The 243,793-nt window shown below is 40.9% G+C and overlaps 3 protein-coding genes, 2 long non-coding RNA genes and 1 pseudogene across 9 annotated transcripts; 2 read left to right on the top strand and 4 right to left on the bottom strand.

Moving 5' to 3' along the window:
• Positions 1–23,388: 23,388 nt before the first annotated feature.
• Positions 23,389–25,914, bottom strand: LOC129707362 (uncharacterized; annotated as a pseudogene).
• A 92,183-nt stretch (positions 25,915–118,097) lies between these two features.
• On the bottom strand, positions 118,098–137,447 carry LOC129707371 (uncharacterized). Its single transcript, XR_008725172.1, has 3 exons — positions 137,317–137,447; positions 124,453–124,617; positions 118,098–118,293 (listed from the first exon to the last, which is right to left on the bottom strand). It is a non-coding gene; the product is annotated as an uncharacterized LOC129707371 (long non-coding RNA).
• On the top strand, positions 137,440–179,575 carry rpn2 (ribophorin II). The gene is given in 19 exon segments (XM_055652344.1): positions 137,440–137,575; positions 141,761–141,948; positions 143,202–143,297; positions 143,971–144,099; positions 144,101–144,147; positions 147,374–147,449; positions 149,969–150,103; positions 152,418–152,594; positions 153,796–153,914; positions 154,805–154,910; positions 157,025–157,116; positions 157,230–157,344; positions 158,102–158,296; positions 160,902–160,988; positions 162,509–162,604; positions 165,484–165,559; positions 167,861–167,990; positions 174,987–175,064; positions 179,244–179,575. Coding segments are annotated over 18 exon segments (1,932 nt in total). The 5' UTR covers positions 137,440–137,559; the 3' UTR covers positions 175,039–175,064; positions 179,244–179,575.
• Positions 179,576–187,513: 7,938 nt separating this feature from the next.
• LOC129707367 (glucagon family neuropeptides-like) lies at positions 187,514–199,264 on the bottom strand. Of its 4 annotated transcripts, none has more exons than XM_055652353.1 (8): positions 198,994–199,264; positions 195,139–195,280; positions 194,927–195,028; positions 193,698–193,817; positions 192,564–192,668; positions 192,337–192,453; positions 190,725–190,807; positions 187,514–188,493 (listed from the first exon to the last, which is right to left on the bottom strand). In XM_055652353.1, the coding sequence occupies exons 3-8, from the start codon at positions 195,001–195,003 to the stop codon at positions 188,486–188,488; spliced, it is 510 nt and encodes a 169-aa protein (XP_055508328.1). In that variant the 5' UTR covers positions 195,004–195,028; positions 195,139–195,280; positions 198,994–199,264; the 3' UTR covers positions 187,514–188,485. The 4 variants fall into 4 exon arrangements, with proteins under 4 accessions (XP_055508328.1, XP_055508327.1, XP_055508326.1 ...); XM_055652352.1 differs by having other exon boundaries at positions 190,725–190,810; positions 194,927–195,024; positions 198,994–199,257; XM_055652351.1 differs by having other exon boundaries at positions 190,725–190,810; positions 198,994–199,251.
• Positions 199,265–202,512: 3,248 nt separating this feature from the next.
• Positions 202,513–233,047, top strand: manbal (mannosidase beta like). 2 transcript variants are annotated; one of them, XM_055652356.1, is made up of 3 exons: positions 202,513–202,652; positions 215,691–215,911; positions 231,608–233,047. In XM_055652356.1, the coding sequence occupies exons 2-3, from the start codon at positions 215,765–215,767 to the stop codon at positions 231,713–231,715; spliced, it is 255 nt and encodes an 84-aa protein (XP_055508331.1). In that variant the 5' UTR covers positions 202,513–202,652; positions 215,691–215,764; the 3' UTR covers positions 231,716–233,047. The 2 variants fall into 2 exon arrangements, with proteins under 2 accessions (XP_055508331.1, XP_055508332.1); XM_055652357.1 differs by having other exon boundaries at positions 202,622–202,646.
• On the bottom strand, positions 232,224–233,665 carry LOC129707372 (uncharacterized). The gene is made up of 2 exons (XR_008725173.1): positions 232,614–233,665; positions 232,224–232,492 (listed from the first exon to the last, which is right to left on the bottom strand). It is a non-coding gene; the product is annotated as an uncharacterized LOC129707372 (long non-coding RNA).
• Positions 233,666–243,793: the final 10,128 nt, after the last annotated feature.

Here is a 243,793-nt window from a genome sequence, read left to right on the forward strand (position 1 = left end):
AGGACGTTAAGAGGAGAGATGGTTCCATTTGCTTTTTATTAATTTTACTTCCATGTTCCATGATAATTCAGGAGAATTGGCCAAATCATAATGAAACAGCCACTCACACAATATTAATCTATATTAAAACCTGATCACACCAACCAGATGATATTGAAGGATTGCTGCAGATGTATTGAGGCACTTCAAATTGTCATAGAGTCATACAGTACAGGAACAAGCCCTTCGGCTCAAGTAGCCCATACTTTTATATAGTTAAATCAGTTTTCACCTCAACCTTTGGCATTCTCGAGAAAACCATCGAAGTCTGTCCAATCTCTCTCTGTAACTCGTACTACCTAATCCAGGCATAATTCTAGTAAACCTTCTCCAAAACCTCCACATCCTTCCTGTAATGGGGTGACCAGAACTGCATATAATAATGTGGCCTGACTAATATTTTATAAAGCTCCATCATGAGTACCTTACATTTATATTCAATGCCCCGAAAATGAAGACAAGTATACTATACACTTTCTTTACCACTCTATCTACTTGTGTTGTTACACTTTCAGGGAGTTATGGACTTGGGCCCCCTTGCTACGTTAATGCTGTTAAGGGTCTTGCCAGATGCAGTTGGGGCATCTTAGTCCAAGATCCTAGAAGGCATCTCAGGTCAGGTCGGGGGGAGTTCCCCCCACCACGGGTACCATGTAATCCCGTGCTACCTGCTTCATGGTCGGATAGTCGGTGACTGAACCGTCTCCCCCACCTGGTTTGCTAGGTGAGGAGGGGGCTGTGGACCCCCAGCAGGAGCAAAAACAAGACCTGTCAAAGAGCGGATGAACTTCTAGCGAGTCAACGGCCATCCACACCAGTAGAAGTTGGAATCACTGTCATATATAGCATTGTAAGGAATGATGATAAAGCACACACACCAAAATCCTATACGGCGGAAGTCCGCAGAACTGGAGGACAGAGATGTGTGGTGCGTCCGTCACCATTCCCATTGGAAACCAGCACCACTGCATCGCTAATGTTTTCAACGATGATGAATGAATTGAATGATAGCTTTAAGGTGAGAGGGGCAATGTTTAAAGGAGAGATATATACAAAATGCTGGAGGAACAGTGGGTCAGGCAGCATCTCTGCAGAAAAGCACAGTGGTACCTTCACCAGAAGGATTGCAGCAGATCAGGAATGCAGCTGATCAATGCCTAATCAAGGCCAATTAGGGATGGGAAGTTAGTGCTGGCCTGACTTGCAACGTCAAAATCTCGAAAATGAATAAATAGAAATGTTCGGTAAACAAAAATGCTGTAGAAACTCAACGGGTGAGGCAGCATCTGTAGAGCGAAGGAAATGGGCAACATTTTAGGGTCGACCCGAAACGGTGCCTATTTCCTTCGCTCCATAGGTGCTGCCTCACCCGCTGAGTTTCTCCAGCATTTTTGGCTACCTTCGATTTTCCAGCATCTGCAGTTCCTTCTTAAAAAATAGAAATGTTCACCTTTTTCTAACTGCACTGTCACCACTTTGGCCATTTAATTTCTTCTATCTCCTACCCGATCACAGACCATCTCTTCTTTACTCTGCTCTCTCCTCCCTGCTTTCTCTGCTTCCTAACATTTCCTCTCTCAGGATTCTCAGTTCTGATAAAAAAGTAAAAAATCCTGAAACATTAACTCTTTTCCCTTTCCATGGATTCTACCTAACATGCTGAGAATTTCCAGACTTTTCTGTTTTTATTTCAAAAAGGGAATAGATTTGCAATTTGTATTTTGTTAAAGCAATATTCCAATCTTATTCACAAGCAATAAATTACTGCTTCAGACATGAAAACAAATTTAGACATGAAAACAAACTTCTTTCACCCCTGTTTCAGAAGTTGGTCATGCTAAAATCTGGTTACAGTTTGATCAAAGTAATTCCCTTGGAAGTATCTCTGACAGATTTACCCTGGCCAGAAACAGAACCAGCTGACAGATCCCTTTAAAACTAGCAGTTGTTGAACAGGTGCTGTGTACGCCTTTCTGTGGAAAGAGCAGTTGCCACGAACTAACACTGGGCTTGTTGTAGTTTATGATTAGGTCAGTTATTATTCTTGCCAGTATTCTGCATGACTGGCCCTTAATCCCCAAGATATACACACATTAGCTTTTTTGATTTCTCTGTTTAGTACATACATTAGTATTCTGTTCAATTTTAAAGTACAAAATGTTGCTTACATTTCTAGTATGTAAAATTATCCATCGAAATTAATAAAATGTACTGCAGGTGACTATGCAGAATGAATATGCATGCTGTTTCGACGTCATGTTGGCTGCTTTGTGGATCTGGCAAACCGTGAAGTTTGAGAAGTTTAGCAAGCTGAGCACAATATTCTGTTGAATTCTTTATAGAGCTACAAATTCATCATCTACAAAACCAAATTACAGCCGTTATGTACATGACAAAAAAGAGCAATAAGAATTATCAATAACGTTGGATATCTTGAACATACCAATTTATTATTCTTAAAGTCACATACACTGAAGTTCACTGATCTGGTTAAATTTAAGACTGCGCAAATCATGTACAAAGCAAGAAATAATTTACTTCCAAGAAATATACAAAAACTGTTTATGGAAAGACAGGGTGGGTATAATTTGAGAGGGGAACATAATTTAAAAAAACTCAATGTCAGAACAACTCTTAAAAGTATCTGCATAGCAATCTGTGGTGTGAATTTGTGGAATGGTCTGGAACAGGAGATAAAACTTAGCACAAGCATAATTCAGTTTAAAAAGATGTACAAAAACACTTGTTTAAAAGGATATTGGGATGAGGATAGGTGATTGTGAGTGGGATTTTTGTTATACTGATTGTATTGGGAAGGGTGATTATAGGGTGATGGGTTGTATATATGACTAAGACACTGTATAGTATATGAGGGTTTTTTCTTTTCTTTTTCTTTTTTTCTTTTTTGTATCTTTGTAAATATTTGATTAGTGTATAAATGTAAATAATTTGGTGTACATATAGCTGCTGGCGTACATATGGTGTACATATAGCTGCTAAATTTGTATAAGATAATTACAAGCAGTTGAATAAGGGGTGGGAATGAATAAGCTTTGGCTTCTTCCTGCTCCTTTTCGGACACATACGATTTCATTTATTTACAGATATTGTTTATGACACTTTATAAATATTCTTGTTTTGTTTTTTGTATGCTGTTTCACACTTGCTTTTTATTCTTTTATTCTGTTCAAAATAAATAATTTAAAAAAAATCTTAAGGTAGTTTGTGACTCAAAATTAATCCTTGTATAAAATAATGAATTTATTTAACCTATTGCAAGGTTATGTCAGTACAGTCCTGGGCTGCCAATTCAGAGGTCGAGACTAACTATTCAATGAGTGTGAATTCAAATCACACAATGGTAACATTTAAGAAAACAAATTCAGTTTACAGTCTGAAGATGGGTCTCGACCCAAAACATCACCCATTCCTTCGCTCCAGAGATGCTGCCTGTCCCGCCGAGTTACTCCAGCATTTTGTGTCTGCCTTCAGTTTACAAAATCTGGAAATGAAAAAAAATTAGTATCTGTAAAAGGAGATGTGATAACATATAAATAATGAACCAGGAGAGTCCAAATGCTGCAATCCTGCTTTACATTGGACGATCTGAACTTCAGCTTCAACTCCATTTTCCAGCCCAGTCCCATTTGCCTTGATTCTCCATGTTGTCTAAAATTTTGCTTATCTTAGTCTTAAGTAAATGTAATGACTCGGCATCTACAGCTTTCTTGAGTAGAGAATTCCAAGAATTGACAACACTCCAAAATAAGAGATTTTTCCACATCCCAGTCTCAAATGGTCCCCAAACCTCTCGAACCCGACAAAGATACTCACTAGTTTCGTATAGTCTCGAGATACAGCACAGAAACATGCCCTTCGGCCCACTGAGTCCGCACCGACCAGCGATTCCCCCACATTTACGCTTTCCTACAAACACTGGGGACAATTAACAATGACACCAAGCCAATTAACCTACAAACCTGTACGTCTTTGGAGTGTGGGAGGAAACCGAACATCTCGGAGAAAACAAACCTGTACAAACTCCATACAGGTAACACCCATAGTCAATATCAAACCCAGGTCTCTAGCGCTACCGTGTCGCCCTGAATGTTCTAATGTGTCACCAAGAAAATATCCTTCAGGTATTTAAACTATCAAGCCACATCAGAATCTAATGCAGGGACCGCTGAATCAACAGATTTTGAGGGGTCAGAGTCATGGAATCATGTAGTGACTGAGAGAACACGTTTCCTCTTGTTGAACCCAAGATCACTATTTAAAAATACAGCATCACCTCTAACATCTACAAGACCACTTTTGCACTTTTTAGATCTTTGCTTCCACCTCCCTTGGAGGAAGATGTTTTTTGAATATTATTAAGACAGAAGTAGATAGATATTTGATATGCTAGTGGATAGATTAAAACATGTTGAGGTTATGAACAGATCAACCATGATCATATTAAATGGTGGATTAAACATGCAATACTCCAGATTGTCACCTACTTGTTTGTACACTCAAATTGAAAGAACCAAACACGATGAGGCAGTTAAAAGAGCTCGTCTGATATTTAGCTTTATACAGGAACCATCTATGGGATGCAAAATAAATGTTGTATGCGTTTTAGACTTAGAGAATAATGGTAGTCCAGTTTCAGTGGATTGATTTTATTTGAAAGTATCATAAGTAAGAAGCAATCAATATATATTCACATGCCATGGAGCAACTGGAACATTTTTAGGCTGTGCTTCAACATTAAACACTCTAAACACGTTTCCATCCCAATCTGAAGTTATTTATAACTCAAAATTAACTGTAATTCCAGGAAAGAATTGATGTAAATTGGAAATGTGGATTTCTATGCCTCTGCAAAATTCAATCCAATGTGATACTTAATGATTAAGCTCTACAAACAAGGCTAGTTTAAAATATATATATATACATGTATATAGGGAAGGAAACATCCATGGGGATTTAACATGGGTACATTTGAGGATTGTCTGGATTATGGGAAAATAATCTTCCCGAACTGGAATATGAATAACAATGAGTATAATGGAGGAATGTCTAACTAATACCACTTCAAATCCCAGCACCATGACAAAGGGTTGCTATTTCAGAGAGTGGCAATTAAATACAATTTGTCTCTGTCTATTTTCTTCACTATAACTAGGAAATGACAAGCAAAAAATAACAAGCAAGAATTTCATTGTCCTCTCTGAGACACATGACAATAAACTCTCTTCACTTGACTTGGTTATTCTCTGAAATATGGGGATGTTGTCAGGATCCGAGGGCCTGAGATATAGGGAGGCGTTAAGCATGCTAGGACTTTATTCCTTGAAGCACAGGAGGATGAGAGGTGATCTTACAGAGGTGCATAAGATCATGCGGGGAATAGCACAAAGTATTTTACCCAGAGAAAAGGAATCAAGAACCAGAGGACAAAGGCTTAAGGTGAGAGGGGAAATAACTAATAGGAACCCGAGGGGTTCACACAAAGTGTGGTGGGTTTATGGAAGGAGCTGCCAGAGGAGGAATTGGGGAAGATGGAGATGTGGATCTTAGCAAGAGGGAGGCTGAAAGTAAGGGGAAAGAATGCAATTAACAGCATTGATGTGCAGAGGGATCTTAAATCCAATACAATACAATACAAAACGGTTTTATTCGTCACATTGCACATAAAGTGCAAGTGAAATGAATTTGCCAGCAGCGGAGTCCAAGTCCATAGCTTCCTGATAGTGGCACACATGTAAATACAATGATAAAAAAAGGCAGATGGTATGCCTACTCAAGGCATTGAATCTAAGAGTCAGGATGGCATGGTGCAACTTTATAAACGTTTAGTTAGGCTGCCTTTGAAGTGTAATGGACAGCTTCATTACGAGATGTGGAGAAGAGGTTTATCAGAATGCTGTCACGAACAGAAGCTTTCAGCTATGAGGACAGGTTGGACAAACTTGGGTTGTTTTCTCTGGTGTGTCAGCGGCTGAGGGGAAACCTAATAGAAGTTTGTATAAATTATGAGAGCAAAGATAGGGTAGATAGTCAGAACCTTTTTCACAGGGTGAAAATGTCAAAGACCAGTGAGCACATTTTTATGGTCGGAGGGGAAAAGTTTCAAGGAGATGTCAGGGTAAGTTTTAATACACAAAGAGTGGTTGGTGCTTGGAATGTCCTGCCAGAGGTGCTGGTAGAAACAGATACAAGGGTGGAATTTAAGAGGCTTTTGGATATGGATATGCAAGGAATAAGGGAATATGGATCACATTCAGGCAGATTAATTTGGCATCAATTTTGGCACAAACTATGTGGGCCGAAGAGCCTGTTCATGTGCTGTGCTGTTCCATGCTCTATCACAGTTGGATATCTTCAACTATTCTTTGTCGATATTACTTTGTGAGGCACTTTTAGGCCAAAGGTCCAATGTTTCCAAATCCCATAACAAAGCAGCACATTCCTTTTTTTGAATTACACATCTGGATGATATTTCTCATACAATGCCATACATGTTAAGATCCAAAAGAAAAACTAAGAATGTTAAAGGGTAATGAGCATAGGTTTGCTTTTCTCTCACACTCTGACCGACACAAATGCAAAAATACAAATAGATGTGGTAAAAAAGTATTTAGAAGTATGAGCACAATTTTGCAGCAAAAGACTACATTAAATTGGAATGCCTGTCACTGTATCAGCATCAAAGACTTTTTGCAATATATGACTGCATGTTATTTGGGCTGGTAATTGTATAAATTTACACCATTGGCAGAAACCGCAAAGTTAGAAAAATACTTTATATCCATCGACATTCAATTTTAAAAGGTGACAGAACAGTTATGTGGATTTTCTTGTGTAAAATGGAAAAGCATTTGATCTCTTGAGACATTGTCCTAATATAGTGTTGGAATGCAATATGATTTTATTACAACTACTTCCTCTGGAATACCAGATGTCTAACATTTCCAGGTGGGGAAAAAAACCTAAAATTATCCAAAGCAGTTCATTCAAAGTTTAAGGATTTCAAAAATCTTTGATATACTAGCACATGAACAAATATTTCAAGTTGGTTGTGACATGTATCATAGAAAGACCACTTCCTCTCATAAATTAGCAGTTTTATCTATAACTAAATGTGTGCAAACAAATTTTCTGACATTAAGTTTATATAAGTAATATAAACAACTCAATCAAAGTTCCACACTGCAATTTCCGACATGCTAAATATGGCTTGATTTCCATGTACATTTGATAAGAATCTTTGCTGTTTATACGATGGTCTCTTGAAAGGCCACGTTCTTCATTCTCCTCAAAGGCACCACCAAACACTGGTGTAGTTAGGAATCCTAGAAACTGGTTCCTGTCAAATCTCATTCAGTTCCTGGTCTGTGAAATCAAATTTGGGGAATAATTTTCAGGATCATCTTTTAACTTCAGTCATTTCAGTTTCAGTTTGGTTTATTGTCACGTGTACCGAGGTGCAGTGATAAGCTTTCCTTGTGTGCTATCCAGTCAGCAGAAAGACAATACATGATTTGGGCTTGATGACATGTTTTATGACTGTCAGCAGATTAATTTCCTTCCTGGGATAAATATTCTATCGTATCGTATTACAATCGAGCCATTAATAGTGTATATTATGTGATAATGGAATAACGTTTAGTGCAAGGTAAAGACTTCTATCACCCTCATCGGTTTGGCTGCCAATTTGGAACGGTCTTTAAGTGTTTTAATTCTCTCAACTTTGCACCTAATGACATGTTTGCAATCCTGATGGCAAATACAATATTAATTAATCAAAGCATTTGGCTCCAAACTCTACAAGAACAGTAGTACCTGTACTGGCAACAGATTATTTGAAAGTATTTTTTATGGTGCCCGGAGGAGCAAGATTACTGCACTTGCTCTGCAGCAATCTGATTGGTTGCTGACAGCATGCCTAGTGCTTCTTATTAGAGCATAGAGCATAGAAAATAGTACAATCCAGCACAGGAACAGGCCCTTCGGCCCATAATGTCTATGCTGAACATTATGCTGAGTCCAAATCTTGTCTCCTGCAACTAATTCCCTACATATCCATGTGCCTATCCAGAAGACTCTTAAATGCCTTTACCATATCTACCTCCAACACCCACCCCAGTTGCATGTTCTAGGCACTCACCACCCTCTGCGTTAAAAAATAAATGCCCTCCACATCTCCTTTACACTTTGCCCCTCTCACCATAAAGTTATATCATCCAGTATCTAATATTCCATCCTGGGGAAAAGGTTCAGACTGCCTACCCTTTCTAAGCCTCTTATAATTTTAATATACTTCTATCAGATGGCCCCTCAACCTGCAGCATTCCAGAAAGAACTTGACATTGAAGGAAGCAGAGGGTGATGGTGGAAGATTGTTTTTTGGACTGGGGGCCTGTGACTAGTGGTGTGCCCCAGGCTTCGGTGTCGGGCCCATTGCTGTTTGTCATTTATACTCATGATTTGGATGAGAGTGTACATGGCAGGATAATCAGGTTTGCAGATGACACTAAAGTGAGTGATAGTGTAGATATTGTAGATGGTTGTCAAAAATTGCAGCAGGATCTTAATTGGTTGGACAGGTGGGCTGAGGAATGATTGATGGAATTTAATACAGAGAAGTAAATGAGAGGTGTTGCATTTTGGGGAGTTTAACATGGGCAGGATCAATACAGTGAATGGTAGGGGTTCTGGGGAGTGTTGTAGAGTAGAGGGATCTAGAAGTGCAGGTACATAGTTCCCTGAAGCTAGTGTTACAGGTAGATAGGTAGTCATAGATAGATAGCACATTGGCCTTCATTACTCAGAGTATTGAGTATAGAATTTTGGAAGTTAAATTGCAGTTATACAAGACGTTGGTGATTACACATTGGAGTATTGTGTTCAATTTTGGTCACCTTGTAATAAGAAAGATGTTGTCAAGCTGCAAAAGGTGTGAGAAAATGTACAAGAATGTTGCTAGGACTCAAGGACCAGCTATAGGGAAAGATTGAGCAGGCTAGGACTTTATTAATTGGAGTGCAGGAGGACGAGGGAGTACCACTTTTGCGCAAATTTAAAAACACCGCAGCCTGGAAGTTGTCAAGATGAGAGTTTTAGTAATAGTATAGATAGATTATTACAGCTAATTTGGCTGATTATCTAAATTCGTAGGTTCAAGTAAATGTTCTTTATAATAGAAAAATATATCTTTGCTGATGCCAATTAGACAGGGCATTATGACCTCCCTAGGCAGCTGGGGGGAACTCCATTCAGGTATTTGGTTAATGTCTAGACATTATGTTATAAGGTTTATACATCTGTTAAATATTTCTGAGGAAATACATTGAATATTAGTTTTGACGGTTTATTACTTAAACCATCATCACAACATGACAATAATCTCATGACTTAATGATCTAAAGAAATATGCAAAGCACTTTGACCGTAAATGACAATTTGGCTACACATCAAAGTTATCCAAGTTACTGGTTCCAGAGTATTTGTTTCCCATATTTGCTGAAAAGTGGCAAAGATTTTTCAAGTGCCTACAGACAAAGTGAATGCACTTTGCTGCTGAATTCATCAAGGTGAAGATAATATTATTTGATAATGTGGTTGAAGAGAGCAGAGAAATACATGTGTGCTGATATATTTTTGGAATGGTAATGCTTCTCAAGGTCATAGATGATTAACAATGCAATAAAAGAATTTTGAATGATCTTGTATTGCCTGCTTTTATAAAACAAATGCAAATAGTGGACTCCACTCAAAGGATTAAAGCAAGAAGTAATGGTTCACCTAACAGATAGTGATTGTTTGAGTAAGATGAGCTATTTTGGGAAAGGTTTATTTTAAATGAGCCAGTTAACATCTGCATTGAAATAAATTGGGAAATGAACAGCAAATGTGTAAAGTCATTGTTCACTTTTATCATCAGCAGTGATTTATGATAATCTATTTTTGATTCTGATCGACTTGTTGCATATTTCCTACATTTATCTTTAATTTTGGCATCTTTAATTGAAAACAGCAATGTAGTGGTTAAATTAATGCTAGTGCTAGTATCACGAGCAGTGGTCATTTATTACCTCTAATCTGGAGTATGGGAGTCTGAAAACATGTTTATCGAACCCCTCCATGTCAAATTGGGATTCAAATTCAGTTTATTAGAAAATCTGGAATTCAAAATGATAATGGTAAACATGAAACTATTGGACATTCATTAATGTCTTCAGAGAATATCACAGCTGCCATTATCTGGTCTGAATGTTATGTAGCACTGGACGCACAATAGATCATAAAACATTGAACTGTACAACGCAGGAACAGGCCCTTCGGCCTGTGTATGTGCTAGCAATTATGACAAACTAAACTAATCCCATCTGCCTACTAATGATATTGAGATGCATCTCAATTTAGCAGGAATGACTTTTAAATGTGCTTGAATATCACTGATCAAACTACTAATTTGTAACAAATGTTGAAGTATTGCAGGAATATCTTAATTCCACCAACATCTTAAGGATAATTAGGGAAGGCAGTAAATGTTGGCCATGGCCAGATATATTCGCATCCCCTGAGATAATGTAATAAATGCTTTACTAAAAACTGTGGTACGTTAGAAAATCTTACCCGTGCCTAGTAGCTTTAATACTTATTCTTCTATACAAACTATCCAAATCCTTTATATTTGAAGGATCTTTACATTTGTATATAAATGTCATTTGGCTACTCTTTCGTTACAGGAGTGTTTTTGCATGTCTACTTGCATTTGCCATCCATCAATTGGACAAATTGGGCCAGATGTCTGAATACTGCCGGCCATCGCCACTGTAGACACTCCATCCCAAAGTGGTCTTGTGGCTAACCCCTTAGATTGAAGTGGGGGGAGGAGAGTTTAAAATACTAGAATTTGATGGTTCAATACTAACACTATTTCTCTATATTTAAATGTGCAGAAGTTAGACTATGGACAAGGTTCCTTCAATTCACGTACGAAAGTCACTCTCTTTTGGCGGCCCAGTGGTGCAGCAGTAGAGTTTAGCCTTACAGCGGCAGAGACGTGGGTTCAATCCTGACTATGGGTCCTGTCTGTACGAAGTTTGTACATTTTCCCTGTGACTGCATGGGTTTTCTCCTGGCGCTCCAGTTTCCAAAGACATTCCAGAAATCCCACATTCTAAAGACATGCAGGTTTGTAAGTTATTTGGTTTCTGAAAAATTCTCGCTAGTCTGTCGAATAGAACTAGTGTACAAGGGAATCGCTAGTTGGCATGAGCTCAGTGGGCTGAAGGACCCGTTTCAATGCTGTATCAACCTAAAATGTATTCTTAACGTAATGAAATAAGTGAAAACAGTATTGGTGGAGGTTTTACACCCTGCTTCTAAAATATTTTTTGAAGCATAAATCTAAGTATGTAAGCATTATTTGCGACTTTGGTAGCACCAAATATTATCCCTTAGCAATATCTCAGAGTTGTTGTTTTTGTGCAAGAAGAAGTAATTCCCCTCATAGGTTTAAAACCATAAGCACCAAAGCCAAACTAGAGAAAGAGATAATACCTAGTTGTTTATTTTCCTGTATCTGTGGATATGAGAGACATTTCCATCAGGCAGTGCTGAGATGAGTTTTTAGAAGACATAGTTGGAAGAGGAAGTAGTCGAAGGCTCTTGCTGTATTCTGCCAACTCTAGCAGTACTTGCTTGTGGCGAATAGTGAAGGGAAACTGCCAATGTTTGCCCTTGAAAATGAGGGAAAGAGATCAAAGCTGAAACACAGCGATCACAGGAGATTACACCATCATATTCTATATTATTTTTGTTGTTGCCATTTTTAATTTGCAATGGTGTAACACAGAAATATCTGCACCTCATCCTGGAAAATAACAACATATGAACCTAAAGCATTGAAGAACAGGCCATCCAAACCGTCAAGCCTGCTCTGCCATTTATCGATCACATGCGATCTTCTACCTCAGTCTTGTGTCCATCCCCATAAGCCTTGATTTCCAAATCATAAAACCTGAAATCTTTCAATCTCAGCTCTGAATAAATTCAAGCATAGAGTTATAGAGTCATACAGCACGGAAACAGGCCCTTCGGCCAAATTCGTCCATGCTAAGCTGGTTCCATTTGCCCACTTTAGGCCCACGTCCCACTAAATCCTTCCTATCCATGTAGCTGTCCATGCTTTTTAAGTGTTGTTATAGTATCTGCCTCAACTACCTCCTCTGACAACTCATCCCATATACCCAATACACTCTGAGTGAAAATATTGCACCTCAGGTTCATATTAAATCTTGTCCTTCTCTCATTTAACATAAACATTAATATGTTTTTCATTACTCCATCCTGGATAAAAGATTCTGTGCACTCACCCTATCAATTTCCCTCTTGATTTTATAAGATCACTCCTCATCCTCCTACGCTCCAAGGAATAAAATCCTAGCCTGCCCAACACCTCCCTACAGCTCAGCGTCTCAAGTCCTGTCAACATTCTTGTAAATCTTCTCTGCAATCCTTTAGCTTAATGGCATCCTTCCTGTAGCAGGGTGACCAAAACTGAACACAATCCTCTGACTGTAGCCTCACCAACGTCTTGCATAACTGTAACATAACCACCCAAATTCTATGCTCAATAATAAGGAAATTCTATACTCAATGCAAAGGAATGTTGATGGAGGATGAGATGAGAAATAGATGTGAGTCTAAAGGGGGCTCAGAGGAAGGGGGAAAAGAGGAGGATGTTTGGGAGAAAGATGAGGATTTCAGCGAAATGGTCAATGTGTCCACGCTTGGTCTCGCCGATATATAGGATGATACTTTGTGAACATTGATGCAGTGGATGAGGTTAGGACAAGTGCATGTGAACCTCTGTTTCATTTCTGATGGAGTTGCTGGATGGAGACGAAGGAGGCGGTATAGGAACAGGTGTTGCCAGATACAAGGATGGTTGAATTGAACAATAGTCCTTCCACAGTGTCATTCACTACTCTGAGTTAATTCATTTTAAATGGCCTGTCCCACTTGGGCGACTTAATCCACGACCATGGTCGACACGAGGTCGTAGGAGGTCTTCATAACTCTCCTTCATGCTCGAGAGTGATCTCCGCGTACTTGAGGCCTCAGCTAGGTCGTGGCGTTTTTCAATATGCTAAAAAATACCCGCGAGTAAAAAAAGGTTGCCATGGAAAAAATCGATACTTTTTTTACTCGTAGGTTTAGTCATAGTAGGTCGTAGTAGGTCGGCATGTTAGTCGTAGGTAATCGAGGGTAGTCGAAGGTAGTCATTGATAGTCATCATCATAGTCGAAGGGAGGTCGAAGGGAGTTCGAAGGAGGTCGTCTTCACTCTCCACTATTTGGTGTCCAATTTTCCCGAAGTTAGTCGTAGCTAGTCGTAGCTAGTCTTCAACATGGTCGAAGAAGGTTGAAAGAGGTCTTCTACATAGTCGAAGGAGGTCTTCAACATGTCATTTTTTTAACTCTTCTAGACTCGCCAATTAGGTCGTCCAAGTGGGACAGCCTCTTAAGATCCATTATCCAACTGATACAGTGTTTCATTTTGAAACATTACCAATATTGAATGCATCTTTCCAGACCCAGTATTATTTAATCATAAATCTGATCGTAGAAAGCAAGGCCACTGAACTCACTTTGTTGCTATTCAGCAGCAGCTATTTCCTCTAAAAACATTCTCCTGCCTTTTTTCCAACTGGGGAATGGGTAGCTTATGTAGAATACTTTCAGACCAATGGTAAATACCTGTGGTGTTAAATTCAACCTCAAAGTTGCCCTTGGAGCCAGCTTACAAGAGAGAGATTTTCAGAAACAGATCCTGCTCAAAAGTCCCAGCATACCTGAGTTGCAAAGAAAGCAGCAGCACCCAAAGTCAAAAATCATTAGGAAAATATATATTTTATTCTTAGTTTATTTTATAGATACAGCGTGGAACCAGGCCCTTTGGCCCACCACGTCCACACCGACCAACACCAATCACCCCATACACTAGTTCTAGCCAACACTCTAGGGACAATTTACAGAAGCCAATTAACCTACAAACCTGCACATCTTTGGGAGGAAACCGGAGCGCCCAGCCAAAGCCAATGTGGTCACATGGAGAACATGCAAACACCATAAATACAGCAGCCATAGTCAGGATCAAACCCAGGTATCTGGCGATGTACAGCAGCAACTCTACTGCAGCGCCACTGTGCCGCCTATAAAAATTCTGGCTGTCAACCATGGTTTCTCCCCAGTGGAATATGTGTCTGTAAAATAGCAAGATCACAAACTCATTGGCTCCTACTCAATATGTAAATCCTGCATGTGGCTGCACACCAGTGTGGTTTACTCTTGCACTTAGTGTAATGTAATGCCCCTGTCCCACTTAGGTGATTTTTTAGGCAACTACAGGCAACTAGGCTGACTTGGTGAATTCCATTGGCGACTACCTATGTCACCCTATGTCAACCTGCGACAGGTACCGGCGACTGAATTGTCTTATCTTGACGTAGCTTGTCACAGGTGGGCGTAGGTTGTCGTAGGTGTGGTCATGGGTGGATGTACTAATGGATCGCTGGTTGTCCATTGCTTGCCGTAACTGGACGTCAACTAGGTGGTAGGTTGTTGTAGACATTGTCGTAAGGGGGTCCAGTGGCCGGTTATTTGGCGACCAGCTACAACTATGACAGTCGCCAAAAAAATCACCTAAGTGGGACTGGCCCATAACATACATTAGGACATTATAAAATAGTTTAGGTAACATTTAGGTCTCCAGTCTGAAGAAGGATTTCAACCCGAAATGTCGCCTATTTCCTTCACTCCATAGATGCTGCCTCACCCGCTGAGTTTCTTCAGCATTTTGTCTACCTTCGATTTTCCAGCATCTGCAGTTCCTTCTTAAACATAAAATAGTTTATCTTGGTTTCTCCCCAGTTCTCACATACAGCTAATCTGCACATTTAAAATGAATTTCAAGGTTGGGAAGGGATTTCTGAAAGGTAAATTCTTAAATTTCACACTATTTTAATGCCAAGTAAGGAAAATTATTTCAAAGCACCTTTCCCAAAATCCGATGCAGGATTTCAGAGCTTAAAGACAAGGCTGGGCAATTGAACATGGCCAGAGTCGCAGTTCCCTAACATTTGTTGAAATGCTGTTTCCAACTGTGTTATTGTTTTGTGACTGAGTAATCCCATGGGTCAAATGGTATCTCTTATATTCATTTTTACATTTTGAGCATGGTCATCAAAGACAGCAATTAATCCTCAAATCTAATTGTCCTGGAGGATGTAGTAATGAGCAACCTTGAGCAACCAATGAAATCCTCATGTTGACAGTTCTCCCATAAATGTTGTTGAGCAGGGAGTTCCATGATTTAGAAACAGCGATGATAAGAGATGTATTTCAAATTCAAAAGCACCTGCAAGTGATGTTGTTGCTCAGAATTTGCTGTCCTTTAGTTTAGTTTAGTTTAGTTCAGTTTAGAAAAACAGCAAGGAAACAGGCCCTTCAGCAAACCGAGTCCGCGCCGACCAGCAATCTCCACACACTAACACTATCCTACACACTAGGGACAATTTACAATTTTTACCAAAGCCAATTAACCGACAAACCTGTACGTGTTTGGAGTGTGGAAGGAAACACACGCGGGCACAGGTCGAACGTACAACCTCTGTACAGACAGCACCTGTAGTCAGGATTGAACCTGGGTCTCTGGGGCGCTAAGGCAGCAGTTTTGGGTGCTAGTTTTGCATTCAACCAGGCAAGTAGAGGGTATTCTATCACATTGCTGATTTTTATGCAGGCAGATGGGACTAGTGTAAATGGAGCATGTTAGTCGGAGTGAGCAAGTTTGGCTGAATGGCCTGTTTCTTCTTCTTCTTTCATGTGGCGTGCACAGCCTAAAGTTGTTGGACAACTTGTTTTATTTGATCTTCCGTTTGTGCCCGTCAAGTTGATTGCATTAGTCGAAACAGGGCAGACCACGTGAAGGTTGCAATCTTCCACCCCAAAGGCCTGTTTCCATGCTGTACAACTCTATGACTCTGATCAAGGTCATTCAACCATAGAAATGGATAATTTCGGAGTGAAGTCTTGAAAATCAGGAACGTACTCATTTGTGCAATAACTGCCGGCTGGCCATCCAAAAACTTTGCAAGGTTATTTACATCACTTAATGTAATGGCCGCAGCTTCTAAAAGAACGGAGTACTCATGGTACTAGAAAATCTGGTGATGTTTCCTATTACAACTCCCTATTACAAGTGAAGATCATTCTTAATGAGTGAATGTTCTGTTCCCAATGGAGGAATATGCACCAACTACAAAACGAGAAGTTGAAAACAAATATATAGAAGGGACATTGAGAAAATATCATTTACTGAAAAATTGGAGATAGCCTGCTATGGTTTGGTCCTCCTGGTGTTCCATACTTCAGGTTATAGTGTTCTTACCTTTAAAATAAGAAGTTTTAATTTCAAGTTCCACGACAGAGGGTTGACCAAAGACCACTTATGAATCTTCCCTGTCTGTTGGGAGACACTGTAGGAATGTTTAACACACTCAGTCCATTAGTTAACTTACATCAGAGAAGCATTATTAAAAGACACGATGAGCTTGTACACTTCAGCAATGGGAATCAATGCAGGAAACAAATGGCAATCACACATTTTAGCTTCAGTTTCAAGAAAAGCTCATGTTTTGAATTAGCTCTGCCATAGTTTAAAGCAGGACAGGCAAGCTTTACTTATCAGCCCCGAATGAGCAAGTTGAATGCCAAAGGTAGCACTGGGGATAAAAATATAATGTTGAATGCAGAACTAATTAAGATCATTTTAGAAGCTTTAATAAGATTTGTGCTGGCCAGCAGGGCAGCTTTCTTTGATGCAAAATGCAGACTGGGGCCTCATAAAATTGGAAAAGATAAGGATTCCAGAAATGCAAGAATTTACTACAGCCATGGTTTACAAAATAAGTCAGTAGAAACATTATGATTTCATTACCATTATGCTTCCATTGGCAAGCAAATGACACAATTTAACTTTTATCAGAGAAACAGGATGTTGCCAATTAAATTCATGAGCTGTAATTTATTTTGAGTAACTGCAACATTTATCCATTTCAACCCATTCAAGACAATTGTAACATTATTGCCACAAAAAGACAAATGTGTTATATTTACAGATTTTTAATTAAGTTGGTAACCATTGGAATATTTCATTTTATTTTATTTTATTTGTTTGGAAATTGACAGCCCTAAGCTGACAATTTTCTATATGCTGCATTGTGGTAAGTATATGAAGATGATGGTGTTCTGCAGGATAGACTTCTTCCCTAGATTGTTTCTGCTTTCAATTTTGTTGCGTTTCCCTATCCCCCAGCTCTTTCTCCGGCCTCCTGCACCCCTGTAAAACTCATTGACCTCATTAACCACCATTAGCGTCCACTCTCCCCTCAAATTCACATAGACTATCTCTGACACTTCCCTTTCTTGATCTTTCTGCCTCCATCACAGGGGACGGACAATTGATTGACGTCTACAATAAACCTGCTGACTCCCACAGTGATCTGGACGATACTTCCTCCCACCCTGCCTCTTGCAAAGATGCTAACCCTAAGATACGGCTTCCATTCTAAGACTTTGGAGATGTCCTCTTTCTTTAGTAAACATGGTTTCCACCCTACTGTCAGAGATGGATCCCTCACCCATGTCTCCGTGTGTCTCGTAGTTCTGTTCTCCATAAGACCATAAGACATAACATCAGGATTAGGCCATTGAGTCAACTCCGCCATTCGATCATGGCTGATTTATTTTTCCCTCTCAACTATATTCTCCTGTCTTGTCCCTGTAACCTTTGACGCCCTAATCTCCACTTTAAAAATATACAATGAGTTACTCTGGCACTTTGTGCCGATCTTGTCAACCAGCATCTGTAGTTCCTTGTTTCTACTAATAAGATCATTGTCGAAATTTCCCACTTTCAAAGAATTATAATTGGATGGATGATTTCAAACAATTTTGGGTTATACTTGATTAAATTAGTTTTAAATCTTAACTAGCAGAATGCTTCTTAAAGAAATTCACTGATGTTATTTCAAGTATTATGGAAGTTAGCATGTTGTGGAGAAGCAGTTTTTATCATCAAGTAACACCAGGTTAAAATGAGTAGTCTGTGTGTATGCGTGAGTGTGTGTGTTTGTGCAAGTGTGTTTGTGCGAGTGTGTGCTTGCGTGCGTGTGTGTGCACTCGCCGATGATTACCCAATTTCATTTCAGAGTAATACAGCCAGCAAGTTACATTCATGCTGTTTACTCACAGCATACTAAAGCTGCAGCAGCCAGAATTAAATAAACTGGTCATTATTTCTCATGTCAACTGAGCCCTACATTGTTATTTGTTAAGGGGCTGTCTCCCACTGCGGCAACCTAATTGGCTAGTTTAGGAGTGTTTAGGAGAGTTTGAAAAAGTGTCATGTTGAAGACCTCCTTCGACCTCCTTCGACTACGTTGAAGACTATCTATGACTACCTTTGATTACCTTCGACTACCCTCGATTACCAACGAATAACATGCCGACCTACTACGACCTACTTCTACTAAACCTACGAGTAAAAAAATTTATAGTTTTTTTCCATGGCGGACCATTTTTTACTCCCGGGCATTTTTCAGCATGTTGAAAAATACGCCGTGCCCTAGCTGAGGCCTCAAGTACGCGGGGACTACTCTCGAGCATGAAGGAGAGTTACAAAGACCTCCTAGGACCTCGTGTCGACCATGCTGCGAATACGATTCGAGGGCAAACTCTTCTTAACTCGCCAATTAGGTCACCGCAGTGGGACAGCCCCTTTAGTGTTTTTCAAAAGCAAATCTTCTTTCAATGGGAAGTTGGACCAAGGCTGCCAGGGATGGTGCTTACTTCATTTGGAATAGGGTGGTGCCACAAAATAAACCACGGTTGCCCATGAGAGCAAGTGTTCACTGAGATTTCCCAAAGCTGAACTGGAGGTCTTGGTGGTGGAAAAGGAAAGAAAGCAGAACATTTTAAGCTGCTGAATTGTGACTGTTGTCTTTTCTTAATGTTAATAGATATTGAATAGTACCCTTATGATATTAAAGAGGAAAGTTGGCCTGTATTTACAAGGGAGCAACTGACTCTCAAGGCACACATTGGGAGATTAATGGAATAGATAGCTACAAAGCTGAATGCCAGGATTGTAATCCCAGGAGCTTGGATACAGTACTACAATTTACAGATTTTGAAAGGCAGACAATGATAGAAGTGAATCACAGAGCCAGTAGCAGGGTAGTTACTAAATTAGTGGTGAAATAAAATGGAAGGGAAACTGTTGGTGATCTTCCTGGACTGTTCTGAGAAATGAATGGGCATGACATCAGTAATATGGACAATAATTACTTCTCTTATATCTATTTATTTTGGGTAACTAGAGTAACTCAGTGGGAGAGGCAGCATCTCTGGAGAGAAGCAATGGGTGACGTTTAAGGTTGAGACCCTTCTTCAGACTAGTTTAGTCAGACCAATGTTGTAGGGGATGTAAGAGGAACCTTTTGCTAAAAAAAAGTGGTGGAAACATAACTGTCAACCTATTGAATTTTTAAACTTCTATTCAATATTTATGATTGAAGAAATGACATCCCATCATAACTTGATTGGAGATATAGATTACACACGGATTTCAATGGAACACTTTCAAGAGATGAGTATTTTTCCACAGCTATAGTAACCACAGATAGCATATAATCTTACCTATTTTGACTGTTTGATATGTTAGTTCTAAAATTTAATGAGATGATTAAAAAGTGCAGGTTAAGATAACTAGGGATTAATATTACCACTATGCATGTTCTTTCATTTTAATAGTTATTGACTTTTCCTTGAGGATACCTGGAAGAATAATGTGAGGGATTTGAGATATCAATTAATGTGCTGTGAAATAATTAATGTTGGCAAGTTAAAGCCTCAAAATTATTATCAAATGTATTAGCTTTTACACATTTCCATCTCTGAAATATTAGCAGAGATATCTATGCCCTTGATAGAATAGGAAAATAAAGAGTTAGAATTACTCTCAATATCTGCACGTTTTAGTGCTTTTCGAATTATTTTGACCCAAACCTTCATGTAAGCTTAGCACATTTATCTAAATCTGACCTGTAGCACACACATATGACAGAGACTGCCAGGAATTGGCATCAAACAACACACAGAATACATTTTGATATAGCAAATTGTGTTTGCCTATTGAAACACTCATGCAGGCAACTGACATTGAGAGTTGGGGTCTGCTACAGCATTAGTTAGAGGGGGCCTGACCTTTTCTGGAATCTTTCTTCTGAATCCAAGGTGTCCCTTACTTTACAGTAAATTCACTTTTTTTAAAGTTTTCTTGATGTTCGTTCACAATCTATTGCAACCTCTCAACTGTCTGCTGCTGAAGACCTTTAGATTTCCAACTCATATTTCTGATTCTCCCCAATATCCTTTTACCTACCCAACCCCTCACCCTATCACCCGATTGGAAAAACATACCAACGTACCAGCCCCAAATCCCTCCCTGCACCTGAACCCCAGAACTCCATCCTCTGATCCCCATGCTCCCTTTTACCTATGTCTAATATATTAATTTTTATCCCCTGATAATTCTGATTTTCCCTTCTACTGATGCCTATTGCTCCTCACCACAGTGCTTTAGAAACAACCTATTTCTTTCTAACAGCGACACCAAACACTCCATTCCAGTCATTTTCTCCTTGCCCACCCCACCCCGTGACCCACTGGGTACCAGATATGTTTCTGCTAGCTTTACAATATCAAAGCTCATGGAAGAAAAGCCTTTGAGCATTATTCTAAGATCTGTACACTTTTAACCTATTATATAAACCAGTAAGTCCTAGGTGTGCTTAGTAATAAGTCTAGAATGTAATTTGAATTGCTCTCCACCACTGCCTATTAACTTTCTAGTAGTATGACTATTTCCTTGTTCTATGCTTATACTGAAGTTAGTCCCTGCTTCACTCCGGACACCATGACAATGTTACTGGTAGTAAATCTTTTGCCATTAATCTTTTATCTTGGGGAAGCACCAAAGTGAATCTAAAGTATAGATGTGTATGACTATGACACAGTTTATTTGTAGTTTAGTTTAGAGATACAGCACGGAAACAGGCCCTTCGGCCCACCGAGTCCACACCGACCAGCGATTCCCGCACATTAACACTACTCTACACACCCTAGGGACAATTTACACTTACACCAAGCTAATTAACCACAAACCTGTGCGTCTTTGGAGTGTGGGAGGAAACTGAAGATTTTGGAGAAAACCCACGTGGTCACGGAGAGAACGTACAAACTCCATACAGACAGCACCCATAGTTGGGATCGAATCTGAGTCTCTGACACTGCATTGCTGCTACCAAGCCACCCAGTTTATTTGGACAGCGAGCACTCAATAACTTATTTTTTCATTCTTCACAATTCCCTTCTTATTTTTGGGATGCTTCTTGAGTAGAATGAAGATAAATATGTAATTATCTTGACAGCTGTACTAATGGGATCTGAAGTCTGTTTGCCAGAAATATTTTAAGACATACACAAAACTCCAAATCAGTATGAAGAACATGTAAAATAAAGCCAAGCATCTGCCATCTTTTGCAACATGTTTCTTCATACAGAGAGAAATATTATTTGGAAGGATGCAGAAATTTGGCATTTACTGTTAATCTGTCAGGATGCTGCGCTTAGGTTCTAGTAAGATCACAATCATGTGCATACAATTGAGGCTATAAACCTTGTATCACGGAAGTCAATTGTGCTAGTCCATCACTGGGAATTCCTACATGAAATGTTTGGATTCTCATTTTTCTACTTCTAAAGATATTCTTGGCAAACATTTTTTCATTGGAAGACAACAGTCGAGTCAATTATGTGTTTTTTTATCATTCCTTTCAAGAAACTTGGCTAAAATGTTCTGTAACTTGAACATGTCCCAAATGCTTATGAGTAGATTTTTAGTTTCAAGGTTTTAAGACATGTGATTGAAGAGCAGACAGCGAGTGAATGGTTCATTAAATGCTCAATAATGTGAATCTCTTATGAAGGTGTGTAGGTGTATAAGTCTTAGGTGTATAAAAGTCTTAATGTAGAAAGAAAGAACACCCCGGATGATCTCTGAAGAACATCCGGGGTCGAGACACTTTTTATTTTGTCCTTTTTTATGAAAGTTTTAGGTGTATAAATTCGTGAAATAGGGTGAATGCATCATCCTTGTCCCAGGATAGGAAAATCAAGATCTAGAGGGCATAGGTTTAAGGAGTGAGGGGAGAGATTGAATAGGAACCTATGAGGCAACAATTTCTCACCAAGGGTGGTGGATAGCGGAAACAAGCTGCCAGAGAAAGTTGTTGAGGCAGATACAATAACAACATATCAAGAGATTTGGACAGGTACATAGATAGGAAAGAGGAATACAGTGTATGTGTCAAATGACAGCAAATGAGGGACTAACTTAGATGAGGCATTTTGGTAGGCATGTGTAATTTGGGCAAAGAGCCCGTTTTTATGCTGCATGATTGTATGATTATATGACTCTAAATGGCACTAATAAACATATTATATTCTTTGGGTTTTAACTCTACTGCAATTGAATGAAAAATCCATAGAAGGAACCTTGCTCCAACTATTTGGTCAAACTTTCTAATTAGTCGTAACTAGTCAAGTAATTTTTTGATCCCTAGTAGTATTAATGACCCCCTCTTTAATGTCACTATGAAATTTATTTGCCTGAAAAAGATGATACATTCCAGATCGCCATAATAGATTCCTTCATCAATCGTCTCAAATCAGTCCCTTTGCTTACCAACTCGTCTGACACTGAATAAAACTTTTTCCATATTTAATTTGTGAAATCTATTTATGAATTTCAACATCTTAATCAAATCACCTAAACCTTTTGTACACTAATTTCTTCGTTCTTTCCATATCGCAAACTCTGATTTTGCTTTCAAATCGTAAAAATCCCATAACTCCTTGTACCATTCTGTAGTAATTAGATTTGGATGAATTACATCATTCAGAATGTTTCCGACACAAATGCAATCTTTTTGATAAACATGATTGTCAGAACTTAATTTCATGCCCTGGGTCACAAATTACATTTGAAATCTGGAATCAACTCACATTCCCATTCATATTGAATGCATAAAAACCAGCAACTTGGTATTTATTTCAGCCTAGAAGTTATTGTTGTGCCAACTTCAGTTATAATCTCAGGCATCTCTGCATGATGAGAATTTAGTCCTAAGATAAGTGTGAAAGATACATCTTCCTGATGCGCTGGGATGCATCCTCAGTGATGTGACCTGGGGTCATCGGGTGTTTTGGGTCTCACAACGTCAGACACCCTCACCCAGGTGACCCAGCCGGGGTTGATCAGGCCCCGACTTGTGTCCCAGCAGCATCCGCCCACGGATCAGCCCTCTTAATCCAGCGCCACCTAGTGGCTTTCTCTGTGGCTTCGCTTGCGGATTGAATGGCCCTCTTCCTTGCCAGCCCCGTAATGCCCAACCGATTGAGGACTTTGCAGAGTGAGCGTCCTGCAAAGCCTCTACAGCCCACCTCTATGGGCTCATAGTATGTCTTCCAGCCTCTGTCCTGGCACATCGCCACCAGCTCCTGGTACTTTGCGCGTTTCCTCTCGTTAGCCTCTTCAAGACGCTCATCCCAGGGCACTGTCAGCTCCAAAATGCTCAGCTGTTTTGTCACTTCGATGAACATGTCAAGTGAAGTCAAGTCAAGTCACATGTCAGGCTGGAGTGATGTTGCTGTAATGTGCTGAAGAAATTTCAGCTGTTTGCCCAGACCGATGTGCAGCTGCCAGTCAGTGGCTGTGTAGAGGCCGCCCGTCCTTGTTTATGGTTGTGGTCCAGGCTTCTCTCCAGCTTTGACCAAAGTGATTGATTTCTTTGTGGCGTGGTGGTGTTTGCTGTTACCGATGGCAATGGCTGTGCTCTCAGCAACCACCTTGAGCACCTGGTCATGGCGCCCCGATAGCGACATTCCCCAAGGGACTTTGGGCAGCTGCTGAGGAGACGTTCTAATGATCCTCTTCCAGAGCAAAGTGGGCAGGAAGGTGTCTTGCACTTGCCCCAGACGTGGAGGTTTGCTGGGCTTGGTAGGGCATCGTAGACAGCTTGGACAAGGAACCGGAACCGGCGTTGGAAGATTGCCTGCATGATGTTTGACCAGGTAATCCTGCGCTGCGGTATGCTCTCCCACCTTGTCCACGCTCCCTGCTGCCTGAACCCCACCGTCCTGCTCACCCGCTCTTCTTCCACACCTGCTCAGACTTCTTCCTGGATTAGATGGTGTCTCTCCTTGCCCCGAGCCTTGCCAACCGGTGTCTTAGGGAAGTGTCCCAAACCCACTCTGCCAGTTGCCATGACTCCCACCAATGCCTTTTGCCTTAGGCGTGACTCTGCCACCTCCACTGCCTTCTTCGCCCTCCTATTCCTCCCTGTTCTCACCTCAATGCCAGCCAATGACACCTTCTGGTCCCTGGAGTCCCTGTACTGCAGAGCTTCTCTTGTTCGCGCCACCATAAACTCTTCTGTGAGGCCACTGAATGGGAGCTGCAAGATGTTACTGATCCCATACAGTGCTGCACAGTTGAGGGTGCGGAGAAAGCCGCTGATCTTCCTTTCGAGGGACTCAACTGTGGTCAATGGAACAGCGTAAACCAGCAGAGGCCACAAGACTCGGGGCAGGATGAAATGCTGATAGATCCAGGCCTTGAATCTGCCAGGCAGACCTGACTTGTCGACTTTGGTGAGCCAGGCTTCAAGGTCTTCGATGGACTTTTGAATGGCGGCAGTGCCTTTCAGTGTTGCATCAATAAGCTTCCCCAAACGCTTGAGAGGTTGCTCAGTGATGGAGGGAATGACAGTTCCAGATAGTATGAAGTGGAATCTGTCATCACCTTCCCCTTCTTCAGCACCATGGACCTTGACTTTGTTGGCTTGAAACTCATCCTTGCCCAGATGATATGTTTCTCAAGCCCTTGTAGGATCCACCTACATCCTGGGACCGATGTTGTGGTGATGGTAAGGTCGTCCATAAAAGCTCTTATTGGGGGCTTTCGTACACCGGGCTTGGTCAGGGGGCCTCTGCATTCCACTTCGGCTGACTTGGTCGCCATGTTCATGGCAAGAGCAAAAGGAATAACAGAAATGGTGCCGCTCATTATTATTCCTTTTCCAAACCGATGCCAGTCCGATGTTTCTGACCCAGAAGTTACCCTCAGCCTGAAATTATGGTAAAAATCCAGGATCAGGACCTTGATCTTGCTGGGAACATGGTGTTGGTGTAGTGAAAGCTCAACCAGTTTGCGTAGTATGGACCCGCAGGGTTTGGCCAGGCCCCACATCAGAACAACTAGGTCACCTCTGTTTTAATCTCTAATAAGCTGCGTGACTACTCCAGTGTGCTCCAAGCAGCCGGGAACTCCCTGAATCCCCCCCTTCTGCACTGAGGGGTCGATGTAGCTGTTTTTGAAGAACAGTTTCATTTGAAAATTCGGATGTATTGAATCATTTGCACTCACAACGTTACAATAGACTCTTGCACCTGCGGCTGCACAGGCTTGGCATGATTACACGTTTAGTCCTTTTCACTTTCTTTTAAATGTAGCCCTTTTAAATATTCCTATTTCTCAAATATTTATCTGCTTTCCTTTTAAAACTAGTTTTGAATTCCTGTCTGCCGCTGTTTCTGATCAAGCATTTTGTCACATCCCAGCATTTGTTCCTTTAACCAACTCTCTGCCTTTGCAACTCATTCCAGTAAAAGTAAAAATAGGCTTGGTTTTTCATTTTATTGTAGAATTAATTTTAACCACTTTTATTGTATTTCCTTTCATAATTGTCTACATGAATGAAAGGGACGCCTGGTTTATATCATCTCCCCGTATAAATCATGAGTGTGAGGTTATAGCACTTTAATGTAGTAAAGTTGAAAAAGAAAATATACAAAGGAAGAAACTAGCTTTGTTGATTCCTTTGTCTACGGAACAAAATGTAAAAAAGTGAATACAAAGGGCATGTACAATAGAGCAATAATTTTGGTACTAAAGTACACTTTGGTCTTGTACCTTATCATTCTTATCCAGTTAGCATGGTTGAAAATAATAGGTTTATGTTGGTTAAATCCTTGCCATTATTCGTTTCATTAAATTTATAAAATATTTTATAGTAACAGAATTAACAACAGTGCCTTCTGTAGAAAATGTTTGTTTGGTTTAAAACCAATATTTCCATTTTTATGGAAACATCGGAGAAAGATAGAATAATGATCACATAGGAGGACACCATTCTATCCTTCATGTCTGTGAAAATCGATAAAGAGCTAACTGACCTACTCTTAAAAACTCCCAGGACTTAATCTGTAGGCCTGTGGATCATAAGCTTGGGTAGAGTGGATGTGGAAAGGATGTTTCCATTAGTATGAGAGTCTAGGACTAGAAGTCATTGTCTCAGAATTAAAGGACTTTCTCTTAGGAAGGAGATGGAGAGAAATGTATTTAGTCAGAGGGTGGTGAATCTGTGGAATTCTTTGCCACAGAAGGCTGTGGAGGCCAAGTCAGTGGATATTTTTACGGCAGAGATAGATTCTTGATTAGTACCAGGTTAGTATCTTGATTAGTCAGAGGTTATGGGGAGAAAGCAGGAGAATGGGGATAGGAGGGAGAGATAGATCAGCCATGATTGAATGGTGGAGTAGACTTGATGGGGCGAATAGCCTAGTTCTATTCCTATCACTTATGACCTTATAAATCTTCAAGTACATGACCAAGAACTGCTCAAATATGATGAGGCAGTCTGCCTTTTCGTCATTTTTTGAGCAGTAATTCCAGACTCCAGAAAGTATTTTGTTATCTTTGGATAACAAAACCTATGCCCTCTGGTTTTTGATCCTCAGGTGAAAATATTTCCACCTGGGTTGAGAAGCATACCAGTAAAAAAGTGTGATTACAAGTCGACAGGGCTAAAGATAAGACTGTTATGGAAGTTTATGTTATGATCACCTCTGTTTAGAACCCAAGGCTAAAGGAAAAGGGTCCTTCCTGTTTACTCTATTAACCTGTTATAAACCTGTTATCTTTTGAGGAAATACATTTTTCCTCGATCAGTTGCAAATAAGCCCTCTCTTATTCTGAAACCATGCCTGTTTATTCTACACTTAACTATAAAGGGAAAAGGTCCTTCCAAACGTACCATGTCAAGCAACCTAATAATCATCCGTGTTTCAATGGGATTGTATCTGTCCACACTGGTTGATATTTCTTTAACGAATTCCAATACATTTTTCAATAAGCCATTCTGTTTACTTGTGTACATCAAGCATACTTAATTGTCGGGAAGAAACTGTAGCTGCTGCTTTAAATCGAAGATAGACACAAAATGCTGAAGTAACTCAGCGAGACAGGCAGCATCTCTGGAGAGAAGGAATTGGTGACGTTTCAGGTCGAGGCCCTTCTTCAGAGATGCTGCCAGTCCCACTGAGTTACTCCAGCATTATACTTAATTGTCATATGTATCAGCAACAGAATAGTGAAATTCTTACTTGCTGCTGCTTCAAAGAACCCATTTATATATTAACACACAAATAAATGTACAATAATCGTACAATAAATTGACAATCATTAGTACTGAATAACAATATTGGAAAACAAATGAATTAATAAGTTTATTGGCCAAGTATGTTCACATACAAGAAATTTGCCTTGGTGCTCCGCTCGCAAGTAACAACACGACATACAGTAACAATTAAGAATGACACATAAAACATTAAACATTAATAATAAAACATGACAGCTTAAACATGTGAATGAGGCCACAGACTTGGTTATTGAGTAGAGCTACTACTCGTGGAAAAAAAGCTGTTTTTATGTCTGGCTGCGGTGGCTTTGACACAACGCAAGTGGAATCAAAATTAAAAAGTCCAGAGTAGATCATACTTGCTGAGGTAGTGCTGTGGTTAGAGTTATGCTGTGTGTGTTCAAGAGTCGAATAGTTGTTGCAAAAAAGCTGTTCTTGAAACTGGAAGTCTTGCGAACGCTGAAAGCAAGATTGTTTTCTGGCAGCGTTCAATCAGATTATCAATTTCCCTCCTGTACTATGACTCATTGTTATCCATTTTTCATCCAACAATGGTGGTATTGTCTGCAAATTTAAAGATGGATTTGGAGCTGTGTCTCGTTACACACCAGGGCATAAAGTGAACAGAACGGGTCAGGCAGCATCTCGGGAGAACATGGATAGGTGACATTTCGGATTGGGACCCTTCTTCAGTGATTGTGGTGGTGTGAAGGGAGGGAGAAAGCAGGAAGAGGGAAGAGTCGGGACAAAGTCAGATGTAGGTCATATGTGCTGAGGTGGGATATGGTTAGTGTTACACAGCGGTCAAGAGTCTAATGGTTGTTGGGAATAGGCTGCTTTAGAAACAGGTGGTCACGTCTTTCCTGTACCATCTTCCCAATTGTTGTAATGAGATGAAAACATGGCAAGGGGGTGTGAGTCTTGGGGATATAAGCTGCTTTTCTAAGTCTGTACCTCCTCTAGGTCCCTACGATGGTTGGGAGATCAGTTCCCATAATGGACCACGCATTTCCCAACAATTTTTGCGGCCTCCTTTGTTCCTGGGTGTTCGAGTTACCGAACCTGGCCATGATGCAACCAGTCAGTACATTCCCCACCGTACACCTGCGGAAGAGTACAGGAGTATCGGAAAACACATTGAATCTCTTCAATCTTCAAAGGAAGTCAAAGTGGTCCCAGACCATGCCTACCGATGTCACTGCCGACCCTTTCTTGCACTGCGGCTGCCCCCGGGCCTGAGCCATTGACTCCGCCGATGCTCGCCTTTCCCCCGCCCGCCAGCAGGCCAGAGCCATCGATTCCCCTGGGTTCCAGACCCAGTTTTAGACTGGGGACTTACACATTGCTGGATCCAACTTGTCAAATGGACTGACTCCCCTGCTGATTTTTCTGGATTCTACTTCTCCCACTTATCAACAGGGATCAATAATGGCACCTCTGGGTCTTGCTGACCTCCCCCTCCATTTCAACCATGCTACTTTCCCTACCCCCACTCTTGCACCACCCAACAATCCCCACTCCCCTCTCATTCCCCATCAACCCCCACAGTACCTCCCCCGAACCTTCCCCCACGACCCGCTTACCTCCGCCCGCACCCATGTGTGTTTTCACCATTCTCCTTGACCTCCCTCTTTTAGATCCAGAACGTTCAGTCCTCAACAGAGGCCTTACCTTTGTGCCCCTACGCCCACACTTCAGCAGGTTCTGCGCCTGCCATGACCTAGAGCTCTTCTTCCATCACTGCCGCCGCCTCTGGACATTTTTCTATGGGAAGGACTCCTCGTCTCCCAGTGCAATCCCTTCTACTATATCCAACGTTCCCTCTTCTAATGGAACCCCCTGCTAGTTTCTAACCTCCCCAACTTTTTTATTTCCAATCGCCGGAGATATCATCTGGATATCCCTACTCTCCTTGCCCACTTCAATCTCACCCCCTCTGAATGTAACAGCCATCCGCGTGCGTTGTAACAATTCCAACATTGTTAGTAAACTCGCTGACAAGGAATGCTGAGCTCTACCATGCTGAGGCCAGGCACCAGTTCTCAAATACCGCCTCATACTTGTCCCTTGACCCATGACTCCACTGACGAATACCAGGCCATCATCTCCCGGACTGTTTTTGATCTCGTCGTCTCTGGCGATCTGTCCTCCACATTCTACAACCATTGTTTCCACAGCCCCACACTGCCTGCTTCTATCTCCTCAACAAAATCCACAAACAGTTCTGTCCTAGCAGACCCATTGTCTCTTCTTGCTCCTGCCCCACTGAACTCATCTCACCATACATTGATTCTATCATATCACTCCTTGTCCAGACCCTCTCCACTTACATCCAAGACACATCACACACTGTTCAACTCTTCAATAACTTTCAATTTCTAGGCTCCCATTGCCTCATGTTTACCATGGATGTCCAGTCCATTTACACCTCCATCCCACACCAGGAAGGTCTCAAGCCCCTTTGGTTCTTCCTTGAACAGCGATCCAATCAGTTCCTCCTATTAACGCTCTCGTCCACGTCACCGTCAGCAACTTTTCTTTTGACTGCTCACTTTCTCCAAGCTAAAGGTGTAGCCATGGGCACTCGCATGGGCTCCAGCAATGCCTGCCTTTGTGTTAGTTATGTCAAACAGTCCTTGTTCCAGGTATACACTGGCACCAACCCGCAACTCTGCTACATCAATGACTGCATTGGGGCTGCCGCCTGCACCCATGACAAACTCGTTAATTTCATTAACTCCGCAACCAACACATCATCCTCTGACATTTCTGTCACCTCCAATGTGATCCCATCACCAGTCGCTTCCTACCCTTTTCAGCCCTCTGCAGAGACCACTCCCTCTGCAACTATTTGGTTCCCTCATCACTTCCCACCCAAACCAATATGTTCGACCCAGGAAAGATCTTCAGAGTTACGCACGCCCATGAGCTTGAAGCCGTTGACTCTTACTGCCGCTGTCCCTGCCAAGTAAACTAGTTCTTGGATTCCTGACTTTCCCCTCCTGAAGTAAACAATTGGCTCCTTGATCTTGCGAATGCTGAAAGCAAGATTGTTTTCTGGCAGCATTCAATCAGATTATCAATTTCCCTCCTGAATTATGACTCATTGTTATCCATTATTCATCCAACAATGATGCTATTGTCTGGAAATTTAACGATGGATTTGAAGCCGTGTCTCATTACACACTAGGGCACAAAGTGCCGAGGTAACAGAAGGGGTCAGGCAGCATCTCGGGAGACCATGGATAGGTGACATTTTGGATCAGGACCCTTCTTTAGACTGATTGTGGTGGGTGGGAGGTGGAGAAGGCTAGAAGAGAGGAGAGTTGGGACAAAACTTGCTGAGTGATAGGAGGATGTGGATGAGGGTGGAGCTAGATAGGCAGATCATTGGTCAAAGGCCAGAGATGAAAAGACAAAAGGTGTGAGATACGGATAGAAGAAGTGAAAATTGTGAAGGGAGAGCAAGGAATATACGTGGAAGGGAAGGGGAGGGGAGAAACGGTGTATGTTCAGGTACGATATAGGGATGGGGGGGGGGGGGGGGGGGGGGGGGGGGAAGAGTGAGGGGGGGGGGGGGGGGTTTGGGGTTTGAGGGTAGTTATCTAAAATCGGAGAATTCAATGCTTATGCCATCATGTTGAAAACTACCCAAGCGGAATATGAGGTGCTGTTCCTCCAGTTTGTGTGTGGCCTCACTCTGCCAATGGAGGAGGCCCAGACAGAAAGGTCGGTATGGGAATGGAAAGGGGAGTTAAAATGGTTAGTAGCTGGGAGATCCAGTGGGCCTTGGCGGTGTTCAAACGTTGACTGGGGCTGAAACAGCTCATTACTGTGCTGTACAAGTCTATGGTTTTAATTATTTAAAGAGTAAATGTTGGCTCATACAATATGGGAATCTCCTTGGAACCGAAGACAGCACAGTGCATGTTGGGCTCTACCTTGATGCACACAATGAAATGGCCATGTCTCTGGAATGGGGCACGACCCTATAACTTTGTGAATCTATAGCAAGGTGTACCACTGAGCCAAGGCTAACTCCCTGTTGATCATCGAGCTATTTGAAGACACGTTTTCTCCGGAAACTGTAAATTGTAAAATATGTTAGCTCAGCACCACAGAATCATTGGGTTCAATCAATGGATTTCACGAACAATATCGAGACAAATATCTTAGACTAACAGTGTGATTAAAACCAGAATTGCTTTCCAGCTTTCCTTCCCTTGGTGCCACAGGGGTTTTAATCATCTGGTCTTGATGAATTTTATTTTCAAACCTGTTGGGAAGAATAGCTCATTGATTAATGTTGATATACCGGTTTACATTATAACTATATCCAGAATTTTTTAAACCACACTACGATGACAGCTTGAAGTGAATACCGTCCTTCTTTCAGAGGAAATAGTTTCACATTAGTGCAAATTAACCTCGATTGTTGTCCCTGCATGTGATATATTATATGTGTAGGAAGGAACTGCAGATACTGGTTTAAAACGAAGATAGACACAAAAAGCTGGAGTATCTCAGTGGGTCAGACAGCATCTCTGGAGAAAAGGAATAGATGACATTTCAGGTTGAGACCCCTCTTCATATTATAGTTGCTAATCTCCTTCCCTTTTTTTGCAGTGTCTTTACAACAGCATTGTGACCAAGGTTATGGTAATAACATGCATTATAGACCTCTGCATAAGATTGATTTGAAACGGTAACATGTCTGACTACAATGTTTGTTGGGACTCATCAAACACTTTAAGGCTAAATCAAACTAAAAATAAACTTTGGATAAATTTCATTTCCTTTAACCATTAAAATACTGATGGGCCAAAAGGTATCAGAGATCAGCTGCATTATTTCAGTCTTGGATAGACTTGCTTATCCTACTTGTCGATTTGTACTGCAGGGATGTCCAAGATCTTTACATCTGCAGAGCATTGCCTAACTATTCACTGTAGCATGATCTTGTTTAGTTTTTGCATCCATTTTAACATTGCTATGTATTCCCCTTTTTTTTAATATGTCTATTTTACTGTGCAGTAATACATGTGTTTAATCACTAGAGTGGAAGTTAAATCATTCATCCCTGACTGGTCGTCCTAAACTGACTCTATAATAGTGTTAATGTGTTGAATTCTGCTGACAGCACAAAATACAGAATTAACTTTGCAACCAATTTAGACTCGCTAACCTGGCAATTGTTTCTTACATTGGAGACTCAGTTTAGTTTAGTTTACAGATACAGGCTCGTCGGCCCACCAATTCCACACCAAACAGCAATCCCTGCACATTAACACTATCTTAAACACACTAGGAACAATTTACATTTATACCAAGCCAATTAACCTACAAACCTGTACGTCTTAGGAGTGTGGGAGGAAACCGAATATCTTGGAGAAACCCCATGCGGTCATGGGCAGAACATACAAACTCCGTACAGACAGCACTCGTAGTCGGGATCGAACCTAGGTCTCTGGCACTGCAAGCGCTGCACCACCATGCCGCCCCAGTGTCTCGCCAATGCATCCATTTAATTTGCTGTTTCATGTTGATTTTTGTTTGCATTTAGCAAGTTATCTGCTAAGGAAGTAAAAGTGCTTAAAATGTCATCTAATCCTTCATGCACACGCAAGACAAAGCAGGCAAACAAATGCAAAACAATTCACTTGGTTGACTTTCAAAAATTGGATTGCTGGAGTTCACAAGTCCCATCGAGCCCTGAGAAGGAAAGTTTACCATAGATAAAGAGATGAATTGTGCTCAAGTTTAAAAGTAACATCAATCTTTCTTGTACTTTGTTTAATGGTGGACAATCCATTTTAATTCTTTAATTTATAAGTAACAGATTTTGCTAAAAAAAAATGGAAGAAGAGTGTTGCTACATTATAGTTGGGGATTGGAAAGGTAGCTTTCCAGTGGGTTGGCCAGAGGTTACAGTGGATCTTGTGACCCCTTTGGCCTTACCCATCAAAGTGAATACATGTGAGTTAATGCAGAAGAAACTGAATGCATTGAATCGTTAAGACTGGAAGAAAGAAAATCCATTATTAAACACTTTTCCAGCCAATTGAACCTTCCAGCAGTGAAATCCCTCTCCTTACCATACATCAAGGTTCTGGATATCCCTGAAAAATGTACAGGCATCTGTGGAAAACATTTGTGGCCCTTAATCTTGTAATTTCTTCACAAATTAATGAATTCAAGAATTAATGGTGTATTTGAGAGGCAGAATACTTTATCTGTTTGTATAATGAGACTTTAAACTCTCGCTGCCAGTCTGACTTTGAAATTGCTATAAAACAGGTGCACCACGTTACTCTCCTGTTCAATCAAGATCATAGTATAATGCAGGCACAGATTCATAGAGTCTGGGCTTTAAAAAACCATTACAAATAGATATTCCAGGCAAGCACAGGCTAATGAGGATGGGCAGAATTTACTCCGATATTCACTCCAAGTTTCTTCAGAAATTTCACAGAGAGGTTAAAGGTTGCATGTGCACAGGCCAATCAACATAATTCTACCTCTTGAGACAACATATTGCTTTACAACATGCGATCATTTTATCCAATCATGTAGTTCATCCATCAAAATAAGGGAGACATGGTAACATTACCATCAATGTGAAGGAGTAGCAGATTCACAGATTTACAGGTCTCCATTGTTCATAGATTTGGTCAGGAGGAGGTTATTCACCCAGTTAGGACAGGTGTTTTCCCCAGGTACTAATGGTAGATAAAATTTGAATTGTAAAATGAATACCAAAAATGACAATAATGTACAAACAGGATTTTACGGAAGAAGGCTTAATGTGTTTTGATATGTTAAATAGTTTTAACATGGGGGCGATCTTTACTGACCAACTAGTAAATAAATTAGGAGCGGGAGTATGCCACTCAGCCCCTCCAAAATTCTCCATTGTTCAGTTCAGTTCAGTTCAGTTTAGTTTATTGTCATGTCTACCGAGGTGCAGTGAAAAACCTTTGTCGCATGCGTTCCAGTCTGCAGAAAGAGAATGTTCATTATGATCATTGTTGATCTCATTGTAACCTCAATTCCACTTGCCCATTTGTCCTTGGTTACTTTTCACCCCATTGCTTAAATAATATCTACATGCCTCTGCTTTAAAAATATTCAAGATTCTTTGAAGAAGAGGGGCCTAGAGATTCACAGTTATCTGACACAAAAAGGTTTCTCTCATCTGTGGAGTAATTGGGCAACCCTTTAATTTTAAATAGGGAGCCCAAGATCTGGTTTTTACTACAGGGTACATGATTTAGCTAAACCTTTTGCGCTATAATATTCCCAATCAGTGGTGGGAAAGTTAAAATCCCCCACAATGGCTACCTTATGACACTTGTAGCTGCCTGTAATCTCCTGGCATAATTCCTGTTGACTGTTTGGGGGCCAGTAGTACCTCCCCAACACAGAGTTCATCCCTTTCTTCTTCCACATCTCCATCCATATAGCCTCACTAGATGAACCATCTGTAATGTCACCTCTAAGCTCTACCATGCCACCCTCCTTAACCAATACACCTCAGTCCTGTATAAGATCCCACCCATCTGCCAATCTAATGTAAATACACCCCGTGTAGCACTAGTTACATGAACTAAATCAGTTCAGTAATACATTTGGACAGAATCACCTACACTTGAGACTAAAGCCAAGTGCAGCAGTTTTGAAAAATAGCCAAAATATACCCGTTTGATAAAATTACCTCCATTTTATCTGCCGAGAGAATTCACCTCTAACATTGTGTCGGAGATCTTCATGCATGCACAAGACAACTCCAAAATAGCATTGGACAAATTGTACCTGGTTATCAACTCTCTTGAAACAGCAAAACATGATGCCATGTTTTTTGTTGCTGGTGGCTCCAATCGCGCTATCTCAGGACACATATCCCTAAATAACATCAGCATGTTTCCCGCCTCTCTCACATCTCTTAATCAAAACTCCTCGTCTTCTACACAGCGCCCGCAGTCTTTTCCCGATTTCCCCTCTCCTCCCCCATCTGTAAATTTTTTCCCTTTGCCCACTCACCAATCTTCTCACTGCTTTCCTACATTCCTCTGCTGCATTATCTCCCCTTAATTGTTCTCCGCAACTCTTCCCCGCCTTGCGAAACTTTCTGAAAATTCTCACCCTGATGTTGTTACCTGCTTCCTACTCCAAATGACACCCTAACATTCTGATTCCAGCCTTCATCTTTTCTTAACAAACATTGCGCTTTCCCAACCCCAATATTGCTCCAATCATCGTCTCTATCTTTTTTCATCTTTTCCGTCATAATCAATTGCAAAGGTTCAGAATATCGTGGTCTCCACTGGACCAAAAGTGCGGATTCCATTGCAAATAGCACTTCAGTTGTCCTCGTTAGAATGCTGATTTTTAAAGTCCTTGCACAAAGCAGGGTATAGGCATCCCTTAAGGGGCTGCACTTACTCAAATATGAAATAATTTCCAGCCCATTGTGTTATGATCACTTTGAGTAAAATAGGATTTTCTCCAGAGATGGGTGTTGTCAGATGATCTAACAATTTTTGACTTGCCAGGTACACTGATGGAAAGAAATGTTATTCTCCATTTGCTGTTATTTTAAATTTAGATTTCTGTTCATACAATTTACACTGATAGTTTTCCAATGTGTTTTGGAAGTGGAATCTACGACTAAATTCATTCCATCTGTTTATCTCGGAAAACTAATCCGAAAAGCAATACATAAAGAGCTAATGTGACATGTCCACCAAGAACTTGGTCAAGTGATGCATTTACAAACAAATTAGAAATGATTTATTCCATAAAATAAACATTTCACATTTCACTGGTTGATGCCTTAACGTTTATGCACCATCCCTAAAACATAACAAATTAATTTAATGCTAAATATGGTTAAACGTCTGTAGAGAAATGATCAGATCAAGGATATTCTTCTTTGCTGGGATAATATGGGTCCCATTACTGGACTAGGTAAAGAAGAAACATCACCAAAAAATCAGCAATCTGCTCCAACTAGCCTGAACACATTGTGTAAGATTGGGTTGGTGGGGGTCGGTCTCCGGTGGGGAAGAGCCGACTATGGACTGGCTCTGGACTCTGGTCCCGACCACGGGGGGAATGGAGGAGGACTGGCCAATTTTTGTGCCTTCCACCACAGTGGTGAATGCTGTGGTGGATGTTTGTGTTAAATTTTTATTGTGTATTATGTGTTCTTTCTCATTGTATCGCTGCTGACATTCATTTCACTTGCACTTTATGTGCAATGTGACAAATAAACCCATATTATATTGTAAGAAGGAACTGCAGATACTGGTTTAAACCGAAGATAGGCACAAACAGCTGGAGTAGATGGAGTAGATGCACCCAAAAGATTCTGTCAGAGCTGAACAGAGTGGTCAACAGATTGTTTTCATTTCTCATGAATCAGTTATTGATCCAGAACCATAGTTCAAGTACTATGAGAAATGACAAATGCTGTGGAAATAAAAAGGCAATCCATTCCTCCAGAACAAATTAACCTACAATTTATTTCCCAACAAATATTCAAGTATTTGGGGAAGTGGAGGGACGGGGAAGCATGGGGGACTGAGGAGATTCATTCCTGTTGTCCATATCTGGTTTCGTGTTTGTGATTCATCGATGACATATTCAATATGACAGGACAAATGTTGATCAGCTCTGGATGGTTTCAGAATGAATGTGCATTCTGCAATGTGCTTCAGAATTTGGGGGGAGGAGCAGTTGCGCAGCGGTAGAGTTGCTGCTTTACAGAATAACATCATGTGCTGTCAATATGGAGTTTGTACATTCTCCCCGTGAACGCGTGGGTTTTTCCCCGGGAATTCCGGTTTCCTCCCACACTCCAAAGTAGAGATTTGCAGGCAAATTGGCTTGGTAAAATAGTAAATTGTCCCCAGTGTGTGTAGGATAGTATTAATGTGCTGGGACCGCTAGTCAGCAAGGACTTGGTGGGCCGAAAGGCCTATTTCCGCATTGAATCTCTAAAGAAAAATTGTCACGGGGAACATAGACTCGATGGTAGGTAGGGTTCGCTGCCAGAACAGTAATTGAAAGGTGATGGGAGAGCTGGGTTTTTTGAACATTACAACAGGTAGAGAAACAGATCAGATTGGAGAAGAGATTCCAACATCCAAAGGGCAGCAAGAGAGGAATATATCATGCATTGTGTTCCTGTGGAAGGTGTTTATGGGAGATGACAAGGATGTTGAATATAATGTGATGGGAGATTTAAAGATCACTGAGAGCCAAGGCTTCCTTTGCCAAACAGAATTGCAGAGCAAAACTGGGGGGAACTGACCGATCTAAATGATGCCCACAAATAATTACAATGTTTCACATCAATGGATTAAAACAATAAGCATTTTGTGTGAATATTGCGTGAAAATTAACGTCATTGACAAAATAAATCTGTCTGCCCACGGAACGAGACTCAAACAGAGCACTTAAAGTGCTTGCGGGTACAGTCAATTTCTACCCAGTTATTATTATTGTTACGATGTTTAAGATTATAGCCTCCACTGGGATGGTGATTTGGCATCCTCTTCCACTTATTCACTGAGAAAATATGCAGGATTAATTTATAGTTTGTAACTAGCCATGGGAGAATGCTGTTCCGAAGTAGTAAAAACTGTGTTTAACTGGCAATGCAACAAAGAAAATCTCCAGACTAGGGAATAAAGGCCAACCAGAGAGTATCAACCTTCAGGAACAAAAGACATAGACTTGGCATTTGCCAACACCTCCTGCAGGTTTTCACTTCTCGTTTTACAGGTTTTTGTAGTAAAATCTGAACTTCCATGTGATATAGCATTGTAACACAATGCTTTGGTGGAAATTGGTGGGTCAGAAATGATTAAAGTGAAATGCTCCATTGTGAAGACTAGAATTGAGTGGAATTTGTAACAAATGAATTGGAACAAACTCATTTTAATGGTACCAATTAAATATCGAAAGTGCCGGTGCACAGAGCACAAAAATTATTTCTGTTGCGAACGGATCGTTTTAAAGTCGCTACTAAAATCATAGCTATAACATATGAATTGATCAAACCAGTTCCCCAATTCCACAACTACATGTTGCTGGAACGGTCTGGCAAATTTCACTAATGCCATGTAGATCTAGGTGACATGAAATGATTCAATGTAAGGCTTATGATGGAAATGGAAAAGGCAGCAAAATTCACTTACAACTTACAGGAGTCCATTAAAGAGTGCAACTGTAAATATCAATAACTTTCTGAATCCTTGAGTATTGTAAACTATTTTTTGTTATATTATTTGACCTTTCACCATTTTTGCTGACCTCACCATTTTTTTTTCAATTTCCATTCTCCATGAGACAACTTGGCAAAATATCCCTCACCTGCTTCCTTTCCTGGTCAGAGAATCATTAAGTAATCACAGTCACGGTGTGGAAGCAGGCCCTTCAGCCCAACTCACCCATGCCTACCAAGATGCCCCATCTACACGTCCCATTTGCCCAAGTTGGGACAATATCACTATAATCCGTCCCTATTCATGTATTAGTCAAATGTCTTTTAAATGTTGTTTTTATACCGCCTCAACTACTCTGGCAGTTCCATACCTGCAAACTTTAGAGCTCACACACAGTGACACAGAGGTTCACGTGCACCTTCTCTAACCTCATCTCCTGTATTTAGTGCTCCTAACGTGGCCTTTATTAAATAGGTGTGACCACGCGTAGACTATGCAACCATTTTAGTCGAACACTTGCACTCGGTCTCGAAAGTCCTGATGGATATCTCGGTTGCTAACTATTTTCACTTCCTTCGCATTCACATACCAACTTTTCTGTTCTGGGCTTTCTACATTGCCAGAGCGAAACAACACAAAGGCTGGAAGAACAGCGTCTCATATTCCACTAGGGTGGTTTACATTGAGCATTGACCTTGTATTTTAGGTAACATCCCGCCCTTTTCACCCCTCTCTTTCCTGTGCCGCTCCCCCACCCAGCATGATGAACACCCATTTCTCCCACTCTGCTGCCCCCCGCCCCCCTTTTCACCGTCCCCTTCTATCTGTCTCCCACCCACCCTCTGGCTTCACATTTCATTCCTCTTTCACTTCTTCTCTCCTTATCTGGCACCCTTTTGTCTCCTAATGCACTTTATGTCGGAATTTGTCTCTTTTGTCACTTATTTGTCTCATATTCATCTCTAACGTTTGTCCACCCATTGGTCATTCAAACCCTCCTCACATGTATTCATACATTGTCCCACCCCTATCCCTTTTCCAGCTTTCTCCCCCTCCCCTCACTCAGTCAAAAGAAGGTTCCCGACCCAAAATGTCCCCTTCCATGTCTTGTGGAGATGCTGCCTGACCCGTCGTGTTACTCCAGCACCTTGTGTCTCCCCTGTCTTTAATGCAGTACTATGAGGAAGATTACAAACACTCATGGGCTATCATTTGGGAGAAGCAGTGGATTTAATGTATTCAGTACTGTACCGCAGATTGTCTACAAGAAAGGTTCACTCCCCACTCTGTATAAGATTACTCTCGCTAGGGTCAGGAAAGATAATTATGAGGTTATAGACTGGTACATTTTCACCAGGGGATCTGGGGTTTATGGTTTGTTACATGTTTTAAAGCAGCCTTTGTCTCTTGATTATTGTACTCATGCACCAATAAAAATGTGCAGGTGGAAGATATTAGCCAAATTACCTGCTCTCTTGCAAATTTCTGTTGCATTATCTTATAAAAGTAGATCGATTTGGCAACAACATGTTTTGACTAATGGACGCCACCTGGAAACTTTTTTATTGGTATAATATTGAAGTATTGACTACATGAAAAAAAGGACACTCTTTCGAGAAGTATTTGTGCATTATAGTGATTAAGTTGCTTTAGAGAGACTAATCTTCTTGAAATAGTTGTCATGTTGTAACTTACGGTACAAGTTGCAGCTTGAATTTCTTCATAAACCCAATGAGTAATGAAAGTTCTACTTGAACTATGTTTGAGGACAAGGAATCTTTTCATGTCCAAAATATCACCATCCAAAGTAATGAAAAGCTAATAATACTCATGCACAAACAATGGGCAGTTGGAAAATGCTTTTGACTTTTGACTTCCCTAAAATTAAGTGCCGATGAATGTGAATTCCCTGAATTATTATAAACATTTGTATGAAATTGTTTGTTAGGTTATATTAAAATAATGAAGCAGTATACGTCAGACTAAGTTCAGATATATTGTACATTAAAAGTTGTAATTGCAATTTAAAATGTGCAAAGAAAATTGGTTATAGAGATATTAAGATTTCTATGACAAAGGAGGTGAATCGACTCATTAAGGGGTATGATAGCTCTCAGAGCAATCTCATCTGTCCTATTCTTGCACATATTTTTCTGTAGCTTGTTCCTTTTCACATGCTCGTTAACCTCCCCTAATTCTCCTGCCACCCACCTAACTTTGTGGCATTTTAGTTGGCTAATGAATCCACTCACATAATTTTATGATGTGGGAAGAAACAGGAACAGTCAGGAAAAATCCACATGGTCACAGGAAGAACATGCAAACACCACACTGACCGTGCCCTGGCTCAGGATTGAACCAAGGTTGCTAGAATGATGTAACAGCAGCACTAACTGTTTACCACAGCGCCACTCAACTCTGATTTGAATTAAGAGCATAGAACAGCAGAGTACAGGAACAGTCCCTTCGGCCGACAATATCTATGCTGAACATATTTAGTTATTTTAGATTTTTGAGATACAGCATGGAAGCCTTTGAGCACACCTGGTCAACACCAAACATCGATCAACTTTTCACATTAGTTCTATGTTATTCCACTTTCTCATCCAGACCCTACAAACTCAGACAAATCACAACATTTCCAAAACAGGTCGTGTTGCAATGTACATTCAATTTTAGCACTTAGTGGGTTGTTTTTGTTTAAAAAAAAAACACTCTCCCCACAGATCTGTGACTATTAAACAAACAGCAACCTGAATGAAGAAAAGTATGCAGGATGAACCAAAAATTAGTTAAGCCTCTCATTCCCAGAAAACTCCTATCAAGTCTCTTAAGTGTGTTTCAAATACAAACCCCACTCCTCCCACCCGTTCATTGTACCCAATATGGAATATGTGATACATTCCCATGGACTGAATACCACAATTAATGAGAATGCCAACCTCTGCACTGTAGAAGATGATTTTAAGCCAATCCATCTCCTCATTATAATCGCTGTACTCCACTGCAATGCATCTCGATAGAATGGTGGCAACATCATTTACAACTTGTTCATGCTTTGCCTCCTCTTCATGTTGTTCTTCTACCGTACAAAGTTAACTGCCTACTAATTAAGGGGATTTTTTACTCATTAGATGTTTGAATACTCTAACATTTTATTTTTGAAGTGTTTCATTAGATGATGGGTTTAATTAGTGTATGGAATCATGAGGGGAATTGAGTCTTTTACCCAATGTAGAGGAATCAAGAACCAGAGGACATACGTTTAGGGTGATTAAGATTTAATAGGAACCTGAGGGACAACCTTTTTACTCAAAGGATGGTGGGGATATGGAACGAGTTGCCAGAGGAGGTGGTTGAGGCAGGTACAATAGGAGCATCTAAAATACATTTGGACAGGTACGTGGATAGGAAATGTGTAAAGGGATATGAGACAAATGAAGGTAAATAGGTCTAGCTTAGAGGGGGCATCATGGTCAGTGTGGTCATGTTGGGCTGATGGGCCTGTTTCCATGTTGTATGATTCTATGTCTTAAAAATTCTATGATTTGATAAGACTGAAGTAAAGTGTTAAATGCAACAGGTGGTCTAGAAAGGTAACAGTAATTCCAGTCATTGCTAGTGTTGCAAACACAGTGTTAGGGATGGCATCCATGGACAGCTCCCACAAAATACACAGAAACTGATTTGTTTGATTATATTTCAAATATGCATCTAATCCATATCCATTGCAATATACAGCAACCAAGGCATGCACACTATTGATTGATTAAATATATATTTAAAAACAGTGAAGGTGAAACATTTAAAGATGTTTTGAATATATAAATGGGCTGAAACAGATATGAATATTATTAGAATTGTAATGTTGTTTCAAAATCCAAACATTTCAGGTTACTATTTGTTTTGTGTTCCTGTTTTACCCTTAAGGGTGAGTGTGGTGTATAAATGCTACTGTGTACAAAGAATGGAAGTTTATTTCTTATTAAGAACACACTATAAAAACTGTTTACATACCACACATGCTTTTAATATTGTCAAACCTGATCAAAATCAAAGCAAAATCCACGTATTTTATCACTACATTTTATCATCTGAAAAACCAGATGGGTCTCGACCTGAAAAGTCACCCATTCCTCTACCCATAGATGCTGCCTGTTCCACTAAGTCACTCCAGCTTTTTGTGTCTATGTGTTATGTATTGCTTACATGTGAAGTTCTCACCTGAGGAAACTTCGTTATTCTCTCGACCTTCCCAAAATGTTGGTTTCACAATTGCCTATTTAAGTTCAGCCAAAAGAATCAAACAAGGGTTTGAATGTGCGATGTCCATGCACCAACACGTTAGTTTATCATAAATGCTGCAGGGGGCATTTTTATTACTCTCTATCGTTGCCCTGTGCAAAGCAAATCTTCAAAGGTGTTGTTTAAAGAGACCAAGATTAGTATGAAAAGGTGCAATAACAAAAGTATATATCATTTTATTCCCTACCCCCAACATTTAACAGTCTGCCCATATTAATTAAGGTTAGTAGCTATCTTGATTTAAAATGAAGGAGAAACAAGGCAGTCGATGAAATTTACAAATAAGGCTGAATTTTAAATTGAAACATTGAAGGACTAGAAGTGAGATGAGGATTGATGTGTGAGTTTGACTTGATGAAGATGGTTCAATAGTACTTCAATAGTACTTTAATGTCCGATGTAGCAAGATACAGTGAAATTCCTCTGGCATATGGTTCAGTAAATCCTATTATACATTGACACAATCATACTTATGTTTATGTGTAATAGGATTTACGGAACTATCTTTAAAAAAGGAATGGGAAAAAGCATGGTTGTTACTTATGGTGGACATTTGCAGACGTCATAAGAATTCTGGAGTAATTGAAGTTGAAGGTGACAAAGGATAGTGAAGTTCTCATAACTTGAGGTTGGAGTGGAACAACAAGTGCGAAGTGAGAGATCCTAGTGAAAAAGAGCAGATGAAGTCAGAACACATCTTGGATATTAATGTTGAAAACTGGTTGAAACAGCCAGAATGTCAGATAAATAGATGGAATAAATAGCAAGTTATTCAACATCTTTTTCTCAGTGGAACTGCTGTAGAAATTTGGAGAAGCTGGACACGACTAATTACAGATTCAATGTAGCTTTCCTTCTTCATAAAAATGAGTGCTGGAAATATAATGACTAATTTAGATACAATTAGAGAATGTGCCATTAAAGAACTTACTAAGTGATATTTCTAATGGGATTTTACATGCAAAAAAATCTTAAGTGTGGCCTTACTTAGAAAAAATTGTGTTCAAAGTCCTTCTGCGATTATTAGGAAAGTTGTATCCTTTGAAAATTCCAATGACTGCAGCACAAAGGAAAACATTTATTAATGATGAAATAATGAAAAATCTCAGAATCATTAGGGAAATTGAATAATAAAGTGAATTTCAGTGTCAGTGTGGGAGTGGGAGCATTTAAAAGCTAACGAGTGGATTGGTGCAGTCAGTTAATTTGAGTGTCGGAGAAGGAGCAAGAGAATTTATAACGCATGGATAGGTTGGATGATCAAAGTTAGCTAATTGAGTAACTAATAAAAATAAGGTAAGGTGCAGCAAAGAGGACTTTGGCAATGGCCATGTTGGAAGAGAGGTTGTGTGGAGGGGAAATGCTATGGGAGGGTGTGAGGCTATGGCTCAAGAGGCTTAAGCGCTGTGTGGTGGGTAAATGTGAGACTTTAGCTCAAGAGTCTTCGGCGAGAGGTCTGAGGCTGGGCAGAGGGGGGCAGGAGCTCAATGTAGATAGAGTCTGCTGTTATGTGGGATTGCTGAGATTTTTCCTTCTCACTTTCGTGCAGTAGTGATGACAGGTAGAATGGTGCACTGGTCCTCCTGCAGGAAGTGGGAAGTCAGGGAAACAGCTGGTGTCCCTGCTGACTACACCCGTGGGGATTGTGTCCAGCTGCAGCTCCTTACAGGCCGTATTAGGGAACTGGAAATGCAGCTGGATGACCTCGGGATCAACCGGGAGAATTAACACTCCTTAGGTAAGATATAGCAAGGTGGTCGCGCCTAAGATCCAAGAGAATAAATGGGTGACCACTAGGACGGGGAGTAGACAGAGGGTGCAGCTGACCCCTGTGGCCATCCCCCTGCAAAACAGGTACACCCTTTTGAATATTGTTGGGTGGAAGGCTCATCAGGAGTAAGCAGCAGTAGCACACAGGGCTGTGCCACCGAGTCTGGCTCTGAGCCATCGTGTTAGCAGAGCCATCGTGTTAGCAGACTTGCTATCCGGGGAGGGCAGGCCCACTACAATTTGCCAACCGCCACAACAGGTCCAACGGAGGATGCGATCTCACAGGCTCCCCACTCTGCAGTGGACCACTTGGACAACAAAAACGAACGCCAGCCTGTTGTTCATAGACAACAGCTCACTGTTCTACACCATCAAATACAAAATCATCAGAGGAATGGATCGGCTAGATTCACAGAGTCTCTTGCCCAGAGTAGGTGAATCGTGGACCAGAGTGCATATGTTTAAAATGAAGGGGAATCGTTTCACGCAAAGGGTGGTGGGTGTATGGAACAAGCTGCCAGAGGATGGTAGTTGAGGCTGGGGCTATCCCAACAGTTGGACAGATACATGGGTAGGACAGGTTTGAAAGGCAAGCAGTCCGTATCGGCAGGTGGGACTAGTGTAGCTGGGACCAGTATTGTCCGATGTGTGCAAATTGGGCTGAGGGGTCTGTTTCCACACTGTATCACTCTATGACTCTATCATCCCCTGCAAGCTGGTTACCAAGCTCATGGAACTAGGTCTGTGCGCATCCCTCTGCAACTGGATCATCAACAGACCACAATCTGTATGAATTGGCAGCAACACTTCCACCTGAATAACCATCAGCACGGGGCCACCTGAAGGCTGCATGCTCAGCCCCATGTTCTACACATTTTATACTCACGACTGCATAGCCCCAAACAGTTTAAACTCCATCTTCAACTTCACTGATGACACCACCATTATTGGACAAATTACTGATGAGAATGTACAAGGCATGATTAATAAGTTTACAGATTTTACTAAAGTGAGCAGTATTGTAAATAGCGAAGATGGCTATCAAAACATAGCAGGATCATGATCGATTGGCCAAGTGGGTTGTGGAATGGTTGATGGAGTTTACTGCAGTCAGTGCAAGGTGTTGCAATTTGGGAAGTCAAACCAGGGCACTACCTTCATAATGAATGGCAGGGCTCTGGTGAGTGTTGTAGATCAGAGGGGTTTAGGAGGAAAGAGTGCATGGATGATTTACGAGGATATTGTGAGGACTTGAGGGCCTGAGTTGCAGAGAGAGGTTGGGCAGGCTAGGTCTTTAGTGCTTGGATTGCAGGAGGATGAAAGGTGATCTTATGCAGGTGTATACAATCATGAGTGGAATGGATAGTATACATGCACAGAGTCTTTAACCCAAAGGGTAAAGGGGGAATCAAGAACCAGAGGACATAGGTTTAAGGTGAGAAGAAAAAAAAAGTTAGGAAACTGAGGGGCAACATTTTCACACGGAGAGTGGTGTGTGTATGGAACAAGCTGCCAGAGGGGGTAGTTAAGGCAGGTATTATAATTATAACAACATTTAAAAGGTATTTGGACAGGTATGATTTTATGACTATGAATCTAAATCAATATGGTTAAGAAACCAGTAAAATCTAGAATTGACATAACTGAATGATTAGATTAAACTAGACTAAGTGGGACCCACTGGATCCCTGTCACACAGGAGGCTTGGTCCCCCAACGCAATATTCCACCACTCACCCACAGACCCCAACTGCACAGGTGCAGCTCATTTCCCCTCATCCCTAGCACTCTCTCCCCCTCCTCTTCACCCTCCCTCTTTTTTCCCCTCTCCTCTCCTCCTCCAATGCCTCCCTCATCTCTCTTTCTCCTTTCCCCTTACCCTCAGTCACTCCCTCCGTCCATAACTACTCTCCCCTCCCTACCCCCCTGCTATCCCTCTATCCCCCCACCTCCTCAGTCCTCACCTCCCCCTATCCCCCCACTATCCCTCCTCACCCTCCACCACTGCCCTCCTCTCCTATTTCTAACTCCCCACCTCCCCCACTCCCCCCTCCTCTCCCTCTGTTCTCCCTCCTCCCCCCACTCTCCCTCCTCATTTCCTCCCTCTTCTTTTCCCTCTCCCCCATCCCTCCCTCACCTCTCCGTTCCCCTACCCTCAGTCACTCCCTCCCTCCCTCCATAATTCCTCTCCCATCCTTACTCCCTCCTCACCTCCCCAGGATCTCGAAGTTGCTGCTCCTTGCGTGCCCCGGAGGATCATCAGCAATTGCCGCCCTTAGAGCAGGCTCGGGTCTATTGGGGGGGGGGGTTTGGGTGGAAAGAGGGCTCGGAGAAAAGACGGAGAAATAGTCATGGGAAAAGGGGAGTATCACGGGGGAGGGGGCAGGATCCAACGAGGGGGACCAGAGGGGAAGGGTCTGGAGCTGCAGGGCGTTGCAATGGCAGTGCATTTGGGACTCACAGTGGGCACTGGACACTCTTCTCCACTAGGATCAGACTTTCCTTTTGGCGACATCTCCGACTCCGGGACGGGCCGCTTCCGGTCCCCCTGAAAATTGTTTCTGGTTGGATAACCCCACGTCCCTCAGCTCCAGTAAAGACGTGATGGCGCAGGAAGGGGCGGACCGTCCCGGGGAGTGACAGTGACAGGAGAAGAGACCAATCCGCACGGCAGGAGAGGGGATTGATCTGCGTATGCGTGTTTTTTACGATTTTTAAACCTCGCTAACTTTGACAATATACAACCAATCGGAACAAATCTTGTTGCACGTACAGTACAGGAGAACAGTGAGTGAGCTGACGAAAAATCGTAGCGCTATTTCGTACCGGTTTTACGCAAATAGAATAACTTACAAACTGGAAGACCACAAGATCAGAGTTTTATTTATGTAATACATAGATAGATAGATGATACCTGAGACAATACGCAGGAAAAGTCGGATCATGACTAATAGCTAAGATGAAATTTTAAATGTGATAAATGGAGTCAGTATCAAGGAATTGTCAAGCATTAGAAAAGGACTAGACTCTCATTGTGGGGCTAGTTTAATGAATAATATTTTACAAATGCTCCTGTAAAAACCCAGGATCTCTTCTTCATGACAAATCTTCTACATTTGGATGGACATCTCTCTTGGGTCCATGCATGAAACCATTTTTTTCAGAAAGGCAAATACATTTCAGTTGTTAAAATAACACATACAAAGGAAGCAATGAATCTCTGGAAAGATAGTCTAGGGCAAGAAAGAAAGTATACACATCTTAATCAGATGTGACAAGCACATCTAATATTAACTTATTTGGCTTTGTTATCAGTAAAGAGAAAATTATTGAAAATTCTAAAGATTTTTCTGGTCATGTCTCAAGAATTACTTTATACAGTAATTAACTCCTGAAGATAATGCACATATCCATGAACTCATAACAGATGTTTCTATTTTTTTTGTTTTACTTAAGTTCCAGAAAGCAATATTTAATTTTGTTCACTTTGATATTTTAATTGGACTTAGTTTGGTCATAGAGTTGTAGAGTCAAAGAGTCATACAGCATGGAAACAGGCCCTTCGGCCCAACTTGCCCATACCGGCAAACATGCCCCAGCTACACTAGTCCCACCTACCTACATTTGGGCCATATCCATCCAAACCTGTCCTATCATAATCATAATCGTAATCATACTTTATTAGCCAAGTATGTTTTGCAACATACGAGGAATTTAATTTGCCATACAGTGTACTTGTCTATGTACATATCCATATCCTATCCGTGGCTTTATTTTATTTGGTTTTATAATGCATTTGTGGTTGTTTTAATTTAATAAATAACAAATAATTTTGACTTTACATTAATAGCTCAAGAAAACCAATTAATTTTTAAAGTATTTATCACACAGGTTAAAAGAGACCAGGTTACTTAACTGGGTATCAAAATGATGAATGTTTAATATATTTACAAATAAACTTTAGTTTGTCTATAATTTTTATCTATATTTTTTTTATCAGATATGCACCCATTCAAACTAAATGATTTAATAAATGCGGAAAACATTGGGCAGAAAACTGTACACATGGTGCCACATTCTCCATATAGGATATTATCTTAAGGATCAAAAGAAACTGTTATTTTGTGAACAATGTGTATTGCAACTTTGTGTCATCTAATGTGTTATTTCTGAAATACTAATCGAAAGACATTTCTATCTGCATGCTTGTACAAAAAGCTGGAAAATCTCAACATGTAATACTCTCTGAGGTCCGAGGACAGAGAGTTAACCTTGTGATTAAATAAAGACCTTGCAAGGAAACTGACAATCGATTTACCAGATTTTGAATTCACGGTCACCTGTTTTACATTACTGAATAACATATCTGTCCCAGTGTATGCTTAGAATTATCTGCAAGTAACTTGGAAGTTATCAGTCACTCAGTCATTTCTTTGCTTTAAGTGGTTATCAACCATGGCTTACTCATATGTTTGTAAGCATTGCCATTGCTATGAGCAATTCCTCGCAGATTGCATCAACTTTTATCTAGATTTGTATTTCCTTGTCAAATAAAATTCCAACTATGCAGCTGCACAATTAAAAACATGTGAAAAGTATTTGCTCTAAATCTATTGAGATTTTGTTTTGGTGAATAATGAAAGGAAAATCATAGGTTTTTGTTAACCAAAGAGAGCCGAGTTGTTGCAGCTGATAAAATAGTACACTCATCATGATGCGAATGAATATAACAAATTCTGTCATATTACTTCACAAATTTCAATGTCTTCCCGATGAACATTCTTCCTTCAACCAACACCATCAAGGAACCAATCATCATATGATACTAAAGTGAGTGGTATTGTAGATTAGGAGGATGGGTGTCAAAAATTGCAGCAAAATCTTGATCGGTTTGGCAGGTACGCAAAAGAACGGTTCATGGAGTTTAAAACAGAGAAGGACGAGGTATTGCATTTTGGGAGGTCTAACCAGGGCAGAGCCTGCACAGTGAATTGCAGGACTCTGAGGAGTGTAGTAGAGCAGAGGGATCTAGGTGTGCAGCGAGGTGTGTAGTTCCTTGAAAGTGGTATCACAGGTAGAAAAGGTTTTTGCCACCTTGGCCTTCATCAGTCATGTTACATTTGTACAATACTTTGGTGAGGTCACATTTGGAGTATTGTGTTCAGTTTTGATAATTCTGTTGTAAGAAAGATGCTGTTAAGCTGGAAAGGGTGCAGGAAAGATTTATGAGGATGTTGCCAAGATTCAACGGTGTGAGCTATAGTGAGGTGTGAGGTTGAGCAGGCTCGGACTTTATTTCTTGGAGCACAGAAAGATAAGGGGTGAACTTCTAGAGGTGTATAGATCACGAGAGGAAGAGATAAGGTAAATGCAGAGTCTTTTACCCAGAGTTGGGGAATCAAAGACCAGAGGACATGGGTTTAAGGTAAGGGGGAAAAGATTTAATAAGAACCTGAGGGGGAGGGAGGGGGGGGGGGGCTTTCTGGAGCACTAGTATGGGTGTTGTGGGCTGAAGGGACTGGTTTCCAAAAGGCTAGTATGGACATTGTGGACCGAATGGATTCTTGGGCTGGCGGCTCAGTCACTCAAGCCTGTTGTGCTGGCAGCTCACTCACGGCTGGTGGGGCTGGCATTTGACTCATGGCTATTCCTTGAAATTACCTTGCAAGGCCTCCAAATTCAAGTGCAGTTTCTTACCACTTCAAGCAGGGTGCAAGGCCTCCAAATTCAAGTGCAGTTTCTTACCATTTCAAGCAGGGTGCAAGGCCACCAAATTCATGTGCAGTTTCATACCATTTCAAGCAGGGTGCAAGGCCACTAAAGACAGTGATTCGTGACCTCTCCCTCCTCCATCTTGCAGAGACTGAGCCACGCCCACACTTCTGGGTTTTATAGTCCCTCCCCCCCCACCAGAAGGGGCGTGGCCTACGTGGCGTGATTGATAGGAGAGAGAATCTCAACATTAATAACTGTTTTATTTTTCATCGATGGGAAAAATCCTCGGCACCTGATGAGCTGAAGGGGACTCCGAGTAAGATGGCCAAAAATCACAGCCGTACGTGGTAGCATTTTTTTCTAAAATAAATATAAAGCGCAAACAGGAAGTGGTCGAGATTAGACTTTTAATTTATAGAAGGCAAGGCAGCTTTAATTAGGCAAGGCAGCTTTAATTAGGCAACACAGCTTTAGCATTTCCAAACTATATTTTCAAACCACATTAAGGGCACTGACAGGTCAGTAAAACCACTCACAGTTTAGTAGATATGTGTTCAGTGTTATTCACAGGTCAGACTGAGAGACGTGACCCTCTCGCTCCCCCATCTTGCAGAGATTGACTGAGGCACTCAACACTTCCGGGTTGTGTAGACCCTCCGGAAGGGACATGGTCTTCAGGAGAGAGAATCTCAACATTTTTAAAACACTAATAACTCTTTTATTTTACATCGATGGGATAAATCCTCTTGTCCTGCACAGCGGAGGGGCACTCAGAGTAAGATGGCCAAAAGTCACAGCCATAAGATGCAGCATTTTTTTCTAAAATCAATATACAGTACAGATCACCAGGAAGTGGTCAAGATCAGACTTTTAGTAATTGTTATGCGCTCCCTCTGCTGGTGTTAATTATGTACTAACCTGTTTCTCTGATTTCCATTAGTACCTCCAGCTGCCTGGCTGCTCCTGTACCTGATTGGAGGCTCCTGGCCCAAGCTGCATCACGTGAGCCTGATGACGGAGCCTCAGCTTAAAAAGACCATGTGCACTGGCAGTCCCGCTCTCTGTCTCTCTCGTCCCCCTCAGACTGGTGGCAGCAGTCTGGTGTTGGTTTAGTTTGTTTGATTGCATAGTGTTCTTTATGTAACTCTTCATTCTGTATTAACTTATTTTGCTTGGGAAGGATGGGACTGGCATTATTGTTTTCGTGGTTTTGTTTCAGGTTTATTTTCACACTGAGGCAGGTTTAGAGTCTCTGGTCCGATGGCCCATTGAGTGGTCGGCCAGAGCACCCTTTATCTTTTGTTTGCTTGCCCATCCGACCCCTCTTTGTTTGTTTGATCCAGGTTTAGTTCTTTTTGTTAGTGAAAAATAAATTATTTTTCCATTTGAACCTGGTTTTGTATTATGTTATTGGCCTTTGAGGTACTTGATTTTGGCGACCGTAACAGTAATATAGATACTCAACAATTCCAGTGTACTATCCTTCATCTCAGCTCACTATCCTTCACCTCGTCAGAACGTTAATACCGCCATTTTATGTCTGCACATTGAAGATACTGAGACTAACATGAGTTTTCAGATTCACTAATATAAGATCACTAAATTATATTTAGTTCCGGCAGGCAGCTTTAGTTATTTATCCATTCCATCAACTGTGCAATGCAAATATCGTTGAGGGGTTCATAGTATCTAATTAAGAAGCATGCAAAATAGTGTGACACCAGAAATATGGAGAACTCTAAAAGATGTGTTGCATGCAATGACAAACGCATGCTGTGCAGTGAGGTCATTCCTATCTACATATCCTAACTGCAGAGGTATTGAAGATAGGCTCATATGGCTCAACATCACCAGAAGCAGATGTTAGAAATGTAATGCTATTTGTTTTTTTAATGAAAGCATTACAATTGTCTGATCTTCTACTCCTTGGCCCAGAAAATAATCTAGAACATAGAACAGTGCAGCAAAGGAATGGGCCACAATGGTTGTGCCAAACATGATGCCAAGTTAAACTGATCTAATCTGCCGGTACATGATGTGAGTGCTGGGGTGTGGGGGGGGGGGGGGGGGGGGGGGAGGCCAAGGGGCAGAGGGGGGGGGGGGGGGGGGGGGGGGGGGAGAAGGGGGGATCAGGGGTATCACAACAGGAACCTGTCAGCCGTGCCTGCGCAGTTGAGGGCTATGAGTGAGTGGTGGAATATTGGAATTGGTGGTGGAATATTGCGTTGGGGGACCAGCCCGCCCATGTGAGAATGGGACCCAACGGGTCCCACTTAGTCTAGTCACCATTAAACTTCACCTTCTAGTTATACCCTCTAATTTTGGACATTTCCACCCTGGGTAAAAGGTTTTGACTGTGTAGCCTGTCAATGCCGCTCATAATTTTATATACTTCTGTCAAGTCTCCTCTCAACTTTCGATGTTCAGAGAAAACAATCCAAGTCTATACAACCTGTCTCTACAGCTGAAACCCACTAATCCAGGCAACATTCTGGTAAACCTTCTCTGCACCCTCTCCAAAGCCTCCACATCGTTCCAATAAAGGGGTGACACGAACTGCACACAGCAATCGGAATGCAGCCTAACCAAAGTCCTCTTGAGCGGCATCATGACTTTGTGACTCAAGTATTCAATGCCCCTAGCAATGAACACAAGCATACCATTCTTTACCACTCGATCGAGTCATGCTGCTACGTTCAGTCAGCTATGAATTTGGACTTCAGGATATCTCTGCACATCAATGCTGTTAAGGGTCTTTCCAATAATTATATACACTCCCCTTACATTCAACCTCCCAAAGTGCAACACCTCACACCTGCTCAGGTTAAACTCCATCTGCCATTTCTCTGCCCATTTCTTCTCCAATTTTGGTGTCGTCAGCAAATCTTTACATCAACTCATCGACATTTACCTCTAGGTCATTTAAATATATCACAATCAGCTGAGGTCCCAGCACAGATTACTGCAGAGCTCCACTGGTCACAGGCCTCCAGCTATAATATCTACCTTCCACCATAACTCTCTGTCTTCTATGAATTAGCTAATTCTGAATCTGTACGACCAAGTCATCGTGAACCCTGTACATCTTAATCTTCTAGATCAGCCTACCATGAGGGTCCTTATCAAAAGCTTTACTAAAATCCATGTTATCATCCCCCGCCCTACCTACATTAATCTCCTTTGTCACATCCTCAAAAAACTCAATCAAGTTAATAAAGACAACAAAGCCCTGCTGGCTAACCCTAATTAGCCCATTTTCTTCCAATGGGAGCAAATCCTATCTTGAAGAAATCTCTCCAATTGTTTCCCTACCAATGACGTGAGGCTCACCAGTCAAAAATTCTTTGGATTCTCTCTTCTTCCTTTCTTAAACAAAGGTGCCAAACAGGCCCATCTCCAGTCTTCCAAGACCTCGACTATGGGAAGAAACAAAGATTCTTGTCAAAGCCCCCACAATCTCTTCTCTTGGCTCCCCCAATAACCTGGAATATATCCCATCAGGCGCTGGGGATTTATCCACCTTATTGCTCTTCAAGAGCCTCAGCACCACCTCCTTCTTAATCTCAAACTGCCCTAGCATATTTGTAACTTCACACTGATCTCGCTGTCCACCAAGTCCTTCTCCTCATTGAATTCAGATCACCTACATCCTCCAACTCATAGAAACATAGAAAATGGGTGCAGGAGGAAGCCATTCAGCCCTTCGAGCCAGCACCGCCATTCATTGTGATCATGGTGAACTCGAAGCATAGATTCCTTCCTTTATCCCTGGGAGGTCCTACCTTCTCCCTGCTCCTCTACTTATTTTTAATGTACGTGGAATGTAATGGGATTTTCCTTAAACTGAGCTACCAATTACATTTCATGACCCCTTTTGGCTCTTCTAATTGCCCATTTGAGTTATTTCCTACTCGCTCTATATTCCTGAAAAGCCCCGCTTATATTCTTCATAATGCCATCTTCCTAAACCTGATATGCACTTCCTTTTTCTTCTTGACCAAGTTTATGGCCTCCTTGGTCATCCACCATTCCCTTACCTTGTTAACCTTATCCATCCTCCTTAATGGAACATGCTGGTCCTGCACTTTGATCAACTGGCCTCTAAAGACTGCCACAGGTCAACTGTGGACGTACGCAGTACCAATTTACCCAACAACAACACCAAAAGGTTGTGACAATGTGTGCCCAGAAGAGGGGAGAGAAACAGTTATATTTCATAGCTTCAAAAATGACCTAAATAAGTTTGATAGTGTAATCAGGAAGGAACATATTGTCATGTTTCCATCCAGCCAATATTTTTATGATAGGTACCAGCAATAAGTTACTTTGATAGTGAAAGCTTTTATAAAGGCAGCATTGTGTTCACACGGAAATAAACTTTTTGTGCCTGTAAGCCTATATTTTGAAGCCAAATATTAATAAGGTTTATATTTTACATCTTCAGTTACAACTCAATGGCTTTTTGTAAACCTCCGTGCGGGTACAAACATGTCATACCAGCGCTCACACGCGATTGAGATACAATAATAATAAATCATCAGAAGTTACTTTACAAATAAACTTATTTATATTGGGACCTAGACTTAAAGTTACCTCAGGCTGATTGAATCTGTCTTTCCAATGCCAGCCTTAGAGTTTCTATGTGAAAGTAATGCCCAGATTTAAATAGCTGGAATTGAAAATGGAACAGATGTTGTATTGTTCTGTAGTTGGCTTATTCACCACCATGCGCCTGATCTTAATGTTAAATCCAATCATACGTTTAGCAACTAGTAGAGGGAAAATCAGAATTTGGTTCCAGTACAATCATCTTTTCTCTAGGTATTCATTCTCAAAAATAAACTTTATTGCAATCTGTGTTTTAGCAAAAATAAAAGTTTGCTAATCGACCTCTCTGTATATTTTCCACTCTAAAGAGCCAGGGTTTGAAATATAACCTGTTTTTTTTTGTTTGCTTTATTTTAGGCTAGTCACATAAGTAAAAATTATATTAATGTATTACCAAGACTTTTAGTTCCTATGATAAATACAATTTCAGTCAATGGGGATTAAACTATGATAATTATTTTCTTAATGTGTTATTCAGTGGAATTAATTTTGAATGCATGTTGGAAAAGTGAACAGAACAACAAATGTATAAAGCTACGATCATTCCAGATCTTTCAAAAACGCTTGCTACCTGCTTTCCGATATACAACAAACCTTTAATCTCTTAACACCATAGCAGCATCCTACAGTTCAAATTATAAGAATGTAGATGTTTTGTTTGTTCAGTGTAAATTAAAATTCTTATTTCATTTCTCAGTCTCAATCTGATGTATTCTTATAACTTGTTTAATTTGAAGAATTAATAATTTAGACGTCTCCTCAGATTGAGTGGAATAAAGAGATGTGCAGCACATTTGTTTATTCACGTGCCCTCTGTGCCTGAAGTCTCCTTCAATCAGTAGTTTAGAAGACCAACATTTTCTTCACAAATTAAATTAGAAATATTTCAGGGGTATGTAGTCTGTGCTTCTTCACGAGCAGCCTTCTCTCATCAGAGAAAGTACTGAACTTGCCTCTAGCATAGATTTCACAGCGAATGATCTCTACCTACAATTATAGCTACTGCACTTCATCATTGAAGTCCAGCTCAGTGGGGGAACCAGGTCTTGCTCATTTGTCCCAATAGCTGCTTCATCATTGAAGCTCAGCTCAGTGGGAGAATTAGTTCTCACTCATTTTTTTATAGTTGTCCCAGTTGAAATCTGACAAACTTTTAAATTACCTTTTCATTTCTTTAATATATTGGGGGTGGAAAATGAAACCAAACTCAGAAAGGAAAAATAAAACCAAACCGTTTCAGAATATCTCCCATGTTTCTGTCATTTTTATATTCCCCCCCCCATATTCATTACTGTTAACAACCGAATATGTCCAATTTATCTTACAAAGAGCTCTCTTGATGACCCAGTAAGGTTTGCTTGTTACCCTGACTTTTTTGGCAAGTTGAATTATATTCATTATTATTACAATATATTCCTGAATCAAATCTTTGCCATTTATCTCATTTCCTGTTTGAGTTTTAATTCCATTAACAGAAAAAGGCTAATTCGTTTTCACTGTGTCACTGTCTGGAGCCTTTAAGCGGAGAAATGGCAGACGGAATTTAATCCGAGCAAGTGTAAGGCGTTGAACTTTGAGAGGTCGAATGTAAGGGGAAAACATACACTTAACAACATTAATGAACATAGGGATCTTGTCCATAGCTCCCTGAAAGAAGCATACACCTTCTTCACCATTTTATCCACTGGTGTTGCTACTTTCAGGGAGCTATGGACAAGATCCCTATGTTCATTTGTTAAGGTTTAGGATTAGGCTTAGGTTTAAATTCGTTATTGTCACATGTACCAAGGTATAGTGAAAAGCTGTGTTTTGCATGCTTTCTAATCAGATCAAATAACTCTACACATAAATACAACCAAGTCAAGCTTAAGTACAATAGATTGAGCAAGGGGAAGATACAGAGTGCAGAATATAGTTCTTAGCATTCAGCGCATCGGTTACAAAGACAAATTCCAATGTCTGCAATGGGGTAGAGGGGAATGAAAAGGACAATGTTTAAAGGAGATGTGCAGGACAACTTTTTTTTTTTACACACAGGGTGATGGATGCCTGGGTTGCACTGCCAGGGATGGTGTTTGAGAAAGGTACGTTAATGGTGTTTACGAGGTTTTCAGGTAGGCATGTGGATATGCAGGCAATGGAGGGATCTAGGCAGATGAAATCAATTGATCATAGAGTCATAGAACCATAGAGTGATACAGTGTTGAAACAGGCCCTTCGGCCCAACTTGCCCACCCCGGCCAACATGTCTCAGCTACGGTAGTTCCACCTGCCTGTGCTTGGTCCAAACTTGTCCTATCTATGTACCTGTCTAGCTCATGTTTCATCATACGGCACAGACATTATGGACTGAAAAGAACGTTCCTGTGTTGCACAGTTCTGTGGTCTAGGTGTTGACTGGTGTTACCACATTATAACATCTATGTGCTCCAAAAATGTTACAAAACCTTACAACCACCTTTCAACTGTAATTTGGCCAGGTAGACATTCTCAAATCACCCACGCGTATTGATATTCTATTTCATGCAAACGATCGTGTAATTACACATACAATCTTTTCTCCATTTCATTGCCAACATTGGGAGTCATGCAATCCACTGTTTAATTTTCTTCTGACTCACAATCAAATGATAGCTTACAGTGCAGAAAGGTAGACAGCTAAATTTCAAGGCTACTTATCAATGCTGCCTATTCACTTTGTTTCAGAAAGAATGAAGTCATTGTCATTAACTTAATAAGAAAAGCTTAAAATTGTTGTGCTGTAAATTTAGAATTAATCAAGAGAGTCATGAATGGCAAGTCAAATTTAGTAGTGATTTCTAAGACAGGAAATCCATGGTATGAATAATGCATGCCATTTTAATCCTTTAGTTTCTAAATATAATCTATCTTTAGGAAGCAATTTATCTGGCACAAATGACAGGGTAATCTGCAAACAACTGGCCAGCTGTTGTTACAGGCCTAAAACTTATTTTTCACTTAACTTATTTTACGCACAATACTGTTAGAACATAGAACATAGAAAGGTACAGCAAAGGAACGGGCCCCTCAACCCACAATATTTGTGCCCTACGTAATGTCTAGCTGAACTGTACATGATCCATATCCCAATATTCCCTGCATTTTCATTTGCCTAACTTAAAGAATCTTAAGCGCCACTATCATATCTGCCTCCTCCACCACCCTGGAAATGCGCTCTGCACCCCCACCACCCTCTGTAAAAAACCTTGACCTGCACATCCCCATTAAACTTTCCCCCTCTCACCTTATAGCTTACCCTACCTTGTGTTCGACATTTCCACCCTGGAAAAAAGGTTCTGGCTCCCTACCATATCTAGGCTTCTCACAATTTTATATCCTTCTATCAAGCCTCCCCTCAACCTCCAACATTCTAGAGGAAACAATCCAAGTCTAGCCAAGTCTAACCCTGTAGTTTTATCTCTCTAATCCAGGCAGCATTCCGGTGAACCTCCTCTGTACTCTCTCCAAAGTTTCCATATCTTTCCTATGATGGTGTGACCAGAACAGCACCTAATAATCAAATACATCCTATTGGAAAACTGCGTGCGTTTCTGGTTGCTTTGTTGCATGCGCTTTGGAAAGGGTGCAGAGGAGGTTTATCAGAATGATGCCTGGATTAGAGGATAATAGTTACATGGAGCAATTGAACAGACTTGAATTGTTTTCTCTGAAATGCCAGAGGTTGTGGGGAAACCTAATAGAAGTAAATATGAGGCATAGGTTGAATGGATGGTTCAAATCCTTTTCTCAGGGTGGAAGCGTCAAAGACTAGTGGGCATAACTTTAAGATGAAGAGGCAGAGTTTAAAGGAGATGTGTGGGGTATGTTTGTTTACATAGAGAAAGCGATGGGTGTCTGGAACGATGGTGGAGGCAGAAACAATTTGGCATTTAAGAGATTTTGGATGTAGGGAATGAAGGAATATGGATCACCTGCAGGCAGAGGAGATTCATTTAACTTGACATATGTTCAGCACAGATATTGAGCTGAAGGGCCTGTTCCTGTGCTGTACTGTTCTATGTTGCTGGGGTGGTGATGAATGTAGATACGATAGTGGTATTTCTAAAGCTTTTTTGATGGGCATATGGATATGCAGGGACTGGAGGAATATGGATCACGTGTAAATGACAGGAGTAAATGACAGGAGAAACACACCATCTCATAAGCAGCACCCATCATGTACCTACTTCCCCATCTGTGGTAGAGTCCGCGGATCTCAGAGGGACCTCATAACCTACTTCGTAACCCACCAAACGAGAGTGGAAGTGAAAACCAGGCATTTCGAAAGTGCAAGGCTGTGCTGAATGAAACAAACCACGTACAAGCCAAAATTTAAAATTAGGTTAGATTAGGTTGCACAAATCCCATCCATTGTATAGTTTGCAGGTGCAAGTAATTGAGCAAAGTGTGAATGAAAGAACTGCTTATCGAAATAAATTGTCAGGATTGTTATCGATTGCAAACTGTGAAAGTGATTGGCCTAGCCAAGAATTGATTACAACGAGGGATATTTAAGAAAATCCGTGCCATGCCTGTTAGATTAATGTAGTATTGCAGAGAAACACAGCTGGGCTGACCAGTTTCATGCTGCAGCTTTTATGCAAGTTAGATTTGGCTCAATTGTAACTCCCTTCCCTCTAAATCAGGAAGTTGTGGGTTCAAACATCACTCCAGAGATTTGAACATTTCATCTAAATTGATATTTGAAAGCAGTTTTGAGGGAGTATTACACTACAGGGTTTGTCAGCTTTAGGATAAGGCTCCAAACCAGGGCTCAGTTGTTCTCATAGATAGGACTATAATCCCCCTCCACGGAAGAATTATCTAAGTTTCTCTCAACTAACATCATTAGGGTGGAATTAGTCATTCATCTCACTTTAATTTGAAACCAAAACTGCATTGCCTTAAATTGCCCCATAGACCATTAAAAATGTTTCAATTGTTGTAAAGTGCATTGCGTCCATGATAGGTGTTATATGAATATACAGTTTCCTATTTTTTGTTCAGGTACCAGCAACATATGTAAATTAGTCTGTGTTCTTACAACTGTCAAAATATTCTCTTTAACAGATAGGTATTGTAAGCTCATTTTTGGCTAGTCCTGGCATTTCTAACCATTTAGTAAGCAACTTCTCTCTGGATTGTTTTGTGCATTTCAATATATTTGATATTTCCTTATGATGGCACTTTACATAATTTTAATAATTTATTCCTAAACCCATTATTTCTACTTTTCGATCCTCTTTTTGGTATACAATTATGTAGCCAAAAAAGCATGCAGGTTGTACCTTTTTAACTTCAAAAGGTTCTTTCATTATTTGCTAATAAATAATGGTCTGTGGTGCCTTGCTTAGCCTTTGCTCTCATATCCTCACCTCGATGTCAAAGTAGCCTCAGTAGACAGCTCACAATGATCCCCCAGACAGCTTCAGGAACTCTGTGTATGGAATAGTTCTAAGCTAGTTGAGTATAAGCCAGGATCTTTGTTGTGTAGACAAAACTAAATCTAACTTGTAATGGAAAACGGAGTATGAAAATTGAATTGCCTCCTCCAACAGTTTAGCGCAACCTAAAATTCTCTGTTTTGTTGACAATATATCCCCAAAGGAAGAGGGAACATTTGAGATAAAGCTTCTACAATAAAATGTTTTTATTATATCTGAAAGGATGTGATTATTCTACTTCAAAGCAAGAACATAATCTTAGAATTAACGACAAAAGGGTTATTTGTTTATCGTGAGTTTTTTTCTGTTACTAAATTTGCTAGGAATGTTGAGCTGCTGCTTAACATAAATGAAACACAAAGAAATTATACAGCAGATTTCTTGATATGTGACTCGAATTCCTGGGAAAATGAGAATTTTGTCTGAGGCTCTGTCAAGTTACGATAATTTTGCTTAATGAATGAAGTCTCTTTGGTGCCAAATACATGTTGTTTTTATTCACATCAGATTGTCCCCTGTTCCCACTTAAGTGGTGGAAGAGGAGTGTGAGACCATATGGAAAGGAAAGATAACAAATGCAATGCAGTGTTCACATTAACATTTGGCAAACTCTTAACTTCAACATTAACAAAATAAGAATCCTTTCCCTTTAACCCCATCCTATGATTCCTCAGTTACTGAGATCCCACCTCAATGCACTTCACCCCACAGCATCAGCAACATTTTTTTTGAATAGAGACGGATTTTATTTTTAATTTATGGCAGATATGTATTTACACACCCAATATATGCATGTCTAATTTTAACCACTTTGAGATTAAGCATTCATAAAGCTCTCTGGAAACGCGAAAGGAATTGTTGATCTAACTAAACAGTATAAATAAACTAAAGAACTACTGCCTTACCACAACTAGGTGCTGGAGCATAAATGTGACATTGAACTTGGCAGGGCTGCAGCACAGTACACCTAGTGTGTCCTATCACCTGTATCCTGTAAATATTCACTTTACAGCCATGACTCATTGGTGTGACTGTAATAATAGTCCACAAATTGCTTTTTCCAATCAGGAAAAGAACATGAAACTCAGAACCACAAGATTCAACTAGTTATTTAGCAACAAGAACATGAGAGATGAACAAACTTACATTTATGTTGCACTTTTCGCATAGTACTTTTCAGCCAGCTATGTTTTTCTTAAGTGTAATCACTTAATGTTGGGAAATGTTTTTGCCTTACATATTTTGACTTAATCCAATGGAGTTTGTCAGTAAAGTTTTTTAATGCTATGTGAAATTATACTCTAATCAGTTTATTTGTGGTTTGAACTACAATGCGTTACGTTTTGTGCTGTTTTACTGATTATCTTTCGGTACACTAATGTATTTGCCATTGACATGCAGGTAAATGAGGATGAAAGGTTATCAGAATCCAAAAATTGGCCACATATTTAATTACGCACATGGAAAATTAGTTATTTCTACTATATAATTATAATTTGTTCGTCTATTCTAAACTCACTAACTCAATATAATCATATGCAAGCAGCCTGCCAACAACAACATAGAAATGGCAATGATGTAAATTGCTAACAGTAACTGCTATACATTACAACTTGGGGTGTTTCGTTCCTTACAAAATTCTAGTCATGTGTGAAAGGGCTCTTTCAGAAATTCAATGTTTGATGTCTTTTGTGCAGGAATTGATTCCATGATACGCGGACTATAAATTCTGATTATAATAAATGAAAGTTCCAAGATGTTTGGCAATGGAATGAGGGATAAAGGTTAAGTATTTGATGCAGCTAGGTACATTAATCAGAGCAAGATGCTTGACTGGGATATAATATATGAATGTATTGAAATTACAGTATAGATCATTGACTCATTGCAACCATGCTATGAAGTTTCCAGCTGGGAGTATCTACACTCTAACGACTCTCCCAATTTGTCCCCAGTTTCTTTCATTTACTTTCTTTTTAAATAGTTATCCAGGTTCATGGTAAATGATGTCATTAATTCTGCTTTCATTTTAGATTCCAATAATCTTGTACCACAGCTGCTTGGATTATTAATTATACAGTTCTCCATCTGTCTGCATTCTCCTATTTGTGGCCTATACATAATTTAGAAGCAATATAATGGCAATGCAAGTCAATGTCAATCAAAAAATAATGATATCAATTATTTCAAAATGGGACAGGATTCGGACATGTTTGTGGGATATGGACCAAGATGTGAGCAGGTAGGACTAGTGTAGATGGGACATGTTGGTCAGTGTGGGCAAGTTGGGCCGAAGGGCCTGTTTCCACACTCTATGACTGTGAAATAAGATTTTACCATGCAGTGAAAGAGGTTTTTAACTGAATTGATTGAAAGTTAAAGCATGAAACAGACCCTTTGGGGTAATGACCATCAATCACTCGTTCACATAAGTTCTATGTTATCCCACTTTCACATCCACTCCCTACACAATAGGGTGAATTTACATATCCAATTAACCTGCAAATCTGCTCGTCTTGGGGATGTGGGAGGAAACTGGATCAGCTGGAGGAAATCCGTGCCGTCACAGGGAGACCAAGCAAACTCTACACAGGCAGCATCCGAGGTCAGGATCGAACCCAGGTGTCTGGAGCTGTGAGGGAGGTAGCAGTTCCACCTGCTACGGCACTGTGTCGCCCATAATGAACCATTACATTTTTATTCATTAATTTGACATGGAAAATAATGGCAACAGCAGTATATAATTGGTTTTCCTAATTTCCCCTGAGGTGATGGTGAGCTGTGGCCTTGAACAGCTGCAGTACATGTCATCAGCGAGAGAGTTCCGAGAATTCAGCCCTGTGACAATGAAATAATGGGAAAATAGTTTAAACTCAGGATGGCGTCTGAGTTGGAGAAGGTGAAGTTACCATGCATATGTTTCTTCATCCTTAGTCAGTAATGACCCCAGGTTGGTTGCTGATGAAGAAGCTTCTGCAGCTAAGTAGTGAATTTTGTGGATAGCACATATTGCAAACATGATAGAATTTTTAAGTTAGGGCATATCTTAAGTCAATTGCTTTGTCCCTGGAGGGTCCCGAGCTCCTTGTATGTTTGGAGCAATAGACAAGTGGTTTAGAATGCTACAATACTTTGCATCTTTGAGCTTTGTGAAAAAGCTTTGATGAGCTAGGAGGCGAGTCAATAGAGTATAGAACATATGAAAGTGCAACACAGAAACAGGCCGCTGCAGCCCGGAATATCTGTGCTGAACGTGATGCCAAGATAAACCAATCTCATCTGCCTGAACATGATCCATAACCCCTCCATTCCCAACATATTTATGTATCTATCTAAAAACCTCTTAAATGCCCCTAAACTAGCTGCCCCCACCACCTCCCTAGACTGCGCGTTCCAAACACCCACCCCCTATTTAACAAAACTTGCCCCACACATCTCCTTTGAACTTTGCCCCCTTCACCTTAAAGCTCTGCCCTCTAATCTTTGACCTTTCCACAATAGGAAAAAGTTTATGACCCTATCAATTGCTCTCATAATTTGACATGCTTCTGAATCTGAATCTGAATCTGAAGCTTCTCACCTGAGGGGCCTGACCCTGTAACTTCCGAAATTCCATGGAAAACAATACAAATTCTTGAAAACCGACTCTCTCACCTGCTTTTGTAGCTGTACTTTTCAGGTATCGTGTCCATCCATTTTCTGGTTAAGGGGGAAATGTTGAAGAAAGTCCATAGTTCTTCTTTGTATGAGAAATCAGAATTCTTTCCAGCATTTTTGTGTTGCAGAGGTTACTTGGCAATTCGAACCCAAGCTTTAATGGTGCCATCTGCAGGCAAGGACAATTTAATTGCTGGAGCAGTTGGGCATGTTATTAGAAGCTCAACCATTAATGAACATCACTATCGTTTGAAGCACCCAAAGATATACATGAGATATCGACCTAAGAACCTCCCACAGCTGAAACCTGAGGCTCACATGATTGGATTCCCACACTTGCTTTCATGCTTATTACGGAGTTCCTTCCATTGGCTCCATTTATACCTCACTCTGCCTTGGCAAGACCAGCAACATAATCCAGGACGAGTTGTACCCTGGTCACTCCCGCTTTTCCCCTTGCCCATCGGACAAAAGTATAGAAGTATGAAAATGTACACCTCCAGATTCAGGGACAGTTTCTTCCCAGGTGTAATCAGTTGTGGCAACTGAATTGTGTTACCACAACTACTATCCTGAACGTGTCCTAAACTACTATCTACCTCTCTGGTGATCCTTGGACTATCTTTGACTGGACTTTACTGGCTTTACCTTGTATTGAACGTTATCCCTTTATCATGTATCTATACACTGTACTTGACAAGCTGCAAAAACATTTCACTGTACTTGACAAGAAACTAAACTGACCCATCCAGTGGAACTTTATCCCACAAGATTTCCATAGATTTCACTTTTATTGGTCGCCTGCTGTGGTCATAAACAGAATATTTACAAATAGAGTTCAAGATTTAGAAATTGGCAGACAGGAATATGGTACACAGGGCTAAAGTGACCCTACTGCTTGTCTCCAGCATTAGTAGTGGTTTGTGTAAACTATGTGCAGTACCTATTAAATTATTGTCCAATGTTCAATGTAACAGAACAAATAATATAGATAAAATATTATTGTCTGCCATCACCATTCTGCACTGCCCTCAACAACTTCCGACAGCTCCAAGTTGAGAAATCCATAACATGCTATGACCAATACCCTGTTCATAGATGCCGTCAACAGAGATTCAGTAATCTGACCTGAACTTCAACTTTTTACACATCTTTCTCATTGTAAAAAGCTTTGAAAATATTAAGCCTAGTCAAGTAACATGTAAATTAATTTGCAATGGTGTGTTAGATGTCATTACTGTTGAACAATCTCCATGGTCCAAAATTAAATGTTCAATGCTAATCTTTCAAAATCACATTGAACAACTCTGTTTTCACATTGTTTGAGTGCTATTTCAGTTAAACGTTAAACCCATGTGTGTATCCCAAATTATTCTGATTTCTGTAAAAGGTTTAAAAAGTTAAATAACATGATTAAACAAAAATGTTTGATGCTCTGTGTAAAAGCTTGCACACAATTAGTTGGCAGGTTTGCTTGATGCTAGCACTGTGTGTCATTCATCCTCTGCAAGGAAAGGTGAATCCTGGAATGCCAGGATTTGCTAGAATTTGGGGGGCTGGTTTCTTCAAGGTTAGCCTCGTGCATTGTCCCATTACTGTTAATGGAAAAATCCAGCCCAGTGTAACGTGGTCTAGATCTGGGTGGCACGGTGGCACAGCGGTAGAGTTGTTGCCTTACAATGCTTGCAGCTCCAGAGACCCGGGTTCGATCCTGACTACGGGTGATGTCTGTATGCAGTTTGTATGTTCTCCCCGTGACCGCGTGGATTTTCTCTAAGATCTTTTCGGTAGGAGAGTGTTAATGTGCGGGATCGCTAGCCGGGCCTACTTTCACGCTGTTGCCACGCTGTATCTCTAAACTGAACCCGAACATAGTGGGTCAGAAATGTGATATACAAATAATTAATTACTATACTGGAACTTTACATTATGCACATACTTAAACAATTTCTACATTACTTACTGAAGGAAGCTATTTGTCTCATCAAATATAACTCCCAACAGATCAATCCACAAAGTTCCATTCCCCACTCTTTATTTGCCTGGCACCCACCACTGTTTGTACAAAGAAACGTGCAACTTTTTACAAATACTTTCCGTCCCCCTCCCCTGTCTCTCCCCAAACACCAACCCCCCCCCCCCCCCCCCCCCCCCACCCGCCTCCATCCCCAAACCTTGGCAGACAATGCATTTGTTTCTCTCCCCCCCCCCCCCCCCCCCCCCTCCCCCCCCCCCCCCCCCCCCCCTCGCCTTTCATCCATTGGAAAAAATGTTCAACAAACTACATACAGTTGCATCTATGTCTTTCTTTTGGGCTGATACTTGCTTCTATCCACCTATCAGGGAACCCCATTGCCTGAGATCTTCTGTTGCCAGCCGTGATTTGTCCAGTCCCCCCTTCTCTCCCAGTTCTTTTTTCCTGCTCCTCCTGCAATCAGTCTGACAAAGGGCCCTGAAGAAACCCAACCCAAAACATCACCGATCCATTGTTTCCAGAGATGCTGCTTGACCCGCTGAGTTACCCCAGCATTTATGTCTATCTTTGATATAAACCTGCATCTGCAGTTCTTCGTTATTATTTATATCCATGTGCTTTTAGGAGGTTGCTGGGTCTTCTGGCAAAGGGGAAGGGATGGTGTTAACATTGTTCCATTTGATCATAATGTCAAAAAAGGCATTCTTTGTGGGATGGTACAAGCAACTAAATCACCAAAAAGTTTTAAACTAGCCTGCGAAGGAACTGCAGATGCTGGTTTAAACCAAAGATAGACGCAAACAGCTGGAGTAACTCAACGGGTCAGACAGCATCTCTGGAGAAAAGGAATAGGTGACGTTTCGGGTCGAGTCTGAAGAAAGGTCTCGACCCAAAACGTCACCTATTACTTTTCTCCAGAGATGCTGTCTGACCCGTTGAGTTATTCCAGCTTTTTGTATCTATCTTTGGAAACTAGCCTCTTGTTCTGTCTTTGGCTGAACTTCGCAACAGAGGAGCCGTGTGTTTTGTCCTCTATCACAGATGCCTCCTCTTTCCCATTAAGCTGGTATCGAGAATTCAGCTGTGTAAGATGGAGCAAAGAGAGAGTGCTACCCTCACATTCTGATGGTGACAGTGTGATCACTTACTTTCACCTATACGCTTCTAATAAAGAAACAGAAAGCTGACCAAACACATGTTGATCTAACCTATTGAGGGCAAAAGCGTTGCGTTGTGCTGGAAAACAGAAGTAAATTCTTCACATCAAGTAGAATTAGTTCAGATTACTCTCAGACCAAAAGATGTCAAAATATTTCTGTAAGAATTCATTATGTTAGCAGTGAGCACATTCCACATTTGACAGAAAATCCAAGATGCACAGCAGGTGTGAAAATCCGCATTACCAGAAGGCAAGGCTCATACGGAGTGTTCGACAGTACTCGCCTCACTCATTCTCCACCGCATCCCATTAAACACACAAGGAAAACAGGCACATTATGACGGTTGAAATACCGAGACTGATTCCAGATCTTAGCACCGGGCAGTAGAGAGAGAGAACGGGCTGACAGATCGTCATATGGCAACCAACCAAGCGGAGACATGGTGGCGCAGCAGATGTCAGGGGTTGCGCAGCGGTAGAGTTGCTGCCTTACAGTGCCAGGGACCCGGGTTCGACAATGGCTACAGTGCTGTCCACAATGAGTTTGTATGTTCTCACCGTGACTGTGTGAGTTTTCTCCGGGTGCTCCGGTTATCTCCCACACTCCAAAGACATAGGTTTGTAGGTTAATTGGCTTTAGTAAAAAATTATAAATTGGTCCTCGTGTGTAGGATCCAGTGTGTAAGATAGTGCTAGTGTGTGGGATTGCTGGTCAACATGGACTCAGTGTTTATCTTCATCACAAGGCAAATTAAGGTAAAATTAGCTTGTCATTAACCAAGCCAACTATCTCCACCTCCCTAGATTTTCCCTCTTTGTAGCCAGATATTATTTCCCTTTGTGATATATTTGAATGTTGGACCTTTTTATCCAGCACTGTATAAACATAGACCCACAGTATGCAAATAAAATATTTGCTACTGCAAACAGGGATTTTAGAATAAGCAAGCTGATCAATAGAGTAAACAATAGGGTCCGTTTTTAAATATATTTTAAATTGAGCTTGAGGTTAATCACCCCACAATGCCTAGAAGTTCATTTGATTATAAATCAGCAACAGATTTCATTTTAAAATGCAGTGAAAACTTTATCAAAAACAAGATATTCTGTCCTGTTTGATGGAAATAATATTCCAAATAAATAGCAATAAACTGTTGATGTGATTTATGGTCATTTTCAAGGGGTTTGGTAGCTGTGGCAGGGCTTGCATGCCATCACTACATACAACTTGAAACCAGGGAACAGATCAACAACAAAGCAACAACAAAGCATCGCACCCAGTCAAACTCAATGCGTTCTACGCATGCTTGGATAGGAAGTTCACAGATGACCCTTCCCGTGCCCCCATTGCACCCAATGATATTACAATCTCAGTCACAGAGGCCGACGTCAGAAGATCCTTCTGAATGGTGAACTCTTTGAAAGGGTCTAGACCTGATGGTATACCTAGTCGCGTTCTTAAAACCTGGGCAGACCAACTGGTTGGAGATTTTGTGGACATCTTCAACCTCTCATTACTGAAGTTCCCACCTGCCTTAAAAGTGCATCAATAATGCCGGTACCCAAGAAGAGTAAGGTGACGTGCCTCAGTGACTACTGACCAGTCCATGGTGACGAAGTTCTTTGAGAGGTTGGTTATAGCGCATATGAATTCCTACCACAAGAAGAACCTGGAACCACTACAGTTTACATATCGCCACGACAGGTCAACAGAGGTTGCAATCTCACTGGCTCCCACTCTGCACTGGACCACATGCACAATAAAAACACTTTGTCCGACTGGTGTTCATAGACTACAGCTCAGCGTTCAACACCATAAACCCCTCCAAACTGGTCTCTGCACATCATTCTGCAACTGGATCCTCAACTTCCTCACCAACAGAGCACAATCCATACAAATCTTGTGATGGTTATTGTTGAGTGAATCAAACATACTCACTGATCTGGTACAACAGTACTTATTAAGTAATGAATACAACACAATACAGCATGTTACTTCTACTGTGCAGCAGCACTGACTGACAGCACTTGTCGGGTTGCGATAATTTGAATAGTGTGGTAGTAGGCGGAGCTTATAATAATAAAGTATTACATTGGTTAGTAAGTAAAGTAACCAATCTGTACTTATCCAAGTGTAAGAATAAAAAATGAACACATCTAAAATAAAGTGATATACATGAATAAGCACATTACTAGGTGCTGACTGATCAATAAAGTAACCAAAACGCTAATAGCGCATACAGGGAAGTACAGATGGTTCAAAGAAAATCCCTGTATCTAATAGGCGGCTTACAAACCCGTCCCGCGCACGTACGGTGAAGATCCGCATCTCCTCCCTTCACCGGCTAGATTTCCGGTGTCCCACGCAACGGGAGCACTGGTGACCCAGGGACAAACACGGTGAGGTAGGCAAGCGGGCCACCGAACGTGGTGGTGAGAGTGCTGGAGATACAACCAATGATTGGTCTGCAGCTGCAGGGCGTGAGGTAAGAGAAAGTCCATCAGTAGATGGGTAGATCGGACGCGCGGCATCAGGATACGAGACAACAGAATGTGGTTCCTTCACAGGAAGGAGATGTTGACGGCACTCACCGGGTATGAGCGTGGCTCTTTTGCAGGACTGTGGATGAAACCCAAACGGCCAAAGCTCTTGGTGGTTTGAAGGCAAACGACTTGCCCACTGGAGAGAGGTTTAAGTGGTTTGCTGGACATCGAAAAATCGCTTTTGGGTATCGCGTTTCAGCTGGTGTTGTTTCTGTACAGCACGTGGTGAACGAACCAGTGGCTGCAGCAATTGTTGGAGCACAGGCAGTGCAGCACGGGTCTGTCGGGACATCAGGCGTTGGGCAGGAGATACCAGTATTGGTTCACAGACGATGTTTCTTAAGTTGAACAGGTCCAGGTAGACATCGGGTTTGGCAAGGTGTGAACACTCCATTAATTGCTTTGCGCTCCGGACAGCCCGTCTGCAAGTCCATTTGACTGTGGGAATTCTGGACTGTTAGTGACATGTCGAAAATCCAATAGTTGAGCAAAGTTTTTGAAACACTGGCTAGTGAACGGACTGACGTTATCTGACAAAAGGCGTGCAGGGGCACCGTGCATGCCGAAATGGCGCGACGGCTTTTGGATGACTGCATCGGATGTTATGCTTTGGAGCAGGTCGATTACGAACCAGCCTGAATACAAATTAGCCAGATACAAGTCACCACGAGAATCAGATACTGTTTGTCACGCTACTCGAATATGTCAGTAGTAAGCGTGGACCAAGGCAGAGTAGGAACAGGGTGTGAGAGCAGGGGCTGATTCTGTTGGTGTGTAATGAGACATCTCATTGCACTGGCCTTGATGGGTATATCATGCTGGGTGGAGTATTGCGTTCGGAAACCAGCCCACCCCTCAATCTCTACCCCCCTCCTTCTTCCTCTCTACTCCCCTCCCCCTCCCACTTCACCCCCACCCCCTCTCTAGCCGTGCCTGCGCAGTTGGGGGTTATGCGTGAGTGGATATGGTGGGTGATTGGGTAAAAGCAACATTAATATAATATCAAGGGGGGATGGTTAGTGTGTGTGTGTGTGACGCCGAAGGCCCCCCCGCAACTGCGCGTTGAGGGGACGGGACCCAATGGACCCAACTCCCATTCAGATTCGGACCTCAAACTTTAAGGACCCCAAATAGTGAACTACAAAAGGCAGTTTTCATTTTGCTTTCATTTTGCTCTTCAGAGTTATGCCCTGATAGAAATGTTATCTGCATTGCAAAAGCAAAATAAAAAATATAATTGAACATGATTGAATATATTCCTGTCTCATACTTCTTTCTTATGGTGATATTCAGTGTTGAAGACGTTAAACAGAACTTAGTTAAAGTGGCCAGCAACTGATTACTGGAAAATGTTGAACAACTTGTTTTTGCTGCCACCGAAGGTTAATTACAGGATACTAGGGTGTGTGCTGGAATATTAATTTGCAGACTTCTGGAAGGTTATGTATGTGTTTCCTTAATGTAATGGAACAAATATGTGGACGCACACATTCATAATCTCATGTCATGCATAAATCTAAATGATTATTGGAGGAAGAGGAGCTTATACTCCTACTTGTACCTGCCCCGAGAACATGTTTGTTATTCCAGGGTTATTTCAGGCAAAGGCAAATATTGAGGAAATGTGCTCTTCCTACCTCTCTGAAGTGTGATTGTTTAAACTACACGACTCTCTTCTAAGCCAAGCACTCCCAAAATTAAAGAAATTCAGTGCATCTCTTTGATAATCCGTGTTTTAGCAAGATATACCCATCAAGGCCAGTGCAATGGGATGTCTCATTACAGTTACATTGTCCAAGGTTAAAAATCTCATGTCCTTAACTAAGAGAGAATACTTATCACTGAGGGAGTGCATCAAAGATTCAGTCGACTGCTTATGGGATGGCAGGTTTGATTAATGAAAAGAGATTGAGTAGTTGTCATCTATATTCTTTGAAGTTTAGCAGAGCAAGAAGAAATCTCATGAAAACGTACAAAATTCTTAACAGGCTTAGTAGGTGAATGCAGGAAGGATGTTTCCCCTGACTGAGAACTTAGAATGAGAATTAGGAAGAATTGGCATGTTCCTAACAACTCTCACCAAGTTCTACAGATGCACTTGGGAACAGCTCCATTCAAGACCACAATAAATTGTAGAGAGTTGAGGACATAGCCCAGACCATCACGTAAACCAACCTCCCTTCCATTGACTCCATTACACCTCATGCTGCATCAGCAAGGCCACCAGCATAATCAAGGACCGATCTCGCCACGATCACTCTCCTTTCATCCCTCTGCCATCAGGCAAGGAGTACAGAAGTGTGAAAATGCACCTGCAGATTAAGGAACAGTTTCTTCCCAGCGGTTATCAGCCAACTGAACCACCCTATCACCAACTAAAGAGCGGAACAATCAAACTATCTTTACGCAGACTTTACTGGACTTTATCTTGCACAAAACATTATATCTTTTATTCTGTATTTGTGCACTGCAGACGGCTTGATTGTAATGATGTTTAATCTTTTCACTGACTGGATAGCACACAGTAAAACATTTTTCACTGTTACTTTGATACGTGTGACAATAATAATGAACTAAACTAAACTAAACGTGATTGGGATGGGAGGTTTGGAGAGTGGGCAAATAAGTGGCAAATGGAATACAGCGTAGCAAGTGTATGGTCATGTGTTTGGTAGAAGGAATATGCATATAGACTTTCTAAATGGGGAGAGGATTCTGAAATTAGAGGTGCAAAGTCAGTTGGAAGCGCTAATGCAGGATTCCAAAAAGATTAATTTGCAGGTTGAGTTGATACTAAGGAAGGAATATGCAATATTACCATTTATTTCAAGAGGACTAAAATATAAAAGCAGGGATGTAATGCTGAGGCTTTATAATGCACTGGTCAAACCACATTTGGAATATTATGACCACTGGATTTTAGAAGGATGAGGGAAGATCTCATTGAAACTTACTGGATAATGTAAGCCCTAGTTAGTGGATGAAGAGAGGATGTTTATTCTAGTGGGAGAGTCTTGGACCAGATGGCACAGTCTCAGAATAATAGGACATACCTTTAGAATGGGGATGAGGTGGAATTTCTTTAGCCAAAGGAGAGTGAATCTGTGAAATTCATTGCCACAGATGACTGTGGAGGCCAAGTCTTTGGGTATTTTTAAAGTGGAGATTGACAGATTCTTGGTTGGTAAGTGTTTCAAAGGTTTTGGGGAGAACGGAATTGAAAAGGAAAGATAGAGCAGCCATGATCGAATGGCAGAGCAAACTCAAAGGCCTAATTCTGCTCCTATGTCTTATCATATTATGATCATGTAATTCTAGGACCAAGAGGGCACATATATAAATGAGGAATAGGCCATTTTAGGTCAAAGCAAATGAGAATTCTCTATCTCTGCCAGTCATGGAGTCTCAGTGTCGCATCCACTGGAAGCAGGTGAATAGATTTCTGGATTTATTGCAATCTAGGCTTATGGGGATCGGGCTGGGAAAATGGCACTGATGTAGAAGACCACCCATGATATTGATGAATGGCAGACTAGGTTTGATGGGCCAGATGTCTTACTGCTGCTCCATTTGTATTTTAAATTACCATTCTGCTTCAACTATAACACAACATATAGATGTCTGCATGCATGTGCATGCATGTGACCATTCTGTATTTTTCAGCCTCGGTTTAGTTTATTGTCACGTGTACCGAGGTACAGTGAAAATCTATTGTTGCGTGCTATCCAGTCAGCAGAAATACAGCATTTTCAGCATTTCATTCAGCCTTTCCACGTACACAGTCATAATAAGAACAGGTAAATTAAATAGGCTCCAATGAAGCTTAGATAGCATTACAACATCCCTTCTCACACCTCTAATGGCTGCCATAGAGGACTTTGGATTTGCATCCTTAGACATTTGTTCGTTATATTTTCCCCTCTCTAACTACTATGTACATAATATCCAAAGCAGAATTCCTTAATGTCTAAGCAGCACATCCATTCTTAGATAACAAGCACTGCTAAAAGTTGTGTCGGAAGGAACAGCAGATGCTGGTTTAAACCGAAGATAGACACAAAATGCTGGAGGAACTCAGCAGGACAGGCTGGGTTCCTCTGGATAGAAGGAATGGGTGACGTTTTGGGTCAAGACCCTTGTTCAGACTGATAGTCAGAAGAGAGGGAGATACAGAGATAAAGAAGTGTAAAGTGTGAAAACAAGACAAAGAGGGTGTGGATCAAGAAGAATGTAGAATAGATCGTTGTTAACTAGGAGAAGGTAATAAAGCAAACAGAGATAAAATGTAATTGAGGACAGTCAGACTGGTCGGAGAACTGGGAAAGGGAGGGGATGGAAAAAGAGGGTTACTTGAAGTTAGAGGTCAATACGCTGGGGTGTCAGCTGACCAAGTGAAATATGAGGTGTTGTTCCTCCAATTTTCACTGGGTCTCACTGACAATGGACGAGGCCCAAAACAGAAAGGTCAGTTTGGGAATGGGAGGGAGAGTTAAAGTGTTTAGCAACCGGGAGATCAGGCAGATTTAGGCGGACTGAGCGGAGGTGTTTAACGAGATGGTCGCCGAGCCTGCTCTTGGTCCAATAAATGTTATTGGAATGTGGCTTATTAAATGTGTATATAAGAAAGAATAAGTTATTGGCTCATGAATCAATAAAAATCTTGACTGATCTGATTTCAGGTCGAAACTTTATTTACAGAAATGGGCCCTTTGGCCCATGAAGTCCAGGCTTACCTCAAGCATTCACTAACACCAATCCTAACCCATTTTGTTTAGCCTGCATTCACATGAACTGCCTCTAGATTCTACCTGCACATTAGAGACAGTTACAATGACCAATTGACCGACAACCCTGAACATCTTTGGGATGTGAAAAGAGATTGGAGTACAAGAAGAATGTGCAAACTCCACAAAGGCAGCACCTGAGGTCAGGTCAGATCACCAAACTGTCACTGGTGTTGGACAAACCTTTGATAATGATGGATAGAAATCCTGCATAATCCTGAAGCCTAGATTGAATTTTGGCTTTTTGAGCAACAAATGTGGCCTGGTAAGAAAATGCCATATAAAATAATCCCAACATTTTTAGGACTACGACTTGTTCCAATTTTGCCAAATATATGGCATAAACCACTGGCACAGAGCAACGGAAAATCCTCCCCTTCACTTTATTGTCTGAATGATGGTAATTTTCAGTCAGTAATCACCATACACATCCATTAAAGGAAGTAGCGAAGGACTGGTTGATTCTTATAATTTAAAGATTTTGCATTGTATTGTTACCTTATTTTAAACTCCACAAACATCTTTATTAAAATGAATGTTTTTTTTAATTGAATATTACACAAGAACATATATTAAAATCAGATTAAACTGCTGTTCATCCCTGAGAAATATCTACTTGTAAATTTCCCATTAACTCACTATAATTATACTGCAGAGACTACTATTAAAGCAATAAATCTGCTCATGCCTGAAATTTTGACCTTGGAATGCGAAGTGAATACAATTCTAAGTGAAATAATTTTAATTTGTTAGTCATTTCAAAACAACTTTCTCCCTCTATGGGGTCTAATCAGTGGGAATCACGCTGAACACATGATGGAGAACTATTGACCCTAAAGATGGCAAATGATGGTGAAAATGTTTGTCATTAATGAGTTTTAAAATCTGTGAGTACATCACAACTCATTCAACATTGGCACTGAATGTCATGCAAACTTCTTGGTCAGATTCTGTTGGGAGAGTTTAATTTATTTTAGTTTAGTTTAACTTACGGATACAGGGTGGAAACAAGCCGTTCGGTCCCAAGTCCACACTGACCATCAATCACCTGCACATTGGTTCTATGTCCTTCACACTAGGGGCAATTTATGGAAGCCAACTAACCTACAAATCTGCACATCTTCGGAATGTGGGAGGAAACTGGAACACCCAGAGGAAACCCACGCAGTAACAGGTAAAGCGTACAAACTCCACACTGACAGCGGTCAGGATGAAACCTGAGGTCTCTGCTGCTGTGAGGCAGCAGCTCCCCAACTGCACTCCTGTGCCACTGTATGCTTCAAAATTAATCTTTTTGCTGTATTTTCCCTCATTTGTAACTTTTTAATAAGATTTGACAGAATGAATCTGAACGTTATTTAATTAATATTATTAAAGTGACGTCAAAACAATGTGATTGCTTGGCCTTTCCAAATCAGAAGTCCCAGGAATAATCAATTACCTGGAGATCTTGGTTCTTGGTTAGTATCATTCTCACTTCAACAGGCTCCATTCATTTGCATTAACTGTTTCAAACAATTTACACAATATCATAGCGTTAAGAGTAGACATATTGCATTCTGAAATCCACTCTCCAAAGTAACAAAGGAATGGAAAATAAAGGTGCCAAGAAGCCAGAGGAAAAACTTTCCAAGTTAGTGATGTCAATAAGTAGCCTTACCCTCCAGCTGTGCAACTGGGAACACTGCCCATTATTTTCCATTGTTTCAATGCAAATTAAGCAAGCAATCTAAATGTCATGGCCAGAGGCAAGAATGTGCATTAACAGCTCAGACGAAGAAAATTAGACTTTAAATCTTTTTTAAAAATACACCAATGCAAAGCCAGCATGTACAGATGTTTCTGTGTGCATGCTCACACATGATGTATATCCATACATATTATAATCTGGTCATAGATTTAAAAAAGATCTGAAATAGGTAGACAGAATAGTGAAACACAGTTCTGCTGAGCATGGGCAACACAGTGGTCAGATCACGTGTGGAGTATTATGGATGGGTCTCATTGCCATCATAGATGAGAGTAAGCACAAGCAAGACATTTCATGCACTAATACGTAGGCTAGAGTGTAGGAAATGTCCAATTCGCAGTGACTCAACCAGAAATAATCGAAAGCTGATATTTAAACATTCCAGTTTAGTTTAGTGAAATAGCACAGAAACAGGCCCTTCGATTCACCAAATCCACGCCGACCATCGATCCCCATACACTAATACTATCCTACACATACTAGGGACAATTTACATTTATAGAAAGCCAATTAACCTACAAACCTGTGCATCTTTGGAGTGTGGGAGGAAACTGAAGATCTCGGAGAAAACCCACGCAGTCATGGGGAAAACGTACAAACCCCATAGAGTTAGCACTGGTAGTTGGGATTGAACCCGGGTCTCTGGCGCTGCAAGCACTGTAAGGCAGCAACTCTATCGCTGTGCCGCCGTGCTTTTAAAATTTAATTCAATCTCTGCAAACTGTTACATGAAATGTAACTATATTTGCTGTTTGTATATTTTGCTTGCCTATTCTACCAAATTAACATCATATATTTATGTCATTATGTTTTCCTCAATGAGAAATAAATCTTGTTCCATTCTGAGACAGCAAAGTAGAGGTAAACCATCGACTTCCTGTACCATTATCCAAATACCTGGAGGAAGCTAACCAACAGAGATGCAAGTTTAATAAATTATTTAGAAAACTCCCAGAATTGACCCACAGCCAGCAGGAAATAGCAACTGTCATCACTGGTGCAATTAACCTTCCCTTTTATAACTCTCAGGGACGTATCCATTTCTTCTTTGAAAGTCTGGGGCAAACCCATTATTATACAACATCTGGCAATACATTCAAAGTGTCAATTACTCCCCATCACTTTCCAGTATCCAGCATAATTCTATTTTGCATGCGTCCTCTGTGTACATTCTCCTCATTATCTAACTCAATTGATACATCCATTAAAACAGAACATATTCTGTTCAAAATTGAGAAGATTTTCATCATATCACCATGCATCCATTGTGAAAATTATACCCTGGCCTCTGAAACTCACCAAATAACTACTGTAAGTAGATTTGGGGCACTCGTTTCAAATCTGGACCGACCCATCATGCTGGAACTACACCAAGGCTTTGAATTTCTGCTTTGATTCTTTATTGTGATTGCTTCACATGCCAACTACTTACTCGCTTACCCCACTGTCTCCAATAAAACTGGGAACCTTAAAATAAAAGCAGGAATCACTCAGTGGGTCAGACAGCATTTTTAGAAATGGAAACAGAATTATCGTTTCAAGTGAAAGAGCCATGATGGCAAATATAGAAGTGAGGAAACAAGTTAGAGAGGAATGGCAGGGGATGAGGGACTTGGGACGGCTACGGAAAAGATAATGTATCTGATAATCTGTGGCTAGGGAAGACCAGGTGTTTAGGGAGATGTCAAAGGACAGTTAGAGAGAGAAAGGGACAAATGGATGTGTTATAAAAGAATGCGTGTTTCACATTTGATGAGTGAAAACCTAATGGTACATAATTTACAGCACAGAATCCCTCATCCAAAGATAATAAAGCATTTTAACAGTGCTGGGTTTTAAAAGAATACAGAATGAACTATATTGGAAGTAGCAGACACACTTGTACAAATAAACACACTTACCCTCTCCCAACCAGTCAATGGCAAATTATCCAAATGAAAATGTCCTATTTTTGCAGGAAGAAGGGTTTCGGCCCGAAACGTTGCCTATTTCTTTCGATGCTGCTCCACCCGCTGAGTTTCTCCAGCATTTTTTTGTACCTTATGTTTTTTATTAATATACTGTCACAATAACAATGGAAACTGGTTAAGTATGAACATTTGATGGCAAAGAACCTGATGCCCACACTGACATAAAGAGCATCCCCGTGCCAAAACTTGACATTTGAACTCTAATAATAATAATAATACATTTTATTTATGGGCGCCTTTCAAGAGTCTCAAGGACACCTTACAAAATTTAGCAAATAGAGTAAAAACATGTAAGCGGAATGAAATAAATAGTAAAGACATCACCAGTACACAAATTAAAGACAGAATTCAATCCAAAGACAAAAATCAAAAACACAGTATGAAGAGAGAGCAGCGGCAGCTAAACCGCGCCAGCGTACACTCTCCCGTCCGGCAGCCATCTTGGACACAGAATAAAATAATCATTTACACACAAAAAAACATCCCCCCACAATGGTTACCACTGTGGGGGAAGTCACAATGTCCAGTCCTCATCCCCAGTTCTCCCATAGTCAGACTTATTGAGGCCTCCACAGTTGCCTCTACGGAGGCCCGATGTTCCTGGCCGTTCTCGCCGGGTGGTGTTGCTCCGGCGTCGGGAGAATCCTCACAGCGGCTGGGACGGCTGGAACAGCCGATTCCCTACCGTAGTCCGTGGCATTCGGAAGCTGACAGGGCCGCGTCGGTTGGCTCTGTATTATTATACTGGAGTCATTGACAAGGGCAATTAAAACTGCATGTCTGAATCATACTGCATCTAACCCAATGCCGGTGATGTATCTGCTGTCACAATTGACCTTTTGGTAGACAAAAATGCTGGAGAAACTCAGCGGGTGAGGCAGCATCTATGGAGCAAAGGAAATAGGCAACGTTTCGGGTCGGTCGTGACCCGAAACGTTGCCTATTTCCTTCGCTCCATAGATGCTGCCTCATCCGCTGAGTTTCTCCAGCATTTTTATCTACCTTCAATTTTCCAGCATCTGCAGTTCCTTCTTAAACATTGACCTTTTGGTGGTCATTTGGGAAAATCTGCCCCTCATTTGTAATTGCAAAGACTGAAGTTAAACATGTGCCGTGGGAAACAGTTACAGGGAATAAATATCAAAGAAATTATTTTGTTGCTGGTGTGGTTTTACATTTGTAACATTAAATTACTCAATGGGTTCTGACCATATCCTTATGTTGGATTTGTTTAGACACAAGAGTGAATTTCTGGGGTAAATTTTGAAGCTAAAAATGGGGTGTTATAAATACAAACAATTTGCATGTCAAAATTCAACAGAAAGAGCTCCAAATAATTTCAAGTATTATGACAGGGTGGTAGGAGGAGATAATGATAGTTTTGGGTTTGGTAGCAATGACACTGAGGAACTGGGAAGGAAGTAACTGGTAAAATTCAGTGTGAGATCAAGGCTGCACGTGAAAGATTGCATTAGACACTCTAATTCCATTTGGATTATCTGTTCTCTTGTTCAACTACAGCTGTGCCAGTTAATTTGATTTGTAACAGAATATTCTTTTGATGTCCATTCGCTGCAATGTGCATGAGGGCATCACCCTGAATGAACCTAAGTGAACTAAATTAAATGGCTTTTATCTGTGGCAAATGGTAATTTATTTGCTGATAAATTGCAAGCCTGAAATGTGTTTGTTTTATCAGATTGCATCTACAATATGCCAGCTGTCTGTTATGGAAGAGCATTGGAATGAGCTGGTCAATTGTGGGCAAGGCCTTGAATTTCTATGCCAGTAGGTTTGATGATGATCTAATTAAATATTTATTTTTTGTCATTAAGAGTCTCACTATGTCAGAGGTTATGGGGAGAAGGCAGGAGAATGTGGTTAGGAGGGAGAGGTAGATCAGCCATGATTGAATGGCAGAGTAGACTTGATGGGCCGAATGGTCTAATTCTGCTCCTCTCACAAGATCTTATGATCTATATATAACTCTGTCGTTTTCTGAGTTTGGATCAACTTTCAAACTGAATTAGTTTTACTGGCCCAAATTCACCTTATCTAAACTGAAGGGTTAAGTATACATTACAAAGCCTCAGTGCCAGTAGAATATTCCAGATTGCGCTCAAAATAAGTCGAAGGCCAAGTATGTGCAGTTCCGTTATCCCAAACACACCTGCCAACCAACCGCATAGAGGATTAATAGCCATAGAAATACCTGCAAGCAAATGAAGAATATCCTGCTGTTCTCGTTGATAGTAAAGTGGCCTTGGTATCATTTATTAGTTCAGCTTATATTCTCTATTCTTCAATCTAAAAATATATCCTGGATCTCTGTAGCCTAATGCACAGAGGACACAGAAACAAGGTTTTAACATTTGGAATATCCCATCACTAGAAATCAGAGTGAGGTAAAGTTAAATGTTGAAGTGCGTTTCGGAATGGGATTTAAACACTCTTTGCTTCAACCTTGCAATAGGATTGCCACAATTCTTGCATTGCTTGGATGGCAACTTAATTAAGATTAACTTTATCATTCCTGGCAACTCCAATCAACATTTTCCTTTCATCCTTTTCCGGTGATTTTAAAAATACTGAAACAGTATTTTGAATTTAAATCCCATATTTGATTCTCTGTCTAACTCAGGTATACTCAAAAATACCAACTAATTTTATCACTAACTACCCCAAGTCCACAAGAGTGGAATTGCTGGGAAAAATGCCAGCATGAGAGCTTACTACATTGCTCAATGTACACACATAAGGCCACACGGAATGAAGTGTTGGAGATATCTACCTCCCGAGTCATAGAGTCATAGAGTGATACGGTGTGGACACAGGCCCTTTGGCCCAACTTGCCCACACCGACCCAGACGTCCCAGCTGCACTAGTCCCACTTGCCTTTGTTTGGTCCATATCCCTCCAAACCTGTCCTATCCATATACCTGTCTAACCACTTCTTAAACATTGGAATAGTCCCAGCCTTAACTACCTTCTCTGGCAGCTTGTTCCATACACCCACCACCCTATGTGTGAAAAAGTTATCCTTCAGATTCCTATTAAATTTTTCCCCTTCACCTTAAACTTTTGTTCTCTGGTCAAGAGACTTTGTGCATCTGCCCGATCTATTCCTCTTATGATTTTATACACTATTGAAAAATAGAGTTGAAAAATAATGACTACAGAAAATTACAAGAAGGAATGTTACAAGATTGAATATTATATTTAGCATTGCTGACAACACATTAGTATTCGTCACTGTTACAGTTTTGGAATTTGGTACTGTTTTCTTTCAGTCCACTAATTCATCTTGCCAGTTTATTTAAAATATTGGGTATTACATCTTCATCTGATCTCATTTGTCTCATGCTGCACATCAAAAATAATCCATGATGTTGTGATACATAATATTTGGTCTACTTTGGGATCATAAAATATAAAGATAGAAACAATGTCTTAAAGGAAGTTAATTTCTTTGAGTAACTGTCTCTACTTTGTTTATTATTATTGCTTCCATAGCCAACATTTTTTAATGTAATTTTCTTTTCCTGCCCAGTGTAACTGTCGACCGGATCTCTCAATATCTTATCAGTTTATTCAAACCCACTGCAGAATTTATTGAAGTAATTTTATAGTTTTTCAGTTATGGAAGGAGTCAGCAAACCAGTGTGGAGCTTGGCATATTACCATATGAACATCGCCATTCTCTTGGTTGGAAGCAATTTGGCACCTAAAACCTTTGCTTCCTACTTAAAGCGAATTGGTCATTTTCTTTGTAACCTGTACTCAACTCAATTGAAGGGTGTGGCAACAGCTAAAACAGAACATAATTAACTTCCTCTACTCTGTGCTGAGGAATATCCATGATGGCAGTTATGAGAAATACTTTGTAATTTGAGTGAGACAAAAATGCTGGAGAAACTCAGCGGGTGAGGCAGCATCTATGGAGCGAAGGAATAGGTGACGTTTCGGGTTGAGACCATTCTTCAGATTGTAAATTGAGTTTATACAACAGCTGCATGCAAAATGACTGGAATTTTACAATGACAATCCATATCCTTGTAGATCAGCAGAAGAAAAAGGTAGCCACTGATGAAAATAAGGTGCCCAACTGATCCCACATTCTAGTACTTAATCCATAGGCCTGCACGTCACTACTCTCCATGCCTCCAAGTATTTTTTTTAATGCGGTGACTGCCTCTGCCTCTACCATTCTTTCAAGCGGTGAATTATAGGTAATGACCACCCACTAGATGCAAGTATATTCCAACACATCACTAACGTCACTTCTTGTCATATTAATATTAAATTGAATAACTCCATCCTCTGTGTCTCCAGATTACGACAGGGCTTCGCAGCTGAGGTAACCAATTGTCACTGGTTTAGTTTAGTTTGGTTTAGTTTCGAATTACAGCGTGGAAACAGGCCCTTTGGCCCACCGACTACAAGCCAACCAGCAATCCCCACACACTAACACTATCCTGCACACACTGGGGATGATCTATATTTACACCAAGCCAATTATTCTACAAACCTGTATGCCTTTGGAGTGTAAGAGGGAACTGAAGATCTCGGAGAAAACCTACGCAGGTCACGGGGAGAACGTACAAACTCCGTACAGACACGCACCTGTAGTCAGGATCGAACCCGGCTCTCTGGCACAGTAAGGCAGTAGCTCTGTTGCTATGCCACCATGCCACCCTAATGGAGACACAAGAGACTGCAGATGTTGTAATCTGAAGTAAACAACAAACAATTGGAAAATTCTGCAAGGTAGAATCTCTAGAGGCAAGGGGATTTTGAGTCCTGATGCAGGGGTTTGACCCAAAAGGTCAACTATGTCTTTGCCTCCACAGATGTCCCCTGGCCCACTGAGAACCTCCAGCAGTTTGCTTCTTGCTCTCATTGATTTAAAATTGATCAATATCCATCACCTTCTGCATTGGGGAGAATACAATGCCAAGCATTTTTATTGACTCAGTCTTGCTCCTCTGTGCCATCAGAGCAGCAAGGTTTCAATTTGATTTCCTTCCTTAACACTGGGTGAGCATTGTGATATGTTGCTGCAGGTCAGGGTGCTTGTCACTCTTGTTAAATGACCTCATCCGCTCGCTTTATGAGGAGGTCATTGCAAAGTCAAGCTGGCAGGTGGTACTTCCACTCTGCTGCACTGCTGGCAACACGACAATGCAGTGGAATTTTCTTCCTGCTCCCATGCTACTTGAGAAGAATTTCTTAGTTCAATAAAGTGGCTGTTTGTTACCCTGCTATGGTTCACGGAATAAAACTGGAATAAATGCACTTTTATCAGGTAGATGTCAATGGCTTTGCTTTTGAAATTAAAAAGCAATCAACAACTCCATCCCTTGTAATTCTGTTGTTATTCAGTTCAGATTGAAGAATGCCAATGTTGAGTAATAAAGCAGTACAGGCCATCTGCAAGTAACAAATGTGTTCTGTTTTTACAGTTACACTTAAATCAATTATTTGCATTAGTCGGAAAATACAAAAAAATATTCAATATGGTTATCATGCCTCCACAATATTTAAAGGAATTGGCATCAAAAGAATATGATAAGAAAGAGCAATCATTAAAGGAAACATATTTATGTACAGTAGATGTTTGAATTTAATAATATTATGGGAACTGATTTGATGTAAATAGCTCTGGTTTTCATAACCTGGTAACAGCCCATATATAATTACAAGGTAGTATCAGTTTATAAAGATTCTGAGATTTATAAAGATTTATTTGTATATCCTTACTTTAAATGATTTTTTAATGTTATGGTCTAATGCTCTGGTTTGGAACGTAAATCAAAGATTGCCTCAAGAAAACAAATGTGCAAGAAAGTATTTTTCTACTTTTCTAAATGCTTAATCTATCTGTCAGCTTACTGCTGAGCATAGCATCCACTACCTACTTTATAGCTTTGAAAATCAGTTCTCATAAATATTATGTTGAAGGATAATGATAAGGAAAGGGAGTCGCGGAAGAGTTCTTTGATCCTAAAATTCTTTAAATAAACCATGTACTGAAATTTGGATAGGAGATCGCTGAATGGAGAATGCTCCTTTTGTCGTCGAGATTCCCTATTTTACCACCATCCTTGCCTTGCCTTTGCCTTCCATGTTGGATGAGAATTCATGGATTTATGGCAAAGCAATAGTGCAAGACAGCAACTGATTCCCATAATTGCTGAAAAAATATCACTGAGCATTAACGATTGCAGAGTTTGCATGAAAAAAATACTTGCTAAAAAATATTTTTAAAGCTTGCCTGGTTTCTGGTTTGCTGTTTTACTGCCACCAATGTAGCAATGAATTTTCTAGACTTTCCCTTCTAGTACTAGCACAGAACACTTTTATTTAATACGGCTCTCATGTTAATGGTCTGGTATTGTGAATGTCAACATCATTATTTCTGTCTTACGAAACATTTACATTCTATCCCTCCTAACAGCATAGAATCTAGCTTTGGTTCCAAGTGCCCCAAAATCATTCTGGTGCCACATCTGAGTGATATTTTGATGTGAGATCCTCAAAGGATTTTGTAAAGAAGTTCTGGTATCCTAACAATTATGTCACAAAGTGCATGTCCTTGAAGTTGCTGGCTTCTCTTCATCGGTCTTTTCAAGATTATACCTCAGCAAAGAAAGGTGAGTTATGGTATAAGTTCACGTTCACAAGTTATAAGAGCAGAATGAGACCATTTGGCCGGTCATATCTACTCTGCCTTTCAATCATTGCTGAACTTTTCTCTCAACCCAACTTTAGACTTTAGTGATACAGTATGGAAACAGGCCCTTTGGCTCACCGAGTCTGTACCAACCTGCAATTGCCCCCCATATACTAGCACTATCTTACCTACACACTAGGGACAAATTACAATTTTTACCAAAGCTGGTTAACCTACAAACCTGTATGTCTTTGGAGTGTGGGAGTAAACTGGAGCACGGGGAGAAAATCCACGCTATCACAGGGAGAATGAACAAATTCCATACAGGCAGTACCCATAGTCAGGATCGAACCTGGGTCTATGAGCTGTAAGGCAGCAACTCTACCTCTGCGCCATTGTGCCAACCAACTCTACTGCCTTATCCCCGTAACCCTAGACACACTTACAGGTCAAAATTCTGCCATTCTTTGCCTTAAAAATATAATTGACTTGGCCTCCACAGTCACCTGTGACAATGAATTCCACAGATTCACCACCCTCTGAATAAAGTAATTCCTCCTCATCTTCTTTCTAAAGGTAGGTAGACAAAAATGCTGGAGAAACTCAGCGGGTGAGGCAGCATCTATGGAGAGAAGGTAATAGGCAACGTTTCGGTTGAGACCCTTCCTTAGACTGAGTCTGAAGAAGTGTCTCAACCCGAAACGTTGCCTATTTCCTTTGCTCCACAGATGCTGCCACACCGGCTGAGTTTCTCCAGCACTTTTGTCCACCTTCGATTTACCAGCATCTGCAGTTCCTTCTTAAACATTCTTTCTAAAGTTAAGTCATTTTATTCTGAAGCTGTGCCCTCTAGTCGGAGACTCTCCCGTCCGAGACTCTCCCACTACTCCCACTAGTGGAAACATCCTCTCCACAACCACTCTATCCAGGCCCTTCACTATTCAGTAAGTTTCAATGAGGTTCACGCTCATCCTTTCTAAACTCCATTGAGTACAGGCCCAGAGCCAAAAGTTCCTCATACATTAACCCAATCATCCCTGGGATCATTCTCGTAAACCTCCTCTGGACCCTTTCCAATGCTAGCACATCCTTCCTCAAAAATGGGACCAAAACCACTCGCAATACACTAAATGTGGTCTGACAAGTGCCTTGTAAAGCCTCAGCATTACATCTCTATCATCTTCAAAACATTTTGGACATTCCAATAATGAGAAAGGACCAAAATAAATGTGAAACAAAAACAGCAAAAGTAAAACACAAACCATTTAATCAAAATTAAAAAATATACAAGATTTAAACAAGCAGAGGCATAAAAATCAAGGAGGGGTGGTTAAAAATAAAAGCAAATGTTACTGATAGGCAGCAGGAAGTAGGATGATGGTGCAGACCAAAAGATTAATTGGATAGATAGCAAAAAAATTGTCTTTTGGATGGCAATAATAGAACCATAGTAGCAAATGCATTATGGAATAAACGGCCATGGATCTCGACCTGAAACGTCACCAACCCCTTCTCTCCAGAGATGCTGCATGTCCCACTGAGTTACTCCAGCATTTTATGTCTACCTTTGATTTAAACTAGCATCTGCAGTTCTTTCCTACACATGTTGTTTATCATCTGAACTTGAGCTCATTGTGAAGCTAGATAAGTGGACCATCAAAAGGAATGGTCTTCTGAGCTTTATCAGGAGGTTAAAGAAAAAGATCCTATAGCGGAGCTCTGTTATAGGATCTTTGGTTAAAGCTGTCATCAGAATGAGATGTAGGCAGAGAATTAAAGTGATAGGTAATCTTATAAATGTGCCCCAATTTACTTTTTACTTTCATACATCCATCACTTGTTATGTACAAGAGTGCTTGAAAATTAACATGTTAATTTAATAAGGGAGTTGAAACAACAAGGGGATTGGTTTTGATGGCACAAATTAAAACTCTTGACATGGGCCTTTCTTTCAAAAAGGACACTTCTTGTTGTTGCCTTTTGTCCTCATTTTAACAGATTATTTATTCTATTCATATTTCAAGACTGCCTGCTAATTTAATAGTGTTTATGCTTTTTTGAAGAAACGCTATAAATAGATTAATTGCAAAATAATGTGTTAATCAAACTTTATACTCAAATAAGTAACAGTTTTTATGCAATAATAGTATCAACTGAAATCCTTCTGTTGCTCATTCTGTGAGAGTAAATACCTTGGCTCAGTGGCAAATTTGTGGCAGCTATTCCTAAAGACAAATATTTTCTCTATGATGGGGCTAAAGATATATCTCTGGAGAAAAGATATCACTGCTACAATCATTTTCCTCTCCTGATGGAGGGCCTGTGGTTTCAACTATTTTACTGCTGTGATTTTACTGGCAGCATTTGGCTGCATTTGGATGAAATTACAAAAGGAGATCCAATCCAGCAGTAAGGCCAAATTAAATAAAGTTTTATCACAGCCCACTTAATTAACATGTTTTTAAACAAAAAAAATGTACATCTGCACTGAAAACACTGCTACAACTGTTTACACAATCAACGGCATGTTGAGTAAAGAAAATCAAATAGATTTGATAGGGCAATGTGGAAAAGTCATTTGCCCCAGTTGGCAAAATCAAGCTCATGAAGGCATCATTTTAAAATGACATTTTAGATCATTCAGCAGCAGGCGTGGGAAGCCGTCATCTCATACAATGGGGAGCGTAGGGTGTTTAAGATTTGTGAAGTGTTATCTCAATATTTCCTCATACAAACAAATTATGAGCCCTGGAAATATGATTGTCTGACAAAGCCATTTGAAAAAGTAGCATAAAATAATCTATTAAAATTGGACATATAGAAACAAATGATGGTGAAAGGTGAAAAACAATATCCCAGTTTTCATTCTAAAAAACTAACATTTGTTGTGTTATGGATATAAATAAGTGAATCATTTATCAGTATACTTTAAATATAATTTATTGTACAATTTTCTTTTCCACATGAAAATTCCTTTCTGGAAACGTTTAAATATTTGACCAATGCAAATGTATGCCTGTTTGTTTTTAAGCAAGTTTCCTGAAATGAAATGTTGCATTTTAATAATTTCACTTCGAGTTCAACAGTTCAACTGTTCTCAGTAATAGGGTGTCACATGCAAAGCCAACATTTATTGAATTTGGGAGTTTTCCTTGGAAGGATGGTAATCTGCTTTCTGTTTGAACAGTGGCAGATTTCATGGTGGAGGTATTCCGACAATGTTGTAAGGAATTTCAGAATGGTGACCTGATCAGAGGAAAGGAAATGCAATGTACGTCCAAGTTAGAAAGATGTGTGACTTGGAAACAAATGTGTTCCCTTACTCCTGCTATGCTTGCTCATCATCAAGGTAGAGATATGACCAGTAATGTTGAAGAAACCTTAGTGAATTGATAGAGTATATCCTGCATATGGTACCCAAAATTAATGGAAAGAATGGATATTTAAACTGTGGAGAAGTTATCATGCAAAGACCTATGGTCCAGATAGCATTGAATTTCTAGGGCATTGTTGGTGCTCAAAGGAATCGTAGATAGTGTTATAGAGGCTTACAGAACGGAATCAGCCCCCTCCGCCCAGCTTGCCCATGCAGACCAAGTTACCCCATCCGCACTATTCCAACCGTGTTCGTCCCATATTATTCTAAACTTTTCCTATCCATTTACCTGACCAAATCTATCTATCTAGCTATACATCTACATATCTTCTATCTATCTATCTATCTATACATATTATTAATAATAATAATAATAATAAAATATAAATGGAGGAGGACTGGCCAAATTTTGTGGGGATGTTTGTGTTAAATTTTTATTGTGTAATGTGTGTTCTTTATCATTGTATCGCTGCTGACAAATTCATTTCACTTGCACTTTATGTGACGAATAAAACTGATTGTATTGTATTGTATATATAAGGAGGAGGAGCCTGAGGGCGGGGGAATGGAGGAGACAGCTCGAGGGTTAAGGAAGGGGAGGAGACAGCAAGGACTAGCAAAACTGGGAGAATTCAACGTTCATGCCATCCGGACGCAAGCAACCCAGGCGGAATATGAGGTGCTGTTCCTCCAATTTCCGGTGTTGCTCACTCTGGCAATGGGGGAGACCCAGGACAGAGAGGTCGGATTGGGAATGGGAGGGGGAGTTGAAGTGCTGAGCCACCGGGAGTTCAGGTAGGTTATTGCAGACTGAGCGGAGGTGTTCGGCGAAACGATCGCCCAACCTCCGCTTAGTCTCCCCGATGTAAATCAATTGACATCTAGAGTAGCGGATGCAGTAGATGAGGTTGGAGGAGATACAGGTGAACCTTTGTCGCACCTGGAACGACTGCTTGGGTCCTTGAATGGAGTCGAGGGGGGAGGTGAAGGGACAGGTGTTGCATTTCTTGCGGTTGCAAGGTTAATAGGTTAGTTGGCAGCTGTAAATTGGCACCAGTGTGTGATTGAATGGTAGAAGCTGGGGGAGAGTTGTGGGGAAAATTAAAAGAGTTTGAGTAAAGATGAGTGCTTGATAGTCAAAATAGTCTCACTAAGCTTATAGTCCTGTTTGCAGTCTGTATATCTCTGATTATTTGACTATGAATACAAGAAATAGAAAATGGATTAAGTCATTCATCCCCTAATGCCATACATTGTTCATGGCTATCTTTAACCTCAGCATTACATTCTTGCAGGAATTTGATATCCCTTGGTTTTCTTAATATCTAAACATCTACCAAATCTGCTTTAGATATACTTAGTGACTGAATCTTCGGAGAGAATTTAAAAAATTCAGGACTGCATGGATGAATAAGTTTCATACTGTCCTGAATAGCTGCCTGTTTATTTTGGATCTGTATTCCCTGGTTTTAGGCCCTCCAGCTGGAAGAAACATCAACACTACATCTACCTCATCAAATCTCTGAAGAATTTTGTATGTTTCGATGAGATCATTTCTCTTTTATACTCCAGAGATCATCGGCCAATCTCTTTACTCTCTCTCTCCGCATATGACAAACCTGTTTCTCTGTTAATGCTTCACTCTCTGACAATTTAACAAGTACTCCACCTTCCTACATCTACAAAGTGGAGGACCCTACATTTTCACATATTGGATTCTATCTGCCATGTCCGTGCCCATTCACTTAGCCTGCTCATTTATCTCTCTATTGTCTCCATGTCCTCTCCACAGACAAACTCACCATTGTTTGATTTTGATTTAGTGCCCTTGATCCCCTCATCCAAATCATGGAACAGCACAGTGGCGCAGCGGTAGAGTTGCAGCCTTACAGCCCCAGAGACCCAGGTTCGATCCTGACTACGGGTGCTGCCTGTACAGAGTTTGTACATTCTCCCCGTAACCTGTATGATTTTCTCAGAGATCTTTGGTTTTCTCACACATCCCAAAGACATAAAGGTTTATAGGTTAATTGGCTTGATATAAATGTAAATTGTCCCTAGTGTGTAGAATAGTGTAAATGTGCGGGGATCGTTGGTCGTGGTGGACTTGGTGGGCCGAAGATCCTTTTCCTCGTTGTATCTCTAGACTAAACTAAACTAAACTAAAGATGGTAAATGGCTAGGGCCCTAGCACCAATCCCATTAGTCACAGCTTTCCAACCAAAAAATTGACATTTCTTCCTCTTGTTTTCAGTTCATTAACGAATCCTCACTTCATGCCAATATATGACTCCAAAAATGCATGATCTAATTTTGTTTAATAATCCTTTTCCCAGCACTCTATCGAATGCTTATCAAACAAAATTATATTTACTTTCCTTGCTGACAATAAATGGCATGTATTAAAACTCACAAAGATAAATGTACTTTTACTGCAATGCATTATTGTGTTCGTTCTGCATGGAGTGAGCATAGTACATGTCCTTATATTGTTACAGTTATATTAGTACAATATTAAGTTACCGAAAAATATTGACAAATCAGACCAAATAAAAGTTCAAAAAGCAATTGAGCATTATTAACTAGTTTCATGAATGTATTGTAAAATACTGCCACACTGTGATAGAGATTACATTTCTGTGGAACAAAAAAAATTGACTAAAAAAAAAACATGTCCCAGCTACACTAGTCCCATCTGCCTGTATTTGGCCCATATCCCTCCAAACTTGTCCTGTCCGTGTACCTGTCTAACTTTCTTAAACATTAGGATAGTCCTGCCTCAACCACCTCCTCTGGCAGCTTGTTCCATACACCCACTACCTTTGTGTGAAAAAGTTACCCCTCAGATTCCTATTAAATCTTTTCCCCTTCACCTTAAAACTATATCCCCTGGGAAGCATTATTGTTAACATTTGTTCAAAATACAAATTTTAACTGGAAAGAAAGTTACCATTGATTTATTTTTTGTAATTGAGCAGAATGCACATGGAAATAAATGATGAATCCTTCTATCAATGTATCTACTGAACCTGGTCGTATTCTCCATTATTCACTTTGTCAAGTCCACCTAATGCACCTGGGCACTGACCCAAGGAAATTGAAGAATGGTCTCGACCCAAAACATCACCCACTTCTTCTATCCAGAGATGCTGCCTGTCCTGCTGAGTTACTCCAGCATTTTGTGTCTATCGTCAGTTTAAACCAGTATCTGCAGTTCCTTTCTACAACCTAGCAAGGAAATTACTTTTGTGTCTATTGCAAAAGGTACTGTAAGGCATCATTGTGCTCTTACAAGACTCATAAACTATCGTGAATAGCACAATGCTGGTTGCTTCAGCATTTTTTTGTAATTACACATGGGCTTGAAAGTTGAATAGAATAGTCACACTTTGCTTTGCAATTTACTGTAGAACGTTTTCTAAATTTTCTAAAGTTAGAACTAGTTATTTATTTATTGCATCGTGTCTTTCATCCTCCTTTCAAAGCAGCATATGAAAACTGAAACATGATTTTTAAAAAGTAAAGAATTAACAAACACACAGGAATGCAAAGCAGATCACAGGAGTCCACATCAACATAGATGCTCCATAAATTAGACTTGTGCTTTCCCTCAACCATAAAGTATGTAAATAAAATGTTTATACCCATAGAATTAACATAATTTAGATTTTTCTCGAATATAGAAGGGAAGAAAAAAAGAACAGAACAGGAATTAAAGGTTAAAGAAGATATCCCTGGTGTGAGGGTCCAGGATGCTTCAAGCGGCTGGATGGCATTATCAAAGGGGCGGAGGAGCTGCCGGAAGTCATCAAGCATGCTGGCACTACCAATATTAGCTAGGAAAAGGAAGGAGGTTCTGCAGTAGGAGTATAGGGAGTTGGTTAATGTAAAAAGTAGGACCTCCAGGATAGTGATCACTGGATTGCTTCCAGTACCACTTCCTAATGAGGGTATAAACAGGAAGATAGGGGAGGCAAATGTGTTGCTGAGGAATTGTTGCAGGGGGGCAGGGACTCAGATTTCTAGATCATTGGGATCTCTTCTGGGGCAGGGGTGACTTGTCCAAGAGACACGGGTTGCATCTTAACTGGAGGGGTACCAATAACCTGGCAGGTTGCGAAGGAAGTAAGATAAGGATTCGGAGAATGGCATCAGGCCGTTGCTACCAATTTTTAAAGATTAATGCTACACTTTTCAAATATATTGTTTTACCTCAAATAATAGTTAATATTGGGGTAACAGTTAGTGCCTGCTTTTGTGACATGAAGCTTTTATAATTTTATACAACTACTTTCCACTGATGACTAAATAAATCTAATAATAATTCTATAATAGGTCAATTTGCATATCTGTTTTAAGGATTACATTCACAATTCCACGTACTTTACATGAAGACTATCTTGATGCAGCACTTTTACTATGTTTAATGTGTTTAGAGGCCTATTATGCTGTTGCAAATAAGAATTTAATTGCTCCCATTTGCACTATATTGTTTTTTTAATTTATTGAACTTTTTTGTTTGTTTATAATATTATCTATTGAGTACTGTGTTTACAAACCCGTATGCTGCTGCTGCGAGTAACATTTTCATTGTTCCATTCTGGTACATATGACAATAAAAGACTCTCTTAACTCTCAAATTTGTTATTGCATTAAGCACGCAGAATGGTAACGTCCACTGTTTTGTTTCCATTGAATGTTATACATCACCAGGCCATGCATTTTGTGCACACAGCAAAGGATGAGTTTCCACTCTGGCATAGCTAAAGTTGCAAGTGGGTGTTTTCACTTGATGTAAAGATTAAACCTTGTTGGTGATTTCTGCTTAACCCAAGTTGTCAAACACATACATTTGAAGTTGCTGCTCATGCTGAACAGAGAACTTCAAAGGGAAGGGGCTTCTTTATGATGGTGCAGCTAATTTTGAATTGACATCTGAACAATTACAAAGGAGAGAGCTGGAGCACTCTAAAATTGGCCAATCACCAAATTGGAAACAGATGACTGGCACGCTATTCAAACCGGCATGAGGTTTTTTTTGGAATGTAGTGCAATAAAATTTGAAGACCAGATTAGAAAAGGTTCACTTTTGTTATCACTATAATTAAAAGCTTCCACAGTATATGATCATGCCCAAGACTGTTGGGTCAAGCTAACAAAATGCCATCTGCTGAACATTTAGATCTTGTGATATTAACATACACAGTGGCTAACAGTTTGTTAACCTTATCAAAATGACCAACAAATTAATAAAAGATTAACATGGATATTGATTTATTTGGCTAATATTGACTTAACTTAGACATTGACAAGCAATTGACTCGCATTGGCTGATCTGATCATTGATTAGCAGTTGAACAGCATTGCTTCAGATCAACATTGACTATATTTATAGTCATTGATTCATATAGCATTGAAACACATGATGTAGCCCAACTTGTCTATGCTGACCACGACATCCCATCTAAGCCAATCCCATTTGCCCACATTTGCCCCAACTCCTACAAAATCTTTCCTCTCCATGTACCTGTCCAAATGTATTTTAAATGTTGTTATTATGCTTCCCTCAATTACTTTTTCTGGCAGCTCATTCCATTTGCTCACCAACTTTTGAAAAAGTTCTCCTTCAAGTCTTTAATTTGTCCTTAAGTCTTTAAAAAGGCTCTGTGCTGTCACCGTCTCTTCACTTCATGATTTTATTCACATCTATAAGATCAACCCTCAACCTCTTACGTTCTCTTGCCTGCCCAATCCATCCCTATAGCTCAGGCTCTTGAATCCTGGTAACGTAAATCTTCTCTGCACGCTTTTAGCTTAATGGTATCTATCCTACGGTAGGCGGCGCGACTCTCGTCAGCAGCGGCCTCTGCAGCCCGTCCGTGTTTTTATTATTTTTTGTCTATGTTTCTATGTAGTTTTTGTTATTTTTTTGTTGGGGTGTGTGTGTGGGGGGGTTGTGGTGGGGTGGGAGGGAGGGGGGTAACTTTTAAATCTCTCCCTGCATGGGTGACCCGACCTTTTCTTTGTCGGGTCTCCGTTGTCGTTGGGGCTGCAACGAGGAGCGGCCTCCAACAGGAGAAGACCGGGGACTCTGGTGCCGACGACTCACCTCACCGTCGCGGAGCTGGCCGAGTCCAGAGCGGGTGGAGCGGTGGTGGAGCGCTGCTGCTGCTGCGGCCCGACCTCCAGAGATTCGGAGGCTGCAACTGCGGGTCTGGCGGACGGCGGCACCGGGAGCCCGCGGGTCCCTGGAGGGAGACCGCTTTTCAGGGCTCTCGCAACGGCGACTTCTCCCGCCCGAGTTGCGGGGTCGAAGAGCTCCTGGAGCGGGGCCTGACATCACCGCCCCGCGCGGCTTGGAATGGCCGCGGGACTCTGCGGGCGCACGCCGGGGGCTCTAACACCAAGACCCGGTGTGCGACCTCGCACCATCCGGCGTGGCTTAATGGCCGCGGGACAATCGCCATCGCCAGCCGGGGGCTTTGACTTTGACTTTGACTCTGACATCGGGGGGGGGGGGGGGGGGGGGCAGGGGGGGAGAGATAAGTTTTTTTGGCCTTCCATCACAGCGATGTGATGGATGTTTATGTAAATTATGTTGTGTCTTGGGTCTATTTGTTTGTAATGTATGGCTGCAGAAACGGCATTCCGTTTGGACCTCAAGGGGTCCAAATGACAATTAAATTGAATCTTGAATCTTGAATCTCCTATAGCAGGGTGATCAAAACTGAACACAATATTCTAAGTGCAGCCTCGCCAATGACTTATATACCTGTAAGATAATGTCCCAACTTCTATATTCAATTCCCTGATTGATCAAGACCAAGATGCAAAAGCCTTCTTCGCCACTTTATATACCTGTGATGCCACTTTCAGGGAACTATGCACCTGTCCTGCTCGATCTCTCTGCTCTACAACATTACCCAGGTCCTACCTTATTTGACTTGCCAAAATTCACCAACTCACACTTATCTGAATTAAATACCACTTGCCATTCCTCAGCCCATTTGTCTAGCTGATCAAGATCCTGCTCTTCTCATCCTTCTTGTGGTCAATTTTTATGTTACTGCAACCACCCATTGTAAATCGTTACTGTAAACTTTTTTTTGAGATTTATATTTTGGATGATACATATTCACTCTCCATAAAATTGATAATGATGATTTACAAATGGTGGTGGATGTATGGAACAAGCTGCCAGAGGAGGTAGTTGAGGCAGGGACTATCCCAACATTTAAGAAGCTGTGACAAAGGTACATGGATTGGACAAGTTTGGAGGGATATGGACCAAATGCTGACAGGTGGGACTAGTGTAGCTGGGACATGCTGGCTTATGTGGGCAAGTTGAACCGAAGGGCCAGTTTCCACACTGTATCACTCTATGACTCTAAACGTTGTGGTGAAGTTGGTAGAGCTACTACCTGTGGTATAGCAACCCAGGTGCGATCTTGAGCTCCAGAGAGCAGAGTTTGTATGTTTCCCCTGTGATGAAATGAATTTCTTCCAGGTGTTCTGATGTTCTTCCACGCCCCAAAGTAATTGTGTTGTGTCGGTCGTTTGGTCACTGTAAACTGTTTCTGTACTGTATGACTCAATAACTCTAATTCTATGACTGGCAAGATCAATTCCTTGGACATTCATTGCAAGTCCACTCCCATTTCAGGATAAGTATGTTGTCTCAAATTGTTTTCACCAAATATAATGACCAATTATATCATATTATTTGACCGATGCCAATGCAATAATTCTTGCTTTAAATTTGCGATTGCTGTATGTTAATGTCAAGCATAAAATCATCCCGGGGCGGGCGGAGGTTTGCATTCCTAGAATGCCTCATGTAATGTTATTTACATGCATACAAAGGTTCATGGAATGAATGGAGACAACAAATGTGAAATTGTAACTGCTTGCCCACAGCATGACCACAAAAAAAGGCAATGAATGCTTAGATATAGGTCAAAATAAGCATTAGGTTAGTTTAAAGTCGTCTCCATGAAGGTAGATCACACCCTAATTCTGGATGTTAATAAGTGCTTGGTAAATATGAAGAAAATAATCATTCATGTGTAAAGTAAATATGAAACAATGTGTTCTGTAATTATATCCATTCCTACCAGATGGTGCATATGTGGGAAACAGTAAAGACTGTTCAATCTATGTAAATTTATGAAGCTGAACGGTAAATGTTAGTGATTTAGACAAGCAAGCCTTACGAATCTTTGCAACTTTGTCCACTTAGTTACAAAAAGAGGTGCTTGAAACATATCTGTAGGATTTTAAATATGCATCATTCATTAATGCAGGTTGTCATTTTAGCAATTACTATTTCATCTGTACGTGATTTATATTGTGAACATCCAAAGTGTGAGCTGCAAACTGTTTCAGGGAGTTGTAAAAGAAGAATTGACATTTAAGCTTGAGAATTTTTTTACCTCGTTTTCTTTTCGAATGTTATCATCACAAAATTGGGATTTCAGATATTTTTAAAACTTGCTTACAAGGGAATGTTTGTTGCATGCTGCTTGAAAGTAAATAATCATTAGAAATGAGAATATAAGATGCAGAGATAACCTTTTTATAGACAAAGTATTTTTGGCAAGTCGAATGGTGGAAGATCAAACAATACATCTGTCAGACATTCTTTCTGTTTCTTTTAGCCCATAGAGAACATCTGGGGTATCATTTCCATTTTCCTGATCTTCTGCAGACTCTCAAGATAACATCAGCACTTCAAAATCCACTCCATGTACCAATTATTTATGACACTCTTGGCAGAGTCACAGTCAGGAGGTAATGTGATCACTGCATCCAGAAATATTTTGGATCTATTTTCATTTAATTTTGAAATAAAATGCTTGGCAAAACTGTCATGGGAGAAGCACCATTTGATTCAGGTGATTATTGAAGTTCTTGGCAAAGGTAGTATGTTTTTCATCCATTTTTCAAACCTAACATTCAAGCTAATGGTGGAGAATGGTTCCATATGCATACTACCGTCAAGCAACTTACCCAAGTGGCTATTCTTCTTGCGTCTTACACTTGACAATCAAAATCCAGACAATTTATTTTTTCCTTAGGAGATGGAAGGATTGGTTTGTAGCTGAGCCAACTACTGCCCTTCCTTAGATAGACACAAAATGCTGGAGTAACTCATCGGGTCAGGCAGCATCTCTGGAGAAAATTGATAGGCGACAATAGGTTGGGGTTTCTTCAGAGTTTGAAGAAGAATCCCGACTCGAAATGTCACCCATCCATTTTCTCTAGAGATGCTGCCTGACCCACTTAGTTACTCCATAATTTTATATCTATCTTTGGTATAAACCAGCCTCTGCAGTTCCTTTTTATTACATACTGTCCTTCCATGATCAACGTGCATGTACGTTTCAAACGGGAAGCGAGTATCGAAGGTGAGCTGGAACAACGGCTGCTTTCTCTCCCTTCCTGTGGGACAATCAGTTCCAATGCAAATGTGTTTTTGATCCCCCATTTGAGACCAGTTAATTCAAAACAGACCAGGGATCAATGGTCTCTGTACCTTGGTACATAATTTAATACAATTAATTTAAAATCATTGTGAGTGTAATCCTAAAAACATTTGTAAACCACCATCACTGGTGAGATATTCTTTGTGTTTACTAGTCACACAACTCTTTCGTAGTGATTGCTTTGAAACAATTAATTCATAATTCCTGGAGTGTCACTGAAAGACATGAAAATGCTTTATAAAGGCTAAAGTACTTTCAATGTATTTGGAAATACCCCTTTTTGTTTGCTTTATATTTATACATTTGGTTGAAGAAACATTCCCTCTGTGTGATGGATTCTTAAACATCAGTTTAAATACTATCATCTTGTATCAGTGCATTGTTATTATTTGTTAGACAAAAGGAATCATCATGGAGCATGACTATTTGTGGATTCTAATTGAAAGTTAGGCACATCTAGAAACAACTATAATGAAAGAGAATGTTATTATTGCCAAAAGATCTGTGATTGCATGAACTAGGCATGACCACATCTGCTACATGTAATCTAGGACATTGCCTTCGCAGTTTCTAGTGAAATATTGCAATGCACGTTACCAATATATCCTGGGGCAATCAGCAAGTCCTAAGAATGTATGTTTTAAGAAGACTGATTTTAATTGCAGCCTCTTTTTGCTAATTGACCTGAGCCACTGTTGCAGACCCTTGGTTCCGTCTCATAATCACTGTGCTAGCAGTTCTTGGTGATAAGAACATATGCTTAAGAACATAGGCCAGTATAGTATTACATTTCCTCCTGAAAATTTTCCAAGAAATGCACTTTTATCTGTGGGCTAAACCCTGGTTTACTACTTGTTTACATTTGCCAGCACCACTCACCTCTGTCCAGCTCTCATTCATTTTTCTGTTCTCTTGAGCATCTCATATGCTGTTTGCTTCTTTTTGGTACTGATTGTAATCTCCTCACTTAAAATCTCAAAGTCTCAGTGTATTATCTCAAGCTCAACTGTCCTATGTTGTTATGTAGCAATGATCATGTTTAATTCAGCATCACCTGGAAGCCTAATTACTACGTAGGGTGGCACAATGTTGAATTGGTATTGTTGCTATTTTACAGCGTCAGAAACCTGGGTAAAATCTTGACTATGGGTGCTGTCTGTACAGAGTTTGTATGTTCTCCCTGTGACTGTGTAAATTCTCTGTCTCAGAGAGCGGTGGAGGCATGCTCTCTGGATGCTTTCAAGAGAGAGCTAGATAGGGCTCTTAAAGGAGTCAGGGGGATATGGGGAGAAGGCAGGAACAGGGTACTGATTGGGGATGATCAGCCATTGAATGGATCAAAGGGCCGAATACCCTACTCCTGCACCTATTGTCTACTGTCTGTTGTGAATGTTTTCCCTAGGTGCTCCGGTTTTCTCCCACATTCCAAAGACGTGCAGGTTTGTGGGTTAATTGACGTCTGTAAATTGTGTGTAGGATAGAACTAGTTACAGGTGATCGTTGGTCAGCGTGGACTCAGTGGGCCTATAGGCTTGTTTCCAGTCTGTGCTCTAAACTAAAACTAAATAAAATTTACCTGTAAAACATTGTGCATCGTATTAATTAATCATTATCAGTTTTTGATAAAAGTATAATTATCAGGAAACTTTTTTAAATCGCTTACCTCGACGGAGATGTGATTTTATTCCGTATCGTATCTCCGTCCACACTGCGGCCTAACATCGTGGAGTTGGCAGCCTTTGCTGGAGACCGACTTCTCGTAACATGTTTATGTTAACTTTTATGTAGTTGTGTGTCTTGGTGCTTTTTTTTTAGTATGGCTGTATAGTAAATCGAATGTCACTGTACCTTAACTGGTACATGTGACAATAAACTGACCTTGAAACCTTGACCTTGAAATCTTTTTATGCTACTTACTCTACAGTGAATTTATTTTCTGGTTATTACTTGGGTCAGGTGGTAATATGTTAAAGAAAAATGGTTTTGATGATTTAAGAATTATCATTAGACATGGGTGAGGTGTTGGAAGACTGCAGGGTGGCAATTGTGCCTCTCTTAAAGGAGGTCTGCAAGGAAAAGCCTGAGAACTATACCAGTGTGCCTAACATCTGTGATAGACAAGTTACTGGAGAGTATTCTAAGCGATAAGATATATATGCATTTGAAAGTAACCAAAAAGCATAATGAGGGTAATGCTGTAGACATTGTCTATATGGACCACAAAGGCATTTGATAAGGTGCGATGTGGTAGACTGCACTGGAAGGTTAGATCATGTCAGATCCAGGGAGAGCTAGCTAACTGGAAAGAGAATTGGTTTCATGAAAGGAAGCAGAGGGTGATTGTTTTTTGGTCTGGATGCTGTGACTAGTGGTGTGCCTCAGGGATCGATGCTGAGCCCATTGCGGTTCATATTAACAATTTGGATAGGAATAAAAATACATGATTAGTAACTTTGCAGATGATACTAAAGTGGATGATGTCATAGATAGCAAAGATTGTTATCAAAATTGAGGACAGGATCATGATCAGTTGGGCAGGTAGGCTGAGGAATGGTTAATGGAGTTTCATGCAGATACAGTAAGTGCGAGATGTTGCATTTTGGGATGTCAAACCAGGGCAGGATCTTCCCAGTGAATGGCAGAGCTCCAGGGGTGTTGTAGAGCAGCAGAATCTAGGCGTGCAGGCACATAGTTCCTTGAAAGTGGCACCACTGACAGATAGGGTGGTCAAGAAGCCTTTCTGTACCTTGGCCTTCATCAGTCAGGGTATTGAGAATAGTAGTTGGGATGTTATGTTCCAGTGGTACAAGACATTGGTGAGATCGCTTTTGAAATATTGTGTTCAGATACATTAAATAATTGTTCATGATTGATTCAGGCAGAGGATTCTGAAAAATAACAACTTTCTACATATTTTTGTTAGTTCTAAAAATCTGTTTTCACTTCAGATCTTTAGAACACAAAACTTGGTCAAGGCCATTTCTATTCACATAAATATTTTGATAGTTAATACAAAGGAATGACCTACGATAAAATATTTGCCACTATTGTTTATGCTATCTTTTCCATTTTGACATTTATATTGCTAAACCACTGGTGTATTCTTAAATGTGACTACGAAAGGATCAAACCATTTCCTTTATCACAATAAACTAACAACTTAACTGCAATCACTCAGAAATGTTTTGTGAAGACTATTAAACACATCAATCAATTTGTTGACTTTGTGCTACACTTGCGTACATGCACATGATGGAATTCTAGCATTTTTTGCTTCAAGATTGGCGAATTGAAAAGATATTAATCAATGTCACAGATTCATATTTATGTCAAACAGTTTATAAAAATGTTAAGACTCATAACAACACTAAGACATGAAATAATATTGTTTTGTTCTTGTCTAGACCGAGTACTGATGATAGCAGTGTAGAATGTCCTGGAAAAATTGTTATGTTCGATCGTACAGTGCAGGGTCATTCTTCTTGAAAGTCCCAATCTGGATTTAAACAGAATGTGAATCTCTGTCCAAACCAGGTCGCTGGTTACGATCGACCCTTATTACCATCATCTTGTAGTTGTTTTGGAAGATTGTGTGGGTACAACGTTTAAATTACTGGATTAATAAATAATGTGCAGGCTTACAAGCTAGTGACCTGCAGCTATATATAACTTAAATTCAGTTCATAATCTGATATTTACATAGAAACATAGAAATAGGTGCAGGAGTAGGCCATTCGGCCCTTCGAGCCTGCACCACCCTTCAATATGATCATGGCTGATCATCCAACTCAGTATCCTGTTCCTGCCTTCTCTCCATACCCCCTGATCCCTTTAGCCACAAGGGCCATATCTAACTCCCTCTTAAATATAGCCAATGAACTGGCCTCAACTACCTTCTGCGGCAGAGAATTCCAGAGATTCACCACTCTCTGTGTGAAAAAAGCTTTCCTCATCTCGGTCCTAAAAGATTTCCCCTTTATCCTTAAACTGTGACCCCTTATTCTGGACTTCCCCAACATCGGGAACAATCTTCCTGCATTTAGCCTGTCCAACCCCTTAAGAATTTTGTACGTTTCTATAGAACCAAATTTAGAACCAAAATTAGTCATTAATATTAATGACCAAAATCTACTGGGTTGCTATGAAAACTGAGCTGCAGATGTTGTCTACATGGATTTCAGAAAGGCATTTGTCAAGGCTCTGAATGGTAGGCTGCTCTGCAAGGTTAGATTGCATGGGCTCCAAGGAGAGTTAGCTGACTGGATAGAAAATTGACTTTATGGAATGAAGCAGAGGGTGATAGTCGAAGTTTGTTCTTAAGACTAGAGGCCTGTGACTAATGATGTGTTTCATGGATCTGTGCTGGGCCCATTGCTGTTTGTGATTTATATCAATTATTTGAATGAGAACGTACAAGACATGATAAGTGACTTTGAAGATGACACTAAAGTGGGTGGTATTGGAGATAGTGAAGATGGTTATCAAAGGTTATAGCAGGATCTTAATCATTTGGGCAAATGGGCAGAGGGATGGGGAATGGAGTTTCATGCAAATAAACCAGGGCACGACCTTCACAGTAAATGGCAAGGCTCTGGAGAGTCTTGTAGAGCAGAGGGATCTAGGAGTGCGGGTACATCATTCCTTGAAAGTGGCGTCACAGGTAGATAAGGTTGTCAAGAAAGCTTTCAGCACATTAGCCTTCATCAGCCAGGTTTTGAGTACAGAAGTTAGGATGTTATGTTACAGCTGTACAAGGTGCTAGTGAGGCCACAGTCAGAGTATTATGTTCAGTTTTGGTCACCCTGCTGTAAGAAACATGTTTAGTATTGTTCAGTTACGTTTATTGTCACGTGTACCGAGGTACAATGAAAGGTTTTTTGTTGAATGTCCTCTGGTCAGAAGAAATACTATACATGATTACAATCGAGCAGTGTATAGATACAGGATAAAAGTGTATAGATACAGATTAAAAGGAATAGATCCAGTAAAGTCCAACTAAAGATAGTCTGAGGGTCTCCAATAATATAGATAGTTGCTCAGGGTGGTTCAGTTGCCTGATAACAGCTGGGAAGAAACTGTCCCTGAATCTGGAGGGGAGGGGATTGTAGGAGAAGGGGGGATATAGGGGGGGGGTATAGGGGGTTGTAGGGGAGGTGTAGGGGAGGGGAGTGTAGGGGGGGGGATGTAGGGGGGGGAGGATATAGGGGAGGGGGGTGTAGGGGAGGGGAGGTGTAGGGAAGGGGGGGGGATGTAGGGGACGTAGGTGGCAAGGGGGTTGTAGGGGAGGGGGCTGTAGGGGGGGGGGGGGAGGGGGAGGTAGGGGAGGGGGGTGTAGGGGGCGTGTGTAGGGGATGGGGATGCGGGAGGGGGAAGGTGTGGGCTCACCGGTTCCCGACCCCGGCTCCGACTGCACTCCTGGCTCCAGGACCCGGCTCCGGACTCACTCAGCTGCTCCCGTCTCCAGTGCCTGTCACGCTCACAGCCCCCGCCCATGAACACAGTCCACCCCCACCCGCGGAACACAACCCACACTCCACTGCTTCAGCTTGATTCTTGGCAACTTGTGGACGGGCCGCTTGTGGCGGGCAGCTTCTGGTATCCGGAGCTTTATTCTCCAGCAGGTGCCGGAAGGGGCGTTACCTTCATGGTGACTGGCAGGCGAGTAGACCAATCTGCTGATCTCACAATTTTTTAAACCTTCATAACTTTTGTAATCTTCCACCGATCGGAACAAAACTTGGTGCCTTGGAGCAGAGGAGAACGGTGCGTAAGGTGACTGAAAATCCTAGCGATATAGGGTACCGTTTTTGCGCAAATTTAATAAAAACGCAGACCAGAAGTGGTCAAGATGAGAATTTTCGTGGATGGATGGATGGATGGATGGATGGATGGATGGATGGATGACCTTGGTTTGCAGGGACAAGCTGGGCCAAACCTGTGCGGTATGATTCTATGACTCTAAAACATTTTTGATTAGCAATCGTTCTTCAGAGGAAGAGACCTGCTAACCTAATCTTGCTTGGCCTAAATGTGGTATTTACACGAGTCTAATTATCCACATCAACAGATGAAGCAAAGCCGGCTGAAAGTTTCACCTGCACTGATTTAACTCTCCACCCCTTACACATTTGTGCAAAGGACAACCAATGTGCCACCATTATGTGGAAATCTTCCAATAGACTTTCTTTGAAGTGAAAAAGAAAATGGTTTGTAGGAAAACTGGCAGAGAACAAGATTGTAAAAGTTACTTTGCATGCCAAAATATACTACTAAAATATAATTGGATTTCAGCAGAAATGTCTGTAAAGGGCTTGCTTTCAAGTTCAAAACTGCCCTTATGTAAAGTGTTTCAATTTCAATTTAATATTGAGACAATTCCCTGTTACTTTGCATGTTAAATGTCCCCTGGGCATATAGAACACCAATGTAAAGGAATTAGTTTCTATATTTTGCAGACAGTGTGTTTATTCATCACGTTGGACCATGAGAAAAATAATTGCATTGACTCCACCATCTGGGTGCAATTCGGCCACAAAATACGAAGGCATTCTCATCAACTGGATCGGTATCAAGTTATATCAGTTGCAAATGTTAAATGTTCACAGAATTTGTCTGATAGAAATTAGGCAAATCCATAAAGATTTTCTAAAATGATTACATAAAATGGGGGGAGAGGAGGAAGGAGGAGGGGGGGGGGGGGAGAGCTGATTATTCCAGGGAATATTGAGGACCTGTGATAATTCAGGAATCTGGATCAGAAAATCTGGGCTTCAATGCAGAAGCACGCTTCCTTTTACATACTACTGTTTTCTCACTGGGAGTATAAAAGAAAATAAAGATTTGCACACATAATGACCTTTACAACCTCAGGATATCCCAAAGCACAATGCAGCCAATAAAGTACTTTTGACGTGTAGTTACTGACGTAAGAACAGGAAGGCAGATTATTATCTGAATGGTGTCAAGTTAGGAAAAGGGGAAGTACAACGAGATCTGGGTGTCCTTGTTCATCTGTCACTGAATGAATGAATGCAGGTACAGAAGGCAGTGAAGAAAGCTAATGGCATGTTGTCTGTCATAACAAGAGAGGTTGAGTAGAGGATCAAATAGGTCCTTCTGCTGTTGTACAGGGCCCTAGTGAGACCACACCTGGAGTATTGTGTGCAGTTCTGGTCTCCAAATTTGAGGAAGGGCATTCTTGCCATTGAGGGAGTGCAGTGTAGGTTCACGAGGTTAATTCTTGAGATGGCGGGACTGTCATTTGTTGAACGAATGGAGCGACTGGGCTTGTATATGCTGGAATTTAGAAGGATGAGAGGGAATCTTATTGAAACATATCAGATTATTAAAGTATTGGACACGCTAGAGGCAGAAAACATGTTCCCGATGTAGGGGGAGTCCAGAACCAGGGGGTCACAGTTTAAGAATAAGGGGTAGGTCATTTAGAACGGAGATGAGGAAAAACTTTTTCACCCAGAGAGTTGTGAACCTCAGGAATTCTCAGCCTCAAAAGGCAGTGGAGGCCAATTCTCTGGATGCTTTCAAGAGAGAATTAGATAGGGCTAGCAAAGTCAAGGGATATGGGGAGAAGGCAGGAATGGGGTACTTATTGTGGATGACCAGCTAAGATTACAGTGAATGGCAGTGCTGGCTCAAAGGGTTGAATGGCCTACTCTTGCACCTATCGTCTATAGCCTATTGTCTATTGTAATGTTAAAAAAATACTACAGCCAATTTGAATGCAGCAAGCTTCCAAAAACAGCACTGTGATAATGACCAGATAATAAATAAATTATGTTGTGAGAGATAAAAATTGGCCAGGCCATTAGGGAAACATAGAGTCTGTCCTCACCTTCTCCATCATGGTCTGGTTTGGCTCGGCCACCAAGCACAACATCCGGAGGCTGCAGCGAATTGTCCGATCAGCTGAGAAGGTTGTTGGCTGTAACCTTCCCCCCATTGACGAACTGTGCACTGCAAGGGCCAGGAAGCGAGCAGGTAAGATTATCTCTGACCCCTCTCACCTCTGACCCCTCTGGAAGGCGACTCCGGACTGTCAAAACCGCCACAGCCAGACATAAAAACAGCTTTTTTTCCCACAAGTAGTAGCTCAACTCAATATCCAAAATTCTGCAGCCTCCGTTTGCTCTGGTATTTTATTTCATTCACATGTTTAAACTATAATGTTGTATTATTAATGTTTAATGTTTTATATATCATTCTTAATTGTTACTGTATGTCACTTTATTACTTGCGAGCAGAGCACCAAGGCAAATTCCTTGTATGTGTACAGATTTGGCCAATAAATGTATTCATTCATTCACTGCTCCTTTTTGAGCGTTGGCTCTCTTTTACCTCAGAGAGCAAACAGGACTTCATTTCATAAAGTGATATAACTGGGTATGGTTCTCCCTCAGTACTGTACTAAAAACCCAAATTAAATACTCATTTTTTTTGGAAAAATCCTTAAACATGCAACATCTGACTCAGGATGAAGGTGTTCACAATTAAATCACATCTGATGTAATGATCTTGAATATGTGGAATGGCTACCTGTCATTTATCTGGTCCTTTAAAATAGAGCAGCATATTTTATAATATGAATGGGACTGCTAAATTGTCTTTCCCACAGATGTTTGCAAAATTGGTCACAGAATACAGAGGCTAGTGGTGAAGGGTATTTTCCTGACTGCAGGACTGACCAGTAATATTCGGCAAGGTTCAGTGCTGGGATCTCTGTTGTTTGTAACACATAGATTTGAATGAAAACGTAGATGGTTTGATTGGTAAGTTTGCAGATGACACTAAAATTAGCAAAGTTGTGAATAGTGCGGAAGGTTGTCAAAAGAAACAGCAGAAGAAAAATATAGACACAAAGTGCTGGAGTAACTCAACGGGTCAGGCAGCATCTATGAAGAAAAAGGATTGGTGATGCTTCAGATTGAACAAGGTTCCTGACCCAAAACGTCACCTATCCTTTTTCTCCAGAGATGCTGTCTGACACACTGAGTTACTCCAGCACTTTGTGTCTATCTTTGGCATAAACCAGTATCTGCAGTTCTTTGTTTCTACACCAGAATATGTAAATCAGTTGGAAAGCAGGTTGGAGAAATGACAAAGGTAATTTAATTAATTCAAGTGTGAGGAGATGCCTTTTGGGAGATCGAATGCAGGTGTCGAGGGCAACGCAGGTCAAATTCTCAGTAAATAGCAGGACCCTTTGGATGTACGGAGATATATTGGGGTGCAATTCCATATATTCTTCTAAACCTTTCCTATCCATGTACCTGTCCAAATATTTCTCAAACGTTGTGATAATATCTGCCTCGTCTACCTCCTTTGGCAGTTCATTCCAGATATCCACCACCATTTGTGTGGAAAAAGGTCGCGGAGGACTGGAGCATAACAAATGTTGTTCCTTTCTTTACAAAGGAGAGTAGGGAGAATTCAGGAGAATTATAGACCAGTGAGACTCAAGTCAGTGGTGGGGATGTTATTAGAGAGGATTCCTCTGGATAGAATTTATGCTCATTTGGAAGAGAATAGGTTAATTAGTGCCAGTCACATTTATGCAGCAGGCCATGCTTTACTCATTTGATCAAGTTTTTTGAGGTAATCGACGAGGGTAAGGCAGTGGATGGTGTCTACATGGATTTTACTAAGGCATTTGATAAAGTTTCCTGTGGTAGGCTGATCCAGGTGATTACGATGCACACGATCAGTGATGTAGTCATGTGGATTCGGAACTAGCTTAATAATAGAAGACAGAGTTGTAGTAGAAGGACAATATTCAAGATAGAGTTCTGTTGTTTGTGATATTTCTATTTATCATCCCACAAATTATGTACAGTAAGGGGTCGAATGTAAGGGGAAAATATACAATTAATGGATTGACCCTTAACAGCTTTAATGTACAGAAAGATCTTGGATTAAAGTCCATAACTCCCAGAAAGTGGCAACACAAGTGGATACTGTAGTAAAGATGGCACATGGTATGCTTTCCTTCATTGGTCAGGGCATTAGGTATAAGAGTCAGGAACTCATGATGCAGCTATATGTCTTTGGTTAGGCTGCATTTGGAGTATTGCATGCAGTTCTGATCACCCCATTATAGGAAGGATGTGGAGGCTTTTGAAAGGTTGCAGAGGAGGTTTACCAGAATGATGCCTGGATTAGAGGGCATTAGCCCTCTGATATGTTTGAAATTAGTCATATGTTTGATTGTGATCATTTTGAGTGTGCCATCTTGCATCAAATCGTTTTTTAGATAATTCAGGAAATAAATGATGCAAACATATTTCTGACTCATGGGGGCGCTGTCCTGTGCATGGCTGCCCAGCCAGCAGCTGTCTGTCTTTTCATCTTTTTTTTTTAAATTTTAAGTTAGTTAAAGTGTTTTGTTTGGAGGTCTAGACTTTTTTAATGTGGGGGGTGGCGGGTGGGAGGGGGAAGGGGAAACTACCTTTCAGGGTCCCTACCTGGTCGGAGAGGCAGCTTTTCTCCGGGCTGCAGCTTCGACCCGTCCTCACGGCCTACCAGCGGGCCTGGAGCGGCATTTCCTGTCGGGGACCGCCCAGAACCTCGGCTTCGACGGCGGCACAGCGCTGGAGCGCTATTGCGGAGCGGGCGATGCCTTGCCCGGGTCGCCGCGCTGGAGCTCTGGTGAGCTGAAGATCGCTGAGGAAAACATCGCGGAGCTGCGGGACTGTGGAGCGACCAGCTGCGGGCGACGGCACTGAACTTTACACCGGGAGCCTGGGATCTCTAGATGAGATCGCCAGTTGTGGAGCTCCAACTGGCGCAGCCTTGTTGACTTCGGAATCCGTGGCCTCCAGTACGGAAGCAGCCGTTCCAGGGTTCCCAGGCCGCTGAGAGGACTCTCCCGATGCCGGAGCAACATCACCCGGCGAGAACGGCCTGGAACATCGGGCCTCCGTAGAGGCAACTGTGGAGGCCTCAATAGGCCCGACTATGGGTGAACTGGAGTTGGGGACTGGACTTTGTGCCTTCCCTCATAATGGGAACCATTGTGGGGGGGGGATGTTCTTTATGTTTAAAACTTTTATTAATGTTATGTCTGTATTCCTTCTTCATGTGCTGCAAAATGGCAAGAAGTATTTCACTTCACTACACCTAGGTGTACGTGAATGTGACCAATAAAATACCTTTGATACCTTTTGATAGCCACAGAGAGAGACTTGACAGACTTGTTGTCTGTGGAATGCCAGAGGTTGCGTGTAGACCTAATAGAATAGCTGTGTAGAAAATTATAACAGGTATAGATCGAGTGTACAGTCAGAACATATTTCCCCGGTAGGAAGTATCATATACTAAAGACATAGTTTTAATGTATGAGAAGCAAAGTTTAATAGGGACTATACGACCTGTGGACCTGTTGGGTCCCCATTGTGACGCGAGTCAAGTACACACAAAAGTATTAGATCAAAATGGCAATCTCAAAATGGCGCCGGGCCCGTCAACCCTGCCCCAACTGCGCAGGCGCAGTTGACGGGCCCAGAAAGTGGGAGCACACTGCGCAGGCACGACTGCCAGCCGTTGGGGCCCCATTGTGACATCAGTCAAGTACACACGGATGTATTAGACTTGTCCTGTTCACAGTATAAAGTTAATTAAAGTTTATTAGGTGATTTACTTGGTAAAAAGAACAAAACTTGATACTGCACATCGCAGGCGAATGTTGAGTAAGGCGCCCCCCAAAATTATTGCACAATCATGTATGGTTTTTGCTGCATTTCAGGAACATACATACATATAAGATGAGAGTTCTGGTGGTGAATGCCTGGAACTCGCTGCTGGGGTTGGTGGTGAAGGCAGATGCAATAGCGACTTTTGTATATGGATTACGTGCAGACAGGTAAGGGTTGGTCAAGGCATCATGTTCTGCACAGTAACTATGGGCCAAAGGGCCTGTTCCTGTGTTGTACTATTCTATATGTACATTGTAATATATTTTGTGATCCAATTGATATTGGCCTCATTGAGGTATAAATCTCTTTTGCTACAATGTATGAATCCGAGATTAAATTATGATGACGTGCCAATTCTCAGCTCACAGTCAGTAATCTATTTTAAATAGTACATATTGCAACTTGATCTTCAATATAACAAATGATGATGTTGAAATAAATAATTCTAATTAGAGTATTAGAAAACATCAAACTAACTGAAAAATGCAGCAAGAATGACAATTCAGCCCATTATAAATCTTAGTATCTCAACTTGTGAGTGGTCTGGATATTTTCTGGCATTTCTTAGCACAAGTGCAGCCAAGTTTCAGATTCCCATGTGAATCAGGAGTCATGAACTTATTTGTCTGAGCTTCTTTGGCAACATTCTGGCTGCATTCCACCTCTGGACTCTGGAGTCTAGAGGGAGCTTGCTGAAATTCCCCAGCATTTATGCTGAACTCAGGTCTGCATCAGGTCAATCTCTAACAGGGTCCTTGAGCCCCTTCATTTCAGTGGAAATTGTACGATTGCAAGGAAGCAAGGTAACACAGAACTCACAGTCCTGCCCTGTAATAAGGCTGTGCTACATATTCAGAGGTACCATGTTCCAAGAGTGATATTGAATCCCTGTCGCTCCTGCTGATTGTTAAAAGTGATTTGATATGCGGACCCCAATAATTCCCATTTCCCAAAAATAGCTTGGACCTGTTGGGTCCCCATTGTGACACGGGGCAAGTACACACAAAAGTATTAGATCAAAATGGCGATCTCAAAATGGCGCTGGGCCCGTCAACCCTCTTCCTGTGGAACTTGCAATGAGCAACATGACTGACGCGTTTACCTTTGGTGATAATATATCACACAGAAAGCACCAAGAGAGGTGATCAGATTCTCAAACAAATATACATTTAAAAAGACACCTTCAGCGCCAATTACCTCAATTTTAATTTCTGAATGTCGCTTTATTCAAATATGGCAAAAAAACCTCTACCAAGGCTATTGGGTGCACATCATATTGAAGGTGTTAATAATTAACTTCTGTTTCCCTAAATTAAACAGTTCATCTGTTTCGATCCCACCCACTGAGATACGATTCAAAGTCTTTGTGGAATTTAGCAACAATACAAATTGTACTACTTGCTTCATCAAAACTCAAAGTGTTTAATCTAAAGATTAGGCAGCAAAGAATTAATTAAAATCAACAATGCCTTGGCCACATGAAGAATATATACGTGAAAGTTAGCAGTAAACCACTCTTTGTCTTCTCAGATTATCAAAATCGTTTTGTTCATCTGCTACATTGGTACGTGGTAAAATTGCTTCTCTGTAGATATATTTATTTAATACATTTTAAGTGATAAAAGCATACCAACTTAAATGTAACACTGAGTTGACCAAAGATTCAATGATAAATGCTGACACAAATCTTTTGCCATGGTAAATACTGCACAGCAAGTTAAATAATGGCCTCCTAAATGGCACTGATATAGTGTTACAAGGTTTCCTGGCTATTAACTACAGATTATTTCTTCAGAAACCCACAGGGAATTTGTCAAATTGTTAATCCTCTTGTGTGTCCATCAGTCACACGTCACATAAATTACATACATTGACAGTTGGCGTCTGTATAGAGCTCTGTTGGCAGAAATGTTGAGCAAAACAGTCATTTCTGACCTAAAACTGAAATATTTATATTTATTATGAAGGATACTACCAAAGGGAAACTTTATGGTTATGAAATAATTCTGAAAACTCAGCTGTTGATTATAAACCACTTGAACTTTGCAGATGCAGCTTGTATTATCTGCCTTCCTCCAATCCTTTACGGTATTAGATCCCTATGGTGGGAATCTAATATTACTCGTGGGAATCTAATTATCACCCTTTACATTAATGTTATTGTTCTCATCACTTCAAAAGAAAATGGCAATTTGTAAATAAATGCACAAGAAACAGATACTCAATAAATTTACAAAGGAAATTGAGAAAAGCAATCTTCAAACATGGTACAACCACGAGGCAGCTGTGAGACAGAGAACATTATTCAGTGATGTTGACAAGATTATTTGTAGATAAATATGCAAGGTGTGAGATTGTTAAATCTTAGACATTTTTAATATAAAACGCTCTAGATAATTAATCATTATCCCACAGAGAATTCAATAATTGATCTGGTTAGAGCCTTACAGCGTTTGCAGCGCCAGAGACCTGGGTTAGATCCCGACTATCTGTGGCGTCTGTACGGAGTTCATATAGTCTCCCCATGACCGCGTGGGCGTGCGTTTTCTCTGAGTTCTTCGGTTTCCTCCCACACTCGAAAGGCTACAGGTTTGTAGGTTAATTGACTTGGATTAAGTGTAGATTGTCCGTAGTGCGTGTAGGATAGTGTTAATGTGCAGGAATCCCTGGTTGGTGCGGACTCGGTGGGCCGAAGGGCCTGATTCCATGCTGTATCGCTAAACTAGAGAATAAAAATATGTATGTCTTACAGCAGGATAAGGACACATCTTTTTATAAAATAACCCTGGACTGACCTTCAGGGTCTTCAACACATTTAAATAAAGGCCAGAATCAGAGGAATGCTGGTACCTCGGAGGTTTAGGTTGAAGGAGATTAGAGAGGTAGGTTAGAGTAATACCATGGAAGTAAGCCAAAAACAATAAAAATGAGGATAAAAAATGTAAATGGGGCCCTATGTAAATTAGCAAGTGCAGGGACAATGAGGAAATGTACTTGAAATGAGTTAGGATATACGCATCAGATTTTTTGTTGAGTTCTATGAAGGTTAGAATGAAGGCATTGGTATTGGTATTGATTTATTACTGTCATTTGAATGGTACAATGAAAACTTCTTGTTTGCGTGGTGCCCAATCAAATCAAATCGTACAATCAAGCCATACACAAGTACAGCAGGCAATGCAAAGAGGAAAATACCAGAGTGTGGAACATGGTTGCACAACATTATAATATTATAGTTACAGAGAAAAAATCCAGCTTCCACACTGAAGGTGGGAAGATCGGGACTACCCCCTAACTTACAGGAGGATCGTTTGACAGTTTGACCGATGTATTTAAGATATTCCTGGGTCTCGTAGTATGTGCTTTTAAACTTTTGTATCTTCTGCCCAATGTGGAAGGGGAGAAGAGAGCATGATTTGGGTGAAAAAGATCCTTGAAGATATTCTAAATGTAATAAAAATAATCCGCAGGCTCTGGTTTATACCAAAGATAGACACAAAATGCTGGAATAACTCAGCAGGTCAGGCAGCGTCTTTGGAGAAAAATGGATAAGCGACGTTTTAGGTCAGGACACTTCAAACTATTTGTAGCAGGGAGAGCATGAAAAAAAACTGAAAGCAAAAAAAAGGAACCTTGTATTTCGTTTGGATAGCTTACAAGCTAATGGTATGAACATTAAATTCTCCAATTTTAGGTACTTCTATAAACACCAGAGATGCTGCCTGACCGGAACAGCTGCATCCAAGACCGCATGAAACTGTAGAGAATTGTGGACGTAGGCCTGACCATCACACAAACCAACCTCCCTTCCATTGACTCTATCTACCCTTCACGCTGCCTCGGAAAGGCCACCAACATAATCAAGGATGAGTCTCACAACAGACACCCAGACACTCCCTCTTATTCCCTCTCCAATCAGGCAAGAGTTACAGGTTTGAAAATGCACACCTCAAGATTCAGGGACAGTTTCTTCCCAGCTGTTATCAGGCAACTGAACCATCCTATCACCAACTAGAGAGTGGTCCTGACCTACCATCTATCTCATTGGAGACCCTCGGACTAGCTTTAATCGGACTTTACTGGACCTTAAGAAGATATATTTAATAAGGTTATATATAGGTTATCTGTGGTGAATATGGTTATATATAGATGCTGCCCTGAGCTAATTGGAACTTGAGCATGGACATGAAGTTGAAACGTTCGATTTTTCAGCATGGTATGTTTATTGGAAATTAGATAAGGGTAAGAATGACTCGTGTCTCGAGTATTGAATAAGTACACCAACTAGAAACAAGCCTGCACATATTTCATATCTTCAATGTCACAAAATGCTTCACAGTCAATTAAATAATTTTGAAACTTATTTTTTGATGTAACGTGGCTGATTTTGGAGATGGTTGTCTTTTATATATCAAAATTAATATTTTTAAGTTTGTTGCTGCATGGAAAATAAGTTTTGACATTCCATTTAATACACCTGCTCATCCGTTGCTTAATCATCTAATCCTCAATTCTAAAATTACAATAATTCTATTAGGTTTCGAGAAACTACTTAGCTGAATAACAAAAAGTTAACCAATGGATGTTTTGATGAGCAGCTAATGAGTTATAGTAAGGAACTAGACTAAGTGGGACCCGTTGGGTCCCAGCATCACACAGGAGGGCTGGTCCCCCAACGCAATGTTCCACATCTCCACCAATTCCAATATAGGTGGCCAGTGGGGGGGGGGGGGGGGGGCTTTCTGGAGTGCTAGTGTGGGTGTTGTGGGCTGAAGAGATTGGTTTCCAGGGTGCTAGTATGGACATTGTGGGCCGAATGGATTCTTGGGCTGGCGGCTCAGTCACTGAAGCCTGTTGTGCTGGCAGCTCGCTCACTCACAGCTGGTGGGCTGGAAGTTGACTAACGGCTATTCCTTGAAATTCCATTTCAAGCAGGGTGCAAGGCCCACAAATTCAAGTGCAGTTTCATACCATTTCAAGCAGGGTGCAAGGTTACTGAAGACAGCAAGTCGTGACCTCTTCCTCCTCCATCTTGCAGAGACTGAGCCATGCCTACACTTCTGGGTTTTATAGTCCCTCCCCCCTCCCACTAGAAGGGGCGTGTCCTTCATGGCATGATTGACAGGAGAGAGAATCTCAACATTTTTTAAACACTAATAACTCTTTTATTTTTAATCGATGGGAAAAATCCTCATCACCTGATGAGTGGAGGGGGCCTCTGAGTAAGATGGCTAAAAATCACAGCCGTACGTGGTAGCGTTTTTTCTAAAATCAATATAAAGCGCAAACAGGAAGTGGTCAAGATTAGACTTTTAATTATAAATTAGGGCAACTTTAATTAGGTACGGCAACTTTAATTAGGTATGGCAACTTTAATTAGGTATGGCAACTTTAATTTGGCAACACAGCTTTAGCATTTCCAAACCAAAGGCAACACAGCTTTAGCATTTCCAAACCAAAGGCAACACAGCTTTAGCATTTCCAAACTATATTTCCAAACCATATTAAGGGCACTGGCAGGTCAGTAAAAACACTCACAGTTTAGTAGACATGTGTTCAGTGTTATTCACAGCTCAGACTGAGAGATGTGACCCTCTCGCTCCCCCATCTTACAGAGACTGACTGAGGCACTCAACACTTCCGGGTTTTATAGTCCCTCCGGAAGGGGCGTAGCCTTCAGGAGAGAGAATCTCAACATTTTATAAACACTAATAACTCTTTTATTTTTCATCGATGGGAAAAATCATCTTTGTCCTGCGCAGCGGAGGGGTCTCTGGGTAAGATGGCCAAAAATCACAGCCGTAAGTGGCAGCGTTTTTTTTCTAAAATCAATATACAGAACAACAGGAGGTGGTCAAGATCAGACTTTTAGTAATATAGATTATCAAACTGAGCTATTTTAAATGCATTCAAAAATAGCCTTGAATGCTCAGTTTAAAATCCATGTTGTTAGTTCTGTTATATCAAGTCATGTTATATCACTAGTAAATAACATATTACTGTACATGCACAATGTTTACAGTTTAGTTTATTGTCATGTGTACTGCAGCTCCAGTCAGTAAATTATTTTTTTACAAATCACTAAGATGTTCATTCAGCTGAATAGACCAAGTAGACTGGAGCAGATTTCCTTGTGCAGATTTTTATCACTAGTTATTTTCTCAGTGACATTGTGGAGCTGTTTTATGCTTCATCATGTCTGAACATATTGCCTCAGGAAGTATAAGGAGTCTTTATCCCCAATGCTTGGCTGCTTTTCATTTGACATACTGACAATTTTAGCTTTGCAGGAAGATGACAAACATTCATTTATTTAACAATTTCACAGATAATGATGCCCCATACATGAAAGATGGTTTGTACATGTATCATCTTGTAAATTATTTGTTGCCTGCAATAATAGTTCTTTAACATGCAGAATTTATGCCTGAAAGAATCCTTCAACTTACACCCTTATTGGCAACGCAATGGAAATTTGATAGGACTTCTTAATTATTTTTTAAACGTGGTTGGATAGAGGGTTAGCATCAGTTGAGAATCTGAGTGAGCAAAATTATTTAAGTTTGTAGCAGTTTATTGAATAAGTAGCACCAACCCACTGTTGAGGGGAAACAGAAAATCTATTGCAACTTAAAACTGAGTTACAAAATTAAATGACACAGTAAATTGTGGCCACATGCCATTAAAGTTTGTTCGCATTTATGTCGTTAGTTGAGAATTCCTAATAAACGTATAGTTTGATGCAAGGTTACATGACCAATTTAAAGTCTCTGTCTGTAACCAATGGTCAAATCTTGTATCTTATTATAGCTTCATAACATGTTTAGATTATGACGCTTGAAAAGAGTATGCATCAAATTTAAGTTTATATTCTTGACAAAAGAGTTGGATTCATTTTGTGTTGTAAATTCAATTCCAATGAATACTAACTCAATTTGAAAACCTGTGCAACTGCGCTGAAAACACCCAAAATAAAATTTACAAAACTTAATTAAATTAATTTTCCACTTCGAATGTATGCTCAGAAATCTGATGCTTCACTGAATTTGGATTTTTTTAATGTTGAAAAAATTATAGTATTTGTGAGATGGTATCAAACATTTTATTCAAATACAGAACATAGAGATATCATTTTAGAAATCTTAATAGTGACTAAAGTTACCCTGAAATAGGGACTGTATCGTTTAAATCTGATGCTAAAAAATTGCCAATCAACTTGAGGGATATTTACTGTATTTAAATAGACAATAGGTGCAGTAGTAGGCCATTCGGCCCTTTGATGTGATCATGGCTGATCATTCAATGTGATCATGGCTGATCATCCCCAATCAGTACCCCGTTCCTGCCTTCTCCCCATATCCCCTGACTCCGCTATCTTTAAGAGCCCTATCTAGCTCTCTCTTGAACACAAATAAAACACAAAATGCACTTTCTGCTTTAAAGGATACAACCCCAAAGTAAATTTCCATTGGAGTTTAAAGATTCTTAGGTAAAGTCTTGTTAGAAAAGCAAAATCAAAATTCTGCAGACTCCTTTAAATCTTTTCCACATCAGGTAGAGCGAAACAATATCAATATTTCCGGTCAATGATATTTCTAAAAAAGGGTCAACACTGTTACTCCCCACCCCCCACCTCCCCACCCCCAGATCTGTCTTACCTGTTCCAATGTTCTAGTTTATTAAACTTGATCTATATCCCTCTGCTCTACAACACTTCCCAGAGCCCTGCCCTTCACGGTGAAGCTCCTACCCTGGTTTGACCTCCCAAAATGCAACCTCTTCATACTTATCTGCATTAAACGATAGTAACCATTCCTTAGATAACGATCCTGCTGCAATTTTTGATAACCATCTTCGCTATTAATGATACCAAACATTGTTTCGCATGTTTTAGTTAATTTTGTTTTATTAAGTTGTGTATGTGTGTGGGTGGGGTGGGAGAAACATGTTTTGGTCTCTTCCTTCGGGGGATGCGACTTTTTTTCTGTCGTATTTCCCGTCCCCGTCTCCGTCTGCGCCGAGGCCTAATGGCGGAGCTGCCGGCCTCGGAGCTGTGGCGGTGGCAGCAGTGGTAGCGGAGACCCGACTTGGCCCCGGAGCTGTGGTGGCGGCAGCAGCAGCAGTGGTAGCGGAGACCCGACTTGGCCCCGGAGCTGTGACGGCGGCAACGGAGACCTGACTCGGCCCCGGAGCTGTGGCGGCGGCAGCAGCGGCAGCGGTAGCGGAGACCCGACTCGGCCCCGGAGCTGTGGCGGCGGCGGCGGCAGCGGCAATGGAGACCCGACTCGGCCTCGGAGCTGTGGCGGCGGCAGCGACCACCCGCGGAGTTTGAACCGGCCCGTTTGCGGAGCACGGTTGAGCCGCGGGATTTACCATCACCCAGTGGGGTCACAACATCTGGAGCCTGGATCGCCTCGGCGCAGATGGAGGACAAAGAGGGAAGAGACAGAGACTTTAAGATTTTTCCTTACATTTTGCCACCTCCTCACTGTGGTGGATGTTAAATTTGTGTTGATTGTGTGTTTTTGTCATTATTTATTATATGTATGACTGCAGGGAAACAAAATTTCGTTGAGACCGAAAGGTCTGAATGACAATAAACAAATCTAATCTAATCTAATCTAGTGCCATTTGCCAATTTATTAATCACGCCTTCTACATTCTCATCCAAATCCTTGATATGTCACAAAAACCAATAGGCCCAACACCGATCCCTGAGGCACACAACTCGTCACAGGCCTCCAGTCTGATAAATGACCACAGAGCCAATTCTCTATCCAGTCGGCTTGCTCTTCCTGGATTCTATGCGATCTAAACCTCCAGAGCAGCATACCATGAGGAACCTTATCAAATGGCTTGCTGAAGTCCATATAGACAACATCTGTGACCTTGCCTTCATCAACATTTTTGGTTAATTTAATTTAATTTTTTTTAAGTTTGGATCTCCACTTTTCTCTAATAATTGACTTTGAACATACTTTAATGCGGAAACAGGCTCTTCGACCAACTGAGCCCGCGCCGACCACTATCACCCTGTACATGACCACTATTCTACACACCAGGAACAATTTACAATTTTACCGAAGCCAATTAACCTACAAACCTGTACATCTTTGGAGTGTGGGAGGAAACTGGAGCACCCGGAGAAAACCCACACGGGTTGTGTTTAAATGTGTCAAAGTGTTTTATTGTCATATGTCCTGAAACAGAATAATGAAACTCTTGCTCCTTTATAGCAGGCAGACCTTCACCACCAGGTCAGGCTGCCGACGCCACTTCCGGCCCACACCGCCTCCCCAGCCGCTTCCAGGCTGGGCTGCCGATGCTACCCCATGCCTGCACTACCACCCTTGGCCACCTCCAGACCTGGCTGCCGACGCCAGCCCGCACAGGTTGCTTCCCGGCCGGACTTACTGCTGCCATGGTCGGCCACGACCACGAACATTGACTCCACCTATTCTCGCCTATTCTCGCCTATTCGCGCCTCTCCCCTCCGAACGCCAGCAGGCCGGGTCAATCAGCACACCTGGATTCCAAACCCAGTTCCTGAACAAGACTCTGAAGAAGGCTTTTGGCCTGAAACATCGTTTATCCATGTTCTCTAGAGATGCTGCCTGTTCTGCTGAGTTACTCCCGCACTTTATGTCCCTTTGCGTATTAATCAGCATCTGCAGTTCTTTGCTTCTACTACTTATACAATCACATCCAATTGATAGTTAAACCCTTAGTTATATCGCACAATCGGCAATAATGAACACTATCCTCCACGAGGGTTTAGTGTACTCTGTAAACAAAGAAGGTTAGTATATAAAATCTCAAATAATTATGGTGTAATGACAAAAAAATCCCCCCTAGTCTATATAGTTTGGAGCTTATTTGGATGTTGTATTGTTTAATAGATGGTTGTTGGGAAGAAGCTACTCCTGAATCTGGCCGTGTCAGACCTATATCTTCTTCCCAATGGCATGAGTGAAATGAGGGCATGACTAAGGTGGTGTGATTCTCTGATTATGCTGGCTGCCTTTTTGAGGCAGCGTCTCCTGTAGATCCTTTTGTTGGTGAGGAAGTCAGTGCCCATGATGGACTGGGCAGCTTTCACCACTTTTTGCAATCTTCTTCATTTCTGGATGTTCAAGTTGCCAAACCAGGCCGTGATGCCCAGTCAATACTCTCTCCGCTATATTGCTGGTAAAGGTCAACATGCCAAATTTCCTCCATCTTCTAAGGAAGTAGAGGCATTGATGAGCATTCTTTATGTCTGCATCAATGTGCTGGATATCTTTGTAGTCAATCTATACTTAGATTTTTTAATTATGTACTTGTCAATGATATTTGCATATTATAAGTAAAGCATTGTTTATTTTCATTTCAGCGTTCAATGGGCTCTTTTTTTTACTGAGATATGGAAGGCAGAGTTCAAAGATCACTTGAGACGGAGATAACACATGAGCCAAGAAACAGAAGCAGCAGTAGGCCGTGTGGTTCATCAAACCTACTTCAGCGTTCAATAGGATCATGTATGAATATGCTTTTAGTTTCCTTTCCCATAAGAATTCTGCATCTCCTGTCCAATCAATGTGCAAAATTTATCAAATTCAGCAATGAGTATATTCAACTGAGCAATCATAATCTGAAATAAAGGGTACAAAGTTCACGACCAAACAAAGTCAGGTCAAAGATGAAAGTAGAAGATGGAGGTCGAAAGTTCAGAGGGGATAGCTGGAAGATACATCATATTGCAGGAGAGAATGTTGACTACATGGCATTGTAAAGGGACCAGCAAATTGAGGGGCTACATTTTGGAACATGAGAGGCAAATTAGGTCTGAGATTATTAAGAGTAACAACATTTTGAATACTGAGAGTGAGAGCTATGTTAAAGCTTTTTACAAGATACATTTAATTGTCATTTGGACCCCTTGAGGTCCAAACGAAATGCCGTTTCTTCTTATGCATAATTGAATAAACATAGCCATGTGGAAGGCCAAATAAACTTACACTACTTCCTCTGTCAGAGTCAAAGTCAAGCCCCCGGCTGGAATAGATTGGCCTCATGGCGCACACCGGGTTCTTGATGTAAGCCCCCGGCGTCCTGTTCAATGGCCATACACTATTAGTTCCGACTCTCCGGTAGGGGAACAAGATCATGAGGGGAATAGATAGGGACGGCGAAATCGGCACCAGCAGTCCGGTCTCTTCCTTTTAGGCCGCTCCTCCAGAGTACGATGAATCATGCAGGGAGATTTAAAAAGTTTCCTCCCAGAGGACAACAAAAAATTACATTAGACAGAAAATGATACAGACTGCAGAGGCCGAAGGACGAAAAATTTAATAGGAATCTGAGGAACATTTCTTTCACATGAAACTAGCAACAAGGTAGTTGAGCCTGGTACGATAACAACATTTTAAAAACATTAAGGCAGGTACATGGATAATAAAGGTTTAAAGGAATGTGGCCAAATGTGGGCAGGCAGGTGGGACTACGGTAGATGGGACATCTCGGTCGGTAGAGGTAAGTTGGGATGAAGGGCTTGTTTCGGCGCTATGACTCTATGATGGGCTTCGGTGAATTGAGGAGTATTGTTTAAAATATAACAATAGTACAAAGAAAAAAGGGGGCACAGAAGTGCAACAGTAGAGTCACCACCTTACAGCACCAGAGTCCCAGGTTTGATCCTGACTACGGGTGCTGTCTGAACAGAGTTTGCATGCTCTCCCTGTGACCGCATGGGTTTTTCCTGGTGCTCCAGTTTTGTCTTAGATTCCATTCCAAAGGAATGCAGGTTTGTAGGTTAATTGTCCCTAGTGTGTAAGATAGAACTAGTGTACAGGCGATCATTTATTGGCGCAGACTCAATGGGCCGAAGGGCAGTGTATCGCTATCTGAACCATAATAAGTATCTATACCCGGACCAAAAAAGAATATCGCCGTTTTGTTCCCAGAACTATTAAACCCCATTGGGCACAACAAAAACCTTTGGTTTTCTCTTTCTTTCTCGTGGAATAAAATTGCTCACATCTGTCCAAGAGCTCCCTCTAATGTTCTTTGTAGGGAATCTGTAGCTCCAAGCTGAGCCATCTGCTCCACCGTTAATTCTGATTGATTGAAAGATGCAGCATGTTAAAAGGCCCTTTGGCCCACCAAATCCATGCTGACCATCGATCACCTGTTCACGCTAATTCTATGTTATCTCACTTTCGCATCCACACCTACTGGGGGCCATTTACAAAGGCCAATTAACCTACCATCCCGACTGGGTGCAAACCCAGGCAGTCACAGGGAGAATGTGCAAACTCCACACAGATAGCACCCAAAGTCAGGATCAAACCCGGGTGAGGGTTTGAGGCAGCAACTCCACCAATTGTGCCAATGTGCCGATGGCTTTTGATTTTTTATATGCTTAACGGAGTTGGAAATATCATACAACTTCAATGTGCTGAGTTTCCTGTTTTTATTAATCACCATGGATCAACAGTAAAAACAAGCAGAGCTACACAGATCATTTAATTAGTCTGGTTACAAAGTTAAAGGTTATAAAAGAAACTGAGATAAACACAGAAACATCACACATGCGAACCGATGACTGACTTGCACGATATTGAGGACAAAGAGATCAATACACCTCAGGACTCTGTGAGGACTCTGTGATCTCTTGTTATTAGCTTACAAACTAATGTGTACAGAAGTGAATGAAAAATGTTGGGAGGATGGTGAGATTATTGATGAGGAGGAGGGATGAAGGGTTGAACAAATATCTGTCTGGATGTGAAATGTGTGTCTATCATGTATGCATGTGAATTGAAAAAAGCTTGTAAAAACAAGTGTTTGTGTAAATATATACATTGCAGAGATCTGCGAAGAGAGCCTGGAAAATGATGCAAGGGTCCTTATCACAGTTTATCCCGATCAGCCTCGTAACAGTGGACTCTCTGATTTATGGACTATTCCAGGATCACTTTCAGAGACGTACATGAGGTGTTGCTGGAAGGTCTGGTGGGAAGGAACTGCACATGCTGGTTTATACCGAAGATAGACACAAAATGCTGGAGTAACTGAGCAGGGCAGGCAGCATCTCTGGAGAGAAGGAATGGGTTAAAAATTTTCTTTGGTCTGCCCGAAATTTGTTGATCTCCAAGCAGAACGAGATGTCTATCAGGGAATATTGCCGACTGGCCTATTCCAGACTGCAGGAGGGACGTGTTGTGCTGAGCGACGCACTGAAGCTTGGTGCAGCCAATGTTAAGGCTCTGTGGGGGAGGACCACAGTCTAGGGTCCTTCTGCTGCTGCACATTGGGCGGCAGGAGACATCCCTTCTCTTGTTTGAGGCGCATCACCCAAGTTTTATCTGCATTAAACTCCATGAATCATTCCTCTGCCCACTTGCCCAACTAATCAAGATTAACTGGTCCCAATTTATTCTGAAGATAGACACAAAAAGCTGGAGTAACTCAGCAGGACAGGCAGCATCTCTGGAGAGAAGGAATGGGTGGCATTTCGGATCAAGACCCTTCTTTAGTCTGAAGAAGAGACTTGTCCCAAAACGTCATCACCAATTCCTACTCTCCAGAGATGCTGCCTGTCCTGCTGAGTTACTCCAGCTTTTTGCGTCTATCTTCGGTTTAAACCAGCATTTGCAGTTCCTTCTTACACAATTTATTCTCCCTAACTCCTACATAATAATGTTTTAATCTGCTTTACTCCAATTTAGTACCTTCTCCCAATGTCCAGACTTATATCTATTCAAAACAATATTAAATTTGGTGGGCGAACCCTCCGGTAGGTCCTTTCTGAGTGCAGCCGTGACATTCTTGTTACTTAGTAGGGCAACCCATCCACTTCCTTTACTCTCCCTTTCAGTCACATCTGAAACATCAAAAATCTGGAACGTTCAGCTACCAGTCATATCCCTCTCGCAAACCAAGTCTCTGTAATGGCCACAACATCAAAGTCTCGAGCACTGATTCAGGCCCTAAGTTCATCTCTGTTACCCACAAACTCCTTCTGCTGAAATAAACCCACATCAACTCATCAGCTTCACCATAGGACTTATCCTCTCCCTGCCCATCATTCTTTTGAGAATTACTGGTCCCAGCCAGTCTTTCCATTTGCTGATCCTCTACTGTGGATTGCAGAATTAAGAATAAAGAATAGAGCAGACATTATAAGAACCTAGAACCTGCTGAGATGTAACATTCAAACAAATAGATAAAGTGGAAAGAAGATAAATCATTAAAATACAATTTAAAAAAAGTAAAACTGGAACGAGAAAGTGAATTCTGCAGGAAAAGATCAAAATTAAAAGGTTTTAAAAATAGTAAATGTGATTGGAACTATGACTTTAAGATTAGACGGGAATAATATTAAATGCTTGGAACAGATATAATTTCGAAATCACTGTATTTAAATAGAACACTAAATATAATGTAAAATCAATAGACTGACTGGAGAGTTAGAAATGTTTATTATTAAATCTATTGTTAAATGTATAACTAAAGTGTTGGGATAGAATCTATTGCCAAGGGCTGCTTACAGACAATAAATGTAGAGTGAGACACCCTCACTCAAACTTACTTAGTCCAGATGTTGAGTCTGTACTTTGTTGGCCCACAGTGTCCTGGACCATTGCCACAAGGTTTTAATACGCCATTAATGATCGACTGATGTAGGTCTGCCCATAGTTTTTTTGATAGCCTTTCACAATTGGTAAAACCCGCTCTCAGTTTTGTTGGTTATGTACTGAAATTCAGAAGCATTTACACATTATAAAAAATGAAATAAGGACTCTAAAAATATTTAATATGAAATTTAAAATTATATGTTAACATTGGAAAAATAATTAAAATATTTCTAAAATCAAAATCATGGTGTTAGCTAAAACCATTTAATAGCATTTTACATAATTAATGATGTTGCAACAAGACACAAAACAAATAGAAAAAATAAATTTTACATTCTCCTTAGCATTTTTTTACAAAGCCCGACAATTGAGATCAATGGGTTTGCAGATCCAGGCTTGAACATCGGGCCATCCATAGCGGCGACTACGGAGGGTCAGGGCCCCGACCACGGGTGAACAAGGGAGGAGGAGGTTGACTGTCTTAATTGTATTGCCCTTCCATCACAGTGAAGAATGCTGTGCTGGATGTCTGTGTTGAATTATGTTGTGTATTGTGTTCTTTTTTAATTGTAACTCTGCATGGTAAATTAAGCCCCTGTCCCACTTATGTGTCCTTGGCACGCTAATTACACGACCTCATGGTCGCGTTGAGGCGCGACGGTCCCGCGCGACTTCATTCGCCCGCAAAGCCGTCTGGAGCGCGTGACGTCATTTAAAGATGGACACAAAATGCTGGAGTAACTCAGCGGGACCAGCAGCATCTCTGGGGAGAAGCAATGGGTGACGTTTCGAGTCAAGATTCTTCTTCAATCTGAAAGAAGGGTCTTGACCCGAAACTTCACACATTGCTTCTCTCCAGAGATGTTGCCGGTCCCGCTGAGTTACTCCAGCATTTTGTGTCCATCTTCAAATTTCTTGGCCCCGTTCTGGGAGTAGAAGTGGGGGCGGATCCGGACCGCAACGGCCGTGAGCCCCAGGCCGATCTCGGCAATCATTTGCCTGCTTCTGCTGCTGTTGAAGGTGAGACGTTGTGTCGCGCCAGGGTCTTGGGCCTGTCCCACTTTGGCCGTCAGTTACGCGACAGGCCGTTGGCGCGCGAAGATTTCATTCGCTATAAAAATTTCGGAGTCCGCGCGATGTCGCGCACAACTACATACTCCTCCGTGCTTCTCAGTGGGACTGGCCCCACGCGGCCATACGATGCCTGTGCGCATCAACGTGACTACGAGGTCGCGTAAGTGGGACAGGGCATTTACATTTCACTGCACCTTATGGTGCGTGCATGTGACAAATAAATTTGAACTTGAACTTGATCTGAGAGTTGATACCACAGTGCAATCCTTGGGAATCTCAGCAAGATTATATTCTACTGCTGGAATTTATAGGCAGTTTTGAAATGGAGCACATGGAAATGCATGTATGTTGGAGACATCCATATTTGATTATTGATACCTGCAAGATCTGGACTTACTTGCATCTGCTGGGAAAATCTGAGCCATTATATTTTTTTCCCCATTCAAATGTAAGTTACAAATTACAGACACTCATGAGTGCACAGACGAATTAGCCCTTACCAAGGCAGTCGTTATGTCATTACTTTTCAATAGGCTTAAAAATGTCAATACCAGGTGTTTCAGATTTCTCCAAGAGTCAAGAGAGGCATTTCTTGCCTCTGCTTAGAGTATCTGGTGAGCCATTGGAAAATTTCCTGCTGGAATCCCTTCAAACATTTTCCACTGGCTTAACTATTTGTGAATCTTCTGAAAACTTTTATTTGTGGCGGAATTATATTCTTTCAGGGGTTTTGTTTCCTCAGCAGCCATTGTTTGTAGAATACTAAACATATATTTTTATATATAAACATAATATTTATATAATATTTATATAATATTATATTATAAAACATAATAATTATATAAACGTATATTTATACATTTCAAGTTGTGGGGTAAGTGTTGTTGAGTTGAGGACAACCTTGATGACAAATGCTTGTTTGGTTAGCTTAGTTACGAAAAGATTTTGATTGCATTGCTGTATATACATGATCATTAATCAATGATTTACTTAGTGTTTTACAAATCAACTCATAAAAGGAAACAGGGTAGCACAGTAGGTTTAACCATCATTCTTTCATTGGGATATTGGCCTGAATTCAGCCCAGAGCGATGATATTAATGTCTTTCCCATCTGTCCCCTATGAGAAAATTTAGAGCAGCTGGATGGATATTGAGGATTTTAGTTTGATTAGCTTTGGGATTGGGAAAAATTGGTGTGCAATTTTCCTTTAGATAATTAACTGGATGAAATAAATTTGGAATAGGATTTGTGGAATAAAAACTAAAAAGTACTGGAAACACACAGCAAATCACTTAGAAATGTAAAAATGGCAGATTCTAAAAACCTGCAACAAAAGCATAAAGTACAAATATTCAGCGGATCAGGTTGCATCTGTGAAGATAAAAACAGGTTTATTATTTCAGGTTAATAACCTTTCATCTGAACTGAGGGAACTTAGAAATCACAAGTTTCAAAGTTGCAGAGAAGGGAGGGGTGAAGGATGGGCAGAAAAAATTAGTAAATCTCTGATAGATGGGGGACCAACATTGAATAATCTAAGTCAAAACGTCATACAGCATAGATGGAGGCCACTACCAAGCTGAGGCCATGTGACAACTCTCAGACACCTCCTCCTAGTACTTATCCTTGGACCATGATCCAACAGATGAGCACCAGACCTTAATCACAAACACCATTTTGGACCTGTCCACTTGCCGATTTTTTAGGCAACTGCTGGCGACTGTCATAGTCGTAGCAGGTCGCCGGAAAACCGGCGACAACCTACGTCATCCTGGAGACAACCTATGACAGCATCTACTTCAGGAGAAGTCAAGCAACTCTCATTGGCATCAAACCCACTGTCACCGAAAATGTTTCAAAGTTGAAAATTTAGCTGCGACTAGAAAGACGCTACGCGTAACTGAGGAGACTACTCCCAGCGAACATGTGGCGACAAACTAGTCGCCTGTAGTTGCATAAAAAAAATCTCCTGTGGGACAGGCCCATTACTGATTTCATCACTTCTGGCTGTCTGCCTTCCACAGCCTCCAATCTTATCGTTTCACAGCCCCGCACAGCCCGTTTTTACCTTCTCCCCAAAAGCCACAAACACAACTGCCCTGGCAGACCCATTGTTTCTGCATGCTCCTGTCCCACGGAAATGATTTCCACATACCTCAACTCCGTCCTATCCCCCCTGGTCCAATCTCTTCCGACCTATGTCCAAGATACCTCACATGACCTTCGTCTCTTTAATGTCTTCCGCTGTCCGAGCCCCCACCCCCTCATCTTTACTATGGATGTTCAGTCACTCTACACCTCCACCCCCCACAGGAAAGCCTTAAAGCCCTCCGTTTCTTTCTCGACCGCAGAAACATCCAATTTTCCTCTGATAACCACTCCACCTAGCCAAGCTGGTCCTCACCCTCGACAGCTTCTCCTTTGATTCCTCCCACTTTCTCCGTCCAAGGCGTAGCTATGGGTACCCGCATTGCCTCTTTGTAGGGTACATGGAACAATTCCTGTTCCAGGCATACACTGGCCCTATCCCCAGTTACACTGTTACATTGATGACTGCATTGGTGCTACCTCCAGCACCCATGCACAACTCATGAACTTCATCAACTTCACCACTAATTTTCATCCTACACTCAAATTTCCTTGGACCATCTCCAACACCTCCCTCCCCTTTCTTGATCTCACAGTATCTATCACAAGAAATAGACTATTGGCTGACGTCTATTACAAACCCACTGACTACCACAACTATCTCAACTACACTTCTTCCCACCCTGCTTCCTGCAGACTCTATCCCCTACTCCCAATTCCTCGGTCTACGCCACATCCGCGCCCAAGATGAGGTGTTTTATATGTCCTCATTCTTTAGGGAACAGGGGTTCCCCTCTCCCATCATAGATGAGGCCCCCACTCGTGTCCCCTCAGTACCCCGCAGCTCCGCCCTCCCCATAGTCGCAACAGAGACAGTCCCCCTAGTCCTTACCTTCTACCCCATCAACCGTCGCATACAACACATTATCCTCCGAAATTTCCGCCACCTCCAACGGGATCCCACCACTAGCCACATTTTCCCATCTCCACCCCTTTCCGCCTTCCGCAGAGACCATTCCCTCCACAACTCCCTGGTTAAATTTATTTTAAATGTTGTTAATGTACCTGCCTCAACCACTTTCTCTGGCAGCTGTTTCCATATATCTAATACCATCTATTTGAACAAGTTGCCCTTTAAGAAGGTTTCTCAACTCACCATAAATCTATGACCATTCATTCTTGATTCCAAATTTCTCTGGGAAATTCGCTGGTATTCACCCTCTCGATGCCCTTTGTGATTTTATACACCTTTTTAAGTCGCCCTTCAGCCACCTGTGCTCCATGGAATAAAGTCCAAGCCTCCCCAACCTCTCCATATAACTCAGTCCCTCAAGTCTTTATCAACAGCCTTGTAAATATTTCTTGCATCTTCTCCATATTAACGACAGCAGGGTGACCGAAACCGAACACAATACTCCAAGTGTAGCCTCACTAACACCTTCCACAACTGCAATATAACATCCCAACTGCTATACTCAATGCCCTGACTGATGAAGGCCGGTGTGCCGAAAGCCTTCTTTATCACCTTGTCCATCTGTGACACCACTTTCAGGAAACTATGTACTTGTACTCCTTGGTCACTCTGGTCTGCAAAGGTTCATAGCAATATGGACCAAACATGGGCAAATTGGACTGACTTAAAACCTTCTTCAGATGGAGCATCTTGGTCGGCATGGATAGGTTGGGCTGAAGGTTCTGTTTCCATGCTGTGTGAGTCTGACTCCTTGACTACCCAGACCCATACCTTCACTGTGAAAGTCCTCTGGTTTTACTTCCCAAAATGCAACACTTTGCACTTACTCTGATTTAAACTCTATTTGCTATTCTAGCAGATCATGATCCCGCTGTAATTCTTAAAACCTTCTTCACTGTCTATGGTACCACCTATTTTGGTGTTAACTGCAAACTTATACCCAGGCCTTGTACACTCTCATCCAATTTCCCCCTCCCCAGGTACCTGGATGTATAATTGCACTAGTGTATCTGATATTGTATTATTGTTTATTGGTACAATATTGTATATTTATTTGTTGTTTTGTTGTTGCATTAATGTGCCCTTAAGATGCAGTAGGTAAGGAATTAATTGTTCTTATACTGGTGCATGGACAATTAAACTCTTGAAACACTGCCACAAAATTTTTGTGAAAATTAACTCAACTACTAACCCTGCTGGATAATGGTGGTAAAACAGTCCAAGAAACAGCAGATTTACAGTTACTAATTGCTCCATGCATAAAATATTGACATTTAAACAGAGGGGAGGTACAGTGCTTTGATTTACATTTCTAAGCAATACTTGTAATTAGAAACTGAAGGTTTCCTAGATAAACACAATCTGCCATGAGCCGATCCAAAACTAATGCTTGAATATTCCAGAATAAACATCTTGTGTATTGAAATCCTGGAACCTGATGAGCTTGAATACTTACCATTTTTTTTTTTTTTTATCAACTGCAATAGGGATGGGCTTTAATCATGCAGTGATCATTTCCCAGACCTTTTTTATTTGATTTTTCCTGTGCAATCTATTTTTCTGTCAGAGATTCCCAAAGAATTTAGCAGAATGAGTTTGGATGGATCAAGAGTCAAGAGTAATCTGTCGTAAATTAATTGTCTCAGTAAGTTGCCAACATAGGTACGGTAATATTCTTACTCATGGTGGTAGCATATAAAGTTTTAACGAGTGCCAAAAATTCAAGAGTTTGTTGTAATTTCATATGTACTGACAGTGTGTCATTATTATTTGCTATAACAAGTTGGCAAACACATGACATACAGACAATATATAATAAGAAAAAAATGCAATAGATTAGTAATCACAATACTAATGCAAATAAACTCGCAGTCCTTAGTGTAACCAATGGTTCAATGGTTTCTGCATTATCATGTGTACCAAGGTTCAGTGAAATACTTTTTTTGCATACAGATCAGCAACACTATCACCATACATAAGCACAATCCCCCGGTTAATACAGAATGTACAAAACAGCCCCAGAGAGGTTGTATGAAGGACTTCAGTTTTGGATAAATTTTAGAAACCAGCTGAAGCTGGCCTCAGAGACCCGTTGCAATCCATCGCCCTATTCTAGTCCCGGATGATGATCTTCTCAAACTTCACTGTTCCCTTGAAATCCTTGTTCACCATGGGCGTTGTCGGAATACTCATAGCCATCATAGACCGCAGAAGTTAAGAAGGCTCCACCCCGTCAATTAGGGATGGGTCTTTTGCCTAGAATCAGTGGCTCTATCCATCCTCCTCTCTGATTCACAGTAATTAGGGGTTCGCAGTGGCTGTGCTCCTCTCTCTGGTGGGTTCCCAGTTCTTGGCCTGTCAGTCAGGCCTGCTGTTTGGAGCCATAGCATGCCGAGAGACCTTCTCGCCCTGGCAGCATGCCGTGAGAACTTCTTGCCATGCACAGCACACCGGGAAACCAAACACAGTCCATAGAAGTTCATGAACGAGGTGAGTATTGAATAGTGTTCAAGAGCCTGATTGTTATAGGTATAGAGTCGTACAGTGTGCACCATTTTATATTCCCAAACAAAGGCCCGTTGATCCATCGCCCAATTTGCCTGCACATCTTCTCTCTCCTTGCCTGTTCAGCCCTTGTTCCATGTTCCCATCTACAGTTAGCCTATATCTTTCCTCTAGAAACCTATCATGATCCATTGTTCGCATCTCCTTCTAAATCCCAGTTTTCTTCAGTCAATGTTTGGTGCCATAGCATGCCGAGAGATGTGCCTTATGCCTACTTCTGCTCTGGCAAAACAGTCATTCCATACACCTGAAACACATTGTTATAGGTTGTCTACAAAAAACTTGACCCATCAGGTTCAACATGTTCCATCTAAGTTAGCCTATATCCCTCTAAACCTATCATATCCATGTATCTTTCTGATAGTATGGCTTGTTTGTCTAAAAACTTGAAGTTCCTATTTCCGTCGGCTGAATGGTTGTGGGAAAGAAGCTATTCATAAACCTGGTGGTCACAGTTTTCAGACGCCTGTATCTTCTCCCTGATGGTGGGAGTGAAATGAGACAAGTCTTTCAATATGTTGGCTGCTTTTCCGAGGCTACATAGAGTATAAATTGAGTCAACGGTGGGAAGTTTGGTCCGTGTTAGATCTTCAACTCTGCAATTTCTTGGTGTCTTGGGCAAAGCTGTTCCCAAATTATTTGTGAAACATTATTAAACATGTGTAAAAGTTTGCAAGAGTCATTGGAGACATGCCGAATTTCTTCAGTCTTCTCAGGAAGTCAAAGTGTTGGTATGCATTCTTGGCTGGCACATTAATGTTAGTTGGTCTACAACAAATCATTGGTAGTGTGAAAGCCAAGGAACTTGAAGCTCTCAACCATTTCCACTTTGGCACTTTGATACTGATTCAGGCATGTACTCCACCACGTTTTCTGAAGTCAATAACAAACTCTAATATAGACACAGAAAGTTGGAGTAACACAGCGGGTCAGACAGCATCTCTGGAGAAAATAAATAGGTGACATTTCGGGTGAAGACCCATCTTCAGATTGGGAGTCAACGGAAAGGGAAATAAGAGATATAGACGATGATGTGGAGATATAGAACAAATGAATTAAAGATATGCAAAAAAGTAACGATGATGAAGGAAACCATTGTTAGCTGTGTGCTACGTGAAGACGAATATAGACAATGAGGCTCAACAAGCCAACTTTGAAGCTGGCACGACTTGGGTGGGGGAGGGATGGAGTGAGAGGGGATGCAAGGGTTACTTGAAGTTAGAGAAATCAAAAGTCATACCACTGGGTTGTAAGCTGCCCAAGCGAAATATGAGATGCTGTTCATCCAATTTGCGTTTGGCCTCACTCTGACAATGGAGGAGGCCAAGGACAGAAATGTCATTGTGGGAATTGGAAGAGGAATTAAAGTGTTTGGCAACCAGGAGATTAGGTAAGTCCAGGTGGACTGAGCGAAGGAGTTCAGCGAAACAAGCGCCTAGTCTACATTTGGTCTCTCGGATGTATAAGAGTCCACACCTTGAATAACGGATACAGTAGATGAGTTTGGAGAATGTGCAAGTGAACCTCTGTCTAACCTGAAAGGACTGTCGGGGTCCCTGGACAGAGTTGAGAGAGGAGAAACACAGACAGGTATTGCATCTCCTGTGGTTGCAGAAGGTACCTGGGGAGCGGGTGGTTTGAGTGGGAAGGGATGAGTTCCTTGTAAATAGCTCTTTTGTCATGCTGACATTGAGTGAGAGGTTAGCGCCCTGACACCATGTAACTAGGTTTTCTATCTCCCTCCTGTACTCCGTCTCAATATGGTTTGTGATCTGGCCCACCACAGTGGTGTTGTATGTAAACTTGTTGATGGAGTTGGAACTGAATTTGGCCATACAGTTGAGAGTGTATAGGAAGCATATAGAGGTCACATCCTTGCAGCATACTGGTGTTGAGAATTATTGTGAAGGAGGTGTTGTCACCTATTCTCATTGATTGTGGTCTGTGGGTCAGAAAGTTGAGGATGCACAGGTAGATCGAGGAGTTTCCAAACTCCAGGAGTTTGGAGATGAGTTTGGATGGGATCATGGTGTTTGAAGCGGAGCAATAATTGATAAATCGGGTGTCCAACATAGGAGTTCTTGTTGTCTTGTTCCAGAGATGTATTGAGGGCCAGGGAGATTGCATCTGCTGTGGACTTCTTGCGACAGTAATCAAACTGCAGTGGATCAAGACTAGTTGAGAGGTTGAAGTTAATGTGCCCATCACCAGTGTCTTCATGATAATGGATGCCAGAGCCACTGGATGGTAGTCAGTCAGGCATGCTACTGTACTTTTCTTTGGCACTGGGATGATAGTAATCTTTTTGAAGCAGGTGGAGAAGGCCTCAGAATGGAGTAGTGAGATCTAGTTAAAGATGTCTGTGACTACCCGAGTCAGCTGATCGACACAGATCCTGAGGCCCCCACCAGCAACTCCATCTAAACTAGTTATTTCCGCGGATTCATTTCAGGAAGGCTAATCTTACGTCTGCCATAGTAACCAATGGTACAGCGCACCCGAGACTCGCAGGGTGGGTGGTGTTCCTACACCAACCTTCTCTTCAAAGTGGGCGTAGTTGAGGCAGGTACAATAACACCAATTAAAAGACATTTGGATAGGCATGTGGATAGGAAAGATTTAAAGGGATATGGGCCATGCACGGGCAGATGAGACTAGTGTAGGTAGGGCATCTTGGTCGGCATGGGCAGGGTGGTAAAGCAGCATTGCCCTTATATCCTCAACCTTATTTTCTAGCGACTGTACATTGGCCAGCGGAATGCAAAGGAGTTGGGTTTGTAGTTCCCTACGCTTCATTCTTCAGGCTGCCCCAGTCACTTTCCCAGGTGATTCCAGTTACTGTACTCGCTGTATGCACAGGCTTCCATGGGATTTGGGATTCCCCTGCTATTTGGGATTCCCTTACTGTCAGAAAGGGTAGACAGTCAGAATATTTTTCCCAGGATGGAAAAATCAAATACTACAGGACATCGTTTTAAGGTGAGAAGGGGAAAGTTTAAAGGAAATGTGTGGGGCAAGTTTTTTTACACAGAGGGCAGTGAATGCCGGGGATGGGTGGTGTTTGAAGCAGATACGTTAGGCATATGAATATTCAGGAAATGGAGGGATATGGGTTATGTGCATGTGGATAAATTATGGTCTTGGCATCATGTTCAGCACAGACATTGTGGGCCAAAGGGTTTGATCTTATGCTGTACTGTTTTTTGTCCTAAAAACTGCATATATATATATATATATGCATTTAAATATTTATATTTTATTTATATTATATATATAAATAATATAAATAAAATATAAATATTTAAATGTTGCTCGAATGGTAGCGGAAGCATGCTAAGAGCGACCTAGCATTATAGAAATGTGTACGAATGAACTGCAGACTCTGGTCAAAACCAAAGATAGACACAAAATACTGGAGTAACTCAACGGGACAGGTAGCATGTCTGGAGAGAGGAAATGGGTGACGTTTAGGGTCAAGACCCTTCTTCAGACATAAGAAATCCTCCTCAAAGCTGAGATCATAAAGCTCAAACTCAATGTTACCCAGCTTCAAATAAGAATTTCATTGTGCCGTTTTCAGTAGATATGACAATTAAACACTCTGGCCACTTGATACAAGATGGAGCACAAGGGTGGGCTGTTAACCTCTGCCGCAGGATATTTTAATTTAAGGTGAAAGCTTTCTGTGCTTATGCCTAAGATTAGGGAGGTTTATAAACAAGAATCTACACCATTTTTATAAAATGTCTTTTCATTACCAGATTCTTTGTAAACACACAAACTAATTTCCTGAATCTGTACTGCATAGAAATCAGATCCCAATACTATGCAGTGAGGCATAGCAGCCTTAAAAAGAATGGGATACTTGCCAAACGTTTTTGGGCCACTTGTAGGTACAGGGATCACTATTTTGAAAATAGTTTGTTGCAAATTGTAAAAACACATCGAAATTACTAATTGTGAATTTGCTCCTCCAGAAGAGTGGAACATAAAAGTGACGAACTAAGGAATCCTTGAACAGAAATTTGGTCAGACCACAACTGAAGTGCTGCATTGTTTTTGGCAACCAAATCTCAGGACGGGATAATTTGCCTCGAGGAAGCGTAGTACAGATTCGCCAGATATCAGGAACTAATAATGGATACATTTATACTCAAGAGCCTGATTATTGCTGGTAAGAAGCTTCTCTTGAATGTGGTGCCAAGGATTTCAGACTCCTGTACCTTCTTCCCAAAGATTGTAGTGAAATGAGAGGATGGCTAGCGTGGTGTGGGTCTTTGATATATTGGTTGCATTTTTAAGGCAGCGCCTCGTATAAATCCCTTTGATGGTGGGGAGGTCAGTACCTGTGATGAACTGGGCAGTATCTACCACCCTCTAGAGTCCTCTTCATTCCTAAAAATTCCAGTTGCCTAACTAGGTTGGGAGGCAACCAGTACTGGTGCTCTCCACCGTACACCAGTAGAAGTTCAAAAGAGTATTCATTGGCACACTGAATCTCCTCAAACTTCGAAAGTAAAGGTGTGATTACATCAATGTGCTGGGCCCAGGACAGATCTTCAGAGATATGCATATCCAGGAACTTGAAAATGTCCACTCTCAACAGTTACCCTGTCGATGAAGATAGGTTCATGGGCATCAGCTTGAAAAGTCAACAATCAGTTTCTTGGTCTTGCTAACGTTGAGAGTGAAAATTGTTGTTTGGGTACCATTCAATCATATTTTCAGTCTCCCTTCTAAACTCTGATTCATTATTTGACTAACAACAGTGAAGGGCCTGTCCCACTTAGACGATTTTTCAGTGGACTGCCGGCGACTATCAAGTTCGCAGCACTCGCCTGAAAAACCAGGATTTGGAACGGCAACTGTCACAGAGTGCAACACACACACACAAACACATCGCAAAGATGTGGGGCCAGGGAAAGCAGGGGAGCGCTGTCTGAAATTCACACAGTACAAAGCCAAGGTGATACAGACACAGGAAAGTTAAGATGGCTAGCACAGTGTACAGTAAGTCCTTTAAAAGAGGGGGGAGGGGGAAAGGGGGGGGGGGGGGGGGCGGGAGGGGATGAAGGAGTGGAGACACCTTTAAGAAGCCAGACAACTTATAATATGCCAGAGATACACAGCTGTGAAGTTTGGCAGGCATTTAACATTACCGGTCCGATATTCTTGGTACTGAAAATTCGTGCTTACGGTTTTTTTCCCCAATGAGCCAATGAAAATGCCCGGTCAGCAAAGGCGATTAACTAAAACTACCTATGACTACCTCAACTACCCATAACTACATGGCGACCCCACTACAACTGCACCTATGACTACAGGATTATTGATTTTCTCCATAGCGTGGTCGCAGAAAAATTTTCAACATGTTGAAAAATTTTCGGCGACCGTACTGAGGCCGCGACTAATTCCCAGAATGCAGGAACTCCTCGCGAGCATGAAGGGGACTCACCAAAGACAACCAGCGAACATGTGGCGACCATGAGGCGAGCGCAGTCTCCTGCACTCGCCTAAAAAGTTGCCTGTGGGACAAGCCCTTGAATCGCTTTGGAGTTGTGTCCTACCTCCCTGCGTGCTACACAAACGAGCATATAGTGCGAGTAGAGCAAGGAGCTCAGCACAGCCTTGCAGTGCTCCTATTTTCATGGTTATCAAGGAGGAAGTGGTGTTACAAAGTCATACTGATTGTGATCTTCCGATGAGGAACTCAAGGGTCTAATTACTTACAGATGACGTTGCCTTATCTGCTAAGATTTCCAACATTTTCTATTTATATTTCGGATTTCTAACCGCTGCATTTTTAGGGGTTTGTATTAAAAACGAAATCTTGCCCCAACAATATCAATACCAAAGCAAGGCCGTTGAACAATCTGAATGTACTCGAAGCATTTTCACCACATTATTGGTAAGAAAAAAAACGACCTTGGACTGTGATTGACATGTTGAAACAGCCATTGACCGTAAAACACATCGACACGTCCCGCCCAATGTTTAAATTCGCCTCAAGGTGCTGGTTTAAATCTGCATGATCGTACATAGTTCATTACCCTATTGAAATCGACTTTATACCTGGAACTATTACATTTAATATTATTAATTAAAGTTATCTCACCGCCATGCCGTTTGAGGCGAAGGGGCGGGGCTACACTCACGACCATCAAGTTTTAATCAAGAGATTAAGACACCACAAGTGCCACGTCTTTGCAAATCCAAGACATTTCAATGCACCAAAACATGCAGCTTTTGGCGACGCCCGCCACAGTTTCGGGGTGTTTTCCCCTTAGAGACGGTTAGCCCGGAAGCGGAAGCGGCCTTGGTTTGACCACTCTCCCTCCCTCCCTCTTTCTCGGCGACAATGGCAGTGGCTGCAGGTAATGCTGGTGGGAGCGGGCGTCGGGCACAGCCGGCAGCAACGCCGGGGAGACCGAGAACCCGGGCGGTCACCCGTGGCTCTCCCTCGCCCCTTCCATCACTCACCTTCCTGCCGCTTTATATGTCTGGGGCGGGAGGGGCAAGGCCGCTTCCTTTTATCATCGTTAATTTTTTGCATATCTTTCATTCATTTGTTCCACATCACCGTCTATATCTCTTGATTCCCTTTCTTGGTTCTTGGTCCTCCAAAATATTCCAAATTGAATTTAAACTGGAGGTGGCGATGTCAGTCTAAGAGAAGGGTCTCGACCCTAAACTTTCACCTATCTTCTCCAGAGATGCTGCCGGACCCGTTGAGTTACTCCAGCACTTTGTGTCTATCTAGGAGGAAGAGGAAGTCTGGGGTGTAAGATAGACACAAAATATTGGAGTAACTCAGCGGGACAGGTAGCTTCTCTGGAGAGAAGGAATGGGTGACGTTTCGGGTAGAGACCAAGGGTCCATTCATATGTACGTGGCGATGCTTCACTGGTCCTCTGAAAAATTCATATGGCCCTGCATGTCTGTATGATCGTGTAGAATATAGGAATCATAACTTGTGCAACAAGCCAATATATGGCAGTGTCTGACCCTTATCGTCTAAATAAACTAAAGACCTCTTGACTATCACAAGAATGTTCTGAACTATAAAGGTTGTTATTTTATCTATTGATTAAGTGGAATGTGCTACTGAAGCTGATGGGGGACTGTGGGGAAAAATATGAGGATTTGATATTTAAAAACTGCAAAATTGCATAACTAACAACATGAATTTCAATGTTCTTGCAAAAAATATATATGTATTCTGGTCAACTCCATCCTCATAAGCGAGGCGAGATCTCATTGAAACCTACTGGATAAGGCCTAGGTAGTGTGGACGGGGAAAGGATGTTTCTAGTAATGGGAGAGTAGAACCAAGGGGCAGAGCCTCAAAATAAAAGGACGTGCCTTTAGAATGGAGATGAGGGGGCATTTCTTTAGCCAGAGGGTTGTCAATCTGGATTTTTTTGCCAGAGATGATGGTGGAGTTTTCATTGGATATTTTTGAAGCAGAGATTGATAGGTTTTTGATTAGTAAGAGTGTCAGTAGTCACGCATTGCCTAATGTGGCATCTCACTAAGTTCAGCAAATAGACAATTGGTGCAGTAGTAGGCCATTTGACCCTTCGAGCTAGCACCACCATTCAATGTGATCATAGCTGATCATCCCCAATCAGTACTCCATTCCTGCCTTCTCCCCATATCCCCTGACTCCACTATCTTTAAGAGCCCTATCTAGCTCTCTCTTTAAAGTATCCAGAGAACCGGCCTCTACCGCCCTCTGAGGCAGAGAATTCCACAGACTCACAACTCACTGTGAGGAAAAAGTGTTTCCTTGTCTCCGTTCTAAATGGCTTACCACTTATTCTTAAACTGGCCCCTAGTTCTGGACTTCCCCAACATGGGGGACACGTTTCCTGCCTCTAGCGTGTCCAAACACTTAATAATCTTCTATGTTTCAATAAGATTCCCTCTCATCCTAAACTCCAGAGTATACAAGCCCAGCTGCTCCATTCTCTCAGCATATGACAGTCCTGCCATCCCGGGAAATAACTCATTTGCAATGACCTTGCAAAGGATAGTTTGATAATCAAGTGCATTCGTTCATTACAAAGAGCTGATAAAAAATATCAAGTGACTTTGAGCATATTTCTCCAATACTGCTGATAACTAAAATATTTGAAGCACTCTGTACTAAAAGCAACACATTAGTTACCATTTTTGGTAATGGGTGATAAATTCATTAATTTATGGATTTGAATATTTTTTTAATGTAATTCTCCACAACATCAGTATAAACATTGCATTTTAAATGGTCTGCATTGATGGGTGATTTGCATTTCAATTATTCAGCATTCACAAAGATAAAAGGCAAAACGTCTATTTTCTATGTGCAATCTAACCCTGTTCTGGTCGTTAATTGTTCTGTTCACTTTCACCTATTATATATCATTGTAATTTATTTATTTATTTAGGGGACAGTGCATGTTAATAAACATTTACATGTAATACGCAAGATTGTAGCCAGTAGCTAATTTCCATCTTTAGTCCCTCTGGTAAACAAGGTAAACACATCACAACACAATCAATTAATAAGAGAAGAGACAAAACAAAAATCAAAAACAAAACAAACAATAAAGTAAAAAAGTAACAATAAAAGAGTACCATAGGATAATTTTAAGGTAGATTATGATTGCAGTTTTGATTTTGCAGTAACCATGTTTTTAGATGTTTGGTAAATGAGGTAAGGGTTGGCAGATCCCGTATGACGCATGGTATCGCGTTCCAGGTCTGCGACGCTCGATATGAAAATACTGACTGCCCAAAGACACTTTTCCTAAACGGGACTATACAATCACCCCTGGAGGCTGCTCTTGTCGACCTATTTGTGTTTTTCTTTATGAAGTCCTTTAACGGAGGTGGGGCTAGTCCACGGAAGATTTTGTAAACCAAAATCGAGTCCGAATATTTTATTACGTTTTCCCAGCTCAGCAGATCAAATTTCTTCAGGATGCTACAGTGATGGTACATTCTGGGCTTTTTGTCTAGAGTTTTTAGGGCTTGTTTATAAGCAATTTCAACAGGCTTTAGTGTGGACTTACATGCTAGTGACCAAGTTGTTATACAGTAGGTCATGTATGGCACAATCATTGCATTAAAATATAATTTGGCGGAATCAATAGTTAAATTATTTCTAATATATCTAAAATTGGACAAATTAAATTTATTGTCTTCTACTGTCTACTGTAAATTAATAATGTCTTCAATGTCATTGAGAATAATGCATATTTATCTTCAATTTGCATCTCTCAGAATAAAAAGCAATATAGCAGAAGATTAGACCTTCCTTGTCTTCGCAGATCATGGTGCCAATCTAACTAATCCCAGATCCTCACATGGTCCATATCCCTTTATTCCCTAGAAAGATGCAAAGATGAAGTAACTCAGCGGGTCAGGCAAGATCTCAAGAAAAAGGATGGGTGACATTTTGGGTCAGATCCCTTTTTCAGACTCGACCAGCATCTGCAGTTGCTTCCTACTCCCTTCATTCCCTGTTCTGTCTAAATGCCTCTTGAACATTACTATTGTATCTGCTTCTGCCTCCTCCCCAGACAGTGCATTCCAGCTACGTACCACTCAGAATTTAAACAATTGTGCGTATTTAAATTCTCCCCCTCTAGTCTTAAAGCAATGCCATCTTAATATGTCAAACCCTGGGGATGAAAAAAATCTCACCATTTGCTCTTTGCCTTTTCATAATTTTACATACTTTTTCAGGTCACCTTTGCTCTAGAGAAAGCAATCCGAATTTAACCCTAACAGTAATCTGATTGTGGTAACCAGAACTGTGCATCAATGCTCTTTGGGGCCCTCTTTGACCATCTACATGTTCATTCAAATATATATATTATAAGCAGAGATCCCAGTACTGTTCCTTGCCGAACATTACCCAGAGAGTTGTGAATCTATGGAATTCTCTGCCACAGAAGGCAGTGGAGGAAGCCAATTCACTGGATGTTTTCATCAGAGAGTTAGATATAGCTCTTAGGGCTAACAGAATCAAGGAATATGGGGAGAAAGCAGTAACGGAGTATTGATTTAGGATGATCAGCCATGATCATATTGAATGGCGGTGCTGGCTCAAAAGGCCATATGGCCTACGCCTGCACCTGTTTTCTATGTTTCTATGGTCACGGATCTCCAGTCAGAAAGCGCTCTTCCCCACTACCCTGTTTTCCAACTGTAACTGACCCAATGACTCTCAAAACAAAGCTTGATTTGTCAACTTGTGGGGTGATCTATTAAATATCACCACATTATTGAATTGTGCTGGGTTTTTTAATGGAGCAAATCTTCTTCTTGCGTATGGCGTGCACAGCCTAAAGTTGTAGGTCACCTTGTTCTATTTGATCTTATTTGATTGTGTATGCCAGATTGATTGCATTCGTTTAAACAGTGCGGACCACGTGAAGGTTGCAATCTCCCACCCCAATGGAGCAAATAAATATCCATAAAATTGTTGAGCACGTTCCAGAAGAGATGTAGAAAACATATTTTGTAAACTGTGAGCATGATCCAACTTACATTTTTTTCTTCCTTTTCAGGTTCAAGGATTCTGTTCACATTTGCTCTTCTGACCTTTACTGAGGCCATCACTCTTAAGCACTATTTGTCAAATACTGATTCTGAAAGATTAGCACAAACCTTGGAACAGCCTCTATTAAATTTGGAGAATGCCTATTACACCATAGTCGGCTTGCAAAAGCTAGGAAAACATGTAGCAGATGAAAAGGTAAGCAGTTGCACAAAATGTACGAACTAGTAAATTTCATGAATACATATGATTTTATCCCAGAACTGATTGGTTTCTCGTACACACTGCCTGAAGGAATGTTGAAGGCAGACTCTCCACAATGTTCAACTATGTAGATGAGCAATTGGTTTTCCCAAAGCATAGAAAATTGGGCTAGCTCTTGCTTGCAAACATGCTTGCTTGCAAACTTGCTTGCAAACAACTTATTAGTTATTTATGTTATGACATCGGTTGGAAGCTGCATACCAAATCTTGTTGCACTGATGTGCAATGACAATAAAATATATGATTATTATTATTATTATTATGGACATGCTGGGGATTGACCAAAGGGTCTATCTGCTATGCAAGGCTGATTCTTGTGAGGTAATACACAAAAGTTTGCACAGATTCAGTATTTATAGTGCAGAAACATTTGGCCTAATAGGTCTGTGGTTAAGTTTATATTCCATTCCTCATGACCCCTTTGTCTAATGGGATCTGTTGCTTTTCCTTGAATATATATATATATATATGCTGTCCATCTCTATTGTTTCCTGTTGCATGGAACTTTACTTTCTAAGTATAAATATTTTCTCTACATATATCCCCTCTCGATCTAGTCTTGTCTGCAAGTGAAAGCATCTTCTCTACCTCTGCAGTATAATACCATTTGTTAATCCCAGACCTTATGAGAAAAGGAATAGGTGATGTTTTGAAATCCCCTGACCATGACCCCACAGGCGAACACTAGGCCACTAGCTCCCAGAACCATTACTGATCGCATTACCTCTGGTGATCTCGCCTCCACAGCCTCCAAAGTTGTAGTTCCCCAGTCCCACACTGTTCACATCTTTCCTTCCTAAAATCCACAAACAAGATTGCCTTGGTAGAACCATTGTTTTTTCCTGCACGTACCTCACAGAACTCATCTCAAATACCTTAGTTTTAGAGATGCAGGATGGAAGCAGGCCCTTCAGCCCACCGGGTCCATGCTGGCAGGCAATCACCCATTCATACCAGTTCTGTTATCCCACTTTAGTGTTTTGCTCTCTAATTAAACTAGTCTGATATCCTAACACTGAGTGTTAGAGGTGAGAGTTTCCAGTTAATAGGAATTTGGGGACTCTCATAATTCAGCTGGATTGACAATTTTTAAATTAACAATTAAAGGTATGCTTTATTAACAAATACAAAAGCAGGAATGTTATGTCCAATTGTGAGTTTATTTTCCTACATCTCTTTCCATTCAGGCAGCCTGTAACTTTTTGAAATCGCAAGTGGACATCACAAGTGTTGATTCCCTTTTTTATGCAGCTGAAGCAAGTCAAGCTCTACATGATTGTGAGGTAATGCAATAATTTGGTTATCTATGTTCTTATATAAACCGCATTGGAAATATTTCCAATCATTTGATTAGTTTCCTTAAGACATGTTTGCTTTTCATGTAAGGCTGCAGAGGTTTATTCCATGATGTCTTTTGCTGTATTGAAACAAGGATAATTCTAAGATTGGAAGGCAGTTTATAGTACTAGGAAAATGATGTTATTAAATTGTAGTTATACCATTTCACTATTCAGTGACATGAGTTGTTAGCAAATGGTAACAATGATTTTGGTTTGATAATCTGTTCATTCGAAGTAAAGGCATGTAATTGGGTTTCATGCTAGTATGTTAAATATAAAGATTAGGTATTTATGTTACAAGTTTATGTTGAGGGTCCTTTATTTATTTGAGTTGTGAAAGGAGGGATTGCAATTCTGTCCATCTTGTAGTGGTGAGAAGATATCCATGAATTAATAATTTAGTTCCTATCTGGGACAGATAGTCAACATCAATTTTATGTTTAAGGGTGACAAATAACCTAAGATTGGATTCATTCCATGAGTATTTTCTTTTTTCTGAAAGATGGTGAAGGTGTGGTTCTAAATTGTTTGAAAAGTGTGAGATGCCTTGAATGCCAGACACAAGCAAATGGACTAATAAGCAGATGCTAAATTATCTTCCTCAATTCCTTTACAGATTTCAGTCAACAATGCAACTAGAGATTATTTGTTATCAACTGTGAGTGATGATGCTTCAATTACCCAAATTTATCATGCGGTTGGAGCTTTGAGCAATCTTGGCCTTCCTCTGGCATCTCAGGAAGTTACTCAAAGCCCTTACAACTCACATTTCTAAAGATGATGCCTCCTTGGGGTATGGAAGCTTTTTTATTGTTGTTGTTGAATACCAATAATTTATAATTTGATATTACATAACGTCTTGTTATGAAGAATAAACATGCCCAGCTATCTTGTAAATAAACTACTTCAGCATTTGCATTTTCAAAAAAAAGACTTTCATTTTAGCAAATGACATGGCACGGAAGGTAGCTTTTTGGCTCATTGTGTTTGTGCAGGCTCTTTGAAGGGACACTAATTATTTCCGCCCTTGCTCATCCACTTTTTGGAACTTACTGTTCATTCTACTTCCATGTTTGGATGATCAGTACATGATAAATGGCTGTATTTCCGTGTATATTTGAATGCCTGGGCATGCATATCTCTGAGGATCTGTCCTTGACCCAGCACATTGATGCAGTCAATATGAGAGTCCATCAATGCCTCTATTTCTTAAAAGATTGAGGAGATTTGGTATATCGACAAATACTCTCAAACTTCTACATGTGTACAGTAGAGTGCTTTTTGACTGGTTGCATCAGGGTCTGGTTCAGCAACTTGTATATAGGAGACACTGTCTCAAAAAGGCAGCCAATATTATCAAGGACCTACAGCGCCCTGGCCATGCTCTCATTTCATTGGGATAGCTCTCATCTGCTATCGGGAAGAAGCTACAGGCAATCGCCAACTTGCGTAGTAGGTGTATAGGTAAATGACCTGTGTTATTGCAACGGGAGGATGGCAAGGGCTGCCCGTCAGTTTTGTAGATATAAAGGCATCGCCTTGGCTCGCTGCTCTTCCACTCTCGGCCACAATCGGTGCGACACTGGGGAGGCAAGAGAAAAAGAGGGAGACCAACTCCCGGCTGAGTTGCCGGCATCTTCCACAAGGTGGAAGGTGTCGGCATCTCTGGGAGAGATGGAGGGGGAGCAGCAGAGAGGACAAAGCGACGGGGCAGGTAGCTCCTGTCAGTGGCGGTGGCGTGAAGAAAGCACTGTAGGCTAGGTGCTACAATGCAAGCCGCAGCAGCCACGTCAACTGGACAGCAGTGGGTGAAAAACTGATTGCTGGTGCAAACCAGCAGCATCAGCGCTTAGTTTTAAGGTGAAATGACAAGTGCTGGAGTAACTCAGCGGACTGATTCAGTCTGAAGGGTCGCGATCCAAAACATCATCTATCCATGTTCAAGCTGTGTTCTCCTGACATGCTACCTCACCTGATGAGTTACTCCGGCACTTTGTCATTTTATAGTTCTTTGTTTCCACCTAGTTTTAAGATGATTATGACGCGTAAGGCTGTTACAGAAGGTAACCCTTGCGTAAATCGTGGAGTGTCTGTATAGGAGCCTGAAAACTAATGTCAGGGTTCAGGAACAGCTTCTTCCCAACGTCAATGGGTTATTCAACACTGCAAAGTCCAACTAAACTACAAACTGCTTTGGTTGCACTAGGGTCTTCAGGTTTTGTTTTTTGCACTATATTGGGTTTTTATTTAACTTTTTTTAGTTTGTTTATTGTATTATCTATTGTGCTGTGTTTACAAACCTGTTGTGCTGCTGCAAGTAAGAGTTTCATTGTTCCATTTTGGTACATATGACAAAACACTCTTGAGTCTCCAAATTTCAACCCAGGCTTTTGTGAAATAAACCCTCGTCCTCCAATTGCAAATCTTCCTCCTCTCATCGCTGCAGATATCTCAAAGACCTATGAGCACCAAGATTCTTTATTGTTCAGAAAGGTTGTAGTGCATGGTGGCCAATGAAAGGTTTATTTTTTTGGAGGAAGGTCATTGCACCAAAATGCTGCTGCATTTGAGGTCAAATCAGTTGTGTTGACTATTACAAGCCTTGCCTGTTATGCTCAAACCTTTCCCTCCACTGGTGCTACCCTTGTGCATGTAACGGTACAAATTCTAGAGTTGATTTCAAACTAATACTATAAGCAATTAAATGCTACTCTTATCGAATCTCAGATCCATGCCTTATGGTAGACACAAAATGCTGGAGTAACTCAGCGGGTCAGGCAGCATCTCTGGAGAGAAGGAATGGATGACTTTTCGGGTCGAGACCCCTCTCTCCAGAGATGCTATCTGAACCGCTGAGTTACTCCAACATTTTGTGTCTATCTTTGGCATAGGAAGGTCATTGGTTTAAAGGTCCATATGGTATTTCCCTGCTTTTTTGTTACCGTTGGTTTTTTTTAAGAAATGTAATTGCTTAGCTCACCTTGATATGATGTAACAAAAATAATTTCTAGACCAATAAGCTTTAAAAATACTTTTTATCAACTTCTTTCAATGTTGATTTGGATGAGGAATGCCTGTTACTCTGGCCTATCCTATATGGACACTAACTTGTCATACTGAAAATTTGATGCATACATACAAACACAATTCAAAATCATTCTCTTAATCTTATGTTTCAAACATTCAGGTTTGGAGCGTCAAGAATGTTTAACTGTCATATGCAACTGGAATGGAACCATGAAATTCTTGCAGCTTTGCAGCACATTAACACAGTGTACTATGTCAAATCATAGGTCAAAATAGCTGGCTTCATCATACAAGCTGGAACCAGACTAGATTGGGTACTTCCCAGTTGCAAACATTATGTAAAAATGCAGTTTAGACACTTCCATTAGGCAGGATTCATCAATCCAAAAATGACCAGTATCAAGGTTTTTATAATGGCTTTTACAGATAGGTTAAATTAAGTACAAACCATGCATTCTAAATCATTCAATGCCCACACATTATTTAGTACATAGAAGTTTGAGCTGAAAATACTGTTGTAAATCTGCAGATATAATTGAGGCATAGACACAATAGCTATGGTTTGATCTGCTTCCATACTATCAAACACAGAAACCTGCCTTGTAGATGTAAGAAAAATTCAGATTTCTCCAAAGGTAACAGAATGAATCATAAAGTATATTGTCCAAACAAATTATACAAAATACAAGATTTATTTTGTAACCTCAAGCTCAAAAGTTTAATAAAACGTCTGTAATTCCAGAACTTCCTAGCCTTTTGACATACATCAATAGATTTCATTTTGCTTTTACTAGTGTATTGAGATTACGGAATCATTACATGGAATGTCTTCTGATCCTTCTGAGCTTTCTAATGTACACTAATAGTGTGAGGTGTAGGCTTGCGCTTGTACATTCCTTGCGGTTAAAAGTGAATGAAGACCATGTAAAATGCAGTTTTAATCTGTATGTATCCTTGTATTAGAAGGCTCATTATTTTTATGTTCTTTACAGAATTATAAATGCGTTGTTGGCAGCTTCTTACCTTTCTCAGCAGGCTGATCTGAGAAGCATTATGGAGGAGATTGAGGTAAATACTGTTTGAGGATACAACCTATTGAAACTAAATGAAAAAATATGAGGGTTTTTAACTGGCAATCTCTGGACTAGATTTTGATGCTATATTGAAGGGATAATTAATTTAATTGGGCAATTTGAACTTTGTCAATCTTTTTTTTAACAGAAAATACTTTGCCAGAATGATTAGTAGTGAAAATAATGATGAACATCATAATTTATAATGCATAATTTGCTTATGTGTATATATATCTGACCATTTGAGTAATGTTGAGTTTTGAGTTTCATGAATGTATGGAAGTTGAGAGGTCATGTTGCAATTATATAAGATGTTGATGAGGCCACATTTAGAGTACAGGTGCACAACCTTTTATCCGACGATCCAAATAACGAAAACCTCCGAATAGCGACATTTTTTTCGGTCCTTGAAGAAAGGTCCTTGAAAACGTCAAGAGGGCGGCCCGCAGAGGTGAAGCTGAACCTATGCAACTCGAAGAAAGGGGAATAAATAAATTCATTGCAGTATTTGCGCGGGAGGGTTAATAATTGACAATCTGCTGCTGCCAAATCATAGTTAAAAACCTCCCACGGTAGCTTCATCATACACAGTGTAACGTGAGACTTGATTGGGAACTTTAAGTCAGCGTGCAGGCAGCAGCAGATTGTCGCTCCCTTCAGTTTCACCCCACCTACACCCCTCTGCTCCCCGGCCATGTGTGTGTGACCCCATCCCTCCCCTCTCCAGCTCCCCGCTCATTGCACCGGCGTGGGGGCTTTGCACTGTCTTTACGTCGGCGATGGCAGCCAGCAGGTCAGTGCAGTCACCGGAGACGTCACGACCAATTGGACATCGACCACCAGGCCCGCCGCAAGCACGGAGAACCCAGAGACCCACAGCCTGCAGCAGCCCAGCCCAGCCCTGCTCCAACTACAGAGGAACATGGGTTGCGGATGACGGGGCGCAGCTCGGGGCGTCGTAGGGGCCCATCGGGGAGCGGGTTCCTGTTGGTCCTGACGTCTCTGGCCACCTGCTATCCTCAAGGGATTTTGTAACCGCCCTTGCAGGAGAGTTTGGGGTTGTTTGCAGTAATTCCAGAACTTCCTAAGGGCGGTACAGTTCCCAGTCTCAGCTCCAGTCCAGGGGGGTGTGTATTGAGATTACAGGACCATCATTAAATGGACAGCGATCCTTCTGAGCCCTAATGTACACTGCAAGCACGGAGATCCCAGAGACCCACAGCCAGCAGCAACTCCAGCCCAGCCCCGCTCCAACTCCAGAGGAACACGTAGGGGCAGACGCTGATCCTTGTGTGCAAGGTACGATTTTTTATGTTCTTTACAGGGTGGCGCAACTCGGGCTTGTGGGCAAATTGCCACTTGTCGCCGTAGCGGCCCATCGGGGAGAGGATTCCTCTGGAGTTGGAGGGGATTGGGGTATTGTGCTGTTTGAGGATACCCCTGCTATCCCAGGGACAGGGAGACACAGCGGCTTTTTAGACTGGTGGGCAATCACTTCCAAAGTTCTGCCCACACAGTCAGTACGCCTCTCCTACACTGCATTTCACTACAAACAATTTTTCTTAACAGAAAAAACTACTTTGCCAGACTCAAATCGCGTAGTGAAAACTGCCGGGATCATAATTTAAACTCGCATAATTTGCGGATTGAGTGTGAGCATATCTACCATTTGAGCCAGCCATTAAAATCTACGCTAAAAAATTTCCATTCCGAAAACCGACAAATTCTGAATTACGAAAAGTGTCTGGTCCCAAGGCTGTCGGATAAAAGGTTGTGCACCTGTATTGTGTTTAGTTCTGGGCATCATGTCATAGGACAGATGTTGTCAATTTAATAGAAATACGAAGGGAAATGTTTTTGCATGAAAGGTGGTGGGTGTATGGAATAAGCTGCTAGGCGAAGTAGTTGAGGTAGGAACTATTGCCTTGTTTAAGAAACATTTGGGCAGGTACATGGATAGGCAGATTTAGAGCGATATGGGCCAAATGCAGGCACATTGGACTAGTGTAGATGGGACATGTTGGTCAGTATGGGCAAGTTGGCCAAAGAGCCTGTTTCCATGTTCTATTAACCACATTTCTTTAAGTTAATTTCTTCAGACCACCCGCTGTCAGACTTGTATCTCTTTGTTATTAATATTTAATCTGCAGTTTAGTTTAAAGATACTGCGTGGTAACAGGCCCTTTGGCCCATCAAATCTCCACTAACCAACGATCACCCGTACACTGGTTCTATTCTACACACTCGGGAAAATTTACAGCAGCCCATTAACCTATAAATCTGCAATAAAATTTGAGTTGATTTACTTTTTTCCATATAAATTCCTCATTCTGAATCTCAAAGTTTTGGGTAGTGATTTGTGAATTCTGTAAGGGCAAATGTCTATAACCCAACCAGGTGTAATGCAGGGATTGTCTGTATAAGACTGTTTTAAAATGATAGATAGATAGCTCTTTGGAATAAAAGTGAGTTGGTATTTCACAATAGATAAATATGCTTTTCTTTCCTTAACAGGATCTAATTGCACGTCTTGATGATTTGGGAGGTATTTATCTTCAGTTTGAGGAGGGGTTAGAGACCACAGCAATGTTTGTAGCTGCTACATATAAGCTCTCTGACCATGCTGGAATGGAACCAGCAATCAAAGAGGTAAGCAGGGTGAAGTATAAACCAGCATTTTGAAGAATGTCCAGTTTACTTAAAAAGAAAAATCCATTGATAGTACCATAGTTGAATTTGCAGTATTTCTGAAGATCATATCCGTTTTTACTTTGCATGCTTTCAGGAGTGGATTCCTCCGTCTGGTTTCTGAAATATTTTGTTTAAAAATACTCATTGCATGCAATATCTATGTTCTTGGAAGATTTATTTACAAATTAGTACTTAGAAAATGTCATTTCATAATTATGCTTTCCTGCACCCTTCATCCAAAGAATTCAATTTTCTTCATTGTAGAGAATCAGATTAGTTTTGACTTTCTTATATTATTAGGCTATTATTATACTGCAGGGCCATATACCTTCTGGGTGTTATTGCACTTTTCTATAATTGATATACTATCCTCCAATGTGTCACTAATGTCATCCAGCTTGGTAGAATGGTAGCTGCCCAAATCCATTTTTATTTATTCACTTGTATTCTAGGAAGGTGGGAAAAGTGGGTGTGGGAGAGGACAAAGATGGTGTAGAGGGGACAAAGGGTCACGGGGTGTGGGTTCGCTGAAATTGTAGAATTCAATGTTCATGCCTTTGGGTTGTAGACTGGCCAGGCAGAATATGGGGTGTTGTACCTACAGTTTGCATTTGTCCGCGCCCTGAAATTGGAGGAGGCAGAGGGCAGACAAATTATGGGAATGGGAAGGCAATTAAAATAGCTGCCGATCAGGAGATACAGATGACCACAGTCGACAAAATGCAAATTCTTGGCAAAACGGTCACTAATCTATGTTTGCTCTCAACAACTCCATCGTAGTGGCAGCCTCGCCAGCAGCTGTTAGTCCTTTCCCCCTTTTTGTTATATTTAATGTGTCCAAAAGTATGTTCTAAAGGTTTCTTAGTCTTTTTTATGTGGGGGAGGAATAGGGGGAAACCGTTTCCCAGTCACTTACCTGGGCGGAGATGCGTCTTTTCTGTGTGTTGCATCTTCGTTTCGTGTGTCCCCCCCCCCGCGGCCTACCAACTGGATTGGTGTGGCCTTTCCTACGGGAGACCGGCCAGAGCTTCAGCAGTGGCGCAGTACTGAATTATAATTGTGGAGCGGTGTTGGAGCTCTGGATTGTTGGGCCTGCTGACTTTAACATCGTGGAGCTGTGGTTTGCGGAGTTTCTAGTTAAATGGTAAATTCTATTGTGTATTGTGTTCTTTTTATTTGTATGGCTGTATGGTAACTCAAATCTCACTGTACCAATAAGTGCATGTGACAATAAATGTAACTTGAACATGAGGCCACATGGAGAGTTCTGAATGGAACAGACAAGTTTGGAGCTGGTGTGGGTAAATCTGTCTCACTTGAAGGGCTGTTTAGGTCTCTGAGTGGAGGTGAGAGAAGGGGTGTGAGGACAGGTATTGGACTTGCTATGGTGGCACCGGAAATTGCGTGAGGAGAGTTGGATGCAGCGGGGTGAACGAATGATGAAGCAATGGAGGGATTAGTCCCCGCAGAAAGGGTTGGGGAGGGGATGATTGGCTAGATCACATTGGAGATTACTGAATTTTCAAAGAGGATAATTGGGCAAAACTAAGAACTCAACCTTTATTCTCTCTGTGAGGTAAGATAAGTGTGGGATATAGAGGCGATACAGACAATTTGTCATCCACAGAGGGGAAGGGAAGTTGTTTTTCTTGTAAATTACATTTCAGATGTCCCTGGAGCCTTATTTCAAGAAGTGATGCATCAACCATAGAAACTGAGAAAAGTGGAAAGTGTCCTTCATGAGACAGGGTGGGGGGAGGTTTCATCAATATAGTTGTGAGAGTTGGTGGTTTTGTAGTAGATATTAGTGGAGAGTTTGTCGTCCAAGATGGGGACCTATCAAGAAAGAGAAGAGGTTTCAGAAATGGTCCAAGTGAATTTGAGGGCAGGGTGGAAATGTGTGGTGAATTTGACAAAATTCATGGGTGCAGGAGGTAGCTCTTGGATATCCACAACAAGCCTACCCCGTTATAGGTGATGTTCCCCCAAACTGGTGGTTGAGACTTTGTTAATTTTGAGGACGATCATATTGTGGACAAATTTACTCATAAAAATTAAGGTTTATGGTGTTACATTTTTGATTTGAGATAATTTTAAATCTGCAAACTTTGTTCTAGGCAATTTTTATTGATATTTTTGTGTACATAAAAGATATGCAGAATATTACTTTTGATTCTAATCCTCATGCTTTTAAGACACTAATGCAAACGTATTGTCAATCAACTTTTGTATGGTATAACTATATATCTAACATTCTATCTTTAAATTTCAGGATCAAGTCATTCAGCTGGTCAATGCCATTTTCAGTAAGAAATATTATGCCACTCTGTCGGAGGCTTTTAGCATTGCTTATGCGGCTGCAGCTTTGTCTCAGAATCATTATCACATTCCAGTTATTGTAGTACCAGAAGGATTAGCCTCTGTTTCACATAAGAACAACAACTTGAAGGTAATTTATATTACTTGATACTTTGAACTTCATTCAATTTGATGACAATTTTGTTTCTCCAAACGCAGCAAATTTTCTCTTACTGAAATGTTAAAGATTTGAATCTGCTTTTGATACCTTTCCTGGTTTAAACAACTGTACCAAGAGTGCAATGATGCAACAGTAATTTAACTTTATGACTTATGAACCAGCCATCCATTCCTGTCCATGTCAACTGCAAGTATATTGTCAATTTCCTCCATCAGTAAGGGATATGGGGAGAAGGCAGGCACGGGTTATTGATAGGGGACGATCAGCCATGGTCACAATGAATGGCGGTGCTGGCTCGAAGGTCCGAATGGCCTTCTCCTGCACCTAGTTTCTATGTTTCTAACCAAGCATTCAGTAGAATTGCTGGAGGAAATCGGCCGGTCGGGCAGCATCTGTGGAGGGGATGGGCAGATGATGGTTCAGGGGGAGGGAGTAGGGGTAGGGGGTGGGGGGGGGGGGGGGGGGGGGGCTGGAAAAGATGAAAAGTGTTTTTTGACACTAGAGAATTGGAGAATTCAATTTTCATACGTATGGGTTGTAAGCTATCCAACGAGTAACATAAAGTGCTGTTCTTTTGGTTGGCACATGGTCTCTCCCTAACGGGGGAGGACAAGGCCAAAGATTAGTATGGGGTGTTAAAATGGTTTGCAACTAAGTGCTGAGCAGGCCTTGCGAGCAGGGCACACAGTTCAGTTGATTCACAGCTTAGAATCACAGTTGTGTGGACTCTCCCTTGCGATCTTCCAGTGACTGACTCGTCTAGACATCCGGGGTTTTATAGTCCTGCCCCCCTCTCCCCCAGGTGCATGGATGGTATAGGTTAGGTTTAGAAGAATAAACACAGGCAGGTGGGACTAGTGTAGATGGGGCATGTTGGGCGGTGTACACAAGTTATGCCGAAGGGCCTGTTTCCACGCTGTATGACTATGATTCTCTAATTAATAATCTGTTTAATAGGAAAAATTAATTTGGGTTTTAACTTAAACCAATGATTGTATTTGTAAACAGTAGCTGTTTCATTTGCTTCAGATGTTAATGTATATCATTTTTCATACAAAAAAGTAGAACATGGTGCCTGGTGGATAAGAAGCAAAAAGTTCAGTTTACTTTGTTAATAGCATTTCATTGAAATCAACTTCATCTGAAATCTCTTCCACTGCTTATTTCCTAGTTACGTGTTATGAATGTCATGTCCCAGAGTCTGACTTCAGCTGATGTTCAGCTTGAATATGCCAAATCTGCGTTGACAAAAAACACAATTCTTCAGCAGTCGTCCTTTGCTTTGAATGGGTAAGAATGAGATTTTGTGACATTGCATATGAAACTTAATCTTTGTGGGTGACATGAAATGAAAAATATCAATCTCATTGCATCCTTTGTTGTGAGAACTAAGTTGTATCACTATTTATAGAAGGTCATCTCATGGTTAAGATATGATGAGCGTTTGACGGTGCTGGGTCTATATTCGCTGGAGTTTAGAAGAATAAGGAGGGACCTCATTGAAACGTACAGAATAGTGAAAGGCTTGGATAGATTGAATGTGGAGAGGATGTTTCCACTAGTGGGAGAGGTTAGGACTAGAGGTTATATCCTCAGAATTTAAGGATGTTCTTTTAGGAAGAAGAGGAGGAATTTATTTAGTCAGATGGTGGAGAATCTGTGGAATTCTTTACCACTGAAGGCTGTGGAGGCAAAGTCAGTGGATATATTTAAGGCAGAGATAAATTTTTTAGTAGTATGGGTGTCAGAGGTTATGGGGGAAAAGGCAGGAGTATGGGGTTTGGAGGGAGATATAGATCATCCATGAATGAATGGCGGAGTAGACTTGATGGGCCGAATGGGCTAATTCTACTATCGTTATGATCTTATGTTAACGCTGAATTCCCTAAACCTAACAGTAAATTAGGTTGGCAGGTCATCTGGCCCTGTATCTTGAAATAAAGAATTAATAAATAACGTGTCTAATGCAGAGTCTAAATAAGATTTGACTTTTTCAAAATATATGTATGTACACAATAGTTTTGCTGTTTTATTGAATCCACAGTTTGAAATGGGGGGAAGAAAAACAATCCTATGGTCAGGAAGGAGCACATCAGTTATTCCTAATTCTGGAAGTTATTTTTTTAATCTTATTATAACCTTTATATATTTGACAGATGTAACTTTTTATTTTTCATTAGTGATATCTTTGAATTGAATTTTATGGAGGCAAAGCCACTAAATGGATATTATGATTTCTCTATTGTTGTGGAAGGTGATAACAGATATAGAGGAAATCATGTGGAGGTATGTGCATCATCTTAAATGGCATTGCATGTAATCATATAAATGAGACTAATTGCATTTATTTCTGAATATAGTGTTCACATTTATATATTCATTTATTCAGATAGCCCTTGCTTTCTCTATCCATCCCTCTCACAATTCTCCCACTAGCCTTATTGTCTCTGCCTATATTCTATCTTTTTCCAGCCCCCTCCTCTGACATCAGAAGCGTCTCGACTCGAAAAGTCGCCCATTCCTTCTCTCCAGCGATACTGCCTCAGCCGCTGAGTTAATCCAGCATTTTATGTCTACCTTCGATTTTAACCACCATCTGCTGTTCTTTCTTACACATAAGCTCAGCTACATTATCACGGTGTGTTCTTTGACCCTCAACTCTGGTGATCTTTTCTTTGTGATGGAGTATTATTGTTGTGTGTACCAAGATACAAGTGGAAAAACATTGTCCTTGCAGCCTGACCCATTGTGCACATAGACATTTTTGGGTCATTTCATACCTTTGGCTCTCTGCCTATTTGTACTCTAAACACCAGACATCTCTTTAGTTTCGTTCTGATAATTCTCATTCACACTTTCCTCCAAACTGAGTCCCTTGCTCTCAGATGCATGGTTCTATATTTCATTTGTAAAAATTCTCTGCCTGATTAAGTAAGCATTTGTAGCCCAACTTGTGGTGTTTCTCGAAGATAGACACAAAATGCTGGAGTAACTTAGCTGGACAGGCAGCATCTCTGGGGAGAAGGAATGGGTGACGTATCGAGTTGATACCTTCAGACTGATGTCAAGGGGAAGGGAGATACACAGATAAGTAAGTGTAGGGTGTGAAAACAGGATAATGGGAATGGAGATCAAGGAAAATGTAGAAATTATCATTGTTAGCTGGGAAAAGGTAAAAACAAAGCAAACAGAGATAAGATGTAGTCGGAAACAGTCAGACTGGTTGGAGAACAGGGGAGGGGGGGAGGGATGGAGGGAGAGAGGGAAAGCAAGAGTTACTTGAAGTGAGAATGTTCATACCGCTGGGGCGTAAGCTGCCCAAGCGAAATATGAGGTGCTGTTCCTCCAATTTGTGCTGGGCCTCACTCTGACAATGGAGAAGGCCCAGGACAGAAAGGCCAGTGTGTGAATGGGAGGGAGAGTTAAAGTGTTTAGTAACAGGGAGATTAGGTAGGTTTAGGCAGACTGAGCGGAGGTGTTCAACGAAACGATTGCCGAGCCTGCGATTGGTCATGTGTTGTTTCCCTTGGCAAGGGTGGCAGTTGAAAACACCAAACGCGCATCGGAAGGCTAAACAGAGCAGTTTGACATTTGACAGTTTAACAGTTTGACGTTTGACTTGTAACAAAAAATTCAGGCAAGAAAAATATGACAAGTAGAGCTGTTTCCATACTGCTTGTATAGATCTTTGTTGCTATCAAATTCTTTAATGTTGAAGAAATACTCATTCAGATTATTGAAATGACATGGAAGTTTTTCCAAAAGCTGCTAAAATGAAAAGCCACACTAGAAAGCTTTAATTCTCCTATTTGTTGCATACTTGTTAATATGCAAATGCAGAATTATCAATGATCAATGAAGATCCTTGGATTAAATACGCCCCTTTGCATTGATTGACAGGTGGTTATGTATAAGATATAAAATACCAAGCTGCGGGAGGAACAGCAGATGCTGTCCATTCCCTCCACACATGCTACTTGATCTGAACTTCCAGCAGTTTTTTTGGTTAAGAATCCAGCATCTGCAGTTTCTTATCTCCAGGCATAACATTTGTTTGATGGTTGTCATCTCATTTAGTTTTGCAAACACTCTAATTTGCAGTCACTTTCTGAATTCTACATTCTTGATAGTTATTCTTGGTCTAGCTAGATCTGTATTATATTACACATCCTCATCACGTGTTAATGGTTGTTTTCATGAATTACTAAACATTCTCACAGATTATTGGATACCATTCCATAGCGAAACGCACTAAATGTATTATCAAAGCAAACAAGTGAAAATATTGAATAGATCTTTGTTGCTTTCAAATTCTTTAATGTTGAAGAAACCAATTCTGGCAACAGGAATCATTGATGTTGCAGTTCAAGTATAAACCATTTCATTTTGTTTGAATCTAGCTGAAAATCAAGGTTGCCACTGAAGTTGGGATAACAAATGTTGATGTTTCCATAGTTGATAAAGATCAAACCATTGCACCAAAAACCACAAGGTAAAGAATTGATTGTTTATCAAAGTGTTCCTAAAACTAACTTTTTGGGAAATAGTTTGAATTTTATAAATACTAATTTAGCCTTCATTTGCCTTTAATGTTTATCTTGTTAGGGTGATTTATCCACAACAAGCCAAGGGTGTTATTACTGCTGATGGTCACCAGAGCTTCGCATTATCTTTCACGTTGGTTGATGTAAACACTGGATTTCAGCTTACTCCACATCAAGTATGTACTGTCCCCTTTCACCTGTGTTATCTTCAGGTACCGTGTTATATTAGGTAACTTGTAATGTAGTATTTGAGTCAGATCTTGCTGAGCCAGACCTTTCTCCCCACAACCGCCTTACCCAGAATTGCCCCCTCCAAAAAACTGAACGTGTTCAAAAATTCCGCGCGGCAACGGCCCGCAGCTGCCTCGACGCCGTATGCACGTCTTGACGCCATACGTCACGCATGAACCTCCCGCAGACTTCGCTCGAACTTCACGTCACTCACTCGACCTCCGCGCGGACCCCACTTCCCGCGCTCGCCGCATGCAGGCGCATGCTGGTAGGTCCGGCCCTGTACGGGAATCACTCGACCTCCGCGCAGCCCCCGCTTCCGGTTTGGTCGCGCTTGCCACATGCAGGTCGCATGCTCGTTGGACAGGCCCTTAAGGGTGTCGGGAGTTATGGGGAGAAAGCAGGAGAATGGGTTTGAGAGGGAAAGATAGATCAGCAATGATTGAATGGCGAAGTAGATTTGATGGGCTGAATAGCCTAATTCTGCTCCCAGAATTGATGAACTTTATAAACCGGCACTTTATCTTTAAGATTCGGGTCCTGGGGTTTCGGCAATATCATGGCCTCTCCTGATGTACTGAGGAAGCCTTGCCACTAGCTTTCAAAACCCAGGAACCCCCTGCCCCATCTATCTTTGCTGTTAAAAAAAAAAAAGAATCTTCATATGATATTGAGGTATATTGTCAATTTTGTATATTTTAGACATTTGTGCGGCTGTACAATCAGAAGACTGAACAGGAAGTGGTATTTGTGGCTGAACCAGACAGTAAAAATATATACAAGTTTGACTTGGATGTGACAGAAAGAAAGTCTGAATTTAATTCAGTCTCTGGATCTTATGACCTCTCTTTGATAATTGGAGATGCAACACTTGAAAACCCAATTTTATGGCACCTGGTAAGTTTTTTTTTCTCCCTTCGAGCATTTTTTTTTTTGTGTTTAAGGTTCCAATAATGGAAATAGCTATGATTTTTATATGACTTGAAATTTGTTCAATGTATCATTGGTCTTCTTTGGCTTGATCTTATTGTTAATTTGGTGGTTCCACTGCCTTTTTGATGCTTTAATGTAATGGTTTCATCACAATGAGGTTAATGTGTGCTCCTTAACCCAGCCTCAGTTAATTTGCCATGCAATTACATTTTTAGAAAAAGATCTGAATTGGTCTCATGTAAGATTAAAAACCCGCCATTTGGCATTCTAAACTCAAGCTCTTCTATCAAACGTATACGGGTGAAACATTTTAATGCTATAAATTCAATAACATTGTTCTTTGATTTCCCTAGGAGTTTAAGGCTTTGTTCATTATTCACTATTAAGTATTAATTACCAATAAAATTATTCATAATTTCACCTTTTTACTCTAAAGAACCAGAATAGAGTTCATGTGTCTTTTATTAAATAACGATCTATGAGAGGACTAAAATTCACACTGGAGATCCATTGATTTCCAGTTCATTGATTTTAGGTGAAGGGTGATCATGGTCATTGTGGTCTCAGTGGGACAAAGGGCCTGTTTCCATGCTGTATCTCTAAACAAGAACCTAAAACGAAACTAGTTATTGTAATCTCCATGACAATCTGTAACAGCACCAGTTGTTGCTTATCCAATTCTCTTCACGAGCTGAGAAGTGCAGGGGAATCCAATTCAAACACATTTGATTATCTTGTTTATAATTTAATGTGTGTATACTAATTTTCCATATTGTTGCATCACTTTTGTACCACACCTGTTGCAATGGAATGCAAACTGTCTGTTTGGATAAAGACTGTCCGGAATTTGAGTTTACTTTGAGTCTCTCGAAGCACTTTCATGATGGTGTGCTGCTTAGCAATTGATGACCTAATCTGTTGTACTGCTTACCGACTAAAATGTTTAGGTTCATTGTCATATGTACCAAGGTACAGATAAGCTTTGTTTCAGTCAAATCGGATAAATACAATCAAGTCAAACGTTTACAAACAAACAAGTCAACTTTTACAGCCTTAACATTTTTCAACAACTCTCAAGTTATGTTTTGGATTTCATGACCTGCATAGATTACGTTAGGTTTTTGAAGTTCAATACAAAAGTTACTAAAGAGTATTCTGAGGGATAGAATATACATGCATTTAGATGGACAAGAGCTGATTTGGGATAGTCAACATGGTTTTGTACGTGGGAGGTCATGTCGCATGAATCTAATTGGTTTTTTTTAAGATGTGACAAAAAAAGATTGATGAGGGCAGAGCTGTAGATGTATATATGGACTTCAGCAAAGCATTCAACAAGGTTCCACATGGTAGGCTGCTCTGGAAGGTTAAGTCGCATGGGATCCAAGGAGAGATAGCTGAATGAATAGAAAATTGGCATGAAAGGAAGCAGATAGTGATGGTGGAGGGTTGCTTCTCGGACTAGTGGTGTGGCTCGAGTTTCAATGCTGGGCCCGTCCCTTTTTTAATCTATATCAATGATTTGGATGAGAATTTACGTGGAAAAATTAGCAAGTTTACAGATGATACAAAAGTCGGTGGTTTTGCCGGTAGTGAAAATGGTTGTGAAAAAATTGCAGCAGGATCTTGATCAGTTGGCCAGGTGGGCTGAGGAATGGTTAATGGAATTTAATGCAGCAAAATGTGAGGTGTTGCGTTTTAGGAAGTCTAACATGGGCAGGACCTACACATTGAATGGTAGGGCTCTGGCAAGTGATATAGAGCAGAGGGATCTCGGAGTGCAGGTACGTAGTTCCTTGAAGGTGGTGTCACAGGTACATGGGGTGGTCAAAAAGGCTTTTGGCACATTGGCCTTCATCAAACAGAGTATTGAGCATAAACGTTGGGAGGTCATGTTGCAGTTATATAAGATGTTGGTGAGGCCGCATTTAGAGTATTGTGTTCAGTGCCGGGTACCATGTTATAGGAAATATGTTGTCAAGCTGGAAAGGGTACAGAGAAGATTTACGAGGATGTTGCCAGGACCAGAGGGTCTGAGCTATATGGAGAGACTGAGTTGGATGGGATTCTATTCCTTGGAGTGCAGGAGGATGAGGGGTAACCTTATAGAGATGTATAAAATCTTGAGGGGAATAGATCAGGCAGATACACAGAGTCTATTGCCCAGAGTATGGGAACTGAAGACCAGAGAACATAGGTTTAAGGTGAAGGGAAAAATAATTAATAGGGATCTGAGAGGTAATTTTTTACACAAATGATGGTGGGTGTATGGAACGAGCTGCCAGATGAGGTAATTGAGATAGGGAATATCGCAGCTTTTAAGAATCAGATAAACAGGTACATGAATGTGACAGGTTTGGAGGGATATGGACCAAATGCAGGCAGGTGGGACTAGTGTAGCTGGGACTTGTTGGCCAGTGTGAGCAAGTTGGGCTGAAGTGCCTGTTTCCACGCTGACAAAAGCTGGACCATAAGATGAAGCAACCATGGTTTTAGTATGACATTTTATTTTCACCAAGTTATAGATCTTAACATTTAAAGATATGTTTTCTTTTCATGACTGTTGTAGGCTGATGTTGTAATTAAGTTTCCTGATGAAGAATCTCCAACCCCAGTACAATCTCGGGATCTCTTTGCCGCCAAACCTGAAATTCAGGTAGGTCTGTGTACAAGATTAAACTGCACATAATGAATTTGTTCTGATCACATTTAGCCCAGGTAACAATAATAACAATATTACATTTCCACTGCTGGAATTCTGAAATAAAAACAAAAATACCATTAGTGCACAAGTCACTTGTCCATGTGGACCAAAAAAAAGTTAACTGCAGGTAAACCGTGACCTTCCTGCAGATGGTGTGACATGTTGAGTTTTTACAGCAATTCAGTCCAGGTAGTATATGTGCTGGTAGTATAACAGTTTGCTTTGCACTACAGGGAATACATCATGCCAGGCATTTAACATTCATGAATTGCTTCACAACATGACTTGTACCACATGTGGTTACGTTCTTACAGTTATTTTCTATTTCATTCAGATTTTGATTAGTGGGAGCAGACACGTTTACAGTGACATGTCAATCTCTGTTTAACTTCTACTTTAAAATCTTGCCTTTAACTTTAATTTCATGTAATGACAAATAATGTGTACAATATAAATAATGGAAAGTATTGGGAAAGCCCAAATTTTGACAAATGTATTGCCTCGGGTCTCTGCCCTCTTTCTGAAGACATTTTTGCATATTGTCAACTTTAAATGTGAACTAGTAAGTTCCATGGTTGAGAAAGTTAATCCTGTACACAATTCAATAATTTCGATTTAAGAAGGTAAAAGCAATTAATTTATAAAAGTCAGATTATTTTGTACAAACCTTTCTACTTCAAGTATGGCAAGTCGTGGAATTTTAATTTCACACAAATTATGCATGCATCTTTTCTCAAATGTCAAAGTGCATTTTGGCCTTTCAAAATCTTAATCTACATTCTTTTAATTCTACGAAATTGTAAATTATAAACACAGGAACTTGTTTGTTCATTTCCTTCAACATATTTGTATGTTAGTTTATAATTGTCTCCCATTTAAGATTAAATGCACCTTCCATCTGTCTACCTGTTCCGATAACTTGTTATCTTTCTACTTTCTCCCTCCCACTCTCCCTCCCACTCCCACACTCACTCTCCCTCCCACTCCCACACTCACTCCCCCTCCCACTCTCCCTCCCGCTCACTCACTCTCCCACTCACTCACTCTCCCCTGCTTCTGGCTGCTATTTATTCATCCACTACGCTCAAGCATCAGCCCTACTTTATTCCATAATTTAAATACTATCATCTCTAATGTTGCTTTCCTGAAGTAAGTATCTTTAAAGCTGTACCATTAACTATTTTTACTTTAATACTTGGCCTGTATTGTTTCCGTATATTTGGTAACTGTCTCTAACCTCTTGTTAATCAAATCTGTGAACATTAGGGGTCTATCTGACTATTGAATGGAAGTTTATATATTTTTAAGTTGCAGTGCAATTCGAGGACTTGAATGAAAATCACTCATAGGAAGTAAAAGCACATATTGTTTTAACTTTGATTTTTACTCTTATATGATTAGTCGCAACATAGCAAATGATATTTTAACCCTAGTTTTCATGTGGTAAATATTTAAACATGATTTCTTTGCAGCATCTCTTTAGGGAACCTGAAAAGAAGCCACCAATTGCAGTCTCAAATACTTTCACTGCCCTTGTGTTAGCTCCTCTCCTACTGCTTATAATTCTGGTAAGTAGTCATTTTATCAATGTTTTTAAGATGGTTGTTGCAATAACTGGAATTATGATTGCAGCAGTGTCTGTTTTATGGGAAGGCAAACCCAATATTTTTGCCAAAAGTTAAGCATAGCTATCGCTGTATTTTGAACAATTACAGTATACTTGATATTCTGTCACATGGCAGCTAAAGCATATCTATTTTGATTTTCACTTTCACAATTTTGGCTTGCTTGATCCAAAGAAAAAATCAAAAGTGAATAAGGCAATTTTGCTGCCAACTAGAATGCCAGTTTAAATTTGAACCGAGGCATGGGTATCACATCCAAACCTTGTATTCTCACCAAGTATTTGGATATCATGAACCTTGCAGAATAGTGATCAGGTATGGTTGACCTACCTTTCTTCAGATTCTTGATGTTTGTAAAAAGAACATGAAATTAATTATGAAGCCCATTAAGAAATACCTACCAAGAGTTGACATCTGGTCCTTTGGTTCTGGGTATTTAGGGTGTAAAACTACGATCAGAATCATCTGTATCCACATATCACTTGCCAGTCTTTGTCCCAACACCACCTCTTTTCCAGCTTTCTCCCCCTCCCCCTCTATTCTCCCTTTGCCTGTGTCATAGAATCATACAATCATCTATGCTGACCAACATTTCACTCTATGCTGGTCACATTTGCCAGTGTTCAGCCCACATCTTTATAAACCTTTCCTAACCACTTACCTGTCCAAGTGTATTTTAAGTGCTGTTATAATATCTATCATATCTAACTCCTTTGGCTGCTCATTCCATAAACCCATGATTCAATAATTATTCACTAACCTACACCGGTAGCTCTGCTCGCTCTTCCCATCCCTCCCAAACCACCCTCTCTCCAGGTATTTCCCCTGTAATTGCAGGAACTGCAACACCTGTCCCTATACCTCTTACCTTGACTCCATCCAGGGACCCCGGCGATCCTTTCAGGTGAGGCAGAGGTTCACTTGCAGCTCTTCCAACGTCATCACTGTATCTGTTGTTCTCAGTGTGGACTCCTGCAGACCAGACTGGCTGATCGTTTCTCTGAACAGCTATGCTCAGTCCGCCTTGGCCTACGTGATCTCCCGGTTGCCAAACATTGCAACTCCCGTTCCCATTCGCATACTGACCTTTCTGTCATGGGCCTCCTCCCCTGTCATGGTGAGGCCACATGCAAATTGGAGGAGCAGCACCTCATATTCGCTTGGGTTGCTTACAACCCAGTGGTAAGAATATTATTTTTCTAATTTCAAATAACTTGCATTCCCTCTCTCCCTGGCCCTCCCATACCCTAGTCGTCCTGCTAGTTTCATTGTTTTTATCCCTTCATTGACATTTCTTCATTGTGACCTCCACCTTTCCTTGGTCATCGGTGCCGGCTCTGATTTGTTCTGTACCTTTTCATACCTCTAGTTTCTCTCTCTCCTGACTCCTAAAGAAGGGTCTCGACCTGAATCGTCACCTATTCCTTTTCTCCAGAGATGCTGCCTGACCCACTGAGTTACTCCAGCATTTTGTGTCTATATTCTGAACTGTAATGTGAGTATCATTTTAAAATGATATTCACATTGCAAATTATTTTTCTGACATGATGCAGGCAATGACCATTAACAAACACTGACACTGTGCCCTAAGCCCCCTGCTGTTTAGTCTGCTTACGCACGACTGTACTGTTAGACTCAACAACAACTTCATCAACAAGTTCGCTGATGACACAACAGTGGTGGGTCTCATCAGTCACAATGATGAGTCGGCGTACAGGATGGAGGTGGAGCTGCTCACAGGATGGTGCAAATCCCACAACCTCATTCTCAACGTGGGAAAAACTAAGAGATGGTGGTTGACTTCAGGAGGGCGGGAAAACAACACCATACACCTCTGCACATCGATGGAGCTGATGTGGAAAGGGTCAGCAGCGTGAAGTTCCTAGGACTCCACCTGTCAGATGACCTGACGTCCACGAACAACACCACAGCACTGGTCAAGAGAGCCCAGTAGCGACTACACCCTCTCCGAAGACTACGGAAAGCAGGTCACCCCACTACACACCTACAAACTTTTTATAAGGGGACAATCGAAAGCACATTAACCTACGGCATCACTTCACTTCCTGGTTCGGGAGCTGCAAGGCGTACGAACGGCACCAACTAGACAGGATTGTGAAGACCGCCAGCAGAATTATTGGTGCTCCACTCCCTTTCCTGCTGGACATATACAGGAAGAGATGTATCAGCAGAGCCATCTCCATCATCAAAGACCCCTACCACCCATCGCATCACATATTCTCCATCCTGCCATCTGGGAAGAGGTACAGGAGTATTAGCTGCAAAACCAGCAGGATGCTCCTCAGCTTCTTCCCACAGGTTATAAGACTGATAAACGGACTTTGCCCCCCCCCTCCCCCCCCCTGCCAAAGTGTCGCGCACCAACCACCAACCTGGACACACTGCAGCAGAGCCACTGTCGTGCCGCTGCCGATCGGAACGCCTGTTGATGTTTAGTAGAGAGTAGAGTGTTTAATTTGTTCATGATATATGTATTTTTATTTCTATTTATTTTTTACTGCACACTGAATGGACACTGGTTGAGCAACGTGTTTTTGTTTCCTCTGGGTATGTGAGTACTCAGGAAAATGACAATAAAGATATACTTGATACTGAAATTAACGCTGTCTTTGCAAAGAAATCACTGCCAGCAATTAATTTGTTTTTTTCTCCATTTCCTAGGTTAAAATATTCCTGTTTAAATAATATGTTTTAAATAAATGCAATGTTGATCTTAAATTGTACCCATTTTTGAGATGTTATTGTTATACAAATTACCTTTTAACCTTGTTTCTTTGATTCAAATTTGTCTTCTCTTGCAGTGGATCAAATTGGGTGTCAACATCTCTAACTTCACCTTTTCACCAAGCACTATCGTCTTCCATTTGGGTCATGCCGGTGAGTTTTTATGACGAGAAACAAATCATTTTAAAATGCCATCAGACTGGTATTTATTCATTTGTCAATATTTTCCCAATTGAAGATGTTGCCTTTCCAATCACAACTTGCATCATATCTATCACTTGAGAAACCAGTGCAAAGTCAGCCTGGGTTCAGGGGAAGGGAGGGGATTTAAGGGGGAAAGGGAAAGGAGTTGTTTGTAGAAGTTACCTGAAATTGGAGAAAACAATGTTCATATCATTGGCTACCCAAGTGGAATATGAGGTGCTGTCTTCCAATTTGCATGTGGTCTCACTCTGGCAATGGAGGAGGCCCAGGACAAAGGTCAGTTTGGGAATAAGAAGTGAAGTCAAAATGCTTAGCAGCCGGGAGATCCAGTAGGCCTTGGTAGACTGAGTTCAAGTGTTTAGCAAAGCAGTCGTTGAAGCTACACTTGGTCCTATATAGGATCCCACATCAGGATCACCAGATGCAGTAGAGGAGGTGCATGTAAACCCCTCTCACACCTAGAAGGACTGCTGGGATCCTTGGGTGGAGTCAAGGGAGGAGTTATAAGGACGGGTGTTGCTTCTCCTGCAGTTGCAGCGTAAACAACCCTGGGAGGGGTTGGTTAGGTTGGGAAGGGATGTGAATCAAAGGGTTGCAGAGGGAGTGGTCCCCACGGAAGGTTGAAAGGGATGGAGATGTGTCTAGTGGTGGGATCACGTTGCAGGTGACAGAAATGTCTGAAGATAATGTGTTGGATGCAGAGGCTGAAGGGGTGAAAGGTTAGAACCAGGCGAACTCTATTCTTGCTTTGGGAGGAGAGGGAGCGATAGCAGAACCATTGGACAGGAGGACATGGCTGAGGGTTTCATTTATGACCCGGGGGAAAACCATGGTACGCACCGACCAGCAATGCCTGCACATTAACACTATCTAACATACACTAGGAACATTTTCATTTCCTACTAAGCCAATTAACTGCCAAACTTGTACGTCTTTGGTGTGTGGGAGGAAACCGGAGATCTCATAGAGAAAACCCACACGGTCATGGGGAGAATGTACAAACTCCGTACAGACAGTACCCACAGTCAGGTTCACCCCTGGGTCTCAAGCGCTGATAGGCAACAACTCTACTGCTGCGCTACTGTGCCGCCCTAATATCCTTATAGGGAAACACTCATCTTGGGAGCATATGTGGCCATGACGGAGGAATTGAGAGTAAGGGTAGCATCTTTGCAAATGGCACGGTGGGAGGAAGTGTAGTCCAGACAACTGTGGGAGTCCGTAGGCTTGTAGTAGATGTCAGTCGACAGTCTGTCCCTGTAATGGAGATGGATCAAGATGGGGGAGAGAGATGTCAAATATAGTCCAGATGAATTTGAGGATTGTATTCATGGTGAAGTTATTGAAGTCCATGAGTTCTGGATGGGTGCTGGGTGCTCGGTTTCTCTTTCGAAATGTCACCTATCCATTTTCTCCAGAGATACTGCTCGATTCCAAGTTACTCCAGTATTTTATGTCTATCTCAATTACTTGTATTCAAAAGAAAAGATCTGCACAGAATGTCCTGGAGGCTCTGAGCATAAAACAGACAGTGGATTCTGCCAGATGATTAGCTCAGCTGTGTCAAAGTTGTTTGTGACAATGTCTCCTCACTACCTTTTAGTTTGGTTCCTTGTACAGTTTGCATTTCATTACCACCACAAGGGAATCACATAACCAGGCTTATTTACAGAAAGCTGTTTAATTGTGATGATGTAAAGTATTCATCAGTTTCAGATGGTCTTTCGCAGTGAAATTGCAGATTGGAGAGTGTGGAGAAAATGTTTTCCTTGTCATTTATTTCAAAAGAACCAGTTAAATTGTGCTACACACAAAGATTGGACCTCTAATATAATGTAATTGTTGATGAATTGGGAGATGCATTGTGCATCATCATTCCTGCAAAGCCAGTTAATGGTATAAACTGCTGGAGTAACTCAGCAGTTCAGGCTGCATCTCTAGAGAACATTGGAATGTGACATTTTGGGTCAGGACCCTTCAGACTGGTTTCAGGTCCCTAACTGAAACGCTAGCCTGAAGAAAGGTTCTGATCCAAAACGTCACGTATCAATCTTTCCTGACTTGCTGGGTTATTATGGCACACTTTTTTTTGTATAAACCAGCAGTTGCAGTTTGTAGTATCTCCAGTCAACGAGACACTTCGCTATTAGTAGTTTTCATCCAATGTTTATTCAAGCTCGAAATTCTACCACTACCTCATTTTAGCCAGAGGTGGTCTTAAATGTTCACCTTTGTCCTACTCACTTCTAGGGATGTTGGGATTGATGTATGTATATTGGACTCAACTGAACATGTTCCAGACTCTGCAGTATCTCGCTGTGCTTGGCAGCATCACCTTCTTTGCTGGGAACAGAATGTTAGCTCAAAAGGCTGTGAAGCGGTAAGAAGTTGTTACTCAGCTCAAGTATTCAATGTATCATTGTAATTGTATTTTTGTATTTTCCAGATTAACTTTGTCACTATGGAGATTAGTTTTTAAGTACAAAGATATATGGTCTCTAACTCTCATCACTGTAAATTTGCAGGAGCTTGCATTCAATACAATTGTAGTAAATGCCTACTATATTCTGTGTGCTGAAGCAAAGCAAGAATTTCATTGTCCTATACAGGGACACATGACAATAAACTCACTTGAACTTGAATCAAAATAATGATCCTGATTTAAATGTCTTGACCAGTAGCTAGTCAGTGGTAATTTCATTGGTTCTCACTGCACTTGGGGTTACCATTTTCTGATTATAATCTAACTACAGTGCCCTTCAAAATGTTTGGGACAAAGACCCATCATTTATTTATTTGCCTCTGTACTCCACAATTTGAGATTTGTAATATTTTTTTTTTTTAATTGCATGTGGTTAAAGTGCACATTGTCAGATTTTAATAAAGGCCATTTATCCATTTTGGTTTCACCATGTAGAAATTACAACAGTGTTTATATTTCTTGGTATCGCATTATAAAGACCTGTTAACGGGATAGCTTTATTTAAAGCGCATCAGGTGCTTGATGTGCACAGAACATTCCTACCTAAAGGGTAAAGTTGAGTGTAACATATTATGGACCATCTAATATAATTAAATGCTGCATTATCCCCAAGCTAAAAATTGAATCTGATGCATTTATTCAGAGGCAGTTTTGGCTTTTATTAAAGATTGCAAACACTGGTCCAACAAGAATAGTAAGCTGAAGAGATAACCGAACATTCATCCTGGGTTGGCAGAAATCTCCACAGCCATTTTAACTTGAACAACTATAGCTTCACAAAACTATGTTTAATTTGTCACTGGAGGATTGAGGCACCCTAATCAACAATGGTGACACCAAACACATGCTAACTTTCGAAAAAATCTTTCCTTATCTGAATAGAGCACAAAAGGCAGTATCGTGGACAACTTTGAATTTGACTTGTTAATCATTTAAGTGCCCATTGCATATCTGTATATTTTTAATGGTGGTATATTCAGCCGTATTCAAGACTAACATAAATTTCATGGAAATTACAACTAGCCAAAAACTAATTTGGTAAGTGTTGGTACATATTTTGAAAAGAAAACAGCAATAATATTTGCCTTGCAACTATTTCCCATTATTATTTGAGGCTGAATGTATCTAAATGTGTTTCTAGCTCTCTTGAAGTGTAGGTATCCAGTAGCTGAAGTTAATAGGATTAAGCTCTACATTCATTTACTTCAGGAGCTCCCAGAACTGACCCAGCTCTTCCCTTTGAGATGAAGGTGTCATTCTGATGGGATCCATTCTGGTGGGACTCTAATGAAATATATTAAGAATTAATGCAGTCACTGATGTGCAAATTATAAGGGCAGAAATTCTAGTGCCAAAATACAGAATTCCTTTGCCTAGTTTTTGTTTTGAGTAAGTTGATAATGGTTACATTGCAAAATGTTCTGTTGTATAGTTGTGACATTCCTCACCGTGACTTAGCAAGAGGAAAACAAAACTCAATCAAAGCTGGATATTGAATGAAAATGTAATTGAAGCAGTGCATCTCATTCAGGGTCTACTGAATGAAATGTATCATTCTAACAGCATTCATTGGATCATATTAGGTAAATTGGTTGCCAACACTTTCCTTCCTGGTATGGTTGTTTCTAGAAATGGTTATCGAATTTAGCAGCTGATTGGTGCACCCTTTATTTGCATGGTAATTGTTTCGGAGCATATTTTTAAAATGCGTGTGCAATCATTTATTTAAAAATATTGATCTTTTGTAACTTCTTTATCACTTAAAACAGACAAAATTAGGATTAACGTTTTACTTAGTATGTAGCACATTTTGACTATTGTTCCTCTTAAACCCTTCTCTGCTCAATGCAATAGATATCCCTTGCTGAGCACACCTGCTCACTGCACGGTACACACCATATTCCAAGCAGTTTCAAATAGTGTGTGATTGCATGTATTTGATATGTAATTTTAAAATAATCAGCGTTGAAATTTGAAATGTTTCAATTCATTTATTCATTGTTGTATTGAAGAGTAATTTATACTTTAAAGTCTTCTATTGCATGATTTGTTGATCACTTATACAATCGGGTCCTTGTGATGATTTGGCCTAATGGAATTTCTTAATAATTCCCCCCCCCCCCCCCCCCCATGGCATTTTTAAAAGCTGTTCACATAATATTATCACTTTGGTCCATCATCCCTGTGCATAATGCCCACATGAATCAAGTGACATGGGTACTTATGCCCTTCGAGATATTTCAAGTGACATTTCAGCAGTAATCATGCAAGTATAACTTGATTGGTATTCTTGCACTAGAAATGCCTAGTGTTCCCTCAATCTAAGGTACGATTCAAAACCCTGAGTATTGTTTAATTAGCATTCTAATGCAAATGTCATGGTCAACTTGCTGTTTAGAGCTTTCCTGATGCGCAGTTGAGAGTAAAATGCTTCAGTTAGGTTCATCAATACCACTTGAATTGAAAGCATCTCATCTTTTTAGCACATTTTTAAACTTTTAAAATAATCCAAGGCTCAATAGAAGTGTAATCAATCTAAAATCAACTACCTCAGAGGATAAATAGTAACATAGTGAGAGACATGAAATTTACAGGTCTTAAGAGGAAGAAACAGAAATGTAACCATGAGGCCTAGAAACGATGTTGTCATTTTGAAGATGTGAATTGCCTATGGAGGGATTTTAAACACTGGTGTGAGTTTTTAATTTTAGGTAATTTGGGCACAGAAAATAAAATTATGATCATTTAGCAGGGAAACATCCCCTTCGGCCCATCTTGTCCATGCCGATCAAAGTGCCCCATCTAAGCTAGTCCTATTTGCCCAAGTTGACCCATATCCCTCGAAAACTTTCCCAGCTCCACCCATAGCGGCACTTTCAGGGAACTGTATACCTGTCTGAAGAAGGGTCTCGACCCGAAACGTCACTTATTCCTTTGCTCCATAGATGCTACCTCACCCGCTGAGTTTCTCCAGCATTTTTATCTACCTGTCCGCTTAGATCTCTTTCCTTTACACAACTCTCCAGGATCCACGTTTACTAAGATTCCTGCCCTCATTTGACTTCCCAACATACAACGCTGCACTTAACGGCATTAAACTCCATGAGTGGCACATTGGCTCACCTGTAAAGTTGCTGCCTTACAGTGCCATAGACCTGGGCTCAATCCTAACCACGTCTGCATGGAGTTTGTATGTTCTCCCTGGGTCCACGTGGGTTTTCTCCGGATGCTTCAGTTTCCTCCATCACTCCAAACACGTGCAAGTTTAAAGGTTAATTGGATTCTATAAAATTGTTCCTAGGGTGTAGGACTGATTAGTGTACGGGTGTTTGATGGTCAGCACAGACTCAATGGGCCGAAGGGACTGTTTCCATGCTGTATCTCTAAACTAATTGGCCATTCTCAGCCCACTTGCCCAACTGATCAAGGTCCCATTGAGTTTTTTTGATAACCATCATCGCTGTCAGATATCACCTACTTTTAATGTCATCTGAAAACTTACTAATCATGCCTTGTACATTCTTAATCAATCGTTGCTATAAACCACAAACAATAATGGGCCTAGCAGACGAACTAACAGTCAGTCCTCCAGTCCAAAAAACACCACCCTCCATTTCCTTCTGTACCAATTCTGTATCCAGTTAACTAGCTCTCCCTGGATACTATGCAATCTAACCTTCCAGAGTAGCCTATCATGCAGAACATTATCAAGGCCTTGAAGTCCATGTGGACAATGTTTATGGCCTTGAACTCATCCAAACGTTTGGTCACATCTTCAAAAACTTAAATCAAATTCGTAAAAGACACAATCTCCCATGTACTAAACATGCTGACAATCCCTAATCAGTCCCAGTCCATCCAAATGCATATATATATATATATCTTGTTCCTCTCCAGTAATGCCCTCCCACATTCCAAAGACGTGCAGGTTTGTTGATTAATTGGCTTCTGTAAATTGTCCCTAGATAGAACAAGTGTACAGGGTGATTGTTGGTCGGTGTGTACTCGGTGGGCCAAAGGGCCTGTTTTAACACAGGATCTCTAAACTAAACGTGCCTACTACAAATGTCAGGCTCACTGGTCTATAATTCCCAGGCTTTTCCTAGCAGCTCTTAAATAGAGTCACAACATTAGTCACCCTCCAGTCATCTGGCACCTCACCCATGTCTAACAATGATTGGCATCTCTCAGTTAGGGTTCCCACAATTTCTTCTCTAGTGTCCCTGGATATATCTGATCGGGCCCGGGGGTTTTGTCTAAGACATCCTTGACTGTAATACACAGTCCTCATGACAACAAAATTAACTGTCCAAAGTTCCGCAGCCATCATGCCATTCCACTGCAATTATCTTGAAACTTGGGCAGTGACAAGGGTAATTTTTCAATAGCTTGGCATTGGTTATTAAACCTATACTGGAATTTGTACACAGTAAAGGTTTGGCGTGTATTTGGTTTTTTAATCCACATATGTTGACACCAAAATAATAAACAGTTGAGTTTTGAGTTAATAATCACAACTGCATTTACATAAGGATCTAGGATTAATGAGGAAGCTATGTTTTCGTATTTTTAAATTTTTTTTAATGTATTAACTTTGAATTGAAATCGTGCAGAGTCTGGTCTGAAAACTTATGAAAGTTCTGACAAAACATTTCAAAATGTTAGTAATTAGTGATTTTAGTATTTATAGGCCGGCCACAAAATGTTTCTCGTCTTTTAATGTTTTTAATTTGAGAAATTTGCTGTTGAGATTTTCTCCTTCCCTTTTATCACCTCTCTTAAAGGCAATGATGTGGGAGAAGGTCGTTCTCTTGCAAGTTACCATTCCTTGTGACCTTTGACAATGTTATGCTCTCAATTATAGCAGCCCACAAAGTTGACCAATTCTATTTACAGGCTGTAATATAAAAAGAGTAGCTGATACACACTGGGGTATTACAACAAGTTGCTGCTCCACTGTCTTAACTTTCTGAGGAATCCACATGTGGACCATGGCTGGTAACTGGTTGTGCTCTAAGTTCAGAACATAGAGCAGTACAGCAGAAAAACGCCCATCAGCCCACAATGTTTGTGCCAAACACGATGTCAAGTTAATCTGATTTTATCAGCCTGCATATGATCTTTATCCCTCTAGTCCTTGTACTTCCATGTGCCTAACTCAAAGCCTCTTGTACGCCACTTTTACACCTGCCTCCACCATCACCCCTGACATTCCAGAGAAAACTATCCAAATGTATCCAACCTCCTTGTAGTTGAAGCCCTCTAATCCAGGCAGCGTACTGGTAAACCTACTCTGTACCCTATCCAATACCTTCACATCTTTCCTGTAATGGGGCAACTAGAACTACATGTACTACTCCACGTGACTTCCTGACTCTTGTACTCAATGCCCCTTTCAAACTTATCACTTACAGCGAAGCTCAGTAATATCCAGACTAGGGTATCCTTTATTCCTCTACTCCCCACTGGTTCCTCTTCCAGTTATCTTCAGTGGGCTTCCAGTTGCTAGCTTTACTACCAGTGGTAAATAGATTCTCTGCTAATTCTAGTAAAGCCCCTCTTAATTTTGAACACTTCTGAAATGTTACATGCTAAGGAGAATAAACCCAGCCTCTGTAGTTTGTCACAACACAGAAATCTCTTATTTCCAGGATACATTTGGTAAGTACCTAAACCCTTCTGATATGGTCTGGTATCTGTAATCAGTCTTGATTCTCCAGCTGAGACATAGTGAGTGGTTTGTAGAGGTTTGGTGCATCTTATAATTTCTGTTTATGCAATCCTGGCTGGCGTATACTTTGTCTTCTCAACTTATTCTGCACTTCAGTTTCCTTTGTTAATCATCTTAAGCAAGCAGGGTAACCGAAGTAAGTGTTTGTTTATGCTGCAGGGTGCTTAACAGATGACTGATCATATCATGTTGATGAATTCTTGTTGGATATATAATTTTAGTAATGCATTTGAAGGTAATGCACATAGAAATAGATTACCTGTGTTGTCTCAGAGGAGCTTCTGTCATGGGGGAAATCTATTTTAAAGCATGTACTTTTTCAAAATAGTGCATAAATACAGTTATTATTAGACTGATTCCATGTTCCAAAGGTTTCTAATAAACTTCAGTGGTTAGTTCAGTGGTACAATAAAATAATGTTGTTTGACACTTCAGAAGATAAATCTTTACATAATAGTGTAGTCCCAGTGATCAATTTGTTTGCTACAGTTCACTGCAGTGCCACTGGCTAGAGGGGGAAAAAAGACGCCTTTATTCTTATAATTGCTCCCCTGTGGGAAGAGAAGAAGGATGAATGAAGAGAAGAAATGCGGCAAGCACCACTGTCTGATACCCCAATGATAGAATATCTTACCAACAACCACTTTTTAAAACATCACCTTCTTCGGTGAGGTGAATGGGAAGCCAATTAAATTGTAGTCCAGTGAGCATCTTGTGAACAGAAAACGTATAAGGTTCAAAATGTACATTTATCCGAGAATTATCATGACTCCAAACGGAGGCCATACCTTTTGAGGAGAAACATTTTGGTCTGGAATTCACATTTTGCTTTTAAATATCATTTAGTAAAATATTTGTAATAAATTACGTTTTACATTTAATTAAAACAATAACCCAAAATTCATGTATAGTAAGAAAATTGTTAAAGTGAAAACAGTGTGAATATTGAAATTAAGAACAAACCATAGTAAAAAGCGAGTTCCAACTATTTGGTTTATGCGGACCAATAGTTTGTCTTGCTTGTACATAGTTTTGTACTCTCAGTCCATCATCAGTGGCACTTCAATGAAGAGGCTAGTTCAGAGCTTTAATACTGAATGGAATTCCCCCGCTCTTAAGATCTTTTGTTTTCTCTAAATCTATATTCCTTTCTCCTTTGCCAGGATTGCAGCAGAACAAAGCAGTAGATTGGCAAAATATAGGACTCTTCGGTAGAAGGGTTTCTAATCAACTTAACCCAAGTAAGGGTTTTAAATGCATCAGCTGTGTGTGTAGCAAATTACATTTTCTGATGTGCATTTATCTCGTTAAATGTTTTTCATTTCTGTTGTGCATGGCAAAATATATTTTTTTAAGTTTACGGTAAGGTTGTAGTACTTCATTGTTAAAGTTACGTTTGTTCGGTTCATTCAGACTTCCATTTGATGTAATCTGGATCGAAAGTTCTTTTTCTGCCACCTTAACGCTTATTTTGATATTCAATACTATAAAAATTCAATTAATTTTATTAATCCAGTACCCTAACATCAACCAGGAACTTGAAAACAAGAATATCTTGATGAATGTTTTCACCTATTGCTTTGCATGTTGCGAAATTGGTGGGCCACAAATTGTACTAATTTAATCAGTAACTGGAAACGGCAATATTAAGGCTCGAAGGATTGGTATTTCACAATGGTGATTTGACGATAACAAATGAGCCTGCAGATGTTGGAAATGTAAACAAGGATGGAAATGCTGGTTGAACCTTTCCTGTCATGCTGCATCTGTGGAGGGTTTGCAGTTTTTAAAGCTGAGCTGGAGGAGCATAAGACGGGTTAAAGCAGATCAGGTGATAAAGAGCATGAGTGAAATGCCTTGCTGATGGTTAGTAAAGAAATTGGGTGAGAAATGGATATGTGTAAATAATTGGAAGCAATCAGAGCAGTTTACCTGAAGTTGAAGTTAATGTTCATTCCAGGAGACTGCAAAGTTCCCATCCTGCGCTTTGACAATTAGTTAAATGGAGACGAGGGCACAGTGGTGAATTTGCAACTAATTAACCATATTTGCCTGATAAATTATTCCAGCCCTCAATCCAGGTTTCATCCAGGCATGTTTCTCCACAGTTGACCAGAATTACCTGCATGTTGTGTTGCATGCTACATTTTTATGTTTACACATTTTTAACTATTTATTGGCTGTTTTTATTTGTATATTTTTTTTATTCCAATGGGATACAGTTATTTGGGAATAGTGACAATAATAATCATTCTGGTATTCATACAGGTTTGGTTGAATAAATCACCATGTTGTAATCCTTTAACTCTCTGCATCAATAGTTGTATTCCATTTCTGTTTCAACGGTATTGCAAAGATGGCCACTGCTTTTTTTTAAGAAAAAAAAAAGCAATGGCATAATAAATGAAATTTGGAACCAGGATCATATTCTGCAAATCAAGGTGACTTAAACTATATTTAGTCTTTATCTTTCTTCAAGATTGCTTCAAGTTATATTTTAAATTTGAGTGTAACTTAGTTTGAAATAAAATGGCCGATGTGTACTTTGTAACTCTGAACCCTTTAAAAGATTCTGAAAGTCTACACATTCTGCACATTTTAACAAATCTTGGCACTTATTTTTATAACGCCATTGCGATTACATTCAAATCATATTAACACAAGTTAAACTTGCTGGCCTCTTCCATTTTTCTTAAATCTTCATCTCAAATGTATTACTTTGGAAAATTTGAGATCTGTGAATACGGATAATTGTTCTCAAAATGGGTCCTGCTTAAAATCCAATAATCTGGCACTCCTGCACCAGCAGATTGTCCAAACTATCAGATGTTATTCCTACTAATGTCCCATGGCAATTTAAGTTTGCAGTCTAGTCCATAGGAAGTGTCTTGACCTCAAATTATTTATTTCCCCCCAGACATGATGCCTGCCCACTGTGTCCCTGCAGCAGTTGTTTTTTGCTCAAGGTTCCAATCTTGAGCAGTCTCTTGCATCTGCACTTTTGATTTACATTTTCAAATGCTGTACAGTATTATAATTGTAACTTCTAATGAGCGTATGAACCCAGGCTTTGGTGAATTAAAAAGGAGCACGGTCAGCTGATGACCCAGACGAAAGCCACCAGAAATTTGATGTGGCAGATTATTCACATTTCACTGTACTGGAGTTGTACAGGCCTGTGTCACTTGGTTTAATCTTAATTCATAATTACACTCAGATGATCTTTCATGAGAGAATATTATTACACCAAGTAATAAATTCACAAAGTTTGGCTTGGTAGGCTGTTCTGGATGGTTAGATCGTATGGGATCTAAGGAGAGCTAGCCGACTGGAAGAAAATTGGCTTCATGGAAGGAAGCAAAGGTGGAAGGTTGTTTTTCTGACTATAGGCCTGTGACTAGTGGTGTGCCTCGGGGTTCAATGCTGGACCCATTGCTGTTTGTCATCTATATCAATGATTTACATTGGAACATACAAGCCATGATCAATAAGATTGCAGATGACACCACGGTGGATGGTATTGCAGATAGTGAAGTTGTTTGACAAAAATTGCAGCAGGCTCTTGATCGGTTGGGCAGGTGGGCTGAAGAATGGTTAATGGAGTTTAATAGAGAGAAGTGCGAAGTGTTGCATTTTGGAGGTTGAGGGGAGACCTGATAGAACTGTACACAATTATGAGAAACATTTTCCCCAGGGTTAAAATGTAAAATGCTATAAGGCATAAATAAGATGAGAGGGGGAATGTTTTTTTGAGAGATGTACAGGGCAAATTTAGATTGATGTGCCTGGAACGTGCTAACAGGTGATGGAGAAGGCAGATACAACAGCGTTTAAGAAGTCCTTAGGCGCATGAATAAGACAGGCAATGGAAGGATATAGATCATGTTCATGTTGAAAAGGATTTTTTTAATTGGGCATCATGTTCAACAGTCATTTTTCCTGTCTTGTTTTAGTGCCAGTGTAAAGGGAAGAGGGAGATGAGGTGAGACAGACCAGTAGGAACCAAGGAGAGGTGGAGGTAGGCGGATGATGAACTGAAGCTGACGCGGGTGGGGGGTGGGAGGGGTGTCGGGTGGAGCCAGGTTTGGGGAGTGTGAAGGGTGGATAGAACCAAGATCTGGTGGATGAAATGAGTCAGTAAAAGGCAGATGGAGCAGGAGGCGAACAAAATGAGGGGTTTATGGGATATGGAAGAAAAATGTGAGGATTACAGGTGTATCAGAAGTTACCTGAAATTGGAAAATGGATTATTCATAACATTTGGATTGCAGACCACCATCAGAATGAGGTGATGTTCTTCCACCTTGTGCTGAATTTCACCTTGGCAGTGATTGACAGACAAGTCTGTGTAGTTATTGGAATTGCATCCTAATGTATGTTAACTTCCCTACCCTCATTGAACATCTTCTAGCATTCAATTGCATGCTGCCTTGTTTGTGGCAGGAGATAATAATGTGACGGTGACAATATCTCCTTGCATGAACTTAGAGCATCCAATATAAAATCCAGAAAAGTGTTATTCAAGTAAAATGCAGTCACTGGGGATTTGCTCTTCCAGTTATCTTGCAAACTCCAAATTAGAATCTTTTAATTTGTGGTCAAAACCAATACTTCCATATCATTGTCATAGCTTAATGAAAATTGGTTGAAAATGTGCCAATGCAATGGTTAAGGACTCGCTGTCGCATACAACAATTTAGTCCTGAGTATCCGAAGTTCCATCAGACAGTCTGCCTCTCAAACATTTCCTGTTTCATAATGTTTAAAACTTCAAATTCAGTTTGGCATCAAATTCTGCAATAATCAGATTTGAAAGTTTTGCCTTCCTTGCTGAATGAGCAATTTAGTTAATCAGTTTTAAATAAAGGATGGGTGGAATGTTTATGAAGTGGTTTCTCTCAAGACTTTCTAAAGGCAATCACACTTTAACCTCTGACACATTGAAAAATACCTCAACTGAGACTTTAAAAAAAAATTATGGTGTCTGGTTTGATAACTATGAAGCAATCAGGATAATTATATGCAAAGTGTTTGTATAATCGTTTTAAGGTTCTGGCCATACCTAAATTCCTAAGATTCTGTAAATTTTTATTAAGATGTGTTTTGATTAGTAAGTTCTACTGTTCGAAAAAAGATGCCTCACGGAGGTGTTTTACACGAGTTATGTACGATATGCAATACACACAATCATCTGTGTCATAAAAAGATGGTTAAGAGTTGGTCAGAATTTGTTAAACTAAATATGTAGTAGAAAAATAAATTATTTGTTTTGAGGGGGTGTTTCTCAAAAGGATATGCTGCGTTTACTGATTCAAGACATAAAGTTTAGTCACAGACCAGAAAACACAGAATCCTAACGTATTATAATTTTGTGCAACATGAACCAACAATCTAATTTCCAAAATCTGATTTTCTTTTAGATTGGGGAGTCAATAGGAGCACTTGAAGAAGAAAATCTGAAGATAAGCTTCTTTCTAAAGCCTGCAGTTGTGCCACCAGATTTCTGAAATTTGATTGTAATTTCCTTTCTCGAAGTGGTGAAGGTGTTTTTTTTAATGCATTGACATTTGGGCCACGTGAGGCCGCCTCTGACATTTTTCACAAGTAATTTGCTGCACTTCAGTGTTGGCTTTCCTTTGGCTGTCTCTGATGGTACATGTGTGATATCAGTTTATTTTCTGCAATAAATGAGCAGAAAATGAAATTGTCAACTTTATTGAGATCTTCAATAAACTTTAAAGTTTCTCGAGTATGTGCTTCTGAAGGCTGTTATCATTTCACAGCGTAGTTAGGTGGTTGTTAGCCAGTGTTCGCTCGTTCTTGGCCTAAGAGCATCACCAGAAAGTTCAGCTTTTATAGCCCCCGATCACAAATTTCCTTTTGATGGTTGGGATATTCTAAAATCACCCTGCATAAAACAATGCACATGTCCGCGCAATCTATCTAGTGACCATTTGTTAGAGGATGGTTGTGTTGACCAGCAGCAAGTGGGATAACAAATAAGTTAACATGTTTATTAAAATGTCTGGTTAATAACCTTGTATGTCTGCTTAATGGGTTTGCCATCAATCATCAGGCATTTTTAATGCCTGTGTCACCAGCACACAGTACAGTGCCCTCCATAATGTTTGGGACGAAGACTCATCATTTATTTATTTGCCTCTAGTCCACTATTTGAGAAATGTAATAGACAAAATCACATGTGGTTAAAGCGCACATTGTCAGATTTTATTAAACAGCATTTTTATACTTTTTTGGTTTCACCATGTAGAAATTGCAGCTGTGTTTACACAGTCACCCCATTTTAAGGTATCATAATGTTTGGGACACATGGCTTCGCAGGCATTTGTATTTGATCCAGTGTGTTTAATTGGCTCCTTAATGCAGATGTACGAGAGCTCTCAGCACCTAGTCTTTCCACCACCTTTGGAAACTTTTATTGCTGTTTATCAATGTGAGGACCAAAGTTGTGCCAATGAAAGTCAAAGAAGCCATTATGAGACTGAGAAACAAGAATAAAACTGTAAGAGACATCTGCCAAACCTTAGGCTTACCAAAATCAACTGTTTGGAACATTATTAAGAAGAAAGAGAGCACTGGTGAGCTTACTAATTGCAAAGGGACTGGCAGGCCGAGGAAGACCTCCACAGCTGATGACAGAAGAATCCTCTCTGTAATAAAGGAAAATCCCTACACACCTGTCCGACAGATCAGAAACACTCTTCAGGAGTCAGATGTGGATTTGTCGATGACTACTGTCCACAGAAGACTTCATGAACAGAAATACAGAGGCTACACTGCAAGATGCAAACCACTGGTTAGCTGCAAAAATAGGATGGCCAGGCTACAGTTTGCCAAGAAATACTTAAAAGAGCAACCACAGTTCTGGAAACAAGGTCTTGTGGACAGATTAGACGAAGATTAACTTGTATCAGAGTGATGGCAAGAGCAAAGTATGGAGGAGAGAAGGAACTGCCCAAGATCTAAAGCATGCCACCTCATTTATGAAACATGATGGCGGGGGTCTTTATGGCCTAGGTAGTGTATGGCTGCTGAAGGTACTGGCTCACTTATCTTAATTGATGATACAACTGCTGATGGTAGTAGCATAATGAATTCTGAAGTGTACAGACTCATCCTATCTGCTCAAGTTCAAACAAGTGCCTCAACTCATTGGTGGCAGCTCATTCTACAGCAGGACAATGATCCAGAACATACTGCTAAAGCAACAAAGGAGTTTTTCAGCACAACAATTGTCAATTCTTGTGGCCAAGTCAATCACCTGATCTAAACCCAATTGAGCATGCCTTTCATATGCTGAAGAGAAAACTGAAGGGGACTAGCTGCCAAAACAATAATAAGCTAAAATTGGCTGCAATACAGGCCTGGCAGAGCTACACCAGAGAAGACACCCAGCAACTGGTGGTGTCCATGATTCGCAGACTTCAAGTAGTCATTGCATGCAAAGGATATGCAACAAAATACGAAACCTGACTACTTTCATTTACATGACATTGCTGTGTCCTAAACATTATGGTGGCCTGAAATGGGGGGGGACTATGTATAAACACTGCTGTAATTTCTAGATGGTGAACTAAAATGTATAAAAATGGACTTTATTAAAATCTGACAATGTGCACTTTAGCCATATGTGACGTTTTCTATTACAAATCTCAAATTGTGGAGTACAGAGGCAAATAAATAAAAGACGGGTCTTTGTTCCAAACATCATGAAGGATACTGTATATATTATTATTTCCCAAAAGACTACAAAATGCGCTGCAGTTATTCACCTGGGCTCCACCAACTGCTCCCAAACACATCAGCTCTACCACTATGAAGAACAAAGATATCTAGCACCTGGGACCACCACTAAATGCACATTTGCCTTCAATTTGAACACCATTGATTTGGAAATATAGATGACTTGTTTTAAGGGGGGGTGTTCGTTATTGCTGATTGTCTGCTGTAACTGAGTAAGGGGATGTTAACTCATGTTTTAAATGTTACATCTAAGGTAATATATGAAAGATAAAATAGATACTGAAAGCATGATAATAAAGCCAACTTCTTGCAGCACTTCACATATTTCATCATGGATTGCATTGTATTTGGAAACAGAAAGTAGCGGGCACAATTCTTTAGTGTTGTCTGTGGCCATTGCCGCCATCTAGCAGTCACTGTTGTATCTGATATCTATTATAAAGAAGTCCATAACAATGAGGGTAGATTGTATGCCATTGATCCCAACATCATAATCAGGTCTAAATCGTGGAACAGAAATGATTAACATTTCAAAAAGACTGCTCACCACCTGATAGGCAAGAATTGCTAGCCTTTCCATTGATGTATGGTCTTGGAAAATAAATAAATAATCAGGGGAATGTGCTATACATTGTGCATTCTCATTGCCATTGACTTATCTTTATTTTCAAAATAAAGAAAATAAACTTCATTTAAAAATCTTTAACATGTGGCCTCGGCTTCACGCTAGAGACTCTAGTTCGATCCTGACCTAAGGTGCTGTCATTGTGTGCTTTGTAAGTCATCCCTGTTTCCTCTGGTTTAACACAGCACTGGAACGAGCCCGTTGGCCTGCAATATTTGTGCGAAACATGATGCCTAGTTCAACTGATTTCATCCACCTATACATGATCCACATCCATTTATTCCCTGAACTTCCATGTGCCTATCTAAAAGCCTCTTAAATGTCACTATTGTATCTGCTTCCTCCACTACTTCCTGGGCAATGCATCTCAAGCCTCTACCACACTATATATTAAAAAAACTCCCCTGCATCTCTCCATTAAACTGTCCTCTCGCACCTTATGGCGATGCACTTTGGTGTACATTTCCACCCAGAAAAAAAAAGCATATGACTCTACTCTATCTATGCCTCTCATAATTGTATATACTTCTACCGTCTCCCCTTCAACCTCTGACATTCCAGAGAAAACAATCCAAGCTCTCCCTATGGATGACACCTTATAATCCAGGCACCATTCTGGTAAACCACCTCTGCACCATCTCCAAAGCCTCCACAACTTTCCTGCAATAGCGCAGCCGGAATTACACAAAGTATTCCAAATGTGGCCTCATCAACGTCATACAGAGCTGCATCATGACTTCCTGACTCTTATATTCAATGCCCATAGCAATGGAGGCAAGCATACCATACACCTTCTTCACCACCCTATCTACTTGTGCTGCCACCCTTAGCAAGCTATGAATTTGGACTCCAAGATCCCTTTGCACATGCTGTTAAGGGTCTTGCCATTAACTGTATATTCTCTGTACATTCAACCTCCCAAAGTGCAACATTTCGCGCTTGCTCAGGTTAAACTTCATCTGCCTTTCATCACCCATTTCTGCAGCTGATCAATATCCCATTGTATCTCCTGACAGCAATCCTCACCATCTGCAACTCCTTCAATCAGCCAACTTACTGACCAAACAATCTACATTTACATCCAAGTCACTCATATATATCAAAAACAGACCCAGTGCACACCCCTATGAAACTACTGGTCACAGACCTCCAGCCTGTCCAGCCAGAATATTTTCTTCCACCACAACCCTCTGTCTCTGAATAAGCCTGTTCTGAATCCATATGATCAAGTCATTGTGAATGCTGTAATCTTATATTACCAATTTCAACCTCGTTGATCATCCACTGTTCTCTTAACTTGTTGTCCTTATCCCTTCTCCTCGCTGGAACATGCTGATCCTGCATTTTGATCAACTGGCCTTTTAAGCAACTCACATGTCACCTGTGGAGTTACCCAACAACCACTGCTCCCAATCTACACTCCTTATCTCTTGCCTAATGACACTGATCAGTTTTATCCCCATTTAGTACCTTCCCCCAAAATCCAGATATGTCCCTATTCAAAACAATCTTAGAATTTATGGAGTTGTATTCACTATCTCTAAATGTTTCTTCCACCACAACTCCAGTTACCTGGCTTTGCTCATTTCCCAATACAAGGTCCAGTATGGTCCCTCCTCGAGTTGGACTTTATATATATATATAAATACCAATGAGGTAGATAGTAGTTAAGGACCACTCTCTAGTTGTAGTAAGATGATTCAGTCGCCTGATAGCAGCTGGGAAGAAACTTTTCATGAATCTGGAGGTGTGCGTTTTCACACTTCTATATCTTTTGCCCAATGGGAGAGGGGAGAAGATGGAGTGGCCAGGGTGCGACTCATCCTTGATTATGCTGCTGGCCTTGGCGAGGCAGCGTTAGGTGTAAATGGAACGGAGGTTGGTTTGTGCGATGGTCTGGGTTGCGTCCACAATTTAATGCAATTTCTTGCGGTCTTGGATGGAGCTTATTCCCAAACAAATATATTACTGCTGTGGAGTGGTACCACCTGGGTGGAGAGAATGATGTTGAAACAGTTTCTAGTGCAGGAAAGGGGAAGTGTTTAAAGCTACGGAGAATTGCTTAGCATGTGTGGAACAATGTATTCCTTTCTATTAAAGAAAAGCCATTTATTTAAATTTGTCATTGGGATATGGACAAGTGAGGTCAAGGTAATTTAAAAAAAAAAGGTAGAAACATGTGGTTAGAAACATGGAAAAACATAAAACGTGAAGCCTTTAGGATTAGTTGAGACACAAATTATTCCATGCTTCAAGGATAAGTGGCTGAGCATTGGTAGCAGAGCGTTGGGAAATGAACACAGCAGTGGCTACACTTTGAATTTAATAAAGAGCAAACATAAAAAACAATCAGTCAAATTATTTTCTCTGAGCTGTCAACATCTATAGTTTGAATTGTTAGTTTTATAATCAAAAGTATTAAAATTTTGATACTTGGATATGAAACACCGACTTTGACTATCCAGTGCCAGCTTGCAAGATTTACAAATTAAGTTTATTTTGTCTGCATTCCTGAATGAGATATCCAGCTAAGGATCGTATCGTGGCCCCAAATTCCCCGGGAACTGAAATTGACCAATGACCAAATTAATTTAATATCATCTACGAATGGCCAACAGACTGTGAAGCTATGTTTTCATCTAGCAGTCCAGTCCAAGGCAGAGGTGAAATGGGGACAAATCAGAATGAGGAGAGTTGGGGATCAAGGGAAGATTTGACAGAGATAACATCATTCATCTTTCCACCTACATTTTGCATTTGGTGTCAGTTTATCCCAAAGGTGTGTTGTCCTCAGAGATCATTTTTTTCTACTTTTTGTCTAGTTTTAGGTTTGCATAAAAATAGTGTTTGCACTCAGCTACCACATTCAAATCATCTCTCAACACTGTCTAGTCTTCTTATAATTTTAAACATTTCTATTAAAACACCCAAAGCCTCTGCCCATCTGTAGTGAAAGAAATAGTGCTTTGTCCCTAGTCATGATTGCACAGGTATTAATCTAGTAGATGGTTCTTCCTGGAACCATTCCTAGATTATTTATTATCATCTGCCATAGGATAGAATTAGAAGTGGTCTTGCTGAGATCTTATGCAAGGACACAATTGAATTTTCCCAAAGGCCTCATTTAACTTGATATTCAAAACTATTTTATTCTATTTCATCGACAAGCTGATTCAAAGTGTTAGTATGGGGGCATTAGATAGCTCTATATTATATGGATCTCCATGTTAGATTTGGTTGTGCATGAAGAAGAAGAATTTAATGACTTGCATGAGCTCTGTCGGACTGAGTTCAAAAGACTTTGTTAGTTACGTGCAGAAGATGCAAATTGTTTTTCATGTATAAAGGCTTATTTGATTTCAAAAGTAGTGAAAGCTTTTATCGATTCATTATTACTGCTGTTCATTCTCCAGACCAATGGGGCATATTCGAATATATGACTTGAAATTAAACTACCTCTCGTAATTATTTGGCAAATATGGAGAAATCGTCTTCCTTGGGTACCTGTAATAGCCATAATAAGATTCAGTTCGGTCTAGTTTATTGTCACGTGTACCAAGGTACCGTGAGAAGCTATTTCTATCCAGTCAGCAAAAAGACTATTCATCAGCGGTTTTCACACATGAACAAATGTTCTTCATTTGGAGCTATCAATTTTAAGTAACTGTGGACAATTGTAGATTTTGTTTTTGTAGGAAAGAACTGGAGATGCAAATCGAAGGGAGACACAGAATGCTGGAGTAACTCAGCGAAACAGGCAGCATCTCTTGAGAGAAGGAATGGGTGACGCTTTGGGTCGAGACCCTGCTTCAGACTGATGTCAGCGGAGTGGGCGGGATAGAGATAAAATGCAGTCGGAGACAGTAAGACTATTGGGAGAACAGGGAAGGGGGAGGGGATGGAGAGAGAGAGGGAAAGTAAGGGCAACTTGAAGTTAGTTGTTCATTCTGCTGGGGTGTAAGCTACCCCAAAAAATATGAGGTGCTGTTCCTGTAATTTGCACTGGGCCTCACTATGAAAATGGAGGAGGCCCAGGACAGAAAGGTCAGATTGGGAATGGGAGGGAGAGTTAATGTGCTGAGCAACCGGGAGATCAGGTAGCTTTAGGCAGACTAAGTGGAGATCTTCAGCGAAACGGATGACACGAAGCTGGAGGGCTGTGTTAGCTGTGTGGAGGATGCTAGGAGGCTGCAAGGTGACTTGGATAGGCTGGGTGAGTGGGCAAATGCATGGCAGATGCAGTATAATGTGGATAAATGTGAAGTTATCCACTTTGGTGGCAAAACAGGAAAGTAGACTGTTATCTGAATAGTGGCCGATTAGGAAAAGGGGAGATGCAACGAGACCTGGGTGTCATGGTACACCAGTCATTGAAAGTAGGCATGCAGGCAGTGAAGAAAGCGAATGGTATGTTAGCATTCATAGCAAAAGGATTTGAGTATAGGAGCAGGGAGGTTCTACTGCAGTTGTACAGGGTCTTGGTGAGACCACACCTGGAGTATTGCGTACAGTTTTGGTCTCCTAATCTGAGGAAAGACATTCTTGCCATAGATGGAGTACAGAGAAGGTTCACCAGACTGATTCCTGGGATGTCAGGACTTTCATATGAAGAAAGACTGGATAGACTCGGCTTGTACTCGCTAGAATTTAGAAGATTGAGGGGGGATCTTATAGAAACGTACAAAATTCTTATGGACAGGCTAGATGCAGGAAGATTGTTCCCGATGTTGGGGAAGTCCATAACAAGGGGTCACAGTTTAAGGATAAGAGGGAAGTCTTTTAGGACCGAGATGCGAAAAACATTTTTCACACAGAGAGTGGTGAATCTGTGGATTTCTCTGCCACAGAAGGTAGCCGAGGCCAGTTCATTGGCTATATTTAAGAGGGAGTTAGATGTGGCCCTTGTGGCTAAGGGGATCAGGGGGTATGGAGAGAAGGCAGGTACAGGATACTGAGTTGGATGATCAGCCATGATCATATTGAATGGCGGTGCAGGCTCGAAGGGCCAAATGGCCTACTCCTGCACCTATTTTCTATGTTTCTATGATTGACGAGCCTGTGCTTGGTCTCGCCGATATGCAGGAGTTGACACCTGGAACAGCGGATACAGTAGATGAGGTCGGAGGAGGTGCAAGTGAACCTTTATTGTAAATTGACAATTGTAGATTCTTGGTTTAAAACTAATTTGTCATCATTTATAGTGCATGGTGTTAAATTGTATAACATGCAGAACAGAAAGTTGATTGGAAGATGTGTATTGGAAATATTTGTATCTGCAATAAACAGACAAATACATATCAATTTGTAAATGGATGTCCTATATTTGTAATTTCAGACATGCTGGTCAATGATAAAACAATGACTATATAGTTTCAAATACATATTTCATCACACAATCGTATAGATTTTCCTTCTGGCAGGGTGTGATTAATTACAAACAAAACTGCAACAATTAAAACTATTATATATTTGGGTGTAAATCATCAATAGCATTTGCAAGAGTTACATTTAAGCATGTACATATTTGCATTATTATTTGAAACAAATTAATTCCAGGGTAAATATGATGGCCAATTTGTTGAACATGTAAACTGTCCACTGGAGGAGAAAGCTGATAGTGCTCATGTAACATTAATCCTGGGTTACATTTGTGTCACCATATTAAGTATTTGGTGAAGACGTCGTTGGCATTTCAGATCGCAATGGAGTATTTCTCAATATTGCAGGGTTGGAATGAATCTCAATAGGTGACCCTCCACAATCGATACAACGCGTATAGTCTCACACCATTTTTCTGAGGAGAGCTAGCCTCCTTCAATATTTGGTATTTAAATATTATTAAATACGACTTTCAAGTATCGTTTTGGATTATGTGCATGATGTTAAAATTATTATTATATTATTATTATGTTAAAGTATAAGAACACGCTACTTTTATCACAAATTAAATAGTCATGATTTCCTACAATGAAGATGAGAGCCATGAAGAATAATATAGAAGTGATGGCAGTAACCCGGTCTGTATGAATGTAAGTGGCAGAATCACATTAAGGACAAATGCAAGTGAAAAGGAATAAGACTTTACTAATCACGCACATATAACATTAACATAATATCAGAAATTCCAGCACCAAAATAATGTTTTCTGCCAAATCTATCGATAAATTTAGTGTACAATATTGTGCGTCAAAAATAATTTCATGAAGGATTTCTCTCCGAAGTAAAACACACGAACCATTAGGGTGGAGATTTATCACTTCTTCCATCATTTCATCAATTAACTGTGAAGGAAAGAAAACAAATCATTTGCATTCATTTTTGTACTTGAGGAGATACAGTGACGAGATTTAAACAAAACGTGGGAGTAGGGAATGGTGGTGGCTGATGGGGTGCCAGGTTAATTAACCATGAAATCCACACATGTTGGGTTTTGGATTCTCCAACACAAAACGTGAAATCCATTCTTTGAATGAAAACACTTCAATTACACAATTCCAAATGCTTAGGTTAAAGTTTGCAAAACCCGATCTCTCCGAGCCCCAAGATTACACAAGATGGTGTAATTAAAAGTGAAGTTCTGGTATAAATCAAGACAATGTTCATGCATTTTGTCCAAACAAGACCCAATGGAAAACTGGCTCGCAGTTACTTATAATTGGGAAATATTCTAGCCTCCTTAATTTATGTTATTGTATTATACATTCCATTTATTAATTTAAAAAGTTGATGAATTAACATCTAGGATATCATTAGTTGATGAATCTGGTGTAAAAGATAGGCTTTGGTTCTATCTTCCAAAGTTGCCTGGAGCCATCCTTGGGTAGGGTCTACTTTATGCATTAGTCAATATTTACCATAATAAGTTAGTCATTTGATAAATAACAATCACAGTTCTGATCTCCCACTGCATGGACAGCAGCTAATGAATAGGAACATTGTGCGCAATATTACCTACATTAGAAGCTATGAATATACTGCCAACATTCTGGCCACAACGTAGAAGCACAATATGCTTCATCACAAAGTGGTCCCAACACTTAGAGACTCTTAGCTATGATGGTTGGAGCTTGCCCCCCTGCAAGCCAACCTAGAGTGGCACAGTGGTAGAGTTGCTGCCTCACAGTGCCAGAGACCCGGGTTTGATCTGGAAAACAGGTGATGTCTGTACGGACTTTGCATGTATTCCTTGTGACCGCGTGGGATTTCTCCGTGTGCTCCGGTTTCCTCCCAAATTCCAAAGACATCCAGTTTGTAGATTAATTGGCTTCTGTAAATTGTCCCTAGCACGTGGGATGTGAAACTGGAATAACATAGAACTACCGGTAAACTGTGCAGTGAGATTATCCCTGCAGGCCGCGGCAAGACCCACCAGCAAGCCTAGCTCGCCCACCATGGACTGAGGACCTGCCCAGAGACACCTGGTGGGCAGCGTGACCGGACGCAGGAGGACCCGGCAGGCCGCAGCCTGTAGAGAGGAAGTCACGGAGCCCAGCCCCTGCTTGTCCCCCGTAGACCAGGGCACCGAAGAGTTGAAGAGAGTGCCAGTAAGCAGACCGGCTGCGGGAGGCAGTGCAGTGCCTCAACGGAGGAGTGGGCCATTAGAGGCCTTGCAGCTGCCAAGGGCTCATCTAGACCGGGCGCCGCTCCAAGAGGCCAAGCGTGTGGACCGGACATGGCCTATAGTGGTGGAGCAGGAGTAGTGGACACCATGGCTATCCTTGGCCAGGCCAACCCTGCAGCGCTGCCAGGACAATGGTCAGGTCAAGAACCCTGCACTTACAACAACGGGGAGTTGAAAATGGTAGCAGATCTGGTGTCTCTGTACACCATTTCGGTATACTACTAAAATACACATACTCTATATGCTTAATTAAGATGTATCTAAGTGCTTATATATAGAGATGCTTGTACTAAACTGTTGACAAAAATGAATTTCACTGTACCTTTGTACATGGGACCATAAAGTGCCATTGAACCATTAATGTAAGGTGGATTATTGGTCGACCTGGACATGATGGGCTGAAGGGCCTGTTTCCATGCTGTATCTCTAAACTAAAGTAAACTAGAGGGTTTGGGTCCTGGATTGACGTGGGCTGCACCAGGCAGTTTCTAGAAAATGCTTTTCTGTAAGTGTTGTCTATTTTTCAGCATTTACTCAGCTATTCAGTAGACATTGGCATTCAGCAGAGTGACAAGATCTTGCTTCTTCATAAGTGATGCTACCTATTGCCACTATGTTCCAGATCTCCACGTTAACACTCTATATTCACTCAGGTACTAGTTACTCAATTGTGATCTAAATTTCACAAAGAACTGGATCTGTTGTGAAAGTGACTCTTATCAGTGATCACAGATCAAATGCAATTGATGTCACATGTAAACGTTTCAGCATCACTGACCATCTGCAGTCACTTATCATGAGTGCAGGAATTGGAGGACGAACTGTATTCCAGTATTATCTTCAAAAAAGCAGGTGAGAAATTGAAGAGGAGTTCAATAACAGAAAACTTACCGTAAGTGGGGATGGTGCCATAATCTGCTTCCAGAGGGGCAGAAATTATCTCAGGGAGCTGCTGCATATTTATATTTTCAAGTCTGCTGTAAATCACAATAATCATAAACTCCAATCTGATTTTTAAACTACGGAGAATGTTTTTTTTTTAAAGCTATCATTATTACCAATAATTGATCCCACTTCTGTTAAGCATACAAATATGGTTTTGCAAAATGATTCATTGAATTGCACACTGGACTAACAGCTGAATGTAACATTTTCATCTTTCCTAAAACGAATTGTAGAGTGGTTGTGTGTTCAACTGCGTCAGCAGCTCAGCCAAATCTACTTACATTCTTCCAATTTATTATAGCTAATTTCGGCACCAGTTAGTTACTTTGCGACTCGTTATGATGGATGCTTTCCTTTGTCTTATATTACAATCATAGGCATAGAGTTATACAGCATGGAAACAGGTCCTTCAGCACAACTTGCCGATGTCAAGCAAGATGCCCCATCTACACTAGTCCAACCTCACTTTCTGGCAGCTTGTTCTATATACCCACCACTTTCAGTGTGAAAATGTTGTCCCTCACATTCCTATAAAACCTTTCCCCCCTCACCTTAAAGATATGTCCTCTGGTTTTTGATTCCCCTAGTCAGGGTAAAATACTCTGTGCACCTACTGGATCTATTTCTTTCATGATCTTATGCACCACTAAAAAAATCATCTCTCATCCTCTTCCACTTCAAGGATAAAGTCCTAGTCTGCCCAACTTTAGGCTTTACTTTAGACTTTAGATATACAGCAGGGAAACAGGCTAGTGAGTCCGCACAGATCAGCATTCACCCCTAATACTAGCATTATCCTACACACTTTAAGGACAATTTACAATTTTACTGAAGCCAATTAAGTGACAAACCTGTTTATCTTTGGAGTGTGGGAGAAAGGCGGAGTGCCCAGAGACAACCAAATTGTTCACAGGGAGAACATACAAACTCGGTACAGACAGCACCCATAGTCAGGATTGAACCCAGATCTCCGACGCTGTAAGGCAGCAACTCTACCGCTGCGCCACTGTGTCGTCCTGCGTCACTCTTCCTATAATTCAGGCCCGTACTGTATGTCCTGGCAACATTCTCCCTGCACCCATTCAAGCTTAACAACATCTTTCCTACATCAGGGTAACCAAAACTGAACATGTGGGCTCACCTACATCCTTTATAACTGTAAGATAACATATCAACTTCTATACTCAATACCCTGACTGATGAAAGTCAAGCCTTCTTGACCATCCTGATGCACACCACTCGTTACAGGCCTCCAGCCTTCCACTATCACCCTCTGCTTCCTATAATGAAGCCAATTCTCTATCCAGTCAGCTAGCTCTCCCTGGATCCCATGCGATCTAACTTTTCAGAGCAGCCAACCTGGCTGAAATCCATACAACAATGTTTACAGCTTTGGCCTCATCATCTTTTTTGGTTGTTAATTATTAATAACTTGCTTCTTTGTGGTTTATGTGGAATCAAGATAAATAATCTTCAAGTTAAAAAAAAGTAAACGCACATTATATTCAGTGTAAACCTTGAAATGTACAATGCCAATTGGCTCGAGTTTGAAGTATACCTTTGATTACCCAGAATTGCAGCCAAGTAGTTTCTAATTGCCATCTGTCTCTGGTATCGAGCATAGTTATCTGTAAAGATGTCATCAGAATGTCTCTTGGCTAAGAAATTATCATCCCTATTAAAAAAAAAGACAAAATTAGATCCAAATGTTACACGAGGTCTGACTTGAGCATTTCAAGTCATGTTAGTCAAAATAAACTGATGTAAGTGTCATTGCTAACTCACCCCAATTTTTGGGCCATGATAGAATCCAGCAACTTCCTTGCAGAAATCTGGCCCAGCACCTTCCTATAGGTGTTGGTGAATACTGCATCTGCGTGCCTATCAGTCCTGAATGAAGTAACAAACCGCAAGGACTCTTGAGAATTCAATCATTTTCATGCAGAACTGATAAGACATATAAAATGGCTGCGTTTTTCTTTCAAAGCCAACTTCTCGCAACAAACAAACTGCAATCTGAGAAGCCTTTTAGCTTGTTAAGCCTCAATGCTTATTTGTTTCAAGATAGTCAATTTCCCCACTTAGGACAACCTTCCATACCTAGAGGTAAATTATATATTGACACGAGGAATTGCAGACAAAAAAAACACAAAGTGCTGGAGTCCGAATGGTCAGATTTGTTACCTAATCTACTGTGCTTTCGGTGAGACCTCATCAATCCTTACATAATTGCACTACCTTACTCGTTTCCCTTACAATAAATGGTGAGACATTAATTGCCTTATTTCTTGCTTGTTGTTCTACCTTAATGTTCTCTTTGTTCACGAGGACCTCTAAATTCCCATAAATGTTATAATTCTCACAATATAGCTATGTATATTGTAATTTCAGTCTATGTAGCAAAGTTAGTATTTCACATATCCCAACATCTACCTTCTTTTGATCCAAGTACTTAACTGGCGTTTCTCCCTCATGTTTAAACTGGCAATTTAATCAAACTGGGATAAGTAACATATTGTCAAGTTATAGAACTGAAAGATAATCAACGTGTTGGTTTATCTCTAACGGACAAAGGTCAGAATATGTGTGTGTGGGTATCATTATTTTGAAACTATAAATGTTTATAACGGTCTGAAGAAGGGTCTCGACCTGAAACGTCACCTGTTCCTTTTCTCCAGAAATGCTGCCTGACCAACTGAGTTACTCCCCGCTTTTGTGTCTATCTTCGGTTTAAACCGGCATCTGCAGTTCCTTCCTACACATTTTGTACATTCACAATTCTTTTTAGGACCTGATTATACAGGGAAAGGGGAAAATGGGCTCAAACCATGCAGGAACTAAACGGATAGAAATGGAACTGTTAACAACGTGTCTATCGGAATGTACTGCTGCTTGTGGACTGCCAAAGTCCGGACTCACCGTTGCCCAGTGGAATCCACACCGGACTCTTTGTCCTCGTAGATCCCTCCATCCTGCACCATGCCGGTCTCCTCTGGTGAGGTACTGAGCAGTTGCCGCAGGTTCGACCTGTCTTCAAATCTATAATTACACAAACTTAGTATCGATTGATAACAAGCAGCAATCTAACGAAACAGCAAAAAATCGTTTTACACGGGACCCCTGTAATACCAGTTCACAGAGGGGAAATTATATTCTGTATCGCGACACGATTGTAAACGAAAGGAAAATGTTTCAAATCCAAGTTGCAAAATGGCTTAAGGTACGAAACATTGTGTTTTATTTAAACCCAAACAAACTACACTCGTCATGTTTAAATGAGTCGCCTTGCATTTTAAGACAGCTGGGGCTCACAACACATCTATTCATGCCAATAATAATTGGGAAAGTACCACTGAGCAAGCGATAGAACATCCGCTCCGTTGTTTTTAGACTTTCCCATTCAGAGACTTTATAGTGTCTTACTTACAACAGTGAGAGAGAGTCTAAAGACAAACCTTTACGAGCAGACGATGGCGAGTCGTGTTTGTTAGGGAACGTTTAATTGACTTTAAATGAAATGACTGTGTTTCATAGCAGAGCTGCAAACACATTTAAGTTACTAAACTTTACGGATAACTTAAAAATCCAATCAAATATATTCTAGCAAAACACAAAATGCTGGAGTAACTCAGCGGGTCAGGCACCTGTGGAGGGAATGGACTGACAACGCTTCGGGACGGGACCCTTCTTTAAACTATGGTCACTATAGGCTGTGGTATATATATAGGCAGGGGGTAAAAAGTAAATAAAACTGCAGATGCTAATATCTACAACAAGAAGGGGAAAACTGGAAGAACTGTCACCCATCTGTAGAAAGATAAATCAGTTAGCGTTTCAGATCGAACACCCTTCAGCGGCGCTGCCTGTGCAAAGATCATGATGGGGGTGTGTTCCACCTCAAACTTGAATTGTTTCTCTCTCCACGCATGCTGTTTGACTGCTTGGGTTCTTCCAGCATTTGTTCTGTCAGTCGGGGCGTTTGTGTCTGTAACCAGTTCTGCATAATACCAGACGAGGTCTTATACAATTTATAAACACTATATATATATATATATATATTATATAAATTGTATAAGATATATATATATATATCACGGATATATATGTGTAGACGGATTATATTACAATCGCTGTACAGCCAACCCCACCTTAAAGCTGGATACACCGGCGAACACATCGTGTGTACAATAAGGGAGTAGAACAGGAGGGAGACTTTGTCCAACATTTTCTGTCCAAAAGAAGAAATCTACCTTAGAAATAGGGAAAAAAAGACATTTAAACAACATTCAATTATCAAAACCTTTGCTTAAAAGTTTGCATTTTAAGTCTAAGGTTGAAAGCGCCGCCCGATGGGACTTACTGCTGTGATGAGCTGGTCGGTCGCGGCGAGTTCGTCCCGATTTAGAGCTCGGATGTGAGAAGATGCTTTGAAGCGGGTCCTCGGCTGAATTTATAGTGCTCTCTGAGCCTCGTATTGTCAGCAACGAGCAACCCCTTCGTATCTGGGAGGGAGGAGACAGCATGCCATTGGTTGCATCAGGTATGAAACATCCTTCCCTCTCCACACACAGACAATTTCCACCAGAGGTCTTAATTTTCGAGATCACAAACAACACTTGGACTTCTTATGTTTTTGTATCTCTCTCTCTCAGTCTCTGGTAAATGAATACCTAATCCGAAGCATCTCATTAATAGGTGGAAGGTTTCCATACACTACTTCTCCCTTCACTTAATTAAATACTATTTGTCATTCATTCCAGATAATGTGGCTCTTTTCCGTCATCTTACGGCGGGAAGTTGAAATATTAAAGGGTTAAAGTTAAAATTTGCAGTGAGAAAATTAAAACTGACAAGCAGAGATATCGAGAAAAGATGAAGGCTGGAAATGTGAAATCAACATCAGAAACATCTAGTGCGTTAGCAGTAAAAGTTTTCTATAATTTAAAATTCGATGTAGTTTCCGAATGGGGGACAATGAAAAACATTTCTCCTAAATGGAGAACGCACATGCAAAAATATTTTTCTGCCACATAATCAATATAATTATGAAAAAGAAATACAACTGACATTATTGGCAGATTTGTAACTTGTTGATCAGACAGCAAGCCCGATTACAATTATAACTCAACTATGAAACATTCATTTGACTATTAAATATGTGAACAGAATCTGTAACATTAATTTTGTTTAGCCTCTCTTCAGATATTCTCTGACCTGTTAAATGTCTATAATTTTCTGCATTAGCAGCTTGTGACTCTCCATACTAAAACTATTGAGGAGTTGAAATTAGTACTCCTTGCACTATCAGTATTTGTGGATTGCCTCAATCTCAAAAGATTTGGAGTGAAATAAAGTAAACATAGTGTCTCCAAATATTAATAAAACAGAGAAAGCTGTATATACTCAGAAAGTCTAGCAACATATCTGGAGAGAGAAAACAGTTAATATTTTGGGTCAATGATCTTCCTATATTCCAAATACTTATTTTGTTTATTTAGCAATTAAGATAAAATTGGTTGTTCAAGTCCAAAATAATGTTATACATAATTGTCTCAACTTACATATTGAATGCCCACGTGCTGTGCTACAATTAATAGTAGGTATTATGTAAACTCTAACAAATTCTCCTGACTCACAAAACAAAATCTTTAGAGAGACCCTCAAAGCAATATGGGTAAAAACAGCATCTTTAAAACCATCTCACACGAATGTGCCTTTTGGTCGAATATTTGAGTGCCAGGTGACATAATTGGAAATACTCCAATACAATTAAATCAGCCAAAATATAAGTGAAATCCTTTCTATGAATGAACCATTTCTTACATGATGCACAGAATGCTAACCTGACTTCCTCCTTTCCAAAGCATGACTATCCTCAGAGTTTGTAGCATTTGCAATCTCTTTTGTCTTCTTGTACTCTCTATTCTCAGAATCTGTCTATTTGCTCCTTCCACAATGTAATTCTCTTACATATTCTTTGGAATTGTTTAACAAACCATTATGCCAAATTAATTTCCTTTTGAAAATAAATAATGAGTTATCTATGAGATTTGGGCATTGATATACTTTGACTGACCATTAAATGTTGCATGCAATTATTTCACTCATTTCATCATGATATAAAATGTGCATCCAAGTATCAACCATTGATATTTTGAGCGCTACATCTAAGAGGGATGCGTTGATCTTGGAAGTTTGGGATTAAGGGGTCTCAAATTTAAAAGTGATACATTGCTCATCAGAAGAAACATTAGAAAATACTTATTCACAAAATATGTAGTTCAGGAGTTGAAACTCTCAGGAAACTCTCCCCCACAGTAGATGTTGGTCCATTTAATATGTTTCCCTCTCTCAAAGAGGTGGTAGATATTGGTTAATCTCATATACAGGATACATTTATGAATATTTGAGGATTAAAATACAAAAGGCTAGCTATGCTCCAATGCAAATATACAAACCATGATCACACCTCAACTGGAATACTATGAATATTTGAGACATCACTTCTCAGGATGAATATACTGATCTTGGGAAGCATGTGGTTTAGCTTATCAGATTGGTACATGAGCATGTGGCTCTCTGTGAGGAGGATAACTTTAGACTGTCTGAAGATACAAAAGTATTTGGAGAGAAGGCAGCAAGAGCGAGTATTGGCTGGAAGTAGGTGTCAGAGGGAAAGAAGATTTAAAAAGGCGCAGGTTTGAGTAATTTACAAATTAGCCCTAAAGTAGTTGAATAGATAACAGATAAAGAAGTGCGGCTGCTGTGGAGTGGCCTTGTTGAGATGAAGTGCCTTGGTGGGTAAAGTGCGAGTCTTGGGTTCGGGAGTCTTTGGCAAGGAAACTACACTTGATTTGAAATTTGTTATTTTTTTTGTACACTGAAGAAATGGCAGGCAAGTTGGTACAGTATGTTTCCTGTAGGAAGAATTTACAGAATTGGACAGAAAACTGAAAAGCAAAACCTGCAGGGTAGTGATCTCAGGATTGCTTCCAGTACCTCGTGCTAGTGAAGGTGGGAATGGGAATATAGGGGAAATGAATGTGTGGTTGAGGAGTTGGTGCAAGGTGCACGGAATCAGATTTCTGGATCGTTGGGATCTCTTCTGGGGCAGGGGTGACCTGTATAAAAGGGATGGGTTGCACCTAAACTGGAGGGGAACCACTTGCCTAGTGGGAAGGTTTGCTAATGCTATACGGGAGGGTTTAAACTAGATTGGCCTGATGGGTAAGGCATATGAGCTCAGGGCATGGATAGGTACGAATGACTGGGATATTGTAGCAATGACTGAAACCTGGTTAAGGGAGGGGCAGGACTGGCAGCTCAATGTTCCGGGGTACAGGAGCTTCAGGAGAGACACGGGTGAGGGAAAAAGAGAAGGGGGAGTTGAATTGTTGGTTAAGGGGGATATCATGGCTGTGTTCCGAGGTGACATTACGGATGGTTCGTCTAGTGAGGCTATATGGGTGGAGCTGAGGAACAAGAAAGGGATGATCACCTTGTTGGGGGTGTACTGCAGACCCCCGAATAGTCAACAGGAATTAGAAGAACAAATGTGCCGGCAGATTGCAGACAACTGCAGGTCAAATAAGGTTGTTGTAGAAGGGGGATTTTAACTTTCCCAATATAGACTGGGAAAATCATAGCGTGAAAGGTTTAGATGGGTTGCAATTCCTCAAAGGTGTTCAGGAGAGTTTTCTTAAGCAGTATGTGGAGGCCCCCACATGTGAGAGGGCAACGCTGGATTTAGCATTGGGGAAATTGGGAAGGGCAAGTTAATGAAGTGTGTGTGTAGGAGTCTTCTGGGACCAGTGACCACAGTTTGATTAGGTTTAAGATAGTTATGGATAGGGATGGAGGGGGTCCACGTGTTAAAATGCTCAACTGGGGTAAGGCCAACTTTGAGGGTTGAGAGAAGGTCTTGCTCAAGTTGACTGGAGCTGGTTATTAGAGGGGAAAGGAACATTGGCCAAGTGGGATGTTTTTAAAAATGTGCTGAAGAAAGCTCAGGATGTGTACGTCCCCATTAGAGTGAAGGGCAAAACAAGAAGGATGCATGGGGCAGCTGGGATCAAGTGCATCCGTGGAGGAGTTTCGGGACCTAAGGAGTAAACTAAAAATGGAAATCAGCAGAGCAAGTGTGAAGTTATTCCAGCACTTTGTGTCTCTTTTTATAGACCAGCATCTGCAGTTCTTTATTTCTTAAATTGATTACCTTTGTTTCTGTATTAACAGTAGAAAGCGATGGAAGCTTGCATCAGATCAGTACCATCTTTGCAAAAGGAAAAGAGTTAATATTTTAGGTTGAAGATTTATACAATTTGCTTCTTGATTTTCAGTTACTTTTGGTTCTGTTCTTCCCATCTGCTAGTGAGAGCAGCACAACAACAAGTAACTTGCAATTATTACCCTTAATACAGAAAATACACCTTTGAACAAAACAGAGGCAAAACACAGGTGGAGTACAGAGAGTTTGGACAGTTAAATAAAGCTTTTAGGTGATGGTTAAAAAAAAACAATGTAACAATGGTTAGTGCATTGAAAAGGAGAAAGACAGGATCTCATCCTGGGCAAAAAAAGCAGAAAGCTCTCCCACCAAGGCTCCAACATGTGAAGAGATTGGAATTATAAGTCTATAGGATGTTGAGCTATTGGAACTTGCAGACATAGGTTGCAGAGATTTCTAAATGATAAGGGCAGTCAGTTTGCTGAACCAAAGCCAAAGGCTGTGAGAAAACTCCCAAGAGTTTTAGGAGCACAGCAATGTAGTTTAATAGCAACTGGGAGACCCAGGTAGGCCTTGATGGACCATTCAGTGAAACAGTCGCTGAGTCTACACTTGGTCTCGTCAATGTACAGGAGGTTACATTGTGAACATCAGATGCAGTAGATGAGGTTAGGTGAGGTGCACGTGAACCTCTGTCTCACCTGGAAGGTCTGCTGGTATCCCTGAATGGAGGGGAGGGAGGAGGTATAGGGACAGATGTTACTGTAGCAGGAGGTATAGGGACAGATCTCCTGCTGTAGCAGGCGAAAGTACCAGGGGAAGGGGTGGTTTGGGTGGGAAGAGATAAGTGAACCTAGGAGTTGTGGAGTGAGTGGTCTCTGCGCAAAGGTGGAAATGGGTGGAAATGGAAAAGGTGTGGCTAGTGTTTGGGATCATGTTGGAGGTGACGGAAATGTCAGAGGATGATATGTTGGATGTGGAGGCTGGTGGGGTGAAAGGTGAGGACCAAGGAAATCTATTCTTGTTCTGTCTGGGGAGAGGGGGAGCAAGAGTAGAACTACAGGTCACGGGTGAGGAATCCATCTATGACAGATGGGGGGAAGCCATGTTTATTAAAGAAAGGACATCTTGGATGTCCTAGAATGGAAAGTCTCACCTTGGGAGCTGATGCAGCAAAACCGGTGGAATTGAGAGTTGGGAATAACGGCTTTGCAAAAGGCAATAGGTGGGAGGAAGTGTAAACCAGATATCTGTGAGATAACCCTTTCTGTCATAAATAAGACAGAGGTTCACGTGCATTTCCTCTAACCTCATCTCCGGCATCTGGTGTTCCCGATGTGACCTCCTGTACATTGTCGAGACCAAGCATAGACTTGGCGACCGTTTCACTGAATACTTGTGCTTGGATGTTGCCAAGGAGTACTGGGTCTCTCAGTTGCTAACCATTTTAATACTCCTTCTCATTCTCATTGACATTTCTGTCCTGGCCCTCCTCCATTGTCAGAGTAAAGCCACACACATATTGGAGGAACAGCACCTCACATTGCACTTGGGTAGCTAACAACTAACAGTACAAACATTGAATCCTCCAATTTTAGGTAACCTCTCACTAACCCCCCCCCCCCCCCCCCCCCCCCCCCCCCCCCCCCCCCCCCCCCCCCCCCCCCCCCCCCCCCCCCCCAACCCTCCCTTTCTCTCCTCTCTCCTCTCTTCACTCTCCCCCCTTCCCTCTGCTGTGGCCCACATGGATGCCTACCTATTTCTCCTCTCCACCCACTCTTCCCCCCCCCCACCTCTCTCTGCTACTTCTCTCTTGAACCTTCCATTCTTACCTCTAGTCTTCCTTCCAACCATCTGCCTATCAACCCCCCATCACCTATGTTGACCTATTACCTGCCATGCTTTGTTCTGCCTCTCCTCTTTTCCAGCTTTCTTTCACTTCTTTTTCCACGTTTTCCAGCATTTTGTGTATTAACCAACATCTGCAGTTCTTTGTTTCTGCAAAACCCTAATCCTACCTTTTTCTAATTACTTTTTGCAACAATATCTTGTTTTTGTGCAGTCTTTTGTTGTCCCCCCCACCCCCCACCCCACAGATAAGAATAAGAGGACACATAAGCCATGTCTGCAGCCGTGATGCATCGGACATGGAACGGCACCAGAATGGAATAACCAAAATGGATTATCTTAGTGCTATTGTCTAGGATGGTCTTCAGTCGCCCATTCTTGGTTCAATGCAGTTCTTACAGTGATATGATAGAATCTGGACCCAACCTGCTCTCTGAGATGTTTCCATAAATTGCTGTTTTTTTTTCCCTTTTTCCTTCCGCCCACAATATTTAATATGGAAAAGAATATGTGATTCTGTTACATTCTGTTTGTAGTTTGTTTGGTTGTTTGTTTGTTTGTCTTTTTGCACAAAGTCCGCGAGCATTGCCACTTTTCATTTCACTGCACATCTCGCATGTGTATGTGACGAATAAACTTGACTTGACTTGACTTGATAATCCTCTGTAAATGTTAAGCAAAGACACTTCTACAAACAGAAAACAATTTCAATTTCCACAGTTTTTGACCCCACCGTTATATTATATGCTGTTACTCATGTCAAGGTTACATCCGATAGTTTAACAATGTTTAATCGCCCAATCTCTGTACGTTTGGAGATTATGAGTTTAACAATCCGTTGTTTTTGCTTATATGGAATATTTGGAAAGAGTCCGTAAAACTTTATTTGCCCGATCTTAATTGTTCCATCTGCCGAAATCTGTTTTAATTTATAAAAGTAATCAAAGCAATGAACAGACAAGGTAAATACTTTAGAATTGCTTTTCTTCGTTTTAGCGTAATGAGGAAAATGCAATAAGCTTTTATATGGATCCTTTACACCAAAGACCATTGCGTTGTTGAAATGAGTCCGACCCACATCATACATTTCTTCTCAAGTTCTTGACATCGCTATATTTCTTTTTTGGGGGGGACCAGAAACATTAATGTGATGTGTACTTGGCAACGGGGCGAATCTGCTTCTCAACAAGTCTGCACGTCACCCTGAACGACAAATAAACGTCATGACTTTGAAACGAAAGAGCAATCAGAAAAAGTAAAGCGACGGTTCTGCCTGCACTGGAGTTACTCTGAAGTTGGTGGAAAGTTGAAGTTTGTAGTAAGAATGTCATTGTTCCGTTTCGGGACATATGACCATAAAACACTCTTGAATTGTGAAGCACCATCACTAAACTCAAACCCCATTCAGCTGACAATTTGTAAAACAACATTAACTCTAATATGGATTCTGGAAATTAAGTCGTTTAGAACAAATACTGTTGTATAATCAAGAATGGAGGCAGCGCGATACACATACTGTACTGGACTGGATTTATTATCGAGTGGTACTGCACCGGTTTATCTTGTGCGTGCTGCTCTAATAAAACTTTATATTTCCATTTCCCTGTAGTTTTTGAAAACCACGATAGAACGTGCTCCCTCCATACTCCCAAGCTGCTCGTTTGAGATCACAATTCGCCAGTCCATTCGCTACTCGCCGATAGTGCAGCAGCTCTGGAGGAGGGGTGGGCGGTACTTCCTGTCGCTGGGCTGAATAAGCCGCAGCTTCCTGAGTAACGTGGAGCGGAGATGGGGTGCGGGTAAGCTTGAGGAACGATAAAGCCGCAGCAGTCCAGCTGGCCGAAGCGCCCGGTTGTTGGCAATCCGGCGGCGGATGCTGCTGGTGGTGGCGGCGGCGGCGGCGGCGCTAGCACTGCAGGGCCTGCTGCTGCTGCCACATTGTTGCTACATTGTTGCTATCCTCCCCACTTTGTTCCCCTTCTCTTAAAGCAGGAGGGAATGGGTCAGCGGCCGGGTTTCCACACTTTGCTCCGTAATAGAGCTGCTCGGCGGCGTAGGTGGAGAAGGATTGTGTGCCTTTGGCGGGTGCATTGTTGAAATGGGCTTAAAGGGGTAGAAAAGGTCTTAAAGCTGCCGTTCGCCGCAATGGTACTTGGAATAGCAACTGTAGTTTGGAGATCTTGGAGGCTTTGAAATAAAATGTAAAACCGGCAATTGGGACAGAAGCAGAAGGGTCAGCGTCTTTGGGGGCAGGGAATGAATGAATTTGTCAGGCCTATGACCTTTCATGAAATGCAATTCATCAGTCGGGTACGTCTTGAGAATTTTTCTCTCCTAGGATATCTCCAACTTTCTCTCCAACTTGCTATGTATTTCCAGCTTTTTTGGAGAACATTTTGGGAAGCACATTTTTTGTAGATTATTAGAACAGAGGCCCAAACGTAATTATGACAGAGTGCTGGTCGTTACTTTAAAATTGTTGTTTGGAATGAATGAAATGGTTAAGCAAAAGTTTTTTTTTACACAGATTTCAGATGAGGAATATATTGTCGGAGAGAGTAATGGAAGACGCTAGAAATTTGTGAAAAGCTGAATACCGTTGTAATATATGTAGCTGTAACCAGAGCGTAGAGCAAGGGTGAACTTTTCAAAATGGTAAAAATAGGGGTTAGGCCATTAAAGTTGGTTGATGGGGCTGTTTGTATTTGGTTGGATGAGAATGGCATTAAATGGCTGTGGTTAAAATGTATTGTGTTGTGTTTCCACCACTACCTCCATTCCCTTGCCTGTCTCTGTTGCCGTGTTTACGTGGGACCAATTGCTGTCCTGAAGTCTGTTTTTACCAGATTTTAAATGATTAATTGAGCTATTATCAACTGTTCTCTGGAGAGGATTGTACATTTAATTATCAATTATAAAAGACATCCTTGTCTGTCATGTGAACTAGTTTCAATTTCAAGGTTGCCTATCCTCACCCCCACACATTCCCGCCCTGCCATACCCATCAGCAGAATACATTCTCTCTTTACGCCACAAAAAACATAGATTAGATTAAATCACAGCATCACCTTTTTGCAGGGAGCGCACGTCTAGTTTATATAGTTTCTTGCCATTCTATCTTCAGGAGGCTGGCTAACCTTCTTGGAAATCCTATATTATGCTGATAGTTGAGGGAAGACCTGATAGAAGTATATAAAATTGAGAGGTATAGAAAGGGTAGACGGTCAGAGTCTTTTTCTCAGGGTGGAAATATCAAAGACAAGAAGTCATAGCTTTGATGTGTTAGTGACAGAGGTTAAAGAAGATGGATTTAGTTTTAGTTTAGTGATACAGCGTAGAAACAAGCCCTTAGGCCCACCGAGTCTGTGTCTTCTTATTGTGTATGGCGTGCACAGCCGAAAGTTGAAGGACAACTTGTTCTATTTGATTGTGCACGCCATTGATTGTATTCGTTGACACAGGGCGGGCCACGTGAAGGTTGCAATCTCCCACCCCCGAGCCTGTGTCAACCAGCGGTTCCCACACACTATATATCCTACAAACTGGGGATAATTTACTATTGCACCAAGCCAATGAACCTATAAACCTGTGTGGTTTTGGTGTGTGAGGAGAATGGAGATCCTGGAGAAAACCCACGCAGGTCATTGGGAGAACGTACAAACTCTGTAAGGACCAGCACCTGCATTCAGGATCGAACCTGGGTCTCCGGCGCTGTAAGGCAGCAATTCTGCCACTGCTGACCTCTGTGGGAAAAGCTTTTCACACAGGGTGGTAGGTGCCTGGAACGTACTGCTAGGTGATGGAGGCAGACATGATGATAATAATAATAATAATAAATTTTATTTATGGGCGCCTTTCAAGAGTCTCAAGGACACCTTACAAAAATTTAGCAGGTAGAGGAAAAACATGTAAGGGGAATGAAATAAATAGTAGAGACATGACTAGTACACAAAGTAAAGACACTTATGAGGCTTTTAGATGTGCACGGATATGCAAGGAATGGAGGGATATGGATCATATGTAGCTGGATGAGGTTACTTTATTATTTGAGACACAGATATAAAAAAGGACACAAAGTGCTGGAGTCATTCAGAGAGTCAGTCAGCAGCTCTGGAGAACATGGAGAGGGGATAATCCAGGCAACATCCCAGTAAACATCAGCTGTGCCCTCTCCAAAGCCTCTACATCCTTCTTGTAATGGTCCAACCAGAACTGTGCAGAATATTTAAAATATGGCAGAACCAAAGCTTAATATGCTGCAACATGACTTCCTGACTCTTATACTCAACACCCAACCAATGAAGCCAAACAGGCCGTGCACTGCACTACTTGTGTTGCCACTTTTTAAAGAGCAGTTAGCTTGCACCCAAGAATCCTCTGTACATGAATGCTCATCAGAGTCCTGCCATTTACGGTTTATTTGCCTCTTGCATTTGTCCTCCCAATGTGGAACACCTCAAACTTGTGTGATTTAAAATCTAATTGCCATTTCTCTGGCCACATTTTCAACTAGACGATAACTGGTTGACAGCCTTGAAGGTCCTTTGACGATCTTCCTCACTATCCGTAACTCTGCTAATTTTTGTGTCATCTGCAAACCTACTAGATCGGTCCGCCTACATTTTTGTCCAAATCATTGTATATCACAAACAACAGAGATCACAGCACTGAACCTTGTGGAAAACAATGGTTGCAGATGTCCAGTGTGAATAACACCCTTCCACTATCACCCTTGGTCTTCTATGCTCAAATCAGTTTTGAATTAATTCTTCCATATCTTTGTGCATCCCTGTCTTTGTGCATCCCAGTGAGGGACTCTGCAAGAAACTTTACTAACGTTCATGTATACAACATCCACTACCCTACCTTCACCTTCTGGGGGGAGGGGGAGGGGGGAAACAAAAACTCAATCAAGTATAAGATTTGTAGAAACAAGGAACTGCAGATGCTGGTTTCCAAAAGAAGACCCAGATGGTTGGAGTAGTTCGGCGAATCTGACGGTATCTCAGGAAAACATATCGGGTTGGGACCTGAAACATCACCTATTCATGTTCTCTGAGATGCTGTCTGACTTGCTGAGGTACTCCAACACTCTGTCTTCACAATTATAAGATTTGACGTCCCCCACATAAAGCTACAATGGCTGTTCCTAATAATTTTTTGAGATGCAAGTAAATCCTATTCCTAAGAATCATCTCCAATTATTTCCCTGCCTCTGATATAAGGCTGACTGACATGGTTTCCTTGTTAGTCTCTAATGCCCCTCGTAAAGAGGAAAGACATTGATGTTCCTCAATTTATCTTCGACTTCACCTGTGGCTAAAGAGGATACAGAGATCTCTGTCAAGGTGCCAATAATCTTCTCACTTGCCTCTCTCAATAACTGGGAAAATATCCCAAGGGGATTTATCCACCTTGATGCTCTTCAAAATACCCAATCAACACTTCCTTCCTGATATCAGCAGTATACCCAGTATAGCAGCATACCCTTTCCTGATCCCATTATCCTCCATGTATTTCTCCTTTCTGAGTACTGATACAAAGTGCTTGTTTAATACCTTGTTCTTTTCCCCTGGATCCAGGCTTAAATTACCTCCCTAATCCTAAATGGTCCTACCCTCTCCCTAGTTGCCTCTTCTTTTTGGTATGTACTTTGTATTCCACAAGGGCATTTATTAAGACATGATTAAAGAGATTCCCAGAAGTGTAGCATAGTGCTCAGAAATGAATACTGTACTTTAAATGTGGACTCCAATGTGTTTTGTCTTTTGGAAAATAAACTTCTGTGTAAATAGTGCTTTCTGACAAGTTAAGAGTCCCGTGGTTCATTCCACTGTGGACTAGCTTGGATATGTACCTCTCTGTTAGACCAGTGATGAATGCAGGAATAGCTGTGGGGCAGCAAACATTCTTCTGAGGGAAGAGTTGTGGATTTGTCTCCTGGTTTGTATTTCATTTTGATCTTTGAATGTTATTCTAACATTAACCCTTCCAGGCATTTGGGCTTTATCCCCTTGATGATTTGTTTGCTTTTCTTTTTTTCTCAAAAATAATAAAATAACCAAGAAGCAAATCACTCCATTGTGTGGGAAGAAAACAATTATTTAAAGGATGTTTTTAATTCATTCGTGTTTGACTGTTCCACCCTGGAGGAAAATGTTCTGACACTAACACTATGATATATATTAGGCACAATTTTACCAAAGCCAATTAACCTACAAATCTTTGGAGTATGGGAGGAAACTGGAGCACCCCGAGAAAACCCAACACAGGGAGAAAATACAAAGTCCGTACAGACAGCACCCATAATCAAGATCAAACCTAGGTCTCTGGTGCTGTAGGACAGCAGCTTTACTGCCACACAGACGCAGACACACAGTTTTACAGATCCAGGAAGAGCTCCATTGGTCATCGACTTCGAGCTAGAATAACACCCTTCTACCACAACCCTCTGCTAGTCTGAATCCGAATAACCTTTGTTGTTCGTCCTTTGTAGTCATAGAAGACCATGACTACAGTGGTTTTGTTTGTGGGTCCGGAGGTGACTGGTGAGACCGATCCTGGCCCGGAAGGCTCGCCACATATGGGACACAGTTGTGTGGGTGCTGCAGCAGAAGTTAAAGTGGCTCGAGCCTTGCGCGCGGCGCGTTTCCTCTGAGCTGTGTAGGCTTAAAAGGTTAATTCCTGGGATGGCAGGACTGTCATATGCTGAGAGAATGGAGCGGCTGTGCTTGTATACTCTGGAGTTTAGAAGGATGAGAGGGAATCTTATTGAAACATATACGATTATTAAGGGTTTGGACACGCTAGAGGCAGGAAACATGTTCCTGATGTTGGGTGAGTCCAGAGCCAGGGGCCACAGTTTAAGAATAAGGTATAAGCCATTTAGAACAGAGACGAGGAAACACTTTTTCACACAGAGTTGTGAGTCTGTGGAATTCTCTGCCTCAGAGGGCGGTGGAGGCCGGTTCTCTGGATACTTTCACGAGAGAGCTAGATAGGGCTCTTAAAGATAGCAGAGTCTGGGGCTATGGGGAATAGGCAGGAATGGGGTACTGATTGGGGATGATTAGCCATGATCACATTGAATGGCGGTGCTGGCTCGAAGAGCCGAATGGCCTACTCCTGCACCTATTGTCTATTGTGTGCTTCTTCTCAGCTGCACACGCTCCTGTGGTGATCTTACTTCGCCCAGTTGGGCGGTACGGGTTCTGAAGTCATGACTTGCGCTTGACTTGGATTAAAGTGAGGGAGAGTTGCACAAATCGTCAGCCCCACTCTCTTGTCCCGGCCTATCTGGATCCTGTGGCAAGACATAGTCAAGACGGCTGGCGATGGGTCAGGATGCAGTGGATGGCCACCAGTGTTCTACGTGAACATTGTGCCCTAATTGCGCTCCACGGCGCTTTGCTGGGTCCACCTCCCTACCCGGTGGACCGCCAAATGGTGGTCTCCTCCGCATATTCTGCCGGATCTAGTCTTCACCTTTCTTGAATAAGGTAATAGCCACAAGGCCGTGGAGGGTTGCATTTTGGGGGGTTCCTCCCCCCCCCCCCTGCAGGGTGCTATATGGAGGATACCTGTGCGTGACTGTTTAATGTGGGGAGACTGGTGCACAGACAGCCACCACACGGTCCTTGACAGATCTGGGTCAGATCCGGTGGCATGGAGCCCAAGACGACCGGAGACCCTTTTCTGCTGCAGCCTTCATCCGTCTTCCCAGCCGTTGTGATGCTCCACTAAGGTACGCCATCGACCTCCACCTATTCCACCATTGAGATCTTGGTTGGATTACTCTTTGTCAGAGACCTCCCCCTCGACCGTACCACCATGGGTGGCCCTACCAGGAGCATAGCTCCAGACTGCATCACTCTTGGGATCCCAAATCCAAACAAGCTTCTCCACCACAACAAGGTGACAATCCACGGAGAAATGGATTGTGACCGAGTGACAATTGATCCCATGCATCTTAATTTTCTGGATCGGCCTACCATGAGGGACTGTATCACATGCCTTATTAAAATCCATGTAGACAACATTCATTGCCCTACCCTCATGAATCCATTTGTCAACTTTTTTTTAAACTAAAAAAAACTGGATTAATTTATTATGCCATGTGACTGTCCCTAAATGTGAGTAAATCCAATCCTGCAGTATCATCACGATAGCATCTCAGCCACTGATATGAGGCTCATGGCCAATAATTTCCTGGATTCTCATTATCCCTTAAACAAAGGAGCAATATTGGCTACTCTCCAGTCATTCAAGACCTCGTCCATGGCTAGAGAAGATCAAGGATCTTCGTCAAGGTCCCTACAATTTTGCAACTTGCAATAACTTAGGATAGATCCCATCAGGCCCTTGGGATTTATCCACCATAGTGCTCTTAAAGAGCCCCTGCACCACCACCTTCTTGATCTCAAAATGTCCGCGTATATTTGTATTCCCCATATTGAACTCGCTCTCCTCCATGTCCTTCTTGTTGGAGAAGTTTTCAATGTTCTCCAGTGCTTCAAATTCCAATTTCCAAGCCCTCCAATTTGGTGCATTGACGCAGAATGCACATTCTTCATTGGATGGCTCTGGTTAAAGCCCATTTGAGCAAGTCATCTATTCCCTTTATTACAAACTAGTTCCACCTTTTAAACAAAATGTTCCTGTTCCTGTGTCACTTGAGATTATTTATATATCAAGGGACATGATGTGATACTTGAACGGGAACTGTTCCTTCTAATCTTTTGTTATCGTGTTCTTGGGTCTGTAGACTTACATGTAATCACATTTAACAAATGAAAAGTAGTGTCACACATGGATCATGCTGTTAAAATAAATACAAATAATTTACAATTGATATTTTACAGGGTTTTTTGGGTTCCTAGCTTTTTACAGTGTCTTGGCATGCAAATCTATTCATCTGCTAAGTTCTTGTAGAGCAATGACCACAATCTCCTCGCAATCCCCTCAAGCTCAATTTAAGCAAAACCTACACAAAAGTGTAGCTGCAATTACCTTTTAAGACTCTTTCATATTCATTTCATTACAAAGTTGTGAATCTGAAACGTTACTCAAAACAGGAGCTCATATTAAAACATCTACTGTGGTGAATTGGTTGAGTTATCTCTTGGCATCAAAATTAAAATAAAACATCTATAACCAGAGCTGTTTGTGCAGCAGTACTTGGATTTGCTTACATAACAAATGATAAGAAACAATGATGGTCATTCTGGTGCAATCAGAGTTCTGAAACCATAAAAGTAAATTGGGAATTTTAATGAATTTCCCTCTACCCAGCTGGATGGAATGATCATCTCTATGTTGCGATGATTTATGACTTGACGGAGCAATGCAGAACTGTCCAGCACTGCATGCAAACTGTTAGTACAGAAATGATCCTCTCAGGTGCTTGTTTCAAATGGGTGTCATTTCTCTGTCACTGTTTCCTTATAGCTTTAATTCAAACCTTCCACCTTGGTAATGCGTTATTTGGTTGTTTTGGGTGGCCTTAATTAACAGACTCTACAATTTATCAAAAAATAGAGAATGCTAGAAATATTTAGAAGGTGGGGGTTATATTTAGCATATGTGGGAAGAGAAATAGATTCAACATATCTGGTTATTCTGCCGAAGGGTCATTGACCTGAAATATTAGCTCTGTTTCTCTTTCCACAGATGTGGCCTATCCTGCTAAATATGTCCAGCATTTTCTGTATTTATTGTAGATTTCCAGCATGTGTAGCTTTTTAAAAATTTCTACAAATGTTTCCAGTTCATTAGGTTCTCTGTGCTTAAGATGGACAGGTGCCTTGAGTGTGTTGCACACACACACACACACGCACACGCACACGCACACACACACACACACACACCCGCAGAGATTGTTGCTGTGATGGTCAAGAGTAGTACATGGACCGTTACACAGGAGTACGCCTCCAGTTGAATCTTTGGTCAGTATTGGGGTATTGTTATAGTATTGTAATTCTGTTGCTCGGGACCAGGAAAAAACTCTGGTTCAGACATGAGAATTTTTTGATGTTGTAACTAGGAAAATGAACAAGGGAGAGCCAGTGGATGTAGTGTACCTGGACTTTCAGAAAACCTTTGATAAGGTCCCACATAGGAGATTAGTGGGGAAAATTAGAGCCAATTTGCAGATGACACAAAACTGGGTGGCAGTGTGAACTGTGAGGAGGATGCTATGAGGATGCAGGGTGACCTGGACAGGTTGGGTTGGCAGACGCATGGCAGATGCAGTTTAATGTGGATACATGTGTTATCCACTTTGGTGGCAGGAACAGGAAGATAGATCCTTATCTGAATGGTGTCAAGTTTGAAAAAGGGGAAGTACAATGAGATCTCTATGTCCTTGTACATCTATCACTGAAAGTAAGCAGGCAGTGAAGAAAGCTAATGGCATGTTGGCCTTCATAACAAGAGGAGTTGAATATAGGAGCAAAGAGGTCCTTCTGCAGTTGTACAGGCCCCTGGTGAAACCACACCTGGAGTATTGTGTGCAGTTTTGGTCTCTAAATTTAAGGAAGGACATTTGTGCTATTGAGGGAATGCAACATAGGTTCACAAGGTTAATTCCCGGGATGGCTGGACTGTCATATGTTGAAAGATGTATGGAGCTTGTATACACTGGAATTTAGAAGGATGAGAGAGGATCTTATTGAAACATATAAGATTATTAAGGGATTAGATATGCTAGAGGCAGGAAACGTGTTCCCGATGTTGGGGGAGTCCAGAACCAGGGGCCACAGTTTAAGAATAGGGATAGGCCATTTAGAACGGAGATGAGGAAAAACTTTTTCAGCCAGAGAGTTGTGAAACTGAAATTCTCTGCCTCAGAAGGCAGTGGAAGCCGATTCTCTGGATGTTTTCAAGAGAGAGGTAGATAGAGCTCTTAAAGATAGCGGAGTCAAGGGATATTGGGAGAAGGCAGAAACGGGGTACTGATTGTGGATGATCAGCCATGATCACAGTGAATGGCAGTGCTGGGTCGAAGGGCTGAATGGCCTACTCCTACACCTATTGTCTATTGCTCTTGTCTATATTTCTCATAACTTTATATATTTTATCAAGTTTCCCCATAACCTCAGGCATTCTGGAGAAAATAACCCGTCCTAAATCTGTCCAACCGCTCTCTTTAGCTAATGACCCCTTAATTCAGGCATCCTCTACAATCTTTCCAAAGTCTCCGCATCCTTCCTGTAATGGGGTGACCAGAACTCATGAAATACGGCCTATCCAAAGTCCTGTAATACTGTATCATGGCTACCTGACATACTCAATGCCCTGACCTATGAAAGTAAGCATACCATATGCCTACCACACCACTCTTCCTACTTGTGTTGCCATTTCCAGTGAGCTATGGACTTGGATCAAAACATTTCTCTGTACATCAATGCATTTAAGGGGCATGCCGTTAATGGTATATTTTACATTTGACCTCCCAAAGTGCAACACCTCACCTTTGCTCGGATTAAACTCTTTCCATCATATCTCTGCCCATTTCTACAACTGATCTATATGAAAAATGAATTTTAAAAAAAAGGATGAATATCCCACTGTATTCCTTGACAGCCTTCCTCACCGTCCACGACCCCAGCAATCTCGTTGTCTTCTGCAAACTTACTAACATCTGTCTACATTTACATCCAAGTCATTTATGTATATATCACAAACAGCAACGGTCTCGGCTCACATCCCTGTGCAACTCCACTGGTCACAGACCTCCAGACTGAATATTGTCCTTTCAACACTGCCCAGTCTTCAATCTGTAAACCAGTTCTGAATCCATATGGCCAAGTCACTGTTAATCCCATTATCTGGATCAGTTTACCATGGAGGACTTTATCAAATGCCTTACTGAAAACATGTAGACAACATCCACCACCCTACTCTCAATGATCACCTTTGTCACCTCCTCAGAAAACCCGATCGTTAGTAAAATGACCTGCCACATGCGTGCAAAACTATGCTGAATGTCCCTATTTAACCAATTCTCTTTCACACAGGAGTGAATCCTATACTGATGAATCCTCTCCAAAGCTTCTCTACCACTGATAGGTCAGTGGCCTATAATTCCCTGGATTCTCTCTGCTATCCTTAAATAAAGGAATTACATTTGCTACATTCCAGTTCTCTGGGACCTTGCCTGTGGTTAAATGCAAAGATCTATATCAAGGCTCCAGCAATCTCCTCTCTTGGCTCTCTCAATAACCTGGGATAAATTGCATCGGGTCCTGGGGATTTATCCACTTTAATGCTCTTCAAAATCCCTCAATAGCTCCTCCTTCCCATTCTCAAACTACCCTTCCATATAATTATTCGCCACACTAGTCTCGCTGTCCTTCTTGGTGAAAACAGATGCAAAGTACTTGTTTAGTGCCTTGCCTACACCCCTAGACTGCAAGCTCAAATTTCCCCCCTTTTTCCTTGAGCACAACTTTCCTCCTTTATTCTTGATCACAAATGCCCTCCTTCATCCTTGATAATTGTACCCCACTAGATCAGGTGATGTTGGTATGTCCAACCTTAATGATGTCACTAAATCTTTGGAATTTACTTGGATGAAATGCTAATTGATATGTGGAATGACATTTTCTCTAGAAGTTATGACTTAAAAATGTGGAAATTGGAGGTACCATCCTATTTCAGATCTGAATATAAAACTTTTACTGTACCCAAAACACAATGTGGTGAAGGAATTCAGCAGGCCAGGCAGCATCTGTGGAGGAAAACGACACACGCCGTATCGGTCGGGTCCCTATGTTGAAGAAAGATCCCAAACTCAAAACATTATTTATTTGTCCTCCATAGATATAAGGCTTGCAGTCCTCCAGCAATTTGTTCTTTGCTCAACATTCCACCATCTGCAGTCTCTGATCCTTTACCATATAACAACGAATATAATACAGCAAGCTTTTTATCTTTTCAATTTACCCAAGCTCTAGGATTTAACACGTATATGTTTAAAATGAGAAACCAGCTCCAAATTACTCATCTGTGTCATGAAATATGAAACGGCTTCAAATAGGTCAACACATCAAACTGTGACCTGGTGTGTATCAACATTGATGAATATGGATATGTGCATTTAATTGTCATGGGTCCCCTAGATTATCGTGTAATTACTTCCAGTATGCTCGTTACACAGTGCTTAAAGATAAGGCACACGCATTCAGTTTATTGGCCATGATAATGGGAACAGAAGGAAGAGCAGAAATATTTAGATATTTGAGGTTCATAAAAGAATGTGATTGGAGTAGTTCCAGGAAACAAGTGGTAGAATGGAGACCTATCTGAATGCAAGATCGAAAATGAAGTGGAGGGGTAAAAAGTGGGGTCTTTACAGTGAAAAAAACCCAGACCATATTGATTTCTATTGGGGGATTCATTTGCACTTTATATTACTATTCTAAAATAGCATTTTAGAATTTGGAGTCAAAAACATTATTGCTATTTTCTGTTAGTGAATAGTTTAGTTTATTGTCATCTTGTAACCAGATACAGTAAAAAACTTTTGTTGCATGCTATCCAGTCAAAGAAAAGGCTGTACATGAATACAATCAAGCTGTCCACAGTGTACAGATAAACAATAAAGGGCACAACATTTAGTGCACAATAAAGTCCAATTAAAGATAGCTCAAAGGTCTCCAATGAGGTGGATGGGAAGTCAGGACCGCACGCTAGCTGGTGAGAGTAAGGTGCGGGGGGAAAGATTTAATGGGAACCTGAGGGATAACCTTTTCACACAGAGGGTGATGGGTGTATGGAACGAGCTGTCAGAGAAGGTTGTTGAGGCAGGTACTATTGCAACGTTTAAGAATCATTTAGACATGGTACATGGATAGGACGGGTTTAGAGGGATATATGGGCCAAACACAGACAGGTGGGACTTGATGGGGCATGATGAACAGTGCGGACAAGTTGGGTCGAGGGGCCTGTTTCTACACTGTATGACTATGACTTACCCTCGACAGACACAGCCTCCAGAAAACCACTCTCAACAGGCCGCTCTACGAGTGACTACCTGCCTTTTTTATACACACATTCGAAGCCGTCACTCCGGGATGCTAACTGGTGTCTACTGCAAAATTGAATTGACACCAGTCATATGAAAGCAGTAAAGATGAAGTCAAAGAGGCAGGAGTACAGGGAATAAGAATTATAGTGAATAAAAAGTGTAGCTGATCAAATTAGATGAGAAAATCTCAGCTAGAACAATGCAGTCATTCCTGCTATCCCTTGCCCTTTTCCATAGTTCTCTAAAGAACTCCCCCAATCCTTTGCTGAAAGGGTTCCATCATCCATTCAGGATACTACCCACTTGCTGCAAGAAGCACTATGTTTCTCATGGTGCCTTTTTTTTCGGTTCTCACTTAAAAATATGCATCTTCTGATCCACAAGTCCGTTTCTCTCTGTCTGGAGTTCCCATTACTCTCAACACTTGCATCGTACCTCCCAAACTTCCCGTAGCACAAATCTCACATTTCTGGCGCCATTCTCCTGAACATTTCTATGCTTTTCAAACCTTTTAGAAATGGGACCAAATTAATAAGCTTTTTTTTTAAAGAAATCTTCACTTTATGAGAATGACTCTTTGCAGGGATCTCAGAAATCTGCTTGACATTTGTGAGGGATATCCCTGTTAACACGGTGCAACATATGTCGTAGGGACTACGGATGATATTGTGTGCTTCTCTTGAGAGCAGTATATTAGATTTTTTCAATCAGTAAATTTAAAGTTTGCTGACTTTAGATGCCGTGAATGTCATTAGACCATATGCAAGTATATTTCACCCAGCTATTCTCCATTTTTCTTTCTCCTTAGATACCGTTTCATGATAGAATAAGAACAAAATATCGGAAAACTCTTCAAAGGACCTCCAGACATCAGGAAGAGGAATGGCGACAGAGTTTGATTTGACTCCTCCAGAAATACAAGAACCCACCTTCTTTGACAATGTCCTGCGTTATGGCTTGTTTCTTGCAGCAATTTTCCAAATCGTCTGCATATTATCAATCTTGCTGCCTTCTAAATCACCAGAGCCGGTAAGAATTTCTCCAATTACCATTTCCTTTTAATCTCTGTATGTGGTGGGAGGAAGTGCAATTGATGACTGTTTTTAGTTGCAGTTGTTAATGGACAACAGCTTTGCTTTAAGTTTGCTTGAAACCAAAACTCTTTGAAACAAAAAAGAATCCCAATTTGCTTTGTTGTGCCTATTCCTGATTTACTACATGGCAGTTGATTGTCATTGTAAGAAGGGGGCAGAGGCAAAGAGAGGGTGAAAGATTTTCCTCAAGGAAGGGGAAGTATGTCAAGTAGGGATTTTGCCAGATGTTCAGGATTTTGGTCCATTTTACCAGGAATACAAGATAAATTCCCAGTAGAATGACCAATTTTCGATGAGGATCTGCAAGAGTGGGGTGGGGGGGCATACACCTCTATCAGGAGTCAGCAGAAACATAGAAATTAGGTGCAGGAGTAGGCCATTCGGCCCTTCGAGCCTGCACCGCCATTCAATATGATCATGGCTGATCATCCAACTCAGTATCCCGTACCTGCCTTCTCTCCACACCCTCTGATCCCCTTGGCCACAAGGGCCACATCTAACTCCCTCTTAAATATAGCCAATGAACTGGCCTCGACTACCCTCTGTGGCAGAGAGTTCCAGAGATTCACCACTCTCTGGCATAAACCACTTCAGTGATTTGGCATGAGGTCCATTGTCAGACAAGAAGCCAAGTGACATACAATTTGGGTATTGGGGGAGATGGGATGTATGGGTTTGGAAGCAGGTGAGCCACCCATTTTGCAACCAAAATACACCCTTCCTTTTGCTTTAATCCTTCTGGCACATTTCCGCTTAATCATTCCAGGGTTGAATTATGGAATGGTACAGGGATGTGTTAGCAATATGCTGACAATGAACACGTTTGAAAGGAAAGCTGAGAGGATGTAAATTAAAACGTAAGGCTTATGCCTTTTATCTGGCCTACATGTGACCAGACCCACCTTGTGTGGTTGCTTCAAAAATGACCTCTTGAGTGGCCTAGTAAGCTGCTCTGTTTAAGCAGGTTCATCTCATCTTCGCAAGGGACATTAAGGTCAGGTAATAAATGCTGGTTTTGGTGAGACAGCCAGATCCAATGTCTGAATAATCAAAGAAATAGAATAGCTACTTTTTAGGAAGGAACAGCAGATGCTGGTTTATACTGAAGATAGACACAAAATGTTGGAGTAACTCAGCAGGACAGGCAGCATCTCTGGAGAGAAGGAATGGATGACATTTCAGGTCAAAATCCTTCTTCAGATTGAATCTGGAGATAGGGAATTTGGAGACAGGGAAGGGTACAAAGAGAATGTAAGGTGTGAAAACGACTGATCAAAGCAGACAGTGATCAAGGAAATGTGGAATACAATTAAATATGGGTGAAGATATTTAACTGGATGCCTGCTTCTTCTCTGAGAAAATAAATTCTAGAATCACAATGAATATGTATGAGCCAGAACCTAATTTTATCAATGGATGGAATTTTCAATTCATTACCACATGCAAAGTCAGCGTAATGCCACGGGGACATGTAAATTGCCCATCTACTGATTACTATTCAGTGTTGAGTAAGGACAAGACGGCCATTGACATGATGAAGGTGTTGGGTAAGGACAGGACAGGCAAACATTTTGCCGTGCTCATCTGTATTTTTTACGTGAAGAGGAAAACTGTGCACATGGGTATTATCTGCACATATGGTTGGCATCAGTGAAGTTGTGACCCATTAGGGAATCAATGTGTTCAGTGACACAATGCCTGGAGAGTGAAAATACATTTGGAGAAACAAAATCCAAGATAAATATTTGAAGCGACAATTCAAATGCTATATTAAAACAACCACGGCACACTTTTTCCCTACCCAATTGTATTTGCACCTATTTCTACCAAGCACATTACTGGCAACACAATTGAGCCATTTTGTGCAGTGCATGTTAAAAATATCAAGACCAGCTCCAAATTAGTTTCTGAAACCACAATCAGATGTTCTTTCCCAGCAGCAACAAGTCAAGGACAAAGCTTGTAAGCTGCAGTATGAAAAAAGGCTGATCACATATCTTGACCATTCATACATAATGAGTTTGAGAATCTTGAGAGTTTGAGATCTCTTTTCAGCAATTAATTACCACAACTGCATTAGAAAGACACTTAGCTCCTTGGATTAATGGGTAGATGTACTTTACCATGCATTGCCAAAATATCCAGCATGTTTAATGTGTTTTGAGGTGCCTTTGTGATTAACTTTAGTCTAAATGACACGGCGTTTGTATAATTTGCCGGGCAGCTGACTGCGATCAGTGCAAATAAAGGTAAAAAATGAAATTAGGGCAACACTTCCCTCCCCTTTCTTGATCTCATAGTCTCCATCACAGGAAATAGGCTAACGACCGACGTCTATTACAAACACTGACTCCCACAACTATCTCGACTACACTTCTTCCCCCCCCCCCCTGCTTCCTGCAAAGACTATATCCCCTACTCCCAATTCATCCATCTACACCCAAAATGAGGTGTTCCATTCCAGGACATCCAAGATATCCTCATTCTTGAGGGAACGGGGGTTCCCCTCTCCCATCAGAGATCAGGCCCTCACTCGTGTCTCGATTCTCCGCCCTTGCTCCCCCTCCCCCTAGTCAGAAAAGTCCCCCTAGTCCTTCCACCCCATCAGCTGTCTCATACGACACATAATTCTCCGCAATTTCCACCACTTCCAACGGGATCCCACCACTAGCCACATTTTCCCATCTCCACCCCTTTCTGCCTTCCGCAGAGACCGTTCCCTCCGCAACTCCCTGGTTAACTCATCTCTTCCCACCGTAACCACCCTTTCCCCAGGTACCTTCTCCTGCAACTGCAGAAGATGCAGTTGCCATGTCGACATGTCGTTATACCTCCTCCCTCGACTCTGTGCAGGGACCCCGACAGGTTAGGCAGCGATTAACCTGCACCTCCTCCAGTCTCATCTACTGTATCCATTGTTCAAGATGTGGATTCTTATCGGCGAGACCAAATGTGGACTGAGCGATGTCATTCCACTTTTCCACAGAAAGGCGGGAAAGAGAAAACAGGAAATTATAGACCAGTTATCTTTACATCGGTAGTGGAGAAGATGCTTGAGTCTATTATTAAAGATGTTATGGCAGCGCATTTGGAAAGCAGTGACAGGATTGGACAATGTCAGCATGGATTTATGAAGGGAAAATCATGCTTGACTAAACTTCTGGAATTTTTTTGAGGATGTAACAAGTAGAATCGATTTGGGTGAGCCAGTGGATGTGGTGTATCTGGACTTTCAAAAAGCCTTTGACAAGGTCCCACACAAGAGATTAGTGTGCAAAATTGGAGCATACGGTATTGGGGGTAGGGTAGGGTAGACATGGATAGAGAACTGGTTGGCAAGAAGCAAAGAGTAGGAATTAACGGGTTCTTTTTAGAATGACAGGCAGTGACTAATGGGGTGCTGGGACGCCAGCTCTTTACAATATATATTTATGATTTAGACGAGGGAATTAAATGTAACATTTCCAAGTTTGCAGATGACACAATACTGTGTGAGCAGTGAGGAGGATGCTAGGAGGCTGCAGGATGACATGGATCGGTTGGGTGAGTGGGCAGATGCAGAATAATGTGGATAAATGTGAGGTTATCCACTTTGGTGGCAAGACCAGGAAGGCAGATTATCTGAATGGTGTCAGATTAGGAAAAGGGGAGGTGCAATGAATCCTGGGTATGCTTGCACATCAGTCTCTGACAGTGCGCATGCAGATACATAGAACATAGAAAATAGGTGCAGGAGTAGGCCATTCGGCCCTTCGAGCCTGCACCGCCATTCAATATGATCATGGTTGATCATCCAACTCATTAGGTACAGCAGGCAATGAAAAAGGCTAATGGCATGTTGGCCTTCATTGCAAGAAGATTTGAGTTTAGGAACAAGGAGGTCCTACTGTAGTTGTACAGAGCCCTGGTGAGACTGCACCTGGAGTATTGTGTGCAATTTTGGTCTCCTAATTCGAGGAAGGTCATTATTGCTATTGAGGAAGTGCAAGGTTAATTCCCGGGATGGCGGGACTGACATATAATTAAAGAATGGGACGACTGGGCTTGTATTCACTGGAATTTAAAAGGATGAGAGGGGATCTTATAGAAACATATAACATTCTTAAAGGATTGGACAGGCTAGGTGCAGGAAAACTGTTCCCGATGTTGGAGGTGTCCAGAACCGGGGGTCACAGTTTAAGAATAAGGGGTAGGCCATTTAGGACTTTTCACCCGGAGAGTTGTAAATCTGTAGAATTCTCTGGCACAGAATGCAGTGGAGGCCAATTCACTGGATATTATCAATAGAGAGTTAGATTTAGCTCTTTGGGCTAAAGAAATCGAGGGATATGGGGAAAAAGCAGGAACGGGGCACTGATTTTAGATGATCAGCCATGATCATATTGAATGGTGGTGCTGGCTCGAATGGCCTACTCCAGCACCTATTTTTCTATATTTCAAGGTTTCTAACAAATAGCTACCTGTTGTCCCTTTATCTCTCTACATTTATATCTCTTGTTTCCCTTATCCATATTTTCGTGTTCATATTCTTGCAAATCTTTCCTTTGCTTCACTATCAGCTCTGCTCACCAAGGCAACAACATTTTGTTGGGTTCATTTTCTTGACAGCTAGACCCCTGTAGGGCATGTCTGGTGGGGTTTGTTTTTCATGGTGTAATATTATTGTTGAATGCTCAAGCATGTGTAGCTGTCAGAATTGATTCTGTTCTTATCCTCTCCTAATGTAATGTGGGCGTACTTCAAGCAGTGACCACTAGATAGCGCTGAGGAACACTTAGCTCCCATTTAATTTGCTTTTGGTCTCGGGAACACTCATTCTAAGCACCAGCTATAACTAACTCGCTCAATCCAATCCAAGAGTTTCAAGATCTGACAATAGACAATAGGTGAAAGAGTAGGCCATTCGGCCCCTCGAGCCAGCACTGCCATTCAATGTGATCGTGGCTGATCATCCCCAATCAGTACCCTGTTCCTGCCTTCTCCCCATATCCCATGACTGCTGTCATTAAGAGCCCTATCTAGCTCTCTCTTGAAAGTATACAGAGAACCAGCCTCCACCACCCTCTGAGGCAGAGAATTTCACAGACTCACAACTCTCTGTGTGAAAAAGTGTTTCCTCATCTCCATTCTAAATGGCTTACCCCTTATTCTAAAATATCAATCTTAAATACCAATAACAATATCAAGAGTCAAGAGTGTTTTATTGTCATTTGTCCCAGATAGGACAATGACATTTTTGCTTCCTACAGCACAACAGAATATGTAAACATAGTAGATAATGGGAAATAAAATGTTCAATGTGCACGCATACTCAATAAATAAACAAACATTGCGCAATATTAATAATAGTCTGTTGTAGTTCAGAGCTTATTTGTTGTTGTGTTTAATAGTCTGATGGCTGTGGGGAAGAAGCTGTTCCTGAACCTGGACATTACAGTTTTCAGGCTCCTGTACCTTCTTCCTGATGGCAATGGTGAGATGAGTGTGTGCCCAGGATAGTGTGGGTCTTTGATGATGTTGGCTGCCTTTTTGAGGCAGCGACTTCAATAGATCCTGCCGATGGTGGGGAGGTCGGAGCCAGTGATGGACTGGGCAGTGTGCACAACTTTTTGCTGTCTTTTCTGCTCCTGGACGTTCAAGTTGCCGAACCAGGCCACGATGCAACCCGCCAGTATGCTCCTTACTGTGCAGCTGTAGAAGTTCAAGAGAATCCTCTTTGACATCACCATGACAAATCTATTGAATCACTGTGAATGTATTTCAGGCACATAATTTTAATGCTTTCAATTTAGTGCAGCCATATAAGAATTTCCTCTGCTCCTGAAATTGCAAGAAAAGGTAATTTAATATTGACAAAAAGTATTGCATTCTGTTTTATGAAGATGGAATATGAATTTAATGTTTGCTTCTTTGTGATTGAGATATTTTAAAATGTTTGTCAAAGATATACCTGCTATAAAGTTTTTGTCATTTGCATCGGAAGGGATGAAGTTTAATACTATTTTAGTTTTCATGAATGCAATATTTAACTTTGTACTTTGGATCATGTTAATCTGTAATGGTTGTTTGCCATTTCTATCCACGTTTATTTCTCATTATCATTTTACACACGAGAGCTGTATTTCCGGCACAAAACAGAGGGCTTATCTCACATTTTTATAAGGAGTAATTGCTGGAGGAACTCATTAGGTTAGGCAGCATTTGTGTAAGGAATGGACAGCCAACCTTTCAGGTTGGAATAAGGGTTTCGGCCCCAAACGTTGCCTATTTCCTTCGCTCCATAGCTGCTGCTGCACCCGCTGAGTTTTTCCAGCATTTTTGTCTACCTTCGATTTTCCCGCATCTGCAGTTCCTTCTTAAACTTTCAGGTTGGGACTCATCTTCAGATCTGCCCAGTTTCTCCTGCAGTTTGTTTGCCCAACATTCCAGCATCTGCAGTCTCTAGTGTTTCCATTTTATAAAGTACCTCTCTGATTTCGCATTCATTTGCCTTACTGTCTTAGGTTAGTTGTTATGAGAAATTAAATAAAAAATTGCTGTCAGCTGTTGTGGTGAAAAGTGCTGATACCAAGTGTAAAGTGAGCCTTGCAGTTTGTTGCATCTATTCTTGTCTGTCTTGCTGCTAATACCATAGATTTTCTTGCTATATATGTGTGTGTGTGTGTGTGTGTGTGTTTGAAGATTGGTGGTTAGGCTGAGAGCTTAAATAGAGTACTCTCTGCACAATTGTCTCTCTCGTAATTTCCTCTTGCATAACCAGTTCTACTTCAAGCCCTAAAGAGACAGGTTGCTTCTCTCTAAGGTAGACCAAAATGCTGGAGAAACTTAGCGGGTGCAGCAGCATCTATGGAGCGAAGGAAATAGGTGACGTTTCGGGCCGAATCCCTTCGTCAGACCCTTGCTTCTCTCTCATTTTTTTGCAAATAAGGTAGTTTTCTATTGCGCAAGAGCTCTTGTGGTTGCTGCTGGAGCTTTCTAAGAAAGGATCCAAGAAAAGCTCAATGTCATTGTTCTATCGCCTTATATGTTTGAATTCACTCAGTTTGTCACAGAATGGGGTGCATTTGTGTTCTATTATTAGCACTAGTTGATATTAGTCATTTTTTTTATTATTTACAAAAAAATCTAAATAGAGTCATAGAACCACAACATATGCCCTGTACCCCATCATGTTCATGTTGACCTTTTTGCCCATCTACACTAATCCCATTTGTCTATGTTAGGGCCATATAATTCTATATACAGCAGGCACCTGAGAGCCCTGGAACAATACCATCAAAGATCTTTACGAAAGATTCTGAGGATCAGCTGGGAGGACCAACGCACCAATATTAGAGTTTTGGAGGAAGCCAACATGTCCAGCATCACCACCACAACACACGTCTCCCTAAACAAATCCTGTACTCTCAATTGAAGGAGCCCCGGCGGGTCAAAGAAACGCTTCAAGGACAACATCAAGAACAGTCTGAAGAAATTCCATATCACATTGAACACATTGCACTGGACAGGCGCTCCTGGAGGAAATCCGTGCAGGAAGGAGCTGCACGTCACAAAATGGAATTACGCCATGTCGCAGAGACAAAGTGACAGCACCATAAGGAGAGAGAGAAGGGGGCTCGACGACTATCAACCACCGCCAGTCTCCACTGCCCACGTTGCACCAAGGTGTGTGGATCGCGGATCGACCTCTACAGACATCTGCAGACCCACAAGTAGACGACCCTATGGAGATGAGCAGTTTTGAGTGACTGCTGATGATGATATAGTTGTCTAAATCCCTCTTAAATGTAGTCATATGTTTAGTTTTTGCTAATGTCAGAGAGAGAGAGAGAGAGATATGCAAGGTAACTATTGCATGGAATGCTGGTAAAGTATCATCAGTTAGAAAGCAAATAAAGGCCTCTCTCTTTCTTCAGTAACATAAGGAAATCAGTCATCAGGAGTAAACGTGGGGATTAACAATATGATTGTACGGACCCTTGAGAAGAATCTTGGCCCAGATTTTGCTGGGGAATGATAATAGATCCTTGTGAATCTGCAATCATTCCCTGAGAAATCTTCTGATAGTTTCTGCAAAACATAGAAGCCCCAAAGCAACAAGCAGCTGGTCATATTAGTTTTACTGAAGCTATTGCACCCCATTTATAGTCCATCATGGGAGTAAGATGCTGCTTTAATTTTCCACCATTTTTGCAGGTGTCTCTTTAAATAGCTTTGGATTCAACTAGCAACTTCATTCATTTCACCAGAGGAGAATAACTAAGATCGACCTAGTTACGACGATTTTTTTTTTCGGATTGTTTTAGTTGATGAAGTTTAACTATGTGCTTTGCAGGATATTTGTATTTTAACGTTTTGATGACTTTTTGAGCAATAAACTATTTCTGTAATCTAGTTAAGTAGGAGGCATGCCTCGGAAGCTCTGTTTACTTCTGTTGTTGTTTAAGTGGGTTTTTTTCAGTAAATTCTGTTCCCTTAAAGCCAAGCCATTGTATTGCAGAAGGCAGTATTATTGTGTAGTACCTTACCTTGAGGACATTACATTGCACAGACGCTCTGAAGAAGGGTCTCTGCCTCTCATAATTGTATATACTTCTATCAGGTCTCCCCGCAACTTCTGGCATTTCCAAGAAAACAATCCAAGTCTGTCCAACCTCTCCCTGCAGCTAATACCTGCTAATGCAGGCATCATTCTTATAAACTACCTCTGCACCCTTTCCAAAGGCTCCACATCCTTGCCGATTGTTCAAACAAATGCCTCAATCGTTGGCCAACAGTTCATTCTACAATGATCCTAAACATACTGCTAAAGGAACAAAGGAGATTATCAAAGCTAAAAAATGGTCAATTCTTGAATGGCCACGTCAATCACCCGATCTGAACCTAATTGAGCATGCCTTTTATATGCTGAAGAGAAAACTGAAGGGGACTAGCCCCCAAATCAAGCACAAGCTAAAGATGGCTGCAATACAGGCTTGGCAGAACATCACCAGAGAAGACACCCAGCAACTGGTGATGCCCATGAATCCCAGACTTCAAGCAGTCATTGCATGCAAAGGATATGCAACAAAATACTAAACATGACTGCTTTCATTTACATGACATTGCTGTGTCCCAAATATTATGGTGGCCTGAAATGGGGGGACTATGTATAAACACTGGTGTAATTTCTACATGGTGAAACCAAAATGTATAAAAATGGCCTTTATTAAAATCTGACAATGTACACTTTAACCATAAGTTATTTTTTTTTTCTATTACAAATCTCAAATTGTGGAGTAGAGAGGCAAATAAATAAATGATTGGTCTAGGTCTCAAACAGTATGGAGGGCACTGTACCTATCTCTGCGTTTAAAAATATCCATTGACGGTCTCCACAGCCTACTGTAGCAAAGAATTCCACAGATTCACCACCCTCTGAAGAAATTCCTCCTCATCTCCTACCTAAAGGAATGTTAATTCTGGAGCTATGACCTCTAGTCCTAGACTCTCCCACTAGTGGAAACATCCTCTTCACATCTAGATGGTGTAGATCACCATGATCATATTGATTGACCAGGAAGGGCTTTGAGAGCTTACGCCTGTCACATTTCTTTTACTTTATTGCAGGTGCAAGGAATCTAAAATTAAATTAAAAAACAGAATCATGCTGGTAACATTTCACAGGTCAGACAGCAACTGTGGAGTGAGTGCATTTCCTTGTTAGCATATCTGCTGTATTATTGAAGTAACAGGGCTTGGGAGAAATTACCCAGTGATTCAGTTAAGGGTGAAATTGTAAGTTCCTCCATCGCTTACCCTGCCTTTAAATATTGTGATACAAGGTTATTAACTTGAAACTTTAACACAATTTCTCATTTGCTGATAGCTAACATGCCGAACGTTATTAAGTTTCATTGTCTGTTATTAATTCATTGAATAATTGATCAAAGCTCAAATTTTGTTTAGCTGTCATCTGTTTAAATGATAATGAAATAGCATTTGGAGAAGGCCTTTGAGCATATTTTATTTTGCCCAGAATACCAATCCAACAGTTTTCTCATTGCAGTATCAAGCTGTTATTGGGTCCCTCGCACCTTGTTGCAATTGTTTTGAAAATAAAAAAAAGGAGTCTGACAAGTAACCTAAATTTTCCTTTCAAAGCCATGAACATATTCTGCTGTCCTGACTGATTTGATGCTTTTGTCTGGGGTTTACTTTCTCAATATCGTGATTGGACATAATCCCCTGGGCGACATTTTAGCAGTAGTAGATAAAATTCCTAGCTTGTTCTATTGTTAACCAGAGCTCTTTTGATTGCCACTGTGGTGTTCTTTTAAACATCGTGAGCTATAATAAATTGAAAGAAAACTTGTACGGGGCTGGAAGGGCGCTCCCGTGAGGGGCTGAGACGCTCCCGTGGGGCGCTGAGGTGGCCCAGCCCGAGGGTAACGGCGCTCCCGTCGGGGCGGGCCACCTCGAGGGTGGAACTGCGCTCCTGTTGGGGCGGCCCAGCTCGAGGGTAACGGCGCTCCCGTGAGGGTGGCCTGGCGCGGGGCTGAGACGCTCACGTGAGGGCGACCCGGCTCGGGGCTGGAACGGTGCTCCGGTGGCTGAGACGGCGTTCTGGCGGCGGCGGCCTGAGTCCGGGGTTCGGCCGCGGGCCAGTGGACGACGTCGTCAACAGCTGCGTCCGCTGGACTGGAGGGCGGCAGCTTTGACCACCCCGGGCCACGGTGTTTGAACCGGCCAGTTTGCGGAGCTCGGTGAGCCGCGGGACTGATTTACCATCGCCCGGTGGGGTATTGCCTCAGCGCAGAGGGAGAAGAGGAGGGAAGAGACTGCAGCCCTAAGATTTTTGCCTCCATCACAGTGAGGAGGTGCTTGGTGGACTCACTGTGGTGGATGTTAATTTGTGTTTACTGTCTGTTCTGTTGTCTATTATTGTATTATTGTATGTATGACTGCAGGCACGAAATTTAGTTCAGACTGAAAGGTCTGAATGACAATAAAGGAAATTCAATTCAATTCAATACTTGCTGTCAAGGAAATTGTTTATCGTCCTCATTAACTTTAATGAGGACCCGATAATACTCCATGCGGGTGCACATGTACCAAACCATAGAACGATTCCTAGATCTTGTGTTTCTTTTCCTGACAAATGATGATATAATGGCCCTGTCCCACTGTACGAGTTCATTCAAGTGCTCTCCCGAGTTTTAGAAAAACCAAACTCGTGGCAAGCACGTAGAATGAACGTAGCGGGTACGTCGGAGTTCGGGGACGTCTCTTAGCAGCTCGTAAGGCTAACGGCAGATACTCGGGAAGACTCGCTAACGGCAGGTATGCTCGGGAAGACTCATGAAGATTTTTCAACATGTTTGGTACATGTTGAAAAACGTCCACGAGAGCCCTGAGTACTTACGAGCGACAATTACCGTAAATCTCCGAGTTCGATTCAGGGCAAACTCGGGGAGAACTCTTGAATGAACTCATACAGTGGGACAGGGCTTTAACTGTTTCTTTCAATCGCTTTAAACTGCTTTTGTTGCATTTGTTGGCAACGCAGACAAGTCTTATACATTTCCAAAAGACTAAATTCCAGAGAATGTATAGCAATCCATAAGGTTACAACAGAATTATAGAGGAAGAAGAATTGAACTCCTGTAAAGTTAACCAGTTAGTGGTGGGGAAAGGTGAGGTTTACGTGATGCTGTCATGATGAATCCTTGTGATCCTGAGCCGATTGAATATTCAACTGCTTACATGACCTTCCTGAAAGTGTTTGATATGTGACATTCCAATAATTTGGTTGTGTGGACTTTAACCTCAGAGTGATTTACTCATTTAGTAATTTAAATTTATACAATTTGATAGTTGTTGAGAACTTCATCCCAGTGAGATGCTGCAGAGCTGAATTGCACTGGGAAGATTCATACTGTTTCTCATGATTGGAATTTCTTTGTGAACTGCTCTAACTGCAAGTGGTGTCTTTTCGTAGAAGAATTGTCATTGGTCATTGCATCTCTGGCCTGAAGACTGATTTTTTTTTTTTTTTTTAATAATTATTTTACTGCATTCCAGAAAGAGATTGTATATTTAGACCTATCTGAACATCACGTCATGAATGGCAATGTCTTAAAACTGCATTTTCACACTGGGCCACTAATTTACAGCAGACACATTTTCAGCAGTTTAATGACTAGAATAATGCTGAACGATAAACTGGGAATCAATACGGCAAACATTGATAAATCTGGTTACAAAATTACCAGGTCTTTCAAGGATATATCCTTGAAATCCCCCGTTGTACTTAAAGGGCTTTTGACAGCATATGGGCATTTCTACAGTGAAGAATGAATTGACATGCACTGTTTCTGTAATACTTGATATCTGTAGGCATGTTTATATAGTCATTCATTGAATGTGCATGTCTGCTATAGGTTTAAATGTTGTTGTTATCGTTTAATCTTGCTCTTACTGTAATAAATGATTTGCATAAATAGATATCCACACATCTGGATCTCAAATGTGCATGGAAATACAATTGTATTTTCAATCATATTTATAGTTTTCCACTAGGTGGCAGCTGCTTTCCATTTTTATCGAGTGATGTTCTCTTCATTTGATCTCACATTTATACTTCTTTAAATTTTACTCCATCTAGTTTCTCCCTTTCTCTTCCTTGATTTGTACAACTGCATTGTTCAGTGGATACAAGTTGTCTTCCTATATGTATTTTCCACATGCTGGATATAGTAATTGAATAATCATAAGGACTATTCAAGCTGTATCTGTTATTATCTCTCCACTCGAGGCTTCCTGCAGCGATAAATGGATCCATTAAGTACTAGGTATTGCTTGATTATACCCTAAATCTTCAAGGTCAGTTCATTGTCACATGTACCAGTTAAGGTACAGTGAAATTTGAGTTGCCATACAGCCATCCAAAGTGAAAAGCAACAACCACATAAAAGTTGACATAAACATCCACGACAGTGGATTCCACATTCCTCACATGTGATGGAAAGCAATAAAGTTCAATCTTCTTCCTCTTTGTTCTCCTGCGGTCGGGCCAGTCAAACCATCTACAGTCAGGGAGATCAAAGTCCCCGCATCCGACGATCGAATCTCCCGCGTCGGGGCGGTTGAAACTCTCTCCGCGGCATGGATCTCCCGAATCGGCCTCTTCTTACCAGATACCGTGGGCTTCACGAAGTTAACGTCCACAGGCCCCGCAGTTGGAGCTTCGATCCCCGGCAAAGGGATCGTAAGCTCCACGACGTTAAGTTCCCACAAACTCCTACGGCTTGGAGTGCCGGGTTGGTCTCCAGGGAAGGCCGCCAACTGCACGATGTGGAGACAGAGATATGATAAGGAAAAAAATTGCATCTCCGTCAAGGTAATAGATTTTTAAAAACGTTTCCCCAAACCCCACCCCCCGCATAAAATAAACCAAGGAACACTAAAGAATACTTTTAATACATACTAAAAATAACAAAAAGAAGAAAGGACAGGCAGACTGTTGGTGAGGCAGCCACTGCTGGTGCTGTCACCCTGTGTGGGAACTGCAGGCGTCCATTGATGGGCCAGGTGATTAATGGGGATAGTCAGTGGGTAGCTTCTGAAGTTGTATGCTTCTTCCACTGCTAATCCAGGGCTGTGTGTGCTGCAAATACATGGATTCAATTCTCAGCAATATCCTGAATGCTACTTCTCGTTTTTGAGTCATGGGCTTGAGATTCCCAGGAGTCTGTCGAGATGTTTCAATTCTTCAGACATATCCCCGATTCTTTATATCATCCACCTAGTAATCTCTTCTCAGGACAGAGCTGCCAGTGTGAAACTGATCACAAAACGAGGGCAGAATTTCTAGTTGCTGTAAGGGTGTATTGTGAGAAATGAAGTCAATCAAATCATCTGCACAAAGATGAAGAGGCTTTAAGTCGGTAAGTAGTTCGCACATGATCAGAATGTTGAAAATATCGATAAATCATGTCCACAACTGAGCCAATCCCACTGCTTGGTGGTTTCCTCAGGGAAATGATCTTTTCAGGGAAATGTTGGAGGGTCTAGATTTAAAATGAGATGGGGGGGGGGTTAAAGGAGATGTGTAAAGCAGGTTTTTCTTGTACACAGTGGTAAATACCTGGATGAATTGTTGGTTTTAGTTTGTACATGCCTCTCTATATTGTGTGATTCTGTTACATTTGTGCAAGTGTTTCAAAACATTTCTCTCCATGTTCTTTCTGGATGTTCGTGCATCCTATTTACACACAAATGTACAGCTACTTAATGGTAGCCAGGCTGACTTCTTGACATTGCGTTAGTACTCTGTCCGTGTCGACCAAGTTTCACAAAGTAATCATTTTGACGTGGCAGATTCTGAAAATGTGACTCTATCAAATCCTCAGAGAACTAATTGCTGACTGTCGAGGCCCAGGACAGGAAGGTCCGGATGGGAAGGGGAGTTAAAATGTTTGGCAACCGGGTGATCGCATAGGCCAAGGTGGTCTAAGCCTAAATGTTCAGCGAAGCAATCGGCAAGTCTACGCTTGGTCTCACTGATATATAGGAGCCCACACCGAGAATACAGTGACCTCTTCCACACCTGAAAGTCACCTATACTTTTTCTCCAGAGATGCTGCTTGGCCTGCTGAGTTTCTTCAGCATTTTATGTCCATCTGCCCTCTGTCTCTTATTGTTCCTAGTCAAGCACCAGGTCTGCACATAAACCCTTCCCAGAGTATTCACTGTGCCTGGGATAAATTAAAGCAACAGTCATTGTCTCGGTTTGAATCACCGTCTTTAACCTAGCCCAACCACAAAATTAGGGTTTTTATTCATTTGTTGTCATGCTACCAATATTGCAATTAGTTATCGACACGTTACCATTCATATCGCTCTGGGATTTTAACATAAATTGTTTACCCCTTAATTAGTAGCTAATCTAGCATGAATATATTTTATGGAGATTTCAACAAATCTCTGTTAAACCTGGAGTGTTTCCATATACATTTCTGTACTTGGGAAACTTTTCAGTGAATGTCAACTATTTTCAGCCATCCCTTGTATGTAAAAATGCAATGTGCTCAGTGCAATGACTGTAGGTATTACTCTAGTTCCATTGCATTGTGTTGCTAAAAGTCCTCTGAAAATTAACGGTGTTTCAGCTGTATAGAGGAGAATAAAATATAACTTTAAACTTATCCTAGCTATTAAATAAAAAGCTATGAATTTACATAAACGTGGCACTTTCACATTACTTTTTTAAGGCTTTACGAAACAATGTATAATAAGAGGACGGATACAGAAAGTGTTTTAGTTTCATTATGTTTGCTGCATGGAGCTGCAGTGGTAGGTTGAATTTCTGTTGGTGTTCTAGTGAGAAGAGAAACCTTGTAAGGTCACCAGTAAAATTGACCTTAAAGTTGCAAGCAATAATTTTAGTAAATTAAGTTTATTAGAGAAATCTTGACTAACTTATAGTATTTGATTCTTCATGTGTTTGCACTATGTTCAGTAACAACTAATTTATCTTTTGTCCACTTAAGTCTACATTGATACTTTATTAGAAAATGTCCAATATGAGAAAGTTGAAAACAAGGGTAATTAAATATTTTTGTTTTCTTCTCAATCTTAATCTCATCAGGAGTGGGAACAATTTGAGTTGAAGCCTTCAGATATCACTAAAAAACAGAAGCCTATGACACCGTCAACAGGAAAGAAGGCCAAGAAAGAAAGCAAGAAAAAGAGATAAATGACTGGACGTCTACCAGAAGAAGAATAGCAGCAATGTTTCTGTGGTGGTTCTCGTTTTGTAATCATTGTTCCCGAAAATGTTTTTTTATTATTCACTGCTATTTATACGTTTGATTTATACAGCTGTTTTTCACGTGTTTGAAGTCAAATTGTAATCACCATATGCTATCTATCTTAATGCCGCAATATTTCAAAATGATCCTAACTTGTAACCAACTTTGTTATGTTAGTCACTTTAACAGTTATACATGAACCATTGAATGCTGATACATATACTTCTATGATGTAGTTGACTGTGGTCTCAGGGGAACAGTTTATGTCCAACATTGCCCCATTCTTGCATGCCACAGAGGAACTACTCTTTGTTTTAAATGATCCCTGAATTGTAACTCTGCTTAAATTTTAACAATGGGCAATTATAGTGAGCAGGGATAAATCATCCATCAAGTCATTGGGCGATGACATATTTGATAAGACTTAACATTTTTATTCAAGTGCTACTAAAGCTTCAGGACGTAAAAATCCACCAGAGCTCTCTTGGTTTTCTGCACGTTTAGTAGACTTAAGTAAACATGTGACTTATTTCTAGAGAAGAACAGAGGATAGAAACTTTTATCCGGATGCTCTGCTTGGTTGAATGGAACTTGCACATTGGCAATGAAGGTCATACGTGATAAGAGCAGAATTTGGCCAGTTGGCTCATCAAGTCTACCCCGCCATTCAATCATGGCTGATCTATATCTCCTTCCTAATGCCACTGTCCCACTTAGGAAACCTGAACGGAAAACTCTGGTGACTTTGCGCCCCACCCAAGGTTTCCGTGTGGTTTCCGGAGGTTTTTGTCAGTCTCCCTACCTGCTTCCACTACCTGCAACCTCCGGGAACCGCACGGAAACCTTGGGTGGGGCGCAAAGTCTCCAGAGGTTTCCGTTCAGTTTTCCTAAGTGGGACAGGGGCATTACTCCATTCTCCTGCTTTTTCCCCATAACCCCTGACACCCATACTAGTCAAGAATCTATCTATTTCTGCCTTAAAAATATCAATTGACAGTCTCCATGGACTTCTGTGGTAAAGAATTCCACAGATTCACCACCCTCTGACTAAAGAAATTCCTCCTCATCTCTTTCCTAAAGATCCTTTTCTAAAAATCTCTTTCCTTAATTCTGAGGCTATGACCTCTGATCCTAAACTCTCCCACTCAAGGAAACATCCTCCCCACATATGTTAGCAAACAAATTAATTTCAAAATGTGCATAGAAAAGCCCAATGACATTACATGTTTGGAACGTGAAGTAGCATGTTGGCCGTGTGCTTTCTGTTTTGGTCTATATATAAAACAATAAACAATTTTGACATTTATTTCTTACCCCTTAAAATTCCTCCTATCCATGGCTTTCATGGTTGTTGGTTGTTTTGTCTTTTGTTCCATTTAATTTTTGTTGACATTTAATTTTGCATTTCCCATATATGTTGCAGCAAATGTGAAATATACAATTAGTACAAACACATGATGGAACTTTTCAGATGCTGTACATCAAAAAGTGATTGGAAAGCTTTCCTCTGCTCTTCTGAAACAAATATTAAAATGGAGAATTTCTCATCATTAATTTTTATTCCCTTCTTAGGTTGGAATTAATTTACTATTTTGCTAAAATGGTATTTTCATTGTATTGAGACTTATTTTTACTTTTGTTTAATATTGTTGCCACTTAGTTGGTTTGCTTTTGCATTTTACACATTATGAAACGTAGGATTTCTTATTACGGCAGTTACTTTTATTAAGTATTTTGGGATATTTTCTTTATATTAAGAACAAAAACTTTTTATATGTATCAGAATATAGACCTAGACATAGAATGTTTGTGCTGAGCATGATGCCAAGTTCAATGGATCTCATCGGCCTGCACATGACCCATACCCCTCTATTCCCTGCACTTCGATGTGCCTATCTAAAACCTAATTCATATCTGCCTCCCCCCACCTCCACCCAGCGCAATGCGTTCCAGGCATCCACCACTCTGCGTTTAAAAAACAAAAAGTCACACATATCACCATTAAACTTTCCCCCTCTCTCTTAATTAAGCCCTCTAGTATTGCACATTGCCACCTTTGGGAAATAGGTGTCTACTGTCTACTCTATCTATGCCCCTAATAATTTACCACTAACAAGTCTCTCCTCGACCTCTGAAGCTCCAGAGAAAATAATCCAAGTCTATCCAACCTCTCCCAGTAGCTGTAGCTCTCTAATCCAGGGAAATCTCCTCTACACCCTACTCAAAGCCTCCATATATTTCCTGTAATGGGGCAACCAGAACTGCACGTGCTACTCCAAATGCAGCTTAACCAAAGTCCAATAGAGTTGCATTATGACTTCCTGATTGTTGTACTCAGTGCCCCTTGCAATGAAGGCAAGCATACCATATGCCGCCTTTACCACTCTATCTACTTGAGTTGGCAACTTCAGTGAGCTATGAAATTGGACTCCAAGATCCCTCTGCATATCAATGCTGTTCAGGGTCTTGCCATTAACTGTATAATTTCCCCTTACATTCAACCTCTTGAAGTGCAACACCTCATACTTTCTTGGGTTAAACTCCATCTGCCATTACTCAGCCCATTACTGCAGCTGATAAATGTCCTACTTTATTTTCTGACACCCTTCCTCACTGTCTGCAACTCTTCCAATTTTGGTGTAATCTGCAAATTTACCAACCCAACTGCATTTATGTCTGGGATATGATCCCAGCACTGATCCCTGTTGACCTGCACTGGTACAGACCTTCTGCCAGAATATCTACCTTCCACTACAATCCTCTGTCTTCTATGAATAAGCCAATACAAATAGTACAAAGAATAGCACAATGCTACTGGAGAACTGAAATGTACTTTATAACAATTATAACATAACAACAATGCTTGAATATCGCAATGGATTAAAAAAATGATTTAACATTAGCTAGAATATTTGGATTTGGTGCTTAAAGTTACCATTGTATACAATTATACAGTCTCAAATTGGCCACTGTTGGGCATAACGTATTATCTGGGAAAACTGCGAACCGTGAGCCACCTGGAGGCAAGAAGTTTCATGCATAAATGATTAAACAGAATGGATGAAATCAGGAAAACCGATTGGCCTTACCTAAAATTTAAACCAAATTTTAAATAATTTTGCTACATTTCATTAACGTAGTGCATATTGAAGCAAGTGTTATAGGATTTCAACCACTCTCACCTCAGAGTACTTGGTGGCTAAATCCTAATCTGACACTCAAAACATGCTTCCATTATTGCATTGATGAACACTCTGATTGTTTCATATTTATGTTTTATATAAAAGTAGTCATAAATTTCTTCCATATATTTCTGAAATTATTTGCATTTATGCTGCAGAATAGATCTTTAATTTTCAAACTTTATTTTATTAAACTTGGTTTTCTCCTTTCAGGTTATTGCTTGTAGAGAAATTGAAAATAATTGATAGAAGCATTGTAAGTAAATTGAGTCATAAATCTGTGTGAAATATATGTTGCATTGTCTAAATGACAGCAGGATCTCCAGAGATGACTAAAAGAATTTAATCTGGGGCTTTTTAGGCGACTTCATTTATTGAAAGTAATCAAGTTAACCAAAGCTAAATTTTAAAACATCTTTTGGAATTTTTAATTTGTTTTCCTTTCAATCAGAAAAAGATGACTGAAGGTTTTGATGAAATTAAATATCATCAAACAATGAATAAAGAAAATAATGAATTTTCACCTGATCTCAGCTTCCTTTTTGCAGCAGAGGACACTTCTTCATGAATATTAAGTTAATAACATTTATCTTTATGGTTTGTTTCAACAACAACTTTCACCTGCATTTCATAGATTTAGCAAGTCCCCTTGTGTGTTTTCTCCCTCACACTTTTAATCAGATGGCTCTGTAAACAATTGGGATCACCTGAGAAATTCCATTTGTTCTTTCTGCCCTATCTTCTCTATAACATAAAAACATACTGAAAAATTAACACTGTTTCTCTTGCCAAAGATGTTAACTGACGGGCTGAACATTTCCAGCATTTTCTTTTAATGACATCAGATTTCCTACCGCCATTTTTTGTTTTTAAAGTAGATCAAACAGTTTATTTGTGTACAGGATGTAGAGATGCTGCCTCAGTGCCAGAGACTCGGGTTCCATTTTAACCTCAGGTGTTACCTGTATGGAATTTACATATTCTCCCTGTGACCGTGTGGGTTTTCTCTAGGTGCTCTGATTTCCTCCCACATTCCAAAGTCGTGTAGGTTTGTAGGTTAATCGGCTTCTGTGAATTGCCACTAGTGTGTAGGACATAGATGGAAAGGTCGCTGTTGACTCAGTGGGCTGAAGGGCCACTTTCTACATTGTCTCTCCAAGGTGGTTGATGGCCTGCATAGGTGAAAGACCTGCTTTTTCCAATGCTGCCTGTCTCTATTACTCCATGACTCTACTTAATACAATTAAGCTCTGAGTGATTATATTGGTCTGAACTATTACACAATTTCTCATTTGAGAAGGCCCAAAACATCAGGAAAATTCATTTGGTAAGGAGCTGGAAACTCTTGCATTTGGCCATTTTTTAAATAATTTTACATCTGATAAGTACCTTGACCATTCATAGAAGAAAATCATTCCTTATCATCATGCAAGTGGCATTCTTTTTTTATCACTGAGGTTTATCATTCAATTGAATTTTCTCTTGTGGCTATCTGTGATGAATGATCAGCTGTGACTAAATCGGTTTATTAAGAGTGGCAAGATAATCACTCTGAAGCAGCAGAGAGCAAACTGCATGAAACGGTAGAGATCTGCTGTGATAATTTGGAAAGATCCTCCATTAAGGAGGTTGAAAGGTCAAGAAGTCTAGGTTCAAGAGGAATAGCAAATCGCCATGATGTACTATATCCACTGAATCCCTTCCATGACATTCATAATATGGAGCAATGAGCTGCAATTTCTGCCAGTATGTGCGGTAAATGAACGAGGTATGACAGGTGATCATTTGCTCTGCATTTAATGCCGGTAATATGTTAGGCTTGCTAATGTATGTAGTTGGTCCAATCACACATGATTTCATCTGGAAGTAATCATGTACACTACTATCTGGGTAGTAGGTGATTCAATTTCTAGACTGATATTAGGTGCTAATTTAGTAGGTGATAATGATAAGTAGTGAGGTATCTTAGCAACGCAGCTAACAACTGCCTCCAAGTCAGAGAACAAAAGTTTAATCCTGTTCAGTGCTCCGATGCTGTCTATGTGAAATTTGCCAGTTCTCCCTGTGACCATGTGGGTTTCCCCATGTGTTCTGGATTCATCCCACATCCCGAATACATGCAGGCTATAATGCCGCCAGTGAGTGGTAGAATCTGGGAGAAGATGATGAGAATATGACCAGAATAAAAAATAGGATTAGTGTAAATAGGTGTCTGATGACCTGCACAGATGTAGTGGGCCGAAAGGCCTGATTTTCCAATGTTCTATTACTCCATGTTCTATTACTCCATGCCATATCTTGCTTTTCCACCATTCATTGAGGAAAAACCTTTTATCCATTGTGTAAATGGCAATATATTTTGGTAACTGCAAGCTTTATCATTCAATTATCTGTGGTGAATGGTCAGCTGTGACAAAATAGGTGTAATCGGTACTTTCAATTTTTTACTTGATCATTTGTGAGATTTGTAAAGGTGTATTGGTTGTACATCATGTTGAACCAAAAATTATGATGTGTTTCATTGTGCCTGGACTGCTCATCAATAGTGTTAACTGCTTATAATCTTAACCTTCCTCCTACCTCTTACTGGTTTTTGTTGGACAATTAAGTTCTACTGAATTACTGACATATTAACTAACATATTACTGATTTTATTTTTGTCTTTCTTTTTAAATAACAATAGACAATAGGTGCAGGAGTAGGCCATTTGGCCCTTCGAGCCAGCACCGCCATTTAATGTGATCATGGCTGATCATCCCCAATCAGTACCCCGTTCCTGCCTTCTCCCCATATCCCCTGACTCCATTATTTTTAAGAGCCCTATCTAGCTCTTGAAAGCATCCAGAGAAGCTTCCACCGCCCTCTGAGGCAGAGAATTCCACACTCACCACTCTCTGTGAGAAAAAGTGTTTCCTCGTCTCCGTTCTAAATGGCTTATTCCTTATTCTTAAACTGTGGCCTCTGGTTCTGGACTCCCCCAATATCGGGAACATGTTTCCTGCCTCTAGCAAATAACCATCAAGATGATTTTCTGCAAATAAAAATGGTGACGTCCTGAACCGTTTCAATAAAGTTTACATATTAATTTGTTTTGCAGAAGTGATTTAAATTAAAAAAAAATTATCTAACTGTTGGTACCTACTTGTAGGCACATGTTCTTTTCTTTCCACAACAGATGTTTGGTCCTCTTGCTTTGAACTCCAATTCACTTGTGTCAGTTCAGCTTAAGGTATCTAAATTTCTGCTGACAGGGAACTATAACTATAAATGATTCACAGCAATATTAAGACCTTGTAGCTCAGTTACAGTTTAATTGAAGTAACTATCATTGTTCCCAAGGGTTCTATGAAACAATTAGTCTATAGAGTCTTTTTTTTGTAAACTCTTTTACTGCAACATCAAAATTAGTCTGCTATTGTTAAAGGTTAATCCAAGCATCACATCCCACAAAATGGACATTTATTGTTAGGATAATTGGAATCCCCAGCCTGTTTGATACCAGCCACTTCTGAAATATTCTAATTGTTGGATTCAGATATCTAAATAACTAATTCCGCTCATGATTTAATAAGATGGTGTTTAATTTGTAAAAAAGCACTTTGCCTTCACAACCTTTTGTGCGGAGTGGCTTTCATTTCCTGTCTTGTCGGCATCCATACACAGATGCACAGTTGTAGTTCACAGAATTGCTGCTATATTTTTGTCTCTATTTTACTCTTAAATCATGGCAGACGTTTTGAATTTATAATACCTTAATATATATGGATGGGAAGGGAACGGAGGGTTATGGTCTGAGCGCAGGTATATGGGACTAGGGGAGATTATTCGGCACGGACTAGAAGGGTCGAGATGGCCTGTTTCCGTGCTGTAAATGTTATATGGTTATTTTGTTATATGGTTATACCACTGTGTGTTATTGAAAATATTTCCACCTTTTGTACTAAAAGTTATGGAAAGAATACTTTAGGTCCAATCTGTTCATAAATGCATCCTTTCAATGGCATGGAAGCTAAAGGAGGTATTTTGTCCACTGCGGGATGGAGGAGACGTGGATAGAAGTTAAGATGGTTATGGAATACTTGGAACACATGCTTCAGTGCAATGCTTCACTGCTTGAAAACCCAATTTCCAGATGGAGCATTGACTGCATATGGATCTAGAAACATTCTCTTGATATAATGGAAGAACAGGGCTATTTCCTAATATCTTATCCAACATATTCTCTCACGAACAATACTAAAAGGTGATTTGGTCATTTATCTCGAGAGTTGTCTGTGGAATAGTGTTATGAGCAATCAGATTGCACTCCTCTGCAGCTGAAATTCAATGAACTGTTAAGTGTTTTGTTATGTCCTAGAGTCATGATATACCTTGTATACAATAAACTATTCACAAATCCTGATCTTCCACCATAAGAAGACACAAAGTGCTGGAGTAAATCAGCAAGTCGGGTAGCATCACTGGAAAACATGGATCCTTCTTCAGCTCCCGTCCCGAATCGTCACCTATCCATGTTCTCCAGAGATGCTGCCTGACCCTGAGTTACTCCAGTACTTTACGACTTTTTTCAAAGGCAAGCTTTACTCGTTTTTGTTTGTAAACAAGCTTTTACTCTATTCTTTCAGTATCTGGTTCAGCTTTTCAATCCGATTCGCAGTACGCTGATTCCCCTACTGTGAATTTACCTGGTTCACTGGTGTGAAATAGAAGTATGTTGTGGAATTAATAGAAGTAACATTCAACAGTCTGGAAAATCTGTGCCAAAGTACTGACTATGCCAGATTATCAACATTTTATGGTAACCAGTCACTTGGTTTCACCCTTTCACTGTTGAGAGCAAATTTATCAAGAGTCATGGATGATGGTAAAAGTGAGTCAAGATATACTCAAAGTAATGGGGAATTAAGACTAAGCTCTAATAGTATTCTGTAATCCTGTAATAAAATTGTTGGTTTGTTTAGTTTAGTTAAGAGATACAGTGGGAAAACAGACCCTTCGGTCAACTGAGTCAGCGCCAACCAGCGATCCCCACATTAACATATCCTGCACACACTGGGGACAATTTACAATTTTACCAAGCCAATTGACTTACAGACCTGTATGTCTTTGGAATAGGAATGTGAGAGGATGCCAGAGCTCCCGGGGACAGCTCACTCGGGCGGGAGAAGTCTCCGTGCAGCAGCAGCGAGCACGCACAGCGGAACACGATCTCCCAGCTCCACCCGAGGTTAGGGATGGGAGAATGTACAAACATGAACAGAGAAGAACCCATAGTCCGGATTGAAGGAGCCCCGGGTCTCTGGCGCTGCAAGGCAGCAACTCTACCACTAGCGGCAACGCTCCTCCACCGCTCCATGCTCGGCCTCCGCGACGGTGTGAGTGGCACCTTGCTTTTTGGAGGCCGCTCCTCGTTTCTACTGAGGCCAAAAAGGTCGGGTCTACAATGCAGGGAGAGATTCAAACGACCCCCCCCCCCCCACACAACAGCCCCAACATAAAATAAAAAACATAAAAACAGAGACTAAAAACGCGGACAGGCTGCAGAGGCCGCTGTGGCCAGAGCCGCGCCGCCTACCGCCTAGAGGATGCCAGAGCTCCCGGGGACAGCCCACGTAGGTTACGGGGAGAATGTACAATCTCCGAACAGAGAAGAACCCATAGTCCGGATTGAACCCAGGTCTCTGGCGCTGTAAGGCAGCAACTCTACCACTACACCACCATGCTGCCTTTGTTGGTTGCTTTTGCCTGTTTCTACTGGGCCAACAATGGGAACAACAGGATAGAAACATAGAGACTAGGTGCAGGAGTAGGCCATTCGGCCCTTCGAGCCTGCACCTGCCATTCAATATGGTCATGGCTAATCATCTAACTCAGTATCCTGTACCTGCCTTCTTTCCATACCCCGTGATCCCTTTAGCCACAAGGGGCACATCTAACTCCCTCTTAAATATAGCCAATGAACTGGCCTCAACTACATTCTGTGGCAGCGAATTCCAGAGATTCACCACTCTCTGTGTAGGTATGTTACAAAACCTACCTGAATCGTCATTGAGAATCTGCCCCAGACCGTGTGTGCGATTTTGGCGCTGTTTAGAGGGGGCGGGTTTAAAACGCGATTTTTACTAGGCTGTTGCAATCGAAAATGTTCAGCCTAGTAAATCATTAACGGAAAATCGCTGAAAGACCCCGTCGCAAAAGGTATTATTAGTTTTTATGGCCTTGTATAATAGTTATAGTAGTTTAAAAATCACTCTCTCAACCCGCAACCTCTCGCAGCCCCAGGGTTTTATAAAGCAAACAATTAAAGGTATGTACCTTATTTTTACATTAAAAGGGGCTTCTTAAGAACCCTGTATATAAAGTTTTCTATAGCAAGTAGCTCATTTTGGGCTCTTTATATCCCGCAGTATTTTTCTGGGCATTTGAGGGCACAAATCCAGCGCAATGTGAACGTTCTAAACCAGCGCGTTCACAGGATCCCACTAGAAAGCCGATTTAAAATGGACTTTAATTTACAGCAATTGAACACTAAATTCCTTCCATTTGGCCTATAATTTGATGTAAATGAGATTTAAAAATCATGTTTTATTGTGAATTATTTGTGAATATTATTTGGACACTTAGGCTATTTAAAAATGTTAATCATTTATTAAGAAATGGATAGATGTTTAGATCTAGTAATTGAAGTTTGAAATTAGCTACAATTGGGTAACTAACTAATTATATGCTTTAATTTCAGGTCATCCAAGTAAGATTATTTTATATTTGTTTCAGAATGGTTCAATCTATGATAACTGAAAATTTCATTCAGTTCTCTTAATTTTTAAGAAGGTTATGGGCTTTTGACTGTCCATGATCACAGCTTTTTTGTTATGTCCATAGAAAATCGATAGGGAACAAGATGCTAATTTCCGAGTATGAAAATGGCCATAACTTTTTTATTACTTGAGATATGAAAGTGAATTAGGTGTCAAATTAAACTTATTTTTATGCTTTATCTGATGAGATAAATTGCAGACTTGATTTTTTAAATCTCAAAATTTTGTAACATTGCTACTCTGTGTGAAAAATGTTTTTCTCATCTCGGTCCTACAAGATTTCCCCTTTATCATTAAACTGTGACCCCTTGTTCTGGACTTCCCCAACATCGGGAACAATCTTCCTGCATCTAGCCTGTCCAACCCCTTAAGAATTTTGTACGTTTCTATAAGATCCCCTCTCAATCTTCTAAATTCTAACGAGTACAAGCCGAGTCTATCCAGTCTTTCTTCATATGAAAGTCTGGACATCCCAGGAATCAGTCTGGTGAACCTTCTCTGTACTCCCTCTATGGCAAGAACGTCCTTCCTCAGATTAGGAGATCAAAACTGTACGCAATACTCCAGGTATGGTCTCACCAAGACACTGTACAACTATACTCAAATCGTTTTGCTATGAATGCTAACATACCATTTGCTTTCTTCACTGCCTGCTGCACCTGCATGCCTACTTTCAATGACTGATGTACCATGACACCCAGGTCTCGTTGCATTTCCCCTTTTCCTAATCGGCCACCATTCAGATAATAGTCTACTTTCCTGTTTTTGCCACCACATTTATCCACATTATACTGCATCTGCCATGCATTTGCCCACTCACCCAGCCTATCCAAGTCATCTTGCAGCCTCCTAGCATCCTCACAGCTAACACTGCCCCCCAGCTTCGTGTCATCCGCAAACTTGGAGATGTTGCATTCAATTCCCTCGTCCAAATCATTAATATATATTGTAAATAGCTGGGGTCCCAGCACTGAGCCTTGCGGTACCCCACTAGTCACTGCCTGCCATTCTGAAAAGGACCGTTTACTCCTACTCTTTGCTTCCTGTCTGCCAGCCAGTTCTCTATCCACATCAATACTGAACCCCCAATACCGTGTGCTTTAAGTTTGCATACTAATCTCTTATGTGGGACCTTGTCGAAAGCCTTCTGAAAGTCTAGATACACCACATCCACTGGTTCTCCCTTATCCACTCTATTAGTTACATCCTCAAAAAATTCTATAAGATTTGTCAGACATGATTTACCTTTCATAAATCCATGCTGACTTTGTCCAATGATTTCACCACTTTCCAAATGTGCTGCTATCCCATCTTTGGGATATTTGGTAGTTTCACACATTACCTGATTATCTTTCTAATGCAGTAAGGAAAAGTGTGTGTGCAAGTGTGAAACATTCAGGTGACCCAATGTCCTGTTGCCTGTTTGATGGGTTTAGTTAAAATTAACCCCTGGAATGAATATGCAGGAGACATGAAGACATAACAATCAAAAATATTCCTGTCAGTAGTCACTCCCTAAAGAAGGGTAAACGTGTTTGCTGAGAGCCATTCTACATCTCAATCACAGTTAAACAATCATCGAGCTGTTTCAGCCTTCTATGTATTAATACATTAAAAGGGATGGTCATCATTGTAGACCCACACTCCAAACAAAATAAAATAGTGAAGGTCACGAGTGATTTGGCATTCTCCTGTGAAACAAGCTCTGGGATTGTAAAACTATGAATAGTTTTTTATTAAATACTTTGCAGCAAAGAACAAACATGACAGTTACTTGAGTGTTTTTTAATTGAAGGTCAGAATTGCAAAGCTTTCCTTGATTGTGTTTATATTGGGAATATTGACGTAGTTGCAGCAGTTGCTTCTTGTGGATTTGATACCGTAGCAGATTATCACTGCAGTCATTCAAAAATAACAGAGCAAGCAACAATGATCCCTACAGACTTTATATAAGAATAACCATTTGATAGGTTTGCCTGATTGTGGTTCATTTTTGAAGTATTCGCTTCACAGAGAATACCTT

Source organism: Leucoraja erinacea, chromosome 21, assembly GCF_028641065.1.
Source record: "Leucoraja erinacea ecotype New England chromosome 21, Leri_hhj_1, whole genome shotgun sequence".
Classification (NCBI taxonomy): Eukaryota; Metazoa; Chordata; class Chondrichthyes; order Rajiformes; family Rajidae; genus Leucoraja; species Leucoraja erinaceus.

Excerpts from the sequence above, each read along its gene's own strand:
- LOC129707367 (XM_055652352.1), bottom strand. The coding sequence starts at position 195,003 with ATGTTGGACAAAGTCTCCCTCCTGTTCTACTCCCTTATTGTACACACG. Across the intron at positions 192,669-193,697 it reads GTGGATTCCACTGGGCAACG|GACTGATAGGCACGCAGATG; the intron begins GTGAGTCCGGAC and ends TACTTCATTCAG. Across the intron at positions 192,454-192,563 it reads ATCATGGCCCAAAAATTGGG|GGATGATAATTTCTTAGCCA; the intron begins GTGAGTTAGCAA and ends TTTTTTTAATAG.
- manbal (XM_055652356.1), top strand. The coding sequence starts at position 215,765 with ATGGCGACAGAGTTTGATTTGACTCCTCCAGAAATACAAGAACCCACC. Across the intron at positions 215,912-231,607 it reads CTTCTAAATCACCAGAGCCG|GAGTGGGAACAATTTGAGTT; the intron begins GTAAGAATTTCT and ends TAATCTCATCAG.